Here is a 288,358-nt window from a genome sequence, read left to right as displayed (position 1 = left end):
AGACCCCAGTACAACAAGCCACAACCTTCCACTGACTACTTGGAAACCACTGTGCTTTTTTTGTAACAGAGGAAGTGGTGGATTGTTCTAAATTTCTAAATCTCTACCTTACGCTGATAAATCTCATAAGATAGAGGCAATGACTGCTTTTCAGTTGCTATATATATATATATATATATATATATATATATATATATACTATACCAGGTGAGGCCGGATTCAGTGTCACATCTTGTTTAAGAACCAGTTTGTTTCTTTTAACACATTGCTAATTTATGTTGACAAAATGCCAAGTATTTTCACATTTAAATATGGATATGTAAGCAAGTGAACCAGCAGATAAGGGTGGGAGCCTCAAAGTCTGGGATAAAGATAACAATCTACATTCAATAACAGATATATGTAACAGATACTGTATATGCAAGAGTTTCATGAACTGGACAGCACTAACGATTATCCATTATGCCATGCGTAGGGGGGGATGCTATTTGTGCATTTCATTAGGGTGGGTTCTTCTGTTGCAGCCGTCTTGCCTGGCTATAAGCACCTATTGTAATCCTTATGTTACCTGATGTGTTTGTGCGTCACCAGCTCTAATAGGGTGAGGCCAAAAATCCAAATGTGGCTGATAACCTGAGAGATCGGCTTGTTTGGAGAGGTTGCCAAATGAGGGGATCTTTGCCTGATGCCCACCTCGAGGTGGGATATACAGTAGGATTGATTTCATCATTTGGGCCAAATGCCAAACAATCTAATCACATTGATAGGATATAGGCCATTGGGATGAGGACTGTATCAACAAGTGATGTGCTTCTCGCCCTAACAGGATTTTTAAACCTGTCCCATCAACATGGGGCCGATTTTCAGTGACATATTGGTTGGGTAGGCCCGTCCATACATGGGCTGATAAAAGCTGCTGATGGACCTCAGACCTTTTTAATGTCTATGTGGCAATTAGAGCACAATTCAGATAGAAAATATTATAGGAACAGTAATGCCAAAAAGTGAACATTTATATTTAAAAATATTATTTTATATTTTATATGAGAAAGGCAGTCATGTTATGGTTCTGTTCTGATAGCTGTGAATTGGCCTGGATTTGTGGGAAGACCACAAAATTCCAGGTTTAGGGCTGCATGATTTTAGGGGTGGCATGACGCTGGGCTGTATCTGCACTGTGTACATACCCAGAGATTAGGGTTGCCACTTTTTGTGGCTTGGGAGTCCAGGTAGGGGGCAGATAATGTCAGGGGTGGGATGGGTGATGTTTTAGGGGGTGGGTCAGTTACATCACGGGGTGGGATTAAGCAACCCGGCCGGCCACCTCGCCCATGGCGCATTCCACTAACCCCCATTGCACTCCCCACTCCTCACTGTCTAAATGCATGCATACATTTGTTCCTGTGAGTGCATATGCGCTGACAATGAGAGGAGGGGAGCGCAATGCACCAGGACAAGCATGACATGTAATGACCGCTCCAGGACCAGTAACGAGATGGCAGTAGGGGGATGAGGGCAAAGAATACTGGAGCACAAGAGGTACATGCCTAGCGCCCACCTCTGTGCCCAAGGCATGTGCCTCTTCTGCCTACTCCTTGTTCCGGCCCTGGCCCCCATGGCTACATAGCAGCTTATTTGTAGAATACAGTATGTAACAATGTAGAACAAGTCATCTCTCTCCCAGCCAAGTCTCCTGTAAACACAGTCCCTTGCATGTTTTTTATAAGTTTGTTAATTGCCTTGCTTCTGCTACACTGGTTCAATATACAGACCTAGCAATGCAGAGAATAGCACGGGTCAGACAGATACTGCTTTCAAGAGCAATTACATTTATAATGAAATCTAAAACCCTTGACATTTGATGTATATTGGGATGTTGTTTTGAATTACATTTTCTTTCATTATACAAAAAAAAAAAATTATAGTTATGCAGTGGCCAGAAAACATAAAAAAGGGCCTTTTGGGTAGCCCCCTAATAAACAGAGTTCGACTGTAAGAAAACACTTCTTTAGTATCTGGCTAGTTCCTGGACATGGTTTAAAATCCCCTCTTATCTTTGATACAGAATTATGACCTGTTATGACTTGGCCTGCAAGAGAAATGAAATGAGAGGCGATGCACCCTGTTTGGCAAGGCGCGAAGCTCACAATTTGGCAGTGACTAAGGGATTCTGCTTGCCTTATCAGAGGGGTTTGTTTATGATACCTTGTTTTTGGCTCCAAACCAAGTCCTAAACATTTATACTGCAAATTCTTTTGAATAGTAAAGTCTATATCTCTCTGCAGGTTCAATAACATTAACAATTCCAGCCTCCTGACTGATAATGCCCATTCTTATATGGTGTGGCGTATATTCTGATCTTCAGGACAGTTGACTCTACCACCTTAGCCAACGAAAATGAAAACTAACCAGACGTTTTAATGTCTAATTTTATCAAAGATGTTTCATGGCAAAGGGGGTGCCTTTTATATATTGGGGGCCAGGGGTTCCATATAAAAAAACACCTCTTCATTGAGCCCTGTACCAGTTGCTGTACATTTTGTAATGTCCCCATCCTTACCCCCCTATGAAAATTGTGTATATGTTTATCTCTACTACTGACTTGGATCTGTTATATTGTCTGTAGTTGGCTAGTTGGAAGGTCATAAAATATGGCAGTAGGTTAATTTCTTACCAACCTATTGAAGTTGCCTTGAAGTTACTTAACTATAGTTTAATGTATCCACACCTTATGTCTCAACCTCTTCTCCTTTTAGATTGTAAGCTCTTTTGGACAGTGCCTTCTTCGCCACCTATCGCTTATTGGTTGCTTTGAATGTAATTCCGTATGTTCAGTGTATAAACCCATTTATTATACCACACTGCCGAATATATTGGTGCCTTATAAAAATATATTAACAATAATAATTGCTTATTCCTGTATTTCTAGAATAATCATGTCTTTGTTCCAAGTATTCTCCTACAGTTGCTAATGATTCTAATGTCAAATACAACTCAAAATTTAGGAGTCAGAAGTACCAGTCACACACAATGGGATATCGGTTCAGCAATAAAACTTTGGACCTTTCTACAGAATCTTTAGTCTGTTGCATTACTCACCCATTCTGCTAACACTGGCCATACACCTAAAGAAAAACCCATTTTTTTGGCACCAAATTAGCGGATCTTTCCCTGATATTCCCACCTTGAGCTAAGTGATATGGGGCTGATCCAATCACTTGGCCCTCGGGCTGTTGGGAGAGAACTGCATGAACATGCCAGAACAAGCCAATATGGTGCTTGCCCCAACAGGAAAATCTAACCTGCCAGACTGATGTCTGCTGGATTTTCATTAGCTGTTATTGGCCTGTGTATGTCCACCTTTACTGACTCACTAATACACATTGGTGGAACTAAAGTTGCTTGCTAACTTGTATCACTTCATTGTGTTCTGTGCCCCCCTACATGTAGAATCAAACCTCTACTCCTGGGATCCCCAACCTTTTATACCCATGAGCCACATTCAAATGGAAAAAGTTTTTGTTGAGTAACACAAGCATAAAAGTTCCTGGAGGAGCTATAATTGACTATTTGATAACCCCTATGTTGACCGGCAGCCTAGAGAAGGCTCTGTTTGGCAATTACACTGGGTTTTTATGCAATCAAAGCTTGCCTTCTAACCAGAAATTCAAAAATAAGCACCTGCTTTGAGGCCACTGGGAGCAACATCCAAAGGGTTGGCAACATGTTGTTCACGAGCCACTGGTTGGGGATTATTGCTCGCTACCCCTTGGATGTTGCTCCCTGGGGCCTGAAAGCAGGTGCTTATTTTTAAATTCCTGAAGGCAAGTTTTATACCAAGAAACAAAGCCTCCTGTAGGCTGCTAGTCAACATAGGGGCTACTAAATAGCCAATCACAGCCGTTACAATAATATAGAATGGTTGCATTGCTTTCCAATTTTTTTTTCATTAAAATGTGGCTAACAGGTCAAAAAGGTTGGGGACCCCTGCTCTATTCAATGGTGACATTATTGGTTGCTTTCCATGCTGTAACACAAGCCTTAAACATATATTTAGGGATAGATATCCACTATATGTTCAAATCATCTCCCACAATTCACTGGGGTAAGTTAAAATCCTGTGTTTAATGGATTTGATGTAAAAATGCAGACTTCTTACTAGCATTGAGTGTGCAAATGCCTTCTCACTCCTTTTTGTTTTTATCTCTGTAAGGATGCAAGCTGGCTATTGTTTCACCATTTTGGCCAGTAAACAAAATCATAGATAAATGTTATTAAGAGCCTTGCATGAACATTTTCATTTTTTCATTCTCGCACTTCTCTTTGCTAAAATGCACTCCCATTTTGAACTCCATGGAGGCCTTTGAAATTATACATTTAAATCAGGGACTTGAATATCCCTCACAGAGAGCAATGTGGGACCTATCACTCAATCACTATGCCACCATTCCAATATGGCACCTCTCCATTTAAACACCTAGTCCCTGAGATAAAGTTACATTGCGTGATAAGCATCTCAGGGGGATAAACCAGCTATTGTCTTTCTCTCCTCTATGTGTGGGAAGGCCTGGCATGGCTTCATAAGTACTGAACTAGTGCCAGGAACAGCTAGGGAAGTTTAGACAAGTTCTGGGCGGGTGAGTTTCATGGGCAGGGTTGCAGTATGGCAGCGTGCCACAGTCTACATTTTGATATCATGTTTAGAACTTGAGAATTACAAGGAAAAAAAATACACACACACATATACATATGTATATACATATATAAAGCCTGGGTTATCTGATCCAGTGAGGTGTTGCCAATGCCATTCGGGTTCCAGTTAATCCTTATCAATAAGAATAAGAGCACAACTGGACCAGACAACAACAGCAGAACTGCAGTCACTGTGCAGATAATGACTTGGGGCTGAATCAGTTATTACAGAACATGCTAATTGGGTTTTAGGAGCAATAAGATGATTCGTTGCCAGTAATGTCCTTGTACTTTGCCAGCCGGTAAAAAACTGGTGATATCCGAGCAAGGTGCGGATCGCTCTGATTCCCTTGGGCTGGGCATGGCAGAGGATGTATTTCTTATGTAGGTATTATGCTCTTCTTTCCTTTAAACTGGGTTTATTAAACCTTTAAACAGGGGACTTAAATAAAGTAGGGGAATTTATTTTAATAAATTTAGGGGACCTTATTTTAATAATTATATTCTGTTGTAGAAAGGCATTTCACAATTAGATTTTTTTTCACCAGGCATGGATTTGCAGCATATTTCCGTGTTTCACCATTGGTGGATTTTTTCAGGAAACGGGCACCAAATTTCACACGGAAAAATTTGCAGTGCGCCAAAAAATTGATGCCCACAGCTAAAAAAATTGGAAATCTTTGGAAAGATATGTGAATTTGCCGGCGAAGAAAAACGGGACAGATTCGCTTGTCACTAATAGTATGGTCGCAGGACAGGTATCTTATTCCTCCTGTATCCCTAAGGGAAATAGGAAGTGTCTTATTACAGTTTATATACACGTAAGTACCCATGGGAAACCCCTCTTGTATCTGTTACCCTAGGTACCATGTGTGCCCATATAGAAAATACAGTTCAGGTGCTACATAAAAGTACACTTGCATAAATACAATTTCTAAGAGATTATAGACCCTCCACTAACTGTGGAAATAACATGTTAAGCAAATTCATTTAAAAAAAGAGATTAAGGGAATTATTTACAGATACTCAGAGTGCAAATGCACTAAATACATTATTTTGAAATTCGGCTAAACCCCAAATCCTGCATGAAAGATTCGTCCAAATCCCAAACCGAATCCAAATCCTAATTTGCAAGTGCAAATTAAGGGGTTAAGCCTTGCACATAGAACAGATGAAAAAAAATCAACTTTGGTGTTCATGTGACAAAAAGTCACACAATTTTAAGATTTTTCAGTTCAGCGAGGCACTTGGATTTGGCCAAATCAGAATCCCGCTAAAAAGGCCGAATTCCAAACTGAATCCAGATTCAGTGCATCCCTATAGAGCACTAAAAGACACAAGCGCTCAGGGCCGAAACTAGGGGTAGGCAAAAAAGGCACCAGCCTAGGGTGTAACTATGCAGGTTGCTTGGCAGGTACCTCTTCTGCCTACCCCTACTCCGTGTTCTTTTGCCCTCCACCACCGATTGACACGGTGAGCCCTCCCCCATGGAATACAATTGCCCAAGCTGTAGTGCGGGGGGCATGGAAGTAGGCAAGGTGGCCAGCCGGGTTGCCTTGAGTGCAGGGTCCAGGGGAAAGCTGCACCCTACTCCAAACACCAGCAGGCACTCCTAAATGCCATCCCTTGCCTGCTGCTCGTGAATAGAGTACCGCCTAACGCACGCAGTGTATTTCTGCTTGAGCAGAACCCAGCATGAAAAAATGGCTGACACTCGATAGGGAGACTGCAGGATGCATTTTATATTGGCTAATTTCTTAGGGAAAGATGAAATACCAGCCACGTGAGAACTCACTTTATACCCTGTATATAGAGATACAATGAAATTATACCAGCATAGGTATTCCCCTGAATTCCCCACAATTCAGCAGGAACAGCCCCCTAAGTTTGCTCATAGCCTGTACAGAGAGATACCATAAAACTATGGCAGCATAGGGATTCCCCTGTACTAAGCACAATTCAGCAGGAACAGCCCCTAAGTTTGCTCATAGCCTGTACAGAGAGATACCATAAAACTATGGCAGCATAGGGATTCCCCTGTACTAAGCACAATTCAGCAGGAACAGCCCCCTAAGTTTGCTCATAGCCTGTACAGAGAGATAGCATAAAACTATGGCAGCATAGGAATTCCCCTGTACTAAGCACAATTCAGCAGGAACAGCCCTCTAAGTTTGCTCATAGCCTGTACAGAGAGATACCATAAAACTATGGTAGCATAGGTATTCCCCCTGTACTAAGCACAATTCAGCAGGAACAGCCCCCTAAGTTTGCTCATAGCCTGTACAGAGAGATACCATAAAACTATGGTAGCATAGGTATTCCCCCTGTACTAAGCACAATTCAGCAGGAACAGCCCCCTAAGTTTGCTCATAGCCTGTACAGAGAGATACCATAAAACTATGGTAGCATAGGTATTCCCCCTGTACTAAGCACAATTCAGCAGGAACAGCCCCCTAAGTGTGCTCATAGCCTGTACAGAGAGATACCATAAAACTATGGCAGCATAGGGATTCTCCTGTACTAAGCACAATTCAGCAGGAACAGCCCCTAAGTTTGCCCATAGCCTGTACAGAGAGGTACCATAAAACTATGGCAGCATAGGGATTCCCCTGTACTAAGCACAATTCAGCAGGAACAGCCCCCTAAGTTTGCTCATAGCCTGTACAGAGAGATACCATAAAACTATGGCAGCATATGTATTCCCCTGTACTAAGCACAATTTAGCAGGAACAGCCCATTACATTTGCTTAGGACTAGAACAGAAAGGTATCAAACAGTGCAATGCACTGTTAAACAGACAATATGAGGGAATAGGTAATCTTTAGTGATGAGCGAATATGTCCCAAACTGCAGGAAAATTCTCGAAATAGTGAAAAATCTGCAAAACGAGTTTGTCGTGCAACTTTTTTGTTGTGCGCGTCTTTTCTTGCCACATGCATCTTTTTTGTTGCACACGTCTTTTTTTTATGCAGCCGTGCCTATTTTGTCGTGACCACGCCCATTTTGACACGCCCAATTTGATGAGACTGCAACTTTTTTTTGACGTGCAAAGAATTTTTCCAGTGCAAATTTTCGCGGAAGTTTCGCAAAACAATTCGCCAATGGCGAAATGCGGAAATTCACTGTGAATCCATGCCTGCCAAAAAATTCGCTCATCACTAGTAATTTAATAGTCTCAAAAGCACTTTTGATTTTGCATAGAATCTTTTTTTTATTACATACGCAGTAAAACATAATTTTTCATGATTACCTTCTAATTACAGTCATCAGATATTGAATGGCTGCCTAAGGCAAATTGTTCATTTTCTGAAAAAGCTACACCCTAAATCAACCTTTTACCCTTTAATCCACCCTTGATTATAAACATACGCCAACCCACAATTCTGGATTGTGTGATTAAAAATTTACTTTGTTATCTTCAATGTGTCCTTTAACTCATCCAATTTGAATTTATGTAAGAGATACCCATTGGCTGTTATGGTATCCTAAGTGATGGGTATTGATGTCTAGTTACCAGTAGCAACCTATTGGTAGAATTTGATGGTCACTTGTTTGAAAGCAAAAAACTATTTGGTTTCCCAGTATTGTATTATTAAATATTAAATTGCAAGCTCCTGGGACAGAAACATTTTCAGTATCATGGTACACCAAACAGAACATACTATTTATTGACATTTATGCACCACCTGTTTTCCTGTACAATCTTTCCCTGTGTGTAAAGTGGACCAGGTCTTTCTAGGTCAAAATATCATGGCTTAAAATATTTAATTTGATATTTTTGTTCATCTAGTGTATTTACAGAGTGGGAAATTATCAAAAGGGAAAAAACATGCCAAAAATATAGATATATTATTATAAAAATGTATCTGCTATTGTTTGTTTCCATAGGCTGCTGATGAATGACAACACATATATAGCATTCGATAGTAGTGATGAGTAAATCTGTCCCATTTTTCTTTGCTGAAAAATTCCCAAAACTAGACAAAAATTTGGGGTTTTTTTCCTGCGATCACGCCCACTTTAACACAACCATGCCCAAATATTCGCAGCCACCCTGTTATTGTTCCAGGGGTACCTAGGGCAACAAACAAGAACTCACCCCAACTCTCCCCCTAACTGGCCTTCCGGCTGGGCCCCCTTAGCCCATAACAAGGTTACAGATATATAGAAACATTGGGGTAACAGTCACCCTGCTATAGTTCCAGGGGTACCCAGGGTACAAATAAGCACTCACCCCAACTCTCCCCCTAACTGGCCTTTATACTGGGCCCCCTTAGCCCATAACTAGGTTACAGATATATAGAAACATTGGGGTAACAGTCACCCTGCTATAGTTCCAGGGGTACCCAGGGCACAAATAAGCACTCGCCCCAAATCTCCCCCCTAACTGGCCTTCAGGCTGGGCCCCCTTAGCTCATAACAAGGTTACAGATATATAGAAACATGGGGTAACAGTCACCCTGCTATAGTTCCAGGGGTACCCAGAGCACAAATAAGCACTCACCCCAAATCTCCCCCTAACTGGCCTTCACCCTGCTATAGTTCCAGAAGTAACCATGCCAATGCACGGAGACCCAAATGAAGGATAGCTCCAAAGTTTGAAAAACACCAATCAAGATAAATTTGTGGAGGGATTTTGCAAGACTAAAACTAACCAATACTGCTTAAACATATTTCCAGATTTTTATTGCGATCCGTCAAGCTAGATTATTGGGCTTCTGCATATTTAAGTGGTTAGCGCATTTACCTCTTGCCAAATTATCAGAGACATAGATGATTTAAAGTGATTATTTTTTCCAGATGTCAATACCTAGGACACCACAGCTTAGTTTGCATATTGCCCAAAAGTGGAAATCCCTAAGAAAAAAAAAAAAGAATTCCATGAAATATATAAGGTCAACGTGCTGACTGGCTTTTTTTACATTCATAACTGAATCTTGGATAAACAGAGTCATCAATAAAAACAGACTCCTTAAGATACAGGCATTTCCCAAGAGCCTTCTGAGTCTTCTACAACCCACGTATCAAAGCACTGGAGTCCTGTAAAAAGGATGGTGTTGTTTGAACAGAGCCCTGTGTCTGTTGTAATTGCACATGTTTGTGAGTGTAATAAGGCTGATGAATCTCAGACAGACTTTAGGACAAGGAGGGACAGTGTTTACGATCAGGTAAACTCACCCACATCAATCAGGTTGTTCCAGAACAGATGACTCATGCGGTGGAGCTGATATTGGCATAGACAGTGCAGGAATCACTGTGTTGAGTCTCAGCAAATGGGTGTTCCTAAAATACTGTCCTAGAGGGGTGACGCACAATAAATAGGACTTACAGCAAACAGGGTGCTCACATTTTTGTGTTAAAGGGCCAGTAACACTGAAGATAGAATAATGTTTCGGATTTATTCACTAAAGAATTTAGTGTAACCTCAGGTATCATGCCAGTTGAGGTGATTTTGGGGTGCCAACCAATGCCTACATCTTGCTACGAACATGCTAACCACGCTCAACCAGAGCCTAGAGAGAGTAGAGAGAGGACATTGGGAGTGGGATTTTGAAAATATATACTGTAGATCAGTGGTCCCCAACCAGTGCCTCGTGAGCAACATGTTGCTCCCCAACCCCTTGGATGTTGCTCCCAGTGGCCCCAAAGCAGGTGCCCATTGTTGAATTCTTGACTTGAAGGCAAGTTTTGGTTGCATAAAAATCCAATATAATGCCAAACAGAGCCTTCTGTAGGCTGCCAGTCCATATAGGGGCTATTAAATAGCCAATTATAGCTCTTATTGGCACCACCAGGAACCTTTTTCATACTTGTGTTGCTCTCCAACACTTTTTCCATTTAAATGTGGCTCACGGGTATAAAAGGTTGGGGATCCCTGCTGTAGATATCAGGTCAATTTGTGGACAGATATTGGTCATGCAAGCTCCATATATGAGCCAATAAGCTGCAAGCTTGGCCTGGAGAAGCAGCTTTTATTAGTCCCTGTATGGCCACCTTTATGGGTTCCTTTTGCCTAAACCCCTAGTGCTGTTATTCTGTGAGTTGCACAATTCTGTCTGCAGAAAAAGTGCCAGTCGTTCATTGAGACTCACTGAGACTGTCTCTACAGAAGAACCTTCATAATAGGTTCTGCAAAAATAAAAATACAGCATGGCCTACCCCTGTAAATCATAGCACAGGGGGTTAGTGTTTATTGTTCTAATGAAGTTAATATGACTAAAGAAAACATAAAATTGATTGCTAAATGGAGCAAGGCAAGTTTTATTCATGTTGGGAAAATGCCAGCATCCAGAGTGTGAGCCACATTCTGTCCATACCTATATATTAAACCCCCTTGCAAACCACAGGAATATTCTCTGCAATAAAATTCCTCTTGTATTTTCTCCTGAATGGTGCAGGACGTCAAAATATTAAACAATTCATTGTTATAGTCCTGCTCATATAATTATCCCATGAAAGGTAATTAAGATAATTATAGCGTAACCAAAACCCAATTGGCTTGTATGGAAACAGACAATAAGAACGGTTGCCAGTTTAACATGGGGACCCGCCTACGCCGTTAGTACAAAGACTGTGATTATACTATTGTAGGGCAGCATGAGGCTTAGTTCTGCTCTCTGTTTTGCACTAACAAGGTCAATGCCAGGTTCCAATAGAGCACAGATAAACAAACAGTGTGGGTTTGAGCTGTTGTTCACCTTTGACTTCCACATTGTCGCTGCATCTGACATTCCTGTTGCAATATAGATCAGATATTTATTTTATGTACTAAGCAGCACTTTCCAAAATTTCTTGAAACTGAAGTTCTACGTGAGAATTAAGTACTACTTCTGTGTCTTTGCAATTTTTTTTTTATTTGCAGTCACCATTTTTTTTTCTTTATTTCTTTATCTTCCCACTCTGTTCTATAACTTAACCTGTAATGGTCTTCTTCATAGATAGCATCATCAGCAAATCAAAAGGATGTTTCTTTCACCAATCTCAAATCTTTGATGTTCTGCCCCCAGCCATGCTTCTCTGATATAAATCTCTATATATTCAGTGTAGGAGTTGTATAGGTTTAGTGCACACTTCTCTCACTCCTTTGTGAAGAATGGTGGTCACACAATGTAGAAACTACTTATATGGTGCTAATGTGTTATCGGAGATTAATGATGTGTACTTCATGAGGACTGAAGTTTCTCCAACCCATCCCTGTGAGCGCACGGAAGATTTTTACACCACTGCTTGTGCTGCAATGAAAATTGCACAGGGTGCATAGTGCGGTACTAATTGGTGCCAGGGAGCCTGTACGTAAAGCCTGCCCTAAGTAGGTGTAACCCCCTACATAGGTAATAAGAATTAGGCTCTAGAGTGCCTTCCATCCCCTTGTGCTTCTTCTTTATGCTTCCTAAATAAAACACACAAGTAAGTGGTGCATGAAGCCCCCCACTTACATCTCTAATGGGTGTAAGTGTCACCTGCTGCATACTAGAGGCACAAATATTTGCACCTAACAGCACTTAAGAGAGGACAAGTTGCATTGAAAAATGGCAATTTTCCTCATAATAAGGACAGCCAGTGCAAATGGTGACAGATTCCCATGAAATGCTAAGCTGCACATTGCTATCATATATTTTATGCAAGCTTTGTTTTGATAAATTAGTTCCAGGCAGTTATAAAGTCACAAACCCAATAGCCACTCCTTGATTACGGTAATAATTATCTAATAATATAGTCAGCAATGACTAACACTGAGACACCTGCTAGCTCTGCACTGGCCTCTCCTAATTATCTGTAACCCTCCCAGAAATGCTCTTGATCCTTCTGAATTCTTCTGCCCTCATTTACAAACAATCCTAAACAAGACTAGCCCTATAATCCTCTGTTTCCCCTTTAGCGATATGCAGGTTATCATATCTATGTTCGGTTCAGTGGAAGCTGCCTAAATGGACATCACCATGGTATCTCTGGTAGTCCTGCTGAAAATAGTTTGGCACTACTTTGCTTTTACAAATATGCAGCTTTCCTGCTCTTCCGAATGAACATGTAAAATACAGTATATTGTGTGCATGGTAATACCCGCACTCTTTTTCATAAAGGGGTGGAGCTTCAGTTACTCTCCCTAACTATAATGGGAGTAAAAGTCCACAAAACTTGATTTTCTCCCTATTCTTAGGCACTGTAATTGTTGGATTATACAATTCTGTTTGTCATGGGATATATAAAATCAGGCATCTGTGGGTACAAAGCCATGGTTAGATGATATGGCCGTAATACAATCACTGTTGGCAGCCAGGCCAATGGATAGTAATCTTGGTTTCGGCAAACTGATTGCATTTCATGTGGAGCTGAGTCATTGCCCACATTTCTTATTGCCACAGGAGGAAGCACTTTATATTTTAGTCTTATTTCCCTCCCACAAGCTTGGGGGCAATTTCAGCAGCAGTGAATGACTGTACTATGAGACCCAAACAAATATAGGCTGAGTAAAGTCCATAGAGATAGTCAGTAATTAACCCAATACCCCACACGATAAGATAGGGCCACTAAATTCATTAAATTATTATACAGAATTTGGAACAGAAACACTCAGAATATGCACCCCTTTTTTAACATGAGCTCATTCAATTGAACTGATACAAAAAAGTTGCCTAAACACATCCAAACATCAATAAATGTATATATATATATATATAATTTTTTTAATTTGTATTTTTTTGTTACACGAACATACCTGATTCCAAAGACTGAAAGGAAAACCTGATAGTCTGTGCTTGCTGGGACCATTTCCCCAACCCCCTTAGGCTCATGGTATAATGCAACCCCCCCCCCTCAGGTTTCAGTTTCAGTATGAAATGATTGATTCTGGGACTTTTGCTTTTAAGAAAATCTGTACATACCCACTATGGAAAGCAGAGGAACTTCAAGTCCCAGAATCCTTCACTTCACAATAGAAAAAAGGTTTAATGAAAAATCCACATGAAATCATATGACCAAAGAACTTTGTGGCAAGGTCCCGTACAATAGCAATCTGCTTAATGATTAAATATTTATTGCTACAACTATTCAGTGAAATGAGTGAGTCAAGTTTTGGACTGGGATGCCAAGGGCCCACCAGGAATCCTTAGACTGCAGGCCCACTTCTTCACTTATTTTATTATCTTTATCTCTTATTTCTATCTGTTCTTACTTACTATTATTTATCCTTGTTTTTCCTCCTTGTTCTCAAATAAAAATAGGAATGGCCATGGATTTAGGCATTTAATGCGAATTGTTGGGTGAGAACGTAGGGCCCACTGACACCTGGGCCCACAGGGGGTTTTCATGGTATCCCAGTAGACCAGTCCAACACTGCCTCCATTGAGGTGTAATTAAATATCTGTAATTAATTGGAAATTAGTGGTGGACAAATCTGTCCCATTTTGCTTCCCTGAAAAATTTGCACAACGGCAAAAATATACGAAACTCATTGAAGTCAATGGGTGTTTTTTTCATGTTGACTCTTTTTTGCAGCAACTTTTGCAGCACAAAATACATTATACAAGTATGGGACCTGTTATCCAGAATGCTTGGGACCTGGGGTCTCCTGGATAAGGGATCTTTCCTTAGTTTGGTCTCCATGCTTTAAGTTTACTAAAAAACATTTAAACATTAAATAAACCCAAAAGGATTATTTTGCATCCAATAAAGATACAATATTAATTATTAATATGAATTTGAATATTTTTTTTTAAATGGAGTCTATGGGAGATGGTCTTTCCATAATTTGGAACTTTCTGGATAACAGGTTTCCAGATAACAGATCCTAAACCGGTATTATGCATTGTGTGATTTTTCTGAGCAATAGTGTAGGAACAAAATGGGTAAGGAGCAGAGTACAGCACAGGGGAGCCCTGTTCTCATTGTCTGTTGCACCCCCAGATGCTTCCTAGTTTGCACATCTGATTGACACACAAAGTAGCGGGCATTCTGGGAGATACACAGGTAGAATCTAGCACCTGGTACCTCTAGATACAGTACTGCCTTTAGAGCACAAAGTACAAAAAACAAGGAATTTTGCCATCTTTTTTGCACATTGCACATTGCCCCATCATTGATACATGAGATTTAAAACTTTCATCCTTGTGCACAGAGTATCTCTGCACCCAGTATTAAATACCCCCAGTAATACATAACCCTGTAAATTCTGGAGTATAGCATGTAAGGGGCTCCATATTAGTATCAGCATTACACACATATCTGACATTCTTTCGCTGCTTGTATAAACTATTTTTTTAAGGTTCATCATTATTTTTCAAGCCCTATCTTGAGTTTAACCAGATACTGCATGTGAGATAAATATACATATTACTGCTGAATAGGCAATTTGAAGAATATATGAGCATTCTGAATGAGTGTGTTTATAATCTGTATTGGACCACAGTTTACTCCTACAACCAGTAGTTGTTTAAAAATAAATAGCCAAAATATTTGTAGGATTTTTAAAAATGATATTAGTGATGTTGCTATGATATCATTTTCCTGGAAATCATGTATCTTCAGACCACCTCCTATAGATACTTCCAATAGTCTGTCTTTTGCTTTAAGGCACAGTTGTACCAGTAACGACTGTATAGGGCTCATTTAAGAGCTGTATGCAAAGTGATATTTCAGACACAAGTTACTATGTTTTGACCCACAATGCAACTTTTTTACCCACAATTCCAGTGGGTGACAATGAGCCTGATGCAGTCATGGCCAGTGCGCTAAAATATGTACAGCTGCATGTGTTCATCAACATAAGGCGTCATGGGTTCCTCTGCATCAATAGGTGCACTGTGCTTGATGTTCATGAGGAGTCAGGACAATAATAAGTAACAGTGTTACCCTGGTTCACTGTACCAGAATCCTCCACAAATGTCCCTTGCCTGGAGCTCATATGTGCTACTGGGGGCATCTGAGCCTCAAAAGATGCCCCCCCCCCCCCCAGTCCCCATCTTCTTTTTTGGGGACTCACTAGCCTTAAAAACAGCCCAGAGCACACTGAGCATATGCAGTGCCACTGATACACAAAGATGGTCCAACAAGATCCAAGATTGGAAGTTGGTAAGGACAAATGATGGCCTGGGTCATTACTGCTATAGGACTGCTGACATTTTGGGTTTGCACTGTAAGGGGTACCACTCAGCAATTAGATTACAACAGTTAGAAAATCAAATTTTGGCTGCTATGAGCAACCGGTAATGTTTTACTCCACTTTTTATACAGCATGATAAATATACCCCTTAATGTAGTATACAGTTTTCATCCATATTCTTTATTAAGCTTTAGTTTTCCTTTGAATACTAGTTATTCAGATGACAGTATGTTCCTGCTTCTTGTCTTCTCATATTTTTCTTTCAGCCTGGCATTCCCATCATTCATTCGGGAGAAAGGCAGAAGAAAAAAGCGAAATCCCAGGCTAATTCTGTCACATTGGATTTAGTGTGCAAAGGATTTGCCAGTACTGCTGACACTCCGGGGGTAAACGTGTACTTAGTATCTGGGAGCCTGGCAACACTCCACTTGGTTTCAATACATTTTCTTTAGCTGCTTCCAGATGGCACATCTGTTTTCTCAGGAAATAAAACCTCTGGCAATCTGGCTCACCCAACAGGTTTTTAATAGTGTGATTACTGCGCAGCTCCCGTGTTATTGAGAAAAGCAAACTCTCCACATGCCTGGGGGTACTGGCATTATGCCCGCTTCCCAACAAGCACAGAAAGGATAAAGTAACTCGCCCTATACAGAGTACGTCTTGATGACTTGTCAGTGGCCGATAGCTAAAAAGCAGCCTTGCAAAGAACCAGCATAAAGCGGCAACTCTGCGGCCTTAGAAACACACTTCAAAGACAAAAGAAACCATAGCAACCAAATATGAAGCCATTTCTAGGTGTATTTTGCCTTCACTGATTCAGTGATTCACTTCACTGATTCAATTGTACCATGTGACAAACACCAATAGAATCATGGGTCTGTGGGTAGGGCCTGTGACAAGTACTTTATATGAGGTGTTTCCCATATCTAGCAGTGTTTCTCTTTCATTGATACCACACAATAGAATGCTGGGTAAGTGGGTGGGGGCTGTGACACATGGTTGCTATGAGGTATTCCATATATCTAGGTGTGTTTTGCCTTTACTCATTCACTTATACCATGTGCCTAATGCAAATAGAATGCTGGGTAAGTGGGGGCTGTAATTTATCTTTCATATGAGATGTCCCTCATATCTTGGTATGTTTTGTTTTTACTGGTTAAGGCCATGGGTAAAGTTACAGGTCATTTCTGCCTTAAAGCAAGGTGGGCACATTGGGGAGAAATTATATAACCTGCATCAGAGAACATGTGACTTTAACTGCAGGAGAATTCACTCATTTCACTCAGTGAGGTGTGATACTCATTCTCCCGCCAAAACCACTGCTCCCTCACAAGTTGTAAGGCTGAATGGAGTCAGCACTGGTTAGGAGCACATTTTGTGTAGAGGGCAAAGGGAATGAAGTAAATCTTAATAAATAGCCACCAATCCAGTCCAACCCCATTCACCGACCAGACTATAACACTGCTGCCTAATCTGCAACCTTGCTCTTGAGAGATTGAGATATAGGATGTTGCCCCCCCCACCTCCACTAACAAGAACATTTGCCCACACTCAGGCTGGCAGCCAGCCCAGGCCAACCTAAATGTCACTTCCAAAATCACAAAGCCACTTTGGACCGTAGAGAAGGAAGTAACAGAAAAGAGCAATTAGGGAAAATGTCAGTTGTTAGTGCAGGCAGTGATTCATAGGCAGGTTACTGGGCAATTTAGGATGACAGTGCATCTTTAGGAACCTTTGATGCAGTGATTGGAACACTGTTTAAAGGACAAGGAAAGTGTAAACAATGTAATGGAAAGTGTAAATATGCCAGGCACCTGCCCACTGGTTACAATCACTCACCTTAAACCTTAGGCCAGTGCTCCTCTATGCTCCCATATTCAGTATAGTTGTTTAAGCTCCAAGCTGCCATGTTTCAATTGGCCCCTGAAGTCCCTAGCAGGTGTTGGGATGAACAGTACAGTAAATGTATAGATTTTTACAATACTGGGCATGTGCTGTACTATATCCAAACCTTCCAATTTTACCCTAACTGACCTTCAGAGGGGGCCATACTTGCACTGCTTTGGAGCACCCTAGAGGAGGCAGTCCCACAATCTCACCCCAACCAAACCCTGTCCCCTTTGGAATCAGTGAATCCAATCTCTAGTTACAAACTGACCAGTTGCTGAGAAGAATATTGCTTACAACTCGGCCGAAACTAAAATTTCTGTGACTCAAGAACTACAAGGAAGTTGGCATCGCTGCACCATTTACCAGCACAGGCTGAAGCTGCCCTATTTAATCTCTTGTCCGGACAATATAAAAGCCATTCCTGGACATGATTCAACCTCTTGTGATGAACAAAGGAAAAATGCAGGGATTCATTTTAAATATTGAGGTTAAACGTTACCCCCTTCCCCTTACAAATCATTTTCTATGCACATTCATTATCTGAAAAGGCCTGACCTGTGCGGATGACAGGAGAGTACAAGTATGTGGAATTTCCAATCTGTGTTGATGCACTGCTGTGATTTACCTTGACGTTAAAATCGTCTAGCTCTGTGGCTGGATCGAGATAAGCTCCATAAACAAAACTGTGGGGCAATAAAAAGGGTTAATTTTAAGTAAAACATTTTTTAGATTTATATCAAGAATGGAAATTCAAATGCTCAGAATATTTTTATTAGTTGTAATTTATCCTCATTTTGTTTTATTTTCTTTTTTTTATGAATGAGGGTGTGACTGTCACAAATTGTACTTTTAGGCCACGTTCTCAGGTTGGCATAACGTCTATTTCAACTGCACAGCCCTTTAATATTCTTTCTATAGGACCTAGTTGACTAGTTTGTCATAAATAAACACTGGTTCCAAGCCCCTAAATAGACAACATTTGTGGAAATATGAATAATATACTACCATTAAAACCCTCCTGAACATCTAAACACCTTAAGCCTACACTGGTAGCAAACAGAGACATAGCATACAACTATGGCAACATAGGGATTCCCCTGGACTAAGCACAATTCAGCAGGAACAGCCTCTAAGTTTGCTCATAGCCTGTACAGAGAGATACCATAAAACTATGGCAGCATAGGTATTCCCCTATACTAAGCACAATTCAGCAGGAACAGCCCCCTAAGTTTGCTCATAGCCTGTACAGAGAGATACCATAAAACTATGGCAGCATAGGTATTCCCCTATACTAAGCACAATTCAGCAGGAACAGCCCCCTAAGTTTGCTCATAGCCTGTACAGAGAGATACCATAAAACTATGGCAGCATAGGGATTCCCCTGTACTAAGCACAATTCAGCAGGAACAGCCCCTAAGTTTGCTCATAGCCTGTACAGAGAGATACCATAAAACTATGGCAGCATAGGTATTCCCCTATACTAAGCACAATTCAGCAGGAACAGCCCCCTAAGTTTGCTCATAGCCTGTACAGAGAGATACCATAAAACTATGGCAGCATAGGGATTCCCCTGTACTAAGCACAATTCAGCAGGAACAGCCCCTAAGTTTGCTCATAGCCTGTACAGAGAGATACCATAAAACTATGGCAGCATAGGGATTCCCCTGTACTAAGCACAATTCAGCAGGAACAGCCCCTAAGTTTGCTCATAGCCTGAACAGAGAGATACCATCAAACTATGGCAGCATAGGGATTCCCCAGTTCTAAGCACAATTCAGTAGGAACAGCCCCCTAAGTTTGCTCATAGCCTGAACAGAGAGATACCATAAAACTATGGCAGTATAGGGATTCCCCTGTACTAAGCACAATTCAGCAGGAACAGCCCCCTAAGTTTGCTCATAGCCTGTACATAGAGATACCATAAAACTATGGCAGCATAGGTATTCCCCTGTACTAAGCACAATTCAGTAGGAACAGGCCCTAAGTTTTCTCATAGCCTGTACAGTGACATACCATAATGCCAACATGGCTATTAACATGATGTAAGAGCACACATGAATCACAACAGTAGGTGACCTTATTTTTAAATTAATAGTCGCTTACAAATGCACAGTCACCATGAAGGTATCCTTGAAGTGAAGATAATCAGTTAAACACACCGTTTACAATCAATGCCCAATATTCCACCTTCTCTTTCAAGAATTATGCAACTCCGCCTTGCTGACTATTGCATAACTGTCATTTGTAAGACTCCATGTCTGGGTACGATCCAAAATATTTCCGAATTATATCGTCTCACTAATCTGTTGCTTCACATAGGCTTTACATGACGCCTTCTGATACACTTTTCCCTTATTTACATTGTTAACACCACAGATTACTGTTACTAACTGGTAACATTGGCACTAGAAACGCAAACATTTCCGGGGCTTCAAAGTATCTATTTATATGTTTTTATCTTTGCGAGTGTATGCGAAATAAGGATTTTGAAACATGGAATTGAAATGGATACATTACAATTAAGCAAGCTGTGTAGGGTGGGAATTAAAGGGATACTGTAATTGGGAAATAGTATAGTGAATGAAACCAGAATTAATAAATATTATGTACTTTCAATTTTGGGCATTCTATAATCATTTTCTTCTTGTGTATTTCCTGGCACACACAGGATTGTCTGCTTGCTTCCAGTCACGTGATCCTAACGCAGTCACACCTGAGAAAGAGTCAGTGGTTTAATATGCCATTTTTCTTTATCACAAACCCACAACCTGATTTGATTATGCAAGAAAAGTAGAGACAGACGTGAGAAGCTAAGGTACTTGATGCAATTTGAAATTAAGTCATAGGCACTTTGGGCAAAACCAACTTTGGGTGCTTGATTTACTGGATGTGTTTTATGGGGTCTTTTCTTCATTGGTATAGCCCAGTGATCCCCAACCAGTGGCTCGGGGGGCAACATGTTCACCAACCCCTTGGATGTTGCTCTCAGTGCCCCCAAACCAGGGAGTTATTTTTGAATTCTTGACTTGGTGGAAGTTTTGGTTGAATAAAAACAAGATTTCCTACCAAATAAAGCCCCTATAAGCTGATAGTGTGCATAGATACCTAATAGCCAATATTAGCCCTTATTTGTCTCCTCCAACTTTTATGATGCTTGTGTTGCTCTCCAAGTCTTTTTACATTTGACTGTGGCTAACGAGTAAGAAAGGTTGGGGACCCCTGGTATAGCCCAATGGGGTGGTTCAGCTTTAAACCCATCAAGAGCACAATATTGGACCTGTCATCTTCCATTACCTGTAATGGAAACTGCCTGAAAGTTTCAGTATTGGCACCAAGGGAGACATTTTATAGGCTAAGAACCATTAGTACTGGCACTATTAGGCACTTAAAGAGAGGAAATATTAGCTTAAGGGTCAGGTTTTGTGTGGTATAAACAATGCTACTCTACAGACTATTTAAATCAGTATTTTTCTTTCTTTAATAATTTAACTTTTTGTTCTCTATTTCCCAACTGTAGAATTGAAACTGAAATATTGATTCTAGGGCCCCCTCACCCTAACAACCAGACATTTATTTAAATGTATAATGGATAAAATAGAGACTTAAACATGGATGAGATAACAAATAACTACCATAAAAATCCATTCTTGGTAGTTATCAGCTTTCTGGTGAGTGCCAGGCAACAGGCAGCATTTAACTTACAGCCTAGAAAGGAAACCCTTAAACAATAAAACGAAGACCAGTTGCAGATTAACTCAATCCATCTACCTATGTCATACTTGCTTTTATGGTAACCTGCCCCTTTAAAGTTGGGACATTCCATTTGAAAAAAGACACTTAAGAAACCTCTGACCACAAACCATTAGGAAATTCTAAATGTATAAAAAGCACTGCTAACTCATCAAGGATATGCTTTATACTATGTACAGATATAGCTATACACATTTATTGTTATTCTTTTTTTCCGTCATCATCATTACACCTTGCTTAGTGCGGTCACCCCTAGTGCGTCTAATGGAAAGATTGCAATTATTCTAAATTAAAAGACTTCTGGCAATTCATTTAAACATGAAGTGAACAAATTGCAGTTGCTCTTCAATTCAAGAATATTTTTGTGATTCTTGACTAATTTGAATTTCTTGCTCTACTCCAGTGATCCCCAACCAGTGGCTTGTGAGCAAGATGTTGCCCACCAACCCCTTGGATGTTACTCTCAGTGCCCCTAAACCGGGTAATTATTTTTGAATTCTTGATTTACTACCAATTAAGCTGTAAGCTGATAATGTGCATAGAGGCTGCCTAATAGCCAATCTTAGCCCTTATTTGCCATCTCCATGGACTTTTATGGTGCTTGTGGTGCTTTCTAAGTCTTCTTACATTTGACTGTGGCTCACGAGTAAAGGTGCCCATACACTATAAGATCTTCACCCGATATCCCCACCTACAGGTGGGCAATATCGGGTAGAAAGTAACTTAAAAAAAAAAAAATCAGATCGTTTGGCCCTGGGGCCAAATGATTGGATTACATTTGTGGTTATGGGGCAGTCGGTTTGGGGACCGCATCAACGAGACGATGCGGTCCCCGATCCGACCGGATTTTCTAACCTGGCCGATCGAGATCTGGCCAATTTCAGGCCAGATATCAGTCGGCCAGGCTGCTCTGTTCTGCCCATACACAGGCCGATTAGCTGCCGAATTGGTCCAAGGGACCAATATCGGCAGCTATAGTCGGCCCGTGTATGGGGACCTTAAGAAAGGTTGGGGATCTCTTTTCTAGTTCTACAAGTTTCCAGGTGTCCCCAGGGAACAAATAAATACTCACCTTAATACTTACAGATATATAGAAACACTGGGGTAACACTCACCCTGCTATCGTGCCAGGGGTACCCAGGGCACAAATAAGCACTCACCCCAAATCTCCCCCTAACTGGCCTTCAGACTGGGCCCCCTTAGCTTATAACAAGGTTACAGATATTTAGACACATTGGGGTAACAGTCCCCCTGCTATAGTTCGAGGGGTACCCAGGGCACAAATAAGCACTTACCCCAAATCTCCCCCTAACTGGCCTTCAGGCTGGGCCCCCTTAGCTCATAACAAGGTTACAGATATATAGAAACATTGGGGTAACAGTCACCCTGCTATAGTTCCAGGGGTACCCAGGGCACAAATAAGCACTCACCCCAAATCTCCCCCTAACTGGCCTTCAGGCTGGGCCCCCTTAGCCCATAACAAGGTTACAGATATATAGAAACATTGGGGTAACAGTCACCCTGCTATAGTTCCAGGGGTACCCAGGGCACAAATAAGCACTCACCCCAAATCCCCCCCTAACTGGCCTTCAGGCTGGGCCCCCTTAGCTCATAACAAGGTTACAGATATATAGAAACATTGGGCTAACAGTCACCCTCCTATAGTTTTGTCCCTAGGCAAACACATCAGTTGCCCCCAACACCACCACTTGCCATTGCCTGCTGTACCTTTACTATGCCGGGTCATCCAGCATCACTTCAGAAAGATTAGTCAAGTAAACTAACCAACTGGGACAAGTTGGGGCTCAGAGCAGTAGAAGTGAAGGCTATATTTTTAAATATTAAATTCATAGCATCCATGTCATCCCCTTATTTGCCAGGGATCAAAGGCTGCTTCAACTCTTCCAGCTCTTTTAACTATGACCCACAGACAGGAGCAAAACTTCCTCCGGATATAGTAACCCCCAAAAAAACGATTGGATGCTTGTGCTAAGCTGCTGATTGGTTGCTCTTATTTGGCAGATGTTGAGCAAAACTTTGTTTCTCTTAATTTAGGATAATTAAATAGATACATGGCTGCACTAGAAAAGGGACTGGCTGAGGTTAAGACTTGTGCGAAACATTTAATTAGCTTTAAAAATTCAGCTAATTTCTGATGATCAGCCCATGAATTACCATTCCTTGACACTGTGTAACTGTGTATGCTTTATAATGTGAGAGCAGGGAAGGTCACTACCCACAATCCTTTGCTGGGGTGAATCTCTGTGCTGGGGTGGACGTGTGAATGCAATAGCTTTTTGGCTGGAGGGCAATAACAGTTTGGGGCTGTATGTGTACTTGGCAAGGAGTCACCTCACTCTGAGATGTTTTATTACCATTAAATGAGCCTTTGTACTTGTGGCAGTTTGTTTTGTCTGATGGAACTGAGCCTTTAGGGAGAAATCTTAGCATTTCTGGAGAGCCCTCATTCTTTATTAATAATCTGCTATTTGCAGTGCATAATCGTAGCACTCAAGTGCCCAATGTTTGTTCAGCAGTCTCTTTTTTTTGCAGAATTTTTCTGTTGGTCCCCACTGCACTGGCCACTTGAGTGTAGCAAATACCACCATTTACTTGTAGAAGGAATTCACGTTCTTGCTAAAATGACCTCTATAGTGAATTACTAGAGAACAGTATTTTTTTTACAGGTGCTCAAGTAGTAAAGTTTTCCTCAGCACAATTTTTATAGGATGCATTTGACCCTCTATGGGGTTTGACCACACAAATTCCTTTCATGTATGTTTATAGTTATACAGATGGGTGGTAGCTGTCATATTGTTTATTAACTTCTTCTTCTTCGTATGTTTGTGGTTACACATAAAGGTGGCCATACACGTAACAATTACGATCGTTCCTGTGACCAATTTTTTGATGCGGTTCATTTTTTTTGACACATGTTATGGTTTTTTTTGTGATGCAGGAAAATTTTCTGCCGCTAATTTTTGCATACGTTTCGCCACAAAAGTGCAAAACGCAGAAATTTGCTGTTGTCTCTGTGTCTGTTCGGGTTCCTCCCGCACTACTAAAACATACAGTACATTGGTTCCTGATGAGATTGATCGCAGTGTGTTATGTGATAATGTTTGCAGACTTTACTAGGACAGGGACTGATATGAACAATGTCGGTACTGTATAAAAAAAACAGCTAATAATAATGCTAAGCTGCCATTTTATTTACATTATACCAGTGTTTCCAAACCAGTGGTTTGTGAGTGTGAGTTTGTTGCTCCCCACCCCACCCCCTTTGATGTTGATCCCAGTGGCCTCAAAGCAAGTCTTCATTTTTTAATTTCTTACTTGGAGGCATAGAGACCATGGGTACTACCAAACAGAGCCTCCTGTAGACTGTCAATCCACATAGGGGCTACAAAATAACCAATTACAGCCTTTTTTGGACACCCCCAAGAACTTTTTTCATGCTTGTGTTGCTCCCCAACTTTTTATATTTAAATGTTGCTCATGGGTTAAAAAAGTTGGGGACCCCTGCCTTATACCGTTCAGTAAGATGTTATAGCACAGCTCACATTCCCTCTGCAACACTGACATTCTGTATAAGCCGTAGGACAGTAAAAGTGGCCTCATGATTGAAGCCTTATCTCTGATATATTTACTCCTGATAAACTCCTGAAACCTTGACTCTGCCAGTATAAATACATAGGAGATAAGAATTTTGGTCATAAATGAGGCCATTTTCAATGTCTGATCATTTTGACATAAATTTTTGTGTGTTACGTACCAGTCTGTTAACTCTTTTTATAACGAATCACATGTTCTTAAAGCCAAAGTGAAAAGGTAATGTTGCTACAAAACACAAATGCAGATACATAGTTATGGAAAAATATTTCCCTTTTGCCATCTACTCCCTTAGGAGCATGTCTACAGGGACTTACCAAGCAATGGAAGAAAAGAATGAAACACATATTAACATGCAGTTAAAATTAAACAGAGGGCAGAATTTTTAATTTTTTTTGTTGTTAAATAAAAAGAGCATAAATACTGCTCCCCCCCCCAAAAAAAAGAAGGCTCTATCCAACAACAAATGCCTATCCCATTCAACCTCTAGCATAATGGCCTCCATAACCTCTGTTGGAATCAGACATGCAAGGCCTTAAGCTGGCCATGAACTTGCCAATAAAAATGATGTTTGCTACTTGTATAGTGTCCCACCATCCCATAGTACATAGATATTAGTCAATTTGGTGAATAAGCAAAATTTGACCTGCCAGTCCATTATTTTGGTCAATTCATGGTGCACCGGTAGATGGGCGGTGAAGTGGACTATCAGCTTCAATTGGAAAAATAATTGGAGCAAAATCTTATACATCCTGTGGCCCCTTGTACTCTCTGTAGATTTAGTCCTTCAGCTAAATGGTTGATATAAAAAAAAAAAAAAACACATTAAACAATAATTACAATATAATATAATATAAAATAACAATATAATTTAACTTTGTAACTCTGTTCTGCAAGGAGGTTTTATTTATGCAAAGGCAATGAGACCGTTATCTTCCAAAAGTAGAAAGTAGCTTCTTTTTCTACCACCTGGAGATTCAGGGACTGCTTCAGGGCTGCCACACACGGGGAGATTAGTCGTCCGTGACAAATCTCCCTTTTTGCGGGCGACTAATCTCCTCAAAATGCCAACCCACCGGCCAAAATGTAAATCGCCGGTGGGATGGCATACGCAGCCGATGCGGTTTCCCGAAATTGTGGAAGTTTCCTCTCAAGGCAACTTTCAGGATTTCGGGAAATCTCGGCGCCATGTATGCCATCCCACCGGCAATTTAAATTTTCGCTGGTGAGATGGCATTTTGGGGAGATTAGTCACCCGGGAAAAGGGAGATTTGTCGCGGGTGACTAATCTCCCCGTGTGCTGCAGCCCTCACTGCTTTAATTAGTGGTGCCACCAATTTATAATCAAAGGCGCAATCCAAGACATCTGAAGAATAATCCTCATCAGAAACCTGGTCTTCATCTGAAAGGTCAGATTGTGAATGCGATCACTTTTTGTATAAAGGAGTTATATATTATATATAACTTAGAAACAGATGACTGAGCCCACTCCAACATATCCAGAGAAGGCTACGTAGTCTTACTGGAAGGAAATGGTTTGGTAAGCAATGATGTTTGACATCTCTCCCAGCACCCAAACATACTGTACATACTTACAAATACATTCAGACCATAATCCAGTTCTCTCATGTTAGTGAATAACAGATCATACAGTATAATGTTAATTCCTGTAATATTTTAATATCAAAGCACTAAAACTCAAAATTATTTTTTTAATGTTTTCTTAGCAGAAATATAAAACAAACTTGCTGTTTTAATAAGTATTTAATACCTGAGTTTAATATTTATACAGCCACCTTTTGCTGCCTATTGTGCCCATTGCCTCCCCCCACCAGCACGCACATACGAGTACATGCACCAACTCACATGTGCAGTAGCAGACAGGGAACATTCACTCACTCTGTACTCACGGTGCTGCATGGAACAAGATTTTCTTTAGCGATCAGTGGGGTAAAGGACAAGGATCTAGACTAGGGGTAGGCAGAGAGAAGAGGTATGTGCTCTCCAAGTCTTTTTACATTTCACTGTGGCTCACGATTAAGAAAGGTTGGGGACCCCTGTTCTAGATGCTCAGTCCCTGCTGATAATCAAGTGACTCAAGAACAAAAACACATATGCCATTCAATGGGCCAGTCAAAGCTCCTATCTCCTAATTGAGAATCTGTGGTACTTTTACAAAATTGAAGTGCACAGAAGTTGTCTGATTAAACTGAACAACCAGGAGAAATCTGGAGAAATTGGCCAAAATCACCCCTGCAGAGAGAAAATAACATTACAGTGTAAGATTTATTATTCGGTAAGGTGAGAGAATTAATCAGGGATCTGCTTACTTTTGAAAGGCACTGTAGATGTCCCCTCAGATTCTTAATTGGCCACCTTTTGGCAGGGGATTTGCTAGACAATAAAAGTGAAAATGTAAAATATATATAAATATATATAACAAAATTTAAAATACCCTAAAGCTACTACCAAAAAAAGTACCTGAAAAGACCGAACAAAAAGAAAAACATAGAAAGGGTTATTCCAAGCAAAACACCATGTCAATCAAGGGGATGAGGAAAATAGACTAATCCTTTTTAAAAAAGGGCAACTTGTTCATGTGCCGGCTGGGCTAGACCTGTAATGGCAACCAAACAAAATAACCATCTATGCCACATAGGTGACACAACATCTCCACACTGGAAACTGGACCAACTCCCCAACTGCCTAATGGGACCTTCCAGCCAGGCCTTCTCTCTAAGCACCTTTTGATCTATCTAAGCTTCCCACATAGGGCAAGAGACCAACAGCGATTTTGCAAGATTTAAATGAAAAGTCAAAAGAGGACATACTCTCCCATTGCTGGCGGGAGGGCATACGTGTCGATTCAGTGTCATAGAGTCGTCCAAAGTTGCCTCTCAAGGCGACTTTGGAAAACCAAAGCGACAAATATGCCATCCCACCAGCGATTTACATTCTTGCCGTTGGGATGGCATGTCGGGGAGATTAGTCGCCTGCAATAGTGAAGATTTATCACGGGCGACTAAGCTCCCCATGTGCAACTATCCTTATAGAAATAACAGTACATCCAGCACCTAGACGCTCAAAAATAGATGAAAAAAAAATGTACCGGTAATTAACTAATTATTTCTTTTCAATGTCCTTATTTTTATGAGATACACAGTTTTATTTGAAATGATTTTGTTTTTTTCATTTTTATTCTAATATTCTATTTATATTCTAATACCTCATATAAAGTGCTTGGACATGAAAAATATATCACAAAATGTGAAACCAAGAAGTTTAGGGTTTTCTATTCAGTAAAAGGAGAGAATTAGTCAATAGTATCGACACTTACAAGGCACTATATGTTCAGCCGTACAGTATTTCTGTAGTTGTGTATTTTTGTAAGTGTCTGTGCTAATGTGTCCTTGGACTTTTCATTTATCGGGCATAATCTATAGATACCAAGAGTTGGCTAAGAGAAGCAGAATTATATTGTGATTACTCATTGTTGGTTTAGTTTGAAATACTGGAATATTAGCCCGTATTCAGAGTTTAATATTTTATTAGTTGCCTAATGCAATGAATTATTACATAGATTAAACATATTTTTCCAGAATTTCCATTAATGAGGACCACGTTATTAATATTTAGTATTAATATCACTGGTGAATTGTATAGGGCACAGTCTGAATGCTAATGTCAATTATAGGGACCTTGAAAAATTGTAGTTGCAAGTAAAGTCACAGGCCAAGATACACAAGTGACTTCTATAGTTGATAACTTTTGGTAAGGCTTTCTGTATAATCAGTAGCTTATAGTGTTATGGGGAGCCCAGTCTAAGGACCAATTAATGTGAGGTTTGTGCTTATTTGTGCCCTGGAACTATAGCAGGATGACTGTTACCCCAATGTTTGTATATATCTGTAACCTTGTTATGGGCTAAGGGGGCCCAGCCTGAAGGCCAGTTAGGGGGGATTTGGGGTGAGTGCTTATTTGTGCCCTGGGTACCCCTGGAACTATAGCAGGGTGACTGTTACCCCAATGTTTCTATATATCTGTAACCTTGTTATGGGCTAAGGGGGCCCAGCCTGAAGGCCAGTTAGGGGGAGATTTGGGGTGAGTGCTTATTTGTGCCCTGGGTACCCCTGGAGCTATAGCAGGGTGACTGTTACCCCAATGTTTCTATATATCTGTAACCTTGTTATGAGCTAAGGGGGCCCAGCCTGAAGGCCAGTTAGGGGAGGATTTGGGGTGAGTGCTTATTTGTGCCCTGGGTACCCGTGGAATTATAGCAGGGTGACTGTTACCCCAATGTTTCTATATATCTGTAACCTTGTTATAAGCTAAGGGGGCCCAGCCTGAAGGCCAGTTAGGGGAGGATTTGGGGTGAGTGCTTATTTGTGCCCTGGGTACCCCTGGAACTATAGCAGGGTGACTGTTACCCCAATGTTTCTATATATCTGTAACCTTGTTATGAGCTAAGGGGGCCCAGCCTGAAGGCCAGTTAGGGAGAGATTTGGGGTGAGTGCTTATTTGTGCCCTGGGTACCCCTGGAACCAGGGCCGCCATCAGGGGGGCACAGGGGGTACAGCCGTCCCGGGCCCGGACGATTTTAACTTTAAAAGGGGGCCCGGCGCTGCTACAGTTTTCTTAGCTCGGGCCCCTTTAATCTGTTCCGGGCCCTGTCATTGGTGGTCAGCGGTAATCCTATTGGTCGCGCCCCGTGCGTACATGCACGTCAGTACGCACGGGGCGCAACCTTATAAAAGGGCCTGGCGTCGTTCGGCACTCAGAAGTGCAGTGCTGTTGGGAACGAAGGACCTTGCCGGAGGAGCCGTCGCCGGAGGATTGTGCTGTGCTGGCTACCAATGTACTAAGGCGGTTTGCTGGCTACCAATGTACTAGGGGGGTTTGCTGGCTACCAATGTACTAGGGGGGTTTGCTGGCTACCAATGTACTAGGGGGGTTTGCTGGCTACCATTGTACTAGGGGGCTTTGCTGGCTACCAATGTACTAGGGGGGTTTGCTGGCTACCAATGTACTAGGGGGGTTTGCTGGCTACCAATGTACTAGGGGGGCACTGCTGGCTACCAATGTACTAGGGGGGTTTGCTGGCTACCAATGTATTAGGGGGGGCCCTGCTGGCTACCAATGTACTGGGGGGGTTTGCTGGCTACCAATGTACTGGGGGGGCAGTGCTGGCTACCAATGTATTAGGGGTGTCCCTGCTGGCTACCAATGTACTAGGGGGGTTTGCTGGCTACCAATGTACTAGGGGGGTTTGCTGGCTACCAATGTATTAGGGGGGGCCCTGCTGGCTACCAATGTACTAGGGGGGGTTTGCTGGCTACCAATGTACTGGGGGGGGGGCAGTGCTGGCTACCAATGTATTAGGGGGGGGCCTGCTGGCTACCAATGTACTAGGGGGGTTTGCTGGCTACCAATGTATTAGGGGGGGCCCTGCTGGCTACCAATGTACTAGGGGGGGTTTGCTGGCTACCAATGTATTAGGGGGGGCCCTGCTGGCTACCAATGTATTAGGGGGGGCCCTGCTGGCTACCAATGTACTAGGGGGGGTTTGCTGGCTACCAATGTACTGGGGGGGCACTGCTGGCTACCAATGTATTAGGGGGGGGCCCTGCTGGCTACCAATGTATTAAGGGGGGGCCCTGCTGGCTACCAATGTATTAGGGGGGGCCCTGCTGGCTACGATTGTACTAGGGGGGCCCTGCTGGCTACCAATGTACTAGGGGGGGCCTGCTGGCTACCAATGTACTAGGGGGGGCCCTGCTGGCTACCAATGTACTAGGGGGGGCCTGCTGGCTACCAATGTACTAGGGGGGGCACTGCTGGCTACCAATGTACTGGGGGGGCACTGCTGGCTACCAATGTACTGGGGGGCCCTGCTGGCTACCAATGTACTAGGGGGGGCCCTGCTGGCTACCAATGTCTCATATCTGTGAGTCCTTTGTATTTGTGGGAGGGGGGCCCAGAAATTTTTTTTTGTGAGGGGCCCCGTGATTTCTGATGGCGGCCCTGCCTGGAACTATAGCAGGGTGACTGTTACCCCAATGTTTCTATATATCTGTAACCTTGTTATGGGCTAAGGGGGCCCAGCCTGAAGGCCAGTTAGGGGGAGATTTGGGGTGAGTGCTTATTTGTGCCCTGGGTACCCCTGGAACTATAGCAGGGTGACTGTTACCCCAATGTTTCTATATATCTGTAACCTTGTTATGAGCTAAAGGGTCCAGCCTGATGGCCAGTTAGCGTGGCATTTGAGGTGAGTACTTAAGTAAAGGGTAGGGTTGTGAATTATGTCCCTTCCCTTTCCAGCTTTCAGATGAGGGGTCACTAACCACAAAAGCCAAAAACCCTATTGCCCTGCAAGCAGAGCCACTCCTGCTATGAGGTAAGGTTACCAGGGGCAGCAAAAAATCCACCTTTGTAACTTTAAGAGCCAAATTTCCATTTTTTAAAACTGAAATTCAGCTTCTAGTGCAGAGAGCACAGTAGCTCTCTCTGCAAGAGCGATGTGCCCCCCACCCCCCACTGCTCCCTGCAAGGCTGAAATTTTATTTTACTGGCTCCTCATATGCTGGAGTGAGAGAGGATACAGCAGTTCTGCACTGGGATTCAAAATAGGCTCTAGAATTTCAAGTTCACAGAACAAACAGCCCCCCCAGCCCAATAAATAGTGAGTGTCTATGGCATCTTACAGTAGCCCCTCTGGCATTTGCCAGAACCCACAGATTGCCTGTCCAGGCCTGGGATACAGTGGCTGCAATACAAGGCAGGCCTTTCCCACACATAAGAGAGACAAGAAGCCCGGCCTGCAGGAAGCGGCTCTCTGCTGAGTGCACAAGCAAAGCAAACGGCCTTTTCTGGGGATTTCCCAGCGCTCTCAGGGGCAGAGCTTCTTGTAAGCAGCTACATGTGACCATGACTGCATACCCATTGCTTTACTGTTACTGCAATTAACTCCGTGTCTCCTCCAAGCATTATTCATTGCAGTGCTTGGACTCGCTCATCCCACACAAATATGCTGCAGGCAGAGCTATCCTATGGCTGCCTACATTTCTGTGTCGGTGCAGAGCATTCTCACACAGGGTAGAACTCAGCAAAGGCATCAGTTAAATGGTAAACCAGTGTTAGGGGCTGCTGCACTGTTCTGGGCACACAATAAAAATTTTTTGCCCACGCCCACTTTGTGGCCACACCCCAATTGTCACACCCCATTTTTGAAATAGTTAAAATAGTGCCCACGATGGCCCAATAGACAGCACCCCCATAGACAGTGCCCCCATACACAGTGCCCCATTTGCCCCCATAAACAGTACCCCCCCATAGACAGTGCCCCCAATTGACCCCATAGAGCATGCCCTCAATTGCCCCACAGACAGTAGCCCCCATAGAAAGTACCCTCCATACACAATGCCCCCATAGAAAGTGCCCCCATACACAGTACCCCCCATACACAGTGCCCCCATACACAGTACCCCCCATACACAGTGCCCCCCCATACACAGTTCCCCCCCCATACACAGTGCCCCCCCATACAGTACCCCCCATACACAGTGCCCCCCCATACAGTGCCCCCCATACACAGTAGCCCTCCTTACACAGTGTCCCCCCATACAGTGCCCCCCATACACAGTACCCCCCCATACACAGAGCCCCCCCATACACAGAGCCCCGCATACACAGTAGCCCTCCATACACAGTGCCCCCCATACACAGTACCCCCCAATACACAGAGCCCCCCAATTACCCCCATAGAGAGTACCTCCAAAAGAAAATTCCCCCATACATAGCAGCCCCCATAGACTTCTTGCGGCTCCTGCTCCTTATTCGGCTCCTCGTACGGCGGCGACAGGACCTTTTATAAGGTTGCGCCCGTGCGTACGTGTGACGTCACACGTACGCACGGGCGCAACCTTATAAAAGGACCTGTCGCCGCCGTATGAGGAGCTGAATAAGGAGCAGGAGCCGCAAGAATAGACGGAGCCGGAGCGCTCCGCTGCAGCCAGCGCGTCCCGCTGGCCTGGATAGTTTAATGAATGTTCTGCATTTCCGTAATGCGGGACATTCATTGAACAATCCGGGACAGCGGGACGCGCTGTAAAAACCGGGACTGTCCCGCGAAAAGCGGGACAGTTGGGGGGTATGACAAATATACAGAGAAGGAATGTTCTGGGCACACAATAAGCTGTACTCTCATACTGTACTGTCTAAGGGAAACAATATGCCCCCCTCCTCCCATATGTATAAATACAAATATACAGAGAAGGAATGTTCTGGGCACATAATAAACTATACCCTCACACTGTCTATTAACAATATGGCACCTCCCTCCCATATGTATAAATACTAATATACAAAGAAGAATGTTTTGGGCACACAATAAGCTATACACTTATACAGTTCTGTCTGAAACAATATGGCACCTTTATCCCATATTTATATTTACAAATATACTGTGAATAATAAGCTATACTTCCATTCTATCCTATCTAAGGAAAACCACATGTTTTTGCAGACAGGATTCAGTTGGGACTTTGGCTAAATTTCAGAATTTGTATGGGATTTGATTTGACTATATCTTTAGTGCATATCTGAAGCCATGTATGTACCCTAAATATTTTTGAATAGTAAAAGATTTTTGCAAAATACTGAAGGTATTGTTTGCAGGGACATTAGAAGCTGTACTATTCACTGAAAGGGACTTAATGTGCTAAAGGTAGGGCTGTGCAGTGAACCACAAGACCACTGAAATGCACAGCAGGCATCATGGTTTCAATGAGCCACAGGCATGGCCTGTTCAATGTTCTGAACTTGTACTGTCTGAGTTATACAGTCTACAGCACAGGTGAATGAAGGTTGCATTATTCTGCAGGGAGACAGGAGCTGTGCAGGGAATGTGGTAGAAGTTGTAGTTCTGTGGTTGAGGTGACAGCTTGTAGAGTTATCATGACAGCAAGGAGGCAGAGTTGTTTAATCATACTCAGGCCTGGACTGGGATTCAAAATAGGCCTTGGCATTTCAAGTACACAAAGACCCAAACAGCCCCCCAGCAGCCAAATAAATACCGATTGTCTATGACATCTCACAGCAGCCCCTCTGGCACTTGCCAGAAACCACAGATTCCCAGTCCAGGCATTACCTGCCAAAGGAGATTTGATGAAAATAAATCCTAAGACGTGCAGAGTGGGGTGAATTGAAGGCCAGCTAGGGGCAGATTGACTAGTTATTACAGATTTTCAAGTGAGTACATTGCTGATAAACTCATAACACCAGCCCAGACCCTGGCTGGTATTTTAGTGGCTCTGCTGGTAAAAGTGGCAACCCTTATTAAACCGTGTATGGGGCACTGGGCAAGGATGGCATCTGGTTATAGATGCATTCCTCTTCTGTACAGGCCCCCGAAGATTAGCTCAATTCAGAACCTTGCCAAGCAAGTGGACCTTAGAGTATGAGCAGCATTTCTCTTCAAACTATATTGGGCTGAACCTCAGTTTCCTGTGTACAATATGTAGCTCTATATTGTGGCAACACCTGCAGGATCACATGAGGGCTTTGCCTGTATTACGGGAATAAACCTTTTTTTTACTGACCACCAGGAAGTTCATCAGGGAATAGACAGGGAAAGTCTCCCTCTGATTTTAAAGCTCCTGTCAATCAAACTCTGTGTGACCTGGGACAAATTGGGGAGCTTCCTAATGTCATAAACCCACACAGTGTTTTTCCTGGGGCTTAGTAGGGACAATCTTTTGTACATCTCCCTGTTCTCATGCTTGGCCATAAATAGAATTAAAAAAAAAAATCACAAAACTTTCATTGTTGGGTTTCCCTTATTGCAGCTGTAATTCCCCTTTCAGCACATTCCCTGTCTATAGGCATACAGAGAAGGTAAGAGTTAAGCTGACAGAAGCACCATTCATTATACAAACTGCTGCCGTGTATGCTGCCGCACATGATGCCAAAAGCGCAAATTTAGGTATATAATGAATCACCTATATAAAGATGCAGATTGTAAAATGAAGTTGATATTTTACTTGTACTTAAATTTCCATATTTAAAGGAGAACTGAAACTTTAAAAAAAAAAAATAGGCTAGCAATGCTCCATGTTATTGTACTTCCGTGCCAGACCAAGGCTACCACTGCTCTTTACAGGGAACATCTGTGCTTCCAAAATGCCCCCAGTAGCTCCCCATTTTATTTTTTGTTGGTTATCAGAACATGGCAGTAAGTTTAGGGACCGACTAACAACAGAAAACAGACAGTATATGGTATAAACCTCACAATACAACCTGCAGCATCATCTTCTATGGCCGACAAATTGGCACAGTTGCAATCTCCTACACTAAAAGAGCAGATTTCTTTAGTTTAAAAAACAGCTTCTACTATTAATGTTATCAGAAAATATTTTTTTACTCCTTTTTTTTTATTCCTTACAGTTGGCAAGGTGCCACTGTAAGGAAGGTTCTAAGTTAAGGAAGAAGCACCCCCTTATCTTTACCTAGGCAAATCCAACACGTCAAAACGGTACCATAGCTGTTATCAAAGACACTGCAATAAAAGCAGGACTTATAATAATATAAATACTTTGGTTTTATTATTCCTTCTTATCATGCAGATACTTTGCAAGAGAACTATAGGTGGCCATACATGGTAAGAGTGGATCTTTTCCCGATATCCCCACCTACTGGAATAGACACCTGTTGGTTCATGAACCGCATCAACGAGCCGATGCGGTCCCCGATCCAACGAAAAATCAAACCTACCTGGTCAAAACCTGCCCGATTTCAAGCCAGATATCGGTCAGGCCAGCCCATTGTTAGTGCCCATACAGGGGCCAATAAGCTGCTGAATCGGTCTGATCGATATCCAAAGCTAGAATCATTCCGTGTATGGCCACCTTTACTGCACTATATATATATTCTTATACAGTATATGAGTTCTATAACCTACACTTGTGTGCTGTTTTGCAAAGGGCCCAAGTAGGTTGGAGGTCAAGCAAATGCCACTGAGTAATCATTCCAGTGTTTGTTCTAGATGGCCCTGAAGCATGTGAGTAAGCACTGGCAGATCTGTAACTAACACACACAATCTATATCAGCAAAGAAATATAACATCCATTATAAAGGACACTCTCAGTCAGCTGATATCAGTCAGCAGAAATACTGTATGGGGGCCCTCACACCTAGTAGTATAATGGGAGAGGGTATAATAAAACCTTTACTTCCCCTTTATTAGAGGATTTTCCAGCAGGAGATATAGGGAAGATAAATATCATGATTGCTGTGCAGTGCAACATCATGAGCTGGGAGTTCCATAAGAGAACTTGAATTTGCATCATACAAAAATGGAAGAAATCTAGACAAATCCAAGTCCACTAAAAAAATGAGCCACAATTTTTAGAACTGACCATGCTGCCTTCATGCACCATGTGATTGTCTTATGACCAGAACCAGAAGTGCCACAAAACTCCAGACTGTTGGACAGTGAAATAAAAATTGCTCTGAGCAAATAAAAAGTATTAGAATTTCTGGCTAAACATGATGGCAGTAGGCAGAAATGTAGCCATGTGGCTCTGTTCTCTGAAACAGAAGTAATCTTATTCTGCTTTATGGCTAAAATTTTATCTTTAAACATAGCATTTTGTGCTATTCTGTGCACAGTGGGCACAGATCATATCTGATACTCAATGTAAGCAGCAGTTCTGCCCTGCTTATGGCTGAGATTCTAGCTATCTGTATAACAGAGCATTCTGTCACAGTGGCACAGATCCTATCTGATCCCCATTGTAAGCAGCAGTCCTGCCCTGCTTTATGGCTGAGATTCTAGCTATCTGTATAACAGAGCATTCTGTCACAGTGGCACAGATCCTATCTGATCCCCATTGTAAGCAGCAGTCCTGCCCTGCTTTATGGCTGAGATTCTAGCTATCTGTATCACAGAGCATTCTGTCACAGTGGCACAGATTCTATCTGATACTCAATGTAAGCAGCAGTCCTGCCCTGCTTATTGCCAAGATTCTAGCTATCTGTATAACAGAGCATTCTGTCACAGTGGCACAGATCTTATCTGATACCCATTGTAAGCAGCAGTCCTGCCCTGCTTTATGGCTGAGATTCTAGCTATCTGTATAACAGAGCATTCTGTCACAGTGGCACAGATCTTATCTGATACCCATTGTAAGCAGCAGTCCTGCCCTGCTTTATGGCTGAGATTCTAGCTATCTGTATAACAGAGCATTTTGCCACAGTGGGCACAGATTCTATATGATACTCATTGTAATCAGCAGTCCTGCCCTGCTTTATGGCTGAGATTCTAGCTATCTGTATAACAGAGCATTCTGTCACAGTGGCACAGATCCTATCTGATCCCCATTGTAAGCAGCAGTCCTGCCCTGCTTTATGGCTGAGATTCTAGCTATCTGTATCACAGAGCATTCTGTCACAGTGGCACAGATTCTATCTGATACTCAATGTAAGCAGCAGTCCTGCCCTGCTTATTGCCAAGATTCTAGCTATCTGTATAACAGAGCATTCTGTCACAGTGGCACAGATCTTATCTGATACCCATTGTAAGCAGCAGTCCTGCCCTGCTTTATGGCTGAGATTCTAGCTATCTGTATAACAGAGCATTCTGTCACAGTGGCACAGATCTTATCTGATACCCATTGTAAGCAGCAGTCCTGCCCTGCTTTATGGCTGAGATTCTAGCTATCTGTATAACAGAGCATTTTGCCACAGTGGGCACAGATTCTATCTGATACTCATTGTAATCAGCAGTCCTGCCCTGCTTTATGGCTGAGATTCTAGCTATCTGTATAACAGAGCATTCTGTCACAGTGGCACAGATCCAGCACTGATTATTACATATTTCTGAGCTCTTTTTCATATATAAGGGGTTAGCGGGAGAGAGACACCCCACACAAATGCAGGTCAGGTTTAATAAAGGGTCAAAACTAGACTGAGTTTTTGCTGGTTTGCACCAGTTAAGAAGCAGATAACTTACGAAAGACTAATAATATCCCTGATAGTAGCCTTGAAGTCAGAAAGTCACCCACTTGGCTGTTCTTCAACAGTTGCAGAAGAGAATTTGTATGAGAGCCAGCACTGTAAATATGTTCAGCAAATCATCAGAAATTCTGAATCAATACTACATCTTTTTCCATAACAATACAATCATGCAGGAAGTTTTTTTATAGAATATTTCCCCCATGACATTTGCATATGCCATACATTCATGCAAATGTATTTTATGGATCTTCTGGCCCCATCCTTTTCCTTCCTTTTACACCCATGTTCTGTCTCTATAGAGCCCCTCTCCTCTCTTCCGTTCCTCCACTTGTCCGTCCCTTATAGCTAACCTCATTTTTCTCACCTTCTTTCTATGTATTTATGTCCTATATGTCAATTTTTAGTACTTTTTCCATGTATTTAGTGCTGTTCTGTACTTGTAACCCTTATCCTGCTACATATCATAAAAGTGATGGCGACTGCAGTCAGGGCCCTGAATTCAAATGGTGTAGATCTCATGTAAATCTATGGCAATCGATTGATGATTTGCATGTATGTAGCCTTAGCTGGCTACATTAAAGGAGGGATATACCCATATATTTAGTCATTTTGTATACTATATAATTTGGGCACTGGTGGCACTGGCCGGGGGGCCCGGGGTCCAACGTAAGGGAATAAATATACTGGGTTGTGCATAACAAATTAAAGGAACAGTAACACCAAAAAATGAAAGAGATTTAATATAATAATTATATAATGCACTGTTGCCCTGCACGGGTAAAACTGGTGTGTTTGCTACAGTAACACTACTATAATTTATATAATAAGCTGCTGTGTAGCCATGGGGGCAGCCATTCAAGCTGGAAAAAAGGAGAAAAGGCACAGGTTACATAGCAGATAACAGATAAACTCTATAGAATACAATAGTGTTTTATCTGTTATCTGCTATGTGCCTGTGTCTTTTCTCCTTTGAATGGCTGCCCCCATGGCTACACAGCAGCTTGTTTATATAAATTATAGTAGACTTTCTGAAGTAAACACACACCAGTGCAGGGCAGCAGCACATTATATTTTAGTTACTTTTATACAATTTCATTTTTTGGTGTTACTGTTCCTTTAACACCCTCCAGTAAATAGCACTTTCTTTGTTCTCGAAAGGGGTTGTAACCATATCTAATCCAAAATGTTGCTGTACCACATTGCTTCTACTCCTACTGAATAAGTACAACTATACATATTAAGATACTCCTCTGTACAAATAAACCCATGTCTTAATATACAGCTATAGTTAAATTAAGTAAAGGGAGACTGTGCTTATGAATAGGGGTATTTTAACTTTAATATATCTGTGCTTGTATCAGACCTTGCCCTTTAAAGCTTCTTATGACATCTTGCAGCAAATTATGGGTTAAGGCTACATGTGCAGCTGAATATTTCACTCACTGAACTATATGTTAAACATTTTGAAGGCTCCCAGGCACTGGCCGCTCCTATCATGTTGCTGTCTCATATTCTAATGTGAAAATAATATGGCGAGATGAGAGTGCTCCACATGCCCACATACTGATTGTAGCCATTGCACTGGTCTGGGCATTCTTTGTGTGGGCAGTTTTCACCCTTGCTAATGACATGTCCATTCACCATCACACACTGTTCCATTCCACATGTCATGTTACCTACTTTGCAACTGAACTACAACCTTAGACCTGTTGCCAGACGTCAATTACAGTTTTTTCATTGCTAAAGGTCAGTATTGACAGTAGGGCAGGTTCCAAGGTCAAAGATGATAGGAGCATTTACCTTATATAATAAGGGAACACATCAATGCGATAGGTTATATACAAAAGTATTTTAATTAACTGAAAGAATTAGGCTTCTTTATAGTTTAAATTCATTCTTACAAAGGAGAACTAAAGCTCAACAATAAATTAGACTAGAAAATGCTACATCCTTTGTTTTGGGGTTCTATACAGGTCCAAGGTGACCACAGACCTTTAGCAGGAAAGATCTGTGCCTCCAAATATGTCCCCAGCAGAGGCCTGGTGGCAGCGCTGGAATGTAATATTTCTAAGGGCAGGGGCACTGCTACCATGAGGTGAGTTGAGAAACTTGCCCCCCAAAGTTACCAGGGGCGGAAAAATCCACTCCCAGTCACTTTAAGAGCCAAAGAGCCAGATTAACACTAAATAGGGCCCTAGGCAAGGTCTGAGGCTCCCACCTTCTACCACATTAAACCACAGTTGAGTGAGGGGTGCCATATCCCTCTCTCTACCTCTGATGCATTGGTACATGCGTACAGTCCATGGCCACAAGTAGAGATATGCAGCTCAGCCAGGATGGGCCTAATGGCACTGATCAAGCATCACTGCACCTTGCATACCCCCACAAACATGGGGGGTCGAGGTTTTCTCTTCCATAAAGGCCATGTTTATAAAGCTAGGTGCCGATAGATATATAATGCAAGCCTCTACCAGAATTTCTTTTTAAACATGTCATATAAATCTGGCACATGGGAAATGATAGTGTGTCTCAATTCCTCTGTACTACTGCCAAGGAGACTCCATTCCAAAACGGTCAAGGAAAAAATGTCCCACGTGCAGTTTTCACAAAAGCCAGCTATTCCAGGAACCGAGTCCAAAACCCACTGATGTCAGTGGGATATAAGGTGTTGGTCATTTGTGGAATTTAGTATACAGAGACCAGTTTATGTTTTGTAGGAGTCAAGGAAGCTAAAGATTAAGTGGTAATAAAATACTTTCATCTGAAATGTATTACAAAGTATAATGCACTGTTATGCATTGGGCTTAGGCCAAGACTGGCAATTGGGAAATGTTTGTTCAAAGCTATACAGAGATGCCATGTCTCATATATTTATGCTAGCATAGGTATTCCTCTGTACAAAGCACAATCCAGCAGGAACAGCCCCTTAAAGCTGGCTATAGAGGTGCCCACAAGTACCAATATGTGAATGATGGCTAGGCAATCACTAAAGATCTCTATGTACCATGAATGTTGCTTGATTTGTTGATCAGCAGGATTGAAAATGTTGTTTACCATTGCAGCATTTCAGTTAATATATGTACTTGTACACCATATGTACACTATATGTGCAGATGAGGCCATGAAGAGGACCCGATATGAATAGAAAGGCTTTTTTTGGTTTTGTCACAACAAAACAGGGGAATTAGGAACTGTGTTGGTGCTATTTCCTTCTTATTTCTTCCTACTCCTGTTCTCCTTCTACTGTTTTGCGGTTGTAAAATATAAAGTGACATTACTAAAGGGGACTTGTCACCCAGACATAAAAAGCTGTAAAACAAAAGTCCTTTTCAAAGTAAACATGAACCATTATTGTCATGAACATGAACAATTATTTTCCTTCAATAAAACACCCATACCTGTTATAAATGTATTTAGAAATCTGAGCTGTCAGTCATATATTTCCTGCCTACCTCTATGCCTGAGGCATAGAGGTGGGGCAGTCAATTACTTTTACTTTCCATTCAGCACTTCCTAGATATCACTGCACTACTCACATTTCCCCTCCATCCTTATGTTCAATAATTGTATAGCCTGTGCATGGGAATTGGCCCCCATTCTGGTGCATATACAAGATTTTGAGGTGATGTATGTTATTTGCCCATTTGCGTGACAAACCGCAAAGGGGTTTCACTGAGGCCTTGGCTGTAAACAGTGGATTCTGGCATATGCCAGAGGGGCTGCTATAAGATACCATTATAGAGACAGCCACTATTTATTAAGCTGTTGGGGGGCTGTTTGGGCCTCTGTATAGATGAAATAGAATCACAGTCCAGGCCTGGTTTAGCCTGTTAAGAGAAATACCCTAAAACTATGCCAGCATGGGTAATCCCTACTATACTTGCTATACCTCACTATTCCTACCCATCAGCTGCTGCATATACAGGGGTCCCAGAACATGCAATGACTTCTGCTTGCACCCCTGTATAGACAGCAATGGCAGTAACTGCTGGATATGTGCACTGTGGCTGACATAAGTCACTACCATTACTCCTCATGTTCTTTCTCCATTACTTGCGTTCCAGCTACATATAAAAAACTCTGTAAGGCTGCATTTAAGGCTCAATGGATTTATAATAATAGCAATAATTGTCTCCATATCTCATTTAGAAAATCCAGACTTAAGTAGGTGCCATGTGACGTCCCCTTCAGAAATATTTCCTTACTCTGATGTCCAAATATCCGCCAGAGGGTCTCCCTTCCACTAAAATACCTCGCGCCTTTTCTGCGAGGAATGACCACTATAAACAACGCCTATGGAAAAAAAATAATTGACTTGGAGATTAAAGATCAGCAACGTTTGATCAAATTTTGAAACAGTTCAAAAGGAATTTTTAAGAAGTTCTACATGGTGGGAAGAATGTTTGTATGTAGATCTGAAGGCTTTCATAGAACAATTCTTCTCCCAGGCAAAATGGTATTCTGTTTGTGCTAAGTGACTGAATGTTGCAACCAAGTGTGGAAAGGAAGTTTGTGTCTATCACTAATGGAAATATTTCAGAAAGTTCTTTCACTTTATATAAACTGATCTTAATTCACCCAATGTAGAAGGTTAGACCATTGCTTCTAAAGGCGGCCATACTCAGCCAATATTTAGTATCCCTAACTGATGGATAAGTGAATAATTTTGTTACCTAAGGGACAATGGCTAAATATCTCTCTGTAGAGGTTATATAGTTACATCGGGATGAAAAAAGCCCAGAGTTTATCAAGTTCAACCCTTCCAAGTAAACCCAGCACACACAAACCTATACTGACCTATCTATACACTCACATACAGACCCATACTTACCTATCTATACACTCACATACAGACCCATACTGACCTATCTATACACTCACATACAGACCCATACTGACCTATCTATCCACTCACATACAGACCCATACTGACCTATCTATACACTCACATACAGACCCATACTGACCTATCTATACACTCACATACAGACCCATACTGACCTATCTATCCACTCACATACAGACCCATACTGACCTATCTATCCACTCACATACAGACCCATACTGACCTATCTATACACTCACATACAGACCCACACTGACCTATCTATACACTCACATACAGACCCATACTGACCTATCTATCCACTCACATATAGACCCATACTGACCTATCTATCCACTCACATACAGACCCATACTGACCTATATATCCACTCACATACAGACCCATACTGACCTATCTATACACTCACATACAGACCCACACTGACCTATCTATCCACTCACATACAGACCCATACTGACCTATCTATACACTCACATACAGACCCATACTGACCTATCTATACACTCACATACAGACCCACACTGACCTATCTATCCACTCACATACAGACCCATACTGACCTATCTATACACTCACATACAGACCCATACGGACCTATCTATACACTCACATACAGACCCATACTGACCTATCTATACACTCACATACAGACCCATACTGACCTATCTATCCACTCACATACAGACCCATACTGACCTATCTATACACTCACATACAGACCCACACTGACCTATCTATACACTCACATACAGACCCATACTTACCTATCTATACACTCACATACAGACCCATACTGACCTATCTATACACTCACATACAGACCCATACTTACCTATCTATACACTCACATACAGACCCATATTGACCTATCTATACACTCACATACAGACCCATACTGACCTATCTATACACTCACATACAGACCCATATTGACCTATCTATCCACTCACATACAGACCCATACTGACCTACAGTATCTATACACTCACATACAGACCCATACTGACCTATCTATACACTCACATACAGACCCATACTGACCTTTCTATACACTCACATACAGACCCATACTGACCTATCTATACACTCACATACAGACCCATACTGACCTATCTATCCACTCACATACAGACCCATACTGACCTATCTATACACTCACATACAGACCCATACTGACCTATCTATACACTCACATACAGACCCACACTGACCTATCTATCCACTCACATACAGACCCACACTGACCTATCTATACACTCACATACAGACCCATACTTACCTATCTATACACTCACATACAGACCCATACTTACCTATCTATACACTCACATACAGACCCATATTGACCTATCTATCCACTCACATACAGACCCATACTGACCTATCTATACACTCACATACAGACCCATACTTACCTATCTATCCACTCACATACAGACCCATACTGACCTATCTATCCACTCACATACAGACCCATACTGACCTATCTATACACTCACATACAGACCCACACTGACCTATCTATCCACTCACATACAGACCCACACTGACCTATCTATACACTCACATACAGACCCATACTTACCTATCTATACACTCACATACAGACCCATACTTACCTATCTATACACTCACATACAGACCCATATTGACCTATCTATCCACTCACATACAGACCCATACTGACCTATCTATACACTCACATACAGACCCATACTGACCTATCTATCCACTCACATACAGACCCATACTGACCTATCTATACACTCACATACAGACCCATACTTACCTATCTATCCACTCACATACAGACCCATACTTACCTATCTATCCACTCACATACAGACCCATATTGACCTATCTATACACTCACATACAGACCCATACTGACCTATCTATACACTCACATACAGACCCATACTGACCTATCTATACACTCACATACAGACCCATACTGACCTACAGTATCTATACACTCACATACAGACCCATACTGACCTATCTATACACTCACATACAGACCCATACTGACCTTTCTATACACTCACATACAGACCCATACTGACCTATCTATACACTCACATACAGACCCGTACTGACCTATCTATACACTCACATACAGACCCATATTGACCTATCTATCCACTCACATACAGACCCATACTGACCTATCTATCCACTCACATACAGACCCATACTTACCTATCTATACACTCACATACAGACCCATACTGACCTATCTATACACTCACATACAAACCCATACTGACCTATCTATACACTCACATACAGACCCATACTGACCTATCTATACACTCACATATATAAACCATATACTGTATACCAACATCAGTAGAACTCATCCCCCCCCCCCCCCTCCGCATTAACAGAATCTGCCATCACAACATCACTAGGAAGGGCATTCCCCAACCTCACTGCCCTCACAGTGAAAAAACACCTATTCTGCTTCATTAAAGTTCTGTTACTCTAATCTAAAGGGGGCCCTTTGGTGCGCTGATCATTTTTATGGGAAAAAAGAACACCCCCCATCTGCCTATTATCCTCTCTAATGCACTTGTACAAAGTAATCATGTCTCCTCGCAAGCGCCTTTTTTCCAACCTTGACAGTCTAACCTCATAGTTTAAATCTTCCATCCCCTTTTACCAGTTTAGTTGCAGTCTCTGCACTCTCTCCAGCTCATTAATATCCTTCTTAAGGACTGGAGCCCAAAACTGCCCCCCATACTCAAGGTGAGGCCTTACCAGGGACCTATAAAGAGGCAAAATTATGTTCTCATCCCTTGAGTCAATGCCCTTTTTTATACAAGACAGCACTTTATTTGCTTTAGTAGCCACAGAATGACACTGCCTGGAATATTATAGTTATAGTTTTGCACAATTTAGTGTCATCAGCAAAAATAGAAACAGTACTGTCTATGCCCACCTCCAGGTCATTAATAAACAAGTTAAAAAGCAACGGACCAAGGACTGACCCCTGCGGTACTCCACTAACAACACTGGCCCAATTAGAGAATGTTCCATTTACCACCACTTTATCCTTCAGCCAGTTATCTATCCAATTACAAATATTATGTTCTAGGCCAATATTCCTCATTTTTATCATCAACTTTCTGTGAGGTACTGTATCAAACACTTGCAAAATCTAAGTAGATGACATCCACTGCCATTCCAGCATCAAGTTTACTCACCTCCTCATAAAAGGTAACTAAATTAGTCTGGCAAGATCTGTTATGCATAAAACCATGCTGGCACAAACTAATAGTATTGTGATTTGTAATGCATTCAAGTATCCTATCCCTTATTATCCCTTCCAAAAGCTTTCCTACCACTGATTTCAGACTAACAGGCCTATATGTCTCATTAGCAATTCGCCAGACCTCAATGAATCCTGATAAATTAAGTAGAGAGGTTTAGCAATCACAGAGCTAAGCTCGTTTAATACCTTGGGATGAATACCATCCGGTCGTGGACCTTTGTTTACCATTACATGTTCAAGTCTCTTTTGAATTTTCTCCTGAGTGACCCATGCATCAGTAATTATATTACTAAAATTGGGTCTATTAAAATAAAAAACCTTCATTAGCTGGCTCCTCGGTTGTGTAGACAGATGAAAAATAAGAGTTCGGTATTTCTGCTTTTTTTCCCCTGTTCTCATCAACAAAGTGACCCCTCCTGCAATAATAAGGGTGATCCAAACGTTATTGCTCTGGCATCACTTAGGAAACCACCACCTCATGCTTCTGGGATATATACAAATAGACATTATTCTACGTATAACTAGGTATGAATTTTATTTTTTGTAAATGTTTAGGAAACCATAAGGGCACAGGCAATTGTAGAAAAGAAGATCTATCTGCATGTGTTTACTATTATGAACTTATATATATAATGCTTCTCTACTACATCCTATAGTTCTCCTACTGTGTTGTAATTCCCTTACAAAAAGTGTAATCCAACAGCCTGTACACAGAGATATTAAAACAATCCAGCACAGGTGTCCCCTTACCAAGCAACATTTAGAAGAACACCCATTTAGAATTGCTCATAGTCTGTACAGAGAGATACCATAAAACTATGACAGCATAGGGATTCCCCTGTACTAAGCACAATTCAGCAGCAACAGCCCCCTAAGTTTGCCCATAGCCTGTACAGAGAGATACCATAAAACTATGGCAGCATAGGGATTCCCCTGTACTAAGCACAATTCAGTAGGAACAGCCCCCTAAGTTTGCTCATAGCCTGTACAGAGAGATACCATAAAACTATGGCAGCATAGGGATTCCCCTGTACTAAGCACAGTGTAAAGAATACCATAAAACAATGCCAATATAGATAATCTTAAGGAATAAGCACAATTCAGTAAGAACAGCCCCCTTAAATGTGCTCATAGCCTGTTCAGGCTATATGTCTCCTCTGTGCTATAGTATAGTGGCCACAAAACCACAAAAATTATCCTCTTTTATAGAGAGGGCCAGCAAGTAATTTCCCGTCGTCATCCAGGATAAAGTGGGAAAGTTTCGATGGAACTGAGATGACTGGATAAGAAATGCAGCAGATTTTACAGATAAATCACACTTAAATCATGTTTATAAAACATACGAGAAACTTCATTATAAAGTGACGTACCAACCAACGCTAGTTACTTGCAACTGAAAGCCAAATGCTTTCTTTTTTGCTTTAAACTACCATCTGAAGTAAAATACTCTAAGGGGGTTCCAAAACTTTAGAGGCAAGGGGTGGGTGTTCAGCCTGAATACCAATTAGGTTGCTATTTAGGGAGAATGACTCTCAGATAGGGTTAGATAGGGTTAGATTTGGGGTGACCACTGATTTGCCACCCTAGATATTTTTGGAACTATGACAGATAAAGCAATGTTAATTATATCTGTAACTTTGTTATGAGATAAGCCCCCCAATAGGGGCTTTGGGATGGTGCACAATTGGCTTTGCAGAGCTGACTTGGGACTTAAGGTGCCCATACACGTGAAGATTCACTCGCTTGGCGAGGTCGCCAAGCGAGCAGATCTTCACCTAATATCCCCACCTATGGGTGGGCGATATCGGGGAACATGTAGGCTAATTCAGTCATTTGGCCCTGGGGCCAAATGATCGAATTATAATGGCGGCAATGGGCAGTCGGTTTTGGGGACCGCATCAACAAGCCAATACGGTCCCCAAATCGACTGACTCTTTTAACCTGCCCGATCGATATCTGGCCAATTTCAGGCCAGATATCGGTCAGGTATGGCCGTCATTTCTCCAAGGGACTGATATTGGCAGCTACAATCAGCCCGTGTATGGGGACCTTTAAGCTGGCCATACACCTGAAGATACGCCAGAAGATCGTCATCTGGCAACATTTTTCCCAAATATGGGCACTTTGAACTGGGCAATATTGTGTTGATCTATTTGCTTGGCCCTCTGGCCTTCTGGATGTAGTTGCCACTTTTATTCCTAAATTGCTAGACCAGACCTCGAGTTCTGTACAGGGCAAACACAGAGATGTGTTTACTCCTAAAATACTTTAAAACAAAAAACTTTATAGTGAATTTAAAAACTGTACTTAATTTTGAGTAAAATGTGCTTATACATGTAAATCTCCCAGCTATTTTTGTGTGGCTGACCGTAATAAAGCAGAAAAAGCAGAAATTATCCCAAAGATATGTGTGTGTTAGCATGAAATCAGATTTGCTTTCTGGCAATTTCATTTCCAGTTTCTCCAAGGCATGCAGTAATTGTGAATGAGATGGAGAAATGAAACATTATTCAGGGCTGTCTTTTTGTTTGTATTTATATCTTTTTTTCCATTTACAGCTTTTATATAGATTTCCTTAGTAATATGTAATTAGCTGATCTCTGCATTACCAAAATGGTTAAAAGGGCTAAAATACAATTGACTGTAATGCTACACTCAACAGTGACTTAAGACACATCTCCCCCAGTGCCTGCAGTCGTCAACATCATAGTTTTCCTTACATTCACTTTCTACCCCAAAGGAGCACACTTTCCCTATACCAGTGATCCCCAACCAGTGGCTCAGGGGCAACATGTTGCTCACCAACCCCAAACCAAGGAGTTATTTTTGAATTCCTGACTTGGGGGCAAGTTTTGGTTGGATAAAAACAAGATTTCCTACCAAATAAAGCCCCTGTAAGCTGATAGTGTGCATAGAGGCTGCCTAATAGCCAATCTTAGCCCTTATTTGGCACCTCCATGAACTTTTATGGTGCTTGTGTTGCTCTTCAAGTCTTTTTACATTTGACTGTGGCTCACGAGTAAGAAAGGTTGGGGATCCCAGCCCTATACAGTCAGGTTGAGCAGAGGTGCTCCAGCCATGAGAAACTTGCCTCAGGTTCAGTGTCTTGCAAGGTACCAGGAGTGGCAAATAACCGCTTCGGGTAACTTGGTGGTAACTTGATAACTTGATGGTAAGTGCTGAATTCCAATTTTGAAATTGGAAATTTTTCTCTTTCAGTGCAGCAAGCACAATTGCACTCACAATGAGAGTCCCCCCTTGCCCCGCGGTGACACTGTTATGTCCTGAGGTTGAGTTTAGATTTTATTATCATTAATAGTATTAACAGGTATATATAAAGCACCAATATATTGCACAGCATTTTTAGTGCAAGTACAGAATCTGTTATTCAGAAACTTATTCTCCAAAATCCTCCAAAATAGGGGAATGCCATTTTCCATAGAGTCCTAAGCAAACAATTTTTATTTTTGCATTGATTTTCTATTTCTTTGTAATACAGTACCCAATCCTATTCAGTTTTTTAATGTTTAAACATTCTTTTTGGCAGTGCTACTGATTGGTGCTAGAGTCCTGCAGACCCACGCCCAACCCGGACCCACTGACTGGCTACCCAACCTGCACCCACAATGGTTTACTTACCACCCAACCCATGGACTTGTGAAACTGGAAGTGACGTCACAATGGACCTATCAAATTAGCATAAGGTTAGTGTGCACCGAACGACTGTACATCTAGCTATCTGGCATTAGTCGGAAAATCAATCGGGCAAGTTTAAACATTTTCATTTTTTACAGTGAAATTTGGCCATTGTTTGCAGGACCGAGCAGGTGTTTTTCCTAGCTTCAACTAGACGATATAGCTTGAAATGATTGTTTTCGTTGATGGACAAATCATACTTTTATACGATTGTTTCATGATAAGCTTCATCCAATGAAAACAAAAAGATCTTCTAAAAATCTACATGTATGTGGCCAGCTTTACACAAGTGTTCCATCGCACAGGAACACATGAGTTAGTAGCCCTTTATTTTAGATTGTGCCTGTATCACTATCCTGATCCACTAAATACAGGTGAGACGCTGCATGTTGCCCATAAAACTCACCCTAATTGGTGTTTAGCCTTACCATGGCTCTAGGCCATCCCACAGGGGCCAACCACACAGATTAGGAACCACTGTGCAGGGGGTCTTCACAGGGCAGAGTGCCCAGGGCCGCTCATATAGTGAGGCTCAGTATGGTTATTAAAAGTAGGGAAAGTTGAGAAGAACAACTTGAAATGATAACAATAAGGACAGCAAAGCAAGGCAGTGGCAGTAACACATGGTGGCAGCAGTAGGTCTGTTTGGCCACCACAGCTTAATATAGTCTGGTTCTACTACTGTGACTGGGTCTCAGAACCATTGTCCCAATAGATTTTACCAAACAGACACTGTTTTTGCATAAATTGGTTTCCAGTAGGGGCAGACACATGCAATTGCTGTACAAACTTCTATTCACCTGGTACCTATCTTGCCAAATGCATTCTGGCGAAGAGAAGTGGTAAATTAGACATGTGTAATGCAGGGGATGAGGCATTTATGTGTTAGTGAGGCTGTGTTAGGGTCCCTAAAAGGGGTTATGTTAGATCCTCCATGGAAAGTCTATGTAAGTCTTGCGATGGGCAGGATTAGGTAGAGAGATCATACAATCCAAAGCACCCCAGTAAAGACAAAGTCAGGCTGTAAGACCCCTTTAATGAGCAAAGTTAAGTGGGCTAAATTTGGGCAGATAGGGTCAACATGCTAAATCTCAGCACATCTTTGAAACTTCTCTAGCAAGTTCAACATTTCCTTAGTGCTCCACCACTATTTCCGTGGCAGCGATATGATCATGATGGTGCATTGCTTTCAAGACTTTGGACTTTCACTTCCCTTGGAATATTCCGAGGCTGTGTGCAAGATGCTTCTATTCTGAGTGGAGGAATCTTGAGTCTGCTGAACTAGAAGTGCAGCCAATTTGCTTAGCAGTCCCTGTGCTCTTAGGACCTTTTTCCTGGTAAAGAAAATGGATCGGAGAAACCAGAAGTGGATCAGTATTTCTCTTGGCTGATACAATATATTATGCTTCTACCATTCCTATTTTAGATGTGGCCAGGAATCATTTCACTTGCTAATCTCGTATCTAGAGTTTGTTGACACCCTGCTGCTGCCCCCTATGACTTTGCTGATACTGAAGCCATTCCTAGTAGCACCTTGTGATATTTATGTCTGCTGATCATCTTGTAAACAGGAGCTGAGATGAACCCTTCTCAGTGTATTGGATTATCCCTTTCCTTCTCAAATTAAGACAAGAAAATGCAGTAAATAGTACTTTCAATCTTATCTTTCAAAGTTACTTTTCTACAACAGACAGGGGATGAGCTAATAGTTGTGAACTGCATTTCCCAGCATGCAGAGTGAGCCAGCAGCATTATGTCTTGATATACTTATAAAATAAGGGCAGCATAAAATATAGCACTGGTTTTCTGATTTTTTCAGTTCAAGGCCCTGGCAGAAAATATTTCTCTTTCGGCCATAGCTAATATTTGAACTGCAATTCATCCCAAAATCCCCTTACATGAACTTTTGGTTATGTTTCCCACAGCCAATGCTCTGGACCTCAGGGAGGGGGCAGTCCTAGAGTTTGGCGACCTCCAGTAGAGTATAGTTCTTGGCATTTTGACTATAATTCACAGTATAGCCAACAAGATCACCAGAGCACAAAGGTTACCAGTCGCAGACATTTCATGCTGCCACGTGTTGACTTTCTTATAAGCACCAGTTTTAAGACCACACCTTAGGACAAACACCGTGTCACTTCTAAGTTTGCCACCAATGGCATAACTACCAGAGGGATAGACGCACAACTGCACTGGTAGGGCCAATTTGGAGGCCAACAGCACTGCAGCAGGAAGTCTGGCAGAGCCATCAAGTCCCATTGAGCTGTGGTGGCAAGTTTCTGACATGGGGAGGTGGGAGCCCTATGCAAAGGTAAGGACAGGTGTAGATTTGGCACCAGGGCCCATGATCCTCAAGTTATGCCGCTGCTTACCAATCCCTTCAGTACAGCCACATATAAAATGCACACAATAACATCAAATGTATGGTGCAGACCGCACAAATAGCCATGGAACCTGCACCTAAATGGATTAAAAGGGACTTGTGTGAAAAACAATATTGTGCCAATATATTATACTCATCTAAATATAGAAGGGATTCAGGCTGATCGATTGAAAATTTCTTAAAAAAATTCACTAGTGGGCCGGCAGCACTCAGCACACTGCACTGTAGGATAGGAACCAATCAGCAGCTAGGCTGACCTGATAGGGAACCAAAGCCTGTTTTTGCTTGTGTGACTGCAGGGCTATGATTGGCTATCCCTCTCCTGCTGTGCTTCTGGCAGGGACCATTAGGACACGACCACCCCTTATTTGAAACATCATTAGGGAGCTCCAATAAAGGGGCCATTTTTACATATAGTATTAATTTTTAGACCAAAGTAAAACCAGCACCATATATTATTCATAATTGGCGACAAGATTAGAGGTTTTTTCATTTATCCTTTATGTCTCCTTAAATGATCAGCAACAAAGCATGGAGAATCCCTGTTTGCCTAAGCTGAAAAGATCTGTTTAGAATACCAGTCCCAGCAGTATGTGGACTTTCAATGTTTTTTCAGTTATAAAAGCATAAGACAACCAGCCTACAAAGAACTGACACATACAATTTTTTGGCTGGCTCCAAGTAAAGTAAACATTATTTCACATCTTTCCTCTAAAATTCCACTGAAAAATCATCCTTAATAATTATGCATGTTACAGGAAAAGAGGAGAGCACCTTCACGCAGATGAACTGCTTTAGCCTTTATTCAAACCACAGCACACAACATGTTTCGGGCTGTATCATGCCCTTTCTCAAGTGTATGGGGTATTCAGTGGTTTTAATAAAGGCTGAAGCAGTTCATCTGCGTGAAGGTGCTCTCCTCTTTTCCTGTGATATTCCAAAAAGCCAAGCGGTGGGCTATTGGGGATTGACGCATCGTGCCGTGTGAGCAGTAAGGCTGAGCGTTTATATATTCAATTTCCTGGACTTAATTATGTATGTTATTAGTATATATATATATATATATATATATATATAAAATAGAAAGAGTGTTTTTATTGAAAAAATTCCAACCTTTCGAGCACAACCAGTGCTCTTCCTCAGGGACAAACCAACCCTAATATGTTGTGGTTTTTAAATTAGTTATAGTCTTCCACTGCAATTCTCTAGTTTGAAGTTTAAACTTTCATTTATATTGACCCTGCTTATCAGTCAGTGCCCCACTGGGCCCCCTATTCTTACTGGGCCCTCCAGCAGTCACTGGATCTGCTTTCTTTATTGCTGCACTCGGTATATTGCATTACATTGTTTGATATTTTATCAAGCTATGGAAGCTGAGTGCAGAGATAGCCAGTAAGTGTCAGCGATGATACAAAGCAGGGACAGATTTTCCTGCTATGATAAATGCTGTTTTATAACCCTATTATATTTCATGAGGCAGCAGAATAGTGTGCCCCCTGCAACAGGAGACGCCTGTTCCATGTGTACACGCGTAGGCCATTCCTGCGTAGGTTGGTTTAACAGGTTTGGGACTTGATACAGGATCGTTTTTGGGAACTGGGATTGGTCCTCGTTCAGGAATTGTTTACTGTACTCTGTGACCCTTCTGGGAATTTTCCCCAAGCTTCCCAGAATTCTCCATCATGTGGTCCCAGAGTCATTAATAACCAAGGGTGACACAGCATTTTGGGAGCACAAGATTTAATCCTCCAGTGAAGTCAGCAGGCTACGCAGAACATAAACACTCGTGGATTGGGAGGGAGGGGGGGACAGAGGGCGGCCAATGGCAGAGCTGGATCAGGATGACGAATGCTCTGAGGAAGGAACGGCAGGAAGTGAATGACTAATCGAATCACAATGTATCCAACAGGCTGATCATAATAACCTTAACCCTCACCATGCCTACAGAAAATATAAATAAAATTGCATAAATAAGAAAAAAAAAAACATTTTCTGGGGCAAAAAATAATATTTTATAATTAGGAGTTTTATTGCACCCCTTTGCACTACAGGTATAGGACCCGTTATCCAGAATGCTCAGGACCAAGGGTATTCCGGATAAGGGGTCTTTCCGTAATTTGGATCTCTATACATTAAATCTACCAAAAAATCAATAAAACATGAATTAAACCCAATAGGATTGTTTTGCCTCCAATAAGGATTATTCATATCTTAGTTCGGATCAATTACAAGGTACTGTTTTATTACTACAGAGAAAAAAGAAATCAGTTTTAAAATTCTGAATTATTTGAATAAAATGGAGTCTATGGGAGACGGGCTTTCCATAATTTGGAGCTTTATGGATAATGGGTTTCCGGATAAGGGATCCCATTCCTGTATAACATGTACTAGGGCTCATTTACCTTTCCTCCCAGTGTGCAAAGTGCAGTTTTCCAATGCAATTGCCATATAGTTTTTTACCCATAATGCAGCGTATCAGCTTACAGGGGGCTTTACTTGGTAGTAAATCTTGTTTTTATTCAACCAAAACTTGCCCCCAAGTCAGGAATTTAAAAATAACTCCCTGGTTTGGGGGCACTGAGAGCAACATCCAAGGGGTTGGTGAGCAACATGTTGCCCCCGAGCCACTGGTTGGGGATCACTGGTATAGAGATTGTACAGGGGCTTTAAGTGATAATTGCAATATAGAAATGAGTATTGGGTCATCTGAATGTTTTGGTTTAGGGGGCGCTAAAATTATTTTGTATGAGAACAGGATATTGTCTTAATCTTAATAAAAATAATATCTTGCTGTGTTGGTATTGGGCTTTGCAATAATTATTATCCTGAAACTGTAACACTTTCTTTATATTGCATCAACATGTTACAGAGCTTGTATCATTTACGGCAGACTCTGCTCCAGCGGAGCTTACAATCTCTTTACCATTTGCACACACACTATGATCAGTTTCAGAGATGCCAACCCAGAACCAAAGAGATTCAAGGCAGGACACAACCTGGCCACACCCCATATTGCCCCTACCCCACCTCTCTTCTATATTTCTGTGGGAGACTGGGAGAAAAGAGCTGATATCTGTAATACTGTCTGTCTGCCTAAAAATACCAAGGAGCTGACATGTCTGGATTTTCATCAGGCATCATTTAACCAACCAGACTGAATGCTTAAAGAATTTTGCCCTTTCCTAGTGAATGCAGTGCTTCTTCATTATGCAGCATTGTATTCATTAGAGGTTGGCTGGGGGAGACACATAGGTCCTGTGGTAAGTGGCAAGGTCAGGGCTACCTTGTGTCCCCCATAGCTTCTCTCTGCACCTTGTGCACTCCATATTGTGCTCTGGCACTTGCATCTGGGGTGTTGTTAAATGATCCCCATAATGTCCAGCACATTCTCTAAAGCCAAATTTTTCTGTAAGCCGCCATAATGCTGTAGGCATTTAACCTAAGCAGCTGCAAGAATAGCACAAAAGTTATAGCTACAGCCTCTGGGTCCCCCCCCCCCCCCCCCCCCCCCCGCTGAAAAAAGTTTTTCGTATCTGTGGCCCTGAGCCTGATGTCATTTCAGCCATTGCATTAGCCTTGCTTTAATCTTGCGAATTCATTTTTACTGACAAAATCGTTGTTTTAATTAAGGCCATCATGTTTCAAGTGTAACATCCACATCACTCAAACTCACTCTATTATAATTCATCTTAATAGTTGGCCACGTTCCGATTTATAATATTTATATTGAACAGTGACCTCAATTAATACAAATGATCTGTTGTTTAAGCTTTATGTTTACATTTGCCCTGCCAACGCATTTAACTTCCTCTGTGTTGTAAATAGCCTTCCTCAGATTCAGAGTGGGTTGATTATCAGCATACGGCTGCCAAGGAGGAAGCTTGGCCTAAATAGCTAAATGAGAGCTTTGGGACAGCTGGATGTGGGAGGCCCTGTTCCTTCTCACTAGGGGTCAGTTACAGAGGTGGAACAGAACATTAAATGGGTAGGCTACCTTAAGACTTTTTGTATGATGTAGACAGTGTTATTCCAAGGCATTTTACAATTAATCGAGTTTTTTATTGGTTGCTATTTTTTTAATTATTTACTTTATTGTTCAGCAGCTCTCAGACTTAGTAACATAGCAAGTTAGGTTGAAAAAAGACGTACGTCCATCATGTTCAGTCATAATGCGTATTTATAGCCTGCCTAACTTCTAGTTGATCCAGAGGAAGGCAAAAAACCCCATCTGAAGCCTCTCTAATTTGCCGCAGAGGGGAAAAAATTCCTTCCTGACTCCAAGACTTGGACCATCATTTGGTTGCTGAGGCTAACTTACCCAAGCAACCAGGCAGCAGTTAGGAAGCTAGACTGGAATATGACCCTCTTGGAGGTCCCCCTTAGCAAATAAAATATATAGGCAGTGCAGGCACCCAATGGCACCTCGTTTGTCACCCTCCTTGCCTGCTTGTCAACCAGCACCCCCACAACCCTTCATTAGTAACACACACAAGTGTTTATTCTAATTTCACCCTAACTGGCCTGAGCCCCATTCCACTACGCCCGGTCCTCCAGGGAGGCCAGACTCACAGTTTGGAAACCACTGGGTTAGGGGGAGAACTTTTCAAATGTAAGAACCCAAAGAGGGACGCAACACTAAGTAAAGTGTTTTCTCATTAGGGGTTTTCTAACAAAAAATCATCCCACTAACGGAAGAAACTTTGCAAACTTCCAAATTTTTAATTCTTTATTGTTAACAAAGTGAACAAATAAATTATTGCCAGGAGATAAAGGAACTCACAGCTCTTGTCAATTGTATTTCTGTATATTAAGTAATAATAATGAAGTTAGTAAAGGTAATAGTGTAACAAAAAATCTTGGTTAGGAAGATAGGATGGCCAACATGGCTTCTTCACATTATAGAAGAAAATCCTACTGCTTCCCCTTAGACCAATTCGGCAGCTTATTGGCCCGTGTATGGGCACTAACGATGAGCCTGCCCGACCAACATCTGGCCTGAAATCGGGCAGATCTTGATCGGGCCAATGTTGATTGGTAGGCTTGATTTTTTTATGAGATCAAGGACCGCATTGGCTATTTAATGTGGTCTTCGCTCTGACTTCTTGTATCCCCTTCATTGCAAAACGATCACATTAGCACAATATCGCCCACCCAAGGTGGGCATATTGGGGGCCTTACCAGACTAGCAAATCTTACCATATATGGCCACCTTAAGTCCAAACCTTTAGTTATGGGATCATTTATACAGAGACCATTTATCTAAAAAGCAATGCTAAGAAAAACAATTCTTTTGTTCTTTCTGTAATAATAACTGGACTTGATAGTAACTAAGCCATGTTGATAGTAAAGTTTCTCATTAATTGGCTACAATATTGTTTGGGTTTCACAAGGCTGAAAACTAAACAATGTCTTGAACCTGCACCTGTAGAAGGACCAGATCATAAATATGTTGTGCTGTGCTATGCACCAATAAACAGAACTTGACTGAAAGGCTCTCCAGTGGGCTATTAGCAACACTGGAAAACAAACAGGCCTAAGAAAAGACAAACTGTTCGGGTCAAACCAAACAGGTGAAATTAAGAATAAACTTATTTCCACGAATGTCTGACATTTTCTAAAAAGTGTGAAGTGAGAAAGTACACGTGGGACTAAAGGTGGCCATACACGCACCGATATTATCGTACGAAACCTCGTTCGTTCGATAATCGGTGCGTGTATGGTATGGTCGACGACTCGCTGATCGGACCAGTTTAAAAATTTTGATCGGGCGCCATAGAAGGCGCCTGACCAAAATTCTCCCTTCAGAGCTGAATCGGCAGAAGGAGGTAGAAATCCTATTGTTTCTACCTCCTTACCTGCCGATTCAGCCCTGAATGGTGTGTGGCGGATCTGACGATGTTTCGTGCGACCGATGGTCATACGAAACATCGTCAGATCGCCACGTGTATGGCCAGCTTAAGTCGCAGAAAAGCTGCTAAAGCTGCAACTTTTTCAAATTGTCGCACAAAAAACCAGCATCAAAAATCTGAAAACCTTTACAGTTTCGGAGCAAAGAATCCTCCAGGGAAGGGAAGCAGCATCTGCCATTGACAAAGTTGAAGAAAAAAAGTCGCAACTTTTTACTATGCAACAAATCCACTAAAAAATTGTATTTGACAATTCGCCTACTTGTCGAGATCATGTAGAAGTCTACATGATCTCGACAAGCAGGCGAATTGTCAGATACAATTTTTTAGTGGATTTGTTGCATAGTAAAAAGTTGCGACTTTTTTTATGAAAGTCTACATGATCTCAACAAGTAGGCAAATTGTCAGATACAATTTTTTAGTGGATTTGTTGCATAGTAAAAAGTTGCGACTTTTTTTCTGCAAGTCTACATGATCTCAACAAGTAGGCGAATTGTCAGATACAATTTTTTAGTGGATTTGTTGCATAGTAAAAAGTTGCGACTTTTTTTCTGCAAGTTTACATGATCTCAACAAGTAGGCGAATTGTCAGATACAATTTTTTAGTGGATTTGTTGCATAGTAAAAAGTTGCGACTTTTTTTCTGCAAGTTTACATGATCTCAACAAGTAGGCGAATTGTCAGATACAATTTTTTAGTGGATTTGTTGCATAGTAAAAAGTTGCGACTTTTTTTCTGCAACTTTTAGCGCTACTAAATCTGAATCAGAAGCAAAAAATTCAAGCCCTTTATATCTGCCTTAGGCAGGTGGTGAGCACAGGGCTCAGCTGTACCTCCAGGTTCTGCTATCTGCATTACATGCCAGATTATTGAGTGGTCGATATAGAAATCAGCATTCCTTGGGCAATTGTTTGATGAGTTGAGTACTATGGGGCGTGCTCTCGGGAGGAAAAAAATGACCCCTACGATTATTGGTACAGGTATTGGACCCCTTATCAGGAAACCCGTTATCCAGAAAGCTCCGAATTACGGAAAGCCCATCTCCTATAGACTCCATTTTAATCAAATAATTCAGAAATTTAAAACTGATTTCCTTTTTCTTTGTAATAATAAAACAGTACCTTGTAATTGATCCCAACTAAGATATAATTACTCCTTATTGGAGGCAAAACAATCATGTTGCAGTTATTTAATGTTTTATTGATTTTTAGCAGATTTTTTTAGCAGACTTTGGAGATCCAAATTACGGAAGGACCCCTTATCCAGAATACTCTTGGTCCTGAGCATTCTGGATAACGGGTCCTATACCTGTATTAATAACACCAATCTTGGAATTGGGAATGCTTTGTCCTTCCCTTTTGAGGCTATCTTAAGAGAGATATAGATGTACTGGATCACTTATAAGCCAAATGAGAATTATACAAGCCAAGGTATATGAAGAGGAACAATTTTCTGCTCACACTGTATCAGTTCCTTGTAATGCATCATTAAGGTAAAAAAAAATGAAATAAAACCCTAATTATAGACATTTTATATTTAACTTGAAGGCTTTCACCTGCTTTACCATTATTCTCAGTGCTATATTATAGCGGGTGATTCAATCTCTGGCAACGCCTGGAATCAAGTGCCTCCTAGCAGTTACCAGGATATTTATTCTCTGATTAACTTGCGGTAATGCCTCAAAGCATTTGCATATACAGTAACCGTAAATATTACAACATGTTTGTCTCTATAAGAGGAAGTAGGATTTGCAGCATTTCACATAATACCGGGAGCACAAAGGCAACAACAGCAACAAAGTCTGGCTTCATTAAGGAGTGGCCGCGTGGTGAAGTCACTGGACTCTGACTCAGGACTTGGGTTTGATGCCTGTGTCACTTTCTTCTGACCTTGGGCAAGCCACTTAATCATTTTGTGGTTCTGGAAACAAAGTTAAGACTGTAAGTTCTATGGGACAATGACATTTGGCCCTAGGCTCATGGTATCTATACCTGTAGTAAAGGGATGATCCAGAGATTGGTACAACTGACACTTAGGAATCAGGAGAAGAATCGTTTGATTAAAAGGTTGAATTTGATTCTCATGTGTCTTTTTTTCAACCTCTTTTACATCAGGATCAACCTAATACCCATGGGAACCACAAAAAGATGATTGCGGTTGTATGCATAGAACATTCTATTTGTGTATTTGAGTTTAAACATATAGGTACAGTTTCCATATTGTCATGCATTGTCATGTTTTACACCTCAACCAGTAAAATACTGGTGAGTAATTGACTTTATATATTGATTTCCTTAGACAGTACAGTAGGAGGGTATAGTTTATTGTGTGCCCATCACATTCCTTCTCTGTATATTTGTATTTATACATATGGGAGGGTGGTGCCATATTGTTTCCCTTAGACAGTACAGTATGAGGGTACAGCTTATTGTATGTATGTATGTATAACTTTATTTATAAAGCGCCACAAGGGTACGCAGCGCTGTACAGTCTTACAGAATACAAAATTACACACAGGGAGGACAAGTGATATAATAAATAAATACAATAAATACATATATATATATATATATATATATATATATATATATAAGTGTCATGTGGTATGAGACACAGTAGGAAGGAGGTCCCTGCCCCGTAGAGCTTACAATCTGAGTGGATTATTGTGTGCCCAGAACATTCCTTCTCTGTATATTTGTATTTATACATATGGGAGGGAGGTGCCATATTGTTTCCCTTAGATAGTACAGTATGAGGGTATAGCTTATTGTGTGCCCATCACATTCCTTCTCTGTATATTTGTATTTATACATATGGGAGGGAGGTGCCATATTGTTTCCCTTAGACAGTACAGTATGAGGGTACAGCTTTTTGTGTGCCCAGAACATTCCTTCTCTGTATATTTGTATTTATACATATGGGAGGGAGGTGCCATATTGTTTCCCTTAGACAGTACAGTATGAGGGTACAGCTTATTGTGTGCCTAGAACATTTCTTCTCTGTATATTTCTAATTATATCTATTGGAGGGAGCTGCCATATTGTTAGTCACAACTGATGTAAGACTGAAAAACATATGTAAAACATAGGGAAAACATTTTTTTTTTTACAAAGTGCATCAGTTATAGAGCCCCTCTAGCAGAATCCTGCATTAAAATCCAATTGTTTTTCATTTTGAAATTAGATGCGGGGCTTATTTCCCAGGTCCTCCAGCCTGGGATCAGTGTCCCCATCAGGTGGTCCTGGAACTTCTGACTCCTCCATTGTATACACTGAAGAAAAGAACTGATTAAGCACATTTGTTATGACAGAATCCCTTTAACAACTGAAGTAAATCACTTTATTTTTCATTTTACCCTAAGTGCTTCTTCACTCAACTCTGCACAAACTTTTAAGGCACAAATATATTTATCATGAGGTTTCTATGATGAATATAACCCCCTTCTGCGTGTGTTTATTGGAAGATATTCACCTCCTTTGGTCTCCTCTGTAGCTTTAGATAAGAGACCGTCATCTGGAAAACATTCTTTTATTTTTTTGGAATTCAATTCGCTTTCATCACTTTAAGGTTTCCAAGATAACAGATTTGCTTTTCCAGAATTCTGGGAATTTTATATTTTAGTGTGTGTGTGGTGGAGGGCGAGGGGGGGCATAAATGTTCTGTGAGGGCAGTTTTGCTCTCATGGAAATCCAGGTTTATATGTTACAGTTGGCCCATTAACTGTGTAAAAACCTGACTGTAAAATGTTAACAATTTCCAAGAATTATATTAATTCCAAGATTTATTGGTGGAACAGATAGAAAAAAACTATTCAAAGAACAGAAAAGGTATTTGAGGTAGCTGAACTTTAAATAATGTCTTATATACTGCACATGGTAGCAATTTAAGAATTTTTGAAATTGGTTTAAGCTATTTTTTACATTTATTTATCAAGGATTTTGAACTACTCAGCCTGCAGCCTTGTGCCTTTATATGGTCACAGAACTCCTCAGTAACTGCTAATATCCTTATCATTTACAGTAGGGGGTACATTATCCCTTATAATACATGATTGATACTCAGAGTTCCCTGTATAACTCAGCCTGCAGCCTTGTGCCTTTATATGGTCACAGAACCCCTCAGTGACTTCTAATATCCTTATCATTTACAGTAGGGGGTACATTATCCCTTATAATACACGAGTGATACTCAGAGTTCCCTGTATAACTCAGCCTGCAGCCTTGTGCCTTTATATGGTCACAGAACCCCTCAGTGACTTCTAATATCCTTATCATTTACAGTAGGGGGTACATTATCCCTTATAATACATGAGTGATACTCAGAGTTCCCTGTATAACTCAGCCTGCAGCCTTGTGCCTTTATATGGGCACAGAACCCCTCAGTGACTTCTAATATCCTTATCATTTACAGTAGGGGGTACATTATCCCTTATAATACATGAGTGATACTCAGAGTTCCCTGTACAACTCAGCCTGCAGCCTTGTGCCTTTATATGGGCACAGAACCCCTCAGTGACTTCTAATATCCTTATATATAATAAATAAATAATAAAAAGCAGGGCATCCCAAAGAGGTATACAATTGGTGAAGAAGCATAAAACATCATATGGTACTGCTGGAGAAAGAATTAAATACAATTTACAATATCAGGATATCTATATGGTGTGTAGACAAAGATATTATAGTGGGCATGTACTACAACTCATTGGGAAATGAGTGGAAATATTGTGGAATTTGCTTGGGCTCCCTCTTTTAAGATGAACTAATTGTTCAAGTTTACACGTCTCAATCATTGATTGTTCTCAGGCATGCACTTCATGGAGGGCACTCATTCTCCAGTGTTGTGTTAGAGTGCTTTGTGGGCAAATAGTGGAATATATTGATTAGTGACTAGAATATTAAGCAAACAGGCCTTAGGGGTCCTAGGTAGAGGAACATGTATACTAGAGTCAAGTTTGTCTAATATAGTGGACCAGTATGGTTAAATAATGACACATTCCCAAGGCATGTGTACCAGAGTGCCTCTTTCCAGATTACACCCAGTACAAATATTCGGTATGGCAGGGTCCATGAGATGCAACCTACTTGGGTTATAGTAAGCTCTGTGCATTGAGTTGGATAATTTGAAGTCTATAACACAAAGAGACCATTTGAGGCGACTCCTGGGCTTCCTGCCACTCCTCGTCTAATATAATATTTGTCGCCAATTGCCATTTAGCAAGGAGTTTGCCTATTGCCGTTTGCACATAGAATAGAGATTGGGCCTGATTCCCCCTAAGTACTATGGCCTCTCTCTTATGTACAAAGAGGAGGGCATTCTTTATTCTAATGTACTGAAGCCACAGACAGGTATGCCCTTTAGTGGTCTCACTTAATTTGCCCAAATATCAGCCATGGTTTCAACATCCTTATCTGACTATAGTTTAATTTGGTCCATACATGCCAACAGGGGAAAGGATGAATTGTTTCACAAGGGAGTGCAGGGATCTGTGTTTTTATGAGTAATAATTTCACTCAGTAAATTCTAATATCCTTATAATTTACAGCAGGGGTACATTATACCTTATAATACATGACTGATACTCAGAGTTCCCTGTATAACTCAGCCTGCAGCCTTGTGCCTTTATATGGTCACAGAACCCCTCAGTGACTTCTAAAATCCTTATCATTTACAGTAGGGGTTACAGTATCTATTATAATACATGAGTGATACTCAGAGTTCCCTGTATAACTCAGCCTGCAGCCTTGTGCCTTTATATGGTCACAGAACCCCTCAGTGACTGCTGATATCCTTATCATTTACAGTAGGGGGTACATTATCCCTTATAATACATGAGTGATACTCAGAGTTCCCTGTATAACTCAGCCTGCAGCCTTGTGCCTTTATATGGTCACAGAACCCCCCAGTGACTTCTAATATCCTTATCATTTACAGTAGGGGGTACCCTGTATATATTGGCCAATAAACAACTTTCCTTTTCAATAGCTTTATTATCCACTTCATAACACATTTTACATACTGCAATACATTATTCATTTTGGAATGAAATCCTGAGGTCACTTTGAAGAGTTCCCTATGACACCTTCCCTCACATTTGGTACGTAATCTCTATGGACGGCACGTTGGCACTAGGACACCTAGAGACAGTCACAAAGCAACTGCGACTGGCTTTTGATCGGACTGGGCTTGACGTTAATGGCATTCTTGTGATATTTGTGGCCAAAGCTGATCTTCCTTCTTACCATACTCTGCTTTTTCTAAATGTTGGAAAAGAACTTTACTGCTCTTGAACTTGAAAGAAAAGCTTCTGAGTTAAATTATAAGGTGCTTGACTGTAGGCCCCTCTGTTTAACAGCTTGGATAGGAATGCAAACATACCAGGAGATAACGGCAGATTGTTCTGCTTAACCCTTCACTGGTATGAAATGGTACTTATGTAGGTTACTTAAGAAATTCCATTGAAATGTACTCTATATAAGTGGTGCATTTTAGAAAATGGGTCAAAGTCTGCACATGTCCTTTAAGTTAAGGTCAGACCTTTGCTGGAGCCAGTCATACATCATTTCATTCTTGAGTCCACACAGTTTTCCAAGATAGTCCTAAATTTCAGCGTGGAAATGGGGCTGCCTTTTTAGATAGCGTGGGGGGTTTTGCAGTATTTCCCCATATTTTGTTCTTTCCATTCTCACAAATTATCAGGTTTGCACCATGCTATATACTTTGCCTATAAAATGCTCTGTTTGTCTTTGCTGGCCATAGATGGTTACCCTGCATCCTATATGGCGTACTTACATTAATGGAGGCTTTTGCCTTTGTCAGGGGAGTTTATTCTATTGTGTAACTTTGTTACTGTAGACAAGGTTGTGTGTAATAAGCTCTGTTGCTGTACAAAACATGAATTCTCCTGCATTACAACTTTTGCTTAAGAATTTTCTTATTGTCTACTTACCTCTGGTACTGTTTACAAATTAAAGGAACAGTAACACCAAAAAATGCACTGGTGAAAGTTGTGTGTTTACTTCAGAAAGTCTACTATAATTTATATAAATACGCTGCTATGTAGCCATGGAGGCAGCCATTCAAAAGAAAAAAGGCACAGGCACATAGCAGATAACAGATAAAACACTATTGTATTCTACAGAACTTATCTTTTATCTGCTATGTAACCTGTGCCTTTTCTCCTTTTTTCCAGCTTGAATGGCTGCCCCCGTGCTACACAGCAGCTTATTATATAAATTATAGTAGTGTTACTGTAGCAAACACACCAGTTTTACCAGTGCAGGGCAACAATGCATTCTATTTTTATTACTTTAAAGCTCTTTCATTTTTTGGAGTTACTGTTCCTTTAAGTTAACTTCCAGGCTAATTAACTCTGCTACTGTATACAGAGTTTACTTCCTGTCTAATAAACTCTGCTACTGTATACAAATGGAATTTTCTTCCTGTTTATTAAACTCTGCTACTGTATACAAATGGAGTTTACTTCCTGTCTAATAAACTCTGCTACTGTATACAAATGGAGTTTACTTCCTGTCTAATAAACTCTGTTACTGTATACAAACGGAGTTTACTTCCTGTATAATAAACTCTGCTACTGTATACAAACGGAGTTTGCTTCCTGTCTAATAAACTCTGCTACTGTATACAAACGGAGTTTACTTCCTGTCTAATAAACTCTGCTACTGTATACAAACAGAGTTTACTTCCTCTCTAATAAACTCTGCAACTGTATACAAACGGAGTTTACTTCCTGTCTAATAAACTCTGCTACTGTATACAAACGGAGTTTACTTCCTGTCTAATAATCTCTGCTACTGTATACAAATGGAGTTTACTTCCTGTCTAATAAACTCTGCAACTGTATACAAACGGAGTTTACTTCCTGTCTAATAAACTCTGCAACTGTATACAAACGGAGTTTACTTCCTGTCTAATAATCTCTGCTACTGTATACAAATGGAGTTTACTTCCTGTCTAATAAACTCTGCTACTGTATACAAACGGAGTTTACTTCCTGTCTAATAAACTCTGCTACTGTATACAAACGGAGTTTACTTCCTCTCTAATAAACTCTGCTACTGTATACAAACGGAGTTTACTTCCTGTCTAATAATCTCTGCTACTGTATACAAATGGAGTTTACTTCCTGTCTAATAAACTCTGCTACTGTATACAAATGGAGTTTACTTCCTGTCTAATAAACTCTGCTACTGTATACAAACGGAGTTTACTTCCTGTCTAATAAACTCTGCTACTGTATACAAACGGAGTTTACTTCCTCTCTAATAAACTCTGCTACTGTATACAAACAGAGTTTACTTCCTGTCTAATAAACTCTGCTACTGTATACAAACAGAGTTTACTTCCTCTCTAATAAACTCTGCTACTGTATACAAATGGAATTTTCTTCCTGTCTATTAAACTCTGCTACTGTATAGAAATGGAGTTTACTTCCTGTCTATTTGCCTTGCTACTTTATACAAATTGAGGTTACTTCCTCTCTAATAAACTCTGTACTGTATACAGAGTTTACTTTCTGTCTAATCAACTTTGCTGCCGCCTGGGGGGCCCCCACCCCAGTCGCAACATCAAACTCCCTTGCCCCCCACAGCATATTGCACTTCCTCCTTGCAGCCTCGCTGGGGGGAAGATGCACCACCACCAGCAATTGGCTGAGGGAACAGACAGGCTGGTGGGGCCCATGAGGGCCGGGGCCTACCGGATTTTTCCTGATGCCTTGCTGGCTCAGTCTGACCATGGCCGGTCCTATCAACTGATTTTGTTGTGAGTCTGCATTGCTGATTGGAGCTGATTGCAGAAGATTACACATACATCATGTTAAATTGAGATATCGGAGGATAAAGAGTTATTGACAGATACTTCATCACTGTCTGACTTTAAGGAGAGGGATACATTTTTTATTTGGCACATCAATGCCAGCATGCTATGCAATCAACCAAACAAGTTATCTTCAACGGTGCATACCTCTCTATGAGCATTCTTGGCATTCCAAGCTGCAGCAATTATGTCACAGAGAAGCCAGCTCTGCCTTTCATGTGCATTCCAGCATGTCCATATAGGCACAACATCCTCAGTTCCTACTTGTAATAAATGTGTTGACTTCCTTCAACCTCTGTATATAGGTAATATTATGGGCTAGAGGCTATCTCAAAGCCTGGAAGTCACTGTTTCATTCCTGCTTCTGTTTCCTGTTGGGCAATGCAGTCAGAACAGTCAGCAATGGGGGTTCTAACAAACACAAGTTGTTCCTACAGTTCAATTCTCTTCCTACCTTTATCACTGTAAGGGTGTATGTGGAGTATTAAAACCAAGTGATATGGCTATTTAAATTATGGCGTCATTGCACTTGAACCTTTTAGCCGACATATATCCTAGAATCTATTATAACTATTATTATTGGTATCTTTTATTTATATGGCACCAAAATATTCTGTAGCATCCACACACACAGGTAGAACATATATACTCCTCGCAGTGCTTTAGCTAGCAGTGCCTCTATGGCACTAACACTCAAGTACCAACAGTATGCTTCTGGATTTCTGCGGTTTCAGTTTCAGGAGCTGTAGCTTGTGATCCTGTTTGGTAGATATCTGGCAGTGTAATACCAAGCACATATAACATATGTTTTCTGCATAGCTAACCGGTATTCAGCACAAATGTATGCTGTAAACTGCACTGGTTCTAAGTGGCATAACTACAGAACTATGGGCCTGGGTGCAAAATTTGCTCCCGGGACACACAGCAAATGTCCCCTCCTACCCGCCAGACTTTATGTCACATGTGGTGTCCCTTGTGGGCAAGTACAGGTGCAGTCACACCCCTTGCCCCTGCAGTGTGTTACCAAGACTCACAGCAATGCATGTACTAAGTCACTGGATTTTTTTGCCCATACTGATGTATTTATTTATTGATAGCCCATGTCCTCAGCAACCATACCAAACTTTAGGGTTACTGAATTAAATTGCTGCAGATTGGGAGGGCAGTCTTTCCGCTGCAAGCAGTTTAAAGCTGGTCACACACGAGGCAATTTTCGATCGAAAGATTGTTCCAACCCTCCACTGACGTTCAGGGCTGAATCGTCAGGTAGAAACAATAGGATTTCTACCTCCTTCTGCCAATTCAGCCCAGAACATATATTTTGCTTGGGCGCCTTCAATGGCGCCCGATCAAAATCTTCTAACCCGCCCGATCGGCAGCCTCCTGGGTCGCCTTGCAGACTTGCCATACACTCACCGAATATCATTTATAGGCAGCTTTAGGCTGGAATGTGTCGCCCACGATAGATCTCTGCCATTGCAGACGACTAACTGCTCCAAAATGCCTTTCCACCAGCAACAACAGGAGTCACCGGTGGAAAGGCCTTCACATTGCTTTAGTTTTCCAAAGTTGCACAAAGTTTCCTCCAGCAGACTACTATTGTTGCCGGTGGAAAGGCATTTCAAAGCAGTTAGTGCCCCCCCCATAGCAAAGATCTATCACGGGGGACTAACACACTCCATGGGACATCTGCCTAAGGGACATTATAATTTCTTTCATGACAGTTTATACAATCTACATTGCTAACACAGAAGTGCCAGCCTGCCAGTACTGTAGATTCTACATTTTTCATTTAACAGGTATATCTATGAGAATGATTTCTTTGTTAATTATTTGGCACATTAATGCCATCATGCAAAGCAATCAACCAAAGGAATTATCTTCATTCTTGTAGTTCTCTCCATGCACATTCTGTCCCTTTAAGGAGAAGGAGAGAAAAGGTGAAATGTTAATTAAGTGAGGAAATGCATTGCTATACTCAATGGTCATAAATCCGTTTCACTAAATCTAATTCCATGACAAGAACCACATGGGAATCCCTTACAAACCACAATGTTAATCAAATCAAAGGAATGCTAAAAAATGGCAGATTTTTGGAAAACGAGTAGCTTGCTTCTGCTTTTTAACAAAGTGACATTTATCTGTAAATCCTAAAACTCTTCTAAGATTTTGCCACTCGAGATTTCTCTGGATGCAGGTAGAGGTTAGAGCTGTTTGTTGGAAAAAAAGATGAAAGATCCCTCTCTGACACATAAAAATCCCAGTGCATATTAACATTGACTCATCAAATAGTGTAAAATAATTTCCTGTTATTGAGATGTTTTTCAGTCTAAACTCTTTCTAGTCTCCTGGATAACAGGACTGCAAGTCAGTAAGAAACCATAAGGAATAGTCATCTCCAGACTTTGCCAATCAATTCTGCATTTATTGAAATCATTAAATGGAACATGTAGAGCAGTGATCCCCAACCAGTGGCTCAGGAGCAACATGTTGCTCACCAGTCCCTTGGATGTTGCTCCCAGTGGCCTCAAAGCAGTTGCTTATTTTTGAATTCCTGGCTTTTGGGCAAGTTTTGGTTGCATAAAAACCAGGTGTAGTGCCAAACATAGCCTCAAGTAGTCTTCCAGTCCACAGGGGGCTGCCTAATTGCCACTCACAGCCCCTATTCGTAACCCCAGGGACATTTTCCATGCTTGTGTTGCTCTCTAACTCTTTTTACATTTGAATGTGGCTCTTGGATAAAAAAAAGGTTGGGGATCTCTGATGTAGAGAGTGATATTCTGAGGCAATTTGCAAATGGTCTTTATTTTTTATGTGTGTTTTTTTTAATTATTTTGCTTTTTGTTCAGAAGCTCTCCAGTTGGAATTTAAGCAGCTATCTGGTAGCTAGGGTCCAAATTACCCTAGCAACCAAGCAGTGATTTATTTCACAACTCTCTGTCAATGCACCCAAACCCCCCTCACCCACCCCACTTCCACCATCAAATTTACCCCACAAGTCTCTGGCAGAGGTTGGTGGAATTTGTAATTTTTTTTTTTTTTTTTTTAAATAATGAATATATTATGTAGGCACCCGAGAGCCACCCCCAAAAACCTGCCACCCTAGGCACAGGCCCTCAGTCGCCTATATGTAAATACGGCCTTGAAACCAAGCAGTGGTTTGAGGGAGACACTGGAATGGGACAGGGCCTGAATACAAAGTAAAAAATTATAACAATCAAATTATAGTCTAACAGAACAAAAATTTAAAAGCTGGAAACAATTGGAAGAAGACAAAAAATTTTATATAGAAGAAAAAATGAAGACCAATTGAAAACTTGCTTAGAATTTTGCATTCATTACAAATTTGCAGTGGTTTTTGACTTATTTGTATATATATAATTGCTATTGGAAATAGTGTTTACCAGTCCTTTTCTATTCTCTGCCCATTACTGGTGTGCCATATTAAAGCACATATATGATCAGTTGTTAGTAGTTACTAGATGTGGATCGTGGCACCCATAGACAGGATTATCTTTACCAGGATACACTCAGGCAGCGGCTTTTGAATAAGCGGCACTTGCCTTACGCAAGGAAATTAGCAACCACAATCTGAAAATTGCATCTTACCATATTATAATTGCATTATGTGTCCCATTATTGTGAATTATCTCACTTTTAATAAACACCACTAGACAGGCTCATAATATGTAAACAAATCTCTCTTAGAAGTTCTGCCTTGCATAGTTGTTGCACACTATTGTTTCCCTTAGACAGTACAGTATGAGGGTACAGCTTATTGTGTGCCCAGAACATTCCTTCTCTGTATATTTGTATTTATACATATGGGAGGGAGGTGCCATATTGTTTCCCTTAGCCAGTACAGTATGAGGGTACAGCTTATTGTGTGCCCAGAACATTCTTTCTCTGTATATTTGTATTTATACATATGGGAGGGAGGTGCCATATTGTTTCCCTTAGACAGTACAGTATGAGGGTACAGCTTATTGTGTGCCCAGAACATTCCTTCTCTGTATATTTGTATTTATACATATGGGAGGGAGGTGCCATATTGTTTCCCTTAGACAGTACAGTATGAGGGTACAGCTTATTGTGTGCCCAGAACATTCCTTCTCTGTATATTTGTATTTATACATATGGGTGGAAGCTGCCATATTGTTTTCTCTAATATGATTGATTAGCAGAAGTAAGAAAGCTTAGCAAAGGAAGCAACTTCTGAGCAATTACAAAGTACAGCATTTTTTTTAAAAGCATGAATATATTTGGTTGCAGAAAGCTGCTCAGCCCTTAAAAAGTGAAACAGATTTTTTTAAGGGAAACTTTGGCACTGAGCAGTTTGTAGTTAACCCCTGTGTAGCCAGTGAGCCACAATGTTTTCACTGTTTCCCGGGTACCACAAGCGGTGCCAGTTTCTCATCATTTCACGTCTGGCTTCAGTTCTCCACCCTGGAAAACATTGTGCAATATGTTGTCACTACAATCTTGGCTAGTTCGGGGTGGCGACACTCAGCGCCAGTTTGATTGCTGCATTTATGTTCCCCCTCCGTCCTGTACAAATTGTGTCTGAGACATCAGGCGAGTCCCGGTTCCTGACCTTTGGAAGCCAGCGTTACAGTGACCAAGTGTAAGACAATCTTGTGTCTGGTCATAGTTTCACTGAGCTGTCTGTGTCATATCATTCAGTTGGGATTTAAAAGACATAAATGCAACTTCTGGGCATAAATACAAGGAGGCATTCAAGGTTTTGAAACAATGTTGCTGCTAATTAACAGGCCTGGTAGAGAACTGATTTCTACTACATTGTTTCAAGAGTCAGAACCAGAGATCTGAAAGGGATAAACAGTAGCAATTCCACTTACCAATAGCTTTACAACCACTGCTACTACAAGCTAGAGAAAAAATAGCCTTCAAACAGAACTGGTTATGTGTTTTTTGTTCATTTTTTTTGAAAGCTTAAGGCAATGCTTTCAAGTCGCCAATGAAAAAAACACACATGCACAAAGGTGCACTCAAAAAACCACCTCCCTTAAAAGAGAAAGCTCCACTCCCAAGTTCCGCTGCCCAAAAGGCTCACCTTCACCAAAGCTAGTCCCTTTATCCCATGCCAAAAGGCACAGCATGGGCAAAGGTCTTCAGGTCCTTCAGAGAGGACCCCCTTTCCCCTGGTTTGGACAAAGCTTCCCTCAGGGTTTCAATGGAGCTTTGTCTACATCTGTGGGGTCTGCTGCACCCTCAAAAACCCTAGAAAAAAAAAAGTGCCATACAGTGTATACTACAGGTAACTGCAGCACTATGAATACTTGCCAGTGCTTTCTGGATGAAGCCTCTCCCACAGATGTCTGCCCCCTTACCTGTAATGAAACCAGTTTGGGATACAAAAAAGTCATAGGAAGCAATACTTCCCCTTTAGGCGTGTGCCAATTTCACCAATGGCAATTATGCATTGGGCATCCATTTAAGGAAAAGTAAGCTCCATTTTTTAAGTAGTGTTAACTCATAAATAAGCAGAATGGTATAACGGCTTAACCAGCAATAAGAGAACCAGTAGCCCAAGGTCTGATGTTAATGATTATAATCACTGGTGAGGAGGGGGGTGCCTTAAGAAATTGCCACCCCCTCCCAGTAATTAACCTTTCCTTCTCTTTCTTTAGAGGACAATACCCTTCCTGCAACTGATGGGCATTGCCTGCTACAGCTATGTCTATAAACCACCCATCTGAAGGGATTTCTGCCCTATCTTATTTACCTCTACTGTCAATGGCAAAAAAAAATTTGAATCCTTCATATGATTGGGGAATATTTTCCCCATTTTTAAATTGTTATCTTTAACTTGATCTCCACCTATTCCTTGTGCCGGTGCCTCTAATCCATCCATCAGTTATCTTTCATCTGCTCTTTTGGCATCAATAGAAGGCTTCACCCTAAACTTCACCCAGTCTGTGGAACGCCCTGCCTCTCCCTACCTCTCCCAATGACACCTTGCAGATCTTTGCTTGTAATAATCCTTCCCAGCAACCTTAGATCCCTTTTTCTATAAATCTTTCATGAAAGCCCCTAGTGGGTGTGTCTGCAGAGGACCAAGCCAGCAGCTGATTTGCTGATCACTTCAGCAAATCAGGAGATCAATGGAGATCAACTCAACAGAATTCTCATAAAAACAAGATTATATTACACAGAGTTATTACAGAGTTATTACAAATATTAGGGGAAATTGGGGGAAAGCCTTTTATCACTAAAATAATCTTACAGTAGGGGACTGTGATTTGCACTGCAGGGATATATGACCAAAACAAACAGAAACAGAAACAGTCTACAAGGAAGCAAAATGAGTATGTTTATATTAAATGTTTACATTACACACATTGGCATGGACAGGCTTTGCATATTTGATCATATACTGGCAACAGCTCACTAATTAAAGCATAAAGGCAAATAATTTGTATAATAACATGATTGTTTGTGTCCTATCCACCCTGTGCCGAAGGCTGTTATTTTATTAGATACCAGATCTTATGGGACTGGCCGTTTTTCTGTTCATCAATCTGTATATTTATCTATCTATTAAAGGTGCTCTAGCAAGCTGCACAATGTACCGGAGGGGCACTGCAATAAGGCTCTAGGAGTTATTTAATCTTACAGGAGCTGTGCAATGTACTGTAGGGGTACTAGTTTGCCTCTGCAATTTACTGCAAAGCTACAGTTTGGGTTGCACAATGGGCTGCTAGGGTGCTATTTAGATCCAACTATGTACTGTTTGGACACAGGTTGGATGTGCAGTGTTTCACAATGTTACATTGAATGTGTCATACAGTATATTTCAGAGCTTATGTATCTAGAGTCTTGCCTGTGCCAGCTGCCATTATAGATAATAATAAGGGATGCGACTAAATTAAGCCTCCATGTATTCTGCTCTAGCATAGACTTGCAAAAAGCCTCATAGTTATCATTTATGATTTGGCAAATGCATGCAAAATGCTCACATTAGGAATGGACTTGTACTGTATGCACAACATTGCGCCCACAACCAAGGAACAGGCTAGTTCAGTTCCAGCTACAAGGCATCTCATTAGTCATATTTGTCATAATAGCACATGGGTGGAGCCTTCCTGAAAACAGTTCCATGTTTGGAAAACACTGCATAACAAGTTATTTATGGGGGGGTGTATGGGGAACAACTGTCTGGGCCCCCCTGTCCCCACATTACCCCCCCAGGGGATAATGATAGTTACACCACTTGGGAGCAATTTGCCAAATGGATGCTAATTTTGGGAGTTGCAAGTTGCCCAAAGTGTAACCACAAGTGGCCTGGAATTCTGGGAAAAATGTTTTTGAGTCCTAAAGTTGCACTTTGCACTGCATTTGTAAATCTGGCTTGCCCTCTCATCACATGAGCATAGCTGGGTATGAGCTACCTTTATGGCTGACAGAAGAAGGACTTCACCAAAACAATAGCTTTTCATTGAAGAGAAAACATTTGAATAGTTTAATTGCACAAAATTGTCTTCCTCTGCATTTTAGCATGTTTATGCAAGTCAAGTGTTCTACCTATAGGAGGTCCAATTGTTCTCTCAAGGCAACTTCGGCGATTTCCGTAAATCGCACCGCCGCGTATGCCATCCTACCGGCACAGATCTACTAGTAGCAGGCTACAGAAATAGACAATGCTGATCATTTACTGATAATTGTCTCTACATGTGTTTTAGCAGAGGCAATTCTCAGTATTGTCTATGGCAGGGTTTTTTTTTTTGTGTTCAATAGTCGTGACAAGTAGCTGCTACTAAGTAGCTCCGTGTGTCTTAGGGTGCTGTGTCTCCAGCAGGGAGACGACTTTCCCTCAAGCTATAAAGCACTCTGTGTGCCATTACTCTTAATGTACACCAGTGATCCCCAACCAGTGGCTCAGGGGCAACATGTTGCTCCCCAACCCCTTGGATGTTGCTCTCAGTGCCCCCAAACCAGGGAGTTATTTTTAAATTCCTGACTTGGTGGCAAGTTTTGGTTGAATAAAAACAAGATTTACTACCAAATAAAGCCCCCTGTAAGCTGATAGTGTGCATAGAGGATGCCTAATAGCCAATCTTAGCCCTTATTTGGCACCTCCATGAACTTTTATGGCTCTTGTGTTGCTCTCCAAGTCTTTTTACATATGACTGTGGCTCACAAGTAAGAAAGGTTGGGGACCCCTGGTCTACAGGATATTGGAATCACATGACCAGTACAATAATCAGATCAATGCTACCCAACAGCCCTATAGCCTCTAATGGGTCAGTATGAAGGTAGATTTTGGTGGAGTCTTCATTTCAACCCTTACATTTCTGGTTTCCAAAAGAAGAGAAAGGCAAGAGCGGGCATTATATACTGGGGTTTTATATTAGTTCCAGTATTAAGGCGAATCAGATGTCTGCACCAATCCAAACTCATTCAGTGGCCCAAGTAAATCTGTTTACTCACCATGAAGAATGGAGGGTTTGTTCTTGGTCAGGTTTACAGTAAGTTCCCAGAGAGAATACATTTCTGCTGTACAGAAATCCCCCACAAAAGGTATATTTAGGGTAACGCTTAGCTGTATCTGTGATTTGGTAAATGTTAAATCAAAGCCCTGCTCAATGCTTGTTTTGTCTCCAGCATCCCAGTCCTGCCATTAACCACCAAGAACAATGGGCCCATTTTGCTATAAACTGGAACTAATTCCTTCTGACTACACGAAATTTTCTTTCTTTACCGAAACTCTCTCAGGAGCCCGAGGGTTACAAGCACAGAAGTGATGTTCTGTGCTACTTGTGCACCCAAACAAAGGACAATGGGTGCAAAGAAGAAACGTTTCTGAGTTGGAAAACACTGAAGTTCCTATGGAGGAATGTTATAAGTTTAGGGGTTGGGTTTTGGTGACACACACTACCTGTAACACAGGGACAGGGGGCTTTTCTCACCTTGTTGAGCACTGTGCATAGCTCATCTAGTCCTTAAATTTGACCATGGTTAAAGTTATTGGTGTGTATGGGGGTGCTGGGTTAAAATATATGTTTTAAGGCTCCATGAAATGTACTCTTTAAGCTGTGTGCTTGTGTACCTGTATCTGCAGGCAAATTTTAATAGCAGACCCTATAACAAATTGTGGTGCACAAAGTGTAAAAATGCACATTTCTATCGCTCCCGACTACACTACTGAAAGATCTACAAGTGCCAACTGGTCTTTCGCTTCTCTTGGCAGTGCTGTCTTCTGTGCTTATTTGTACTGACTGGAGCTTACACATGCACTCAAGTGTCAATACCAGCCTAAGGACAAAGACAAATGGATCAATTCAGGGCATTTTTTTTGACTGAGCCATTAACGGCTCCTTGGGCTGACAGCAAGACTCACTACCCTTCTTTTAAATGGCAATAAGTAATGGGTACATCTACATGTCAGCTGATACCCCTGGAACCATAGCATGTTGACTGTTACCCCAAAGTTTCTATATATCTGTAACCTTGTTATGAGCTAAGGGGGCCCAGCCTGAAGGCCAGTTAGGGGGAGATTTGGGGTGAGTGCTTATTTGTGCCCTGGGTACCCCTGGAACTATAGCAGGGTGACTGTTACCCCAATGTTTCTATATATCTGTAACCTTGTTATGAGCTAAGGGGCCCAGCCTGAAGGCCAGTTAGGGGGAGATTTGGGGAGAGTGCTTATTTGTACCCTGGGTATCCTTGGAACTATAGCAGGGTGACAGTTACCCCAATGTTTCTATATATCTGTAACCTTGTTATGAGCTAAGGGGGCCCAGCCTGAAGGCCAGTTAGGATGAAATTTGGGGTAAGTGCTTATTTGTGCCCTGTGTACCCCCGGAACTATTGCAGGGCGACTGTTACCCCAATGTTTCTATATATCTGCAACTTTGTTATGAGCTCAGGGGGCCCAGCCTGAAGGCCAGTTAGGGGGAGATTTGGGGTGAGTGCTTATTTGTGCCCTGGGCACCCCTGGAACTAGAATAGTGTCTATGTATCTGTATCTGTTATAAGCCCAGCCTTTGAACCCAAAATTCTAATAAAAATAAACCATCATCCTAAGGTCTGTCAACTAATGAAAATTTACTATAAATTAGCAAACAGCAAAGTCTTGTAATTTAATGTTTTTCTCTTTGACTGATTCTTTTTATAGAAACAGAACAATCACTGAATAGGGAGAGAGAGAGAAGCTTTTGTTCTTTGTGAGTAAACAAACCAAGTTCTGGCAGAAGAGGTTTAGCCTGTGGTTTATAAATCTGTGCCATAAGATCATTGTGCTCCTACAATTATGTGTAGCTGTTAATTCTTCATTAACACATCTGTCAAAAGACACCCTTCACAGTTGCTGTTTAAGTTGGAAGGACTGGCCATATCTTTATAGGAATTGTATTTGCTCCTCTATGACTTGTATGTTGGGGGCATTTCAGGCATATCCAGCCCCAATTGTTTCCTTGCTTGTTGTACTACATACTGAGAGAGACACAGGTCATTGTACGTCATTCTGTGCCTGTGGGCAATGGGAACAAAAAGCTGAGAAGAGTGGATCTCAACAAGGAACCCCAAGTGCTTTATTTTTATCATATATAGTTGTGTTCCTGTATTTCATGTTCTGTACCGTATACTTACTACTAGATAGTAAGATTCCTGGTTCCACCAACCTAAAGCTTTGGCGTTTCTCTCAAGTTTGAAGATATTTGGCAGCCAATATTGGGGCACTTGAGACACACCATTAAGAAAAATACAGAATAATTCAGCAGCTGTGTTTGTTTTCAAGACGCTGTACAAACAATATAAGGCTGCCGCCTCAATACAATCAAGCATAAGGTTAGTTTATACATTCCATACTTTCAATGCAAATGTTACGCAACGCTGCAAGGAGGCATTTCCTTAATGTATAAATGGCACTTAACGAGGAAGTGCTAAGGTCAATAACATGGTATTTATTGGCCAATCCTGTGGGTATATTTGTGCTGTCCTCCTCCAGATCTCTCCTAAAGCTGCGGCTCCAGCTCAAATGCAGAAAATCACAGCAACCAAGTGACATTAACAACATTCAGAAAATGCACTGCCCAAGGAATTACCAGAAGGAAAACAATGCCCTATTTCTAAAGTGGTTCCTCATTCTTCAGCTACTTCAATGACAAATGAGATTTAATGAGATGTATTTGCTATGTTTTGCAATTCTGTGTGTTACAGTGAAGCATGGGTTAAGTAATCTAATATTTCGAAAAGGGTCCAAAGGACTGAAAAACAGATCTTCCCCCTTAAAATCACTTTAAAACCTGCACTGTTACCTCTGCATGGAAAAGTATTGTCTGTTTATAAGTGGGGATGGCCTTAGTGCATTCCTTCTGAATAAATTTGGATTGTAAACACTTTGTAGCAGGGACTTTCATGGCTTGTAAATGGGACGCTGCTGCTAAGAGGTGAGTTGATAAACTCAGGTGGCAGCTCCCTGCAGGTTCCCAGGGGCAGCAAAAAGCACCTCCTGGTAATGTAAAGTTTAAAGCAAAACAGTCAGAGTTGGACTGGGCCAGCAGGGCACCAGGAAAAAAAACCTACTGGACCCCGGCCATGGTGGGCCCTTCCAGCCCAGACCCCCGCTGACAGTCCCCTGGGCTGCTGGTCGGGCAGCCAAGGGCCCCTGGGGTGATATCCCCGGTCGGCCCTACACCCCCCAGTCTGATCCTAACAACAGTGCTCTCTTCACTAGCAATGTGGCCCCACATTGGAGTGAAAAAACTAAGCCCCAGGGGGTGAGGGGGAGCAGCATTGACTTGGCTACTTCAGGGAGGCACTAACCCCTGAAATGCCCCAGCTTGTATAGAATATTTGCCTTTGTAGATATGGGTGAGACCTGCCACAATTATTTTTTTTAGACAGTACAGTATGAGGTTAAAGCTTAGTAAGGCAAGTGCAGGAGGGTGACATGAGTGTAAGATGGGATGACAATAGAGCAAGATGGCAAGAGTATGGAAAGATTTTAAATGCAGGGCAATATAGTGACAGCAAGGTAATATGGCAACAGTAAGCCAAGATTGTGACAGCAGACGAAGATGGGGATAGCAAATTAAAATGGTGACAGCAGGGAAATATGGTGGTAACAGAGCAAGATGGTGGCAGCAGGGCAAATGGTAACAGTAAGGCAAGATGGTGGCAGCAGGGCAAAATGGCAACAGTAAGGCAAGATGGTGGCAGCAGGGCAAAATGGCAACAGTAAGGCAAGATGGTGGCAGCAGGGCAAAATGGCAACAGTGGGGCAAGATGGTGGCAGCAGGGCAAAATGGCAACAGTAAGGCAAGATGGTGGCAGCAGGGCAAAATGGCAATAGTAAGGCAAGACGGTGGCAGTAGTCCAAGATGGTGACAGTAGAACAAGATGGTGATAACGTGGCAAGATTGCAAATGCAGGGCAAGATGGTGACATCAAAGGAAGTTGGCAACATAAGGCACAATGAAACAATAGGGCAAGGTGGCAGTAGCATTTTATGTCAGTGTTGCTGAACCTCCCATGCCTTCTGGTAGCCAAAGGTTGTGGGTGCAGCTGCCACAAATTGCACTGTCCTACTCAATATAAGTAGTGTGGCCCCACAAGGCCTGTTTTGCCCACCTTTTATAAGAGCTTATAGCCGGGCCTCAACAGTGAACACAAAGGACCTGTGAATATACACATCCCAGTAATGTGAAACCCTGTTATACTTGGTGGAATGTTTACCTAGATTAGTCACTCTCCCATCATTAAACTTTCTTATGTACGAGCATCAATGGTTGATTGTAAAACTGGAAAAACTGATTCAGTGCCCGTGCTCTTGAACAAAGTCAACACGTATCCCAATTTATATTTCAGTCTGGTGTGCGTTTCCATTGTGCAACGCTATCATAGTAATGTACACATCACTATAATGTTCAGAGGGACGTGAGCGAAAGTGCATTCCTGCTATGACGACAACAGATCTGAATAAAGGGAAATTACAGATAAACTCCAATTGTCTTATTTATCAATGAGTCCTTTGTGATATTCACTTGCACAATCATTTCTGCTGTGTCTAAAACAGATAAATTATTTCCCTGATAAAAAAAAACATATATTTCCTCCCCCCAGTGATATGGTGATCTACTATAAGTATGGGGACACCAGGCTGCCAGACAACTGATTTCCAAATCAAGAAGATTAATATGAAGTTGCCCCTCCCTTTGCTGCTACAACAACCCCTACTCTTCTGGGAAGGTTCCCACTAGATGGTGGAACATTTTTGGTGAGTTTTGCTTCCGTTCAGTCACAAGAGCATTAGTGAGGTTGGGCAGTGATGTTGGGGTCAGGCCTGACTAACAGTTGGGGTTCCAATAGTAACTAAGCAACTAATATTGCTTAGTTAAATCACTGCAAGCCATTTGAATAAAAGGACATTAGACAAAACCCCAAATAACTGGTTAATTACCGCACTGCCAAAAATGTAAATAGGTTTCTCGAAAGGAAATGTATAAAACATTTACAAAAAGAAACACTTTTAGTCACCCATATCCTGTTTTCACTTTATCCAATTCCTTTTTCTCAGCCCCTTGTAGCAGAATACACTGAATCAAGCCTGGAGATTTCCAAGTAGATTGTTGTGCAAGTGGCCGGTAGTTCCTCTCTGAATAACGGTAACTCGTCTTTACACTTCCTCCTTCCCTAGTGAGCAACCCAGTCTGATATGGGACTAACACTACAAGACACAAGTCTTGGGCTTCTATGACCTTCTGGAGCTTCCTAGATGTCATCTTCTATAATGGCTATGACCTTTACTTTACTCCCTGCACTGGAGATGTAAAAATTTCCACAAGTCTCTGAGCTCCATTTTAGAGCACCCCATGAAAACTCCACTGCCTGTGTTTGCCAGATAAATAAAGGGCATAAGAGGGGAGGCCCTAAGATTTTCCCTCCCACACCCTGCCCAAATTTGTTAGGGAAAAGCAAGGGACAGAGGCTGCAACAGAGCTTGGTTCCTACCATGTGATAGGGCTGTATTTAGGTGCTGTCCTAGGCACCAGACTTTAGCCCCTCTCCTCCTGATTGGTGCATGTTCATGCAGCCCATCTGTTGTGGGAATGTGGCAATTGATGTAAAATCAGGTACCCTCCACCACTCAACTTTGCCAGAGGACATCACGAAAAAGCTCAATTATCGAACTTGAATGTACCATTTCCATCGATTTCAATGCTGTCTCTGTAGATCTGGGCCGGAGCGATTAAATTTCACTTACAGTTTGCTATGTCATAAATCTTGAAAATTGTGGACTTGGCATTGCAAAAATTCAAATCACACAATATTGATTTCGGAATCATTTATAAATCTAATGAATTTGCTTGCATCAACCCCAACGCTTGTTAATTCTGCCCCCTGATCTTAAAGCTGGGCTTCAAGGAGTATCTAGGAGAACACATAAGTATTCTACCTAAATCTAACTCTAACCAGGGTTGGACTGGGCCATCGGGAAAAATTCCAGTGGGCCCCAGCCCTAGTGGGCCCCGGCGGCCCAGTGCGACCCTTGCCGGTGCTTCCTCTGCCTGACCGTTCCTCCCCTGATGCATTAAATTTACACGCTCAGGGGAGGACGTCGGGTGGGGGACCCTGGGGGGGTTAGGGGGGCCCCTGCGGGGATGGGATGGGTAAGGGGATGGAGCCGGAGGGGGCACCTGCACCCCCCAGTCCGACCCTGACTCTAACCATCCTTGGCCCCCCTGCTGCTGCTGTAATTCTTCATAGGGTGGCCAACCCCAGAGTGTCTCGCCCCATTTGATTAATGTGTATTTGCTTTATGGCATTCTCTGCAAAACAGAAATCAAGCAAAGGCTAAGCTCCAAGCTATGCCTGGAGCATTCCAGCAGATAAGAGAAAAGAATTTGTTTTTTTGTGCATTGCACTGCTAAAGGAGTCTCTGTTTGTTTCTATTTTCACTTCCAATATAGTGTGTTTCAAATATTTTTCTGACGCGTAATGGAGAAAGAATCAATGAAGATGCCTCCAGTACACCCCCATGGTAATCAGTCATGGTGAGTATGAAAACAATTGGCATGTGATGCAAAATATCTAGGTTGGGAGTGTCAACATACTATATTTATGGCTACCTGGAAGCCATATGATGAAGCCTCTGGGTGTCCATTTGTTTTTATAAAGAAAGAACCTCTTTATCATAGAAGCAGCAGAGTTGATTGAGAGGTGTTGGGGATACAGTACTTGTAGCAGTGTTTAAAAATGGAGCTGAAGGGACCCAGTCTGGCAGCAAATTAGGGTGAGATTTGGGGTGAGTGCAGATTTGCTGCCCTGGGTACCCCTGAAACAATAGCAGGATGACTGTTACCCCAATGTTTCTATATATCTGTAACCTTGTTATGAGTTAAGGGGGCCCAGCCTGAAAGCCAGTTAGGGGGAGATTGGAGATGACTGCTTATTTGTGCTCTGGGTACCCCTGGAAATATAGCAAGGGGTCTATAAGCCCAATATTTCTGTATCTGTAACCTTGTTATGAGCTAAGGGGGACCAGCCAGAAGGCCAGTTAGGTGGAGATTTGGGGTGAATGCTTATTTGTGCCTTTGGTACCCCTGGAACTATAGCAGGGTGACTATTACCCCAATGTTTCTATATATCTGTAACCTTGTTATGAGCTAAGGGGGCCCAGCCCCAAGGCCAGTTAGGGTGAAATTTGGGGTGAGTGCTTATTTGTGCCCTGGGTACCCCTGGAACTATATCAGGGTGGCTGTTACCCAAATGTTTCTGTATATCTGTAACCTTGTTATGGGCTAAGGGGGCCCAGCCCCAAGGCCAGTTAGGGTGAAATTTGGGGTGAGTGCTTATTTGTGCCCTGGGTACCCCTGGAACTATAGCAGGGTGACTTTTACCCCAATGTTTCTATATATCTGTAACCTTGTTATGAGCTAAGGGGGCCCAGCCTGAAGGCCAGTTAGGGTGAGATTTGGGGTGAGTGCTTATTTTTGCCCTGGTTACCCCTGGAACTATAGCAGGGTGACTGTTACCCCAATGTTTCTATATATCTGTAACCTTGTACTGAGCTAAGGGGGCCCAGCCCCAAGGCCAGTTAGGGTGAAAAAGGGGTGAGTGCTTATTTGTGCTTATTGGTACCCCAGGAACTACTGTATAGAAGGGTGACTGTTACCCCAATGTTTCTATATGAGCTAAGGGGGCCCAGCCTGAAGGCCAGTTAGGGTGAGATTTGGGGTGAGTGCTTATTTGTGCCCTGGGTACCCCTGGAACTATAGCAGGTGACTGTTACCCAAATGTTTCTATATATCTGTAACCTTGTTATGAGCTAAGGGGGCCCAGCCTGAAGGCCAGTTAGGGGGAGATTTGGGGTGAGTGCTTATTTGTGCCCTGGGTACCCCTGGAACTATAGCAGGGTGACTGTTACCCAAATGTTTCTGTATATCTGTAAACTTGTTAAAGGAATATCTAAAATGCTCTAGAGAACACAAAGCAAAAGGCAGTAGCCATGTATTTAAAATATCCACTAAACTCTGTTGGTTGTGTAATAAATCCATTTCACAAAAGTGTTTATTATTTCTTATTAATGTTTTTGATATATTTCATATTTTAGAGTTTAATTTACCATAGTTTTTTTCTTGTTTTGTCAGAGGTCGAAATCAACATGATGACTAGTGATAATCAGAAGGTAAGAGATCATCATTCTGTCATGGAAATTCCACACTGGACCATAATGCCCTGCTGCGGAACCTTGTGAGCAAGGTGTTTCTAAAATGAAGCAATATGATTGGCTGGGTGTGTATGGACAGACAGGCACACTAAGAATACTGTGTGGCTTCACGCATCCTACTGGCTTCCTCTTTCATACTAAGGGGATTGCACAATTAAATGTACTGAAAAGCAGTTCTTCTTTTGAGGGAATCTGACCGCACAGAATCTTGACTGTTTGTATAATTCCCAAAGCCAAAACTTGGGCAGTGTTTTAAGGAGTATAAAAAAGTATTAAGTGTGGTCTTTGCATCAGTGGTATGGTGTCATGAATGCACCCGATCGGCCAAGTCACCAAAAAATGAGTCCTATTTCAGTGTCCCCAGCAAACGACAGTGAGTTCTCTCCAACTTCCAAAGTCCAAGTATCAGGATTTGTGTCATTGTTGAAGCTCAAAAAATGAGCAATAAAAGGGAAAAACAGGATTACAATAATAAAATATAGTGTAGTGTTCTCAAAAAAACAAAACAGCACACCTTGTGCTCCACAAGGGAGCATATTAATAACATATATAGGGGGTATGAGAAACATCTGGTATAGTGATTGGGTTGTGACTGTTTGTTAAGTTTGTTCAAGTGTTGTGGGCTAATAAAGAGTGGCAAGTCTTGAAATACCTTCACCTTCAAAAGCCATCTAGGCAAAACGCGTTGGCAGCTAGGTCACAAGGGTAAGCTTGGTTGCACGTTTGTACAAGACTGAGGTCACACGCAGTGCATAGAGTGGAACAACGCAGACCTTTCAGACTGCAACTGTGGTGAACTCCCTATTCGATGTGCGCTTTTTAGAATTATGTGTCCCAAACTTTGTGTGTATATTGGGATACTATAGCCAAAGAGGGTCTACTGTTCTCACGTATATCTGACTTTGCTCTTCATGTACTCACTAAAATACATTAGTTGATGATGCTTTTTTTTACACTAAATTGGAGTTCTCAAATTTATTTGGGCTGGGTCCAGTAATAAAAATAATGTCCCCTTGTTTCACACCTGATCCACCCCAATCCCTGCTTAAATTTACCTTCCCTGTTCTTATTGTCCTGAATCCAACTCAACAATCCACCCCTTCACATCACTGGCACACCCCTCCATGTTACCACTCTGTCCTCTTGTCATCATCAGCCTGCCCCGACCTGTATTCAACTTTTAAAAGTTGGCAACCCTACCTACAGGCCACTGCTATTAAAGTGATATCCAATATTTTGAGGTGAAAACCAAGTTGGTGGAACAAAAAAGTCTATGAACTCTTTGGAAAGGACATTTAATTAAACCCTATATGTAGGTGCCCCCAAGCAGTACTATACAGATCAGCATAAACACTGGGGTAATAGTCACCCTGCTATAGTTCCAGGGGTACACACGGTACAAATTAGCACTCACCCCAAATCTCCCCTTAACTGGTCTTCAGGCTGGGCCCCCTTAGCTCATAACAAGGTTACAGATATATAGAAACATTGGGGTAACAGTCACTCTGCTATAGTTCCAGGGGTACCCAGGGCACAAATAAGCACTCACCCCAAATCTCCCCCTAACTGGCCTTCAGGCTGGGCCTCCTTAGCTCATAACAAGGTTACAGATATATAGAAACATTGGGGTAACAGTCACCCTGCTATAGTTCCAGGGGTACCCAGGGCACAAATAAGCACTCACCCCAAATCCCCCCCTAACTGGCCTTCAGGCTGGGCCCCCTTAGCTCATAACAAGGTTACAGATATATAGAAACATTGGGGTAACAGTCACCCTGCTATAGTTCCAAGGATACCCAGGGCACAAATAAGCACTCACCCCAAATCCCCCCCTAACTGGCCTTCAGGCTGGGCCCCCTTAGCTCATAACAAGGTTACAGATATATAGAAACATTGGGGTAACAGTCACCCTGCTATAGTTCCAGGGGTACCCATGGCACAAATAAGCACTAACCCCAAATCTCACCCTAACTGCCCTTTAGGCTGGGCCCCCTTAGCTTACGATGTAGCCTTTTTTCCCCAGAATTCCAGTGCCATGGTGTTAAACACAACTGCACTGTGCCTGACCGAAATGGGGTCATTTACAGTGTTCGGTGTGCGTCTGATTTTATAGGTGCAAGTGTGATGCGTCTATTCATGCTTGACTCCAAGGGAAACCTGCATCAATGGACAGAATGAACTGAGCGGCAACCATAAAGAAGTGCGAAGACCACATTTACCTGTGTGACTGCAGTTGCACTCCAGCACCTTTCCCTGCAGGGATTTGTGTGTTAAAGCTCTTTTATTAAAGGGACTTGCACCCATTTACATCCACAATGATGCTGAATTCTGGGAGAAATAAACATGGTAATTGTGCCCAAAACTGCACTTTGCTCAAAGCAAGAATAGACATAGAACAAGCCCTTCAATCTCTAATAAGTGCTAGCCCAATAAAGCCAGACGCATATCTCTATCCACATTGCACACTGTGTTCTAGTGTTATTGAGCTAATGTAGCCATACCCTCTGGCATCTGAATGATTAGTCTGTGGCTAATGTGCCAGCACCATAGATTCTCTATTTCAGTGCATACTGTAACTTTGTTGGGCATATTAGAATCCATGCTTGTGTGGGGCACTTTCTACACACTGGTGAGTGCCATTAATGACCCTTTAAACTTGTTTTCTTCTATTTTCATTTGTTTGGTTTCTAAAACTGGGTCAAATATATCCCCTACGCCATCATTCAGACCGCATATTATCAGTGAAGAATATGAAACTGAACTGTTAACCACAGAAGGGATACGGGGTTTACTGTTTGCTGGGTGAGAATATATTGCAGACGGCTCAGAGTGAAAATAAAACCTCCCCAAGTTTGAAACTGATCAAAATGAAACGTTGGAATAATTTCAGCTCCTCTTACAAGAAAAGGAAACTGGGTTTTCAGCCCTCAGATGGGCTAGGCGGTGATTAATAGTAAGGCGTGTTTGGTTCAGCTACACGATTGGTTTCAATTTGAGAAAAAGCTAAAGATTTCAAGTGTGAACAAAATATATTTGTTGTGTTTGGTTGTTTAGTCACGTGACTTTAAGAGTTGTCTTGTGCTGAACATTTAGCACAAAAAGTGCTCGGAGCCATCTATATCCCAAACCAGGTCCTGGATTGGATGCATGTCTAATGATTGCAGGAAAGGTACAACCTTGGGGAGGAGAGTGCAGAGACTGGGAGAGGGAGAGGTTGTAGAAGAGGATTGGAAGAAGGTGCAGATTTTTTTTAAAGAAATAAAATTCTTAAATATAGGTACTGCCCCTCAAAACCTTCCACCCTAGGCACAGGCCCTTGGGTGCTTATATATATAAATATGGCCCTTGCTACAGTTACACATTAATATTACAGAAAGATCCCCTATCTGAAGAACGCCAAGTCTTACATCTTTTAGATATTAAATGTGATACCTTTATCTTATACTTCTTTAACTATAGCAGGGTACCTGTTACCCCAATGTTTCTATATATCTGTAACCTTTTCATGAGCTAAGGGGGCCCAGCCTGAAGGCCAGTTAGGGGGAGATTTGGGGTGAGGGCTTATTTGTGCCCTGGGTACCCCTGGAACTATAGCAGGGTGCCTGTTACCCCAATGTTTCTATATATCTGTAACCTTGTTATGGGATAAGGGGGCCCAGTCTGAAGGCCAGTTAGGGGGAGATTTGGGGTGAGGGCTTATTTGTGCCCTGGGTACCCTTGGAACTATAGCAGAGTGACTGTTACCCCAATGTTTCTATATATCTGTAACCTTGTTATGGGCTAAGGGGGCCCAGCCTGAAGGCCAGTTAGGGGGAGATTTGGGGTGAGTGCTTATTTGTGCCCTGGGTACCCCTGGAACTATAGCAGGGTGACTGTTACCCCAATGATTCTATATATCTGTAACCTTCTTATGAGCTAAGGAGACTCAGCCTAAATGCCAGTTAGGGGGAGATTTGGGGTGAGTGCTTATTTGTGCCCTGGGTACCCCTGGAACTATAGCAGGGTGACTGGTAAGCCAATTTTTCTATTTATCCATATCCTCTATAGTATTTTATTAACACTCACACTCTATTACAATTAGAAAAATAGTAACGTTTCTCCTTGGGTTGAACGTCTCAACCTCTCATATTTCATATAATTCATTGATTTCAGAAATGTTCTCATTTTTCATCCAGTTACTTATACTAAGTGACAGTTAAATAAGATGATGGTAACTAAGAATGTGTTCCTCATGCCTGGATGTATAACATATAACTTATATGTTAGTTTATAATTACTAGTTATGTTTTGCCTTTATGGATTCAGTTATTCCTTGTTTCATGTGACACAAACTAATAGAATGCTGGGTGGACCTGCAACTAAGGGGTATATTTATAATGCTGTGTAAAAAGCAAAGCATTTGATTGGCTGCTATGAACAACATCACTGGTGATGTTTTACTCCACTTTTTACACAGCATGATAAATATGCCCCTAATAGTTTATAGGATGTGTACCTCATATCTAAGTTTATTTTTGCCTATTAGAAAAACTCAAGTAAACTGATGGGTAAGTGGGTGCTTATAACAAACTTTAATACAGCCCCATCTATAACTTTCCTACAACATTCTGTCTAGTCTCTACAAGGTTCCTCCTTCCCAGCTTGCTAGAAGTCACTATAGCTTCTCTACAAGGCTTCTTCTCTCCTTAGGGCAGTGGTACATCGAGGAGATTAGTCGTCCATGACAAATCTTCACTATTGTGGGTGACTAATCTCCCCGACATGACATCCCACAGGCAGGGCCGGAACTAGGGGTAGGCAGAAGAGGCAGCTGCCTAGGGCACAACGATTGGAGGGCGCCAGGCAGCAGCCTCTCCTGCCTACCCCTAGTACAGTTTGCGTCGCGCTGCTTCGTATCGCGCATCATACACCGCACCGCGCCCCCCGCACGTTTGAACTGCGCATGCGCATTAAAACACACAGGGGGGTGCGATGTTAGCGGTGCAGGGGCGAGGTAGGTGACCGGGTTGCCTAGGGCGCCCAGTCGCATCGGCCCTCCCCTGCCCACCGGCAAAAACGTAAATCGCAGGTGGGATGGCATATGCGTCTCTTCAGTCCAACTTCAGGCCACTGAATCGATTCGTATACCATCCCACCATCGATTTACATTCTTGCCTGTGGGATTGCATTTCAGAAAGTTGCCCGCTATAGTGAAGATTTATTGCGGGCGACTAATCTTCCCATGTGCCACTGCCCTTAGTGGCCCCACAAGACTTCTCTGCTCCCTAATTTCCTACAGGATTTCTTATCTCCCGTATTCCAATAAGGCTCCTGTCCCTAGCTTTCCTACATATCTGTTCCTGACCCTAGTTCTCCTATATGACCCCTATAATCTAGCTATAGCTTTCCTATACATTTATTGACCTTCCCAAAAGCTTCCCTTTATGGTTCTTCCTAACAACCCTCCTCTTCTCTCACAAGAATCCACCTCTCCTTAGTGTCCTCTCCTCTCCTACATATTTATTCCATGCCTTAGTGGCAGGCAGCTCTCAGTACTAACTATACATTTCATAGCACTAATAGTACAAAACATATAATATATATATAATATAAAATGATGATGCTTATTTAGTATTAATATATTTATATATAATTAATTACAATTAGATATTTTATGTTTATATATTTAGATATTTATTTCAATTAAATATATACATAAATATTTCTTTTATGTAGAGATAAAATTAATATACACAAAATGTGTATGTTTAATATTTATACATATTTATTATACAATAATATTATATCAAAACAATTGACAGAATTAGTGAAGAGCAAATTTCTTCGTCAGGCATGAATTTGCAACAAAATATTGCCTTCACTCATATGCACATTACTCTGAGCAGAACAAAGAACAGAATATCTCAGATAAGGAAGGAAACTGCAGCACTGAATTTCTTCGGTTCTCCAATTCCTTGTTCCTTTCCTCAATTTCCATGATCTTTTCCCGGATTTTGAATTGGTATTCTTCTATTCTTTTAGTAATCTCTGCCAACTTTTCATTATTAATTCTAATTTTCTCCTCCATTTCTCTCCTCTGGAGGTCAAGCAGCTTTTGCCTATTTTCAGCTTTAACCTTATGCTGATGTATGGCCAACTGTCCCCAGCAATTTATCACTATAGTGAATATCACCAGAAATATGAACACATAGAAAAGTTTCTGGGTTTGTTCTTGTACAATTGAATCAATCGAATCTTCTGAATTAGGATAAGATTTCCTTTTGTGTTTCATTGGTCTCTCTGCATAATCAAAATAAAAATTAAATTACTTTTTTGAACATTATCTGAGATATATCTTATCAGTATTAGCTGTTAATGCTATTGTATCTTTGCAATAAGTTTATGGGTTTATTGTATTTGTTATGAAATATAGAGAATTTGCAAACTGAAGTTTCCCACAAACCTTATGGAGCTGGTAATACTAACAAGTAATGAGACTGGCCTAAATGAGATATAAGCTTGCTATATAATGCAGATTCCATTGTGCCATCACATGACAATGGCAAATACAAACACAGCAAATCAAATCTTTCTATGTAATCTTACTCTATAGCCATTCTGTTCCCTTGTTAATCTATTTTTACTATCCAACTAAAGCTGATCTGTTTAAATGACCACTAAATAATATAACAAAATCATAATATAGAGTCTCAATGACTCTGTTCCCTAATATTTATATATATATTGTATTCTAAAATGAAGCTTGTAAAAACACACACAAATACATATATCTCCTAAGCCTAGTGCCAGGGTGCTTAGGGTGGATTGTCGCCCTGCCAATACATATCCAGGGCAAGAATCTACCCCTACGCTTGAAAAATCTGATTTTTGTGGCTGCACCCAGAGATATTGTGTCGGCCTTATGCTTTTTCACTATATTTTGAACTGTACCAGTTAGAACAAGCCAATCTAATGTTTATCTTTAATCTCACTATACAATACAATGAATATAAAATAAGCTATAATAATAATAATAATATCTGGTTGTTTAACATCACAATCTGCTTAGTTATATTGTATTAAAATCATGATCACAAAAAATCTATAGAACTCACCGTTTAAATGTTTTCAAATTGATCAGTTAAATTTTGGAAAATAAAGTTTCTCTTAGATAAAGTTTAGGGAGTTGCTTACGCTCGGAAGCTTGTCACAACTCTGATCTGACTGTGTACGTTACACTCAGTGTCCACTGAAAGGGACATTGTGACATCACATCACCATGGCAACCTGAGAATGTTTCATTAGTATATTAGGTGCATTGTGACATCACATCACCATGGCAACCTGCTTTAGACTTTCTGCCAGGGCAGTGGATAGAGCTGTTTAGTTCTCTCTCTAGTTTCAGTTGGCCAGACACATGCCCATTTGCCTGTTAATATTATCTGAGAGATTTATTCTTGTTCTCATGTCACACACGGTGTATTCCCTGCTGGTACCTTGTGTGCTGTGAGCCTTAGAAAGCTGCTGTGTAGTATCCACATTCTCTAATTATGTTTTCGACTTCAGCTTATTCTTCCGCTTTTTCTTATTATGTTGGGTTGAAAACCCCACAGACTGTTCTTCCACTTTAGCTTATTCTTCCACTTCTTCTTCTTCTTCTTCTTCTTCTTCTTCTTCTTCTTCTTCTTCTTAGCACCCCCCATTTTCTAAATGCTACTCCTCCTACAGTTTTAGGGGTACAATACCCAAACTCCCCACACATCTTCGCCCTATAGCGGAGCAGGTTGCTTGTGCTTTTCTAAGCGATTGCGCCCCCCATCTTTTTGTGGCGCCGCTCCGAACCCCCAAATTTTCCCATTGACTTTGACAGGGAAGATTTTCAAACTGCCGCCACACTTACAGCTTTGAAGCTACACCCCCCAAACTTGAATAACATAATCATGGGGTCACCCCGAATGAAGCAGCAACATTTGTTGGATGACCCCAAAGTGGGAGGGGCCAACAACAGCCAATCAAATTTTAATCATTGATTTTAATGGGGAAATTGAAACTGCTGCCAATCTTACAGCTTTGAGGCTTCACTCCCCAAACTTGAATCACATAGTCATGGGGTCAGCCTGAATGAAAATAGGATGATTGTTGGATGCCCAAAAGTGGGCGGAGCTGTGAACCGCCAATCAGATTTTACCTATTGATTTGGCAGAAATCCAACCTGCTGCCAGTCTCACAGTAATAACGTCGGGGTCCCCAAACTTTTTACACTTGGTCACTAGGGGACTGCAGTTTAAGTTTTGAAAAGTGGGCGGAGCCACCAACAGCCAATCAGATTTCACCTATTGATTTTTATTGGTTTGATGCCAGATTTTCCAATCTTTGCACAGTCAGTCACTGGGTGACTACGCATTCAGGTTTTTTTTTAAAAAAAAACCCCGCAAAGTGGGAGGGGCCAACAGCAGCCAATCATATTGTACCCATTGACTTTTATGGGGAAATTGAAACTGCTGCCAAACTTACAGCTTTGAGGCTACACTCCCCAAACTTGAATCACACCATCATGGGCTCAGCCTGAATAAAAATATGATGATTGTTGGATGCCCAAAAGTGGGCGGAGATGTGAACAGCCAATCAGATTTTACCTATTGACTTGGCAGAAATCCAACCTGCTGCCATTCTCACAGTAATAACACCGGGGTCCCCAAACTTTGCAGAGTTAGGAACAAGGTAACTGTGGTTCAAGGTAAGAAAAAGTGAGCGGAGCCACCAACAGCCAATCAGAGTTTACCTATTGACTTTCAATGGGGAAATTCAACCTGCTGCCATTCTCACAGAATTAACACCAGGGTCCCCAAACTTTTCACAGTTGATCACTAGGGGACTGCAATTTTAGTTTTGAAAAGTGGGCGGAGCCAGGCTTCCCAAACTTTCAGAAGACAGTCAGTCCCTGCGTGACTTTGTACTCAAGGTTAGAAAAAGTGGGCGGGGCCGCCAAAATCCAATCACATTTCTTTCTTTGTTTTCAGTGGGAAAATTTTAACTGCTGCCATTCTCACATGTTTAATGTCAGGGTCCCCAAACTTTGCACAGTTTGTCACTAGGTGACTATGTTCCAAGTTTAGAAAAGTGGGTGGGGCCAACAACAACCAATTAGATTTCACCTATTGATTTTTATTGGTTTGATCCCATATTTTCCAAACCTTGCACAGTCAGTCACTGGGTGACTACGCATTCAAGGTAAGAAAAAGTGGGCGGAGCCACCAACAGCCAATCAGAGTTTACCTATTGACTTTCAATGGGGAAATTCAACCTGCTGGCATTCTCACAGAATTAACACCAGGGTCCTCAAACTTTTCACAGTTGGTAACTAGGGAACTGCAATTTTAGTTTTGAAAAGTGGGCGGAGCCACCAACAGCCAATCAAATTTCACCAATTAATTTTTATTGGTTTGATGCCAGATTTTCCAAACTTTGCACAGTCAGTCACTGGGTGACTACGCATTCATGGTAAGAAAAAGTGGGCGGAGCCACCAACAGCCAATCAGAGTTTACCTATTCACTTTCAATGGGAAAATCCAACCTGCTGCCATTCTCACAGTACTAACACCAGGGTCCTCAAACTTTTCACAGTTGGTCACTAGGGGACTGCAATTTTAGTTTGTAAAAGTGGGCGGAGCCACCAACAACCAATCAGATTTCACCTATTGATTTTTATTGGTTTGTTGCCAGGCTTCCCAAACTTTGCATAGTCAGACACTGGGTGACTACGCAAGGTTTTTTGTATTTTTGTAAGTGGGTGGAGCCACCAACAGCCAATCAGATTTTACCTATTGACTCTAAATGGGGAAATACAACCTGCTGCCATTCTCACAGTATTAACACCAGGGTCCCCAAACTTTTCACAGTTGGTCACTAGAGGACTACAGTTTTAGTTTTGAAAAAGTGGGCGGGGCCACCAACAGCCAATCAGATTTCACCTATTGAATTTTATTGGTTTGATGCCAGAGTTCGCAAACTTTGCACAGTCAGTCACTGCGTGACTTTGTATCCAAGGTTAGAAAAAGTGGGCGGGGTCGCTAAAAGCCAATCACATTTCTTTCATTGTTTTCAGTGGGAAAATTTTAACTGCTGCCATTCTCACATGTTTAATGTCAGGGTCCCCAAACTTTGCACAGTTTGTCACTAGGTGACTATGTTCCATGTTTAGAAAAGTGGGTGGGGCCAAAAATAACCAATTAGATTTCACCTATAGACTTCATATGTTTAAATTTAAACTGCCGCCATTATTTAAATATTAATACTAAGGTCTCCAAACTTTGCAGAGCTAGTCAACTGGTAACTGCAGTCCAGAGTTAGAAAAAGTGGGTGGAGCCAACGACAGCCAATCAGATTTTACCTATTGATTTTCAATGGGAAATTCAACCTGCTGCCATTCTCACAGTATTAACACCAGGGTCACTAGGGAACTGCATTTTTAGGTTTTAAAAGTGGGTGGAGCCACCAACAGCCAATCAGACTTCACCTATTGATTTTTTTTGGTTTATATTTAAAATGTTGCTTTGCTCACACTATCTATGTCAGGGTTCCCAAACAAGTGGGAGGAGCCACCAACAGCCAATCCATTTCCACCCTTTAGATTTCATTGGTTTATATTTAAACTGATGCTATTAATTCCAGGGTTGTTAAAGTTTCCAGAGTTAGTCACTGGGTATTTGCCATTCAAAGTTAGAAAAAAGTGGGCGGAGCCACCAACAGCCAATAACATTTCACCTATTTACTTTCAATGGTGAAGTGTAAAATGTCAGCCTCACAATGAATGCCTGAGTCCCCAAAATTTGCAAAGTTGGTCACTGGGGGACTGCAGTTCAAAAATATGAAAAGTAGGTTGGGCCACTAACAGCCAATCAGATTTCATTCATTGAATTTTATTGGTTTAAATTTAAAATGCTGTCATTCTCACACTATTTATGCCAGGGTGCCCACTGTTTGTCACTGGGTGACTTCGACTCAAGGTTAGAAAAAGTGGGCGGAACCACCAATCACAATTCACCTATTGACTTTTATTGGTTTAAATTTTAATTGCTGCCGTTCTGTAACTATTAATCCTAGGGCCCCTAAACTTTGCAGAGTTGGTCACTGGGTAACTGCAGTTCCAGGTTAGAAAAAGTTGACTTTAAGTGGGGAAATTTATGTTGCTGCCATTCAGACACTATTAAAACCAGGGTCCCCAAACTTTGCACAGTGTTTTTTACTGTATAACTGTGGTCCATGGTCAGAGAAAGTGGGCAGAGCCAACAACAGATCAGATTTCATTCAGTGACTTCATGTTTTTCAACCCAACATGAAGTTTGTTCTCAAACTTCCCTTTCTAGTTATTATTATTCTTAGAGCCCCCCGTTTTCTAAACGCTACTCCTCCTACAGTTTTAGGGGTACAACACCCAAACTCTCAACACTTCTTCGCCCTATAATGGAGCAGGTTGCTTGTGTTTTTCTAAGCGATCCTGCCCCCCGTCTTTTTGTGGCACCACTCCAAACCCCCCAATTTTCCCATTGACTTTGACAGGAAAGATTTTCAAACTGCTGCCAATCTTACAGCTTTGAGGCTGTAATAATAATCATGGCATCCCCCCAAATGAAACAGCAACATTTTTTGGATGACCCAAAGTGGGAGGGGCCAACAACAGCCAATCAAATTTCACCCATTGACTTTAATGGGAAAATTGAAACTGCTGCCAATCTTACAGCTTTGAGGCTACACTCCCCAAACTTGAATCACATAGTCATGGGGCCAACCTAAATGAAAATATGATGATTGTTAGATGCCCAAAAGTGGGCGGAGCTGTGGACAGCCAATCAGATTTTACCTATTGACTTGGTGTAAATCCAACCTGCTGCGATTCTCACAGTAATAACACCGGGGTCCCCAAACTTTGCAGACTTAGGCACCAGGTAACTGCGGTTCAAGGTTAGAAAAAGTGGGCGGAGTCACCAACAGCCAATCAGATATTACCTATTGGCTTTCAATGGGGAAATACAACCTGCTGCCATTCTCACAGTATTAACCCCAGGGTCCCCAAACTTTTCACAGCTGGTCAATAGGGGACTGCAGTTTTAGTTTTGAAAAAGTGGGTGGAGCCACCAACAGTCAATCAGATTTCACCTATTGAATTTTATTGGTTTGATGCCAGGGTTCCCAAACGTTGCACAGTCAGTCACTGGGTGACTTTGTACTCAAGGTTAGAAAATGTGGGTGGGGCCGCTGAAAGCCAATCACATTTCCTTCATTGTTTTCAGTGGGGAAATTTTAACTGCTGCCATTCTCACATGTTTAATGTCAGGGTCACCAGACATTGCACAATTTGTCAATGGGTGACTACATTCCAAGTTTAGAAAAGTGGGCGGGGCCCTGCAATGTAGTCACCCAGTGACAAACTGTGCAAAGTTTGGGGACCCTGACATTAAACATGTGAGAATGGCAGCACTTAAAATTTCCCCCACTGAAAATAATGAAAGAAATGTGATTGGCTTCCGGTGGCCCTGCCCACATTTTCTAACCTTGAGTATGAAGTCACCCAGTGACTGACTGTGCAACGTTTGGGAACCCTGGCATCAAACCAATAAAATTCAATAGGTGAAATCTGGTTGGCTGTTGGTGGCTCTTCAAACTAAAACTGCAGTCCCCTAGTGACCAGCTGTGAAAAGTTTGGGGACCCTGGGGTTAATACTGTGAGAATGGCAGCAGGTTGTATTTCCCCATTGAAAGCCAATACGTAATATCTGATTGGCTGTTGGTGGCTCCGCCCACTTTTTGCTAACCTTAACTGCAGTTACCTGGTGCCTAAGTCTGCAAAGTTTGGGGACCCCGGTGTTATTACTGTGAGAATGGCAGCAGGTTGGATTTACACCAAGTCAATAGGTAAAATCTGATTGGCTGTCCACAGCTCCGCCCACTTTTGGGCATCCAACAATCATCATATTTTCATTCAGGTTGGCCCCATGACTATGTGATTCAAGTTTGGGGAGTGTGGCCTCAAAGCTGTAAGATTGGCAGCAGTTTCAATTTTCCCATTAAAGTCAATGGGTGAAATTTGATTGGCTGTTGTTGGCCCCTCCCACTTTGGGTCATCCAACAAATGTTGCTGTTTCATTTGGGGTGACGCCATGATTATTATTACAGCCTCAAAGCTGTAAGATTGGCAGCACTTTGAAAATCTTCCCTGTCAAAGTCAATGGGAAAATTGGGGGGTTCGCAGTGGCGCCACAAAAAGACGGGGGGGGCGGGATTGCTTAGAAAAGCACAAGCAACCTGCTCCACTATGGGGTGAAGACGTGTGGCGAGTTTGGGTGTTGTACTCATAAAACTGTAGGAGGAGTAGCGTTTAGAAAACGGGGGGGGCTAAGAATAAGAAGAAGAAGAAAAAGCGGAAGAATAAGCTAAAGTCGAAGAACAGTCTGTGGGGTTTTCAACCCAACATAATTAGAGAATACGGATACTACACAGCAGCCTTCTAAGGCTCACAGCACACAAGGTACCAGCAGGGAATACACCGTGTGTGACATGAGAACAAGAATAAATCTCTCAGATAATATTAACAGGCAAATGGGCATGTGTCTGGCCAACTGAAACTAGAGAGAGAACTAAACAGCTCTATCCACTGCCCTGGCAGAAAGACTAAAGCAGGCATAATCAGGTTGCCATGGTGATGTGATGTCACAATGCACCTAATATACTAATGAAACATTCTCAGGTTGCCATGGTGATTTGATGTCACAATGTCCCTTTCAGTGGACACTGAGTGTAACGTACACAGTCAGATCAGAGTTGTGACAAGCTTCCGAGCGTAAGCAACTCCCTAATCTTTATCTAAGAGAAACTTTATTTTCTTAAATTTAACTGATCAATTTGAAAACATTTAAAAGGTAAGTTCTATAGATTGTTTGTGATCATGATTTTAATACAATATAACTAAGCAGATTGTGATGTTAAACAACCAGATATATTATTATTATTATTATTTATATTATAGCTTATTATAAATTCATTGTATTGTATAGTGAGATTAAAGAGTATATATAAATACAGTACAACATATAGTGAAAAAGCATAAGGCCGACACAATATCTCCGGGTGCAGCCACAAAAATCAGATTTTTCAAGCGTAGGGGTAGATTCTTGCCCTGGATATGTATTGGCAGGGCGACAATCCACCCTAAGCACCCTGGCACTAGGCTTAGGAGATATATGTATTTGTGTGTGTTTTTACAAGCTTCATTTTAGAATACAATATATATATAAATATTAGGGAACAGAGTCATTGAGACTCTATATTATGATTTTGTTATATTATTTAGTGGTCATTTAAACAGATCAGCTTTAGTTGGATAGTAAAAATAGATTAACAAGGGAACAGAATGGCTATAGAGTAAGATTACATAGAAAGATTTGATTTGCTGTGTTTGTATTTGCCATTGTCATGTGATGGCACAATGGAATCTGCATTATATAGCAAGCTTATATCTCATTTAGGCCAGTCTCATTACTTGTTAGTATTATCAGCTCCATAAGGTTTGTGGGAAACTTCAGTTTGCAAATTCTCTATATTTCATAACAAATACAATAAACCCATAAACTTATTGCATAGATACAATAGCATTAACAGCTAATACTGATAAGATATATCTCAGATAATGTTCAAAAAAGTAATTTAATTTTTCTTTTGATTATGCAGAGAGACTAATGAAACACAAAAGGAAATCTTATCCTAATTCAGAAGATTTGATTGATTCAATTGTACAAGAACAAACCCAGAAACTTTTCTATGTGTTCATATTTCTGGTGATATTCACTATAGTGATAAATTGCTGGGGACAGTTGGCCATACATCGGCATAAGGTTAAAGCTGAAAATAGGCAAAAGCTGCTTGACCTCCAGAGGAGAGAAATGGAGGAGAAAATTAGAATTAATGAGGAAAAGTTGGCAGAGATTACTAAAAGAATAGAAGAATACCAATTAAAAATCCAGGAAAAGATCATGGAAATTGAGGAAAGGAACAAGGAATTGGAGAAACAAAGAAATTCAGTGCTGCAGTTTCCTTCCTTATCTGAGATATTCTGTTCTTTGTTCTGCTCAGAGTAATGTGCATATGAGTGAAGGCAATATTTTGTTGCAAATTCATGCCTGGCGAAAAAAATCACTCATCACTAATTTTGTCAATTGTTTTGATATAATATTATTGTATAATAAATATGTATATATATTAAACATACACATTTTGTATATATTGATTTTGTCTATACATAAAACAATGTATATATGTAATTGAAAAAAATATTGAAATATATAAACATAAAAATCTACTCTATAGCTAATCATCCCTACCTTTAAATAATTTTTGAAGAGTGAGATAAACTCTTAATTGAGCCAAAAGCCTGCTATTAGCAATGTAAACTGCAAAGATCTCCATTTTGAATGTCAATTGAAAAAGTTCTCAAAGTTGAAATGAATTCATCAGGTCAGGTTTATCACACACAGACAGAATGGGGCCCATTATTCATGCTAGCTAGTAACAAGCCTGGCCTGAGTGGGTATAGGGTAAGTATATTATGCGGGTACCATATTGGCATCTCATTACTGTGCAACCTGCCCATGCCTGTTTAATACCCTCAGCCAGGGCATCTGCTATCTGACTACTTTACTGTCATTATATACTTGTTAGTGGTTGAAGTATCATAATTATGTCTTGAAAACCATGAATATTATAAATATAACATGAAAGTGACCTACCTAGCACTATCACATGTTTTATAAATATACCGTGCTAAAGTAAGGGCTGTATTTAGTGAGTGGGTGCCACCCTAGGTGCTGGACCTTAATGTGCCCCCTATGTTGTGAAAGTAACATCACACTCAGCGGGCTTGTGATGTCACTTCAGGTGAAGTATGATGTCACTTTTGTGGGAGTGACATCATGAACAACTGCCCCCCTACCCCCCAGTTCTGTCAGTAGATATCCTTAGAAACTCTGTGGGGGAGGCTGGTGGGATATTTTTTACTTTTTTTTTTTAAAGAAAAATCTTATATATAGGCGCCCAAGAGCCGCCCTAGGCAAAGCACCTCGGGTGCCTCTATATAAATACAGCCCTAAATAATCCCTCAAAATTGTAGCATAAGTGGGAACCCTGAAATTACTGATTACTTCAGGGTGGCTGTAGCGTATCCCTGTGTCACACTTGCACTTAGGGTAGTCACCTGTCCGGTTCGGACCTGTATAGCCCATTTTTTAAAGAGGCTGTCTGGGTCCAAACCTTCTGCCCGATTTTGAAAATTCTGAAAACCGAGCAGAAACCTTCGTAATTGCATCTGACAGACACAACAACCCCAGGGTCTGACTGGGGGCCCCAGGGGCCCTGCAGGTACCCCCGCCGGCCGCGTCCCCTAACCCGCAGGGGCCCCCCTAACCCCCCTTGCAGGGTCCTCCACCCATGAACGTAAATTTTATGTGTCAGGGGAGGAGCGGTCGGGCAGCGGGAGCGCCGGCAAGGGTCAGATCTGGGCCATCGGGGCCCACTAGAGCCGGGGCCCACCGGGATTTTTCCCAGTGTCCCGGCAGTGCCATGCAGCGTTAGCAAGAGATGGTTTTGCTTTATGACATCGGTGGTTTGTGTAATGATCCACCAATCAGCAGTCGGCACAGAGATCATCATGCGTGTCCATTTGTCTGGGTTTAAAGCCCGCAAAGGTGGCAACTCTACTTACATTAGTGTTGAGGGGAAAAGGCAAACATGACAAGATACAGAAAATAAAGGGTAGGAGGACATTATTCAGGTGAAAGAATTGAAAATGATATGAATGAGGAAGGAAGATGAGGAGATATGGACCAATTGGTTATATATGCTACAACTGTAGTTGTCATTTACATAAAGATTACATAAAAAGCCATAAATTCCTTTCCACGCCTACCTGTGTGACATCACTTCCCCCCCCGTGCCGCCGGAATGTTCTGTGCCGTAGGTGTAGAGCTCACCTGACTTGGGCACGGCTCTGTCCTGATGAGCTCAAATAATAACTTTTCTGCTGATAAGGTGAATGAATCACCCTCCAACCATGGGAGGAAATGGCAAGGGAAAATATGACACAAAACCAGAATTTCCGGAAAGGATAGCAGAGATCTTGGGTCTCACTTATTTTGCGGAGCAAAGTGCAAAAAAATCAGCACACTTCACCATGTTATGTTTTTTTTTTCACAATGGAGAGCTTTATCCCCCAGTCTTAAAATGTAGCCTGTTAGTAAATGTCTTGCAAGTTGTGTGTATCTTTGGATCTGAAGTGGACCAAGCGAAAACTAACACCCAAACAGGGAATGAGAATATTGCCATACTCTTTAGGGCGCCCGCGACAAATCTCCCTGTTTGCGGGCGACTAATCTCCCCGAAATGCCATCCCACCGGCGAAAATGTAAATCGCCGGTGGGATGGCATACGTGGCGGCGCGATTTCAGTGAGGATTTCAGCGGGAGTTGCCTTGAGAGGAAACTTCTGCGATTTCACTGAAATCGTGCCGCCTTGTATGCCATCCCACTGGCGATTTACATTTTCGCTGGTCGGATGGCATTTCAGGGAGATTAGTCGCCCGCAACAAGGGAGATTTGTCACTGGGACTAATCTCCCCGTGTGCCAGAGCCCTTTCTCATATTGCACCTCTATAAGAAATACAATTCACTATTACAAGTAACTTTAATAATAACATTACATCTCTTCATGACAGGTGGCTAAACAAGATTGGCCAAATTTATACTCCCACCCCACCTTCTCGGCAGCTGCAATTATGTTAATAAACTTGCCTTATTTACCCCCCATCACTTGTCTAATGTATTCATGTGTGCAGAATTTCCTGCTCCTTCAGAACCCTACAAACATGCATTTGAATTTCAGTTCCTCGTGTGACTTGGTGTCCTTATGTGCCCTCGCTGCTCTCGGTACAGAAATATCAAAATAGGAGCATAATGGCCTCTATTCCTGGTCCTATATCCAATACATGTAGTGGTGTAACTAGATATTAGTGGGGCCCACAGCAAATTCAATTTAGGGCCCTAATAATATTGGTAAGAGTTTACTTTTTCTGCTACAATATACAGTATTACAGGAGAACTAAACCACCCCACCAATAACAAAAACCCCCTTAACTGCCCTGTATTGACCCTCCCTCACCTCTCCCTTCTCACATAGTCTATAACTTTGTAGAGCAGGCAGTAACTGTCAGATATAGCCATAAGCCATAAGGCAAACCCCCTTGTTGGATTCTGTGGACACAGAGCTGGGGCAGATCAGAAGAAGGAAGAACACAATCCATTCATGTGATTAGACATATCCTTGTTATCTGCTTTTTTGAATCATAAAAGGCTTTATGATACTATCAGCATTATCCTTGTCATCTGTATGGCTACACCTACTCATTTCCTGTGTAAACCCTTTAGGTTCAAACCTGTGTAGCGCTGGCTCTTTCTGAAAGCTCAGAATCAGGACAATGCACTGAGATGGCGCCTACACACCAATATTACAGCCGGGTGGGGGGGCGAGGAGGAGGGACTGGTTGCACCAGGCCTTGTCAAAAGATGTTTTGCCGCTGGGCACTAATATGGTCTGCTTTATTATATCAGCGCAATAATTCTCCCTGAGGTTCGGACAATAAAACTAATGAAGAGGCTGCAGCACAATCTGTTCCAGGTGGGATAATGACTCCACACATATGCCAGTTAATATTAGCCAATCAGATTTTTTTTTTCCGTAACCAACCAACTTTAAGATTCAATATCAGTTTGCTTACTTCGAATGATTTCATAGAGCCAATGCCAATGCAGTTAAAGGTACTAACTGCTTGGCCCAAAAGGCTGATTGCTTATTGTCAGGTTTTGGCCAAGTAAGGAGCAGAGAAGTGCTGTCCAGGGAGTTGTTCCATCAAGGACAATGAGCACGGGGTCCCTGCTTGTGAATTTGGCATTTGGCATTACCTATGCTGCTGTAGTTTTATGGTATATCTCTGTACAGGCTATGAGCAAACTTAGGGGGCTGTTCCTGCTGAATTGTGCTTAGTACAGGGGAACACCTATGCTGCCATAGTTTTATGGTATCTCTCTGTACAGGCTAAGAGCAAACTTAGGGGGCTGTTCCTGCTGAATTGTGCTTAGTACAGAGGAATCCCTATGCTGCCATAGTTTTATGGTATCTCTCTGTACAGGCTATGAGCAAACTTAGGGGGCTGTTCCTGCTGAATTGTGCTTAGTACAGGGAAATATCTATGCTGCCATAGTTTTATGGTATCTCTCTGTACAGGCTATGAGCAAACTTAGGGGGCTGTTCCTGCTGAATTGTGCTTAGTACAGGGAAATATCTATGCTGCCATAGTTTTATGGTATCTCTCTATATCGGATTGCGCCCATTAAATGGCATCTCACACCCCTTTGTACCTACTTGTAAGGAAATTAAGTACTCCAGTATTATAAGGAAGGTTGTAAACAGATAGGGCTCAATTATAAAGAGGTACCTAAGAAGGAATCCTAGAATTAGTCCCCCACGAGGAAACTTTGGGCGACTTCAGAAACCCCAAGTGGCGCATAGTTTTTCTACCGGCAATTTACATTATCGTTGGTGTGAAGGCATTTGAAGGAAATTAGCCCCCTGCGATAGAGGAGATTTGTTGCAGGCGACTAATCTCTTTATGTGTCATTGCCCAACGTAAGCACTGGCTTTCCCAATACTAGGAGTCAACAAAAATGCCTAGTAGCCAATATCAACCAATCATCAGGCAGCATTTACTGACCACCTTGATAAAAACAAACACCTCATTTATAGAAACAATAAACTAAAATATTCTTACAAATCCATTTCTTTTTCCCCTGGGCCCTATGATCTAGCCATAAGGTGTATTAACCATTAAACACCCGGCACGGATTAGAGAGGAATCCTGAAATGTAAAACTACACGCCTGGTACTATGGACCTTTTATTCCAGTGCAGTAGATTCAAAGTCACCGGACACATAGGGGTATATTTATCATGCTGTGTAAAAAGTGGAATGAAGCATTAGCGGTGATGTTGCCCAGGGCAACCAATCAGCAATTAGATTTCGACAGTTAGAAAACCAAACCGAATCTGATTGGCTGCTATGAACAACGGTGATCATCGGTGATGTTTTACTCCACTTTTTACACAGCATGATAAATATGCTTAAAGGGTTAAATCAAATCGCCCTGTTCCTGGAGTGGCAGCTTTTATTGATATTTATCAACACGTCATCCTCTGGGAAATGGAGAATGTGGGTGTTATCTGGGGGGGGTTGTAAATAACATGGAACTGCAGGGTGAGTGATTCTGTGCTGTGCAGTTGAGCAGGAACAGACTGTTTGTAGGGAGTTGGGGAAGATTTACTTGTTCTTCAGATGAGTCAGTCCCTGGCATTTCCACTCCTGTTATTGGGAGCATTTCCTACTCTGTAAATTCAGGGAGGTTAAACCATAGGCATTGATAAGGTTTTATGTTTCCCTTTAAAACATATGAGTGTGCATGTTTATTGTGGCTTCTGCTATGTATATATGTGCAGATGGTGGGTGGGTGTGAGTGTGGAAAATGAGTTGTGTGCCGTTGTGTTGTTAGGGTCACTGGGTATGTGAATCTGGCTGTGGGTGATATAGGGCGACTGTATGACTGTACTGTCTAAGTGAAATGATATGACACCTCCTACAGCGCTGGATTTCTTATCCGGGCGCCCCAAAGCCGGCCCCATTCGCCCTTCCCCCCGGAGAGGTCCCCATTGCTCCGTATGAGAGCAAAATTTCTACATGTTGGTGCTGCGGGGTGGCATGCCGCCACCAAATTTGTGCCACCCTAGGCCCGGGCCTTTGTGGCCTCTCCACAAATCCGGGCCTGACCTCCTATCCATATGTATCAATACAGATATACAGAGAAGGAATGTTCTGGGCACACAATAAGCTGTACCCTCATACTGTACTGTCTAAGGGAAACAATATGGCACCTCCCTCCCATATGTATCAATACAGATATACAGAGAAGGAATGTTCTGGGCACACAATAAGCTGTACCCCCATACTGTACTGTCTAAGGAAACAATATGGCACCTCCCTCCCATATGTATAAATACAAATATACAGAGAAGGAATGTTCTGGGCACACAATAAGCTGTACCCTCATACTGTACTGTCTAAGGAAACAATATGGCACCTCCCTCCCATATGTATAAATACAAATATACAGAGAAGGAATGTTCTGGGCACACAATAAGCTGTACCCTCATACTGTACTGTCTAAGGGAAACAATATGGCACCTCCCTCCCATATGTATAAATACAAATATACAGAGAAGGAATGTTCTGGGCACACAATAAGCTGTACCCTCATACTGTACTGTCTAAGGGAAACACTATGGCACCTCCCTCCCATATGTATAAATACAAATATACAGAGAAGGAATGTTCTGGGCACACAATAAGCTCTACCCTTATACTGTACTGTCTAAGGGATGGCATAAGTGCAAATATACAGAGAAGGATGTTTGTCTCAGACAGGAGGCTGTACCCATGCAATATAGTAATAGAAAGCTATACATAGTACAGTCTATCCATGTAACAGGATATAAGGTTTATTGATTACATATTTTAATAGGATTCTAAAGCAGAGTCCAACCTCCTGACTTGGGTTCATCAGTAACTGGCACGAGGGCATGAAACACACACAGATGAGACCTTCAGTGCTGTTTTACTGTTGTTTTTGGCAGCTGTTCCTATAAATCTGACCCAGTCATGAGCTTTAAATGTTAACGTTTACTTGGTCTTTGCACTCCTGAGCCTCGACATTAAATAATAACCAGAATTCCACTAGACAGAGGGCACACAGCCTTTCATCCAGTTAAAGCCTATGTTATTTTTGGCCCAATGACAGTCTGGTTTGCAGGAGGAACACAACCATTCTGTCTTATTTTCAGTGAATAATAAGGCGTGCCTAGGGTGTCGGTAATTATCCCTGTAGCTCATTGGAGTTAGCAGTAGTGACCCACTTGCTGAACTGGAGAAGAGAAGTCAAATATCTGTGTCATCTTTAAATGTGAGGACCCCTTGATAGTATTTATGGAGCACACAACAATCCTTTGACCGCACCTTTTCAGGCTCCATTGATTGGTCATATGCCTATTGCTTGAGACCTGGGGGGGTTGGCAGTATGGAATGGGTCAAGGGGCTAATGTTATACTTTTTAATTCTCTGTAAGAGAATTAATATGACCCCACTCGACTGATACAGTGAGCAAGCAGAAAGCGAGCCTGGGTGGTTAGTTAGATAGACTTTACAGTACTGACACAGCTAAGGTGAGCTGTATAAATATCAGTATTTTCCTTGCCTGTTTATTGCCCCCCCCCCCCACCTTGCCATAAATAAACCCATATTTCTCTCATTCTAAAATCTGCAGCTGTCACAAGGCAGGAAACTTATTGTGCAACACCAGCATGTCACCCAGATTATCAGATTGTTCTGTTGCTTTGCAGTGCAGCACGTCAGTCTCGGCTGGGATCTCCATCATGTGATGTAGAGACTGTCACTGCTCTGCTCTACACACTGTCCTCAGCCTGCCATTGGCTGCCAGGGGATGCTGGCAGTTTTTGTTAAAGGTGTTTTGTTCAGTACTAGCTCTCCAGTTGGGTATTTCAGCACCTATCTGGTTGTTGTGGTCTTATTTATCTTAACAACATGTGAGTGGTTTGAGAGGGCACGAATAGGAAGACAAATAATAAAAAATAACAATAACAATAAAATTGCAACCTCAGAGAGCAATAGATTTTGGTAAAGTAAACCCCCTTTGGAAGCTGTAAAGAGTCAGGAGAGGAAGGCAAACAATTCAGAAACTATACAAAATGCTAAATACTAATACTAAAAGTTAGCTTAGACTTGAACCATCCCATTAACCATTGCCAGAGAAAACAAAATATTAAAGTCTTTTTCTGGTTTAGTGCCGTTCTTCTGTTGGGTTGGTTGGATACCCGGATGGGTTACATCAAGTGTGCACTATATTGAAAACTTCATAGCCAGAGTGCTTGCTGTAAAGCAAGAAAAGACTGCTGTATTTGCTAGGAAGAAAGTTGAGACTTTAGTCACATGACTATTCGTTTTTTATTCTGACGAGAATGATTAACTTGACCACTATCATGGACCACCTATATGCCACTTTGCCCCTGGAGTTATCATGGTGCACTCTCTGCATATTTACATTTATTTTATTCCAGCCTACACTTCCCCTTTAATTAAGGACTGTGTCACACAGTATATTTGGGTTACCACTATTTGGAGCAACAGTCTAAATTCCCACTACTTACCATGGGTCGGTTCCAAATGCAGCAAGCTAGTTAGAAGTTCCAGGGCCCCACAGGAGTATATTTCTAAAAGACTGGGGCTTCCTAGGGCCCCCCAGAGAACCTGGTATCTAGGGCCCACTTTATGAACATTAGATATAAAATGCACTACATGGTTTCTCTATTAGACAGCTCTATTGTAGAAAAAAGGAGAGCTGATGGGATTGGCCACACCTTTGGGCCCAACTGGATATTCCCTGGTATCCCGGCCAATCCAACCCTGCTCAAGACTTTCCAATTGTACCCATTTTTTTGTTTCCTGTACATTGTAGCTGCTATATTTGTCAACTCTGTTGTGCCTCCCAGGGTGTTCTTGTGTACATGCCCAGCAAATTGTACTGATCAGTATATGGTCAGGAATTTTAGCAGCTAGAAAGGGGTTAAAGAGACATAATACTGCCCAATTATGGCTTGAAAAATGCACTTTGCTTTATGGAAAAAGTTATTCCTTTGCGAATGTCAGCAAGGACTCCGCCATGTTTAATGACCAGCAGGGGTTACAGTTTGGTGTCTGAGCAGGAACATGCCTGAAAGACAATAAAATTGTACAATATATAAATCCAAATATACATCTAGAGCCGGGGTCCCCAACCTTTTTTTACTTGTGAGCAACACTCAGTTGTGTTGGTGAGCAACACAAGTATGAAAAGGTTCTTTAGATGATGCAAAATAAGGGCTGTGATTGGCTATTTGGTAGCCCAAGTGGACAGCTAGCCTGCAGGAGGCTCTGCTTGGAGTACAACTGCATCTCTGTGCTTCCAAAACTTGTCTCCAAGCCAGAGATTAATGGGCACCTACATTGAGGCCACTGGGAGCATCAAACATGTTGCTCACAAGCTACTGCTTGGCGATCACTGATCTAGAGGGTTATATTGGAAAAAAACAGCAGAACATTCTATGTACAAAATCACTATTTTGCTTCCTAGACAACGACAATAACCATTTTTGTGTTGTTGCACGGACGTCACCACCTGCGTTCTGCTCTTTCGAAATCCCATTATTTCACTCCCCAAAATAAGAATAAAAAAATCAAAATAGGTGGAAAAGAAAAACAAACAAATAGAAACACCACGTAACGGGCCGTGGCCGCATGGAGGAAGCTGATGGCGCACACGGTATCAGAGATAATAAACAAAGTGCTGAGAGCCTACGCCAATCGGATAACCGCAGCCGCGTCCTATTCGGCTGTCGTAGAGATTTTGCTTTCTCGAGAGCAGGGCCCAGCTTCCTTCCTCTGTTCTCATTTCACCCTGATGGGGTGGATTCAGTGCTGTAAGCAGGTTAGAGTGAGGGGCCCAGTGATTGCTACATGCACCCTGCCAGGAAGCGATGACTCCTTAAGTCCTGTGTGGTTCACCGTGTGATTACAGAATTTGCGTATTTTTAGAGACACTTAAGGTTGTCTCATTAGCCGGACCCCTGGCCTATTTACAGCAGACCACAAGGGTTTTTGTTTTGTTGTAGCTGTTGATGTAAAAGGGGTTTCTAAGAAATTCAACGGTGACACTTGTGTCATTGTGTCACAGTAAGTGCCTTGGTGGTGTTCTATACAATCAGGGTGGCTCATTAACTGATTCCATGGGTGTAAGTTCAAGACCCCTAAGGGTTTGGAAATTGCACCCCATAGAACCTATCCACTGAGCTGATGCATCCATGGGATTTGCTGTGCCAGTTCTGAAGCAAAGTGGCATGGTGCTGGCTTACATAGGTGGTAAGAAAAGTGCTCTCTAGCAGCCTGATCACATTGGCACTGTCTAGTTTGCATATCTGAATGATGGGGGCTGCCAAAGGGATGCCCAATTGCCAACGCACCCGGATGAATACAGCACTGCCTAACACAACAATAGCCTTATTTATGGGAATGGCACTGGTCTTTGCCTTCTATTCTGGATCACCATGCCCAGCACCTCAGGACAAGGCAGTGGTGCAAAGTGTAAAAAAAAACATGATTTAAATCATCTTCTCATGTCACTAGTTACCATGGGTTGAACTGGAAACTTCAGACCAATTGTACAGTCATTGTTGTAGGTTGTGTTGGCTCCATAATGAGTGCTTTGGTTTCCACAATTAGCTGAAACTGGATCAGCACCTTCCTTCAGTTCAATCAGTGCAATTTTGGCTGTTTGGAGATATTGTACATTATCTCACTGTAAGATATCATTGTACAGAGTGACCAAAACCTTTCTCCCTATACAGATAAACAGGAATTAACATTGGTAACATTAATATTCAGACTAATCCACAAACTGTATGGCCACTCACATTTAGAGGGTCAAGGGAAATAGATGGGAGGGTTCAGTCTTGTTATGAGCTAAGGGGGCCCAGCCTGAAGGCCAGTTACGGGGAGATTTGGGGTGAGTGCTTATTTGTGCCCTGGGTACCCCTGGAACTATAGCAGGGTGACTGTTACCCCAATGTTTCTATATACCTGTAACCTTGTTATGAGCTAAGGGGGCCCAGCCTGAAGGCCAGTTAGGGGGAGATTTGGGGTGAGTGCTTATTTGTGCCCTGGGTACCCCTGGAACAAAACAGGGTGACTGTTAACCCAATGTTTCTATATATCTGTAACCTTGTTATGAGCTAAGGGGGCCCAGCCTGAAGGCCAGTTAGGGGGAGATTTGGGGTGAGTGCTTATTTGTGCCCTGGGTAACCCTGGAACTATAGCAGGGTGACTGTTACCCCAATGTTTCTATATATCTGTAACCTTGTTATGGGCTAAGGGGGGCCAGCCTGAAGGCCAGTTAGGGGAAGATTTGAGGTGAGTGCTTATTTGTGCCCTGGGTACCCCTGGAACTAAAGCAGGGTGACTGTTACCCCAATATTTCTATATATCTTTAACCTTGTTATGAGCTAAGGGGGCCCAGCCTGAAGGCCAGTTAGGGGGGGATTTGGGGTGAGTGCTTATTTGTGCCCTGGGTACCCCTGGAACTATAGCAGGGTGACTGTTACCCCAATGTTTCTATATATCTGTAACCTTGTTATGAGCTAAGGGGGCCCAGCCTGAAGGCCAGTTAGGGGGGAATTTGGGGTGAGTGCTTATTTGTGCCCTGGGTACCCCTGGAACTATAGCAGGGTGACTTTTACCCCATTGTTTCTATATATCTGTAACCTTGTTATGAGCTAAGGGGGCCCAGCCTGAAGGCCAGTTAGGGGGGATTTGGGGTGAGCGCTTATTTGTGGCAGGATGACTTCCTTTTAGTTTAGGACGCAGTATATTTTCCAAAGCACTTCTTTTTATTAAAGATTTCAATGAATAAACATGATTTTCCGTACGCACCCAGTGACCCCCTTTCCCTATGATTAAGCATTCAAATATTTATGTTTTTCTCCCAAAACATTTCCTATTGAGGCTGAACAGGCTGATTTGTGTAAATAACAACACTATGCTCTGTCTATGGGTTTGCAAGGAAGAAGTATTTGTCACGCCAATGGAATCTGTTGCTATTCAAGCTCAATCAGCTCATAGTGTCTGTAAACACTCTGTCGCACATCCAAGCTGTAACCACAAGTGGGCAGCACAGCGCGCCAAATGTTTGTAAACACACTGATGAGTCTGATGCATAAAAATATATAACAATTGTGGTCTTTGAAAATAATGCCCTCTGCCAACACCAACACTATGCCCATTCCTGAAGCTAACCATGAACATCAAGGTTTATGTAGCCTTTCTGACTTCTGACAGCAAATTCCACAAGGCAATGTATTTGCAGGCAGGTCAACTGGCTCCTAAACAGAAAGTTACTGGAACAATAAGTAACAACAGACTGATTCATTCTAACATCCAGTTCCAACATTCATTAACCCTCCCAACATGTCCCCTTAAACAACACAAAAACCCTATATATTAGGTACCTATCTAGTGCTACCAACCCCTATTTCTGTAGGGAAATGAGAGCAGAGCAGGCAGTAACCCTTCCAACACTTTCCCCTGTCTCTGTCCCTATATATTAGGTACCTATCTAGTGCTACCAACCCCTATTTCTGTAGGGAAATGAGAGCAGAGCAGACAGTAACCCTTCCAACACTTTCCCCTGTCTCTGTCCCTATATATTAGGTACCTATCTAGTGCTACCAACCCCTATTTCTGTAGGGAAATGAGAGCAGAGCAGGCAGTAACCCTTCCAACACTTTCCCCTGTCTCTGTCCCTATATATTAGGTACCTATCTAGTGCTACCAACCCCTATTTCTGTAGGGAAATGAGAGCAGAGCAGGCAGTAACCCTTCCAACACTTTCCCCTGTCTCTGTCCCTATATATTAGGTACCTATCTAGTGCTACCAACCCCTATTTCTGTAGGGAAATGAGAGCAGAGCAGACAGTAACCCTTCCAACACTTTCCCCTGTCTCTGTCCCTATATATTAGGTACCTATCTAGTGCTACCAACCCCTATTTCTGTAGGGAAATGAGAGCAGAGCAGGCAGTAACCCTTCCAACACTTTCCCCTTGCTTCTGCTGAAGTAGGAATCACTGAGTTGCTGTTGGTTCCAGTTGCTACTGTGAATCAGAGGTTGAATTAGCCTCAGTGCTGGAATATTAATCAGACCCATGCTGACCTATCTATCCACTCACATACAGACCCATACTGACCTATCCATACACTCACATACAGACCCATGCTGACCTATCTATACACTCACATACAGACCTATACTGACCTATATATACACTCACATACAGACCCACACTGACCTATCTATCCACTCACATACAGACCCACACTGACCTATCTATACACTCACATACAGACCCATACTGACCTATCTATACACTCACATACAGACCTATACTGACCTATCTATACACTCACATACAGACCCATACTGACCTATCTATCCACTCACATACAGACCCATACTGACCTATCTATCCACTCACATACAGACCCACACTGACCTATCTATCCACTCACATACAGACCCATACTGACCTATCTATACACTCACATACAGACCCACACTGACCTATCTATCCACTCACATACAGACCCATACTGACCTATCTATACACTCACATACAGACCCATGCTGACCTATCTATACACTCACATACAGACCCATGCTGACCTATCTATCCACTCACATACAGACCCATACTGACCTATCTATACACTCACATACAGACCCATGCTGACCTATCTATACACTCACATACAGACCTATACTGACCTATATATACACTCACATACAGACCCACACTGACCTATCTATCCACTCACATACAGACCCACACTGACCTATCTATACACTCACATACAGACCCACACTGACCTATCTATACACTCACATACAGACCCATACTGACCTATCTATACACTCACATACAGACCCATGCTGACCTATCTATCCACTCACATACAGACCCATACTGACCTATCTATCCACTCACATACAGACCCATACTGATCTATCTATACACTCACATACAGACCCATGCTGACCTATCTATCCACTCACATACAGACCCATACTGACCTATCTATACACTCACATACAGACCCATACTGACCTATCTATACACTCACATACAGACCCATGCTGACCTATCTATACACTCACATACAGACCCATACTGACCTATCTATACACTCACATACAGACCCATGCTGACCTATCTATATACTCACATACAGACCCATACTGACCTATCTATACACTCACATACAGACCCATGCTGACCTATCTATATACTCACATACAGACCCATACTGACCTATCTATACACTCACATACAGACCCATACTGACCTATCTATACACTCACATACAGACCCATGCTGACCTATCTATATACTCACATACAGACCCATACTGACCTATCTATACACTCACATACAGACCCATACTGACCTATCTATACACTCACATACAGACCCATACTGACCTATCTATACACTCACATACAGACCTATACTGACCTATCTATACACTCACATACAGACCTATACTGACCTATCTATACACTCACATACAGACCCATACTGACCTATCTATACACTCACATACAGACCCATACTGACCTATCTATACACTCACATACCCCCATCAGGGGTGTCCACACATGGACAGATAAGCTGCAAAATCAGTTTAAAGGACCCAAATCAGCAGCTATAATCAGCCCATGTGTTTACACAGCTTGATATCTACAAATACCCCCACTACCATTCAGTGTAACTAGCATTTACCTGGGTGCATAAAATTGTATTTAGCAGTGTTGAACCTAATTTGCCAGTTTGCTGCCCTTTATCCCAATTTAGTTAAATCTCTCTAAAAGCATCCTGCATGGAACTTATAGTTTTGCACAATTTAGTATCATCTACAAAAATAGAAACAGTACTGTCTATGCCCACCTCCAGGTCATTAATAAACAAGTTAAAAAGCAAAGGACCAAGGACTGACCCCTGCGGTACTCCACTAACAACACTGGCCCAATTAGAATATGTTCCATTTACCCCCACGCTTTGGGTTGGGATCAGGATATCTAGAAACATCTTGCCCTCAATGCTGTTCTCTAACCTCTACACCTACACAAATTGCTTTTGAAAGCGAAAGACCAGAAGAAGACTCCTATGTTCTCCTGAGAAGGCCCATGCCATGTGCTGACTCCATTAAATGAATTTTTCTGAGTGCCCGGGGGAAAGTATGTGGAATATGCCTGTGATTTGTGAATACCCTTTAGTTTAATTCTCACTGTAGATAAATGAATCTGTGTGGGCGGCCCCCAGGCTGCACGTGGAACAGGAATCTGCCCAAGGCCCAAGGCAAGCACAACAACAAGATTTGTGCCTCGTGTAGCTGACCCTTATGCACAGGGTACATAGAACTTCTGCACCAGTATATGTTATATATTCATCTCCCGGTTCCCTTAGGGCATTTAACTTTTTACTTAAGGAAGTTCTGTCACCTATAAGTGAAAACACATTGTCAGAACTGAACCCTGTACCCAAAGTCACTGGGGCCTAAACATATATATGGATCAGTCAAAGCTTTCTATAATAGTATCTGCCTTCATAGCAGAACAGAGCAAACCCTGAAGAACTAATGGTACCTAGCCAGTACCTGGAGCAAAGCTCAGTTGTGCCATGTAATAGGCTCCACCTCGGCAATGGGAAGCAGGGCAAAAAGATAAAAGGCGGCTTCCCATGATGCACTACTGCCACAAGAACAATAATATATGGAGGTTCTATCAGGAAAAAGCAATTAATCCTTCTCCTGTTCCAATGTGCATTTCTCAAATGGCACTGTTTTTTTTAATTAATTGCAACTAGGAAATAAATTACAATATAAGTAATTCTTCCAGTACTTCCCCTTTACTTTCCAGTATTTTATGAGTTAATAAATCCATTAAGAATGATTTAGAAAGCAGCTCCAGTACACAAATAGCTTCTAATATAATACCCCCAGCTTTTGGTGCACCCCTCCAGTGATTAAAGGGATTCTGTCCTGATTTTTATGGTGTATTTTATTATCTAAATTACACTGTTTACATAGCAAATAATTCACTCTTCCATTTAAAATGTTATTCTTGAACCAACAAATGTAATTTTTAGCTGTAATATTGGTGTGTAGGCTCCATCTCAGTGCATTGTGCCTGAATCTGAGCTTTCAGAAGGTGCCAGCGCTACACATTAGAACTGCTTTCAGCTAACCTATTGTTTCTCCTACTCCCATGTAACTGGAGGAGTCCCAAACCAGACTTCTTACTATTGAGTGATATTCTGATACCTACTGGGAGCTGCTATCTTGCTCCCTGCCCAGGTTAGGGCTCATGGCTGTGAAATGAAGAATATGGCTAGCCCCATGTGAAATTTCAAAATTGCAGGGTTCTGCTGAAGAAGCTCTATTAACTTATGCGTTTTGGGAAAAACACGCTTTCCCATGACATGACATATTCCTTTAAGATCACTTATACTGATACTCCGAGCTGGTGCGATTTTCTGCTAATTGGAGCACCAGCCTGGAGTATCAGTATAAGTGATCTTAAAGGAATATGTCATGTCATTGGAAACCGTGTTTTTGCAGGCTAGCGATCCCACTAATTACTGGGGGAGGGGTGACTAACATTTTGCACCCCCCATTGATTCAACCTTTCCTTCTCCTTCAGTTTAAGTGCTAACCCTCCATATATGTGTTTGTTGAACTTGATGGATGGTTGGCTTTTTTTAACCCAAATTAACTATGTTTTTACCAGTGATGGATAAAGTTTTCCTGGAATTCCAAAGGAGCAGGCACTGCATAAACTGGCCATACACAGGCAGATAAAAGCTGCCCCTCCAGACCGATAGCAACCCGTGTACTCCCTTCCCATTCTCCCGCAGCATGATACGACTGTTACGTCTGCATATAAGCAGATCTCAATGTGTATGGCCAGCTTTAGTTATCAATGATAAATCATGTGCAAGAGGCATTGGTAGAGCAAATGCAAGTTTTGGTGTTGCTTTTCTTAATCAATGTGGGTGCAAATGGCGTCACTTGCAATGCGCTGTACCAGAAACGGCGTTAGCTGGGGATTTTGTAGGTGACAATGTCAGCACAACATACAAAGGGGGCCCTAGACGTAACATCTCTTCATCATAGATATTCATTCCAAGCCTTCCCGTGTCCAGGGACACCTTGTAATGTGCACCTTGCCTGTAGTTCATCAGAGCAGGCTAAACCAGCAGATGGGTGCTAGGCACATGTTGCAAAGGGTGGGTATAGGTGCAACCACCGTTGTGAGCTGGACTGGGATTAAAAATAGACCCTGGCATTTCAAGTACACAGAGGTCCAAAGAGCCCCCCTATCAGCCCAATAAATAGTGACTGTCTATGGCATGGTTGTGAGCAGTGTATAAGAACATGCAAGTTTGGGTTTGCACAACCATTTGCAGCAATAGGCACTCCATTTGCAGCAGAAGGCAAGTGGAAGGTAGAGGTGCCGAGCACTATACTATACTATACTATACGGATGTGCAAGAAACTAATCCTGACACAATGAAAAGTGCAACTGCAGTGCAGTAAGTAAATGACCCCTTTTTATCTCTACTTCCTTTCTGGTCCATCTCAGCAGCCCTATGCTGCCCATACACGCACCGATAATATCGTACGAAACCTCGTTTCGTACGATATTCGGTGCATGCATGGCAAGTCGGCGAGTCGACTGGTATCGCAGGAGGCTGCTGATATCGGTCGACTCGCCGATCGGGCGGGTTAAAAGATTTTGATCGGGCGCCATAGAAGGCGCCTGAGCAAAATCTGCCATCAGGGCTGAATCGGCAGAAGGAGAGGTAGAAATCCTATTGTTTCTACCTCCTTATCTGCCGTTTCAGCCCTGAAAGTTAAGGTCCCTTGGACCGATTCGGCAGCTAATCGGCCCGTGTATGGGGAGAGCAGAGCGGCCTAATTGACCGATATCTGGCCTGAAATTGGCCAGATCTCGATCGGCCAGGTTAGGATCCGGTCGGATCGGGGACCGCAACGGCTCGTTGATGCGGTCCCTGATCCGACTGCCCCATTGCCGCCCACATAATCCCAGGGCCAAACGATCGGATTTTTTATTTTTTTACCTAAATGCTCCCCGATATCGCCCACCCGTAGGTGGGGATATCGGGGGAAGATCCGCTCGCTTGGCGACATCGCCAAGTGAGCGGATCTGCTCGTGTATGGCCACCTTTAGTGGCGGATTGAAAGATCTTTCGTGCGACGGATGGTCGCACGAAAGATCGAAAATCGCCATGTGTGTGGCCACCTCTAACCTCAGTTACCCTAAAGCTCAAGCTTTAGTTCACTCACTGCCAGGCTCTGGTTCATTTTGCTGCCCAGCACAAAAGTGACTATAAATCAGCAGAAAATAAGGTTTGTTGGGTGATAAACCCATGTCTTAATCGCCCTTAGATTTTTTTATGTGCCCAAAAGCAATGCTCATACTCAAGGACATTTTTAAGGGCTTATTTATGATTGATAAGGAGCGCAAAACTGCATCCATTAGGACCAAATATGACAGGTAAAGTGAGTAAAGTAAATATGACATTTAAAGGAAAGTCACATTGTAGTTCAGGTTTGTATGAGCAAAACAAATCTGCTGTCCACTGAGAAGCCTCTGTGTAATAAGCTGTTCCCAACCACAAAACCTAACAAAGGTTCCAGCTTAGAGAAGGAGGGGGGGGGGGGTTTGTTTATACAGGCATGGCAACAAGGCTGGGAAAACATTATGAAATTAAAGAATGTCCAACCTGTGACTTGCCCTTTGAAAATTACCTAAGCCTTTCTGCCTTCCTACCCCTGCACAGGTCTCTTTAAATGCCCTCTCAGTCTAGCTCCTCCTCCTGTAATGAATATAGGGGGTCTGGAAAGCCCAAGTGGCACTTTTGAGCCCTAGCTGCCTGCTCACTAAGCTATAGATTGCTCTGTGCCTCGTTCCATGAGAGAATGGTTCTGTTTTCTCAAACACGTTGCAGATGTTCTACAGAAATCTGGAGCCCAGGAGCAGGCACGGGAGGGAAATGCAGCCAGGGCCCTTATTGACTTGGAAGGAGCTATAAAGGAATACATTCCTGTGTGTGGGGCTGCAATGTTTTTTATTGTATTTTATTTGATTTTACCATTTGTCAGATCCCACACACTCTCAGGATTCATTCCAGCGCTCTGCTATTGTCCAGAAAAAAAGGGAAAGAAAAATAATGTTAATTTTAATAGGAGACCCTACAGGCTCCGTTAGTGCCCAGATCCTATGGTAACGCTCTTTATTGAGTAATTAAAGAGAATCCGATAGGCTGGGAACTGTAACATGTTCTCTCACCCCAAACACTATGAAGAGGCCTATTTACATTGGTACGTTTATGATGTGTTTCCCAACTTGTTGCCAGGTACAAATATTCATTTTTCATGTCATTTATCGAAGGCCAATCCTGGATTTTTTTGATTTTTTTTTTTTTAATCCTGAAAGCAACTTTGCATTGGACATCTATCAGAGAAACAGAGAGAGAGACACAGATCTGTACATACATATATATATATATATATAGAGAGAGAGAGAGAGAAAACAGACAAAGAGTGAGAGGAAGATAGACATGATAGATGATTGAGAGATCGATAGATAGATAGATAGATAGATAGATAGATAGATAATGGATGAATGGAATGAAAAGCGAGAGGGATGCAAAGATAGATAAATAATGGATGGAGGAATTGACAGACAGACAGATAGATGACAGATAGATAGATAGATAGACAGACAGACAGATATATAGATGATAGATAGACAGATGATAGATAGATAGATAGATAGATAGACAGACAGACAGACAGACAGACAGACAGACAGACAGATAGATGATAGATAGATAGATGATAGATAGATAGATAGATGATAGAATATGTTTTGCCTTCACTGATTCAGGTATGCCATGCAACACATACAAAGGGAATGGTAGGCAATTGGTTAGAAGGTGTAATACATAGTTTATAAGAAGGGTTAAAGGCTTATTCTGGGTCCTATTTGTTAACATTGGAATATTAGTGCCCCACTTCTGCCTGCTGTCTTTGATTCCAATGTGTAACATGTTTCAGAGTCGTTCGAGAGAGAGAAAAAGAGATTTTAATAGGGATTCTTTTGTCATCTCTGAATATGGACAGTGAGATAACCTCTTTATTGTTTCCACCTATGCACCTCCATTCCATGGGCTTTCGCCAATATCTGCATCAAATGTGAGTGAGCCCCAGGGACACCTTTCTATGGCTTCTGGGCTTGTCCAAGTACAATACAGTTTGGGTGGAGGCAGTGGAACCTATAGAGCTAAAACTACTAAAGCCAGAATTAAATCCCCTGCGATCTAGTTAAACATATAAAGGGTAGTTTACAATGCCCTTCATAGTGAGTAAAGATCAAAAAAAATTACGCAATCAAACTTTGACCACAGCGTGGGGCATTGTGCTGTATCGGAGCTCAGAGACCTGCAGATTGTTTCATTTAGAAGGAGCAGCCCACAGCATGGCCCTGCCATATTGCCTGCCTTTGGGGCACAAATGCAAGAGCACTAATGCTACTGTACTTGCCCCCCCCTCCGGCTTGTAAATGACTCCTATAGTACCTGGTAGACACAAACACATCCTTTTGTGACTGCTGGTTTATTTATTTTTCTATATTTCATGGTATTAGCAATTTTTACGTTGAAATTGAAAAAACAGTGCCATCTACTGGTCAATTCTGCCAACTGCGCAGCAGACTTGAACGTTCTCAGAAGAGAAGAAATGCTTTTGATGTTGCTCTACTTGGGAAAGGAGACAGGAGTTAGGACATTCTCACACCCCTCAAGGTGCCCCATTTGGATGCTTCTGCCAGTTTAGTACCGCTTATTCCAATCATTATGAGTTTTAAAGGAACACTGTCCGTCAGCATGTCAGCTTGAAGAAACCACTCTTTTTGGTCAATCCATTGCTGTTTCTTCTTTTCTCCATTTCACAATCATTGGAAGTCAACCCCAAATATCATTTTGTTTCCACGCAGTCTCAATACTTGATGCACAACATAATTTTTCTGCTTTGCTACCTCCCTTTCTGTTTGGCTGTTGGTGTTTATAACACATACATAACCTTTCAGAGGAAGGCACGGCTTGTTTTGCCACTGCCACTCGGGGCAAAGATTCTGTTACCAGCTGATTTCCACCATAACAAGAACGACTCTCAGGTCCAATTGATGCAGTACTACAGTCTTTAACTGAGCTTTATGGACAGAGGAATAATGTACGCTCACAGCTTAGAGCTCAACATGGACAAAACAAGTTCTAATCTCCCCCCTTCTACCCCTGTTTCCTGCTTCAAAAAAATATTAGTAGTGATAACATCCATATCTACCCCTTCCCTGAGCTTGCCCTGCCCTCATATTCCATCTTCATAACCAGATACTCAAAATCCGGTGCCCTTCTCTCTTCTACCCCATACACTAATAACTGGCTGACACTGCCCACTTACTGGCACCATTTACATAAACAGGGACCTTGCCTGCCACACAGGTCACCCCACCTTGTGTTTCACTCCCCTAACCTCTCAGATTATAAGCTCTTCTGTAAAAGCAAACAGCACCTTCACCCTTACTATCACCGAGCACTCAGAAATATTATATCTACTTCCATGAGACATTGCTCTTTTTGTTTGCATGTTCCAGGGGTACCCAGGGCACAAATAAGCACTCACCCCAAATCTCCCCTTAACTGGCCTTCAGGCTGGGCCCCCTTAGCTCATAACAAGGTTACAGATATATAGAAACATTGGGGTAACAGTCACCCTGCTATAGTTCCAGGGGTACCCAGGGCACAAATAAGCACTCACCCCAAATCTCCCCCTAACTGGCCTTCAGGCTGGGCCCCCTTAGCCCATAACAAGGTTACAGATATATAGAAACATTGGGGTAACAGTCACCCTGCTACAGTTCCAGGGGTACCCAGGGTACAAATAAGCACTCACCCCAAATCCCCCCTAACTGGTCTTCAGGCTGGGCCCCCTTAGCTCATAACAAGGTTACAGATATATAGAAACATTGGGGTAACAGTCACCCTGCTATAGTTCCAGGGGTACCCAGGGCACAAATAAGCACTCACCCCAAATCTCCCCCTAACTGGCCTTCAGGCTGGGCTCCCTTAGCGCATAACAAGGTTACAGATATATAGAAACATTGGGGTAACAGTCACCCTGCTATAGTTCCAGGGGTACCCAGGGCACAAATAAGCACTCACCCCAAATCTCCCCCTAACTGGCCTTCAGGCTGGGCCCCCTTAGCTCATAACAAGGTTACAGATATATAGAAACATTGGGGTAACAGTCACCCTGCTATAGTTCCAGGGGTACCCAGGGCACAAATAAGCACTCACCCCAAATCTCCCCCTAACTGGCCTTCAGGCTGGGCCCCCTTAGCTCATAACAAGGTTACAGATATATAGAAACATTGGGGTAACAGTCACCCTGCTATAGTTCCAGGGGTACCCAGGGCACAAATAAGCACTCACCCCAAATCTCCCCCTAACTGGCCTTCAGGCTGAGCCCCCTTAGCACATAACAAGGTTACAGATATATAGAAACACTGGGGTAACAGTCACCCTGCTATAGTGCAAGATTCAGCCATATTACAGACACAATGTCAGTGCTAAGGTACTAGCTGGACCAAGGTACTAGTTGCAGGAGGTTCTAGTCGGTGAATGCCAATAGGACAGACAATGAGGGGAACAATTAAATATTGTCTGTAAATGACTCTCCATAAAAATAGCAATGATTTTATAGCAGTAATGAACTTAACCATTATTAGTTCAGACACACGTGAGTGCCTTTGTAAAGCGCAGCCTGTGGTTCCCCCTGCTGGATAACCCTGGGCACTGCACCCTTTGTCCATTCATTCTTTAATTGCTCCTAAACTAAATTTTTTGGATCCAATCCAGGTACGTCACAGACTCGTCTCTGAACATTATGTACCAGAAAGGGAACACAGGTAGCAGCGCAAATAAAATGTGTATCAATGGGTGCAAAGGCATCTCCATCGGTAAATAAATTCTAACAATTGGTCGTGTTTAGTCATACAGCATCTTTTAATCTCTCTAAAAATCTGTCTTTGATCTAAGCCAGACACAGGGGGGCGCAAAACACTCTGAAACCCTGGCGTCAATAGCAGTAACAGCAGGGCCCATAGTGCCTGAGATTACTGCCCAAAATGGTAAATGGGCCCAATGGTGTCTTTTTTAAAGATATTCTTGATAGGCAGCTGATTTAAGTTTAAAGGACACAGAACCTTAAATACCAATTGCTTTTTACATTAAAATACCATTGTAACATTCATATCAATAACATTTGTCAGTAGGCCTAGCCATGTATTTGTCCCCCAGGCCAGTCATTAGATACCCTGAAGATCGACCAAGGACAAAGGTCAAGGAAGCTTATTTCCCCTTTAGGGCTCTGGTACACGGGGAGATTAGTCGCCCGCGGCAAAACCCCCTGCTCGCGGGCGACTAATCTCCCCGAGTTGCCTTCCCCCTGCCATCCCACCGGCGAACATGTAAGTCGCCGGCGGGATGGCAGACGCAGCCCTTAACATGACCTGCAGAGGCAATTTCTGCATTTCATTCCCTGCCCCCTCCAGGTTGGCCAATGCTCAGCTGTAAAAGTTTGGCACCTTCAGGTATAGTAAGTCTTAGCCAACGTGGGTAGATATTAACCCAGTTTACGAGCAGTGAATTATTGATTGCTTGGCAGCCTATTGTTCTATGTGACGCAGGCGCTGGTCAGATGGGAGGAGTGAACATTAAAAGAGACATTAAGTTCTATATGTTGGGAAAAAAAGAACACCAGTGTTAAAAGTAAATGATCACAAATTGTAACTTGTTATGAGCTAAGGGGGCCCAGCCTGAAGGCCAGTTAGGGGGAGATTTGGGGTTAGTGCTTATTTGTGCCCTGGGTACCCCTGGAACTATAGCAGGGTGACTGTTACCCCAATGTTTCTATATATCTGTAACCTTGTTATGGGCTAAGGGGGCCCAGCCTGAAGGCCAGTTAGGGGGAGATTTGGGGTGAGTGCTTATTAGTGCCCTGGGTACCCCTGGAACTATAGCAGGGTGACTGTTACCCCAATGTTTCTATATATCTGTAACCTTGTTATGAGCTAAGGGGGCCCAGCCTGAAGGCCAGTTAGGGGGAGATTTGGGGTTAGTGCTTATTTGTGCCCTGGGTACCCCTGGAACTATAGCAGGGTGACTGTTACCCCAATGTTTCTATATATCTGTAACCTTGTTATGAGCTAAGGGGGCCCAGCCTGAAGGCCAGTTAGGGGGGGATTTGGGGTGAGTGCTTATTTGTGCCCTGGGTACCCCTGGAACTATAGAAGGGTGACTGTTACCCCAGTGTATATGAGCTAAGGGGAAGCCTGACCCCTGACCAAAGATTAGACCTTAAAGTAGGCCTTGAATCCTGAGCTGCAGGAAGCCAGCAATGATTTTATTGCTTGTATGTAGTAATAGCACTACATTTTGCATCACTATTGATATTAGGTTTTGATAATCTCAAAGTGTAACGTTGATGATCTGGGCCGGTTGCCATGCTGCTGTCACATGCCAACGCTTGGATTTGGCTTTTTATAAGAGAGATATCTCTCACTTTTGTAGCCTCAGTCCTAAATAGACAATAATAAGTCCCATGATGATAATATTCCAACGAGGCCCTTATGCAGCCTTGGCTATCGGCATGGTGTTTATCCTGCAGCTCAGGCAGAATGTGCATGATTACGGCTGGCGTTTGTGCCGCGAGTGTTTTCTATTACAATCTCATTATCATGTGGTTGGGAACATTTTGATCTCTGCTGATATCCAGTTTTAACACCCAAGTTCTGAGCATCTGACAAAACTGGAAGCACAAGGTAAACGCCCAGAGCGTGAATAAATATAGATTTGTGCCAAACCTACAGGCCTTCAGCCGTATCTACAAATCCCAGAATCCTCAGCAAACCCGCAACGCAAGGTATCAGTATCTTAGAAAATCACTTTTCCACTATGGGGAACATCTTAAAGGAGAAGCTAAAGTCCATATCATACCTTGCATGAAGTCCCCAAAAGCAAGGTCTCCTATCAATGAGCGGGGCAAGTACCATTCCTTAAGGAAAGGAATCTTGTATTTTGGCCGGGGAGGAGGCAGTATTGGTGGATGGACTTTAGCACTTATAAGGCAATGCCAATATAAATGTTATTATTCTTGGGTTTGGTAGGGGATGATGGTGCTTCTAGGGAGGGGATTCCGGGGGCCTTGGGATTTTATTAAAAGTTTTGGAAAAGAACAAGTTATCTTGGAGGGGAACCTTTGTCTGACTCAGAGGTAATTCAGGTCGTTAAGAAGTTACATCTGACAAACCTGATCATAATCTTGAAAGATGTCTTTATTGACTGCTAAAGCCGGTGTCCTGTACCTTCATCTGTGAGAGATGGAAAGCTCGCAAATAGTAAATACTTGGGCCAGGCTAAGGCTTTTAAGAGGGTAAATAAGAAGTATTTATGGGCCACTTTGTTGAAGTATGGCATTCCGTCAAAATTTCTTGGTTGGCTATAGGCTTTCCTGTAGATAGAAAGAATATGTATAAATACAAATATACAGAGAAGGAATGTTCTGGGCACACAATAAGCTGTACCCTCATACTGTACTGTCTAAGGGAAACAATATGGCACCTCCCTCCCATATATATAAATACAAATATACAGAGAAGGAATGTTCTGGGCACACAATAAGCTGTACCCTCATACTGTACTGTCTAAGGGAAACATTATGGCACCTCCCTCCCATATGTATAAATACAAATATACAGAGAAGGAATGTTCTGGGCACACAATAAGCTGTACCCTCATACTGTACTGTCTAAGGGAAACAATATGGCACCTCCCTCCCATATGTATAAATACAAATATACAGAGAAGGAATGTTCTGGGCACACAATAAGCTGTACCCTCATACTGTACTGTCTAAGGGAAACACTATGGCACCTCCCTCCCATATGTATAAATACAAATATACAGAGAAGGAATGTTCTGGGCACACAATAAGCTGTACCCTCATACTGTACTGTCTAAGGGAAACAATATGGCACCTCCCTCCTATATGTATAAATACAAATATACAGAGAAGGAATGTTCTGGGCACACAATAGGCTGTACCCTCATACTGTACTGTCTAAGGGGAAACAATATGGCACCTCCCTCCCATATGTATAAATACAAATATACAGAGAAGGAATGTTCTGGGCACACTATGATTTAATGCCCTTCTATTTTCTGCTCAAAGGCAATAGATGATATTTTTCCTTGTTGGCAAGTAAGAGCGTCACATTGAGGCCTCTCCCCACACCTCTGACATCAATAGTCTCCTGGAAATAAAATCATCTCCCTGCCCCACCCAAATCCACATCTTCCAGTAAACCCAGAGAATCATTTCCTCTCCGACAGAATGTGGAGCATCCAGAAAACCAAAACCCAGTAATTAATACACAGGGGAGGTCCCGTTTTGTGTTTTTTCTTAATGACGTCCAAGTTTGTCTCTCCAGCTAACTCAACCCAAATGGTGAGAAGCTCGTTCCAATCCCCGTGGCGCAAGGTTACTGGGCCCTGCCGTTCATTGCACCACGCAACCTGGGAACCAAAAGGAGCCTTACAGCCCAGTAGATTCTGTATTCTGGCAACTTTGTGCCGAATCACATTCACGTCAGTGTTCAGGAATCAGAACCAGCAGCAGAATTGCTTCTATAGCAATTACATTTACCAACTAACGTGGGACTTGGCATAAGAACATATTGTCAGATATGCTTTTGATGGGCAAAACCTTGGGTGGGTGGATTTCCCCTTTTAAAAATAATTACATTTTCAGTTTAGCCTATCTGTATATTTATTATGTGTATATTCATTACATATGGGTGCCTATGAAAGGAATGATACAATAATAATTTTGCCTATTTGTGTCTGTAAGTTACCCTTCCATCTGGATTGTAAGCTCTATGGGGCAAGGAGCTCCATCCTATTGTCTCTTTAGGGCTGATTCACTAAAGTGCGTTAAAACGTGCGCTATTTATAGCATGCGGTAAAATTTTTAGCGCGTCTAATTTTTCGCGACTTAACGCACGGTTCACTAAAAGCATACTGCATGCGTTATTTTAGTCGCGAAGACTATTTTCGTGCGGTATTTGAAGGTACATGCGCTAATCAATGCCCCGCATATAAATAGTCGCCACATATAAATAGTAGCATATAAATAGTCACCGCATATAAATAGTCGTGCGAATAAACACACGCCATGTTAGCCATACACGGCATTACTTGCAGAAAATTACTGTACTGAAAATGCCCATTTCCCTGCAAACTGGAGGCTGTGTCACTCTGGGGCCAACACAGACTTGAATAAATCCCACTGCCAAGTCCATATTGTGTTGCCAAAAGCTCATTAACTGTACTTTTCTATAATTACCGCCTGCCCCAAGTAGGGGTTAATTTTCGCATAGACTAATGCGATATTTAGCGCGTCTAAGTGTTTGTGAATCATGCGTTAGTGTTATTTCGGCACGCTAATTAACGCATGCGATGTGCGACTTAACGCACGCGGTAATACTGTAGTGAATCGTGCGTTTATTTTCACCTCTATTTTAACGCAAAAAAGTGTGCGATAAAAATTAATGCACTTTAGTGAATCAGCCCTTTGGACTCTTAACTTATTGCAACTGTACCTTGCATTTATTGTTATACTTTGTATTCATCTATTATTATCTTAATAACCCCCTGTTTGTATTAATCTATTGTTCTACTGTACAGCGATACGTACACAAGTTGGGCTTTAAGGTCCCCATACATGGGCCGATTATAGCTGCCGATATCGGTCCCTTGGACTGATTCAGCAGCTAATCGGCCCGTGGATGGGTAGAACAGAGCGGCCTGGCCGACCGATATCTGGCCTGAAATTGGCCAGATTTCAATCTGCCAGGTTAGAAAATCCAGTCGGATCGGGGACCGCATCGGCTCGTTGATGCGGTCCCTGAACCGACTGCCCCATGGCCGCAAATGTAATCCGATCGTTTGGCCCCAGGCTACCCAATATCGCCCACTCGTAGGTGGGGATATCGGGCGAAGATCCGCTCGCTTGGCAACATCGCCAAGCGAGCGGATCTTATAGTGTATGGGCACCTTTAGAAATAAAGATATACATACAATAATGGCAGATTTCTGCTTCCTGCATTGTGTTCTTCCAGACTGTATGTGTCAGCTCTGACTCTTACAATTGGTTTAACCCTGTAACTGCCAGTCTAGCTGAGTGAGGGTGACAGATAATTAGCTGACTGCAGGCACACATCATTTTCGGGTCCACTTTTGTGCTACATGTATCAGCTAGGCCTGACCCATTCTCCCTGTCTGCCACTGGGTAGTTCTGGGTCATAATTTAGGCTAAAGGTACAAATATAATATAATACAATATACAATATATTGCTGTTCAGTGATTATATATATAAAAGTAAAGTAAAGCTGCCCTGTATTATACTAAATTACACTCCTAGGCGAATGACAACATTGAGAACTTACTGCAAAAATTCAAAGATCAGCTGCATTGTTCATAGCTGCCAACTTGGTTTGCACTACTATGTGCCACGAAAGGTTTGTCTATAATCCTGGCCTCTTCTAACTCAATGAACATTCACCTGGATCTGAATTATCAAGTATTGGTGTTGGCAATCAGTATGCAATGTCCTTGTTTTGTCTTGCACTGTGAAGCTGCTAAATGTGTGATCTCATACTGCCATCTAGTGGTGTGTTGTGTGTAGTACAGCTGATGAATGTGAAGCAGGTCCTCAGTGTACTGCGGCTAATTTAAAACTGCCCCTGCGGTCACAGGAGGGTGGGCAACAGGAGGCAGGGCCGCTTCTGCCATGAGACAAGTTAAGAAGCTTGCCTTAGGCCAGGGTTGGACTAGGTGCCCCCGCCATGCTCCTTACCCGCCGCACTCCATCCCCTGCCAAGCCCCCCCCAAACCCCCCGCAGGGGCCCCCTCCCAACATCCTCCCCTGAGCCCACATAAGTGAAACGCGTCAGAGGAGGACAACAGCGGCAGGGGGAGCGGCAAAAGGCATTGGGTCTGACCCTGCCTTAGGCAGCTGGGAGCAGCCAAGTTACCAGGGGTGGCAATAATCTGCCACTGGTATTAAGATCTAAAATTCCATTTTTTACAATGAAAATTTGGCTGTGCTGTTTCAGAGACCACAATGGTGCTCTCTGCACTAGCGATGCGGCTCCCTCTAGACCTGCACGAATGCTAAAAAGTTGCAAGGAGGGAGCGGGAGAGAGGGGGCTACATCGGGGCTACACCCCCAGAGTAACTGCTGACAGGAGGCCCTGGACTATGGGGTCTGCTCATAGGCAGAGAGTGATATTTTTGTTTGGGGATGCTAAAGGGGCCCACATCTGATTACCAACAAATGACCTAAAATCTTAAATGACGGCTTACCAATATGTTTACCTTTTGCCCTACTAATAACACATAACTCTATGCCGCTGGCAGTGCCACCTTTCCTGCACCCAAACTATCCAGCAGTGCGCCGTGCCCTATCTGACTACACATAACTTATGGGCTTATTTAGCAGTTTTTGAGTTTGCGAATTCGAGAGACTAATTCGAATGAACTCTGAAAAATTTGAATGCTTGCTTATTTATTAATATGGGAAACTTGTTTGAATAAAAAAAAACTCTGATACCTTGAATTTTTGAGTTTACAAACTTGAAAATCTGGAATTGAATATGGTTTGTGTTGCCTAAGAAAACTCCCATTGACTTCTACATGAACTTGCAAGCTTTAAGCTGCCGAATTTTAGAATTTTTCAAGTTCTTGCCCTTAATAAATATCAAAAATTTGCGTTATTGGGACATTACTCAAATTTTGAGAGTGTTAGCACAAAACAATTTGAATGATAGAAAAAAATTGAAATTCTAATGTTGAATGGCTCACATACCAGCAACTGTGTTTGTGATGAATAACAGGGGCAAGACCAGCTGTATATGTACCTCATGGTCCCCATGACAGTAAGTAAAATCCAGGACCTGATGTGTGGGTGTGGCACCCAAATTGTGGCGTGAAAACATCTTTTTCTACCTGTATATTTCCCCACAGAGGAATATTTCACAGTAATCAGAAATAATTTGCCAACTTCATGTATAATGCCCTAGACTAGAGTATACAGTATGGCTTTATAAATGCAGCGCCAGCTTCAGTCTAATGCCCAATGACACCGTCAATAAAAATGCAGAGCACTGCACCCCCGAGACGGGCTCCCACTGCACCCTCGAGACGGGCTCCCACTGCACCCCCGAGACGGGCTCCCACTGCACCCCCGAGACGGGCTCCCACTGCACCCTCGAGACGGGCTCCCACTGCACCCTCGAGACGGGCTCCCACTGCACCCCCGAGACGGGCTCCCACTGCACCCCCGAGACGGGCTCCCACTGCACCCCCGAGACGGGCTCCCACTGCACCCCCGAGACGGGCTCCCACTGCACCCCCGAGACGGGCTCCCACTGCACCCCCGAGACGGGCTCCCACTGCACCCCCGAGACGGGCTCCCACTGCACCCTCGAGACGGGCTCCCACTGCACCCTCGAGACGGGCTCCCACTGCACCCCCGAGACGGGCTCCCACTGCACCCCCGAGACGGGCTCCCACTGCACCCATGGGACGGGCTCCCACTGCACCCCCGGGACGGGCTCCAACTTTCACCCACGGGACGGGCTCCCACTGCACCCAAGGGACGGGCTCCCACTGCACCCATGGGACGGGCTCCCACTGCACCCACGGGACGGGCTCCCACTGCACCCGCGGGATGAGCTCTCACTGTACTCATGGGACAAGCTCTTACTGCACCCGCGGGATGGACTCCCACTGTACCCATGGGACGGGCTCTCACTGCACCCGCGGGACGGGCTCCCACTGCACCCATGGGACGGGCTCTCACTGCACCCGCGGGACGGGCTCCCACTGCACCCATGGGACGTGCTCCCACCATAGTGTCCCACAGGCTGCCCATCCAGCTCTGCAACAAGATGAAATCTCTGTCTCTGTCATCCCCAAGGTGTTTGTCAGGAGGAATATCTTCCATATTCTGGGCCTTGGCGTTCCCCCCCATCCCCATCCTGTTCCAGCCTGTACAGTTACCCTGGCAGCTGCTTCTCTCCATAGAGATATAGTGAGCTGCGGGCCATTACATTAGCTAAATATTAGCCTGTTGGTTCAGTCATTAATACCACAATTTTTCTTTGTTAAGTTGTAAATAGAGTTTCGGTTTTAGTCCAAACAGTTTGGTTTTTCTCAGGGCTGTTCCTTCGGGGCACAACTGCCTGTTTGCATTTCAGCTTTATAAAACCTAAACAATAATCTGGCCAATAACCACCTCTGATGCCACAGCCCTGCCCACACAAGGCACAGACACGCCCCCAAATGTCACGACCCCACCCACTAGTGGAAAATTATCCAAAGATAAGGGGAAGATAACCACAAGTTAATAACATATATAACTGCAGATTTTCCATGTGGTTCTGGGGCTTTACGTCTTTTTTTTAATGATAAATATTAAATAATAACAAAACTTCCATTTCTAGTTTGGTTATTTCTGTTGTCAAGGAGGAGAAATCCAAAACTTTAGCATCAGGCTTTGAAAATCTCTTCCCTTTCCAAATCTCTGTAGAAAAGACTATTCGGCCATCACTGATTTTTAGCATTTTTGTTGTCTTTCCCCTTCAACATCTTCCCCTATTCTGATTCCTTTGGTTCTTTCCCCTCACTAGTATCCATCTCCTCATTATCTAGTGATTAACTCTTGCTTTCCCATCTACTCATCTGCTTTTCTTTTAACCATATTGGCACCTTTACTTCCCCCCCCCCAACCACTGTCCCTGGTTTCCTTTATTCCCCTTATATTGGCTTCAACCCTTCTTCCACCTCCTCTGCCAAATCCCTACAAAGTTTATCCCTATACTTTTTCTTTTCTTCACTGAAATTGTACCTTTTATTTTATTTCATATAAAAAACTCCCTGCTCCTCTCATTAATATTTTCCTGCCAGCCCAGGCCAGTGAAATACCAGCCATGTAGCAAAGATTGTTGGGGAGTCTAAAGCAGAAGACCCCAGTATCAAGTCTTTATCCTAAAGGTACCAGACCCTTAAGATGGCCGTACAGGGGTGATTAAAGTTGGCGACCAATATCTGGCCAAAAAATGGGCAGGGCAGGTTTAAAAATCCTGTCTGCGAGAAGCACATTTGTTGATGTGGCCTTCGCCCTGAAGGTCTGCATCCCACCCAGCTGCCAAAGGGCCCACCACCCATCCATTATGTATTATGTACAGGGGAGTGGGAGTATGGCGGCTGGCTTGCAGGTAGGCCAACAGGGTGGGAACCACCTGGATTTTTCCCAGTAACTTGGTGGGCCAGTCTGACCCTGACATCCCTTCACGGTGGCAACATTGCCAGCAGTTCTTTCAGTGTATAGCCAGCGTTGCAGCAGAAGTTCAGAAGCAGCAAACCCTTAAACAAGGCCCAGGCAGTGGAGAGCAGTTTCTGTCCCAGCACAATGATAGAATTTAGTTAGACAGGCCGGCTGAGAGGAGGAGTGTCGGCTCCACCAACAATAAGCAGTGTGGGGGGAGCATTCCAAGCTATCATTAAAAGGGGCTCAGGCTGGTGTAACATCCTCAATGGTTTTCTTCATTGGAGGGATCCATTAGCGGTGACACCCTTCACATATTCTCTAGTGTGTGGGTGCGTGTGGCCTGTACCACTTATTCTCTGTTTCTGCTCCATCTACTGTTGAATTCAGAAAGTACCTTTGCACACACTGTTCAATCAATCTTCTATTTGGTTAAGAATTACTTGCACCCAGTAGCAGTAACCCAAAGCAACCAATAAGATGTTTGCTTTTAAATAGGTGACCAGTAAATTCTACCTAGTGATTGGTTGCTATGGGTTACTGCTCCTGGGCAAACGTAGTGCCTTTTATTACATAACCCCCTTAGTCCTTATTGTACCTTGCGCACTGACAGTCCCCCAGTCTAGAACATATACTTCCCAAGTCTAGAGCCTCATCCCCACAGTTATTCAAGGTACTTCTTATACTGTAGAAGGGTGGGGAAAAGGAAATCAACTGAACATGGCTTTTTATGTCTACTCTTTTACTTAAAAGACCTAAGCCACTGTACATGGGCTCAGAATAAACCACTCACATCCAAAAGGGCATGGGAAGAACCAGTTCCTTCAGAAGCTCACACCACTATGATCTCTCCGTATATATGTATAGCTTATTGTGTGTATGGCATATTCCATCTCTGTGTATGTTTATACTGTAGTGTTTTACTTATCCACTACACCACGTGTTTAGGGGGTGCACTTATTATATAGTAACCTAAGTGCCCTAAATACAAGTAAAGCCCTTGGGTGGTTAGGGGCACATATAAATCTCTTGGAAGACCACATCTAGCCTGTGGGTCTGTAGTTGGACAGCCTAGTGCACCTTCCTGCTGTCCCTATTTACCCAGGGCCAAGTCCAATATAGGAGATTAAAAATGAGCAGGGCTGAATGGAAAAGAGGTAGGGTTTGTATGGATTGGTGATTGTAACCATATTCACAACTGGAATGCTGGCTGGTATTCTAGAGTGTAGGGTATTCTAGAGTGTAGGGTATTCTAGAGTGTAGGGTATTCTAGAGTGTAGGGTAAGGAAGGGGAATTCTTGCACAATGATTGTTTCCCTTGGTCAGAGATAAAGAAAGATTGGGGGAAGTTTGGGGTAGCGCCATGTGACATAAAGGGCCAGGTCACACAGTATAAGCAGAAGAGGAGTCAATATCAGTTTGTTCTCTGCCAAGCGCTAGTAGTGAAACCTAGTGTCTGAGCCACGGTGTATGTTACAGAATGTGAAAGCACAAAACAAAGAGAGTTAGTTAGTAGTGACCTAGGGCTCCTCGGAGGAGGGTTGGTTGAGGTATTAACCCTTGATAGTGCTCCCGGCTGCACACTGAGGGAGAGAGGGGTGAGTTAATGGTAATACTGATATTGTTATTGCTAAACTGTAAAATTAAAAGTAACATTACTGGTCCCTTAATACCTTTTGCCCACTGATTAAAGCAATGTTTGAAGAGATAATAGTGAGTAATGTGCAACACTACAGGTATTACAACTCAACGTAAGTGAAAATGAGGAATTAACCCTATACTTGCCCTGTATCTCCTTGACACAGCCAGGAAGGTAGGGAACTTTCGACACCATGATCCGTAACCACTTATATCCTCTTCTGTCTGCTCCTTTCTCCCCAATTTTGTATTTGCCTTCTACTTGCCCCTTTTACCCTCATTGTATTTTCCTTCCCTATTTTTGCTTTCGCAGTGTCTAAGTAGATGACATCCACTGCCATTCCAGCATCGAGGTTCCTGCTCATCTCCTCATAAAAGGCAATTAAATGAGTCTGGCAAGATCTGTTACACATAAAACCATGCTGGTACAAACTAATAGTATTGTGAACTGCAATGTATTCAAGTACCCTATCCCTTATTACCCCTTCCAAAAGCTTTCCTACCACTGATGTCAGACTAACAGGCCTATAGTTTTCAGGCTGAGAACGGGATCCCTTTTTAAATAACGCCACCACATTAGCCATTCGCCAGTCTCTTGGCCCCATGCCAGACCTCAACGAATCCTGAAACATTAAGTGAAGAGGTTTGGCAATCACAGCACTCAGCTTGTTTAATACCCTGAGATAAAAGGTCCTGGACCTTTGTTTACTTTACATGTCTCTTTTGAATTTCCCTCTGAGTGACCCATGCATCAGTAGTTATATTACTAGAATTGGGTCTATTAAAAGGGAAGCCATGATTATCTGGCTCCTCAGTTGTATAGACATATGGCATATAATGTCAGTAGGGACAGTAGGGACTCCAAGAGACTTCTGCAGATTCCCTTTTGGTTGTAGACATTTGATCAGGCTCCTCTTATATCATGACAAGGATCCAAAAGAACAGCAGTGTATGGCAATACCATAGTGCCAGATATGGCTTTCCTTAAGTTGCTGTGATAAAGCAGACTTTGCTGGGCCAAGTATTGATATAAAGAAGAAATGCCCAGCAGAAGAAGCAATTCCAGATAGGCAACACTAATAAAGAAGTGCTACTTTTGCCATCTTGTCCTGCTGCCGCCATCTTGTTCTACAAAGCCTTCTGATCGCACAGGTGCTGCCTTTTCTGTAGCATTTGGGGTAAAATTTGGTGTTAGGTTCTTTTGTGTATCCCCCTCCACATATGTGAAAGTTATTCTCTACAATCTGGATAAAACAAGATTTGTTCAACAGAACAGAACTTCCGGCTTTCTCAAGATCCTTCTTGGCAAGCTCTTCTCAGAACACAGATGGGCCGTGCATTGATGCTTTGGTTCCTCCTCCCTGATAGAGATATGCTTTCCGTGGGAATCCTACATGTGCAGGTTTTTATCACCTAGTGTAGAAGGCCAAAGGTTTGGTGCTCCATGGGTGCCCTCTTATGACTCCAGCAGAAAGTGGGTTATTTTCAAAACATCTTCCCCTTGTGTATTATATTAGAGGCTTGTGTGTGCTACAAGTGTGGGGCCATTGGCTCTTAGTAATAATAACGGGCAAACCTAGTTTACATTTCCCACACACGGTGCCATCTTCAGCTCCATTGTCAGTCTAAACTCTTGCATCCCAAGCTGGGTATCTCTAAGCTCAACATACTTGTTTGGTGGAACAACACTATAAATGGTGATTTTTATATTCTAGCTGTCAGTTGGTGCTCCGACATCATACATTTCTGAGATTAATTTGTATGCTGTCTGGTTCTGGCATTACGTGTAGCACATGTAGAGTTGTGCTACAAGTGGTCCCGTTATTAAAATTTTTTTCACATTCCCATCAGTCCCTGCCCCAGTGGAGCTTACAATCTAAGGTCCCTATCACATTCCCATCAGTCCCTGCCCCAGTGGAGCTTACAATCTAAGGTCCCTATCACATTCCCATCAGTCCCTGCCCCAGTGGAGCTTACAATCTAAGGTCCCTATCACATTCCCATCAGTCCCTGCCCCAGTGGAGCTTACAATCTAAGGTCCCTATCACATTCCCATCAGTCCCTGCCCCAGTGGAGCTTACAATCTAAGGTCCCTATCACATTCCCATCAGTCCCTGCCCCAGTGGAGCTTACAATCTAAGGTCCCTATCACATTCCCATCAGTCCCTGCCCCAGTGAATGTTACAATCTAAGGTCCCTATCACATTCCCATCAGCCCCTGCCCCAGTGGAGCTTACAATCTAAGGTCCCTATCACATTCCCATCAGTCCCTGCCCCAGTGGAGCTTACAATCTAAGGTCCCTATCACATTCCCATCAGTCCCTGCCCCAGTGGAACTTACAATCTAAGGTCCCTATCACATTCCCATCAGTCCCTGCCCCAGTGGAGCTTACAATCTAAGGTCCCTATCACATTCCCATCAGTCCCTGCCCCAGTGAATGTTACAATCTAAGGTCCCTATCACATTCCCATCAGCCCCTGCCCCAGTGGAGCTTACAATCTAAGGTCCCTATCACATTCCCATCAGTCCCTGCCCCAGTGGAGCTTACAATCTAAGGTCCCTATCACATTCCCATCAGTCCCTGCCCCAGTGGAACTTACAATCTAAGGTCCCTATCACATTCCCATCAGTCCCTGCCCCAGTGGAGCTTACAATCTAAGGTCCCTATCACATTCCCATCAGTCCCTGCCCAGTTGAGTTTATACTATAAGGTCCCTATCACATTCCCATCAGTCCCTGCCCAGTTGAGTTTATACTATAAGGTCCCTATCACATTCCCATCAGCCCCCTTTCCCTTTCACCTTGTATGTGACAAAACCAGAGTACTTGGAGGAGAACTTTTGGTAGATAGTGCCCACCTGGAACCCACTGAACGGTGCTGCCTATATACAGTTAGAAACAGGCTTCACCAGTTCACCAGTGGCGTAACTATAAAGGAAGCAAACCCCACGGTCACAAGAGGGCAGGGGGCCTGTACCATGTGATCTACTTTCTCTATAGCTGTAAGAGTCCCCCAGCCATTCTCTTACCTACTCGGCACAATCGGCCAAATAGCAGGGGACACGGGTGGGTAGGGCCAAATAGTAGGTGCGCACTGAGCCCCGCTGACGTCTTCTTTTTCGGGGGGGGGGAGGCAGTGCAGCATTGCTTCGCCAATAAAAAAGGCTTCATGCCTGTCATTCCTCTCCATCTTGGAGCTCAAGTGCTACCATGCACAATGTTCCAATTTAATGGAGGGTCTGGTGAGTGTCATTTTAATGTTTTCTTAAAGGGCACCTATTTTGAAAAAAAAATGCTCCCACCAGCCTTATGCTTCATCACATGCATGTGCTTAATTGTTTTCCCTATAGTGGTGGAAACAATTTTGCCCTCATAGGTGCCCTTTAAAAATTAGAAATAGTTTATCCTGTCTGCTCTGACTTTGAAGTATCCAATTATCTGATTAAAATTAGCATTATAGCTATTGGAGAACTACAGCTCAGAAATCGGCCCTGCATTGATCCTTAGACAGTACAGTATGAGGGTATAGCCTATTGTGTGCCCAGAACATTCCTTCTCTGTATATTTGTATTTATACATATGGGTGGGAGGTGCCATATTGTTTCCCTTAGACAGTACAGTATGAGGGTATAGCTTATTGTGTGCCCAGAACATTCCTTCTCTGTATATTTGTATTTATACATATGGGAGGGAGGTGCCATAATGTTTCCCTTAGACAGTACAGTATGAGGGTACAGCTTATTGTGTGCCCAGAACATTCCTTCTCTGTATATTTGTATTTATACATATGGGAGGGAGGTGCCATATTGTTTCCCTTAGACAGTACAGTATGAGGGTACAGCTTATTGTGTGCCCAGAACATTCCTTCTCTGTATATTTGTATTTATACATATGGGAGGGAGGTGCCATATTGTTTCCCTTAGACAGTACAGTATGAGGGTACAGCTTATTGTGTGCCCAGAACATTCCCTCTCTGTATATTTGTATTTATACATATGGGAGGGAGGTGCCATATTGTTTCCCTTAGACAGTACAGTATGAGGGTACAGCTTATTGTGTGCCCAGAACATTCCCTCTCTGTATATTTGTATTTATACATATGGGAGGGAGGTGCCATATTGTTTCCCTTAGACAGTACAGTATGAGGGTATAGCATATTGTGTGCCCAGAACATTCCTTCTCTGTATATTTGTATTTATACATATGGGAAGGAGGTGCCATATTGTTTCCCTTAGACAGTACAGTATGAGGGTACAGCTTATTGTGTGCCCAGAACATTCCTTCTCTGTATATTTGTATTTATACATATGGGAGGGAGGTGCCATATTGTTTCCCTTAGACAGTACAGTATGAGGGTACAGCTTATTGTGTGCCCAGAACATTCCTTCTCTGTATATTTGTATTTATACATATGGGAGGGAGGTGCCATATTGTTTCCCTTAGACAGTACAGTATGAGGGTACAGCTTATTGTGTGCCCAGAACATTCTTTCTCTGTATATTTGTATTTATACATATGGGAGAGAGGTGCCATAGTGTTTCCCTTAGACAGTACAGTATGAGGGTACAGCTTATTGTGTGCCCAGAACATTCCTTCTCTGTACTTGCAGGCAGGGAAGTAGTGAATAAAACTGATCACAAGAGGATGGAATGTATCATGACTCTGCACACAAGCTAAATTTCCATATTATCTCCACTCGAAAATGCAACTTTCCACAGGGAAGAGAGGCTACTGCCAAACATTGGTTTGCTGCAGTGTATTGTGGGCAGGGTTGCCAGATTTATTTTTCCAAACTAGGCAAAGTCAGTTCTTAAACCAGCCCAAAACTAGCCAAAAGCCACTTTGAAAGAAGCCCAAAAATAGCCTAATATGCTTAATGAAAAAAATGTCTAAAAAACATGCCTTTTTTAAAGCATATAATCACTTCCCGTGCCCTGCATAGGTACTAGGATGACTGGTTCCCTGCTCTCTGTGCCCAGTCTATGCAGGTTATAGTAGTTTTGAGGCTTCAGGTTCAGTACAGAGGAACAGAAAAGGGAGCTTCTGTCTATAATTGCATGCTGGGTATTGTAGTTTTATATTAACCTTACCTGTAGGCTAATAGTAAGATCCAAACTACATTACCCAGCATGCACTGGGATAGGCATGTCAGAAATAAAACTTTGGCTAGTTTCCAAACTACAAACCCGCCAAAGCTTCCAAAACTAGGCCACATTTGGTTTATACTTTGGAAACCCGCCTGGGCTTTCAATTAGTAGCCCAATTTAACGGAATACCCGCCAACCTGGCAACCCTGCTTGGCACAGGGAAAAGAGGCTACTGCCGAACATTGGTTCGCCGCGGTGTATTGTGGGATTATACTCGCACCGCTGCCAACTCCATTGGGGAACGCTGCCGCTTCCGGGTCTGCCCCTCCCCTGAGCCTCGTTCACTCATTGGTTCCCGGGAAGAAGCGGAAGTGACGCCAAAGTTCCCAGCTGGGGAAGGAGGTGGGAGTGCGCGCTTCCGGCTGCGTGCAGTTGTGTCAGGCAGCGGGAGGAGGAGGAGGAGGAGGAGGAGGAAGAGGAGAGAGAGAGAGAGGCAGTCACACACCCCGGAGAGCTTACACAGGCGAAGTCTCGGCCATGGATATGGATATGGAGAAGGAGTTTCATGAGGCTGATAGGAAGAACAGCTGGGGGTCTAACTATCAGGTGAGAGCGGCTCTCTGGCTTCCGGGCCCTGACTCTCTGCATGGGGGGGGGGGCATCCTGGGGGCTTATAGCCGGCTGCTTGGGGCTAATCGTGTTGCCTGTCAGGCACGTAACTCCCTTCTAGCGGAATTCCTGCATGTGTGATAGCCTCTGTGCCCTATGGGAATGTACTGACTGCATATACATTACTGTCTGTATAATATATATATATATATGGCTATACCCTCTGTGCCCTATGGGAATGTACTGACTGCATATACATTACTGTCTGTATAATATATATATATATATGGCTATACCCTCTGTGCCCTATGGGAATGTACTGACTGCATATACATTACTGTCTGTATAATATATATATATATATATATATGGCTATACCCTCTGTGCCCTATGGGAATGTACTGACTGCATATACATTACTGTCTGTATAATATATATATATATATATATATATGGCTATACCCTCTGTGCCCTATGGGAATGTACTGACTGCATATACATTACTGTCTGTATAATATATATATATATATATATATATATATATATATATATATATATATATATATATATATATATATAATATGGCTATACCCTCTGTGCCCTATGGGAATGTACTGACTGCATATACATTACTGTCTGTATAATATATATATATATATATGGCTATACCCTCTGTGCCCTATGGGAATGTACTGACTGCATATACATTACTGTCTGTATAATATATATATATATATATATATATATATGGCTATACCCTCTGTGCACTATGGGAATGTACTGTCTGCATATACATTACTGTCTGTATAATATATATATATATATGGCTATATACAGTATACAAGGCTGATATACACAGGCACAAAGCCATGCACGTTTACAGGCAGATTTATCAAATATTCATCATGTTTTTGAATATCGAGGTGCTTTATTATCGGCTTTTGGTATTTAGCATTTGTCTCTCATTGTGCAAAGTTTATACTTTAATGGTAACGGTGATCAAGAATTCTCCAGCAAATTGTGTAATAGGAAGATAAACCCTCTCTGCACATTGGTGTCAATGGCTTTCAGCAGGTTTCAGTTCATGAATGGTTTAGAAATAACCCTTGAGAATAATGATATTGGCCTATGTTTCTTGTGTAGAATTTGCGATTTATACTTATACACAGATATATAATATTTATATCATTTGTGTGTTGGTATATGTATAAAGACAAATAGCCAGGAGCAGCACTTCCTGTAATGTATTTAATATATATTGTACTTGTGTCCAACTTCTTGGTCCTTGTTAGGACCTTCCTATGAATATATACACCCAACCTGTGGCCCCAGACCTGGGTGTCATTCTGTATATGATTAAGCCTGAATACAATCAATTTATAGTTTATAATTAGTACAGGTATGGGACCCGTTATCCAGAATGCTCGGGACCCGGGTTTTTCCGGATAAGAGGTCTTTCTGTAATTTGTATCTCCTACCTTAAGTCTGCTAATAAAGTTATTTAAACAGTAATTAAACCCAATAGGATTGTTTGGCTCCAATAAGGATTAATTATATTTTAGTTGGGATCAAGTACAGGTACTGTTTTATTATTACAGAGAAAAGGGAATCATTTAACCATTAAATAAACCCAATAGGGCTGTTCTGCCCCCAATAAGGGGTAATTATATCTTAGTTGGGATCAAGTACAGGTACTGTTTTATTATTACAGAGAAAAGGGAATCATTTAACCATGAATTAAACCCAATAGGACTGTTCTGCCCCATTAAGGGGTAATTATATCTTAGTTGGGATCAAGTACAAGGTACTGTTTTATTATTACAGAGAAAAAGGAACCATTTTTAAAAATGCAAATTATTTGGTTAAAATGGAGTCTATGGGAAATGGACTTTCTGTAATTCGGAACTGTCTGGATAATGGGTTTCCGGATAAGAGGTCCGATACCTGGCTAACGCAGGAAAGACTTGCCATGCTTAACAAGCCATTTCTGCAGGTGAAATGTGTTTATTTCCTTTCATTGCAGTTATTTCTTCCCTCTTATGGGGTAGAAATCCCAGCATTTTAGTTCAGAGAAGCTTAATAACAATGCTGTTGTTTATTCTAACTTCTAATAATAGTTTTATTTTCCGCTCCTTGGTTCAGCTGAATGTTTGTGCATTCAGGCCCAGAGTATGTACAGTGCCTGTTTCTCTGTACTGTAAGTAAATGGCTGCATGTAACACAGGGCATTCTCACATCTCACTTCCCGTTTTTATTCGTGGGAAATGCCACCTTTCATACCCTGGCATGATTATTGCACAGTTTGGGAATCTGCGTATGCTGTATACTGTCTATCTAATGAACAAATCAAGAGTTACATTTCTGCCTTCTGGGAGACGAATTATAAAATAATACATTGTATCAAGAGTGTCTGTCTTTGCTTGAGTTTATTTAATACACTGAGCAGGGTTGTTGCATTATTGTGATTTTACTCCCAGGCAGTGGTCTCGCTGTGCCGCTTAGCAGAGAACTGTGCTGGTTTAATGATAGGGCTTCTGGACGTCTAATGACAGGTTAATGTCCATCCCCAAAACACTGGCTGCATTACCCTGATTGTATATCCTTGTCAGGTTTGAATTCTTTATTTTAACCTCTTCCTTGTCTGTGCTCACCAGTAAAAATGATCATTCTCTTGCAACTCCATATGATTAGCGTCTCCCAAAACAAAGCCCTTTGTATCCGATGGTTCATCCTGCAGATGTTGTGCCATTGATCTCCCTCTTGGCTCTTGTGCACCTCACACGCCTTTTGTCTTTGACTGTGAAATCAATTTGCTTTACTATAAATGCCCTAATGGATGGTGGCTCAGTGTTCCGTTTGCTCTCCTGCCAGCGATTCTTCTTTTCCCCCCTTGATAAACGACTTGCAGTTTTCCCATTGATACCTCCCGTCATACCTATTTGGCACGCTGTGTTCGGGGGCTGCCAAGCAAATAGCATTTACATAAGCAATCAATAGATGCCAGTGGCACTGTATTCGGGGCAGATCTGTTGAGTGCTATATTGAGGCAATTCTACTAGTCTGTTTCTTTTGATTCGACCACTTTGTGCAGAGAATCCGAAATGAGAGCAATATGGTGGGCATTGGCGCTCACGTGGGGCGCTCCCCTTTGCTATGAGAAATTTCACACCCAACCTTACTGAGGAATTAAATCAAAATACAGGATGCAGTTTTCACTTTTTTTTTACCCCAAAATGTGATATTGTTTTGCCTGTCTAAGAACGCCCCCCCCCCCCCGGGATGCTAGTGTTTTCTGTAAATGTTGCTTTATTCGTGTCTGTTGCCATTTCTGCTCAGGTTCCTCATGCATATGTAATGCAGGATGTTCCAGCTGCTTCCACTATGAATTAAAGCATTACAGCTTCCCCCATGCCCTTGTCAAAATAATAGCCCAGTAGCGCTCTTCCAAATCTTTTGTCATGTGCAGTGCTTTATTTTTTTTATTTTGTGTATATTTTTTGAACCCCAGTACAATAGAAAATAAAGGTTATACTATCCCATCAAACCTGAGGGCTACGCTTGTTTATTATCATGTTGCTGTGCACAATGTGTGGCGTGGAATATGATCTGCTACATGGCTGTCAAACAGGAGGAGGCACACAAAGTGCATTTTATAGCCCCTGGCCTATACATCAAAGCTATGTAATTTCTCTGTATATGGGTGTCAATCTGTATATGTATTGGTAGAAATATGAAACAGCACACCGAAAAAGTTTGGTAGCAAAAGCCTTGGGATACAAATAATTGCCGTAAATACATCTGTCTACAGTAAAAATCAGATGGCAACTGTATTTCTCTTGATATGCGTCGTTATATTGTTTTGGGGGTGCTCATGAGCTTATTCTGTGTATGGCAATGTTCGTATCTTTCTCTTTGGATTTGGCTGTTGGGATTTAGGTCGGGACTATTTACCTGGTCGATGGCTCTCTCAGCTCTTGGGCAATGGATTCATTCATGTGTAAGGCCCCATGGTACGAATGCAGCTGAGTGATCAGCAGGACCATCACGATAGAAGTGCAGCCCTTCATTGACCCCATTAGGGGCATCGATAGGGGTGGTCAGCCAACCAGATCTTCTGCTTAGTGTGTTTTGTTCGGATGTGGTGATATTGGATTATGACCCTCTAATGAATAATTAATGATTCGCCAGTGACTTTCAAGATGATTGGAGACCACACGTTTTTTAACTTCTCTGGATATAACTTAATAGTGGACAAAGTTTTATATTAGTCTAGTTACCCGTGGCAACAGTCGTCTGTTAACTTGGGAAAGTTAGCACCAAAGTAAGAACCGATTCGTTGCTGTGGACTACTAAACCAGGGTAAGCATAGGCCTTGTTACTTGTTGATGTCTAACCCCAAAATCTTTTGGAAAGACCTTAACTGTAAAGCTTATTAAGAAAATGTGTTCCCTTTAAGTAGAGGAAAATGTGGTGTGATACAGTTAAAAATAAAGGGCAAGTAAACCCCAGATAAAATAGATTCGGCACACCATTAAGAAGAGCTGCCTGGGTGATGCTGGCAGTTGTCATGATACAAGAGCTGAAACATCAGGGCTGGATTGTTCCTGCAGGATGGGTTTTTGCTGGCCTGTAGTTCTCCAGCAGCAGTGGAATTAGAGTTCCCAGCATGCCTGTTGTGGTTATACTGGCAGCTGTTATTCGGCAGCAGCAGAGAGACGCAGGATGTAGATCTGCACTGTGGAACTGCTTCCAGCATCCTGGGAAATGGAATTCAGTGCTGTAGAGCAACAGCTGAAGATTCCCAGTGCGGGGTGTTCTGCTTTAGTGAAGAGAGAGATATTTGGATCTATGTGCATAAAGAAGCTGGCTCTGAGGGAATTGTAACATGGAAGATGTTATGGCCAAATCAGCCTTCATGTACTTGAAGTGAGCAATATTGCTATTAAAACTCTCTGACAAAGTGAAGCTAAAAGACCTGTTGGTAGCTTTGTCACTTGCAGTTCTACTTCTCACCACTTCACTGTGTGGCAGGAGTTTTCCACAGACTGCTAAGCTATGTGTGGCAGCCATAGCACCATTGGAGGGGTCCTGCCCCTATCATTACATAGTACAGAGAGAGAATGGGCTTTGTTACTGCAAGCCAGCATCATTAGTTTCTGCAGACAGAAGCCCCTAGTATATATGCCAGCTAACTTGCAACCGGGCTTTCAGGGTTTGTGTATTCTTCCCTGTTTTTTTATCTAGTTGCCCCAGACATGTTGGGAGTGGATTACACTTATAGGCAAGATGTAGTACATATAGCATCTATATGTAACGCAGATTTTGTTACCACTGTACCAACCAAGTATAATGATCATTGCTCCTGTTCTTGACATGCCAGCAGCACAAGAATTCATGGAATTGCATCACAGCAGAGGTGGGCATGTGGTACAAAGTTGGCATGTGGTACAAAGTTGGCAAACATGGATAGAATGGTTCAGTTTTCCTTTTTGCGTGTCTTTTAAGCCCATATACCTCTCTCATGTTTTCCCAAGAATCACAGTGTTCATAGGATTCCATGTTACAAGGTAGTGAAACCCTCTGTCATCTATAATCCTCCATTTATTATGTTATTTATGAGTGCATTGTATAATTGGCTGATGGCATTAGAGCTAGATTGCCATTGGATGCTGGGAATTTATCAGCAAATACACACCTGTATCCTTATCGTACTTGTCATGGAAAAGCCATATGGTTGCACATAACTCCCTTAGGATATCAATTTGGTAGTTAAATAAAGTCTTAATAGGAACTATTTATTTTAGTATCATCCATTATTTATATAACACTGACAGATTTACCCAGTGTGTTACAAAGGTCATTCATCAGTTTATAATTAAGGCGTTTCCCCTTTAAAGGGATAGTAGCACATTTCAACATAATTTTTGCAAAGTATATAGAATATTCCTATATATTCATCAGCAAAATGGTTCTCCGTGCAGTTGAGCAGTACATTGCAAATTTATTTGAGACGAAGGCAAGCAGTATGGAAACTCCTACCTGAGGAAAAGCAAATGTGCCGAGAAGAAATGAGCATAGGGCAAGCTCTCCCCTTATGATACATGGGAATCATTTGCATTGCAGTGAGTTGAATTTGTGGCTTAGATCCTCTCTTCCCCAGATATAATCATGTTACCACTATGGAAATGCTATTTGCCAAGACCATAATGCTTTGGAGTTGAGGTTTCTTTCTTAAAGGAGACATATCCTATAAAAATTATGAATGTGCCAGGGAATTATACTCCTCTAGATATAGAAGGATTGTGCTTAAAAAGTTGTGTTTCTGACTGATTTATTGAGAAATTCCACAAAAACCCCCACTAGCCCCGCCCATCTGTTCCACTTCCTGCTGGCTGAATTCTCTGGATGAGCTGGGGAGCCGGCGGCTCTCAGTACCCTGCACTGTAGGATAGGAACCAATCAGCAGCTAGGCTGACCTGATAGGGAACTGAAGCCTGTCTGTGCTTGTGTGACTGCAGGGCTGTGATTGGCTCTCCCCCTCCTACTGTGCTTCTGGCAGGGACCGTTAGGACACGCCCACTCTCCATTTCAAACTCTGACAGAGAAGAGATAGGATCTATAGGGAGCTCCAATAAAGGGGCCATTGTTACAGATAGGGTTAATGTTTAGCCCAAAGGGAAACCAGCACCGTATATTATTCATAATTGCCTACAAAATTAGGGTTTTCCCATTTATCCAATATGTCTCCTTTAAATCCATAAACCCAATTAGGAGGGCAGGTTGGAGGGAGGGGAGGTGGGCGTTTAAGGTAAAATTGAGCAACAAGGTGATTAGGCAACACTGGCCAGGCTTACATGCTATAGGTGCACCTAACTCCTATGAAGGAACTTTATAACATTCCAGGGTTTATCCTGAACTTGATATATCAAGCGTTTGAATTTTTTGTTTTTTGCCAGCCAATTGAAAACAGCTGCCATTTCCACAGGACCTTGGGCACCATTATAAAGGTTCTACAATGGTGTGTAGTTATAAAGGAGGATAATAGAAGTTTTACTTTATAAAAAGCGGTGTGCAAACTGCTGCAGCGCTCTTTGTACTCAAGAATTTCTGCTCTGCCTGAACTTGTCCCATTGGCTTTAATGGGTTGCTCTGCTTTCTGCTCACCTCCGAGGCAGTGTAAAATAATGCTGCGCATCTAGGTGGAGTAAGTCTGCATACAGACCTTTGAAAATAAACTGCTTTTTGCTTTGTAATGGATTCTGCCTGCTGTTTTCATTCCTCTCAAAGTACTTTATATAAGACACCCGTTCATTAGCCTGTAGGGACCCTCAGCCTATGTGTTGCTGACCCCTGTGTGTTTCTGACCCCCGGTGTCATGACCCAGGGTAACTATCACTCCCAGTTGATGCCTCAACTTGCATCTTGTGAGCCCCAGCTGTTGGCTCTATTATTTGTAGATAAACACTTATTTTTAAGTGTGCAGCCATTTTAGCACCTCCCGGGGCTGATGTGGGGTTGGAAAGTTGTGCCACTCTGTGTACACTGCTATTAAATATGTTGGTGCTATAATGATAAGAATATTATGTTGTGTATTCGAAACTACAACAAATGTTGGTGTAAATCTGGGGAAAGCGATCCGTTGCCTCTTCTCCAGCAACCCCGGCATGTTTTTGTTCTCAGACTGGAGATGTATTTCTGCTTGATGTTTGTCTAAGAGGTATTTGGACCGGCTCCCATGCTAAAGAATGCCAAGAAGTTGTGCACACACTGACTGTGTTTTGGGTAGATGTTGAAACTTGCCCATCGTGTTCCTGTGCAAAATCGTCATGAATAACATGCCGAGAAGCATTCATTGCTTTGCCCCTGCTTGAAACTTAACCCTTTTGCACTTGGTGTCTTGTCTGTATGTGCATAAAAAAGTATAGTATATCCAATATATATATATTTATTGTTTAGAAGGGCAGTTTAATTATTCTGGGAAGTCTTGTTTCAGCTTTTATAGACATACTGCTCCTTTTGCATAGAGAATTGTCTTCATATAGTTAAATAATGTGCATTGTGGCCCCAGATGTGGTCAGCTGGAGGCTGGGAACTTTTACGGGAATACATTTTTCTGCATGCCCATTGACATAGTGGGCTATTTGACTGATATACATGCCTACCTTAGTGCCTGGTCCTTCATAGTCTACTTCTACTTAAAGGACAAGTAAAGCTCAACAAAGAATTGGCATAGAAATGCCACATTGTATATGTTAGGATTATGTGCCAGCCTATTGCTGCCACCACCCTTAAGCAATCTTAAAAGATCTGTTCCTCTGGAGATTCTTAGCTTCTTCAACAGCAGCCCAGAGCCCACTGAGCATGTGCAGTGCCACTGGCACAAAAGATGGCCTAACAAGATCCAAGATGGGGAGCTGCTGTGCACAACTATGAAGGTATATGGCTCATTAGTGTTATAGAACTGCTGCGTTTCTAGTCAATCATTTTTTTGTTGTATTTTTTATATCCTATTAATTATATACATTTAAAAGGCATAACTTAGTGGCAGAAGCAGGTAACTTGCTGGGGGGGGGGGGGGGGGGGGGGCAAGGGGTTGCACTTCCCTCCTTCAATTTTACTTCTGTCTCCAGGAGGAAGAGTGTGCGAAATGTGATCTAGCAATGTACCTAAGGCTGTGCCATAAAGGTGCAGAGAGAGGATGTGAAACTTCTGTGTTTTGTGGGAAGAGAAGCCCAGTCACTGTCAGGAAGCCCACAGTCGTGCAAGCACATATTCCTTATGGGACATAAGCCAAGACATTATTCTAAGCAACTTTCTGATATATTTATTAAAACAGGCTTTGATGGACTGTGGCGGAATTGCCTTTTCTTTGTGGAATATGAACTCTTCCTCCCCACCTGGGACCTTACTCTGCCTGCCCCGCCCCCTTTGTGATGTCAGAGATGGGTCAGGTGCTGGTCGACCCACACAATTGCAACATTGCCACTAGCTGAGACACCAGTTCCCAGAATGCCGTGCATGTTCTGCAGAAGTGTGCCGTGCATTGTGGGAAGTAAAGTCTTGGCTCATGATACAATGTTGCAAGTTTTCGGGGTCGCCCGACGAAGGGAAGAAGGGAATTGTAAGAGACAGATTATTGCTTGCAATTATTTCCATTTACACTGACATTTTCTTTCGTTGTGCAATAGTTTTTAGGTGGAGTTCCCCTTTAATAGTCCAAATAATTCTAAATATCTATCTATATATATGTATATATATATATATATATATATATATATATATATTCTCATCCATGCATTTGCATAATGGCACGTTAAACCTGACTTTACGGGAGTGGGGGGTGGGCACTGGCTAAAATTTGTGTTAATGGTGTGATTCTGATGCAGTCTATAATATGACAAGAGAGCAGAATCTCCCAGAGTGCTTTGAGACGGCTTCCTTTTCAAGAAACACTGCTGTAAAGGCTGACCCTTCTTTGAACAGAGTTCACACGCTTCTCCGAAGTACAGTGAGAGGCATCCTCTCCCACCCACTTAGCACTGGCTTGTTTCTTGCCTTCATTTCCGGATCAGCTCATTTCACAAGAGATGGGGGTGAGTGGGGGGGAATTAAATTGGCACTTGCTAATTAATAATATGAGGCTGCACAACATTTATATCTCCTTGTTTAACAACTATGATAGCAAAGGAAACCACATACGCTGTTTTATTTACATCTGACCCAGGGACAACTTTATTTTATGCAAGAGGGAGAGTGCTGCTGTAATGTTTCCTTTACATTAGCTCTTCCCACACTGGGGGGCCTAAGCAGTGTCAGGGGGTGTTCAGTATGAAGGCCAGTTAGGGGGAGATTTGGGGTGATTATTTGTGCCCTGGGTACCCCTGGAACTATAGCAGGGTGACTGTTACCCCAATGTTTCTATATATCTGTAACCTTGTTATGAGCTAAGGGGGCCCAGCCTGAAGGCCAGTTAGGGGGGGATTTGGGGTGAGTGCTTATTTGTGCCCTGGGTACCCCTGGAACTATAGCAGGGTGACTGTTACCCCAGTGTTTCTATATATCTGTAACCTTGTTATGAGCTAAGGGGGCCCAGCCTGATGGCCAGTTAGGGGGAGATTTGGGGTGAGTGCTTATTTGTGCCCTGGGTACCCCTGGAACTATAGCAGGGTGACTGTTACCCCAATCTTTCTATATATCTGTAACCTTGTTATGAGCTAAGGGGACCCAGCCTGAAGGCCAGTTAGGGGGAGATTGTGGTTGAGTGCTTGTTGAGTACGGTTTGTGCTGTGGGTACTCTTGGAACTATAGCAGGGCAGCTGTAAATCACCCCTAACCACTCTGAAAGGCCCTTCCAACGTCAACAATTGGAGTTGCCGGTGGTAAGGCCATTGCATTGCTTCGGTATTCCAAAGTGGCCTGAAGTTTCCCTCCTGCAGGCGATTTTGGAAAACCGAAGCAATGCAAAGGGCCTTCCGCCGGCAACACCTGTTGTTGCCGTTGGAAAGGCATTTCGGAGCTGTTAGTTGCCTGCGATAGCATAGATCTATCTTGTGTGACTGAACTACTCCGTGGGTCCTTAGCCTAAAACTGTCTTGGTACAATCACGGCAAGTCACATAAGAAGTATAGTTTTATATTATACACAGACCCCTATAGTAGCAAGGTATGTATCTTCCATTTGCCTGGCACTAGCTACCTGAGAGATAATCTTTTACTGTGGTAGGAAACCTAGTGCTGTCCAAATGTTATCTAACTACAATCTACAAACTACATTCATCCTCTTTAACCAATCACATTGCTTTTTATTTCTTTCTTTTAACTATTAAAAGCCCAGAAGCAGCATTTGGATGCCGATTGCCATAGAATCTGCGTTGTGCTCCTACATATGGCATCTGAAAGCGAGCTGATGCTTGTTACTAAATAGCAAATGCCACCCTGATAATTTTAGATACACTGTGAGCTTCTGCTCCTACTTGGAAGGCAGCTTCTAAGAAATCCATTTGGCCTTTTAAGAACCCTGCAGCTTTGTGCCGCTCACCATCCGTGCAGTCACTTGTTGCTCCCGGCTGCCTCTTCATGCTGGTTGCTCCTTATCGGCATCCTTTGTGGCAATTTATATGAAGGAATAAGCAGAATCCTTGTACAAGGAAAGCTAGATCACAAACTGCCCAAGCAGTGCTAGTCTCTAATAATAAGTATAAGTTCAGCTTATTTTGCTCAGTACACTGCAGGGATAGAGTGCCCTTTACCCCGGCCACGGGCAAGGAGCACACGTAGTTCTTCTAGTGCTGCAGTTGTGTCTAGGAAAGTAACGCAATGACTTACCAAGATGTGCACTGAGTTATCAGCATTTCCCAACAAGATAAATGGCGTTTCTTGCAGTTTGGTATGCAGTCTCTGTGCCAGTTGGTGCAGAGCGAGATTAAGTACGCGCAGAAGAAGTTCCACCACCTGTTGGAGCCGCACAAGCGAATCTGCTGTTTGTCAACCGAATTTCCTTTTGGCAAACAAAGAATGTGCGATTTAAAAATAAACCAGACTGCGACATTCACATCACTCTATTTTATCTCTATAGTCCAAAATCTGCCCACTTCCCTGCTTGCCTATTTGTATATTTCCAGCCATTTCTCCCTTCCTTATCAAGTTTTGCCTCCACCCATTTCCTCAGGATAGATATCTGCCCCCCCCCAACCTTGGAGCCAACTAACCTTCTGTCTGTGGGGCTGGATGGTTGCTAATGGCATAAGGAAGTGCTGGATATGACTACCTGAGCCGGAAAACACACATTTACATTATTTCCCATGGCTTTGCTTGAAATGAACTAAAATTTCATTACTTTTATCTGTTCAAAGCAATAAAAGTAAATCTATTTAACTATCCTTTTGTTTATAAAGTGCCAATCAGAGGCTTTGAAGAAAAGTGGATGCTGGTCTAGTAACTATGCACAACCAGTTGTTGGATAGTATCTGGTGGTCTGGTCACTCCAATTCATTCTCCTTACTAACTGTCAGACTAATGCCTGTTTGCTAGGGTTATAAAGATGGCCATACACACTACAATTATGATCTTTCCCACGGCCATTGGTCCTGGGAAGATCGTTCATCCACTCTACTAAGGTTAAGAGCTGAATCGTTAGATATACAGGCAAAAACAAAGCAATTCTTTACCCTGATCTGACAATTCAGCATTAACGTTATGATGTTCAAAATTGGCACACCAAGAGTGATTTTAGTTATCATTCTTCTTAAAAGGACAAGGAAAGGCTTCAGCTCCATCCCACAGTATATTATAGAGGCCCCTTGCTTGTACCTTATTACTACTGTAAATTTGTTTTTTAACATTTCGCTCGCACTCCCCTTTCAAAGTTTGCCATATTACCCCTCCATCACGACCAGCGTTTTAGTTATAGTTGCGTCATAAACATGGTGTTGTGGAGGGAAAATGTTTCCAATTGAAGTGAGCAGTTTTGCCTACAATGTGGGGATTGCAATGAAAAAGAGCTGAATATAGAGGGGAATGGAAAGGACAGATGGCATCACTATAGGTATGGCTATTTTTTACAAAGGAAGTTCCTTACCTGTTCTATGCTATGTAAATGTCTGCCCTGTTGCCCTGTTTCAGCTTGAATGGCTCCACAACAGCTTATTTATAAAAACTCTACTCCACCCTCTGAAGCGAATGTGCCGTATGAGCAATTACAGTATATTATATTTACATGTACAAAATTCCTTTTTAGTGTTAGTTAATCCTTTAATTTCGCTTTTACAGGGTCGTGCTTCCACCTGGTGGGCATATACCAGCCCTGTCATCAATCTACTAGTTTTCTGCGTACTTTAATGTAGCATTGCTCCCAATGAGTGCTCTTAACCCCACGCATTTCGCTTCTTAGTTTTATGTGTTGCATTTAATGCTGAAATGAAAGCACTGCATGGAGCTCCTTTCTGATACTTCTGCACCAGGGAATCCGTGATTCTAAGGTCTCTGCTTCTACCTAAATATTGGAACCCGTCAACTGTTTCAACTAATATCTGACAAATGATTGTCTCTTGTCTCTAGCAAGTTCAGTTGCCCTTTCTCCTTGAACAGGAACCACTGAAACAAAAAGGAGCTGGAGTTGTCCCTATTTCTACATGATCAGTTTCACTTCACATTTAATTACTACTAGGTTTATAAGTCCAACCTGTAGTGCATCATTTTGCCTCCATCAGATTTTGCTTTGCCTTTAGGGCTCTGGCACACGGGGAGATTAGTCGCCCGCGGCAAAACTCCCTGTTCGCGGGCGACTAATCTCCCCGAGTTGCCTTCCCCCTGCCATCCCACCGGCGAACATGTAAGTCGCCGGCGGGATGGCAGACGCGGCGGGGCGATTTCGGGAAATCACCGAAAAAGACTCGCGGTGGGATGGCAGGGGAAGGCAACTCGGGGAGATTAGTCGCCCGCGAACAGGGAGTTTTGCCGCGGGCGACTAATCTCCCCGTGTGCCAGAGCCCTTAGAAACAATTTGGTGCTGTCAGGTTTAAAGGGGAATCTTTACTTCAAAACACACTCTTGGAAAATCTAATTTTAAGCAGCTTTCCACTATACATTTATTACCCATTGTCAGTGGTTTTATAGATATTTGTAAGTATAATGGCTCTTGTGCATATTCATTGCACTTTTGCATCTGACTCCTGAAAGAGTGTAGCAGAAGCCAGCTGACAAGAGGTATAAAGAAATGATGCTTTTGATTGTATTTGCACTTACAACTAAGTTTAAAATTGCTGAAATTGTTGCTTTTCTGCCATAATTTCCCTATTGGAGTCCTTGTAGATAATAAACTTGGCTGTAGCAAGCAATGCCAGGCAGCAGTGGCAAGGGCAATCGAGGTTTTGAGTTGTATTAAAAGGGGAATAGATTCACGGGAGTAGGGGGTTATTCTTCCCCTTTACACAGAGCGCTGGTAAGGCCCCATCTAGAATATGCAGTGTAGCTTTGGTCTCCAGCACTAAAACGGGATATTATTGAGTTAGAGAGGGTCCAGAGAATGGCAACTAAACTGGTAAGAGGTATGGGAAGTAGTGATTTGTGGGCCTGCTTGAAACCCACGGGGTGCAGGCCGAGTTCTTCTTGTCGCCCGTGACCTAACTGTGTGCTCCTCTTCCGCCTCTGCATGCCTGCTCCTCTTCCGCCTCCACATGCCTGCTCCTCTTCCGCCTCCACATGCCTGCTCCACCCCCTTTGTGACATCAGAGGCAGGGTGGATGGGGGTATATAAATGGACGCAGCTCAGCATGCTTGGTCGGGTGCAGGTAGCTAGAGAGTGGGTTAGGGCCAGGTGGGGGGTTAAATTTGTTTTTAACCTGCACATCACTAATAGGGAGAGGCTAGCCAGAGGTGCTTAAGGGCTGATATAATAACTATGTATAAATACATAAGGGGATCATATAATAATCTCTCTAATGCTTTATTTACCAGTAAGTCCTTCCAGCAGAAACAAGGGCACCCACTCTGATTAGAAGAAAGGAGGTTCTAGCTAAATATTCAGAATATTCAGGTTTTTTATTGTGAAGTTGTAGAATTCCCTCCCCGAATCAATCGTGCTGGCTGATACATTATATAGCTTTAAGAAGGGGTTGGATGGATTCTTAGCAAGTGAGGGAATACAGGGTTATGGGAGATAGCTCTTTGATCCAGGGACTGGTCCGATTGCCATCTTGGAGTCGGGAAGGAATTTTTCCCCCTCTGGACCAAATTGGAGGGGTTTTTGCCTTCCTCTGGATCAACTGGCAGTTGGCAGGTTATATAGGCATAAAAGGTTGCACTTACTGTGTTACTGTGACTCCATCTCTCAGTGCCTTTAATGGTGCTATTTCCTTACATGTGGTTAGACCTACAACTTTGCTCCAGATTTTTTTTTTTTTTATTTTGGCACAAAAATACACTTGTGAGCATCTTGGAGCTGAAAAGTACCTGTAAAGGCTGTTTTAGGCATTACCCACTTTCATTAATAGGAGCTCCTTGCTCAGTGCCAAGGGTATCTTGTGGCACATGAGGCGGTAAGGTAAGATGGTGTCAGGATTGGGCTCTGGCATTGTGTGTGTAGCAAGGCAAGCTGATGTCTGAAGGTGCTGAGAGTGGCAATGGTCATATAAAGTGTTATTGGCAAGACGTTAGATTTGGGCACATACTAATGTGAATGATTATACATTCAAGTGCTGAAGCTCCCTAGAAATGCCTAATAACAATAATATCTTGACTGATAGATGTATGGCAGCTCCTACACTCATTAATAATGGCGCAGAGACTGTATTCTTTCTTGCTTAATTACAAATTATTACTGGAAGGAGCCAACCCTCTCCTGGTCACATGTCCACATCTGCTAAATAATCGACTCTCTTATTGTTTTGTGTAGTCTATAAAATACCCCAAATATTGTATTTTCCCTGCCAGTATCACAGAGCACATGCTGTATAAATGGTGGCGCAGAGAGAGAATGTCCTTTTCTGTATGTGCTAATCTCGATGGGCCCGGGGCCAGATCTGCTTTCCAGGAAGTCTCAAATGATTTTTTTTTTTTTTTCTCTTCTTTTGTGTTTGTGTTTTTTTTTCCCTTTCAAATACCAAGAAATCTTTTTATTGCGGTTAAGTTCTCAGTTCCAGTAACTGTGTGGGGTTATTGCAGGCTCAGATGCCATGAAATGCTGCAAGTTTGCAGTTTTTTTGGACTGGGTTATACAAATGTGTTGTACTTTTGTGTGTACTCATTCTTCCCTATATGTGGCTTGGTCTTTAAGGGGATTTATACTGTTATGAGGGCACCACACAGAACATTCCTTCTCTGTTTACATTTATACCTGTGGGTGGAGCTGTTATATTGTTTCACTTGCACAGCATGTTTCTACTGTATATTTGTGGTTATATGTGTGGATGGGTGCTGCCATAGCGTTTCCATTAAGTGGTACATTGTTACGAGTATGCACCCCACCCTCTTTGTTGGTTAAATGTGGCCAACCATCTAATGATGTAGGGCCTCTTTTAGTGCAGCTATCCACCCAAATACATGGGCAACACAAACAGATTGTAAGCTCCACTGGGGCAGGGACTGATGGGAATGTGATAGGGACCTTAGATTGTAAGCTCCACTGGGGCAGGGACTGATGGGAATGTGATAGGGACCTTAGATTGTAAGCTCACTGGGGCAGGGACTGATGGGAATGTGATAGGGGCCTTAGATTGTAAGCTCCACTGGGGCAGGGACTGATGGGAATGTGATAGGGACCTTAGATTGTAAGCTCCACTGGGGCAGGGACTGATGGGAATGGGATAGGGACCTTAGATTGTAAGCTCCACTGGGGCAGGGACTGATGGGAATGTGATAGGGACCTTAGATTGTAAGCTCCACTGGGGCAGGGACTGATGGGAATGTGATAGGGACCTTAGATTGTAAGCTCCACTGGGACAGGGACTGATGGGAATGTGATAGGGACCTTAGATTGTAAACTTCACTGGGGCAGGGACTGATGGGAATGTGATAGGGACCTTAGATTGTAAGCTCCACTGGGGCAGGGACTGATGGGAATGTGATAGGGACCTTAGATTGTAAGCTCCACTGGGACAGGGACTGATGGGAATGTGATAGGGACCTTAGATTGTAAGCTCCACTGGGACAGGGACTGATGGGAATGTGATAGGGCACTTAGATTGTAAACTCCACTGGGGCAGGGACTGATGGGAATGTGATAGGGACCTTAGATTGTAAACTCCACTGGGGAGTGATTAATTATTTCAAGAATGTAGTCCATTTCTGTTTATATTTCCTTAACAAAATATATGTCCCATGCCTCTAATGGATGAAAATTGTTAATGAAAACAAAGCCCAAATGGCAGATTCTCTCCCCCCTGTGTGCCACAGGTATTCCAGTGAATTTCAAGTGAAAAGAACAGGTAGTAACGCAGCCGACGCTCATGGTAATGTTAAATAACCAGGCATTTTTCCAGGAAGAGCAAGTAATTACAAAGCAGGTGTTGCTTCTCTCTGCTGTGTTTGCACTATAAATAACGGCCAAACAAGAAATGTGTTTTCTTCTACTAAAACAGAAAAATAATCAATAACAGTGTTCAGAGCATTGAGACAGGATGCAGATTTAAAGGAGAATTAAACCCTAAATCTGTTTATTAGGCACCCCTTTTAACCCTAATCACTAGCCTCCTACCCCATGCACTTAATTACTGGCCCAGTCTACTTTAGTGCAGTGTGTGCCAAAGGCACTGGGAGCAAGCACCAGGAACTTGTTTGGTAGTTTATTACAGATGTACTTAGTTTATTTTGCTGCAGGGGCCACAGAAACATGCTAACAGCATGCTCCATACCAGTGGATCCTAAATTATGTGGCTGGCCACCCCGGGGGCTTGGAGCAGTTGCAGGAGGGCTTAATTTGAAAGCCACTTCTTTCTGAGGAGTGCTCAGAAAGCAAAAGGGGGCGGGGTTTCTTGCTAGACAAGGAAGTCGGTAAAAGAGCTGCAGTTCAGCTGCTTATAATAGGGAAATAAACAAATCTGCTTTTTACTTTAAATGGCTACTGGAGCTATCCTGGCTATTTACTGGGTGCCCTTTCTCCACATGTGTTGCTATGAGGTATGTGGTGGTGCCTCTTGAATTGCTGTGGGAACCAAATTAAATGTTTCCCCTACACGTCTGGCCCTGTCTCGTTGCACGGAAGTGGAAATATTTATATAGAAACTTTTTCCCTTGGGATGCGGCGGCTTCGCGAGAATCAAGGCCTCTGCCCTCTAAAGCGATTAACCCTCCTATGTAATATAAGGAGGTAAGTTTGCCCAGTAGCAGTAACCCATAGCAACCAATAAGATGTTTGCTTTCAAACAGGTACCAGTAAATTCTAGCTGCAGATTGGTTGCTATTTGTTACTGCTTCTGGGAAAACTTATGGCCTTTTACCATATAACACCCTTAGTGCCTTGTCCACGGGGTGTGGGCCCTGTGCTTCTGAGCTACACAATGAGTGTGTGATTGCACATCAGGGCAGTATTTGTATATACAGTGAATAATGTACCCACTGATGTAAAATATAGGATTAGTATAAGTCCCCAAGGCCAAAGGCCAAGTGCTTTTATTCAGGTCATGGAACTCCCGAGGTGACTTATGATATACTCCTATTTTACAACAGCGGATACATTTTTTATTATAATACACAAGTTTTAATGAGTCATGTGACGGAAATGACATCACTAAGCACCAATTATGATTTGTAAGGATATAATTTACAAGATTTTCATGGCTTGTGTGTATTATAAACACACCACACACCAACAAAAAAGTTTCGCACTCAACAGGCACGGTTAAACTCCTCACAGGAAGCTGCTGTTCATGGTGCAGAATGGCTCCCATGGAATGCAGACCGTGTATTGATATGTATATCAAGTAAGCTTGTCTTATTGGCATATTAAATGGAATATTATTGAGTGATCCTGGGCATGAAAGGTATCCGGCTCAGAGGGCAGTGACCCGCTTTCTGCCAGTGTGACATTGCAGCAGTGCTGCTAACTAGCACCATTTCCTTCCCCTGTACATGCTGGGTCTGGCGCAGTAGCGCTGAACTCACCTCTTGCTTCACTTCCATCTTGTGCCTCATTGTTTGACGTAGCACAAAGCCAACAGTTGAGGAATCCCACGTTAGCTCATTGCCACTGGTACAAGAACAATTTCCTCACTGCTCAGGAAACCACAGACTGAATTCCTGTCTGCCCACTCAGCACCGTGTATCAAGCAGTGCCACGGGCAAAGCTGCTCCTCTATGGAACACTGGGCAATCAATAAAGGGGTGTGCTACTAGCCCCACAGTGACTGCGATGATCAACTGAGAAAACTCACTTTTCTATAGGAAACACTTTCTCCAAATGTTAATGCCCAAGTAAGAGGCTGCCTAGGCATTTCCATAAACTGCTGCCCCGGTCAACAAAGTTTGGTTAAAGACTGGAAAGGGATTCTGCTCTGTTGCTAGCAAGTCTAGAAAATAATCCTTTTAAGGTCAATGCTACATGGCATGACTTTCCAAAATGTGGCAATGTGCTTTACAATGACGTAGCTCCTAGAGGGCCAGTGTTATCTTCATTTGTAAGTACTTATTAGTTTGTCATATTTAAAAACTGTATCTGTAAGCACTAATTAGGAACAGCACTCTGTTTGCTCATAGCCTGTACAGAGAGATACCATAAAATTATGGCAGCATAGGGATTCCCCTGTACTAAGCACAATTCAGCAGGAACAGCCCCTAAGTTTGCTCATAGCCTGTACAGAGAGATACCATAAAATTATGGCAGCATAGGGATTCCCCTGTACTAAGCACAATTCAGCAGGAACAGCCCCTAAGTTTGCTCATAGCCTGTACAGAGAGATACCATAAAACTACAGCAGCATAGGGATTCCCCTGTACTAAGCAAAATTCAGCAGGAACAGCCCCCTAAGTTTGCTCATAGCCTGTACAGGGAGATACCATAAAATTATGGCAGCATAGGGATTCCCCTGTACTAAGCACAATTCAGCAGGAACAGCCCCCTAAGTTTGCTCATAGCCTGTACAGAGAGATACCATAAAACTATGGCAGCATAGTGATTCCCCTGTACTAAGCACAATTCAGCAGGAACAGCCCCCTAAGTTTGCTCATAGCCTGTACAGAGAGATACCATAAAATTATGGCAGCATAGGGATTCCCCTGTACTAAGCACAATTCAGCAGGAACAGCCCCCTAAGTTTGCTCATAGCCTGTACAGAGAGATACCATAAAATTATGGCAGCATAGGGATTCCCCTGTACTAAGCACAAGTTTGCTCATAGCCTGTACAGAGACTCTATATATTTATTTTGCTACCATATAAATACCACTGTACAAAATCCTTTTTACACATGAGAATATAAATGGGCTATAAGCAAAACCTTCATATCCTACATCCTTGCATCAACTGCTTTATCACAGTGCTCATTAAAATCTTTCATTTACCCCTTCAAGTAGCAAATCCCTCCATCTTTGCTGCTTCTTGGGTTTGTTTCCTTTTCAGGCGCACCTTTTCATCCGTTGTGGTCAAGCAAAACATGAAACGTTTCCTTGTAAGCAAAAATACCAGCAGTGGCTTAGTTTGTGCTAGAAATGACACAGGGTGGGTAGGTAGGGGAAGATGTGCTGTGCTGTTATTTTCTGTACAGGCCTTCATCAGGATTAGCAAGTGGCCCGGCATGGCTTCTGGCACTTATGGCACAAGTGCTTGTATTCTTAATTTATTAACAGTCTTTGTGTCACCTTAGGGGGCTGTTCCTGCTGACTTGTGCTTAGTACAGGGGAATCCTTATGCTGCCATAGTTTTATGGTATCTCTCTGTACAGGCTATGAGCAAACGTAGGGGGCTGTTTCTGCTGAATTGTGCTTAGTACAGGGGAATACCTATGCTGCCATAGTTTTATGGTATCTCTCTGTACAGGCTATGGGCAAACGTAGGGGGCTGTTCCTGCTGAATTGTGCTTAGTACAGGGGAATCCCTATGCTGCCATAGTTTTATGGTATCTCTCTGTACAGGCTATGAGCAAACTTAGGGGGCTGTTCCTGCTGAATTGTGCTTAGTACAGGGGAATCCCTATGCTGCCATAGTTTTATGGTATCTCTCTGTACAGGCTATGAGCAAACTTAGGGGGCTGTTCCTGCTGAATTGTGCTTAGTACAAGGGAATCCCTGTGCTGCCATAGTTTTATGGTATCTCTCTGTACAGGCTATGAGCAAACTTAGGGGCTGTTCCTGCTGAATTGTGCTTAGTACAGGGGAAAACCTATGCTGCCACTTAGGGGCTAGTCCTGCAGCAATATGCTTAGTACTTGGGCACATCTTTGCTGGTTTTATGCAGTAAAATACAGATACGTTTAAAAAAAAAAAAAAAAAAATTGGTAAAACGCATTGAAGTCAGTAGGTGTTTTTTTGCAGCTACTACTAAACTTTTTTTCTTTTCACCACGCAATATTATTTTGTGGCCATTAGCGCTCATCACTAGTACTTACTATAGGCAATATGTGCACTGTTAGTAGGAGTAGCACTTCCACGGCTATAGTATTAAATGGACTGTTTCTGGCCAGGTCAATATACCTTTTACTTTTACCACATCTTTATCTATAACCGTTCCCCGCGCACTTGGCAGCCCACTATCCTCTCAATACAAAGTGGCCAACATTGTGTGCTGTGGTGTACTTGCCCTTGCCAAACCTTTATTGATTACTTGTGTTCAACTGTCTCCTTGGAGATTTAATGTTGCCACAAATATTTGGTGGTTGGGAGGAAGGTCATTCACTCCAGTACCCAAACTGTTCTACTGTTACTAGCAGCCCTCTGATTGGTAGAGAGGTAGCCCAATCACTAGGCAGCCAGTAACAGTGGTAGAACAACATACAATTGTGTATTACAATGGCACGTGGAATGTGTGTACAGGTATAGGACCCGTTATGCTGAATGCTCGAGACCAAGGGTATTCCGGATAAGGTGTCTTTCCGTAATTTGGATCTCCATACCTTGAGTCTACTAAAAAATCAATAAAACATTATTTAAACCCAATAGGATTATTTTGCCTCCAATAAGGGGTAATTATATCTTAGTTGGGATCAAGTACAGGTACTGTTTTATTATTACAGAGAAAAGGGAATCATTTAACCATTAAATAAACCCAATAGGATTGTTCTGCCCCCAATAAGGGGTAATTATATCTTAGTTGGGATCAAGTACAGGTACTGTTTTATTATTACAGAGAAAAGGGAATCATTTAACCATTAAATAAACCCAATAGGGCTGTTCTGCCCCAATAAGGGGTAATTATATCTTAGTTGGGATCAATTACAGGTACTGTTTTATTATTACAGAGAAAAGGGAATCATTTAACCATTAAATAAACCCAATAGGGCTGTTCTGCCCCAATAAGGGGTAATTATATCTTAGTTGGGATCAAGTACAGGTACTGTTTTATTATTACAGAGAAAAGGGAATCATTTAACCATTAAATAAACCCAATAGGGCTGTTCTGCCCCCAATAAGGGGTAATTATATCTTAGTTGGGATCAAGTACAGGTACTGTTTTATTATTACAGAGAAAAGGGAATCATTTAACCATTAAAGGAACAGTAACACTAAAAAATAAAAATGTTTTAAAATAATTAAAATATAATGTACTATTGCCGTGCACTGGTAAAAGTTGTGTGTTTGCTTCATAAACACTACTACAGTTTATATAAATACCCTGTTGTGTAGCCATGGGGGCAGCCATTTAAATTGAAAAAAGGAGAAAAGGCACAGGTTACATAAGAAGATAACAGATAACTGTGTAGAATACAATGGGAATCTATGCTACTTATCTGTTATCTGCTTAGTAACCTGTACCTTTTCTCCTTTTTTCAATTTAAATGGCTGCCCCCATGGCTACACAACAGGGTATTTATATAAACTGTAGTAGTGTTTATGAAGCAAACACACAACTTTTACCAGTGCACGGCAATAGTACATAATATATTAATTATTTTTATACACTTTCATTTTTTGGTGTTACTGTTCCTTTAAATAAACCCAATAGGACTGTTCTGCCCCCAATAAGGGGTAATTATATCTTAGTTGGGATCAAGTACAGGTACTGTTTTATTATTACAGAGAAAAAGGAAATCCGTTTTAAATTTCTCAACTATTTGATTATAATGGAGTCTATGGGAGACGGGCTTTCCGCAATTCAGAGCATTCTGGATAACAGGTTTCTGGATAAGGGATCCCATACCTGTATAGAGATTTGGCTTATAATTGTGGGTGTCACTCTGGCTATCAAGATTAATTGAATTAAATGCAGGAACCTAAATGCACAATATATTTATTTCTAAAGCAAATGAAGCCATATTCCCGCTCGGTGCAGTTGAGGTTCTGTTGCTACAAACACTGACCCAACAGTATTGTTTATACATCAGCTCCTTCGGCCGTGTGTAAAATCTATTATGTCCCCTCCTCCCTCCCCCTTGCGCAGAGCCCATGTGGTTTTCCTTAGTAGCTCGTATATTTCAGCCTGATGGTTTTTCCGAGTCCGTTCCTGCCAGAAGCAGCAGAAGGCTGGCCTGCGCCAAAGCAAGCAAACTCGCAAGCAATAGAGTCGAGGGGGCGTGGGTGACCTTTTTATTTCTGTTGTGTTTTTATCATCTGTCCTGCATGGTGCCGGAGACTTCAACTGCTTCCTGTTTCTTTCTTGCAGGAAATCCGAAATCAAGCCAGTGACTTTCCGTGCAAAGTGGCGAGGCTGCAAGAGAATAAAGCCCGAAACCGCTACAGAGACGTCAGTCCTTGTAAGTACTCCAGAGCCGCCTGTTCTGGGTTTGACCCATACTTAATAATTACTTGTACAGAGGAATTCCTATGCTGCCATAGTTTTATGGTACCTCTCCGTACAGGCTATGAGCAAACTTAGGGGGCTGTTCCTGCTGAATTGTGCTTAGTACAGGGGAATCCCTATGCTGCCTTAGTTTTATGGTACCTCTCCGTACAGCAGGGGTCTCAAACTCGCGGCCCGCGGGCCATTTGCGGCCCTCGGTATAATATTTTGTGGCCCGCACCAACGCCTTCTCAAAAGCAATGAATGGATCGCGATTTTTATTGCGATTCAAGGGATAATGCAAGGCACGGCGGGCGGGAGATGCTGATTGCGGAAATGACGTTATGCCATCATAACAGTTATTATGGGAAGACGTTCTGTGTGCACAATTAGCTGCTAAGGAGCTAATTGTGCACACAGAACGTCTTCCCATAATAACTGTTATGATGGCATAACGTCATTTCCGCTATTAGCAGCTCCCGCCGTGCCTTGCATTATCCCTTGAAAGCCAATTTTTTTGTGAAATCCCTTATGCGGCCCAGCCTCATCCTGACTTTGCCTCCTGCGGCCCCCAGGTAAATTGAGTTTGAGCCCCCTGCCGTACAGGCTATGAGCAAACTTAGGGGGCTGTTCCTGCTGAATTGTGCTTAGTACAGGGGAATCCCTATGTTGCCATAGTTTTATGGTACCTCTCCGTACAGGCTATAAACAAACTTAGGGGCTGTTCCTGCTGAATTGTGCTTAGTACAAGGGAATACCTATGCTGCCATAGTTTTATGGTACCTCTCCGTACAGGCTATGAGCAAACCTAGGGGGCTGTTCCTGCTGAATTGTGCTTAGTACAGGGGAATACCTATGCTGCCATAGTTTTATGTTATCTCTCTGTACAGACTATGAGCAAACTTAGGGGGCTGTTCCTGCTGAATTGTGCTTAGTACAGGGGAATCCCTATGCTGCCATAGTTTTATGGTACTTCTCCGTACAGGCTATGAGCAAACTTAGGGGGCTGTTCCTGCTGAATTGTGCTTAGTACAGGGGAATACCTATGCTGGCATAATTTTATGGCATTTCTCAGTGCAGCCTATAAACAAACTTAGGGGGCTGTTCCTGCTCCAAGAGGAGTGAAGGCAGGAATAACTGAGCATGCCCATTCCTTTGCCCACGTATTTACATATCTTTATACAAGTTGGCTAAAGTGATATTGCCAGTCAGTGCACTTAATGCTATTCAGACAAGTGAGGAAGAGGCAAGGTTTACACTGCCCTGGCAATTGCTGAACAACTCATTCTTTATTAATATATATTTTTTTAAATTTGGAGAATAATCTACCCAAAAGGGGAACTTCCCTGGTTCAGTCATACAATTACAGTTCTCTTTTCCGACTTTGCTCTAGTCTCACACTCATGCACCTCTATGGCAATGGTGACTGTGTAGGGGTGTTAGAGGTCAACAATGGAAGCTTACCAAAGCCTGAAACTGCCAGCAGCTAGTAACCCCTTCCCAGGCACTGGGAAAACAAAGACATACATATATACATTCATATTTACATTAAATATTATAGACATATTCATTCTCTTTATCTGCCCAAAAATGGTGCAGGGCTGGAGTGCTTCAAGATTTTACATTTTTTATATTCTCTGTGTCTTAAAGGGGGTGGTTCACCTTTAAGTTAACTTTTAGTATGTTATAGGATGGCCTAATCCTAGCGGTTTTGGTCTTCATGATTTATTTCTTCATAGCTTCTGAATTATTTGCCTCTTTCTGTTTTTGAAATGGGGGTCACTGACCCTTGCAGCCAAATCACTATTGCTCTGTGGGGCTACAATTTTATTGTTACTTTTTATTCCTTATCTTTCTATTCAGTCCCTCTTCTATCTATATTCCAGTCTCTCATGCAAACCACTGCCTGGTTGCAACAGTAAACAAGGCCCTAGCAACCGGATAGCTGCTGAAAGTATTTTGAAAATAGGTAATTGTTAACACTAATAGCTAGTTTCCCTTTAAATTTTCAAATGAATTCAACAATTACCTGAGCTTGGGTTTTGTACAGTCCCAGTAAAACAAGTGGGTCACCGACCCCTTCTCCACTACTTCTCCGCTACCTTTGCTTTATAACATATTTGGGTTCCGTAGTGGATTTTCCTTGTCCTTTTATTAGCAATTCCTTTTCATAAGATGAATGAAATAGTAAGGACTTTATTTAGACAAGTGGTTAGAGCGAGAGAATTAATTACTCTGACGTAGGCTGTTAAGCTGATACATTTGTATTTGTGTGTTTAAATCAGTAAATACGATTAACTCAAGCCGCTTGTACTTCTGACTCGGTGCCTGTGGCTCATTGGGCCTCTCCAAGTAATTTCACCCGGTTCTGTTTCTGTCCCAGTTGACCACAGTCGAATAAAACTGCACCGAGAGGACAATGACTACATTAACGCCAGTCTTATCAAGATGGAAGAGGCACAAAGGAGCTACATTCTTACCCAGGTGAATATACGCATGTAGATGTTGCAGCAGAAGGGGAGAAGGATTAAACCGTAACATTTGAGTTCAGTGAAACAATAGTTTTCAATGTTTGGCAGCTGCATCCCCTGGTGGGTAAACCCCCCCCCCGCCCCCATTCACTTTTGTAGCAATTGCATTTAAGCACAAGTGCACTGACATGGCAGGCAGCTCATTTGGCATTTTTTTCTGAAAGGTAGGTGGGGAAGTTGCCACTTTTGCTCCTTATTCAGTGTCGTGTAGATATGTGCATAGTGCCCAGAGATAGGTTGTAGCTAGTACCCCCTAGCTAAAATATATATTTTAGTTTAAATGTTACTTTTGATTGTTTTATTTGTATTCCATGATATAGTAGTACTCAGCCTGCAAGCTGGAATTCTTATATGGCCCGAAGTGGTTTCTCATATTCTTATAAGTAACCTTAGGGGGTACATTATTCCTTATAATACATGATACTCAGAGTTCCCTGTATAACTCAGCCTGCAGCCTTGTGCCTTTATATGGGCACAGAACCCCTCAGTGACTTCTAATATCCTTATCATTTACAGTAGGGGGTACATTATCCCTTATAATACATGAGTGATACTCAGAGTTCCCTGTATAACTCAGCCTGCAGCCTTGTGCCTTTATATGGTCACAGAACCCCTCAGTGACTTCTAATATCCTTGTAATTTACAGTAGGGGGTACATTAGCCCTTATAATACATGAGTGATACTCAGAGTTCCCTGTATAACTCAGCCTGCAGCCTTGTGCCTTTATATGGTCACAGAACCCCTCAGTGACTTCTAATATCCTTGTAATTTACAGTAGGGGGTACATTAGCCCTTATAATACATGAGTGATACTCAGAGTTCCCTGTATAACTCAGCCTGCAGCCTTGTGCCTTTATATGGTCACAGAACCCCTCAGTGACTTCTAATATCCTTATCATTTACAGTAGGGGGTTCAACCCACACAGCACAGTAAACTTGATCTCAGCCACTTACTGGAATAAGAGAAAGGAATGGGGAGTTTTTGTTCTAAATAAGTATTATATTTGTGTTATTTTTGTGTGTTCCTTCTTCTATACAGGGGCCTTTGCCAAATACCTGTGGTCATTTCTGGGAGATGATTTGGGAACAGAAGAGCATAGGAGTGGTTATGCTCAACAGAGTGATTGAAAAGGGATCAGTAAGTATTTTCAACTTGTACCTTTTGTGTTTGCTCTGAGCCCAGACTTGTTTAATCTGTGCCACAATGTAGCTGCCTACCCCGTGCCAAAATGAAATATGCGCTGAGCCAATGCGCTTGGGTGAAGGTACAGTTGGCTTCATGCTGCACGGGATTAGATGTGGTTTTCCTGAAGCTCTTTATGCGGAAGTGCAATTTGCTTTCACTGTTTGACAAAAATGTCCTGTAAATCCAGTAAATATTCCCCCTTATAGAATGCACAGAAATACTTGAGTCAAATAAACCTGTAATACCCATTATCAATTAACCTGTAAGCCCGAGGCCATAAATGCTAATGTCATTAGCAGCATTTGGAATTGGCTCCCTCTATGGCTTCCAGACACCCTGGAATAGGCCAGGTTGCCCACGGCCATACAGAAACAGGACTCAAAGCAAAAGAAAAAAACGCAAGAGTCAGTGCAAGTAAAACAGCTGCCTTAAATAAATATGCCCCAAAAGAAGGTTCTTGAAGACCCCGTACAGCAGCCCTATATGTTTGTTGCTTGGACTCTGGTGCGACTTTTTAATCTTAAATACTTTAGCACTATTTTTGGGTTGTAAGAAACATATTTGATTTGCCAACTTGTCTATATATAAGCGAATATTTACATTTATTTGGAGAAATCCCACTTTTGGGTCAGTTTCCCATCTCACTGGAAGCACAGACGCTATTTCGGTTTATTTAGATCAGGGGGGATATTGATGATTTATTCTCTGCTGACAAATCTAAATGCAAGCCGCCGGCTTGGCACAGGACAAAACAGTGCCTAATGCTTCCATAAATCCGCGTTTCCGCCTGCTGAACCGCTCTTCCCGCTCGTGCCAGTACTGAAGAGCTGCTGCTCTATAGCATCGCGACCCCCTCCTCCTGGCCCGGTAATTTGTATTCCATCTGAATTGTGCATTTACTGGAGTATTCACTAGAAGAGTTTAGCAGTGCTGGAAGATTTACTGGAGACAGGAGCTGCTCACGGTGTCTTGGAAAGGGACTTCTCTCCTGTGTCATCTTGGATTTCAGGATGCTGCCCTCTCGGCTGCCGTGAACTATAATTCCCAGAAGTCACAGGGCGTTCTGATGGCATCATTGTGCTTATTGCCCATATAGATTGTTCTGATAGTGTTTGATTTACCTGAACTGGTGGAAAGATGAAGTGAAACTTGTTTATACCTTGATGTGTTCTGTACTTCCCTGTAAATGTGTTTTTGTAGCCTTCGGTGCTGGAACCCTTGGCCTCTGCTTTTTAGTTCACTTTTCCATGGGCTGTGAATTCAATCAGGGCTGTTTGTCACACAAGATGCTTTCCGTCATCGCTGCTTAGTTCAGGGTAATGCATAATACATGTTTATTTTGGTATTTCTGTGCAGCATATGAGCAAACCTATAGAGTGTCTGCTCTTCTAGGCACCCAAGCCTTGATTGGTCTGGGCGAATTAAATGAGTTGATGGCAAGTGCCATTGTGACCATTGTCACGTTAGCTTCTCTCTGTACACAAATGATGGCACTTGTTATAAAGAGAAGGTTTTCCAGTTATTTGGGGAGTCATGTTTTTAACTAAACTTGCTATAATCTGGCTATGCCATAGGTGTTTCAGCAGAGGATTAGAGCACAATGTGGTGTATGCGCCATAATGTGCAGCAGCCCTATGAGAATCTGCAAGAAAGGAAATGCTTGGTCTTTATATGTAGAACCTTAGCCCAGGGTATACCAGCTAATGCCAGTAGGATAAGTACATTGGGAGTTTCTGGCTTTGGCTGCAGTACATCCCGGCACTCACAGCTCACACACCAGATTCTCCCTAAGGATAGTTGGGGTATTTGACTGGCCGTAATGCCCATCCCAAAACCCTGTGTGTGGCTTCTTTAGTCGGTGGTTCTAGCCTGGCGATTTTATGGGGCACAATGATCGCTATGGCAGCACAGTTACTGTGAGATCTAGATAAGTCTCTGCTCCATTGCAGAAATTGGAATTTGTGATGATTTACAAATGTAGATACGATTCCCCCTGCAGTGATCAGACATTCCCAACCCCTTCGCCGCTCATTCCAGGTGTGCGAAGATTTATATTCCAGCAGTCCCTGTCCTGCTTTCTGCTACCTCACATTTCATGAGTGAAATGATTTGTGTGACCTCCAGCAGCCCCTTCTCTGGGTCACTGCAGAGGCAAGTTTGCTATGATGAGAGCCCAAGCGTGATGTAACCGCTTTCTGTACAGAGCCATGACGGCTCCAGTAATTCTCTTCCAGCTGGAAAGCTAAAAAAGAGCCCAATACATTCCCCGAGGGTCCTATCACTAATGCTCTTCAATCAGCAGCAGCGGAAAATTCACTGTGGCACTAATTGAAAATTGTGTCACTTCTTCAAGCAAAATGGTCTTTTTGGAATAGAATTCTGTAGGTCTCCAATTAGCCCAGTGTGTTTGCTGCCATGTAATACATGTGTGAGAGCATAAACATTGATTGGCCCAGGGCGCAAGGCAGGGGTCTTCATATTCATGTGTCTCGTCATGCTTCAGTTGGTCCTTCTTGGCTCCTAACAAGGTTACAGATATATAGAAACATTGGGGTAACAGTCACCCTGCTATAGTTCCAGGGGTACCCAGGGCACAAATAAGCACTCACCCCAAATCCCCCCTAACTGGCCTTCAGGCTGGGCCCCATTAGCTCATAACAAGGTTACAGATATATAGAAACATTGGGGTAACAGTCACCCTGCTATAGTTCCAGGGGTACCCAGGGCACAAATAAGCACTCACCCCAAATCTCCCCCTAACTGGTCTTCAGGCTGGGCCCCCTTAGCTCATAACAAGGTTACAGATCTATAGAAACATTGGGGTAACAGTCACCCTGCTATAGTTCCAGGGGTACCCAGGGCACAAATAAGCACTCACCCCAAATCTCCCCCTAACTGGTCTTCAGGCTGGGCCCCCTTAGCTCATAACAAGGTTACAGATCTATAGAAACATTGGGGTAACAGTCACCCTGCTATAGTTCCAGGGGTACCCAGGGCACAAATAAGCACTCACCCCAAATCTCCCCCTAACTGGCCTTCAGGCTGGGCCCCCTTAGCTCATAACAAGGTTACAGATATATAGAAACATTGGGGTAACAGTCACCCTGCTATAGTTCCAGGGGTACCCAGGGCACAAATAAGCACTCACCCCAAATCTCCCCCTAACTGGCCTTCAGGCTGGGCCCCATTAGCTCATAACAAGGTTACAGATCTATAGAAACATTGGGGTAACAGTCACCCTGCTATAGTTCCAGGGGTACCCAGGGCACAAATAAGCACTCACCCCAAATCTCCCCCTAACTGGCCTTCAGGCTGGGCCCCCTTAGCTCATAACAAGGTTACAGATATATATATATATATTTAGGTATCGGGATAAAAGGTCTTGGCTTTAGTAAAGCTTCGCCGTTGGTGTGCATATTAGCTGTGCCCCACCCAGTCTGCTTGAAGCAGTTATAAAAAAACATTAAAGCAATTCTGAATATTGAAAGTAACAAGAGAAAGTTATATCCAAATGCTTTTATTCGGCTCCCAAAAAGACAAGACATTGCTACAGATATACTGTACTGTAGTGCAACACCATGTTGAGATCTCCATGTGCGTTGGAGTTACTGTGCCAGCTCCAACATAAGCAGCCCAGTGACCCATAATCCCATGTCTCTAATTGGCCAGCCCAGTTTCAGTAGCTGGTAGCTCTGTACATGCTCCGGTTTTGCTCTCTGATAGGTGTATGTTGGTCGTATTTAGCTACTCTGTACTGGAGTGCCCTAGCACAACCTTTATAAGGATATGGGCGCAGCAGTGACAGCAGTGAAAGCATCGTGTAAAGGCCGTAGTTGAACTTTAATAACATTTTATAAGCGATAAAAACCTCCTGTTCTGAGCAAATTTTCAGTTGGTCGGTATTTTAATTGCTCTTCTGCCCTTTCCTAGCTTTCAAATGGGGGGCCACCGAGCCTGGCAGCCAAAATTCTATTGATTGTTGAGGCTACAATTTTATAGTTATTGTTACTCCTTAGCTGTCTGGTCAGGCCTCTCTCATTCACATGGTTGCTAGGGTAAACTGGACCCTGATTTTTTACGTATCAAAGGTTAGCTTTATGTATGTTTGGCTTGAGAGTGAGACATATCCCCAGTAGGCTGAGAACAAATGGAAGGAAATTCATTGGCAATGTTTCTTTTTGTCTCCACAGATCAAGTGTGCACAGTACTGGCCAAAGAAAGAAGACAACTCCATGGTGTTCGACGACTCAAACTTGAAGTTAACATTACTTTCAGAAGACATCAAGTCCTATTACACGATACGACAACTCATGCTGGAAAACCTCAGTGTAAGTTGGGCCCGCAGGCGCGCCATTTCTCCGCAGGCTCCGGTTCTGGGAAAGGCTCAGATGAGCTCATCTTGGGATTTCAAGCTCTTTCATATTGATGGAACTGGCTGCTATTCTCTGAACTAAGGGGAATACATATAATATCTGCTTACTCAGCACATAGCGGGGGCCTCAGCACTGCTAAGGGATTGGTATGGGGGCCACTCAAATCAGATACACTGATTTATTTTCCCATGACCACATAGTGATACTTGTTGTACAGCTGTTACATTCTGTTACATTAGTCATTAGGATCTAAATCTGCCACTGGCATCTCCAGCTACATGTGATTCTGCCATTTGCCTGGACACTTGTTCTTATCTGAAGTGTATAGCGAGAATCCCTGCCAGAAAGCAAGACACAACTGCTGCAGCATAGCTTGTTGCTTGAGTACCACACGGTGCAGTAAATGAGGCTTTGTCAGTCATCGCAGATATTATCTTACTATACGGTTACTTATAGTTTTAAAGCATATTGAAATACTGTTTGTTCTGATGGCAGTCATCCTGTACCATTTAGCAGAAAAGTTGATCTGGAGTAATCACCATGCAAGAACAGGATTACTGCTCTTCATAGTTACTTCCTGGATACGCTTTAAAGGGGACAATGTTCACCATTGTTCAACATAAAGTCAATAAATAAGGCTTGTGCTGCAAATATGCTCTTTTGTTGTGACAAACTATAGTTTTATTTGTCCTTTTATTAGAGGCCATGAACTCCCTGAATTTGTTCCTCAGGCTTAGAGTGGGGCAAGGGCCCTTTTAGTCAGCTACTTCCTTCTGCATAATCCTGTTTATTTATTATTCCTAACTAGCTAAGGGGGGGCAGCCTGAAGGCCAGTTAGGGGGAGATTTGGGGTGAGTGCTTATTTGTGTCCTGGGTACCCCTGGAACTATAGCAGGGTGACTGTTACCCCAATGTTTCTATATATCTGTAACCTTGTTATGGGCTAAGGGGGCCCAGCCTGAAGGCCAGTTAGGGGGAGATTTGGGGTGAGTGCTTATTTGTGCCCTGGGTACCCCTGGAACTATAGCAGGGTGACTGTTACCCCAATGTTTCTATATATCTGTAACCTTGTTATAAGCTAAGGGGGCCCAGCCTGAAGGCCAGTTAGGGGGAGATTTGGGGTGAGTGCTTATTTGTGCCGTGGGTACCCCTGGAACTATAGCAGGGTGACTGTTACCCCAATGTTTCTATATATCTGTAACCTTGTTATGAGCTACGGGGGCCCAGCCTGAAGGCCAGTTAGGGGGGGATTTTAATCTGTATAGAAAATCTATCCATAAAATGATGATTTCTTAGTGCAGCTCTTTATTAGACTTGGAACAAAAGTGTAAAAGGTCTCTTTAAGTTAGGCAAATGCAAGAGAAGGAATGTGGCTGATTGTGAGAGGCAGTGATTGTGATTGGGAGTAAACATACACTCCGCTGTTACGGTGAGAGATGGGGAATAGCCATGGCTCGCTCATTGTTCCAGTGACTGCTAAGTGATTTCTATTCATCACACAAATATGCTTTCTGGCAATTACAAGGCTGCATGCAGAAGCGTGCTCCACCGGCCTACAGACCTCTTCATTACACAGTAAATTCCATTTAGCTATTGAGGAGGGGGGAGCATTTATCATACAAATCCATGAGCCACCAAACTTCTGAACAGGGCATGTATCTGATCTGTATGGGTTTCACACTGATTGTTCCATTGTTTCTTTGCAGACACAAGAAACCCGTGAAATCCTGCACTTTCATTACACCACATGGCCTGATTTTGGAGTCCCAGAGTCACCTGCATCATTCCTTAACTTCCTGTTTAAAGTCCGAGAATCGGGCTCCCTCAACCCAGAATATGGACCCATTGTGGTGCACTGCAGCGCCGGTATTGGTAGATCTGGAACATTTTGTTTGGCGGATACTTGTTTGCTTCTGGTAAGTGCTTCATTGCAGTAACCGGGTTAAATGGGTGTAACGGTCCAAGCGAGCGGGTCTTCACCCGATATCCCCACCTGTGGGTGTGCGATATCGGGGAACCTGTAGGCTAATTCAATCGTTTGGCCCTGGGGTCAAACGATTGAATTATATTGGCGGCAATGGGGCATTCGGTTCGGGGACCGCATCAACGAGCCGATGCGGTCCCCGATCCGACTGAATCTTTTAACCTGGCCAACAATATCTGGCCAATTTCAGGCCAGATATCGGTCAGGCAGGCCCTTCATTTCTGCCCCTACACGGGCCGATAAGCTGCTGAATAAGTCGAAGGGACCGATATCGGCAGCTACAATCGGCCTGTGTATGGGGATCTTAAGGCAGTGCTATGCCAACTTGTAGTGAAGCCACAATCAGTGCAGTGTAAAGCAAACATTTAGCTGCAGTCTGTTGGTTCCACCAAACCCGCATGGCAACTGTTATGTCTTCCGGTTTCTGTGACAACTGTGCAACTTTGCTTTTGGAGATCATTTATAGGGTAATATGGCTATCTATCTTCGGGAGTTTTTTTTGGCATTGTTTGGGAGAGGGCAGGTGGGGCTGTAAAGAGGTACAGTTATTTCAAATTTTGCTTGGGGGGGGGGGGGGGGGGGGGTTACTTCTCCTTTAGTGCAATATCTTGAAATCAAAAGCAATAGAACCACAAGAACTTTGGCCATTACTTCCTGAGCATGTTTTTCAAGCTTTTGCAGTGGCCAGAGCTGGTGGTACCATTACATCATTTGCTTACAGGCTTGGAATGCCAGCTAGCTGTTCTGCATTAGCTGTAATTATGTCTAACAAGCTCAGAGAGCCTCTAGCTTTTCCAGTGGCCAGCTGAACGCAAAGGGACAAGTTTGATGGCATTCTGAGACTGACCCAGTCTGAGCGTTCTTGAACTGCATCACCGCTGTGACCAATGCTTATCCATAGCCCAGAACCCAAGTACGGGCAGTTTTCCACATCTCTGTCAGTTGCAAACCATTACTTTAACTAGCATTTCCAATATAAAGATGGCTGCGTTAGTGACTAAGAAGCAGCTAAATATTTACCAGGAAATGTGCAATAAATATTCAGATGATCCAGTGCTCTGCAACCAGATCTCCATGTTTGGCAGGCTATTACGGTGTCTGTAGAACCAATATGGAGCCTGTACAGTTAGGAAATATTTACAGTCATCTGTTTGTTTTGAAATAGTTTGACCACATCGTAAAAGAAATGTTATCATACGTCTGTGTATATAAATGTTTGTATATATTTGTTTTATAGATGGACAAAAGGAAAGACCCTTCTTCGGTTGATATTAAGCAAGTTCTACTAGAAATGAGAAAATACCGAATGGGCCTCATACAGACAGCCGATCAACTGCGATTCTCGTATCTTGCCGTAATTGAGGGGGCAAAGTTTATTATGGGAGACTCTTCCGTGCAGGTAGGGGCTTGTCACAGGGAGAACCATGCAACTAGGAATCACTTGGAATTTCCCCAAGATGTTTCCTATTATTTTGAAGCAATCATTGCCATTGGGGTTTATTACTGGCAAGAAACCAGACCATATCTTTATATCAGTACCCATCATTACCTACACCCTTGACAATGTTCTTTATTCCTGTGCAAGGAACAATGGAAGGAGCTTTCCAATGAAGACTTGGATCCTCCACCAGAACACACGCCACCTCCCCCCAGGCCTCCAAAGCGGACCACTGAGACACCCAATGGCAAAGTGTACGAGCAGTCTGAATTTTTCCCACAACAAATCGTAGAGGAAGTCATCAGGCGCGCAGTCAGCGTGGTAGAAGAGTCTGTACCCGATGGCACAATCCTCTCATCTCCTCAGCAACCTGCAGAAAGGTATTCAGATCAAATTGTCACAGCTTCAGGCATGGAATGCATGCCTCTGGCACTTTCTGACTTGCCTGCTATCTGTCTGTCTGTCTGTCTTGTATCTTTTTCATCTATCTATCTATCTATCAGATGTGTCTGTCTCCTTGATGTGTCTGTCCCATGTATGTATTATTATGGAAGCTATGATTCTGATTCGCTGCTAAATGCTGGCATATTGGGAACACAACCTTTCCTCCAGCTCCTTGGCGGTGAGAGAGAACATGCTGAATCCTGCACAGAAATGTTCCTTCTCAAGATCAGAGTTTGAGATCAAGCAGTGGATCTCCTGTGTGTATGAGTAGGCACTCCCCGCATGTGTGCGCTCGTGGCGTTCAGCTCATTCCAGGTTCAGGAATTCTGGCCTTTTACAGTGTAAACATCACATTCTGCTCCTCTGTCTCACGTTCTGAATCAGCAGCACCCAAAGCTGTGTTGTGCTCTACTGCTATTATGTCTCACTCACAGGGTAGCCTTCAGTCTGGTCTTTTCCCTACTGATCCATAAATCAGCACCCCCGTATGTGAAACAGATATCTATAAGGGAAAGCATTTTCTTGGGTCTGTATTTTTCTATATACATTTAACATCTCATTCCCAAACCAAGAGGGTTAATATGAAGTTGCCCCTCCCTTTGCTGCTATAACAGTCCCTGCCCTTCTAAGAAGTTTCCCACTAGATGTTGGAACATTGTTGCTGGTAACGGAATGCTAATTTGGGGATCATTTGTAACGACTTCACATAAACCTCTGATTTAAATCTCAAGCCAATTTCATACTTGTTCTTTATGCTGTAAAGATGGCACTCAGTCGCCCAAATGGTACGGCTACATATACCCGTGTAACCTCTATCCTTCATTTTGTGCTTCAGCACTCGTCCGGACACTGAAATTCGAAGGAGAGTCGTCGATGACCAAGTCCACTCCAACCCCAGCCCCGAAGAGAAGCTCAAATCGGAAAGTGAGGACAATAACAAGGGCCCAGAATGGAAGTCGTTTGTGATGAACATTTGCATGTTCGCTGTTCTGACAGCGGGGGCCTGCCTCCTCTACAGGGTCTGGTATCATTAATGGACACGCCAGCAAGGATCCACCCCCACCCCCCCACAGTCTTTGACTTGTCTGTAATTGAGTTCTTCATGACAAAAAGCCAGTTGGTAATTGGAACAACATAAGAAAGGCAAAGCTAAGCTGATCTTCAGTTTGGCCACTCTAAGCTTTAAAGGCTGGAACTTCGCCAGGGCTTCTATGAGAGTCACTGCACTAGGGTTTGTAGTAGCCCTGAAGCCCCCGAAAAAAAAGGATAATGCTGAAATCTCAGGGCCATCAATCAATTCAGGAGTAAGCAGAAACAAACAAAATGCCAAATATTTTTTTTTTTTTTTTGGGAATAAAATAGTGGTATTACAACACATTGTTGTTTTATAACTTTTTTTTAAGACTTTAAAACCTTGACATTTTTATTTGCGTTACTATATTTTACAAAAAAAAAGCAAAAACCGGACGCAAGCGAAATTGTACGCTCGTCTGTGTATGTCTTGCACCCCAATCCCACGTTCTAGTACAGAACTCTCCCCCTGCTGTGTAATAACATATCAAACGAATGTATTCTGCTCAGGGCTGTCTTTAGGGGTTCTTATTGCTGAGCGGCACCCTGGCTATAGTAGGGCCACAGCGGGCAACTGAAGGGCTGAAGAATAACACTCTCCCGTGCCCCAGCACTACTAAAGACAGCCCTGATTTCTGTTTATTTTGTATACATTGCGACAATGAGGCGAGAAGGAATGAATTGTGCAGAAGGAGAATATTTCTCTCTCTTGTTTTTTGTTTTTTTTTTAACTTTATTCTGGAGATGAACAGACAAAGACTTGCTTTGTGGGCTGTGCCTGTGGTTGGCATTTACTCTCTATAATAACTGTTACAATATCTTTGTCATTTCTATACCTTTTTTTTTTAATAGTAGGAACAGCTTTTTTATTTGCTCAGGGTAGACCAACAGTACCGATTGTTTTCCCCCCCTTTCATTTTCTAAATCTGTCGCCTGTCGGACATTGCACACCCTTTATTGTACTGACTGCTGCGTTCTATTCTGGTGCAAACAAGCAAAGAAACTGCTACGAATAAATGTAACTTAAAACGATCCACCAGCATTTTCCACCTTATGGTGCCTACCAACTGATGTTGTCATTGTCCTGTGTTCTGCTTGTCCCGCCGGCTGATGATAGATATCTGTGCCACCGGTGCAGACCGATAGGTAGAGACATACATGCACCATGGCAGGAGCAAGAATTGTTTTATATGGTGTTTTGCCTTCACTGATTCAGTTATACCATGTGACACATACAAAATGAATGATGGGTAAGTGGCCTATTACGTCCTAAAGCATTAGAATGGATTATGTATAATTGTGATGGGGATTTATAGGAAGTCCCTGTGGGTGCCAGGTTAAACTAACTGGCCTGTATATAAATCCCCACCCTGTTATATGTGATCATGTTCAAATGCTGTATGAAGGGGCAGCAGGGTAAATACAGCCTATTATTAGGTATCCAAATGTGTGGGGGAATCATTATACTGACCTAAAATTTAAGAATAATGAAGGCCTGTGACAAATATGTAATGAATAGGGGTGAAACCGCACTGGGCGATTAGTCGCCACAACTTTTTAAAAGAAAAACTCTGTAGCAGCGACTAATCGCGGCGATTTAGCTGCTATAGATTAATATACGAGTCGCTTTCATTACCAAGATACAGCCACTTTTCTATTTGCCTATTTCCTGGTACCCGGACGTGTCAGCTTCCAGTCATTCTACTTCCTTCTTCCAGGAATAGTTATTGGTGGAACAAAATCGAAAAAGCATCATTACAATGTATTCTTATTTTTACAGGGAACCTGTTCTTGAAAAATGGTTTTCCCCACTCACGAGGCATGTTTGGGGGTTTTAAAAATGCTATTGTTTTCCCCCTGTAGTGGGCACTACCATCCTGCACCTCCAGTGGGGGAAACCATTTTCCCATCATTGACGCACTGTAACTGCCTTTTGTAAATACACTCCAAATTTTCACTGGTTTAAAGTTACTTGTAAATATAATTGCAGTTGAAAGCAGCATCTGTTTTTATTCCATGGTTCCGACTCTTCGGAAAAGCAGAAAGCAGACTGGTCTGTTAATCAGTTGGCTACTGCTACTGCTTTGTAAAGTCGGAACCACCAGTGCAGTCAATAGAAAGTGCTTTTTAGTGGAAATAAGGTTAAAACCATTGATATGGTTTAATGAATGTTTATTGGGAAGTTGCTGTTATTAGGCACAGTTGTATTTATGAGTTGAAACCCTATGGGAATAAGTGTTTTCCATTAAACTGGTCCTTGATACAAATACCCACACTGTATAGAAAGATTAAAATAAGACTAGATAGACAGGCTTCTGGTCTCCATTATCAGCTGTGGTCCACATGTTCTGAATAATAATCGCCAATTTACCGCTGTTTGGCATTGGCTGGGATGTGATTTGTGTAATCCCCGTTTCCTTCCTGTTTGCAAATGCATTTAATCCAATACAGCCTTGTTCTTTTCTTTCCCCTTTGTTCCACACTTAAGGGGTTATGTTATAAAAGATACTAAGTTTGCCCAGGAGCAGTAACCCGTAGCAACCATCTGTTTAAAAGCAAACATTTTATCGGTTGCTATGGGTTACTGCTCCTGGGCAGTTAGTGACTTTTATTACATATAGCGCAAAGTGTTTCTGAAGAAGCTTGGATGTCCCTGGGTTGGGTTGGCAGGCTCAATGGGGGTTCTGTTGGGCTCCATTTTTGGAATATTCACTGTACATGAAACTGATAAGCTTATTTTGTAACGTAGATGGTATAACCATTTAATAAACAGCTATTTGTTTGTCTCTGAACATGTGGCTGTGTAATGCTGGCTACTTTATTACATTCTGTATGTGTGCGGCTGCTGGGATGGGCATGGTGCCAGCACCTACACTGGGTCACCTATGTGCTGATCAACATTGGGTAGGTGTCATTGTTTAGCCCCTCGGCCAACAATCAGCCTATAGAGATCCATGGGAGGAGAGGCACATCAATGGTCCGATTGGCTCCTTACCCAAGGGCCCTCGTATGACCAGCATTAGTGCATTGGACACTTGTGGAGAGACAACTGCAGACCAATATGTTTCTCTGCCCATTCCTCCCAGCAGTATTTACTGTTACTTACCCTTTATTATCGTATTAAAGCGACCATAGTAGCTTGTAGTTAACCTCATGTAACCTTAGTGTGTTTTTTGGGGGTTATTATTGAAAGTTACCCAGAAACTGTTCGGAGAAGAAACTGCCACCAAGTTGATGATGGGCGGAGTTAATTCCAGCGCTTCATGGAGTCAATGCAGACTGTGAGTTGATCATTTTTGTTCTTATGGTTTGTTGGGTGGGGCTTTTATCCTTCCACTGATTCTTTGTTGGGAATATAAACATATCAGACTTTATGTTGCTACAGAGATTCTCTATAGCAACCAGAGTGCTGTTTAGTGCTGAAAGATTAGAGCTTCGTTACTAAGGGGAATTTTGGGGTAGGTTTCCTGGGCACTTAACCCTATCTGGGAAGGGGGCAAAACATTGGCATATTTATCCGCCGCATTACTAAAGCCTCACTCTTACTTTTTCTCTCAGTTGACGTCGAGGCGGCCATCTTGTTTCCCAGACCATACAACTGCACAGGCTGGGCTTGCCGGATGTTTGACAGATCACAGTTGCTCTGGGTACCTGTTGCACGGCATCTGCTATTTCTATAATGGAAGCAGGGTAAGTCTTCGTTTCTTAATAGAGTCAGGGCACCAAGGAAACCAAATGGCGGCGGGATGCATATTGGTGCCATAAAGTCACAAAAGTTTATTGTTTATGAACTTACAATATACAGAAAGGAAAGCATTTGTGCACATTTCTTATTAACAAATATATATAACATGTACATTATGGGTGGCAGCTGGGGGCTCTTCCGCTTAGAGTCACATTTGCTATTAGATGATGTCAGTGCCAAATCCACGTTGCATTCACTGAAAGGGACACTATTAATCTTTAACGTAATGCTTTACTTCCCCTTGAAATGGACCTTTGGTAGGGGCAGTGACATTCCTAGGCAACTTGCTATTGCTTTTCAAACTTTCTGTATGGGTATTAAACAACTTTATTCTGCAGCTCCAGGTGTGGCTGGACCTAAATAAAGACCAACTGCAACACTGAGTGGGTCATTTCAATCTGCTACATGCTAAAGTTATTCCATAGATGAACCATAATACACTCTCCTTTTACATGCCCCGCCTATTAAAGGGCAACCAACTGAAACTTAAACCTTCACTAATTTCCAACACTTTCAACTTTCCAAACACCTTCGTTTCTTTGAAGGAACAGAAATTTTACAATACAAATTAAACATTTAAGGAAATAATGTGATTTAACAAAAAAAAATTACTTTTTCCTAGCAGACTGCGGGAAGTGCTCAAGTATGACTCCCCCTGTGCAGCTGATACTTGGTATATTCCACGTGTAATGGAAAAGATAAATTCCCCAACCCAAAAAATAACTTTGTAGGGGAACCAGGAAAGTCTCATATTGTCATGAAAGGGGATATGGACCCACCATCAAGGTATTCTGAGTTTTTTTACATTGTTTTATCTCTTTGTGATATTAGCAGTTCTACACCGCTATATCATAAATGTGTGTAACAGTAGCGCCCCCTGCTGTACTTTCCTGGCAGCAGCCAGATAGAATGATTGGGGGGGGGGGGTTAGCAGTGAGAATGCCCATTTATGTGCAACTGAAGGAAACCTAAATATACATTTTTAAATTTTATACACATTTTGGGAACAGACAAAGAAAATTTAGACCTTTAATCCCCCCTCCCCCTTTCTTTTGCAACTTCAAAATACTGTAATTTCTATCTCGCCGTCCAGTGTCAGGGTGTCCTGCAGTTCCCGGCACATCTTGTCAGTCTTTCCAAAAGCCTGACATCCTTTCATACCTGCAAATGTCATCACACGTTAGAAAGTCTCTTTCACAAGTTGCCATTCATTCTTCAACCAACAAATGTATTTGTAGCTGTAATATTGGTGTGTAGGCGCCATCTCAGTGCATTGTGCCTGAGTCTGAGCTTTCAGAAGGAGCCAGCGCTACACATTAGAACTGCTTTCAGCCAACCTATTGTTTCTCCTACTCCCATGTAACTGGAGGAGTCCCAAGCCGGACTTGGATTTCTTACTATTGAGTGCTATTCTGATACCTACTGGGAGCGGCTGATCGGCTGCTGTGAGTGGGTGGGAGGGGGGGGATATCACTCCAACTTGCAGCGCAGCAGTAAAGTGTGAGTGAAGTTTATCAGAGCACAGGTCACGTGGCTGTGGCACCCTGGGAAATGAAGAATATGGCTAGCCCCATGTGAAATTTCAAAATTAAATATAAAAAATCAATTTGCGCTTTTGAAAAAGATTACAATGCAGAATTCTGCTGCTCTATTAACTGATGGGTTTTGAAAAATAACATGTTTTCCCATGACAGTATTGCTTTATGTCAACATTACTCAAAGGGCTTCCCTTTGTTATAGCGCTGATGTAAAGCCTGTCTGACTCTCCTTGGTTCCCTGATATCACAACCCTTTAAATCAGTTTGAGCCAGCCCAGGCCCCCCGAGGACTTGCGCTGCCGGTTGGACTTACCGAAGGATAAGATGGTGTCTCTGGCGATGTTCCTCACTTCCTCCACTTCAGACTGACACAAACAAGCGATCTGGTCGATACTCGCCGTCCCCTGTGTGACACACAACACAATACCCTGCTAACAAGAGCTGCTGCGCCAATGTTCCTAATGTAGCCTGCTGCAGCGTCATCCCCCAGCACTACATGCTCATACATGTTCACTTACAGGCAACTTAGCTGCAGCCTTAGTGTCTCAGGCAAGCTGCAGGCATTGCTGGAGGCTCAGTGTGGGGTTGCTATGTGATGACAGAGTGTTACAGGCACAGAATCCTCCTATTGATAGTACACAGCCCTAGTTACACAGAGGTGCCTAGCAGGTTACAGGAGACCTGGTTACCCTTACAAAGAGCTATGTTTGGGGGGGTAGACTTACTTTTAGATGCTTCAGGGCCAAGCAGGCCGATCGCTGGAGCGTTGTATCATCACCAGATAAAACCTCTGTATAATACAGAACTGCCTGGAATGGGGGAAATGGAAACACAATTACATCTTTGTGCTAATAAAGCTACTTCTGGGCTTCTATAGGCAACTGCCAGGATTAGGGAAACGCCCACAAAGTGCCACTGGGCATCAAGAACTGATTGAAGGCATCTAGACTTCCCTTAGAGGTACCAGGATGAAATTCTTTCCTTGCTTAGGTAAGAAACAGACATTTGCCCCCCCCAGTACTTGATGCCATTAGCAAGTTGGCTATCACCCTCATTGGATTCCCCTACACTGTCACTTAGGTCTCTTTCTTGCCACTGTAGCCATAACTCTGGGCCACCATCCCTAAGCACAATAGGAAGAGCAAGAGTGTCTTCACATTCCCTCTGTCCTAATCCTAAATCCCAAAATATGCAATGGAGTGGCTTCCATCTGGTTCCTGCGGCTAGCCCAGTAATGATGTATTTTTATAGCTGTGGCCTTTATCTGTCACCGTTTCCTGGAGTCAGGGGTTACTGACATTATCCTGCTGCAATGATATAAACATTCCCAAGCCTCCCCCATGGGGCAGATGTTTAACCCTTCCCTGGGCAGAGTATGCAAGGAAATCATTCCTTATACCAGTGGCGGGAAATAAATTGTCTTTACAAGCGAATCTACTATGAATTTGCTGCTTAAGGCAACCTTAGGAAGCCTCTTAATGCAGTACCGATGAATTTAAAATAAACAGATAATTCTAATATTATCTTAGCTGCGCCTGTAAGTTCATGTTTAAATATGCACAACCGCACTGCCCTCTAGTGGCCTTAGCTGTTTCACTGTGTGAACTGTGGCTTTGAGCACTGGTTGGCTAAGAATGTTGGAACTGTGTTATTCAATCCCTCCGAGATACACTGAACTCTGCAATATAGCTAATAAATAGGAATTTCTTTTAGAGGTAAATCACAAAGGCAAGTTTAGCCCGAGGAAATTACCCCAATGTGACTGTTACCCCAATGTTTCTATATATATGTAACCTTGTTATGGGCTAAGGGGGCCCAGCCTGAAGGCCAGTTAGGGGGGGATTTGGGGTGAGTGCTTATTTGTGCCCTGGGTACCCCTGGAACTATAGCAGGGTGACTGTTACCCCAATGTTTCTATATATCTGTAACCTTGTTATGGGCTAAGGGGGCCCAGCCTGAAGGCCAGTTAGGGGGGGATTTGGGGTGAGTGCTTATTTGTGCCCTGGGTACCCCTGGAACTGTAGCAGGGTGACTGTTACCCCAATGTTTCTATATATCTGTAACCTTGTTATGGGCTAAGGGGGCCCAGCCTGAAGGCCAGTTAGGGGGAGATTTGGGGTGAGTGCTTATTTGTGCCCTGGGTACCCCTGGAACTATAGCAGGGTGACTGTTACCCCAATGTTTCTATATATCTGTAACCTTGTTATGAGCTAAGGGGGCCCAGCCTGAAGGCCAGTTAGGGGAGATTTGGGGTGAGTGCTTATTTGTGCCCTGGGTACCCCTGGAACTATAGCAGGGTGACTGTTACCCCAATGTTTCTATATATCTGTAACCTTGTTATGGGCTAAGGGGGCCCAGCCTGAAGGCCAGTTAGGGGGAGATTTGGGGTGAGTGCTTATTTGTGCCCTGGGTACCCCTGGTTAGGGTGAGAGTGCTTACAGGCCATCTAACCTATCAAACATTATTCTGTCAGTAATTGCTGGATTCTGTACCTTGTGTTTGAATTGCTTGTTGGTGGAAGCCCTGGAAAGGAAGTTTGCTGAGGCTTTGGACAACTTCTTGTTTTCGTCGAGTTGGAAATTGGCTAGGATTCTGAGAAGCTGTGGCAGTGGCTGAAGCCGATAGATTTGCTTGGCCTTTAATTTTTTTATCTTCTTTAGTCTTCCAGGTAACTGAAGGTCTTCAATAAGAGTCACTAAAGGAGCAAAGATACAGGGGACAGTCAGCTGCAATTTACCCAAAGGAATAAAATACCCCATATATTGTGACTTAACAAAACAGTACAGTATGGGGGTACAGCTTATTGTGTGCCCAGAACATTCCTTCTCTGTATATTTGTATTTATACATATGGGAGGGAGGTGCCATATTGTTTCCCTTAGACAGTACTGTATGAGGGTACAGCTTATTGTGTGCCCAGAACATTCCTTCTCTGTATATTTGTATTTATACATATGGGAGGGAGGTGCCATATTGTTTCCCTTAGACAGTACAGATAAAGATTGGTTCATTGTGAGGGATATTACAAAATGAATAAACAAAGAGGCAGCTCTGCGTGTGTTTCAGTAGCCCCTGTACTATCCATGTGTCGGTGTAAGGTGTGTGAGTGGGACCGGGCTGTTTCCAGGCAGACATAACAAGTAGGCGAGTAACTGCTCCCTCTTAATGAGTCTACCATGGTCTCTGCTCCTCTCAGATGTTTAACTGCACTTGGCTGATGTGCACGGAGTTGGAGCTTCTGTCTATAGAATAACCAGCAGCCTAGCTTTAATTTGACCTCTTCTATTTATTTATATTTCTATTGAAGAGGCTAAGGGCTCCCCAGGCATTCTCGCACTGTGCCATTAGCCTTACGCTCTGAATCTGACCCGCAGGAGTCTATGGCAGGGGAATGCAGGTAACAGAGGCCCAGCTGCTGTAGTAATAGACTCAGGCCATGGGCAAGTGGAATTCCATACCTTCTCTGGTAAGGGCAGCAATGTATTTCTCAAGGTCTAACACTTGATGTCTTCTCAGATACCCATACACCAGGAAAATGGAAACCACACCGTCCGATAACTCATTCGCTGGAAATACGCCCCCAAAGGTAAACATCTGCTCCAGAACTCTTCTGCATACTGAAAGGGAAACATCAGATGGAGATTTAGTGAGCTACTGGTCACAAAACAGCAGATCAGTCTTACTTTATGGCACTTAACCACAGACATGGCTCAGTGTAATTCTCCATGCCCATAAGTACAGACCTATCGTGCTGGGGACTGGGGCAAACCAGACTTTTTGTATAAATGGCTTAATGGGAGCCAATTCCTTCCCTGGAATGCATCTCGCTGTACCCGCACCCTTAAATAAACCACTATAACTCGATGGGTCCCAGATACCAGACTCCTGGGTCGGCCTTTATTTATATTCTTGTTTTCTTTAATGAGGCCAGTAAATCTTTCATTACCGCCAAACTCTGGCCACATTTTATGGAGACAATTTAGCCGAGCTGCTTGGGGAGAAGAATAAATAAATAGAAGTATCGTGCGTCCGGATTCACGTCAACATGTGGACAATGAGTCAGGGGCTGCTTAATGGGTTTAACATCCATGGGGGGTATCAGGCTTGGAAACCTGACCTTATACACACACATGCAGATTCCTGATGGCTCCTCCAGGCTACATCTAACTTCAGCGTTTAGATAGAGGAACAAAGCTCGGCCTTTGGGCGCTCCCTCCCCAGATGATTTGGTTTAGGAGATGTCAGGAAGATGATGCAGAGACAGGTATCGAACCGGTGAAACCTGATTCATAGCACATACTCGCACAGCCCGAAGGAAATCTCTCCACTCATTATCCAGACATTTACTCTCATCATTTCCTCCAAAACCTTCCACCATTTCTTATGTGTCTGTAGCCACCCCCTCCATCACTAGAATACCCTGACAATATTTAATTATTTCAGTATTTGCTTTATGTTCTCTTACTTGGCCACTGTGACAGAATTCTCTGTTATACAGATAGCTAGAATCTCAGCCATAAAGCAGGGCAGGACTGCTGCTTACAATGGGGATCAGATAGAGCATTCTGTCACAGTGGCACAGATCCTATCTGATCCCCATTGTAAGCAGCAGTCCTGCCCTGCTTTATGGCTGAGATTCTAGCTATCTGTATAACAGAGCATTCTGTCACAGTGGCACAGATCCTGTTATACAGATAGCTAGAATCTCAGCCATAAAGCAGGGCAGGACTGCTGCTTACAATGGGTATCAGATAGGATCTGTGTCACTGTGACTGAAAGTGTTAGGCACCCCCTCAGTGATTGTATTAACTTACCCTAGTGATCCCCAACCAGTGGCTCAGGGCAACATGTTGCTCCCCAACCCCTTGGGTGTTGCTCTCAGTGCCCCCAAACCAGGGAGTTATTTTTGAATTCCTGACTTGGGGGCAAGTTTTGGTTGAATAAAAACAAGATTTCCTACCAAATAAAGCCCCCTGTAAGCTGATAGTGTGCATAGAGGCTGCCTATTAGCCAATCACAGCCCTTATTTGGCTCCTCCATGAACTTTTATGGTGCTTGTGTTGCTCTCCAAGTCTTTTTAAATTTCATTGTGGCTCACGAGTAAGAAAGGTTGGGGATCCCTGTTACCCTAAACCCCTGGCCGGTGCTGCTGTTAGCAAAAAACCCACACCAGCCCGGTTACATGCAGATCCTCTTCTGTGTTCTTTCTTTGAGGGAAAAGCTGCACTTTAACAAAAAAAGTCTTTTTGACTATCGAATATGAGCGGCCCTCTGGATCGCAGTGAGAGGAGAAGAAAGGAAGAGGGTCGCTCGTCTGTATGTGCCCCGGGCTGAGTTGATTTTCTGCTACTAGGGGCACCAGCTTGGGGGTATCGGGTAAGTGAATTCAATCACCTAACATTTTGCCTCCCCCCCCCCAGTGAGCACTAGCGCCAGCTGTAAGTGTGTGCGACTTCCCTCTCATTCTCAGCCACCCGACGGATTTACCTGTTTCCAGCTGCCCTGGATATTTCCGTTTGATCCTGCCCGCAAACATTTTCTTGACGGCGCTGAGGAAGGTTTCAGATGCGCAGAACCAGGGGCAGTCCGGACTTGTGCAGCTCTTCCATAGCTTTAGGAAATGCCTGATCTTCTTGGCCTTTGGAATGACTTTGGGCAGATGGGAAAGAAAGGGGGCTTGCATTATTATAGGGAGCAGACAGAGTTGCAGATAGTCAGCCTATTCTTTGTGCCTCTGGGAAGAGAAGGCGCCATACTATTCATTACTTGTACCTGTAATACCCTGTGTCTTCCACCAGGTGGAGCTTCTAGGTTGCTAATGTGCTCTTACCATAGAACAGGGGTGTCAAACTCAATCACATAAGGGGCCGAACTCTAAAACACGGGCCAAGTTTTTTATTAAATACTTAGTAAGATACAAAGGGGTATATTTATCACAATGTGTAAAAAGTGGAGTAAGACATTACTGGTGATGTTGCTCATAGCAGCCAATAGATGCTTTGCTACTGTTGAAAGCTGATTACTGATTGGATGCCTTGGGCAACATCAGAGAGCTAACCCTGCAGAAGTACAGAGGCAGCTTATACCCGACTGTAGTAGTTAGGGGTGGCCACTGGCCCTTTATCATGATGGTATTTTCTTGCTAGAGCGAGTGGGTTCTACCCTCCTGCTTAATTCTGCACAGCCAATAGCGTTACTATACAAAATGAACTAGAGCCTATGAGTGGTGCTGCTGATTGGGAAGTGGTGCTAGCAGCATAACCACGCCTGGTGTTGCATATGTTGCTACGTACCCTCATCAGTGGAAACGTTGTCGCCAGCCTTTTGGATAAAGATAAGGGAAAGGTAGTCCAACACCTCCTTCTGCCAGCACAACTCCTCCAGCAGGTGGTTCTGTAAGATTCTGGCTGTATTGGGCCACGTCAGTTTCTGCAACATACAATTCCCTCTTATTCCCTTCCAGCCCAACACTCATGTGTGTAACTGTGTGAAACGGAAACTCTGTATTACCTTTAATAGTGCTTTGCAGACTCGCAGATGCAGTGAGAGAATCAAGTCCAGATCCTCATTTCCAGTGCTTGCCTCACTTGGGGTGGAATTGGTGTTGCACCCTATGGATGTCAGTGCTCTCTCTTGTATAGTTCCAATGCTTAACAGATAGAACATAGAAACAGTATGGCACCTCCCTCCCATATGTATAAATACAAATATACAGAGAAGGAATGTTCTGGGCACACAATAAGCTGTACCCTCATACTGTACTGTCTAAGGGAAACACTATGGCACCTCCCTCCCATATGTATAAATACAAATATACAGAGAAGGAATGTTCTGGGCACACAATAAGCTGTACCCTCATACTGTACTGTCTAAGGGAAACAATATGGCATCTCCCTCCCATATGTATAAATACAAATATACAGAGAAGGAATGTTCTGGGCACACAATAAGCTGTACCCTCATACTGTACTGTCTAAGGGAAACAATATGGCATCTCCCTCCCATATGTATAAATACAAATATACAGAGAAGGAATGTTCTGGGCACACAATAAGCTGTACCCTCATACTGTACTGTCTAAGGGAAACAATATGGCATCGCCCTCCCATATGTATAAATACAAATATACAGAGAAGGAATGTTCTGGGCACACAATAAGTTGTACCCTCATACTGTACTGTCTAAGGGAAACAATATGGCACCTCCCTCCCATATGTATAAATACAAATATACAGAGAAGGAATGTTCTGGGCACACAATAAGCTGTACCCTCATACTGTACTGTCTAAGGGAAACAATATGGCACCTCCCTCCCATATGTATAAATACAAATATACAGAGAAGGAATGCTCTGGGGCATATTTAGCATCTCACTGACTTTTTACTAGAATCCTAAACTGCTGAGATTTTATTGAGGTCCATTTTGGAACTACTGTGTCTACCGAGTACAATAAATCTGCGGTTAACTTTGCTATAATGAGAGAGCTGAATTAAGCTTTATAATACGCCTGGTATGTGTAAACTTTCCTCATTACAGACACTGATTGATGCAGTTGATACTGTGCGTGACGTACACCAATTATGCCCATCTTTATCCAATCAAATATCTCCTGCCGTACCCGTGTCACATTCCAAAAGGCACCAAGAGGTCCCAACCACTCTGCCAGGGAGACAATACTAATGAGGGAATGTCTTTAATTTAAACATGCTGATGGCTCATGTAAAAATAGTGTAACGGAACAATAGTTGTGTAATTCATAACACGTTCTACATGGGAAAGGTTCTAGTGTTTTCCCAGGCAAATATTTTCCCATCTCTAAAGCCAAAAATGCTCAATTCCCTCTTCTCATTAATAACTTGCAAAATCAGAAAACTCCTGGGTTCCAATACTAAGCATAATAGCCTCTGGGAAGGGACTGGGGCTGTGGGATAGCAGGTATAGTAGGGAGAGATGGTGCCTATAGTAGCAGTGGGGGGATAATAGCCTCTGGGAAGGGACTGGGGCTGTGGGATAGCAGGTATAGTAGGGAGAGATGGTGCCTATAGTAGCTGTGGGGGGATAATAGCCTCTGGGAAGGGACTGTGGCTGTGGGATAGCAGGTATAGTAGGGAGAGATGGTGCCTATAGTAGCAGTGGGGGGATAATAGTCTCTGGGAAGGGACTGGGGCTGTGGGATAACAGGTATAGTAGGGAGAGATGGTGCCTATAGTAGCAGTGGGGGGGATAATAGCCTCTGGGAAGGGACTGTGGCTGTGGGATAGCAGGTATAGTAGGGAGAGATGGTGCCTATAGTAGCAGTGGGGGGGATAATAGCCTCTGGGAAGGGACTGGGGCTGTGGGAGAGTAGGTACTGAGCCCATTATTAAAGGAGAAGTAATACTATATAGAGCTTCCAGCTGATCTAAGTTATGGGTCAGCAATTGTTGGTTTTATTCAGCTATAAGAGTGCTACAAATTAATTTTTCCATGGGAAAGAGTATGTTGTTGCTTTAAGAAGAAAACATTAGGAAGCTAATAAACCAGGGGCATATTCCTTTAAATCTGAAGGGACATTTTCCTGGTACCACTGTTCCAAGCAGTTCCCAAAACATCACACAGGAAATAGTGGGGATTTTTTGGATCGGCTACACAGAAATAATGTGTGCTTTACCTCTTGCTGTGAGTCCGAACGCTGCCAAACAGCGACATCTCATCAGCATGGAAGTCCGTGTTTAAGAAGTCGAAACTTTCCAAAGCCGTCTCTACCAGCAATCTGTCCATGGGAAAGTTCTGCTGGCTGGCATCTTTATCCTGCTGGGGGGACGGAAACAAGGCACTGGGACCAGGCTTATGGCTGATATTAAGGAATACGGTCATGTGTCTTAAAGTGATACTGCCCTGATTTATGATCCTACTCTACCCCTTGGCTTATACCATATGAAAGTAGTAAAGCAGAGACTATGACTTGGGTTCAACCCATAGAAAACCATTATACCTTATCCAAATGTCATCTCTATAGAACAGGGGTGGGCAAACTTTTTGGCTCAGGGGCCACATTGACTTATAGCCGGGCTGGGCTGGGCCAGTGTTACGCCCAGGGCTGCCATCAGAAATCACGGGGCCTCTCAGCTCCACCCCCCAGCTCCCCCCAGCATCTCCCCCCCCCCCCCCCAAGCAACCTGCGGCTCGTTAAGCTCCCTCCATCCTCCGGCTGCTTCTGTCCCCCCGGCTTCCCCTCTGCATGCTTTATATGGTTGCACCCAATGCATGCTGACATCACGCACGAGCCGCAACCAATCAGGACCCGGAATTCTTTTAAGGGGGCCGGAGTCGGCGGACCGGATTAAAAAGGCCAGGGGGCCATAGTTTGCTCACCTCTGCTATAGAACCCCCCCCCCCCCCAATATCTGCCAGCAGAGTAGGAAGTGAAGAGAACCAGCAGCTCCTCCTCCCTTGGGCTCTTGTATGGTATCCAGTCACGTACTGGGTCAATCGGCCTGATACTGGGCAGGGTTGTGATGTCTATGGCCCCACCATCTAGCCGCCATTAAACCTACCTTAACCTGTTCCCTGAAGTGCAAGATGGGCTGTTCAATTTCCTTTACTTTCATCCACGTTACTTTTTCCAACTTGAGCAGCTCTAGAACCTCCTCCAGCTGATGCCCAATGGAACCCCTCAGATTCCTGTTGCAATGTATTCGTTCTGCCCTGGAATCCATCGTCTCTTCTTGAAAAGAAATGCTGTTCAGGCTGTCCCCTATGGATTCTCTGCTGGTGTCAAAGTCCAGCTCCGTAGGCTTCAGGGTGTGGAGAGCCCTGTAGCTCCCTGGGGTTTCCTTCAGGATATCCAACGTGGTGTGGCTGGAAGGTGGCAGCAAACTCTCTTCCCTGAACAGTTCCTGGGAAGATAAATATGGCGGAACATCCTCACGAGAAGACACTGTACTTGTGTTGGTTTTTACATCTGATTTGTCCTCTGTGCTCCTCAGATTGTCCATGTTGGTCACCTGGTGACTCCGTTCTGCATGTCGTCTCCGAGGAACCAAAGTGCTGTTGGCAAGATAACTTAGTATGTACGGGGTCTGGATGTCCTTGTCTAGGGAGGAGAATGTGCTGTCCAGGTCATTTTGCTGCAACAATGGCAATATGTTAGTTATTTTATCACAATCTGCAATATGCTTGCTAACTACTTGTCTATCCTCTGTACTAAACACAATTCAGCAGGAACAGCCACTAAGTTTGCTCATAGCCTGTACAGAGAGATACCATAAAACTATGGCAGCATAGGGATTCCCCTGTACTAAGCACAATTCAGCAGGAACAGCCCCCTAAGTTTGCTCATAGCCTGTACAGAGAGATACCATAAAACTATGGCAGCATAGGGATTCCCCTGTACTAAGCACAATTCAGCAGGAACAGCCCCCTAAGTTTGCTCATAGCCTGTACAGAGAGATACCATAAAACTATGGCAGCATAGGGATTCCCCTGTACTGAGCACAATTCAGCAGGAACAGCTGATCAGTTTATAACAGTATTTTATATATTGGCTGCTCACCAGATAGAATTTCTCTCTGAAGCTGGGGGTGTTGGGTGGGGTCCAGTGATACAACGAGGCTTTGCGGCCGCTTGTGGAGAACTTGGTGGTTGTTCCAGGTGTTGAGAGAAGTTTGCTGGTATTAAAAGGGCTGTGGGAATAGTACAAAGAGACAGGATTAGAATGAAAGGATTAGACCACCAATCAGAACATTAAAACAATCATTGGGTTGGTTAATTGTAGCCAATGAGAACATCCACAAACAGATGAATGGCTAGTCCATCAGATCATTAGACTCATCAGTAGCAAATCACAGTGTTACAATATTGTAGTTCAGTTGCCCTTTTTAAATGGCGTCAAGGACATTCTAAGACTTGCAGGAATATAGGAGGAATATTATTCTTATAATATATATTATTATATAACCCCCCCATTGCTGGCTCTCCCCGCTGGCCCTGTTGGTGCCTCCCAGATGATAGATTTCAGGCAGTTTAGCCCAGTCCGGCACAGGCCTGACATTTCCTATCGTCGGGCTCTTTCCTCTCTTCCTCATCCTGGCCTTCCAATATACGGCTCCTCCATTACTGAACGGCAGCAGTTACAGATATACCCGACTATAGTGCCTTTATATTGGGGTACCGACCATCCTGAGCATCACAGGGTTAATAATCCAAGGAACAGTAAATAAAGGATAACCCACATCTCTCACAAAGCAAGCCTGACCCCTTTTTGAAACTAAAGTGCCTCATTCAGTTTGAACAGGGGATTGTGGGAGTTGTAGTTTGCTGCAAAGTTGCCGGTTGAAGGTCTTTGCTTTAAAATAACAACATAATCGGCCCATAAAATGACAAATTGGAAAAACCTGTTGGAGAGGCTTGTGGCAGATTAAGGCTCCTTGTGGGATTCGCTCACTGCACAAATATGTGTTCTCAGGCCTTTCTATCCCATCTCCCATCTCGCCGGCTGAGGGGGCCAATGGGACAAGCACCGGGGGCCACATATCCCGCACACCATAACATTGCTGCTCCGCCTCTACCAGCACTTATGCCTGACACAAACTACCCCAGGTGTTGTGGAACTACAACTGTAAGTCAGAATTTGCCCTTTTCATTAGTACAAATAGGGGCAATTGGTGAGGGCAAGATGGTGACAGTTACAATGTACATCAGTGCAGCCCACCCTGCATCAGTGCAAAGTTACTTTAGAGCAGCTATAGTCCCGGAGTCGAAAGCCTCCCCCATTCCCTTTTTGGGTGGGGGACAAGAGTTTTATTTAGTTACCCTGATACCACAAGGTCTATAGACAGTGGGGTGCAAAATATACCATGCTGTGTGGGGTACCAGCAAGATCTCACATGAAAAGGTCTTATCTGCTCCCAGCACTGCCTTATTTATCTTTCTCGGAGTGCTACAATGGAAATGAGCCCCCATGAATATACAATAAGGATATGTGAGCCGACTCACTGGTAACTGGGGTCTGGCCTGATGCTGGAAATGGCCGGTAAGGAGATAACTTGCACTGTCATTGGCTGAACCTTCTGCATAAGGTTTCATGCCATCATTAATGAGCTCCAGAGGATCCCGCATAGTATAACCATAGCTCTGCTCTTCCTGAGCACAGACACAGACTTAACCTGTTCTATGCTGGGCTGATACACAGAAAAAGAATTGCACCCAGCTAACTATACCTATATTCTGTCTAAGGGAAACAATATGGCACCTCCCTCCCATATGTATAAATACAAATATAAAGAGAAGGAATGTTCTGGGCACACAATAAGCTGTACCCTCATACTGTACTGTCTAAGGGAAACAATATGGCACCTCCCTCCCATATGTATAAATACAAATATACAGAGAAGGAATGTTCTGGGCACACAATAAGCTATACCCTCATACTGTACTGTCTAAGGGAAACAATATGGCACCTCCCTCCCATATGTATAAATACAAATATACGGAGAAGGAATGTTCTGGGCACACAATAAGCTGTACCCTCATACTGTACTGTCTAAGGGAAACACTATGGCACCTCCCTCCCATATGTATAAATACAAATATACAGAGAAGGAATGTTCTGGGCACACAATAAGCTGTACCCTCATACTGTACTGTCTAAGGGAAACACTATGGCACCTCCCTCCCATATGTATAAATACAAATATACAGAGAAGGAATATTCTGTGGGTATTGTTCCCCTTAGGCACAGATCATAATTATACAGAATATTTGGATCCCTGCTCTGGAACATTCCTTCAATCAGAAAAAATAGGCAACTTCTCTGGAAAGACACATTGCAAATACTTCCCACAGATGGTTCCAGTATTACTATCAGTTTGGATTAGTAAGTGCCTGCTCATTGGGCTGAGATATACCAAGTGCTTATAATTTACAGTAGGATATATTATATACACACACTCACACAGAGTATCACTCATGTATTATAAGGGATAATGTACCCCCTACTGTAAATGATAAGGATATTAGCAGTCACTGAGGGGTTCTGTGACCATATAAAGGCACAAGGCTGCAGGCTGAGTTATACAGGGAACTCTGAGTATCACTCATGTATTATAAGGGATAATGTACCCCCTACTGTAAATGATAAGGATATTAGAAGTCACTGAGGGGTTCTGTGCCCATATAAAGGCACAAGGCTGCAGGCTGAGTTATACAGGGAACTCTGAGTATCACTCATGTATTATAAGGGATAATGTACCCCCTACTGTAAATGATAAGGATATTAGAAGTCACTGAGGGGTTCTGTGCCCATATAAAGGCACAAGGCTGCAGGCTGAGTTATACAGGGAACTCTGAGTATCACTCATGTATTATATGGGAGGTATAATGCCCCCCTTACTGTTCACCTGATTGGATCTTTTATGTAAAAAGTATATTTTAGCAAAAATATATTCAGAATATTTTGATTAATATTGTAGGTCCCTTTAAAAATTGAGGGGGGGGTGCTGCCAATCGTATGAGATAAAGCATTCAGATTTATTCACACACCCTTTCCTGCTTCCCAAGGAGAGAGATCGGGAGGAGGAGGAAGCAGAGATGCGCAGATAAGACAGGAGGCCCTGACTCGGCTGCACGTGTCGGTTTTGGGAAGCAGACAGATATTTAAGAAATCTCTCGGGGACCCAGGACACATTAACATGCAGCTTCTTCCTATGGAAAACAATAGACAGGAACATCTACAGGCATTTCAGATTTATGTGTATTAAGCTGAGCCAGCATGGGGGGGGGGGGGGGGTAGATGCCCCAATTTAAGAAATGACTTAGTTTAGAGACAGACAACCAGTGGCCCTCCAGTTGCTGCTAAACTACAATCCCCTACAGATGCTACAGTTGTAGTTTAACCCCCACATGTGACTGAGCTGCACAGGATCACTGCAGTACTGCTGGCAGGGAGATGGTTCCCAATAGGCTGCTGGCTGATTGGCTAGTTGTGCTGGGCTGAATATGGAGTAAGGGGCCTCCCCAAGCCCAGCAGCGCTCCCACTTATCCTTAAACATCACCCCATAATGCCAGCCTGGGTCTGGTTGGAGATCCAAAATGGTTGGATTGTCTTGTTATGATCCATCATGACACAGAAGCTGTAAAGAACCATATTTGTGACCTGACCCATACCCCTACCTACCCGTGACCCACACAATACCCACCTTTCTTATCAGTCCCCAAAGGAAACAGAACCCAAGCGCTAGACATAAACACAAAGAATAAAACCCATAGAACTTGAGCTGTTTCCACTGCAGATACAGCCATTATTGCCCGTGCTACAATAAATCAACCCTGAGCAATCAGGCAACGAGGAAACATTTCTGATTGATCATCTAATTCTGGCCAAGATGGCTGCTTTCCGAAAAGGAAGTGTATGGGGCAACTGGAAAATGCTTCCCCATGACAAGACTCATAAATACAGCACAGTTCAGCACTTCCAAGGGTTGGACACGTCCCAGTGCGTTTTGCTGCTGAAGACAATTTGTATGTATTCTGTGTATTTTTCTATTAAGAATTAGGGTTAGGGTTGGAAACTTTCTTAAGAGGTTTTACCAATAGATGGGGACAGGTACAGAAGGGGGCAATGAAGTAAAATGGGTGGAACTTTGATGTTGTGACTGCTAGAGGGAGGGTAATGGGGCACATCTGGGAAGAAATAAACAGACTGGGGGGTTCAAGGGAGGATCAGGGGTGGGACAGGGGCTAATTTTAAGGGTATTGCAAACTAAGTGGCAACTACAGTTAGGTTGTTGGTAACACACTGGCCCGGTGGCAACCCTAGTTAGGGGAGCACTAGGCATGATAAATGCCTTTCGGCTACATCGAAGCAGCTCAAGGGTCCATCTCTGTCACTGACTTATTATCATTCACAGCACACAGACCCAAGTCCGTGCCAGATGGACTGATGCCCCAAGCATTTGGGCCCCTCCATCTCCCCCAGAGGAACTTATGTTTCTTTACAATCCCGTCTGCATTCTTCCCTTGCTTCATTCTCTTTCTGTGCTGCTATCCGATTCCGTGAGTCCCTCCGCAGGGAACGGAGCTAAATATGAATGGAAATGTCATTCTGACACTGGCAGCAAAGCCGGAGATTCACTACCGGACCTAGAAACACATCCAACAGGATCTCATACCAAAGTCTATCCGTACGGTCACACTGATTGGTCAACTGGCCTGTGCCTTTATTGGCTGCTGCTGATTGATCAGCTCTAATATTTGCCCCATCAGCCCATTATGATGGCACAATACTGGCAATGCACAATACCAGGCCATATAGGGTTCGGTCACACTGGAATTGTATAAATTACCACTTTATTTTGCCAACACAAAGCTTGCATCCAAAATTGTACTTTCCAAGTGCAGTCGTAAATGAGCCCTGTGCTTTTCCATTTCTCTATAGGTTAAACCTGCAGTGGTTTTGTTTGCCCTGCCTCACTTTAGCTTTCTTACTTCCCACCTTAATCCCTTATGGTCTGCAGCAATACAACCCCCCAGTATTTGTTTCTCTAGCTATTCGGAGCTATGCCATTACCTTTTACTGTGCCCTGCAGGTCACGCGGTGGCACAAGTAATGATTTATATTATATACACAACGTAATGAGCGTTTAGGAAGTGCCATATGGTGCTGCTCATTAGCACAGAATCCGAGAACATTCAGAGCCTAAAACACTTCACTCATTTCATTCATTCATTCATTCATCAGCTGCAGGAGTAGAATTGCTAACAGTCTGCACGTGGCTGGGCCAAGCACATAGAGTGTATGCGGCGCACTGAATGTACCAATATTGCATTGATATGTAATATAATATGGAACAGAGAGAGACTCTGTGCATGTTTGTAACAATAAGTGTGATATTAAAGTACTGTGGCCTTGCTTGTTCAGTGAATAATGCCATCCTATGTTGAGGCAAGGGCTTTGAGTGGCAGAATTTGGTTGGGTGCATTCACCCATTCACCAATTTACCCATTTACATTTACCCACTAAGGCTTCCAGGAGGGACCTCAGTACCCCAGTTCAACACTTAGGGGCATATTTATTATAGTCACTGGTGATGTGTCCCATAGCAACCAATCAGCTGTTAGATTTGGAGGGCCACCTACAAGTGGTTGCTGTGGGAACATCACCAGGGATGTTGGCTTACACACTATAATATATTTGCACCTGAGTATGATAGAAATCAAGCAGCCTTCAATCCTATGGGCCATGATCATGTGATACAGATATTCTGACACCAGAACTGAATGTGAGTGAACTGATTGGCGTTGCTGTGGAGTCCGGACTCTGTGCCAAGCCTCGGCCCAAATCCGCTGCTTGCGCTATAAACTCTTTCAGCAAAGACCGTATTCTAAAGGTTCTGATTCCCGCACAGCTGTGACCCGAGCGCCTGAAGCTGCTGAAATTCCCATTTGTAAACAAGTGATGCTGTGGAACAAATATTCCCATGGAAAATGAGATCCTCGCTTTGTGGCGGCAGTTACGGCCGAAGAGGCTGCGAGATGTGAGCCTGATGGATGGTTTCCTTGGCTGGATCAGGTTATGGAACAGACGTACAGTATGCAAGATCGCGTCCAATCTTTCCATCTCTATCCGTCTTCTTGATCGATGAAGGACGCAGAAGAATATAACAAATGACGGAATTTTTTTTCACGTTAATATATGAATTCTGTGTCCTGTGCCTTAATAAAGCTTTAAAGGGTTACTAACGGGCCTGACAAAAAGCTTTATCGTGCTGCTGTATGTAACTGGTGGATCAGCGGCCCTACGCTAGTAAAGTATTGCAACATATTTAAATGAATAAGCCCAACTGGTGCACTGGTGATAGGTGCAACTATTGTGGTGCAACTAGTACATGCTTGGCATTTGTAACATCAGTGGTTTAGTCCCTCCTCCCCTCCCATACTTTTTGAGCGAACAGATTCCAGCTCTTTAACAAATTTAGCCGGAGTTCCCCTTTACAAATTGGAAAAGTATTCACTACATAAATGTGCCATGGTTTCCCTTGTATTATTATTTGCACAGGAGGCAGTGTGACGACTATTCCCACTGCCGGGAAGGATTGAGCCGTATTTCATATGTCATTCAACACCCGCCCCGCACACCCCGCAGAGAAGAGCTGCAGCCCCCCTGCAGTAGAAATAAAATAGTGAAAACTCGCAGCAACTTTTCTGAGAACGTGGCGGGGCGCTTTACCATACGGCCGGCGGGGGAGATGGGCCCACTATCAGGAAATGCAATAATATTGTCACATGAAATATAGTTGGGCAATAAATTCTTTTAGAAGGGACCCGGGGGGGGGGGGGGGGGGGGTTATATTCAAGTCGCTGTGATTGAATAAATATTGTAATGGGGGGTCAGTGGGGGAAAGCTCTATTTCAGACTTGCTTACTTGTTGGTGCCACCAAATGGTAGGGGCCCAGTATAAAGATCTGGCTCTAGGGCAGGGGTGGGCAAACTACGGCCCGCTGGCCCGCCGACTCTGGCCCCCTTAAAAGGATTACGGGCCCTGATTGATTGCGCCCCGTGCGTACGCGTGACGTCAGAACACACGGGGTGCAATCATATAAAAGGATGCAGCGGGGAGCCGGGGTCAGAAGCAGCCGGAGGATGGAGGGAGCCGCAGGGAGCGAGCTGCAGGTCACTTGGGGGGGAGCTGGAGGATGCTGGTGGTGGAGCTGGTGGATGCTGGGAGGGTGCTGGGGAATAGAGCTGGAGGATGCCGGGGGGAGCTGGAGGATGTTGGGGAGGATGCCGGGGGGGAGCTGGAGGATGTTGGGGAGGATGCTGGGGTGGGGAGCTGAGAGGCCCCGTGATTTCTGATGGCAGCCCTGGGCGTAACGCTGGCCTGGCCCATCTGTAAGTCAATGTGGCCCCTGAGCCAAAAAGTTTGCCCACCCCTGCTCTAGGGCCCTGTCCCTTAAGGTGCATTTGTACCATTGCAGCACATTATCAGATGTTCAGGAAGGAAATGTGATGGTTTAGTTATATACTCTGTGTCCAACAATAACTAGAGGCCGAGAGTCGGACACCCATAACAGAAAATGGGCTGTGATCCCCTTCCCCAGGAAGTGATGCATCTGTGGTGCACAGTAGACTTCCTTTGCTCTCTCCCTGGGGCTTAGTGGGGTCTCACAAAGATCTAGCAATGCCACCCAGCTTGCACCCCACTAAAGACACCTCCGACCTAAAGGGAAGTAAAAATAAAAATACCTTTCCCAAACCTTCTTTTTTTTTTTACGTTTTTCTTTGGCAGCTGTAGAAATTTGTAGAATTTCCAAGACATCTGGAATTCTATTGCTATTTATTTTCTTGAATCAGAAATACCTATTCTATAGTTCTGTAATCCAGCGAGCAGATGCTCTATCTCCAAAGAGACTGCTGAAATCATTTTAATTACTTATTGTGCCGTTTGTTTTTCTTTCCCTAATGCGCCAAAGCAGCTGGGCCGTCCAACCTCCAATGGTCACCAGTAACAGGATGAGCCGACTGCCGATTACCTGGGGGTGATTACTGCTTACTGATCCATAGAGCTGGCTTTTGGGGGTTCAATTTGAGGTTACCAGATCACAGGAAAAATCAGCACCACTTCTAATAAATGCAAGTTACTGGGCTGCACTGATTGCATTTGAACTAAATGCCCTTCTAGTTGGATTATCTACAAGTGCCCCTGATATTGCACAGAATCTCCTAAACAGATTAAATACGTGTGTCTGAACTGATTCCACAGTAGGTCATTAAGGGTCTTGTAGGGCAAAATGAGTACCATCTGATAGCAATATTGCCCCACCCGCCATATACAGAGAGTATCAGTTGCCCTCATCAACTTCCAGAACTGATCCAATTGACTGACCAGAGGCCTAAGGTCAGACAAAAGCTGCAGCAGGCTACAGGAAATAGAGATGTGTAAGGAGCAAGCTACAGGAAATAGAGATGTGTAAGGAGCAAGCTACAGGAAATAGAGTTGTGTAAGGAGCAAGCTACAGGAAATAGAGATGTGTAAGGAGCAAGCTACAGGAAATAGAGTTGTGTAAGGAGCAAGCTACAGGAAATAGAGATGTGTAAGGAGCAGGCTACAGGAAATAGAGTTGTGTAAGGAGCAAGCTACAGGAAATAGAGATGTGTAAGGAGCAAGCTACAGGAAACAGAGATGTGTAAGGAGCAAGCTACAGGAAATAGAGATGTGTTAGGAGCAAACTACAGGAAACAGCTTGCTCCTTAGCTGATTTTATTTTCACTATATGTTTGTAAGTGTTGGGGTGTTTTTTGCCCATATTTTATTATCTTTGTACTAGAAATGCAGAGACATCTTGACTTACTTCCAGATAACTTCCAGCTGCAGCTTTATTGTCCCCAGTTCTGTAATGTCAACGATGATGATTCTTGGTCTGGTGGTGAAAAAATCGGCACTGTGACACGTCACCAACCCCACCACGATGGTTGTAAGGCCACGGAGCTCTACGACCTGCAAACACGGCAATGCCAGGGAATGATCAATATAATAAATGAGCAGAAAAGCCGTTACCTCCACTGTTATAATAGAATAGGAAAGTCATTATACAGTATACAACTCCACTCATCTCTAAGCACAATGAGGATTTATAGACCCCAAAAGCTGCTGGGTCAGAAACTCAAAACCCTGTTTAAATGAGGCCTTTTGGTGGGTCATCAAGTTAACGGAGCAAGTTGGTGTATGATGTGCAGTATTTACACACAGCCTGCCACTGTGCATTGTGTTGGGGGGCTCTGCGCATAAGGCCGGCTATTTCCTTAGGTATACATACCTTTTTACCCTACAGACCTTTAACATTGGGGGGTATCTTGGACAGAAGCCAGAACCCATAAAAAAACCCATTTATGCTCCATATGTTTACAGACATCTGGATAAGGAGGGGCTGTATATCTGTTTCACTGCTGCATGGCCGAGGCCTGCAGTTTTTAAGACCAATAATAACCTTACACCCTTTTTACTACAATATTTTTTTATTGATGCAAAGATTTTGGTGGATATTCCCTTCTAAATCTAAGTATGCAGACAGTATATGCTCCAATTCTTTCAGTAGCGCTGGAGATAGCGTGCGGGTAGGGAATAAGGCTTCTGTGTTATTTACACTCACCACTGACCGCTGCCCATGTTATGAGTAATAATACAATACTGATGGGATGGAACATAATAATGTTAGAGCTTGACCAATGTTATGATAGAATAATAAGAAACAACAGCTACAATTCTCAGAAAGCTCAGAGCTTCACAGACAGATCTGGAATTATTTTCCATTTGCTTAAAGACAGATGTCATTCAGGGAGTTATATTATAAGGAATTTTGCACATTTCTTATACTTGATAGCAGAGATCTTTATAGGAAGGTATTAATGAGAGGAGCCGGGCTGCTTATTAATGTACCTTATTTATTTACTCCTATAACAGCAGTGGTATAATAGCCCCTGTGCTGTGGGATAGCATAGTGGTGCCTATAGTCAGGTGTATAGTCAGGCCAGGTACAATACATTTTTAGTTCATGTTGCAGAAAATTCATTTATTAAAGCCCCCCCCCCCCCATTTAATACATAACCCTGTACCTTGATTTCAAAGTTTTCGCAGAGGTTGGGGATAAACATCCTCTCTTCTTCATCCCACATCTGGCTGTCGTCTGTTTCAATCTTTCCTTTTAACCTCCACCTCTGCCGCCCTAACTTTATTAATACCTGAAAAGCAAAGAAAACCCTGTTTTCCTGGTAAACGCACTTGACATATTTGTGCATCACAAACCTATTTCCCTTCTTTCATCTATGCCTGGGAATTATTAGCAAGCACAGAAAGAAAGGTAATATTGGAATCTGCGCCTGTGTTACTATCCCTGGGGGTCTCCGTACGATAGTCCGTGTGTGAGCAATAACGTCATTTAAAGGGGAAGTTAACAGTTACACAAGGAGAAAACTCTAAGTCCTTTCAGACAGTACCTGGTTGGTTGGAATCAATCCAATCTGTCTTTCTGTCTACTCTGCCTACCTAGCTGTCTGTCTGTCACTAGTTGTCTGCCTAATAGTTATCTCTATAGAGAGATGATTGATTGGTGTGCCATTTGCCATTACCAATAGAATATGACATAAAGCAAACTGGCAATTTCCTGTGAAATCTAGTGATTTTTTTGCCCCAGAAGCCCCCGATACCACACCATGGAACTTTCTTCTGCTGTCAATATATTAGATGTTTTTTCCTTTATGTAAAACCCTTGTGGTGGACGAAGAAAATATAATGTGGCCCAAGCACGGTTGCTCATTTCCCCATATCATCTATCAAGGCTGGACATGAATTCCCTGCCCTAACTGCCATTAATCTGCCGGCACCGCTAGCCAAGCCTTCCAGTTTGCCAAGCTTGTCACTCTCGGCTCCGAGGCCTCCCTGAATGGGTGACAGGGAACCACTGGGGAGCAGATGGAAGGTAAAACTAGTTTTATTTTCCCTTTTCTGAATATTGTAAAGTCTCCAAGTTGGTCGACATGTGAAAAGTTAAGATCTTAACTGGAGGGAACCGAGTGTCGGTTTGACACGGTGCAGAAATGACACCAATGAGAGAGAGCCGAGCAGGAACAGTACTCAATATGGGACACGCACAGCAGCAGCGCTTATCAGCGAGCAAGCAGGGAGTTTAGTAAGGAGCTGAGCCGACTTGGATTTTTACTTTTGAGTGATATTCTGAAAGCTACTGCTAGGTAGGGCAGAGAAGCATTCTTACAATACAGGTGTCAGGGAGCTGCTATCTTGCTCCCTTCCCATTGTTCTGCTGATCGGCTGCTGGGGGGAAAGGGAGGAAGGTGATATCACTCCAACTTGCAGCGCAGCAGTAAAGTGTGACTGAAGTTTATCAGAGCACAAGTCACATGGCTGCAGGCTCCTGGGAAACTAAGAATATGTCTCGCTTCATGCTGAATTTCAAAATTAAATATAGAAAATTCTGTTTACTCTTTTAAAAAGGGGTTTCAGTGCAGGATTCTGCTGGAGGAGCAGTATTAACTGATTATTGTTTTCCCGTGTCAGTATTCCTTTAAGGTTATAGAGAATTCTTGTACATGCAGAGCCGTGTTTAAGGGAAGCCTTTAGTCTCACAGCCCCCAACATCACAAGAGCATCTTGGGGGAAAATATGGATTATTCTTTCTTTTTATTTTCACATAGAATAGACAATGTTAGATGCCACCATGAGAAATCATGGGGCCCCATACCCTCTCCTCATTTGGTCACTGCGCCCCATGCCAACAAATAGAATGGGCACCAAAGAACAAATGTCTAATTCACACATGCCCCCTAATCTGCCCCTTTATACTAAACCCCACCTATGATCTACCCAACTCCTCCCACTCTCCCTTCAGCCCCTCCCCCTTTACTACACACAAATCACACACGGGGCCTCCATACCACCGAGCCCCTGACTAAAGTGCCCTCAGTCCCCCCCGATGGCAGCCCTGGATGCCAGGAACCTTTATGGCAGTTCCACAATGAGCGTTCCAGTTGGATCAGGATATAATTGAGGCATAAAGGCTTGTTGACTGTTCCCATCTTTAAGGCTTAGTCTCACTTTAAAACCCATTTCTCAAAAGTGTTGGCCAAGCAATAAAATAACGGCAGAAAATATGAAAATGAGGGATGTGTCTGACGCCAAAAGGGCTTTAAATTCCAGATGTTGGTTTTACCTCGTAATGGTCTCCAGGGCAGAGCCGCGCGTAGCCCACCAAACCTGCACAAGAACACGGAAGATTCAGACGATGACTCAATAAGAAAATATATTCCCCATTGTCTGCCCTATAAACTGCTCAATGCTAAAGGGTACAGCACAAAGTATAAACATCTGCGGCTTCTGCTAAACCACTCACCATGGCGTTTCTGTTTCAGCCCCTAAATCATCATTTAGGAGACATGGCGTAAATCAGCCTACTTGTACTCAGACTCTGCTCTCTGTTTTTCTGGGGGGAGGTTTCGGCAGTACAGTCATGCTTTATGGCAGAATTTATCTCATCGAGTCTAACTATTCTTCTACACAGAAACACCTGCAGTATGATCCATTCCTAACTCCAAATCCATTCCCTGGATCAATGTCATTTTATAGCCCTCTTTATATCACAGTTAAGATGTGGTGTCTGATTGGCCCAATTCATTGCAGAACAGTCCAGGTCCGCTTTCTAATATTTCCTGCACACAGTTTATATTTAGTTTCTCAGACTACTCCGGCTGAGAGAGTTAATAAGTCCCCCCTTCCCTGATTGTATTTACAGTGGAGGTTTCGGCGCTACCGTCAGTCTGATCCGGGTCAGCGAGATGCGTTTTCCATCAGTGTAAAACCTGTCAGTGATTTCTTCTAACGCTCTCTTATGAAACAGCCTTAATAGGGTGTCACATCACAGTGCTGTCATTGGCTGTCGTGGGGCCAAGGACAATAGGACCTTGTAGGACCCATTATTTCTACATAGTTTAACCCTTGTCCTTTTAGCTAGTTTTAAACTACAGGTCTCATCACCCCCTGAGCCCCTTTATCTATCAGTTATAAGTCTCGGTGTAACTTATCCTCCAACTCAATTTATGGCACTCTTATATTTCAGGTATCAGTGTCTGCCTAAAGGTGGCCATCCATGCACAGATTTAAAGGAGAAGTAAAATCATTTTTTACTGCCAATAGATTCGCTACATTAGTGCCACCTAGAAAACAATACTTATTCTGCAGAAAGCATTACCATACCTGAGTAAACAGCCCTAGATGCTCCCTCTGTTTGTTTAAGCTAGCCGCCTTTTTAGCTTGGTCTCAGTAGCTTCCTGCTGTAACTCTAGCCTTTGGTAGCTCAGATCACACATTCTGATGGCTGGCTGATACATTATATAGGTTTAAGAAGGGATGGCTTCTTAGCAAGTGAGGGAATACTGGAAGATAGCTCTCAGTACAAGTGAGGGAATACAGGGGTAGGGGGGATAGCTCTCAGTACAAGTGAGGGAATACAGGGGTAGGGGGGATAGCTCTCAGTACAAGTGAGGGAATACAGGGGTAGGGGGGATAGCTCTCAGTACAAGTGAGGGAATACAGGGGTATGGGAGATAGCTCTCAGTACAAGTGAGGGAATACAGGGGTATGGGAGATAGCTCTCAGTACAAGTGAGGGAATACAGGGGTAGGGGGATAGCTCTCAGTACAAGTGAGGGAATACAGGGGTAGGGGGGATAGCTCTCAGTACAAGTGAGGGAATACAGGGGTAGGGGAGATAGCTCTCAGTACAAGTGAGGGAATACAGGGGTAGGGGAGATAGCTCTCAGTACAAGTGAGGGAATACAGGGGTATGGGAGATAGCTCTCAGTACAAGTGAGGGAATACAGGGTTATGGGAGATAGCTCTCAGTACAAGTGAGGGAATACAGGGGTAGGGGGGATAGCTCTCAGTACAAGTGAGGGAATACAGGGGTAGGGGGGATAGCTCTCAGTACAAGTGAGGGAATACAGGGGTAGGGGAGATAGCTCTCAGTACAAGTGAGGGAATACAGGGGTAGGGGGGATAGCTCTCAGTACAAGTGAGGGAATACAGGGGTAGGGGAGATAGCTCTCAGTACAAGTGAGGGAATACAGGGGTAGGGGGGATAGCTCTCAGTACAAGTGAGGGAATACAGGGGTATGGGAGATAGCTCTCAGTACAAGTGAGGGAATACAGGGGTAGGGGGGATAGCTCTCAGTACAAGTGAGGGAATACAGGGGTATGGGAGATAGCTCTCAGTACAAGTGAGGGAATACAGGGGTAGGGGGGATAGCTCTCAGTACAAGTGAGGGAATACAGGGGTAGGGAGATAGCTCTCAGTACAAGTGAGGGAATACAGGGGTAGGGGGGATAGCTCTCAGTACAAGTGAGGGAATACAGGGGTAGGGGGGATAGCTCTCAGTACAAGTGAGGGAATACAGGGGTAGGGGAGATAGCTCTCAGTACAAGTGAGGGAATACAGGGTTATGGGGATAGCTCTCAGTACAAGTGAGGGAATACAGGGGTAGGGGGATAGCTCTCAGTACAAGTGAGGGAATACAGGGTTATGGGATATAGCTCTCAGTACAAGTGAGGGAATACAGGGGTATGGGAGATAGCTCTCAGTACAAGTGAGGGAATACAGGGGTAGGGAGATAGCTCTCAGTACAAGTGAGGGAATACAGGGGTAGGGGGATAGCTCTCAGTACAAGTGAGGGAATACAGGGTTATGGGAGATAGCTCTCAGTACAAGTGAGGGAATACAGGGGTAGGGAGATAGCTCTCAGTACAAGTGAGGGAATACAGGGGTAGGGGAGATAGCTCTCAGTACAAGTGAGGGAATACAGGGGTACGGGGGATAGCTCTCAGTACAAGTGAGGGAATACGGGGTTATGGGGGATAGCTCTCAGTACAAGTGAGGGAATACAGGGGTAGGGGGATAGCTCTCAGTACAAGTGAGGGAATACAGGGTTATGGGATATAGCTCTCAGTACAAGTGAGGGAATACAGGGGTAGGGGAGATAGCTCTCAGTACAAGTGAGGGAATACAGGGGTAGGAGAGATAGCTCTCAGTACAAGTGAGGGAATACAGGGGTATGGGAGATAGCTCTCAGTACAAGTGAGGGAATACAGGGGTATGGGAGATAGCTCTCAGTACAAGTGAGGGAATACAGGGGTAGGGGAGATAGCTCTCAGTACAAGTGAGGGAATACAGGGGTAGGGGAGATAGCTCTCAGTACAAGTGAGGGAATACAGGGGTAGGGGAGATAGCTCTCAGTACAAGTGAGGGAATACAGGGGTAGGGGAGATAGCTCTCAGTACAAGTGAGGGAATACAGGGGTAGGGGAGATAGCTCTCAGTACAAGTGAGGGAATACAGGGGTAGGGGAGATAGCTCTCAGTACAAGTGAGGGAATACAGGGGTAGGGGAGATAGCTCTCAGTACAAGTGAGGGAATACAGGGGTAGGGGAGATAGCTCTCAGTACAAGTGAGGGAATACAGGGGTAGGGGGATAGCTCTCAGTACAAGTGAGGGAATACAGGGGTAGGGGGGATAGCTCTCAGTACAAGTGAGGGAATACAGGGGTAGGGGAGATAGCTCTCAGTACAAGTGAGGGAATACAGGGGTATGGGAGATAGCTCTCAGTACAAGTGAGGGAATACGGGGGTAGGGGGGATAGCTCTCAGTACAAGTTGATCCAGGGACTGGTCCGATTGCCATCTTGGAGTCAGGAAGGAATTTTTTCCCCTCTGCGGCAAATTAGAGCTTCAGATGGGGGTTTTGCCTTCCTCTGGATAAACTAGCAGTTAGGCAGGTTATATATAGGCATTATGGTTGAACGTGATGGACGTGTGTCTTTTTTCAACTTAACTTACTATGAATCCTTATGGGAGGTGAGCAAAAAGAGGAGGGGGAGAAGGAGAGAGCTGCCCAGACTCCTGCCCAAAACCTGAAAGAGCCCTAAAGGATAGGAAGTCTGATACAGAAGAACAGGTATACACAAAAGGAGACAAGAAATCCTGTGTTTCTTTTGATAGATGACTATCACTTTCTGTGAGTGCTTATGGCTGTATTTACATAGACCTTTCTGATAAAGTTTTTACCTTTCCTTCTCCTTTATAATAAGCTCATTTGGCGACCAAACAAGTGGTTCTTAACACGTATGGCTACCTTAACTTTACCACTAATCAGTATTAGTGTCTGGTTACCGTAACCTCCAGTCACATAGTAACGGAGAAGCTTACCTTTCATTTTTATGAGGAACTCTCCCAAATGGACTTCAAGCTCCCCTTCGATCGTACACATGTCCTACAGAGGAAAGCAGCCATATTGGTAAATATTCCTTAGCAGTTGAAATGAAACAGTATAACATATTAGACCAGTAAAAGCTAACGACTGGTTGGAGGAAACTCTCCACCTGTTACTACATTTACCTGTAAACACTGTTAATATTCTGGGGCTGCTCACTTGACAGTATATAGGATTTCTCAGTAGTGGTGTGTGGTGCACTGGTGTGTTATGGGTCATAAATCCGGAATCATGAGAGAACTTTGCCCCGACAGAGGGGAAGGTGAGGGGCACATACAGACTGAGGAACCACAGAGGGACCCTGCCCAGACAGAGGGGAAGGTGAGGGGCACATACAGACTGAGGAACCACAGAGGGACCCTGCCCAGACAGAGGGGAAGGTGAGGGGCACATACAGACTGAGGAACCACAGAGGGACCCTGCCCAGACAGAGGGGAAGGTGAGGGGCACATACAGACTGAGGAACCACAGATGGACCCTGCCCAGACAGAGGGGAAGGTGAGGGGCACATACAGACTGAGGAACCACAGAGGGACCCTGCCCAGACAGAGGGGAAGGTGAGGGGCACATACAGACTGAGGAACCACAGATGGACCCTGCCCAGACAGAGGGGAAGGTGAGGGGCACATACAGACTGAGGAACCACAGAGGGACCCTGCCCAGACAGAGGGGAAGGTGAGGGGCACATACAGACTGAGGAACCACAGAGGGACCCTGCCCAGACAGAGGGGAAGGTGAGGGGCACATACAGACTGAGGAACCACAGAGGGACCCTTCCCAGACAGAGGGGAAGGTGAGGGGCACATACAGACTGAGGAACCACAGAGGGACCCTGCCCAGACAGAGGGGAAGGTGAGGGGCACATACAGACTGAGGAACCACAGAGGGACCCTGCCCAGACAGAGGGGAAGGTGAGGGGCACATACAGACTGAGGAACCACAGAGGGACCCTGCCCAGACATGGAAGAGAACAGTTGATTCCAATAAAAGAAGTGTATACCTTGCACCAGGGCTGTTCAAATCGAAGCCCATGGGCCAGATGTGACCATCCAAAGGTTTCTTTTTGGGCCCCCATTTGGCTTAAAGGCTCCACAGACTGACTGTATGCCATCACCATTTTAATCTAATCAGGCACCCATACATGCTATATGAGATATAATCAGGCCACTACTTGTTACAAGTTGGACAACACTGCCTTCCACCATTAGTGAGAGGGTCATGGAGTCTCCAGGAATCCTGCATCATCTGTATTTAATATATCGGGGTTACAGAAGGAGCGGCCCCTATCCAGTAAATAATAACGTGATTACATGGGGTATAGAGATTCCGGGACAGAGCAAGTAGAGTAACATTATCCGTGCTGTTCCCTGTAAGCGCTAAAACCTGAGGTTCAGTTTGGGGGTTTATGACACAGCGACTGCCTTGAACACCCCCAGTAACAGAGATGCGGAGCAGCATAAAAATCCCCATTTCATGGGGAACAGGAAGATTAGACCGTGAGGGATTATATAAAAGCCAAATACCAGACATTATGAAGCATTCATCTAGCATGGCCTGATGGAAAGGGTTCCAGCTAGCGGCGCGGCCATATAACCCAATTGCAAAGGTAGCGGAGAAAGCCCGGGGATATCAGGTTGCACAGCAGTAATGCTATTCCTTTATGGCGGGTATCACTATTATATAAAACTTTAAAGTATCACTATAAATTCATTTTTATGTTCTCTGGATTTCTTTAATGACCAGAATATATATTTGTTTTCCTTTTATTTCTCCAACATATTTAGGCTGTTAAAGCTCAGCTTTCAGTATTAGTGTTTTCTTAGTTACCATTGTATATCAGACTGGCTACCCACAACCTTCCTTATCACCCTCCATTGGTCTCCTCTTTGTTTATAATCAAACCACAAGTAGCTAGAAGATAACATAGCATGGCAGCATAGTTATTCCCCTGTAATAAGTACAATTCAGCAGGAACAGCCCCCTAAGTTTGCTCATAGCCTGTACAGAGAGATACCATAAAACTATAGCAGCATAGGGATTCCCCTGTACTAAGCACAATTCAGCAGGAACAGCCCCCTAAGTTTGCTCATAGCCTGTACAGAGAGATACCATAAAACTATAGCAGCATAGGGATTCCCCTGTACTAAGTACAATTCAGCAGGAACAGCCCCCTAAGTTTGCTCATAGCCTGTACAGAGAGATACCATACAACTATGGCAGCATAGGGATTCCCCTGTACTAAGCACAATTCAGCAGGAACAGCCCCCTAAGTTTGCTCATAGCCTGTACAGAGAGATACCATAAAACTATAGCAGCATAGGGATTCCCCTGTACTAAGCACAATTCAGCAGGAACAGCCTGCTAAGTTTGCTCATAGCCTTTACAAAGAGATACAGGCTACTTATACACACATCGTTTTTTGAAAGTATCTACATAATGAATTTGATGGAGAAATCTACTTTTTATTCAGGCGGGAGAGCACATTTGTATCTATAACCAAGCAGTATGAAGAGCTTCTAAAAACAAAAATATCTCTCCTCCAACGGAGTATTTTAACTGCACACACGTGTATTTGTCATGCCCCGAATTATTTATGGATGGTTGCAAGCTGTCTCGCTAATGTAAGGCAGATGGCTCGCTTACTCCCAACCAGACATGATTTATCGGAGGACATTACCATTGTCTGAGTTGGAATCCATGGGCGAATTCCTCACAATATAGGCAACTCTCAGCATGACAAGCCTCACCGTTACGGGAGCGTCGCATGGAACATAAAGACATTCCGCGCAATCTCCTGTGGCATTGCATGAAATAGCTTAAAGCTGCCCATACATGTACAGCTCACCAACAAGTGCCAAGCAGATGGTGGGCCACTACATAGACCAATCAGCTGCTGACCATTTGGCAGCCAGATCTTTGTGGAAGAAAAGCAACTATAAGGGAGCACACTTGCTAAACGGCTGATATTGGGCCCAGAATTGGGGGTTGGATATATGTATGCACTCACCCTAGCTACAGGTAGCGAAACTAAAGGTGGCCATACGTGTTAAGATCCGCTCGCTTGGCAAGGTCGCCAAGCGAGCGGAACTTCTCCCTATATCCCAACCTACGGGTGGGCGATATCCGGCAAACGTAGGCTTATTTGATCATTTGGCTCCAATGGGGCAGTCGGTTCGGGGACCACATCAATGACCCGATGCGGTCCCCAATCCAACTAAATCTTTTAACATGCCCGATCGATATCTGCCCAATTTCAGGCCAGATATCGGTTGTGCATGCCCCTCGTCCCTGCCCCTACACGGGCCGATAAGCTGCTGAATCGTTCCTAGTGACCATTATCGGCAGCTACAATTGGCCCATGTATGGCCACTTTAATATACCTATCACTGTAATCTTCTTTGTAAAAAAAGTATGAATAAATACCATTTTTATATGCTGAAATCCAGCTGCAAAGCAGTTCTTCTCTTTCTGCATCATCTGAAATCCTGTCAGGGGAGGAGGGACTAAAACACTGATCTTCCAAATTGTAACAACTTCTCAAAAGCTCACAGACAGCATGCAGGAACTACATAACCTACAATGCATTGCACTGTGATGTTACTTTATTATTTTGGATGGACATCCTTTATGTCTTTATGTCAAGTGTTTGGGCAGCAACTGGACTCAAGATTAGTAATTATTATGAAAGATACACAGCATTTTCCCTTTTGCATTCAGCAGATCACTATGGTGCCTGCTTACCTCGGTGCACTCTTGGAAGTTCTTGTAGAGCTCTAAGAGACTTTCCCTGGATGCTTTGGTGGACGGAGATAAGGAGAAAGCGTGTTTCATGTTACAGGCACCGACCCGCAGCCTCCATTGTATGCAGTATGTTTCATACAGTTCTTCAATCTGAGGGAGACAAAATCAGGGGAATTTTAACTATATAGCACAGGTACAGGTATCATTAGTACAGGTATGGGACCCCATATCCGGAAAGCCATTATCCATAAAGTTCCGAATTACAGAAAGGCCATCTCCCATCCCATAGACTCCATTATAAGCAGATAATTCTTATTTTTAGAAATGATTCCCTTTTCTCTGTAATAATAAAACAGTACCTGTACTTGATCCCAACTAAGATATAATTACCCCTTATTGGGGGCAGAACAGCCCTATTGGGTTTATTTAATGGTTAAATGATTCCCTTTTCTCTGTAATAATAAAACAGTACCTGTACTTGATCCCAACTAAGATATAATTACCCCTTATTGGGGGCAGAACAGCCCTATTGGGTTTATTTAATGGTTAAATGATTCCCTTTTCTCTGTAATAATAAAACAGTACCTGTACTTGATCCCAACTAAGATATAATTACCCCTTATTGGGGCAGAACAGTCCTATTGGGTTTATTTAATGGTTAAATGATTCCTTTTTCTCTGTAATAATAAAACAGTACCTGTACTTGATCCCAACTAAGATATAATTACCCCTTATTGGGGGCAGAACAGTCCTATTGGGTTTATTTAATGGTTAAATGATTCCCTTTTCTCTGTAATAATAAAACAGTAGCTGTACTTGATCCCAACTAAGATATAATTACCCCTTATTGGGGGCAGAACAGCCCTATTGGGTTTATTTAATGGTTAAATGATTCCCTTTTCTCTGTAATAATAAAACAGTACCTGTACTTGATCCCAACTAAGATATAATTACCCCTTATTGGGGGCAGAACAGCCCTATTGGGGGCAGAACAGCCCTATTGGGTTTATTTAATGGTTAAATGATTCCCTTTTCTCTGTAATAATAAAACAGTAGCTGTACTTGATCCCAACTAAGATATAATTACCCCTTATTGGGGGCAGAACAGCCCTATTGGGTTTATTTAATGGTTAAATGATTCCCTTTTCTCTGTAATAATAAAACAGTAGCTGTACTTGATCCCAACTAAGATATAATTACCCCTTATTGGGGGCAGAACAGCCCTATTGGGTTTATTTAATGGTTAAATGATTCCCTTTTCTCTGTAATAATAAAACAGTACCTGTACTTGATCCCAACTAAGATATAATTACCCCTTATTGGGGCAGAACAGTCCTATTGGGTTTATTTAATGGTTAAATGATTCCTTTTTCTCTGTAATAATAAAACAGTACCTGTACTTGATCCCAACTAAGATATAATTACCCCTTATTGGGGGCAGGACAGTCCTATTGGGTTTATTTAATGGTTAAATGATTCCCTTTTCTCTGTAATAATAAAACAGTAGCTGTACTTGATCCCAACTAAGATATAATTACCCCTTATTGGGGGCAGAACAGTCCTATTGGGTTTATTTAATGGTTAAATGATTCCCTTTTCTCTGTAATAATAAAACAGTAGCTGTACTTGATCCCAACTAAATATAATTACCCCTTATTGGGGGCAGAACAGTCCTATTGGGTTTATTTAATGGTTAAATGATTCCCTTTTCTCTGTAATAATAAAACAGTAGCTGTACTTGATCCCAACTAAGATATAATTACCCCTTATTGGGGGCAGAACAGTCCTATTGGGTTTATTTAATGGTTAAATGATTCCCTTTTCTCTGTAATAATAAAACAGTAGCTGTACTTGATCCCAACTAAATATAATTACCCCTTATTGGGGGCAGAACAGCCCTATTGGGTTTATTTCATGGTTAAATGATTCCCTTTTCTCTGTAATAATAAAACAGTACCTGTACTTGATCCCAACTAAGATATAATTACCCCTTATTGGGGGCAGAACAGCCCTATTGGGTTTATTGAATGGTTAAATGATTCCCTTTTCTCTGTAATAATAAAACAGTACCTGTACTTGATCCCAACTAAGATATAATTACCCCTTATTGGGGGCAGAACAGCCCTATTGGGTTTATTTAATGGTTAAATGATTCCCTTTTCTCTGTAATAATAAAACAGTAGCTGTACTTGATCCCAACTAAGATATAATTACCCCTTATTGGGGGCAGAACAGCCCTATTGGGTTTATTTAATGGTTAAATGATTCCCTTTTCTCTGTAATAATAAAACAGTACCTGTACTTGATCCCAACTAAGATATAATTACCCCTTATTGGGGCAGAACAGTCCTATTGGGTTTATTTAATGGTTAAATGATTCCTTTTTCTCTGTAATAATAAAACAGTACCTGTACTTGATCCCAACTAAGATATAATTACCCCTTATTGGGGCAGAACAGCCCTATTGGGTTTATTTATTGGTTAAATGATTCCTTTTTCTCTGTAATAATAAAACAGTACCTGTACTTGATCCCAACTAAGATATAATTACCCCTTATTGGGGGCAGAACAGTCCTATTGGGTTTATTTAATGGTTAAATGATTCCCTTTTCTCTGTAATAATAAAACAGTAGCTGTACTTGATCCCAACTAAGATATAATTACCCCTTATTGGGGGCAGAACAGTCCTATTGGGTTTATTTAATGGTTAAATGATTCCCTTTTCTCTGTAATAATAAAACAGTAGCTGTACTTGATCCCAACTAAATATAATTACCCCTTATTGGGGGCAGAACAGCCCTATTGGGTTTATTTAATGGTTAAATGATTCCCTTTTCTCTGTAATAATAAAACAGTACCTGTACTTGATCCCAACTAAGATATAATTACCCCTTATTGGGGGCAGAACAGCCCTATTGGGTTTATTGAATGGTTAAATGATTCCCTTTTCTCTGTAATAATAAAACAGTACCTGTACTTGATCCCAACTAAGATATAATTACCCCTTATTGGGGGCAGAACAGCCCTATTGGGTTTATTTAATGGTTAAATGATTCCCTTTTCTCTGTAATAATAAAACAGTACCTGTACTTGATCCTAACTAAGATATAATTGATCCTTATTTGAGCCAAAACAAGCCTATTGGGTTAATTGAATATTTAAATGATTTTTAGCAAATTTAAGTTAATTTCTGGCTTTGAGGCAAGTGTTGATTGCCTAAAACCCAATGTAAAGTCAAACAGAGCCTCTATAGGCTGCCAGTCCACACAGGAGCTAGCAAATAGCCAATTATAGCTCTTATCTGCACCCCCCAGGTACTTTTTTCCGTGCTCCCCAACACTTTTTCCATTTGAATGTGGCTCAGGGGTATTAAAGGTTGGGGATCCCTGCTTTAGTCCAATCAACTGAAATAACTGGGGATTCATAGTTCAACCGACAATGCATTCATCATATGGATCATCATAAATAATGAGCTGTGTATAAACAACCCCCTCCCTTCCCTAATTTGCAGCCTTTCTTAAGCTTTAAGATAAGGTTACTATTTATTACCAGCTTCTAAAATGCATCCAAATCATTTCTTCTATCTAACACTGGCAGACAACATGAGTCTGATTAGCAAAGACCTTGTCACAATGAGATTGTTAGCTCCCTGTGCTGCTAATATTATTTATAACATTTACAGAGGTTTGCACAAACACAGCTTAATGAAAAGAGACTGTGCTGCCTCAATATAGAGCAACGGGTTTTCTTGCCTAATATGAGAACATCCAGTCCTGGAAAGTGTCACAAAATACACTATAAATTACTCCCATAAAGCAAGTCTGCAAATGATCAGGCTCCTTTTAGCTGTAACCTAGAAAAGTCTCTATCTTCCTAAAAACTCTGTAAATTACGCAGAAAGAGAAAAGCTATTTCCTGTAACATTTTACACATGCCATTCGTGCGCAGTATGACAAGGACACTGCCGAAAATACCAGATTCCGATAGCAGGGAGGAAAAGCAGGATGTATGTTAGCAAGTAAGTACAAGATTAAACACTGGCGTACATGAGTGTCACCACCAGGGCAAGAGGGCGGCCGATGATCTCTATGGGACAGGCGAGAAGTAATTGGATAAGACAGAGTATTTGTACAAACAGTAGAGTGATAACAGCCCCTGCTCCTCTGGGAAGGTTCCCAGTAGATGTTGGAACATTGTTGCTGGGAGTTGCTCCCATTCCGCCACAAGAGCATTAGTGAGGTTGGGAAATGATGTTGGGGATCAGGCCTGGCTCATAGTTGGGGTTCCAGTTCATCTCACAAGGGTTCAGTTGGGTTGAGATTGTAGTTCTGTGCAGGCCCGTCAGGTTCCCTTCTCAGCAAACCCATTCTGCAGGGACCTGGCTTTGTTGTGCTGAGACAGGAAAGGGCCTTCCCTTAATTCCACAAAGCAGAAAGCAGGAATATCATTACACACTGTTGCTTTTACTGGAACAAGGTGCCTAAACCCCAAACCCTGGGACACAGCCACAGACCATTATTCTTCCTCCACCAAACATCACCGTTGGCATTGTGCATTCAGGCAGAGGTCTCCTGGCATCTGCCACAACTTTTCCATCAAACTGGCAGATAGTGAAATGCCTTTTATCCATCCAAAGGATGCATTTCCACTGCTCTTAGTCTAATGTCTTTACCCCATTCAAGCCGATGAATGGCATTGCATATGGTGATGTTAGGTTTGTTTGCTTCTGATCAACCACAAAACCCTGACACAGAGTTCCCTGTATAACTCAGCCTGCAGCCTTGTGCCTTTATATGGTCACAGAACCCCTCAGTGACTGCTAATATCCTTATCATTTACAGTAGGGGGTACATTATCCCTTATAATACATGAGTGATACTCAGAGTTCCCTGTATAACTCAGCCTGCAGCCTTGTGCCTTTATATGGGCACAGAACCCCTCAGTGACTGCTAATATCCTTATCATTTACAGTAGGGGGTACATTATCCCTTATAATACATGAGTGATACTCAGAGTTCCCTGTATAACTCAGCCTGCAGCCTTGTGCCTTTATATGGGCACAGAACCCCTCAGTGACTTCTAATATCCTTATCATTTACAGTAGGGGGTACATTATCCCTTATAATACATGAGTGATACTCAGAGTTCCCTGTATAACTCAGCCTGCAGCCTTGTGCCTTTATATGGGGGGCACAGAACCCCTCAGTGACTGCTAATATCCTTATCATTTACAGTAGGGGGTACATTATCCCTTATAATACATGAGTGATACTCAGAGTTCCCTGTATAACTCAGCCTGCAGCCTTGTGCCTTTATATGGGGGGCACAGAACCCCTCAGTGACTGCTAATATCCTTATCATTTACAGTAGGGGGTACATTATCCCTTATAATACATGAGTGATACTCAGAGTTCCCTGTATAACTCAGCCTGCAGCCTTGTGCCTTTATATGGGCACAGAACCCCTCAGTGACTGCTAATATCCTTATCATTTACAGTAGGGGGTACATTATCCCTTATAATACATGAGTGATACTCAGAGTTCCCTGTATAACTCAGCCTGCAGCCTTGTGCCTTTATATGGGCACAGAACCCCTCAGTGACTGCTAATATCCTTATATTTTATAACAGCGGGACTATTATTCCCTGTATAAAATGTGAAGAATGTACCTCCTCCATATATAAAGAAGATATCAGTGAGTAATGGCGGCACTGCAGGAACATGTCTGGTGCATTTATTTTATTTATTCAGTCAACACCCCCATATATTCAGTGAAATCCAGTGCGAGTGATACTGATATCTCTATAACGGAGAAAGATAATTTCTTTCTCAGATAAAAATTCTCCTATGGAAAGACCTATGGGTGTCATGTTCCAGCTGTCCGTATTGTGATAAGTTGGGGCGAATTAACTCAATCCCAAAAGAAAAAAAAGAACCTTTATGCCCCCAGTATCTAATGTCTAATGCTGGAAATTTAGCTTCAAACGCAGGAATTTTAAAGGGTAACTCCACCAAAACTGTTGTTTTGCCTAAAGCAAAGTAAATATACTGCAAAGCAGCTTTCCAATACACATAAATGCAAAATTATTTTAACAATAATGATGATGGAGGGTGCCAGTTTCTTAGGCAGGCCCAGTCACTCTAACCTCTAATACACCTCTTCTCTATACTTTTGGGTAGGAAGTTAATGATTAGAATGGTGGGTGACAAACAAATCAGCCGCCCCCCGTGATTTTGGTTTTTTAAGTGTAATTAAAATGCTACTGAAAGCAGTATCTCTCTGCAGGGTCGGACTGGGCCGCCGGGACACCAGGAAAAATCCCGGTGGGCCCCAGCGGCCCAGATCCGACCCTTGCCGGCTCTCCCCCTGCCCGACAGCTCTTCCCCATACGCATTAAATGTACACGCAGTCAGGGGAGGATACTGGGTGGGGGCCCCTGCAAGGGGGGGGGGGTAGGGGACGTGGCCGGCGGGGGCACCTGCAGGGCCCCTGGGGCGGGAGCCCCGGTGGGCCCTGCCCCCCCCCAGTCCGACCCTGCCTTTCTGTACTGTTTGTTCTGACTCCTGAAACAATGTAGCTTTTAACAGACCTGCAGGAGAACTATCTCCATTGTTTCAAAAGTCAGAAGATGCAACAAGAATCTAGAGCCAAATCTGCATTAGTGCCTCCCCTTGCTGCTCATGAATACAGCACTGTCGTACACAGGCAGCACTATATTCACTGGGAGGAATGCAGGACTGTTTTACACCCATGGAAATCACAGAAATGCAGGGCAACAGCCCCCAGAGTCTTAATTTCAAAGTGTAGTTTACCTTTACAAGAGTGCTGACAGGGGAGGCCTGCGTCGTACTGAACTAGATGAGCAAGGACTTTCAAACTGCATGTATGAAAACCACATCTTTTATATGACATAAAAAAATAACATTATTTAAGAGGAAATGACATGGGATTAATGACCTCATAATATGGGGTCTTTTTCTGCATTTAATTATGTATTTGAACTACACGCTGCTCTTAAAAAAAACAAAGACAGAAGCATAAAAAAGTTCATTCCTACAAATCTGTCACGGGGCTGGAACCCACGGAAGGTATTTAAGCTATTTGTGAGCCTACAGTGGGGACATGTTTTGCCCATATGTCATCTCCAGTCACGCCTGCCTCCTGTGGTGAGTGTGTTGCTTAAACACCTTCTACTGCCCTGCAGAACCCCAGCATATTCTTAGGCTAAACTCATTCATTGCGAATGAACTCTATAACTAAGCCAGTATAAGGGGATCTCCGCAATGTATCAACTGCGAAAGGCTTTTCACAGGGTTAAACACAGAAGGAAAATGGAATATCTTTAAAATATTGCTTAGCAAGTATACAGGTCAGTATATTCCCCTTGTAAGCAAGGAAAGACACTGCAAAGCAAAACCTTTATGGCTAAATAAAAGTGTTAGTGTTGAGGTTGGTAAGAAAAACGTGCTTTTAAAGCATTCAAGTTAGCTGGGATAGCAGGAACTTTATCAGGTGCAAGAACACCAAGAAGGCAGCAAAAAAGCTATCAGGCAAGCTAAAATAGAAATGGAAAGGGATATTGCAGCTAGGAGTAAAAGGAATCCAAAATTTATTTTTTAATTATGTAAATAGTAAGAAAATGAAGCAAAAAGGGGTGGGACCCTTATTATCACAAGGGGGTCAGTAGGTTGATGAGAACGGGGAAAAAGCTGAAATTCTGAACTCTTATTTTTCATCTGTCTATACATCTGAGGAGCCAGCTAATGAAGGCTTCCCTTTTAATAGACCCAATTCTAGTAATATAACTACTGATGCATGGGTCACTCAGGAGGAAATTAAAGAGAGACGTGTAAAAGTAAACAAAGGTCCAGGATAGATCGGTATTCATCCCAGGGTATTAAACGAGCTTAGCTCTGTGATTGCCAAATCCCTTCACTTAATTTTTCAGGATTCACTGAGGTCTGGCATGGTGCCGAGAGACTGGCGGATTGCTAATGTGGTGCCGTTATTTAAAATGGGATTCCGTTCTCAGCCTTAAAACTATAGGCCTGTTAGTCTGACATCAGTGGTAGGAAACCTTGATAGGATACTTGATTACATTACTAATCACATTACTGTGAGTTTGTACCAGCATGGTTTTATGCGTAACAGATCTCACCAGACTAAATTAATTGCCTTTTATGAGGAGGTGAGCAGGAATCTCCACTCTGGGATGGCAGTGGGTGTCATCTACTTGGACTTATACAGTACCGCACAGAACGTTAATAATAACATTAAGGGGTACTGGCCTGAAACATAATATTTGTACCTTCTTTGAGAACTGGCTAAAGGATAGATTACAAAGAGTGGGGTAAATGGAACACTTTCTAATTGGGCCAGTGTTGTTAGTGGAGTACCGCAGGGGTCAGTCCTTGGTCCTTTGCTTTTTAACTTGTTTATTAATGACCTGGGGGTGGGCATAGACAGTACTGTATATGTTTCTGCAGATGACACTAAATTGTGCAAAACTATAAGTTCCATGAAGGATTTTTTGGCGAGGGCAGTGATGTGGTAATGGCAGATTATGTTAATGCCTTTAAGAGGGGCCTGGATGAGTTCTTGAACAAGCATAGTATCCAAGGCTATTGTGATACTAATATCTACAGTTAGTATTGATGTTGGTGTGTATGGTTTATGTATGCGAATGTATAGATTGGTTGGTATGGGTCTGTGTGTGTACACTGGAGTCTGCTTTGAAGGGTTAAACTTGATGGACTTTGGTCTTTCGTCAACCCAACTTAAATATGTAACTATAATGTATCATTTGTACAGCCGGTTATGAGAAAGGCAGATGGCTGAAGCATCCATATGTATCTTTTTGAGCACTTTTATATAAAACATCAGGATGTAAAATAGGAGCATGGAGGGAAATCCCACAGCATGGTGATTCTGGTACTAAAGAGATCTTCCAACACACAATATGTTTATCATTTACAGTACATTAACCCTTATAATACATGAGTGATACTCAGAGTTCCCTGTATAACTCAGCCTGCAGCCTTGTGCCTTTATATGGGCACAGAACCCCTCAGTGACTTCTAATATCCTTATCATTTACAGTAGGGGGTACATTATCCCTTATAATACATGAGTGATACTCAGAGTTCCCTGTATAACTCAGCCTGCAGCCTTGTGCCTTTATATGGGCACAGAACCCCCCAGTGACTTCTAATATCCTTATCATTTACAGTAGGGGGTACATTATCCCTTATAATACATGAGTGATACTCAGAGTTCCCTGTATAACTCAGCCTGCAGCCTTGTGCCTTTATATGGTCACAGAACCCCTCAGTGACTTCTAATATCCTTATCATTTACAGTAGGGGGTACATTATCCCTTATAATACACGAGTGATACTCAGAGTTCCCTGTATAACCCAGCCTGCAGCCTTGTGCCCTTATATACTATACCTTATAATACATGATTACATGAGCATTTTCTCATTATCTTACCTTGCTAATGTGAAATTCCAGCTTTCGGATGTGCCGCTCAATTAAGCGAATCTCCTTTAGGAATGAAGAAAAGACAGTTTGGAAGAGAAATGCCAAAAGGGCTGACAGAGACAGATACATATTCAAGTGAATTAAGGAAGTATTTAAGGGAGTATTTAGGGGAAACATCTAGGTAAAAACTGAAAAGGGACATAAGGAAAGATTTCTTTGCTAATAAATATATGGAGCAGACTTCCTGCAGTTGTGGTAAGGGCCAACTCAGTACAGGTATAGGACCCGTTATACAGAATGCTCAGGACCAAGGGTATTCCAGATAAGGGATCTTTCCGTAATTTGGACCTTCATACCTTAAGTCTACTAAAAAATCAATAAAACATTAATTAAACCCAATAGGGTTGTTTTGCATCCAATAAGGAATATTTATATCTTAGTTGGGATAAATTACATGGTACTGTTATATAACTACAAAGAAAAAGGAAATCAGTTTTAATCTGTATTATTTGATTAAAATGGAGTCTCCGTAATTCGGAGCTTTATAGATAACGGGTTTCTGGATAAGGGATCCCATACCTGTAAAGGAATTCACTTGTGTTTAATACAGTAGGAACCCAGGAATAATAAGGCAGTGGGGGTCATTTATAAAATTCGCACAGCACAGAATTACTTGCACAGCGAATTTGCTCTGCTCATGTTTATATTTAGAAAGCTGGACACGGCTGGGGCATTTAATGTGCAAACATTAAACGCAGTGTAAATGTCATTAAAGTTTTTTAAATATGGCATATTCGCAAATTGAGCATATTTATGTGCATACGCTGCGTCTGCGTAACACCACAACTTTCCCTTCAAGCTGCAGCAGAAGGTTGCTATGGCCGGTAGCATGGAAGGTTGCTATGGCCGGTAGCATGGAAGGTTGCTATGGCCGGTAGCATGAAGACTGTTTGAGGATAAGAAGTGAGGTGCTGATTAATAGAGGAATAAAAGGGATAAAGAAAGAGTGAGCGGCATCAGATTGCGTACAAGTGAAAGGAATATCGTGCTGCACTCTGGCCTCACAGGCCACATTATAACAACACGCCAATGTGACATATATAGAAGGCCAGCTATATAGAAAGGGCCATGTGGTCTGTATCTTCCCCTGGGCTGATGTATTTACATGAGTGGATAGGCTTTTACACACACCAGATGGGAGACAGAATTCGGCACAACAGGAAGTTACTGGGAAGAACGAGAGAAGCGAGAAAATAGCAGAACGAAGGGTAATTACCTTGTCCAGGTCATAGAAATAGGCCTGAAACGATAAAAAGCCTGTCAGTATATTTCTGTCATATAGATGTTCTATGCCTCAAGAGTAGAACCTTTTCAGAGCATATATGCTATTCTGCATGACAAGATTAAAGGCAATGTAAACCCAAACACTGATATACTAAGCCAGTAATCAGGAGTTATAAATTAAATATCACCCAAACATTTTGTTTCTACAAACACCCCAATAAAGCTGCTGCCCTTAGGTGCCTGTATAGAAAATGCAGCTCTGGTTCTATTCAATCCTATAGATGAACGGTACCAATTATCATTCTCTGGCAGATCCAGGGCATTGCAATGATACCTAAGCGCCAGAGAATTCTCCGATGTGTTGTGCTCACTTAATGGAGAGCTCGCTGGCGCCCAAGAATTTTACATGTTTTACGAAAAGTCCTTTCAGCTTACCAGCCTCGAGTTTCTCTTAATGTCTTTCTGTTGGCCGGCCAGGAAATCCAGCTGTGTTTGATGTTCCTCGAGGTACTCACTGCAAAATATGCCAAGTACGTTAGTACATTACATTAACCCTTCATATATTATATATATATACACACACACCCTTAGCTGCTTGCGGTTCAGGCTGCGAGAGTGCTTCCTTCAAAAAGACACTCCCTTGGCCAGACATGTCTTAGAAATTATATCACAACTACTTTGGGGCAAAATCATTGGCAAAACATGTCTTACCTTTGTAATTCTTAGCCACCAGTTAGATGTTTGCTTTCATTAGTCTAACTGCATTAAATCAGTAAAAGCCAACTGCTGATTGGTTCATAAGAATACCAGGGATTGGGTAAACTTTGCCTGTGCTTGTGTGTATGCCTCATAATGGGCACCAGAGATTTTTGGTCAACTAACCATTTTGTGCATCAAGGAGGCTTGTTTAGTTCTATCCATACCACCCATGACAACAGGTTTGCCATTCATTGCCCTGTAGTACAATGCTGATGTCACACGTTGAAGTCTATGGGGCATTTGAAAAGACTGGGGGCCACAAAAAACTTTTTGGTGGGCCACATGTGGTGCTTTAGAAAATCAGGGCAGTTATGGCAATTTAACTGACGTTTGGGGTTCAGGTCTTCTTTCCAGTTTAACATGTTATTGGTCCAGCTTTGATCCCTACAGTGTTATGTTCCCCTACATATGGCCCTCGCTCACTGCTTCAGCAGAAAGTGAAGGACGCAATGATTAAAATAAAAGCGGAGGAAGGAAGGACTGGAAGGACATTATCAAATAGGGGCACTGGTTCCTGCAGTCATATCCAAAGCCTCATCTCGCAGTGTAACATACCACAATCGGGTGTCACAATGAGATAAGGGCTGTAACAGCAGCTGCTTTCTCAGTGAAACACAACTGCACTAAAACACAAATGTGAATGCTTGTGAGCTTGTGTCGGGAGAGGACCATATCAATTCACCAATGTGGTCTTCACCTTCCGAGACTGCACTCTGTCTCAGCGAATTAGACCAGTGATCTCCAACCAGTGGCTCTTGAGCAACATATTGGCCACCACCCTATTTGATATTGCTCCAAGTGGCCACAAAGTAGGTGCCTATATTTACATTTCTGACTTGGAGGCACGTTTTGGCACAGTTTTACTACAAGCAGAGCCTTCTGCAGGTGAGAAGTCCTCACAGACAGCCAATTACAGTCTTTATTTGGCATCACCAAAGAACAATTTCATGCTTGCGTGGCTCATCTACACTTTTTACATCTGAGTTTGGCTCACAAGTAAAAAACATTTGGGGATCCATGCATTAGATTTATATGTGCATTTACAGTATATACATACACATGCCATCTTCCAGTAAATGATATTCACATTTAAATCTATGGACTCATAATGGAACTGGCATTACGTACTTAAGGCCTTTCCTTAGAGCCTCAAATATCTTCTTGACTTGGTGTGGATGGGGGTCCAGTGGGATTGAACCTTTGCGCAGAGAGGGGTAGAGCTTGTCGGATTTTGCCAATACTTTGGACCTCACCGAACTTCTGCGGAGGGACTGTCTGTTGGAAAGAAGGAATTGGATCACTCGGGGAATACAGACATTTGTTATCTCCATTTTAAATACATATGTCCTATCACTTGACAGATACCAAACACATTTGTAAGCTTCCTTATAGTTTATGGACAGACCATTTTTCATATTCACACCCCATATCCCCTTTAGATAATCTTGTAGGCTTTATGGAATGCAAACACAGGCACAGTGGCCATTAAAGGCAACTGCTTTCTATCTCACTCGCAATCAGCTTCAGATGGAAAAGAAGCTGCTTTCACTTCCATTGCTTTTAACGGAGTCTGGAGAACCCGTTACATGATTCATGTTTCTCCATAATGTCCCATAGATCATTCGCTAGAGGTTTCCTGGCTGGTCGGCCAGTTTATTGTTTTTGCAGACTTCATGCTGAGTATCAATCTACAATATATCTCTCCAGCCCACTGGACATTACTTCATACAGAGCTTTGTCATATCAGCAACTTCTTTGCTATGTACACCTTTATTAGAATATAGACCAATAGTGTTCTGCCTCAATATGATTTATATATTTAGATACAATCTTATAACTTATAACTACTTCTAATTAACAACAGCTAGCTCTTTACAATGGGATCTGTGCCACTGTGACAGAATGCTGTTATACAGAGAGCTAGAATCTCAGCCATAAAGCAGGGCAGGACTGCTGCTTACAATGGGTGCCAGATAGGATCTGTGCCACTGTGACAGAATGCTCTGTAAAGGTGGCCATACACGCACCGATATTATCGTACGAAACCTCGTTTCGTACGATAATCGGTGCGTGTATGGCATGTCAGCGAGCCGACCGATATCGCAGGAAGCTGCTGAAATCGGTCGGCTCGCCGATCGGCCAAGTTAGAAAATTTTGATCGGGCGCCATAGAAGGCGCCTGACCAAAATTCTCCCTTCAGAGCTGAATCGGCAGAAGGAGGTAGAAATCCTATTGTTTCTACCTCCTTACCTGCCGATTCAGCCCTGAATGGTGTGTGGCGGATCTGACGATGTTTCGTGCGACCGACGGTCGTACGAAACATCGTGAGATCGCCACGTGTATGGCCAGCTTTATACAGATAGCTAGAATCTCAGCCATAAAGCAGGGCAGGACTGCTGCTTACAATGGGGATCAGATAGGATCTGTGCCACTGCGACAGAATGCTCTGTTATACAGATAGCTAGAATCTCAGCCATAAAGCAGGGCAGGACTGCTGCTTACAATGGGGATCAGATAGGATCTGTGCCACTGTGACAGAATGCTCTGTTATACAGATAGCTAGAATCTCAGCCATAAAGCAGGGCAGGACTGCTGCTTACAATGGGTATCAGATAGGATCTGTGCCACTGTGACAGAATGCTCTGTTATACAGATAGCTAGAATCTCAGCCATAAAGTAGGTCAGCATTGTTGCTTTCTAGTGTAAAAAAATGAGACACAGACAAAGTTGCACTTTTAAGCACATCACCTATTGCTAATATATGCAACATTACACATTATTATGGGGCACAGATAGAGAGATTATATTTGCTGCTGAGAGTCAGCACTATGCTACAGAAGCTCTGGAGAAAGGGAAAGCTTTATAAGAGACTGAGGGGAAAAAAAGGAGACTTTACGGGCCCCAGAGTCCATCAATCACATCAATTCCCATCAAGAACATTCATGTGGATCCAATAAAATAAAATGAGAAACAATCACACTGGCTGTAATGTTTTCCAAGACTGAACGTCTCAGAAAAGACATTTATAGCAGAGCAAAGCTGGGCCCACAATCAAATTGCGTTACTTACGAGGTCTTTCGGACTTGTAACGTGCTGAAGCCAGCGAAGGACCTGCTCCTGCCGACTCCTCCGAGGCCGTCGCTGGGAGAACTGAACCTCAGCTTCACTGACATGGTTGCCAGCAACTCCTACAATAAAAGAGAATTGTTTAGGCCTTGTGGGGGCTGAAGCGGCCCTTTCAGGTAGGCTTTCAAAAAATGGACTCTAATGGCCGATTCACGCCTTAAGGTGGCCATACACGCCAAGCGAGCGGATCTTCTCCTGATATCCCCACCTATGGGTGGGCGATATCGGGCTAATTTGGTCATTTAGCCCCAAGGCCAATTAGAATTAGAACAAAGGGTATAGGCGGGTATATCAATGAGCTGATGCAGTCCCCGATCTGACTGATTTTTAAACCTGCCCGATCAAGATCTGCCCAAGTTCAGGCCAGATGTCGGTCGGCCAGGCCCGTCGTTAGTGCCCCTACACGGGCTGATAAGCTGCCAAATCGGTCTAAGGGATCGATATCGGCAGCTAGAGTCGGCCCATGTATGGCCACCTTTACACTTGCCCACGGATTAGGGTAGAAATGTTGCACATTATGTATAGGGCTGCTATACCCCCGGAAGACCTGCTGACTCTAGATGGAAAGGTCAAATGACCATATCTAGTGTATGGCATCATCTCAAGAAGGACACCACAAGACTGGTCAGGACAGGAGGATGCTGGTAGTTAAAGATTAGGTTCTTTTATCTATTTAACTGCTTTTTTTTTTTAAGCACAATAAAAGCCAAAATGGGGGGGGTATCCCCCAGAGAACAGGGCACTGTGCCTCCATCTTCTTGCATTTTCCCAATCATGGTAGTGTAGGGATGTACCTTATTCTGTACACAGAACCAAAAGTCTGTTATATGTTATATATACCCACAATTGCACTAGCAGGGCCATGGTGATTGCCATGAAGTCTGTGAAAGTGCAATGCCAAGGGTTTGCAAACCTATAGGAATCGCCCTGTATGCCAGTTGGCTTTAATAGAACAGTATTACGCATTTAAAGTTATGGGTGGGCGGTATAAAGAGCTTATTACGCACACACACAAATATATATATACAAGCATCTGTATATGGGCAGCAGCTGTCGTATTGTTTATTGGATGACAGGACTAAAGGGTATTTGTAGCTCAATGGCAAACAGACTGAATACTACTGTATAGTCAAGTGTAAGGGTCTGAAATGTGATTCGAGGGGAGAGTGGAGAGGTTTAATGGCAGAGAGTGCGCAGTGAATGAGGCAGATGAGTTTGCCAGCTGTGTGTCGTATAGACTAGACGCAGGATGCAAGAAAAGCTCCTTTCTATACACATTTGTATTTTTTTTTTATTATTATTCCTCTTCTGGCAAGTCCTAGACATTTTTTAGACCAAATCACAATAGCGATAAAGCCATTTCTATTACCCAAATAATAATTATTTCATAGAGTACTTTCCAGGTTGAACCCACGCCAAGGTGTTTTAAACGCTACAAGTGCACAGCTTGTAAAGACATTTACAAGACATGAAAGACTCCGGAACGAGAGCGAGACGCCGCGTGCGGTGCCAAATTTTGCGCGAACTGCCCTCTAATATTAAACAAGACAGACGGACCGCTGTTTGGCCAACCTGCCTGCCTCTCATTACACAAACCAGACAAGGCAGCAGCTATGTTATATTTGAATCCAAGCAGCCTGAACTGAAAGTTTGTGAGTAGGCAAAGCTCTGATTCCTTTAACCCACTAAGCACTGGGGCTGCCTGCTGCAAATACACCAGTCATCAGTCATTCTGTGGCTGTGGGATAGCAGGTATAGTAGGGAGAGATGGTGCCTATAGTAGCAGTGGGATAATAGCCTCTGGGAAGGGACTGGGGCTGTGGGATAGCAGGTATAGTAGGGAGAGATGGTGCCTATAGTAGCAGTGGGATAATAGCCTCTGGGAAGGGACTGTGGCTGTGGGATAGCAGGTATAGTAGGGAGAGATGGTGCCTATAGTAGCAGTGGGATAATAGCCTCTGGGAAGGGACTGTGGCTGTGGGATAGCAGGTATAGTAGGGAGAGATGGTGCCTATAGTAGCAGTGGGGGGATAATAGCCTCTGGGAAGGGACTGGGGCTGTGGGATAGCAGGTATAGTAGGGAGAGATGGTGCCTATAGTAGCAGTGGGATATTAGCCTCTGGGAAGGGACTGTGGCTGTGGGATAGCAGGTATAGTAGGGAGAGATGGTGCCTATAGTAGCAGTGGGGGGATAATAGCCTCTGGGAAGGGACTGGGGCTGTGGGATAGCAGGTATAGTAGGGAGAGATGGTGCCTATAGTAGCAGTGGGGGGATAATAGCCTCTGGGAAGGGACTGTGGCTGTGGGATAGCAGGTATAGTAGGGAGAGATGGTGCCTATAGTAGCAGTGGGATAATAGCCTCTGGGAAGGGACTGTGGCTGTGGGATAGCAGGTATAGTAGGGAGAGATGGTGCCTGTAGTAGCAGTGGGGGGATAATAGCCTCTGGGAAGGGACTGGGGCTGTGGGATAGCAGGTATAGTAGGGAGAGATGGTGCCTGTAGTAGCAGTGGGGGGATAATAGCCTCTGGGAAGGGACTGGGGCTGTGGGATAGCAGGTATAGTAGGGAGAGATGGTGCCTATAGTAGCAGTGGGGGGATAATAGCCTCTGGGAAGGGACTGTGGCTGTGGGATAGCAGGTATAGTAGGGAGAGATGGTGCCTATAGTAGCAGTGGGATAATAGCCTCTGGGAAGGGACTGGGGCTGTGGGATAGCAGGTATAGTAGGGAGAGATGGTGCCTATAGTAGCAGTGGGGGGATAATAGCCTCTGGGAAGGGACTGTGGCTGTGGGATAGCAGGTATAGTAGGGAGAGATGGTGCCTATAGTAGCAGTGGGATAATAGCCTCTGGGAAGGGATTGTGGCTGTGGGATAGCAGATATAGTAGGGAGAGATGGTGCCTATAGTAGCAGTGGGGGATAATAGCCTCTGGGAAGGGACTGGGGCTGTGGGATAGCAGGGATAGTAGGGAGAGATGGTGCCTATAGTAGCAGTGGGATAATAGCCTCTGGGAAGGGATTGTGGCTGTGGGATAGCAGATATAGTAGGGAGAGATGGTGCCTATAGTAGCAGTGGGGGGATAATAGCCTCTGGGAAGGACTGTGGCTGTGGGATAGCAGGTATAGTAGGGAGAGATGGTGCCTATAGTAGCAGTGGGGGGATAATAGCCTCTGGGAAGGGACTGTGGCTGTGGGATAGCAGGTATAGTAGGGAGAGATGGTGCCTATAGTAGCAGTGGGATAATAGCCTCTGGGAAGGGACTGGGGCTGTGGGATAGCAGGTATAGTAGGGAGAGATGGTGCCTATAGTAGCAGTGGGGGGATAATAGCCTCTGGGAAGGGACTGGGGCTGTGGGATAGCAGGTATAGTAGGGAGAGATGGTGCCTATAGTAGCAGTGGGGGGATAATAGCCTCTGGGAAGGGACTGGGGCTGTGGGATAGCAGGTATAGTAGGGAGAGATGGTGCCTATAGTAGCAGTGGGGGGATAATAGCCTCTGGGAAGGGACTGGGGCTGTGGGATAGCAGGTATAGTAGGGAGAGATGGTGCCTATAGTAGCAGTGGGGGGATAATAGCCTCTGGGAAGGGACTGGGGCTGTGGGATAGCAGGTATAGTAGGGAGAGATGGTGCCTATAGTAGCAGTGGGGGGGATAATAGCCTCTGGGAAGGGACTGTGGCTGTGGGATAGCAGGTATAGTAGGGAGAGATGGTGCCTATAGTAGCAGTGGGGGGGATAATAGCCTCTGGGAAGGGACTGTGGCTGTGGGATTGCAGGTATAGTAGGGAGAGATGGTGCCTATAGTAGCAGTGGGATAATAGCCTCTGGGAAGGGACTGGGGCTGTGGGATAGCAGGTATAGTAGGGAGAGATGGTGCCTATAGTAGCAGTGGGGGGATAATAGCCTCTGGGAAGGGACTGGGGCTGTGGGATAGCAGGTATAGTAGGGAGAGATGGTGCCTATAGTAGCAGTGGGGGGATAATAGCCTCTGGGAAGGGACTGGGGCTGTGGGATAGCAGGTATAGTAGGGAGAGATGGTGCCTATAGTAGCAGTGGGGGGATAATAGCCTCTGGGAAGGGACTGGGGCTGTGGGATAGCAGGTATAGTAGGGAGAGATGGTGCCTATAGTAGCAGTGGGGGGATAATAGCCTCTGGGAAGGGACTGGGGCTGTGGGATAGCAGGGATAGCACTTTCCCTAAATACAGTTTTGGATTCTCCAATTGCAAAGACTGAACCTGAGCATTACAAATCTTAAGACCTCTGCTTTGTGGTGTAGTTAATCTATGAAGGAGTTAATGCATCATGTGGAAAACCAATTACAACTGTAGATCATTTTACAAATTTCACATTTCAAGCATCTGTCAGAGGACATGATTGAACCTGTCATAGTTTAAAGAATCTGTATATGCCCAGCATTCATTTGATATTACCCAGTTTTTGGCAAAGGCATTAGGTTTCCATGGTCCAAATTGCATCTATAAACAAACCTATAAGAGAAACACCCCTCCTCTCTTCCTCAGGTATTATAACCTTGTGATTACTGTTTGCTTTGGCACAGGGCAGGGCAGGATTTCCCCAGTCTGGCAAACCATTTGGTATTTTTCTGATTTAGAATGTGATATTTTGCTCTGGCAGTTGATAGGCTGAAATTCTTCCATCCTGGCAAATCATTGGTTAGGAAACTGGAATCATTCTGCCCAAGGGAACCACACAGATATATAGGCAGAAATACATTCTAAGCATATTTTGAAAGAACTAAAACTTAACTACATAAGTATACTGTACATATGGAATACTTACAATATACTGTATATAAATGTCACTATATAAGGCTGATTAGTAAATAATACAGATTATTACTGCATGGCTTTGAAACCAGCTTTGAAAGTATAGATCATTATTACTATGAGATGCTGAACCATTAGGATGGCTACGTTCAGTATATAAAATACGGCATTTCTAGAAACGGCCACTCTCAATGTGGGGTAGCGTTAATATAATCAAAATGATATATCTACCAAAGTTCTTATACATCCTGCACAACGCTCCATACACAATTCCGCGCTCTGTATTTAAAAAGCTGAATGCGATAATTAACCCATTAATATGAGCAAACAAACCACCCCGCATCTCCTGGGAAAGACTAACATCCCCTATAGAGAAAGGAGGATTGGGACTCCCCCATTTTTACTTTTATTACTTGGCCTCACAGATATACTACTTACAGTGGTGCCTCTCACCCAACCCATATAACCCCAACATGCCGCTCCAAGCATCAATCCTTCACTCACTTGAAGGTTTGGGTACCTAACCCTACAGGCATGTCTCTGACATGGCCACCCTTCCGGATACTCAGAAAACCCCACACCAAGCATGCACCAGTGCATTAAAACTATTGGGCCGCCCGCTCCCATACCCCTCACCATACCTCCCTTTATGGAAAAATAAATTCCTCCAGCAACTGTACGACCTACCCAATGTTATATACTGGGCCCGCCTAGGTATTAAAAATCTATCTGACCTCCTTTCGGAAGACCATTTTCCAACCCTCCAAACCCTACAGGAGAGGGTACCTGATCAGCGGATCCAACTGTTTAGATACCTCCAACTCCGCCACGCCTTCCAAGCCCAGTTTCATTCCCTCTCCCTTATAAAGGTGGCTACCTCTCTCGAGGACACCCTGTATTCTCCCACACCAAAAAAAACTGCTATCCAACCTATACAAAAATGTAATGGAGAGTCTCCCAATACCTTTTACCCATGCTTACCAACTCTGGGTTCAAGCTATTCCAAGTCTACAGGAAGACCAATGGGAAGAAGCCATAGACACAGCTTACGACTACTTAATCTCAATTAAGGATAGGCTGGTTCAATACAGATCCCTTCACCAGATCTATATAACTCCCTTGAAGCTGTTGGAAATAGGCAAAAGACAGAATGACCTTTGCCCCCGATGCGATACCCCTGGAGCTAATTTTACCCATATGATCTGGGCATGTCCCCCTATAAATAGATTTTGGAAGGATGTAATGGGCACACTGGCTCAAGAATTGGGCACTCCTCAAATAGTTGACCCTGTAGTCTGCCTATTGGGGGTTATTGATGACATCCTGTCTACCAATGCAGCCAGAATTAGATTCCGTACTCTTATGGAATGGGGAATAACTTACCTTCATTGAACTACTGGAGGCAGCTTGTAGATAATGCCCTCCCGCTCATTAAACTTACATACGAAACAAGGGGTGCGATGGACAAATTTGAGAAAGTGTGGAGTGACTGGTGCAACACAGATCCTGAGGGCCCGTAGTTTTACCATAGACTATCACCAACCACATCAGCACACCAATTCAATAAATATGTTTGCCACCAGCAATAGATAACTTTAGTATGTATGGAAATGATGCACACTGCAATACTTCGTATTGATTTATTGTAACAAAATATATAGCAATACTCATGTTTTATTTTGTTGTCTTGTTTGATTTTTGTAAAACAAATAAAAAAAATTACCCTTTAAAATACGGCATTTCTAGCCATATTGAGTTTTAGGGTTTAGTTCTCCTTTAAAACCATCTTAAACATTACCCAACAATTGGATACACAATCTAGGCAACAGTCAGAAACACAAGGGCAAAAGTAACACAAAGAGGCAACATTCAGTAATACAAAGGGATGTCAGTAACCCAAGGACTTTAACACAAAGGCTACAGTCAGTAATACAATAGGGGCAATATTCAGCTACACAACAGGGGCAACAGTCAGTTTCACAAGAGTCAGCAGTCTGTAACACAGGGGTGGCCAATACGTCGATCGCAGGCCACCAGTTGATCCCCCGTGGATTTCTGGTGGACCGCGATGAAGCCGGGGATGTGGAAGTGCTGCGTGAATGTGTACGTACACAACGCACCATGCGTACGCATTCACGCTGCACTTCCGCATTCTCTGGTCATCGGTCGAACGCCGATGAAAATGGTCTGGCCATCCCTGCTGCAACACAACAGGAGCACTAAGTGACACAAGTAGTAAAAGTCTTCAACACAAAGGCCAACAGTCATCAACACAGAGCCAACAGTTGGCAACACAAGAGGGGCAATATTCAGTTGCACAAGAGGGGCAATATTCAGTTGCACAAGAGGGGCAATATTCAGTTGCACAACAGGGGCAACAGCCAGTGACACAAAAGGGGCAACAGCCAGTGACACAAAAGGGGCAATAGCTAGTAACACAAGAGGCGACAGTCTGCAACACAAGAGGCGACAGTCTGCAACACAAGAGGCGACAGTCTGCAACACAAGAGGCGACAGTCTGCAACACAAGAGGCGACAGTCTGCAACACAAGAGGCGACAGTCTGCAACACAAGAGGCGACAGTCTGCAACACAAGAGGCGACAGTCTGCAACACAAGAGGCGACAGTCTGCAACACAAGAGGCGACAGTCTGCAACACAAGAGGCGACAGTCTGCAACACAAGAGGCGACAGTCTGCAACACAAGAGGCGACAGTCTGCAACACAAGAGGCGACAGTCTGCAACACAAGAGGCGACAGTCTGCAACACAAAGGCGAAAGGTCAGCAACACAAAGGGGAACAACCAATAAAACAAGAAGGTCAAAAGCAAAGATGATCGTCCATTTTATCCCAGATGATTTGCCACAATTATTTATCCTGATTTTACCTGGTTCCCATGAGATACAAAGAGGACATTTTGAAGAAATGTTAGGTACCCCCAGTGATAAAAAACACTTACCTGATATGCCCTGGATGGGGTTCTTGTTTGCTGAAAAGTGCACCGGCCCGGGGTTACTACTGCAGAACCCCAAAGCTTCTTAAGATCCAGGAAGCAGAAGAAGATTGTGATGTAGAGTTCCTTCAGAAGTACCCTACACCAGTGCAGTTTTCAGGAGCACCGGCCTGGGGTATCCGGCAAGAGATTATAATCACTGCCTAACATTTGGCACCCCCAGTGATTTTAACTTTCCTTCTCCTTTAAGACATACCTAGATTAATCTGGGGTTAACAGGAGAAATGCCTCCCATGACAGATTTCTCAGTTCCAAAGAAGAGAGCAGGGATTATTTTATCCACTGGATAATTCCACATGCGTGCTTCTGTTGATGGAACTGTACCCTTCAAACAACAAAGAAGGATTAGGTGAGTTACTCAATTTCACTCGGTATCTTTTCCTCAATTAATCAAACTGCAATAATGAAGAGGAACAAGTAAATATTTGTACAGATTCCAAAAAAAGTAATAAACCATCCACTGCTAATGCAGGCTGCTTATGTTAAAAGACACTCAGCGGGGATAGAAGTTGGTTTATGATGTTCTAGTCAGTACAAAATTACGACAATCCTCAGTTGCTACACAGATATACACAGTTTGCTGCATGCCCGGGGCCACCATCAGTGGGTACAGGTGGCACTGGTGTAGCACTAATAATTAGGCATTAGACCACCTTTATTCTAAGAATGTTCTTTTCAGGCACCCAACCCTTTCTTGAAACTATCTACCACAGTGCTGTCCAACTTCTACAGTGCCGAGGGCCGGAATTTCTCTAGCATACATGGTGGAGGGCCGCTAATGGAAGCTAGTTTTGACCACTCCCCTTTTTGAAACCACACCCACTTCAAACCACACCTATTTTATCACAATGGTGGTAGCACAGCAAAATCCCAAATGCTTGGTCCTTACTGTGGGGATATCAACGATCATTCATATGTGAAAGAATTATGTCATATTAAGATATATCCTTAAATTCCATATGCCTCCTCCTTCCCTGTGGATAGCAGAGCAACCCCCAGTACATAATTACACACCTTAGGGACCATTTAATGGCTATTTCCAACTGCTAACAAACTCCCACAACAAACCCCTGCCAGGTTCACCTCCCACAAGCAGCATAGGGCAAGCAGAGTATGGCACACACAGGCAGCACTCTGCCTGTCCTATGCTGTCTGTGTGTGCCATACTCTGCCTGTCCTACCCTGCCTGTGTGTGCCATACTCTGCCTTCCCTATGATGCCTCTGTGTGCCATACTCTGCCTGCCCTACCCTGCCTGTGTGTGCCATACTCTGCCTGCCCTACCCTGACTGTGTGTGCCATACTCTGCCTGCCCTACCCTTCCTGTGTGTGCCATACCCTCCCTGACCTATGCTACCTGTGTGTGCCATACTCTACCTGCCCTATGCTGGCTGTATGTGCCATACTCTGCCTACAGTACCTATGTCTGGCCACCCCTGTTCTAGATGGTACCTTAAACAGTGTATATGGGATCACTCTCTACTCCTCTTAAGACATGACAATAATTCAAGACCTTTTGAAACTAAATGGTTTTTACAGTTGATGTTTGGGATTGGTCTTTGCAAGTGAAGCAATTAACGCCTCATTGTGTATGTATAGCTAATATGCTACAAGAGCACTATCTTCTAAATATTGTGACTATTCTGTGCCAACCACAGAATATTCTTTATGAATTATTTACACTGATTCTTTATGAACACGAAGGGGAGTGGCTCATATAAGGGGAGGAGCATACTTTCTAAAATACAGTGCTCTTATGGGCACCAGTCATGCAGTTGTTCTGCAGCAACCTTCTTGCTGCAGGGGTCCATAGGGTATGGATGTTGACCTTGAAAACATGTACGGATCAATGTTATCAGCTTCAGGGCCCAATCCCGATATAGTAACAATACATACAACATCAAACTGATATTCTAAAGCAGAGCTGTCCAACTGAAGGCTTATAGGCAATGGTTTTCATGGCCCCGTCCTGACTAACAGGGCTCAGCAGGATTCTTTATACGATAGCATCATTTTAATAGGATCCTTTGTCAATGGAAGTTTCTCCATATGGAAACTGTGATTAAAAAATGGACGTAGTGCCTTGGAATTAGAATCATAAAATACCCAGCAAGCAGCATGTGGGCTTTTATCTTTTGGCTGTTTTTGCCCATTCCCGTTGTTATACCTTGCTCAACCAATGCTGAATTCACTTCCAGCTTAGATGCTGAGCTATGAAATCTGATTTACAGAGAATCTAAAGGTTGTTATGGTTCTCTATGGCACAGCTGGTAAGTGCCCTGCCATAAGCGCAGCACCGGGGTAAGATACACTCTGGTTTATTTCTCTGTGTGTGGGAGGGATATGGGCCCTAAACACGAGCAAATGAGGAATTTAAAAAAAAAAGTGTACAGCTGTCAAAACAGGCATTTTATTTAAAAAAGGGAAACTTCGTTAAGCCACTAAAGTCTATGTTTAAAAGCGAAATCAAATGTAATAAACCAAACATGTCCCTTTTATAAGTTATGGAAAACAAACCTGTAAAGGCTGCAGTAATTCAAATTTAATTACAAACAAATTGCAAACATGCACAGAGATAAAAGAACTGTAACATGCTACAGTATCTAGAGCTTGGGGGGTTGCTGGATTGCTGCTGAAATGATGGAATTTTTAGGCCAACAAGATCAAGCGCACTGAGACCAATCCTGCAACTTGCCACTAAACTACCTGTTGCTATTAATTTCCTTCTTTTATACAGAGCCAACATATTCCGCAGCACTTTAGAGAGATTGGTGCCACCATCACAGTTGCAAGCAGCAGTCCTGCCCTGCTTTATGGCTGAGATTCTAGCTATCTGTATAACAGAGCATTCTGTCACAGTGGCACAGATCCTATCTGATACTCATTGTAAGCAGCAGTCCTGCCCTGCTTTATGGCTGAGATTCTAGCTCTCTGTATAACAAAGCATTTCTGTCACAGTGGCACAGATCCTATCTCATACCCATTGTAAGCAGCAGTCCTGCCCTGCTTTATGGCTGAGATTCTAGCTCTCTGTATAACAAAGCATTTCTGTCACAGTGGCACAGATCCTATCTCATACCCATTGTAAGCAGCAGTCCTGCCCTGCTTTATGGCTGAGATTCTAGCTATCTGTATAACAGAGCATTCTGTCACAGTGGCACAGATCCTATCTGATACCCATTGTAAGCAGCAGTCCTGCCCTGCTTTATGGCTGAGATTCTAGCTATCTGTATAACAGAGCATTCTGTCACAGTGGCACAGATCCTATTTGATACCCATTGTAAGCAGCAGTCCTGTCCTGCTTTATGGCTGAGATTCTAGCTCTCTGTATAACAGAGCATTCTGTCACAGTGGCACAGATCCTATCTGATACCGATTGTAAGCAGCAGTCCTGCCCTGCTTTATGGCTGAGATTCTAGCTCTCTGTATAACAGAGCATTCTGTCACAGTGGCACAGATCATATCTGATACCCATTGTAAGCAGCAGTCCTGCCCTGCTTTATGGCTGAGATTCTAGCTATCTGTATAACAAAGCATTCTGTCACAGTGGCACAGATCCTATCTGATACCCATTGTAAGCAGCAGTCCTGCCCTGCTTTATGGCTGAGATTCTAGCTATCTGTATAACAGAGCATTCTGTCACAGTGGCACAGATCCTATCTGATACCCATTGTAAGCAGCAGTCCTGTCCTGCTTTATGGCTGAGATTCTAGCTCTCTGTATAACAGAGCATTCTGTCACAGTGGCACAGATCCTATCTGATACCCATTGTAAGCAGCAGTCCTGCCCTGCTTTATGGCTGAGATTCTAGCTCTCTGTATAACAGAGCATTCTGTCACAGTGGCACAGATCCTATCTGATACCCATTGTAAGCAGCAGTCCTGCCCTGCTTTATGGCTGAGATTCTAGCTATCTGTATAACAGAGCATTCTGTCACAGTGGCACAGATCCCATCTGATACCGATTGTAAGCAGCAGTCCTGCCCTGCTTTATGGCTGAGATTCTAGCTATCTGTATAACAGAGCATTCTGTCACAGTGGCACAGATCCTATCTGATCCCCATTGTAAGCAGCAGTCCTGCCCTGCTTTATGGCTGAGATTCTAGCTATCTGTATAACAGAGCATTCTGTCACAGTGGCACAGATCCTATCTGATACCCATTGTAAGCAGCAGTCCTGCCCTGCTTTATGGCTGAGATTCTAGCTATCTGTATAACAGAGCATTCTGTCACAGTGGCACAGATCCTATCTGATACCCATTGTAAGCAGCAGTCCTGCCCTGCTTTATGGCTGAGATTCTAGCTATCTGTATAACAGAGCATTCTGTCACAGTGGCACAGATCCTATCTGATACCCATTGTAAGCAGCAGTCCTGCCCTGCTTTATGGCTGAGATTCTAGCTATCTGTATAACAGAGCATTCTGTCACAGTGGCACAGATCCTATCTGATCCCCATTGTAAGCAGCAGTCCTGCCCTTAACCCTTAGAACAACATCAATCAGCTGAGTGAAGAGAAAAAAGGAAACAACTTTAAACATTGTTATGAAAAGTGCACATATTTAGTGAGAGAATAGTAGTAGTACAGAAGAAAATGAAATAGGAATATTAAAAAGAAAAGATGGTATCCCTGTAGCAGCTGTAACCCAGACAAAGTCACCTCCTTAATTAGTGCTCCGAGGCTCTGACAGCAGAACACGTCGGGGATGGGATGTACGTACCAGTACAGTATGCAGCGGACTCCACATTCCAATGTTCCAGTACACGGAACGCTTTGATAAAGCAACACAAGGTTCCAGCCCATTTTTATTGCTCTTTTCGGAGATATCCAACAGTAACAGTTTTCTGAAATTCCTGAGGTTCCCACGATTCTTCTCCCCTATCATATATTGTTTGTCTATGGAGTTCAACCCAGAGGCCAAAGGCATTTTCCCCCCGTGACAGTGCCCGAGATCATGCACAGAAGTTTGTTTATTATAATCAAGACACAGATTACCCAGAATGCCGTTAACCCTTCAGCTGATGGTGGAATTTATTTTAGTTTAATAAAAAGACTCTGGGGCTCATTTATCAACACTGGGCAAATATGCCCACATGCAGTAACCCATAGAAACCAATCAGTGATGGGCTTTTTCTAGTCAGCTGCAGGAGGAACAATGAATGAAACATTTTGGTTTCCATGGGTTACTTCCCATGGGCAAATTTGCCCAATGTTGATAAATGACCCCCTGTAGTTCCCAATTTCCTCACCTTCCCCTCTGTCTGGGTAGGGTCCCTCTGTGGTTCCTCAGTCTGTATGTGCCCATCATCTTCCCCTCTGTCTGGGCAGGGTCCCTCTGTGGTTCCTCAGTCTGTATGTGCCCCTCACCTTCCCCTCTGTCTGGGCAGGGTCCCTCTGTGGTTCCTCAGTCTGTATGTGCCCCTCACCTTCCCCTCTGTCTGGGCAGGGTCCCTCTGTGGTTCCTCAGTCTGTATGTGCCCCTCACCTTCCCCTCTGTCTGGGCAGGGTCCCTCTGTGGTTCCTCAGTCTGTATGTGCCCCTCACCTTCCCCTATGTCTGGGCAGGGTCCCTCTGTGGTTCCTCAGTCTGTATGTGCCCCTCATCTTCCCCTCTGTCTGGGCAGGGTCCCTCTGTGGTTCCTCAGTCTGTATGTGCCCATCATCTTCCCCTATGTCTGGGCAGGGTCCTTCTGTGGTTCCTCAGTCTGTATGTGCCCCTCACCTTCCCCTCTGTCTGGGCAGGGTCCCTCTGTGGTTCCTCAGTCTGTATGTGCCCCTCACCTTCCCCTCTGTCTGGGCAGGGTCCCTCTGTGGTTCCTCAGTCTGTATGTGCCCCTCACCTTCCCCTCTGTCTGGGCAGGGTCCCTCTGTGGTTCCTCAGTCTGTATGTGCCCCTCACCTTCCCCTCTGTCTGGGCAGGGTCCCTCTGTGGTTCCTCAGTCTGTATGTGCCCCTCACCTTCCCCTCTGTCTGGGCAGGGTCCCTCTGTGGTTCCTCAGTCTGTATGTGCCCCTCACCTTCCCCTCTGTCTGGGCAGGGTCCCTCTGTGGTTCCTCAGTCTGTATGTGCCCCTCACCTTCCCCTCTGTCTGGGCAGGGTCCCTCTGTGGTCACTCTCTGAAAGTCTATGACAGCTTCTACCCTCTCTCTACAAACCAATGGGTTAAACTGAAGTAGAATGAAGCCTGAGTAACCCAACAAGGTCTGTAGAATCTCAAGCTCAAACATTAATCGTTCACACATTCTGGGCTGCGGCAAATCATATGGCACCGCAGAGACTAATCAAGTCAAACTATAAAAACCCTTTGAAAATAAAAAGTGAGTATGAGACTAAAAAACACGTGTTCCTGATTCTTCTATTCAAAACGAGCACTTTCAAAGTCATCCAAATTCCGTCAGACTGTCCAGCTATTCCATGTTAACAATACGTTCCTCCTTCCCCATGAACTGAGTTTTGACACCTCGGTTTGGGTCAGCGTTATTGCTGTTGGCCCCTGAGGGATCTCCTGAGGTGCTGGCTCACAGCGAGTCTAACGCCATTAAACTGCTGCTATACACCATTTTGCACCTCGTTAAAAAAAATAGATTTAAAAATTGGGTCAAGTTCCTCGGATAGAATTAGGTAGTGAGGATGTGGGTTTGAATTCCTGTATTCAAAGTGGGTCAGCAAAGTTCTAGGTGAAAATAGGGGGTTAATAAAGTGCAGTCCCTCTGTCAAATATATAATATAGGAACTGAAGATTGTCTTTTAATGTCACCGACTACAGAAGGCTGAACGTCCCCTTTAACTGTCCCCGTACTGAATAATTGCAGCTGGTGACCTTACTTTCTGCCCTGTTGTCATATTCGCCCCACAGCACAGCGATTCCCACCGGGGAGGAGGTCAGTGCACTTATTGCCGGGTTAGGGGGGCAACAATGTACAGAATGTGCAGATTCCAGAAGCTCAGCGCCAGCTCATGCTATATAGATATTAACCCATAAATAGAAAATCGGGGGCATTTATTAATAAGTGAGTTTGCACCAACCATATATGCAATATATGTATAAATACAAGGGGTGCTTTCATACCCCCTACATTTGAAAATGAAGACAATGGGACATTTCTGGCCTCACCCCTGTCACACCCAGACAGTCCTTATCTGCCCTTTCCACACTGGTCAGTAGATGGCAAGGTGGGCCCAAATCCCCCCACATCACCACCCACGGTTTATACTGGACTGCCGTGGAACAATACAAAGCAGCCAGCAAATCCGCACCAAGGACAGGACTTCCTCTCCTTGAAACTTGTTTCAGTAGCAGTCACCCATAGTTCCAGTAGCAGATGTCAACTTGGCCTTATCAGAAATGCCCAATTGGACTTGTGCTCTGAGCTGGATACTGTGAGTCCTTGGGGTACTGTAACAATGGTTTCTCCCAGGTTGCAGATTGCACATTGGGCAGCGATACAATTCATTCCTGGCATTCGTACTCGCTTCTAAAAATATAGCGTACATATGGATGTGCTTAAAGGGGAAATATCATTCACTTATGCTATTAAGACTTTGGGTGTATTTAAAGAAAGGGAATTAAAAAAATCTGTTATTGCTATTGCTGGGGGGGCAATAAATTCTGACCGACAAAACAAAAATGACTCCCTGCTGCCTGTAGGGAAAGTAAAGGACCACAGGGAGGGGGGAAAGGTGGGCAGGATCTGCCACAGGGGGCAAATTGCTCTGCACTGTCCCTTTTTGGGCAAATCAAAGCGAATCCATCCGAGAAGTGACAAGTATTTGACCTCAGGCACATCGAATGTACAAATCCACAGAATTCCTCCAAATATTTGTAAAAGTCAAAACTAATCAATGTAATGTGAGAGCCTTAAAAGCGAAGGGGCACATTGACACGAAGTGGACGTCCCCAGATTTTCCATTTCTGAATGCTGGAAGGTGTAGAATGAGGCTTATTTAGAAAGGGGTAGGGTTTGGGCAGAAAAGTGCATGACTTGGGTGCATAAGGGCTATAGCTAAAAAGTCCGACTTTTTAAAAAAATGGTGGGAAATATACCCCTTTATTTAATTGCTCTATGTTGCCCAAACCCCTATGCAAGACAAAACTGGGGCCTTGACCGATCTGCCAGAAACCTGGATTCAGTGCTCCAGAATTAGAGGAGTTAAGCAAGCCTGGTGTGGGTGGGGCTTGCTGCCTCACGTATCTGAAAGTTGGGTGCAGGTGTAAAGGGGGTAAGGGATTGGGTTAGGGTTGCCACCTGGTCAGTGTTTCCCCAGCCTAGCCAGCAAAATAACAGCCAAGGCCGGGGCCAGTATTACGGATTTACCTGCAAGTACATTTCTAATAAGGAAATCCACCCCCTGCCCACCTCCAATCCTCCGCTTTCTCTCATTCCTAGCTAGAATACTTACCAAACACTTCACAATTGTTGGCTCGACTTCATCCCCTTGACATCATAACTCTGCCCCTGTGACATCATTGGTCTACCCATTTACACCACAACCCTTCCCCTCACAGTCCCACCCAGGCCAGTTTCAATAAAAAAGATGGCAACCCTAAATTGGGAGCAGAACTAGATGTGATGGGAGTGGGGATTGGGGCATTACTGGCCTCATCCTCAGCTGATGATTTACTAGCTACCTGTAGGCTGATGAAATACCTGCTGGGTGGCAACCCCCACATTTACATGATGCACTGCAGGGGGAAGGCGGGGCCTGTGGGTGTAGCGCAGGGATCTCCAGGGATCCCAAGTTCGACCCCCGCAGAGCGGTCTGTATAATATAAGGATATGATAAGACCTGGTTAAAGGGATATAGGAGGCATGAGTATGGCACCATCAGGCTCCAGAACAGAACGCTATATGCTCCTAGGAATTCCCCTACAGCAGAACAAGACCTTTCAGACTCAGTTACGCAACAACGTGACCATTTCACCCCATAATGAGTGTTTAGAAGATGATGGGTCTCCATTTACTTAATCATCTCCTCTTCTAAACAAAAGAAATTCCAGCATTTTATGCATAGCATCCATACTTCTATCCTAACTCTCAGCTTTCGAAGGGGGAGGGGGGGGCGCGCTTTTAATTTGCCGTCGTCATGGTAAGAACAAAGTCACACCCAAAAAAAAAATATAATTATACTGGTTGTCTGTCAAGAGCCACATGCAAGCTATTTCTTTAGCTTTACAAGGAAATTCTGTTTCAGCCAATAAGGAACGACTGCCGCCCCGGCCGGCTCCGTCCCTGGATAGAACGCACATGCAGGAATGTAAATCTGTTCTTAAATGGCGGCATTAAGTTAAATAAGTTGGATGTGTGAATTTAACTACAGAGGGGGGGGGGGGGGGGGGGGCGACGCGAGACCGACACCAAATATGTTTCAAAATTACAAAATAATGATAATAAGTAATTATAAAAAAGCGATTCCAAAAAAAAAAAAATCCATAAAAAAAGGCCAAGATTTTTGGGTCGGACTGCGTGGGGAGCAGGGTCGTGCTCAGTTCTGCTATCATTTATCCAACACGGTTAAGGTATTCACTGAACGATCCTGTCCACGTAAAACGCAATCCATCTGCATTGCTTAGCGCCTATGTCACGGTGCCCCCTATGGGACGGTCGACCTCAGGTATATGGAAAGCTTTATGCGGGCTGAGGAGTGCTGATGTATGCCTTATGCACACAGATATGATAGAATATATATGATATATATAATAATATAGCATTCTCTGATGGCTCTAAATAACAGCCACTTACTTGTTCTCTGAACAAAACCAGCTGCTGCGTCCGAGGCACTGAAATTTATTAGCACCAAGACTTGGCTCCTCTATGGCCGGTTCCATGATTCCTGGTATTCAGCGAGACACTGCGTAAATTCTAGCAGGATTCGGAATGATGGAAAAAGGGAAGATTCATTCCAAGAAGACTTCTTTGCTATAAAACCCTCACGCTAATTGGCTTGCTATTTAGCCAGGGATGTCTGTGCTGATGCCAAAGCCAAATAAAGGGGATATGACTTGCCGAAGGCAAAAAGATATATGGGTGTATCTGTATTTTAAGGGTGAACACTAACATTATTGTACCCAATAATGTGTATATACGAAAAAAATCTGCCCTGACACATCAGACATTTGTACAGACGCATCTGCATTTTTACCCACAGGGATCCACTACCCCAGTACCAGGCCAAGTAGTAACAGTGTCCAAGCAATACCCACTTGGCCCAGCACCCTGCCTGTGCCGACCCCACTCAACTCCAACCCACCTCAGTCGTTCTAGGGCAGGGATCCTTAAACTTTTCCTTCTTTATTTGTGAGCCATCCAATCATGAAAAACTTTCTTTGGGGGTGCCAAAAAAGAACTGTGATTGGCTATTTGGTAGCCCCATGTGGACTGCTGGCCTGCAGAAGGCTTTGATTGCAGTAAAACTGCATCTCTGTGTTTCCAAAACTTGTCTCCTCACCAGAAATGTGAATATGGGCACCTTCTTTTTGGCCACTAGGAGCAACATCAAAGGGGGTGGTGAGCAACATGTTGCCCCCGAGCCACTGGTAGGGGATCGCTGGTCTAAGGGCAAACCCCTGTCAGTCCCCACAGCCTCTATGACCCCCGCTCTCTAACTCTGTTCCTAATAGTTGCACCCACAAATGCACCCGAGGCATGTGCCTCTAGTTCCGACCCTGTACTACCCAAACCAACCCACAACCGCTTTATCTTTAACTTAACCTGCTACCTTTTGGCCACCATAATACTGGAAGTGATGCCATTGTAGGCTAAAGTTACATCACAACTGGCAAGAAATTATATCATCCAAAGGATGGGTGAAAATGAGTAAAATGTAAAATAAGCTTATATTGTGACTCACTGAGCTGCCCAGCTATACTCCTATGTGCCAAATAACCTGTGGCTACCAGACCCACAGCATGACTCTAGCTCAAGTCACAAGAATGGGTTGTGCATTGGGTTTTCACTTATCGACATATAATCACAGGCCTCGTGGCCCAACCAGCTATTCAAATAACATTCCCCTCTTCCCATGTACTTATAATACCATCCATCTTCTGCTGAAGGGTCTAAGGAAGCCCCTGTAAGTACATTACATACTATGCAAAGTTGAAAAATAAATACCTTCAGTTAGTTGAGGCTTTGCAAAAACCCTTCTTTTGACCCTGAAAAAGGCTGCCCACCCTCAAGCTACCCCCACGAACTGGCTAGCTGCCAATTGTGCCTCACAAGGGTAAACAAAGGATTGGTAATCAAATAACACCTAGAATCAATCACTGCTGGTTTTGTTTGATGATAACTACAAATAACTTTTCTTGCTACAAAGGCATCTGACCCATTTTATAACCAAACCAATAAATCAGCCATCACTACCGTCCCTCGTTGGGGAATTCCACAGAATCTCTTGCTATGCTGATGACGAAATCTCCTTTCTCTTCTGTGCCCAGATATAAACTGTTGAGTTACATGGATAGAAGTGTATAGAGAGTGGTGACCACTACACCCACATCACTCAGCACCAAAAGAATGTGTTAGAGAGGGAATAATAAGGGGCTGGAAAAGTTGTTCCAGATTCTCACTTTATACGTATTTATCTGTACACACACATTGGGTTGGCTCACATGGAAGGCTGTTAGGCTGGCCATAGATTGACAGATTGTGGGCGATATCATATTGATCTGATCTTTGGCTGTCAAGAAGAAGACAGCATCAACGAGCCGATGCGCTCCTTATCCCGACAGGATTTTTAAACCCCCCTGCTGACATCTGCTGAGCAGGCCATCTCGAGCACACTGGCTTTATTGACCCATGCATGCCACCCTTTAGGCTTGGATTGAGTTGACAGACAGTAGGTTTGGGTTGATTAACAGGGCTAGCAGAAATGTTGAAATTGGGTTAGCTCACTGGGAGGGCTTATAGATTAGGACTGGGTTGGCGCACAACAAGGACTGTTAGGTTTGGGTTGGGAAGTCTGGACCCTAAATCAATTCTCTGTGGTAACTCCTTGTGACCCTGGACAAGTCACTTAATCTCCTGGCATCCCAGCATACTTAACATGCCTCTAATGGCTGCCTTGCTTGCTGTAAAGTGCTTTGAGCCCCATGGGAAAAATATGCTATATAAATGATACCTTTATCCTTACCCTTGGCTCACAGGTAGGGCTGGTAAGGTCTGGACTGAGTTGGCTCGCAGGGAGGACTCATGGGTTTGGGTTGGATGGATAATAGGGAGGGCTGTTGAGTTTGTACTGAGTTGGCTTCCAGGGACTGCTTATAGGTTTGGATTAGGTTGGCTTACTGGGATGGTAGGTTGGTTTAGACCAGGTTGGGTTGGCTCACAGGGATGGCAGGTTGGTTTGGATTGGATTGGCTCACAGGGAGGGCTTGCAGATAAGTACTGTGTTTGGAACACGGTAGTAAGGTTGGTAGGTTGGTTTGGATTGGGTTGGATCAAAATGAGGGCTGGTAAATTTGTATTGGGTTGACTTACACTTAGTGCAACATTATTTGGATTGGGCTGGCTTCCAGGGAGGCTCAGGCTTTAAACAACAGGTTATTGGCCCACAGGTAGGGCTGGTAAGGTCTGGACTGAGTTGGCTCGCAGGGAGGACTCATGGGTTTGGGTTGGACTGGCTTATAGGTAGGGCTGTTGGGTTTGTAATGAGTTGCAACAGAATTTGGATTGGGCTTCCAGGGAGGCTCAGGCTTTAAACAACAGGTTAGAGTTGGTGCATGTGGATTTTTTTTCGATCCACACATCACTGCTCCGCTCATACACAAGTGAAGCAGTGATTCTAGGACATATGTACGCATGTAAGGGAATGCTGTAACATTCAGCAATGTATAAGCAAACACTGCTATGACAGACTGCAAGATACAATATTTATATACAATCAAGACGGGCGGAAATATATTCCTCACGCTCTGAACTTCTTGCTCTTAGAACATATAGGAAGATATAATTCTAAAACTCTGGTTAATCACACATACAGTTGTGTATAGCAAGGATTCGGTTACAGAATGGAATGTGTTACAACCTGCTCATGTATACAAAGTGGAAGCTACAGCTTGCTGAGTGCATGAAAGGATGCTTAAACCCTCTAGCTTTCGTGAAACTATTCCCAATCTATATTGTTACAGTTGTGTTACAGTTCAGCTACATCACCCTTTACTCCAACCTTGCGGCAACAGCTCAGCTGAGTAACAGGGACACAGGCAGCATGTTCTGGTTAAGCAGCTCTCGCAGGAAAGATTTGACCCTCTATAGGGTTACAGAAGACGCATGTAAAGTCCCGTTCTTAAATATCTACTGGATGTTGCCGGAAATACAACTCCCAGCATTCAATCTCCATAATCAATATCCTTCGAGTTGTATTCCAGCAACATATTGGGGCCCATGATTAAGAAACAGGAGTCTAAATGCATGTAAAAAGCAATTCTAATGGGAAGAAACAAATGTCCCCTTTTTATATAAATAAAACTATAACAAATAACTTTTTTTTGGCAACATTGTTTCTGAAAAAAGGTGGGGTCACGTTTCCTCAGACCTTGGTGGGCAGAAAATGCCCTTAAGATGGTCTCTAAAACTATAATAGGTTCCTCTCCATCCCTTGCGACTGTCAGGGGGCACAACACGGCCGAAGGAAGTGTGCGAATAGGAGATAATGAGAATCAGCTGCAAAAATAAATGCTGTGTGGAAAATACATCCAAAACAGCCTGAAGATTGATGAAGGAGAAAAGGCACCATATTTAGAAGTAATGTTTATTTCCCCTTGCACTTCCTCCTAAAGCTATACTGACATTCCCTTAAACATATAAATATAGCAGTGTCTCTATAGGGCATCTGAAGCTTGAGGAAGGATTAATGTCAAATGTTATACAGGAGCAAAATGTTATTAAGTCACCCCTTTCCCTAGTGTCAGCGGCACCGCACATGCTCACTGAGCTCTGCTCTGCTGTTGGAACTGACTGGAACTCTGTAGATGTCCACTAGTAGGAACCCACACAAAAATTTCATAGGGGCAACATTGGACACATGGCTCTTCACCATTAGAAGACTCAAGGCAAGAGCCATACTGCTAAATAAGGCACCCAATTTTCCATTATTATAAATTACCTTTTGCCTTGAATGATCCCTTTCTTCCAAAATATTGTGATCTTCATTTGCTCCAAAGGAGGACATAGGAGGAGCTTCCATTGTTGGACAGGCGGGTGCGATGAAGGGCACAGCAGGGGGTTCCATTGTCGGACAGGCGGGTGCAATGAAGGGCACAGCAGGGGGTTCTATTGTCTGATAGGCGGGTGCAATGGAGAGCACAGCAGGGGGTTCCATTGCCTGAAAGGTGGGTGCAATGGAGAGCACAGCAGGGGGTTCCATTGTCTGAAAGGTGGGTGCAATGGAGAGCACAGCAGGGTGTTCCATTGTCTGAAAGGTGGGTGCAATGAAGGGCACAGCAGGGGGTTCCATTGTCTGATAGGCGAGTGCAATGGAGAGCACAGCAGGGGGTTCCATTGTCTGAAAGGTGGGTGCACAACTGGGAATCTTTTCTAGGATTCCTTCACAACCCTGACTGATCCCATGGCTGAACTGCCTTGGTTCTTATGAGCGGAGGACTCGTTAATCTCATCTGGCGATCGCGCTTTGTGCGCAGCTGCTCGATCTGTTGTTTCTCCCTTCTAATTAAGGCTCAAAACTTGTAAAAATACTTCAAAAGGCTGAAGCAAGTTCAGAGAGACAAGAGGCAATGCCCTGAAGCTCGAAGCTGGGAAGCTCAGGAGTTATGTTCAGCAAAAGCAAAAGATGCTTGGGATGTGCAAAAAGCCGGGCTATAAAAGTCATTCAGGGCAATGCCCAACCAAGGCAAAGTTAGTCTTAATCCTGCAACCAATGGCTCCACTCTGCAGATCTTTTACTGCTCCAGGGTTGCGAGTATATGAAAGCAAATATATGATTGGTTGCTAGGGCAAACTTTTGCAATCTCTGTGCATTACCTAGAATGCATGTTCTAAAGGGAACCAAGTCATGTGGATTTCCTACAGCCACAGGGTTGTTTGGCCCTCACCCTACTTGTATGTATAAATGATCATGTATAGTAACTTTCCAGGTAACTATAAACCACAAACAGCAACATCCAACATTGGTAAAATGACTATTAACCGAGACTGGAGGAAAGGAGGTTTCACCATGATCATAGGATGGGTTTCCTTACTGTAAAGGCAGTCAGGTTGGCCCTGGGGTTCACACACTGTAGCGTTGCACATCATGAGCTTGTGCCTTTGTTCATCCTCCCTTACACTGTGGATTTAGGGAATACACATTGATGGCTGCAAAACTAAACATTATTGGGCTTATTCTGTTCCTATTACAATGACTGCCCCAAATACCGACATATCTCGCTGACAGGTTGATTGTTATTCTGCCGCAGAGAATTATTATAACCTGTTAGGGCCCATGTGAATTATCTGTATATTGATTTTTCTCACTGTCAGTCTTTTTCCTCTTGTTTTTCTTTTATATTTTACCCTTTTGCCTTCACTCCCTGGCTCGGTATCGCTTACATGGCTATTATGCAGAAACACTTTTTTTGTATTTCTTTAAATATTACTTTATTCTGGACCATGTTAAGCTCATATCCATGTGTGATGGGACCTGTAATATAATTACTTTGTGGAGTTTGCAGAATTAGTAAGGCAGCTTTCTTTTCAGCAGTTAAAAAGTACAATACTACACCTTGCACATAAACTGCTAGGCCATAACCAGAACCTACCACAGACCCCCATTTGGTCCAATACAAATTTTCCAGGACTTGCCTCACTTAATCCAATATCGGGTTAACTCTCAACCTAACTATGTTGGCAGATGTTTGGGAAAATGGCCAGGTTATCCAAAGGCTATATGCCATGAAATTACTCCCTTCCCCACAATGCCTCACAAGGTGTGGCAAAAAAAGTAGCCACAGTATTGCATACTTTGTGGGGATGTTCCAGCTTGCAACAATACTGTAAAGATTTTACTTTATGGTTAACAAGGACCATCCTGGGGATGTCATAGCAGCTTTGGAAAGGACTATACTCAACACAAAAGGACAAATGCTTAAATATATGCAGATTTGACATGGCATCAGCCTGTCAGTGCACACATGGGGCGAATTTTGCTCCCATATAGGGGCCAACTGACGGTTTCTCCCAATGAATGCTCCCTATTGCTTTCTAAGCAAGAGATAACCATCTGACCAACAAGTGCACCAACTGGGCCCAGACAATTTCCATTACATTCAGTGGCAGAAGGATTCCCAGCATTGTTACCCACCTGGCAAACAGCGCCAAGTGCCAGTGCCCTAAAAGGTGCCAATTTACCAGTAGAGCTTGGTCTTGTTGACTACAATCATTTTCTCTTTTGGTAAAATCAGTTTCAGTCAGTCCTGGCCACAAATGTACATTGCAATGGCAAGAAAAAAAAGCAGATTTTGTAAAACCCTACATGAGCCCATTATTAAGACCCCTTTAGAGCAAGTCGGCAGCTTATTGGCCTATATATGGGGGCAACGGTCTGTCCAAAACTTATCCAATAAAAATCCTGTTGGGCATTGACTGCCATGTTGATGTGGCAGCCCTAATCCAAAAGCTCTCCTGATCATTTGTATGAGCATTTTACACTATTATTACCATTCAATAGTCAAAGTTCTTCTGCTTTAAGTCTTGATATGTGTTAATGGAAACCATGGATTTCAGTTAAAATCATCAGTGTTCTAACAAAGCAGAAAAATTTAAAAAATGGCGCAAAAGAAAAAAAATCTTGCCATCAATACCTGTGTAATGGGTGGAGCTCACCAACACCCAGCTCCATTAGACACCCTGTGTATGTCAAAGCACAGCTCGATGGTGTTGTCGGTGTTTTTCAGCAAATTAACGTGCTTTATGGAAAGCAGATGTTCTGTTTCGGGGTGCATTCCTTGGGAGCGTTTGAAAAACACAAAACATTTTAACTAAGCTGAAATGGCTGTAGGGGGAGAGAGGCGACCACGATGCGGGAATAATGGACAAACGGATTGGGAACTTGTGTTCTGAGAATCAAAAACAACTGCGTTTCCGACAACAGGCAGGAAATGAATCGGCCCAAGCAGTAAAACAATGGGGTCCTGCTGGTTACAATAATTAGCTATAAAACTGATGTTCAAACGCTTTCTCATTCAATGTGCGCCTGTTTAAAGGTGCATAAAGGATGGCGACAAGTCGGAATTGTATTGCAAAGCTTATGTACCCAGTAACAGATGTGCCTGTCATAGTGCTGCCTCATTTAGTGTGTAATGGGAAAATATACCTTATTTATAGGAGGTATTTGTCTTAAGAGTTATTTTTTTACGTAGGATACTACAGTTTAACCAGGGGTGTAACTATAGAGGAAGCCCAGGGGGCCAGACAGCACAGTATAAGGGTATATAGGTCAACTTAGATAGATTTTTTGGGAGTCGCCCTATTTTGCATCACCTTCCCCCTCCTGCTCCCTGTAATTTGCACCCCGTGACAGAACAGTATGAGGGTACAGCACATTGTGTGTGTATAAAGCATTTCTTTTTCTGTATATTTTAGTCATACAAAAGGATGGAAGCTGCCATATTGTCTTCCCAAGTTGTGCTAAATTGAAACAGCACTGCAGAATTGTATTGTCTTGCTTGCAATCTAAGATTGTTGCCAGGAATTTAGGAGAATAAAGCCAGAGGGTCTGAGCGCAGGAATCATTGCAGAATTCCCCGAGACCATAGAGTAGGAAAGACCCTAGAAACAATGTCAGTTTATTAGAATCATAATGAAACCTCTATACATCATGGCTGTTTTCTACTATAGGATTGGGGGGGGGGGGCATACATTTACCTAAAGTGCTTTACAATCTGTCTATAAGGCAATGCCCATTAACCCTGTAAATGTTTTTAGAGCCTGAGTTCACTAGAGTGCGAAGTTGACATTAGTTATGGAAACGCAAGAGCTATTGCCAAGGTATGTGATGCCCTCTGCCTTCTCCACTAGGATGTCTCTGACCATTAACAAGGCCACATTGACCTACACTGCTTTTTTCAGCCACCAGTACTCCCTGTAGCAATTACAAAGCAAATCTTGGTGTCCAGGAGCTCCTGGGAGTTGTAGTTTGGTAAAACAGCTGAATATGTAGTCGGGAACTTAGTATTTAACGGGTTTTCTACAGCCAACCGCATTTGCTTATGCTGCTAGCCTTGAGCCAATTCCTTCTTCATTTCTAAAAACTCTTGTTCCAGAGAATCTTTAAATGGTTGGGGATGAAGGTGAGCCAGAGGTCCGAGCGTGGTTATCTAGGCCCACAAGAAAAAAATATCTCTTCCAGATCAAATATTCAGCTTTTTTTTATAATGTGCTGCACTGTGCACAGGCAGGCAACACCCAGTGATGAAGATAAGCAAGCTACTTGATCAATCTAGGGGTAAGTTTTAAGGAGGAATCAATGGATATCCCTGTCCGGTTTCTTGCCTAATGGAGCAATCTAGAGCAGTGATCAACCCAAGAAGTTGTTAAGATGCAGGGTGAGAAAGCACTAAACAGCCACAAGATGAAATGGCTCCTTTAAAAGGGGTAATTATTATAAGTGGTTTGTAGACAATGCTTGTGTGATCTACTGGTCACAGTTCAGCATGATATTCTACCTTTCTGACCACTTGGCACAGGGGGGAAAGTTCTTTTGTAGATACAAGAGGAAAGTAAAGCTGCCCGTACACCTTAAGATCCGCTCACTTGGCGATGTCGCCAAGTGAGCGGATCTTCTCCCGATATCTCCCCACCTACGGGTGGGCGATATTGGGAGAATCCAGGCAAATACGATTGAATTATTACGGCGGGTATAGGCAGTCGGTCCGGGGACCATATCAATGAGCCGATGCGGTCCCCGATCCGACTAGATTTTTTAACCTGCCCGTCGGTAATGCCCATACACAGGCCAATTAGATGCCGAATCTGTCTAAGGGACCGATATCGGCAGCTAGAATCGGCCTGTGTATGGGCACCATAACCTTAACATAAGTCTAGCAGATATTCACTATCAAGGTTCTTATCCTGCCCAACAAAGACCCAGGTCTGCTCAAGGGACCTTGTATCAGCATTTTCTCTATAGACAATATCATTGTATCTCTTTTCTCCACAAGGTTTTGTAATGAAAGCACAACCTGTTCCTCCAGGATGTAAATTAAATCTTAACTGGTGGAGCCAAACCCTCCCTCCCCAAATAGGAATCATGGAATCTATTACAGAAAATTCTGTTCTACTATAGTATTATATCATTAACAATTTTACTTGTTTCCAGTTAGAACAGAGAGTCTGTGTTTTTTCAGGACATTCAGAACTTTTACTGTGTAAGGCAGTGAAGTCCAACCTAGAGCCTTCCGGCTACAACACCCATTATCGTTTGGCTATTGGATGCCAATGAGATTCTGTCAGTTGCAGTTCAAGAACAGTTTGAGGGGAACAGACCAGTACAATGGAAAGAGAACAGACATTACCCCCAATTCCACCTTAACCCTGACTATGTTTGCCAGCTAGGCAGTATTTTACTGGCCCATTGTTGCATTCCAATGGGTGCCACTTAATGATTAAAGGTAAAGGTTATGGGTTGTACCATCTACAATGAATTAGGAAACTTACCATAGACCTACAGAGGGCTAATATTTTACAATTCAGATTCTAATACCAAGACATTCTGGGAGAGGACTGTATCAACCTGCCAAAGTGTTCCTCGCATAACACTTTGGCTGCCTACCCCTAGTTCCATCCCTCTGCTGCCTACCCCTAGTTCCATCCCTCTGCTGCCTACCCCTAGTTCCATCCCTCTGCTGCCTACCCCTAGTTCCATCCCTCTGCTGCCTACCCCTAGTTCCACCCCTATGCTGCCTACCCCTAGTTCCATCCCTCTGCTGCCTACCCCTAGTTCCATCCCTCTGCTGCCTACCCCTAGTTCCATCCCTCTGCTGCCTACCCCTAGTTCCATCCCTCTGCTGCCTACCCCTAGTTCCATCCCTCTGCTGCCTACCCCTAGTTCCATCCCTCTGCTGCCTACCCCTAGTTCCATCCCTCTGCTGCCTACCCCTAGTTCCATCCCTCTGCTGCCTACCCCTAGTTCCATCCCTCTGCTGCCTACCCCTAGTTCCATCCCTATGCTGCCTACCCCTAGTTCCATCCCTCTGCTGCCTACCCCTAGTTCCATCCCTCTGCTGCCTACCCCTAGTTCCATCCCTCTGCTGCCTACCCCTAGTTCCATCCCTCTGCTGCCTACCCCTAGTTCCATCCCTCTGCTGCCTACCCCTAGTTCCATCCCTCTGCTGCCTACCCCTAGTTCCACCCCTATGCTGCCTACCCCTAGTTCCAGCCCTCTGCTGCCTACCCCTAGTTCCATCCCTATGCTGCTAGTTCCAGCCCTGTGCTGCCTACCCCTAGTTCCAGCCCTGTGCTGCCTTCCCATAGTTCTCATGACTGGGTTTACCAAACAAGCACCTGCTTTAAGAAGAGGTTCACTTTATGAAATCCAAAGGCTGTTACAGTCTGTGATTAAATGCAAAACATTTTATGGCCTCTTATTTCTGTACAATGCAACAATCATAAGTGTAATGGTAGCGTCATGCTTGATTTAATGCCGATTGTGTTCATTAGAGGGTTTGCTTTCGCCAGGGGACGAGCATTCTATACCGACCACAGTAGCCACAAATAAACATTTATCAGAAGGAATTTATCACCACTCCTTATTCAAGAATTTTTTCAAGCACAATCCCCCAGAATGCCCCAAAATGTGTAACCCTATCTTCCTATACATTACCCAGTGCTATAAGACTTCACAAATCAAGGCTGTTGGATAAGTTTCAAGATTTTCTGCTTTAACAACGGTTTTGTTGAAAGCTTTTAAATTCCGGCCACTCTGCCAGTTTGAAAACACATCAAGAATATATCTTCCAGTCCGCTAGATCTCCTTCCTCTCTCCAACACCTCCGAAGTCCGTCTGGTATGGAGGCCGCCCCATGCCAAAGCCATTAAATGAGGTGCGGATGCCTTTAAATCATAGTGGCACTAAATGATTATTTGCCAATAAAATAAAACTCTATGGTCCATAAAGGTGATACCACGAACCGAGTGGGAACGGGGGGGATTTGTGTTATTGCATTAGTTTGTGCAATTAAATTATTTTGGCGTGCATGCTGGAAATAAAAACCACATAAATTGTTTTCTTGTAGAAAAAGAAACATTTTAAAGAAAATGCTTTGGGGTTTTTTTTTATAACAGGATTTTTGGAAGAGCGTTTCCAGACATATTTTTCTCATTTTAATACAATGCCTTTATATCTGTACGGACCAAACGGTGCCTATTTATCCTTGAACATTATCATGAAGGAATCTGTTTGAACCTGAAGATCAGTAATTAATAGTAGCAAAAGTGCCACTGATCGAAATTGTGGGATGTGCCCACTGAAAATAGAGTACTGATCACTACTGAAAGGCCACATATTGGGAAACACCGAACGTAATAACACTATGTTGCCCTACTGTCCCCATATTTCTGTCACCATAGTGCCCTACTATCAATTTTGCTCCATCTTGCTTTTCATTCCCCATCTTACCTTGTTGTCATCATCTCTTTCTAATGTCTCCATCTTTCTCTGCTGTCACTATCTTTTTCTAGAGAATACATCTTGCTTTATTCACTGTCACTATGTTGCCCTACTGTCACCATCTTGTGGTGCTGTCACCATCTTGTCCTACTGTCTCCACCTTGCTCAACTCTTGCCATCTTCCCCTACTATCTTTATCTTTTTCTATTGTGGCTATCTTGCTTTACTTTCTCCATCTTCTTCTGCTGTCACCATCTTGCTCTACTGTCCATCTTGTCCTACAGTCTAATCTTGCCATGTTGTCACCATCTGTTGCTAGTGTCTCTATCTTGCTCTACTTCCATCATCTCATGCTGCTGTCTCCACCTTACTAGACTGCTGCCATCTTCCCCTACTATTACTATAATTTTCTATTGTGCCTATCCTGCCCGACTGTCTTTATCTTGCTCTGCTGTCACCAACTTTTTTTCTCTGTTGCCATCTTGCTCTGCTGACCATGTTTTATTTAGTCATAATCTTTCCCTAGTATCTCATCTTGATCTACTATAACGATCTTTTTTCAACTGTCGCCATCTTGCTGAACCGTGACCATCTTTTTATATGGTCATCATTTTCCCTAGTGTCTCATCTTGCTCTTATGTCACTATCTTTTTTTTATCGTCGCCATATTTTTCTATTATTGCTCTTTCTCTATTGTCACCATCTTGCCCTACTGTCTCTATTTTGCTCTACTGTCCCCATCTTTTCCTACAGTCATTATTTTCATCTTTGTCTATGTTACATATTGTATTACACTCTTTCTCCCTACTAGTGGTGGATGCTGCCCTTTTTAGGACCCACAGAAGACAAGCTGTATATATGGGCAGTAGTCATAGCTATAATACAGTTGTATGTTAAGCGCACCATTTCAGCAGTTAAATTATACCACTGAGAAATGCAACTGGCCAGCTCCTCAGAGGCAAAAACTCAATGGATGAGAAAACCAGTGACTGTCTCCAGAAACTGGGAAATGGCAGCAATTACCGAATCGCTTAACTGCAAACTAATGTGTTATCCAACCTTAATGTGCTCTGTGGTGCAATTCCATGATTAAATCTAGGGCTCTCCTACCCTTGACTATAATACAAAGAATGATGTGATGTTTCTGACAAAGAGGGAAGCAATGTAACCACTTGGAAGAATTATGTTACTTTAAACCCAACATCCAGGATAAGGAATCCAAGAAGCCAGTGTGAGGAAGGTTTGCGCAGAGGACAGCCAAGACAGCCAGAGCAGATATCTCCCATAGCTTTGTTATTTTTTGCTGTTATTTCAGTTGTATTAGGGTCACTGACCAAAAGCTATGTCAGGATGCCAAGAGACCCAGTGTGAAACAGGAGAGATCTGTTTTCTCTGTTTACCAAAGGGGAACCAGCCATGTCAGTGCATGAGAAATAATGACTTTGATGTACACTAGTAGGGGGTTTGCAAAAAAACAAAACTCCATTCCATGCACTTAAACTATGGAAAATTGATGAAACTATAATTTTTTTAAGTAATATTATACTCAAGATTTACCCAAACTTCAATACTACAGTTATGTATCTTGCTAGAGGGCAAGCCCCACAGGTGGGGTAAATGCTGTAGTCAGCATTATTGAGCACTAAAGAGTTATCTGAATATCATGGTTGCTGCATTGGACTCGGGTTATCTTATTATGGACAAGACCCAGTTAATTGGAATAGCCAATTATACTCAGAAGAGCTGAAAGGAAATGTTGCAGTGGGCAACCAGTAACAATCTGAATAGATTCCATCACAAAAATATGAAGATGGGAACTACTGGAGAAACGATAGCCATATGCTTTCCAGGAGTCAACACTGGTTTAAAGGATAAGTAAGCCTTTTATCATAAAAACTCCTAAAATGACTCTCTACAGCCCCCAGAATAACATACCTTTCTCCTTGCATTCTGTCTCAAGTAGATTCTGTATTACAAGCAGCTCAGCTGCAGCTCTTTCAGTTACATCCTAGTCTCTTCTTCTCTCTTTGACAGTGCTGATGGTTGAAGAAGTGCCTACTGCGCATGCTTGCTGCCTCCGCTCCAATGGAAATCAATCATGCATACACAAGAGGCACCTTTTTGACTATCTGCACAGACAAAAAAAAAGCGGGGGCGGAACTTGCTAGACTAGGAAGTAGCCCAGAGAGCTGAAGTTGAGCTCTTGAGACCATAAAAATGGTTCTTCAGACCCCAACATGACACACAGCGTCTTCCCATTGTTAAATAATTCAATTTTGACTTCACGGTTGAAGTAATTTAACAGGGATCACTACCCATAACCAGCACATATTTTATTTTATACAGATATGGTAGTGCACAAAGTAAGAACAGTAACACCCTGTAACGCATAGCAACCAACCAGATGTTTGTTTTTTCACTAGTGCAGCAGAACAGTAACGTCTAACTTTTTATTGGTTGCTTTGGGCGCACAAAGATAAGGTCACCTTTGTTGTGATAAGTTATAACCTCCAAACACAGCTTGTGAGGAATTCAGTTAGCTTTGTGCTAGAAATGTAACATTTATTGGGGTATCAACCAGTACAAAATTTTAAGTGAGATCTGAATGTTGAGTAATGCACTTACTTTATGTGTTAGTGGGACTTATTGGCAACATATAAGCCAACTGAATGCTACCCAGTTTGAGAAAACACTACCCATGGCCGGTCAACTCCAACAATAAGGCATAACAGTGCAAGCTGTGGTGAATCCCATAAGCCTATGGACTAATAAGCAAAAGAAAATAATTTCTGAATTCTTGCATTTCAGTCCTTGAGAGTTTCGTCCTGGAAGACGAAAAAATAAAAATCCCCGATACATCTGTAGAGCTTAAGTACAGTCCTAGGGGAGCACTAAGTCAGACGTTGTAAAGCGATCGATGTTTATTCACAGGAGACTGAGTATAACTTACTGGGCCTCCAACAGGCTTAATCATGGGTACCGTATCTCTAAAATCTACCATGTAAGGAATCTCTCAGAATTGGAACGGTGCCTCGCTTTTATTGAACATCGTATGTCTGGAGACACCAGTCCACAATAAAGGAATATAAAAACTCAATAGCCCATGGCTGTCACGGATTTAAAGATTATTTTCCATATACGCACAAATAAATGCACATTTATTGCCTATCTGTAAGGGATTTTAGAGAGTTTAGCTTGAATATCAAGGGAACTAGTACCAAGGAATGTTACCTAAATACGCACCATGGTGGTTCGGTGGTTAGTGCCGCTGCCTTTCACAACTGAGGGCCTGAGTTTGATTCCAACCAGGCACTATCTACAAGGAATCTGTATGTTCTCCCCAAATTTGTGTGGGTTTCCTCTCATACTACAGGAAGATACAGGCAGGATTATTGGCTCCTGATATACCTGATCCCACAAGTGTGTATTTGAGACCTCCTCATATTATCAGATTCGTTGGACTGATGTGTACCAGAGCTGGGGCTATAAATAAAGGATACTAATAAAAACCACCAGTTGTGTATGCTTTACCTCATTGACAGATGCAGGACAGGTTCCATAGTAACAAAAGAAAAAAAGCCATAAAATCCATCAAGTTCAACCTTTTTGAAATACCAGCCTATAAGTTGATTCACATACCATTGAGCAAGATTCCAGTTCACCCCCTAGAAGGGTTGGTGCCTATTCTTTAACAAATTATTATATTTCTGCATGTCCTTTTCATCTAGAGAGGCAACCAATCAATTTATGAACCCCACCAATTAAATACTCTTTACCACGTCTCTTGGTAAGAAAAGCCAAAAATTGACTGCCCTACCAATGGTCACAACGTGCAGGTAGATTATCCATATATAAGGTATAGCTTAGGGAATTTAGGGCTTAACGGTATTTAAAAACAAAATAGTCCCGCTCAGAAATACCGTTTAATGGTAATGAAATGTTATTCAACCTTTTTTCTAAAGGGAATATCATGACTTGGTAGATTCCTAGGCCACCTCCCATAACACCCTTCAGCCCCTCAGTTACATGCAAAAAGAGGGTGGAGAGGCTGAAGATTAATTTATTATTAAACATGCAACAATAACATAAATGCACTTCATTTAACCTAAAACATCTGCTAAAAGCAAAATGCCAAGCCTGAAGGTAAGCCTCAATGCTAAACCTATGCCCAGGCCCAGCAATGGGAAAGTTAGGTGGTAACTGGGCATGGCCTAAAATGTCCCAAATGTAGGGAGGCATAGAAATAGGTTCTGTTGTTGGATATACAGTATGGCTGGCAAATATATATTATCGGTAAGGTGCAAGGTGTGATTCATCTTATATAGCCCTAGGCAAACACTAGCCAATAAAATACTTAGCTTAACTGCAGAACTGGCTTAGAACTTGACCAGTGGTTTGATCGATTGGAAATTCAGATACATTCCAAAAAAAGTCAGTGAGCGCAAGGCCAATGTCGTGCGGATGGAAAGCATGCATTCCTAATATGTCTATTATATTCAGCAGATTCACCCAAAAGAGAAATGCGTTGGCTACAAATGAAAATGAAAGCATGTGGTGTATGGCAATGGAAAGAGGATGGATTATTTGGCAGCACAACATCTGCGTGTGAAATTATCTTTCAAACTATCCTGCTGTGAAGTATGTTTTGACTGCTAAATATCTAGCACTTCATAATAAAAATATAAAAATTAGTGATCTCTCTATATTTAAAGCATTGGCCTGGGTGAAATCCTTTTATGTGTCTTTGAAGTTTCCCAGTTTGTTGAACACCATATAGCTATGCCTTTCCCATGACTGAAGAAAGCTAGGTGTCAATGGGCATGTAGGGTGAACCATAACTCCCAAGATTCCTAGCTGGAAAACTAGGCTCACCTCCCAGTCAAGAAACATCAAACATTCCACCCTAAAGATTTACTAACCAAACTTTTGAGTAAACCCTGTCATTTTTGGGTCAGTCAACGATTGTCCACTTCAATAGGGACAACAGAGGAAGACAACGTGTGTATGAGGGAAGACTGTTAATGATTTTGCAATTGGCTCAGGAGGATTTATGACTGGTAGGCAAAATCAGAGACAGAGAAATAATTTTTACCTACCATTATGCCATTTCTGTGTGTGTGGGACCGTGGGTTCCAACTGTTAAAAGATCACATCAGAATGAACCTCCCTTTGAAGGGAAACTATTGTTGACCAGGGCCTGTCTTTAGGGTGTGAAGATGAAAATCAAGAAGCATCATCCCTTCCTGATATCTATGTGTAAACCAATCAAATAAAAAAGGAATCGCCCTGCGTATGGCCAATAAGGAAAGACATTCTTTACAATAAGGTTATTATAATAGATGAATTCCTTGCCTAGGGCAAAACCACAGGCATGTTTGGATGCTATGTGCATGATAATTAAATGTGTTGAACCAACCGAGTATGCTCAGCAATAGCCAAGTAAAGAGTCTGGAAAAATGCGCCGGGTTCCGCAGAGCTTGGGTCAGGGCAGGTTTCTAAAAGGAATGAATATCATTGCCTTTGGGAATTGAGTGGTCTTGAACTTGATGAGCACACGTTCATCCGGAGTTACAAAGCATATGGGAGCCAGTCCGTAGGTTTAGGAAGATGAGGAGGTCAACTTTTAAAAGAGCAGTTTAAAAGGAATGCGGATAGCAAACACCAGATCATAGAGGTCCAGCATAGGCAGAGACTCATCTGGTTGCACTAAGAAGAAGACATTGAGGCGCAAAGGGAAGCAGAGAGATAGAACAGTTGTCTGACATCTATGTAAGGTCAGAGTAGGTTTCCTTATGGATGGGAATGATTAGAGTGTGTAAATACAGAAGGAAATGGGCCATATGTTAGAGCAAAAGGTTATTATACAGGTAATTTAATGTCAACATTAATAGGGATGATTTAGCACAAAGATGGGCATGGGTCAAACGAGCAGCTGGTAAGACATAAGGAGGTCGCTCCTGGAATTCAGCACAGAAATATTCCTTCTATTTATTATCTCACCTTCTCCTATTAAAGGGACACGCTTAACAGTTTATGCACAGCATGTGAGGGATATATTGTGTGTGCTGGGTTCACTTGGAGGGGTTGAACTTGATGGACTATGTAACAAGAAGGTTCTGATATCTTAAAGAGATATGATGGTCCCACCCTCCAAAAACATATAGGCAGCTTAATGGGCTTCCCTTCAGGTGTGAAAGGCATAGGGACGACAGGGAGTGTACAATGGGGCAGGAAATGATGGGAATGATGTATATGGGCGAGGGCACACTGGGGCTCATTCATCAACACTAGCCAAATTTACACCTGGGTAGTAACCCATGGCAACCAATCTGTAGTTAGATTTTTCCAGCCAGAGGAAGGTAGAACAATAAAAGCAGATTTCTGATTGGTTGCCATGGGTTAGTGTCCAGGTGCAAATTTGCCCAGTGTTTATAAATGACCCCCGCTGGGTGTATGGTCCACTTCTCTCCACCTGCGATATAAGGATAATAATCTCCTTCTTCTGGCCTGTAACCCACCCTCTAGGGGCTATTTTTGTGATAAAGTTGGCAAGGTTGGCATCCCATTGTCACTCTTTTATGACAATGAATGGTGGCACCATCCCATGCAATCTCCTAGATATGAACCATGTGGCCATCGCTGGTGTGTGCAAGTCTAACCGTAGCAATCAGATAAACGCGCGCCTTTAAATCTGAACTTGTTTGGGGAAACGAATGACCCCGTGTGAATTCCAAACCCCTACAAATAAATCACATTCCCGCACATGTTTTCCTCGACTGGTCGGCGGAGCAGGCATCACACATCGTGTGCAGCAGAGAATAAACCCTGCCGAGATATCTTGCAACATTGCCTGATTACATGGCAGGGAAAGGCCTGAATCCTCCAAATAAATCTGGTTTGTATTATTAAACTAATCTGTGCCATAAGTGGAATTTTTTTGTAGCCCCTATGTCAATCCAAGATGTCTACTAAGTAAACACATAGCAGCTTATCATATAAATAATAATATTTCAACTGTAGCGGCACAGTGCAGACCCGGGAGCAACCAGTGGAATTTTCAGTTGTTTCTGAACTACAGCTCCCAACGTGCCCCCCCCAACCCCCCCTGCCAATTAATGGATGGAATCACATTGGACAAACCTCACACTTCTGTTAGGCAGCGGCCATAAGAAAGAATTAAGCCATCCTCACACTCCTTTTGTATGATGTCAGTATCTTACGATGATGTCATACACAATTTGCCCCAGTCAGACAAAAGGAGGTGGTTTACAGTTTTAGCATAAAGGGTGACTGATGCCAATCTGGCTGGTTAGTTGGTCCCAACGATCAGCCCCTCCCCTATGCAATAACCTGTGACAGAACTGGCACTGACTGCCAACCATGGTAGGTGACAGGGTATATAATGGGCATTTAACTTGACACTGTAGCACTGGAGGGTGTAGCATGGAAAGGTGCCTAAGCAGGGTGATTTGGACTGGTTAGTTCATAAGGCAAGCAAGAAGCCATTCACTGTCTAGCAATGTGGCTCAAGACATTATCTGTTATAAACCATATTCATACATTATTACTATAAATGGGGATTAGCTAACTGCCACCCTCTAGAGGTTGTTGGAAACACAACTCCCAGAGTTCCCAGTTGTAACACTGGGAGGCTGCAGACTGCCCTCTGCTGGTTACATGTGCTGAGTGAATCTAGCGGCCGCTATTCCCAGGATATATTATAATGGGATCAGACAGAGTATGTGCTGCTAGAAACCACAAGCCATGCCGGTTACAACAGACCGGGACAAGATTTTGGTACTTTCCACCTTTTCTTGCCAAAATGTATTGGTTTTCGGATGAGAAACCCCCATAGTCTTGTGCAGGAAGGTGTCTGCAGCTGATGCGGAAACTCTTAGCAATTAGTGGCAATCTGTGGATTCTGGCAAATGCCAGAGGGACTCCTGTAAGATGCCATAGACAGTCACTAATTCGTGGGCCGGTGAGGGGCAGTTTGGGCCTCTGTACTTGAATCCCAGCCTGGGCCTGCAAAGGCATATGGGGGTAACTTAAGTTTTAACTTGGCTGTCAAAACAGCAATTATTTTTGCCCCTATTTTAAAAGTCTCACCCCAGTACCAGATATTTGTCATAAAATTAAGCACTTGAGTGGAGAGGGAGGCGGGCCACCCTCTCCACTCAGGGGAGAGGGGGCCCCAAGAGATGAAAATGCAGTATGTGGGTCCAGAAAAGGGGTCATTGCTTGTGAGGAGAGGGGAGAGCGTGAATCAGGGGCAGGGATATGGCATAATGGGCTATCACAGGGCAGCTCAGCAGCATGTATCCACAGGGCTTTATTTCTTAGAGCCCCATTTTGGTTGCTGGCAGGGCCCACCAGCCACAAGGCATAGGTGACCAATGTTTAATAACTGGGACCCCCACAGTGGGGATCATGCTAACTAAAGCTGGACATAAGATTTGTTCATTTGGAGAGGCCATCAAACGAAAGGATCTTTCTCCAGACCTATCAGGTTAATTCGATTGTGTGGCCCTAGGGTCAAACGACTGAATTACAACGGGACTATGAGCTGTAAACAAGGACCTCATCAATGAGCCCATGCAGTCCTCAATCTGACGGTAAAATCAAACCTGCCAATCAAAATTCGGACAGATGTCGGCTGGGTAAGCCAGTCTGAGGGCCCCATACACGGGCAGATAAGCTGCCAAATCTGCCCATGTGTGGCCACCTTATAGCTATGGTAGTACTATTGTAGTAAAGGTAGTAGTATGGTAGTACAGGTAGAAGTAAGGTGCCCTAGGATGACTGATGGCGGCTCTGCCCGATTGCCGTATGCACACAGACCTTATTGCACATACGCCAGTCGGCAATGAGGAGGAGCAAGGATGTGTGCCAAGAGCAATGCCGGGCATACATCCAGTGCTGGTTATAACCCCCTCCCCTAAGCCTATCTCCCCCCAAGCACCCCCTCCCACAATTGTAGCCCCTCCATGTGAATTTTACAGGATTACAGTTTAAATGCCCATCTTTGTGCTACATGGGAAGTCACTGTCAGTCCCAGCTCTGAAACAGTTAAATCAATTATCGCCTGGTACAATTATATTTATGACAATTCCCAAAACATTTCACGTGAACTGTGACATGCTCTAATACTCAAAATAAGTCTTTTCTTTTCATGGCAAAAACCAGAACCAAATTTTCCAGTACAGGTATTGGACCCCTTCTGGAAACTCTTTATCCAGAAAGTTCCGAATTACAGAAAGGCTGTCTCCCATAGACTTTTTAATCAAATAATTCACATTTTTAAAAATGATTTCCTGTAATAACAAAACAGTACCTGTACTTGATCCCAACTAAGATATAATTACCCCTTATTGGGGGCAGAACAGCCCTATTGGGTTTATTTAATGGTTAAATGATTCCCTTTTCTCTATAATAATAAAACAGTACCTGTACTTGATCCCAACTAAGATATAATTACCCCTTATTGGGGCAGAACAGCCCTATTGGGTTTATTTCATGGTTAAATGATTCCCTTTTCCCTATAATAATAAAACAGTACCTGTACTTGATCCCAACTAAGATATAATTACCCCTTATTGGGGGCAGAACAATCCTATTGGGTGTAATTACTGTTTAAATAATGTTTTTTGCAGACTTTAGGTAGGAGATCTGAATTACGGAAAGACCCCTTATCCGGAAAACCCCAGGTCCCGAGCATTCTGGGTAATAGGTCCCATACCTGTAGTATCAAACAAGACCAGGTCCCTCTCCTGCTCTGACCCTGAAACAGGGAAAAATGTAATAAAGTCTCATTCAACCTGATTGGCTCCCTGCTGCGCCAACTCATACTCAGAGGTACTCAGAGGTACTCAGAGGTACTCAGCGGTACTCAGCGGTACTCAGCGGTACTCAGCGGTACTCAGCGGTACTCAGCGGTACTCAGCGGTACTCAGCGGTACTCAGCGGTACTCAGAACTTCATGTCACATGGTAGCAGTCATTTTCATCTACTCACCTTTTATTATTATTATTAACATTTATTTATAAAGCGCCAACATATCCCGCAGCGCTGTACAATAAGTGGGTTTCATACATTGGACATACAGAGTAACATATAAAGCAATCAATAACCGATACAAGAGGTGAAGAGAGCCCTGCCCAAAAGAGCTTACAATCACCTTCTCATTTATTATAATCCATGCCCCCACACCCCGTCTCTATACCCCCCAGGTACACCTCTCCCATAATCACCAGTCAGGGAAGACTCTGAACTCATCTGCACATAAATGCACATCCCATGCAACATTCCTACTCTATACTTTACTATCGAGTTTACTTGGAAGGGTTGAACTTGATGGACTCTGGTGTTTTTTCTATGTAACTATATTCAGATTATTTTAACAGCAATTGCCACCCTCCAGTTCTACTACATTTCCCAGCATCCTCAGCTTGCTGTTCTGACTCAGTATACTGACAGACACAGTTCTGAGCCCATGGGGAAGCCATACAAACACAGAGCATTTGAAGCTCTAAGCTGCTTCTAAACTACATTTCCCAGCCCTTCCTGACTCCAAGATGCTGAGAACATTACAATGGAAATCTCTAACATGTGACCATTGCCAAACTACATGGCCCAGCATCCTTTGCTAACCAACTGTGTTTCTGCTCTATTTTGAGGACCCAGACACAACTTTTCAAAACGACTCACCAGTCACTTTCAGCAGAGATAAATATGTAAACAGTACCCTCAGCCCCAGTTACGGACTACATCTCCCAGCATCCCTTGCAAGCCCATTCTGAAGATGACATTTGGGATCCCCCCCCACAGGAGATGGCAATGAGGAATGGCTGCACTTACCTACTGGCGCTGTGTCCCACTCGGATCTCCCGTGTAGCAGAAATGTCTGTGTGGGCCCTACATGCAGGGGGCAGATAACAGGCTTATCTGAGGGAGAGCATAGCACACATGTCCCCAGCAGACTCACTTTCATGGAAATGTTATGGGTGGGGGGGGGGAGCCTGAGCAGCGGGACGAACCATCCAAACCTTCAGCTGCTCAGTCTGAGCCCTAGCAAGGCTTTCCCCCAAGCATTTGTTTCCCCTTCTCCCCCTCTTTGCTCCTCTGTGAGTAAGATGCTAGGATACCCCCCATGAACCCCTCCTCCTCCCAGAGCAGCCCCCCCTCACACTGGCATGGAAAGTGGGAGAGTGCGGCTAATTGGAAGGACATTGAGAGGTTGTAACTGTGTCAGGACTCTCTGCTATTAATCAGGCACCATCTGAGCTCTGCCTCTCTGCCTGCTGGGTGGGGGGAGTTTAGGGGGGACTGCTGGAACTTTTTTTTTTTTTTATGTTTACTAGAGTTTTTTTACACAATGCTTTTCTCCATTCTAATCACAAACAGGCTTCTCTCCCTCTCAAAAAAACACCCCCATTCCTTTCTAAAGGACTATTTTTTCTGCCCTAGAGGACTATTTCATTGCCAGAAAAAAAAAATAAACAAAAAATGTGTTCCCACTGACTGCTAATAGGGTTAGGCACAATGGGGTCCTCATGGGAATTAAAAGTCACGGAAGGGGTGTAAGATGCCCATACTTGCCATTTAATCACAGGGGCCTCATTGCTTATAGCCCTTTAGTTCTCACAAGGAGGTGGGTGTTTACCAACAGCTTAAGTCGTATAAACTGAGCACCGTTACCTAATTTTCTCCCATTCTTACTACAGGTATAGGACCCATTATCCAGAATGCTCAGGCCCAAGGGTATTCCAGATAAGGGGTCTTTATGTAATTTGTCTACTGAAAAATCAAATAGATATTAACTGAGCCCAATAGGATTGTTTTGCATCCAATACGGATGAATTATATCTTAATTGGGATCAAATACTATGTACTGTTTTATTATTGCAGAGGAAAAGGAAATCAATTTTAAAAATCTGAATTACTTTCCGTAATTCGGAGCTTTCTGGATAACGGGTTTCCGGATAATGGATCCTATACCTGTACCAGTGTCAGGCTGGGGCCCATCCTTACCGGAGGAAGGTCCGGACAGGGATTCAAACTAGCACCCCCCAGCCCAATAAATAGTGACTGCCTATGGCATCTTACAGCAGCCCCTCTGGCATTTGCCTGAACCCACAGATTGCCAGTCCGCCTACCTCAAGGGCTCCCCTAATGCACACTGCATATTGGTGGTGGCTTATGCGAATGGAATGGGAGCCAGACAAAGAAATGTCAATGGCCATACACAGGCAGATTAAGCTACCAAGCAGGCCCATTCAGACCGAGTTGGCGGCTTATCAGCACATGATGGGACGAGGATAGAGTTGCCACCTGGCTGCTATTTCACTGGATTTGCAAGTAAAATACTGGCCAAGGCCAGGCCAGTATTAAAAATTTGCTAGCTATGCACTTGGTTGGTAAATTTGTAATCCCTAAGGGGCTGATTTACTTACCCACGAACGGGTCGAATGGAGTCCGATTGCGTTTTTTTCGTAATGATCGGTACTTTGCGATTTTTTCGTATGTTTTGCGATTTTTTCGGATTCTTTACGAATTTTTCGGATCCAATACGATTTTTGCGTAAAAACGCGAGTTTTCCTATCCATTACGAAAGTTGCGTAAAAAGTTGCGCATTTTGCGTAGCGTTAAAACTTACGCGAAAAATGCGCAACTTTTCGCGTAAGTTTTAACGCTACGCAAAATGCGCAACTTTTTACGCAACTTTCGTAATGGATACGAAAAACTCGCGTTTTTACGCAAAAATCGTATTGGATCCGAAAAATTCGTACAGAATCCGAAAAAATTGCAAAACATACGAAAAAGTCGCAAAATATTCGTTTTCAAGTCGGAACTTTTCCAATTCGGGTTGGATTCGTGGGTTAGTAAATCAGCCCCTAAGTGTTCCACCCGAAACCTGCCTCCAATCCTCCCCAAAGATCTCTCTCTCTGCTCCCCCAAACCCTGCCTGCTCCACAAATCTAAAGTGCAGCAGTCTGTTCATGGTCCAGCTGCCCCCCGAAAAGTCATGATTCCGTCTTCAAAAGTTCACCACTTTGCCCCCACATTATCGTTTGCATTTTCAGGCTAAAAAGCACCAGTTTCAGTGATGCTGCATGTTTTCCATTCACCTTCTCTGCCAGTGAGGAATATATCCGCAGAGAGACTTACTGGGGTTCCATGGCGCGCAAAGCATGACAACGCAAAATTGGGGCATGGATTAGTGGTGCCATGAGGTGATGGAAAAATCAGCCGAGTTGATAGCTCTGCATCAGTGTTCTATAGCCCTACTGATTTATTGCTCTACTTTTTATTCAGGGATTCCGCTGGCATGGGAAATTTGTTGAATTTTTATTTTTAGTGGATATTTCCCCTTTCCCTTATTAGAAATGATTACTAATATGACCTGACAGAGTTTGATAAACATTAGACAGAATTTGTTTTTAATTTGCCAGCAGAATGGGTTTTAGTACCGAAACTGAAAATCAATTTTTTTTTAAAGGGGAAGTCAAATGTTTATTCATTTTATTCTTTTGGAAGCACAGTGACCTGCGGCCTCCCCCATGAATAAAAGATGAGGTGCAGCCAGGCCCTGGGCAGCAATGATCTGTGCATGAGTACTAAAGGGCACCCCTTAGCGATGCTGCATTTCAGCCCAAGGTCTACAGAAATGACCCCTATTGACATGGAAACCTGAGGGAATGTTATTGCCAACTAGAGACCAATGGGAGGAAACACGGATTACTCACCCATGACTGTGGCTGAAGCTCCCAAAGGTACAACCATGTGTACATGAGCACGATGAAGAATGTGGCATTTGCTATAAAATACATTTCAATTTAATAAAGTTTAAATAAGGGTTGGCAGTTGTGCCATTGTAAGATGCTGAATCAGTGGATACAGTTCTTGTCTTGAAACACACTGTGCAATCAGCAGCACAGACACGCTCCTATTGTATAAAAGCAGTCATTTTTGGACACTTTTTTTTTTTCAAGGGTCAAGATTAAACCACTGCTGCATCAGCCATTAAGCAATAGTTCCAAAAATATTAAGGAGTGTGTTGATTCCAAACCTTACCCTACATGACCTATAAGCTACCAGCAACATATATATCAGAGCATACTGTTGTTCTCTCTGCATCTCAAGCCAACGGATCTCAGTTTTCCCAATCTAGACCTCCAGATGTCCATTTTCTAGTTTATAAATTAATTATGATTTGTATGCCCGAAAGAGCTTTTTTGCATGTGAGACTGAAAGAACTAAAAGTACTTAGAGGCAAATACCCCAAAGTATAAAATATAAAGTCATTCTATGTAATGAAATCATATGTATCAAGTGACAACTGCACTAACATTTAAAGGGGAAACGTGCCGTACAATAAATTATTTTCAGTGCTGTTTTTATGCTTTTTTTGTGTGTTTTTGTAACAGTTAACTTATGGTACTTACCCTAGCAACCAGGAGTGGATGTTGACTAAGAGAAAGGTTAAATAAAAGGCAAAGTGATACAAAATAGGATTGTGTTGCTTTGGTTTAGCAGTGGTCACTGACTCTAGCAACATTGTGCACCATACTGACTGCACTTGCACCTATTTATGCTCACCTATACTCACACCAATTGCCAATATGCAGGTTGCACCAACTATGGAGTACAAAGTGAAAGACACAGCACCCTCCAGTAAAAAAGAGCCTTGTAACTAACATTTCTGTATTGACCATATACAGCACTAAACCTTCATGGCACAGGGCAGCGGTCCCCAACCAGTGGCCCAGGAGTAACATGATGCTCCCCAACCCTTTGGATGTTGCTCCTGGTGGCCTTAAAGAAAGTGCTTATTTTTCAATTCCTGGCTTGGAGGCAAGTTTTGGTTTCATAAAAACCCATTGTAATCCAAACAGAGCTTCATATAGGCTGCCATGGGTAAAAAAGGTTGGGGACACCCAGCATAGGGGATACTCAGGTAGACAGACTGTCTTTTCCTCTAACGTTTCCCAGGCTTGTCTTGCAACAGGGGTTCCAGTTCAGCGCACTCAAATGAGGCTGAAACTTCCGCAGGAAGGGAAAGTTGTATTTTGTGAGCCTACTGCAAGCTGCTGAATTTAATTAAAATCATTCTGCAATTACAGTACTTCCTTTTATAAATGGAGGTTGTATCAATATGTTATTTACTCTTTATTAAAAAGTACTGTATGAGAATATAGTGTATAGATACACCCCACTGCAGCAGTGGACTGGGCCCGATACCCGCAGGGTGATTCACTGATCCGCTGGTCTCCCTGCCCCAACATACTGCAGGTAAGTTTAATGTAGGCGCGGGGGTCGGACGGATGTTGGGGGCCCCTGCGGGGGGGATGTTTAGAAAGCGGGGGCCATCATTGGGGGGGTGCAGGGGCTCCTGAGGCAGAAGCCCTGGTGGGCCTTGCACCCCCCCCCAGTCCAACCCTGACCCACTGGCTTGTGTTGTTGTGTGATAGGACATGTTCAATCAATAAGGTTCATACCCAAACTTTTAATTGCATATCTCGATCAAAACAATATTCAGAAGAAGGAGAAATTCCTTAAACCGATAGTTTGTGTTTTAACCATGGTATTTCAGGAAGACATAGACAGCTAGCTCCTTATCTGCAGTATTGGGAAACGCCAATTGCAAAAAGCTCAGAATGCTTTTATTCGTGCTGGAACTGAAAAGAAAAAATGAAAACAATCACTTCTCTTCCATTTCATTTCACGACCAGCATTCCTTTATGATTTCTGTTTATGTAAAACATAAAGAATTATGACAGTAAATCTGAAGCAAAGGAATCTGAGCAGCTCAGAGGGAAATGCAATGTTACAGTAATTAACTGGACATGTTATGCTCTAGCGATGCAGCACAATGCTAGCCAGCTTAGGTTTTGGAGCCCTCTATTGGTCGGATCTGCAAACTTGATGTTTTGGGGCATTTATAAAAAAAATTAAATTTAAAATTTATCTCACTGCATCAGAGGGAAATCTTACAGCTCTCTGTTCACTTACAAATACTTAGGTTGTATTTGCCCTTTATAAATATGTCCATAAATACCCCATATAAGGGGAATTTTAGGTGAACTCTAGCTCATTACTTGAGGCTTCTTAGTTGCAAACCAAGATGAGTAATATCCCCCAACTCTAAAAGGCGTTGTACTGCACCAATTCGCTGCCCACTTTTACTCAATAATTTCCCATTTGTATATGGTTCTAGACCAGGGATCCCCAACCTTTTTTACTCGTAAACCACATTCAGATGTAAACAGTGTTGGTGAGCCATACACGCATGAAAAACATTCTTTGTGGTTGCCAAATAAGGACTGTGATTGGTTATTTGAGGACTACTGGCCTACAAGAGGCTCTGTTTGGAGTAAAACTTTGTCTTTGTGCTTTCAAAACTTACCTCCAAGCCAGGAATGTAAAAATGGGCACCTACATTGTGGTCAATGGTGGCAACATGAAAGGGGGTGGTGTTAGGCCCTGTTTTCAGCGGGGCTTCCTACATATGTGCAGTGTCGTCACTGGGTCACCAAACTTAGACGCTTGCCTCAGTTACCCCCATAGCTTGAGGAGGCAATACAACAATCCAGAAAGGAATTCCATGCACCAAGTTTAAACATCCTTTGGTTAAATGGAGTGTGAAACTCCTTTTTGGATTGTTGTATTGTCCTGTTACTTCTACTTGTTCTTTACTGACTAAAAACATTCTCCCCCCTTTCTCATAACTGTGGGACATCACATGTTTATGCTTACTGATATGTTTTCACTATAGCCTCAGTTACCCCCATGCCACATAAATTACAAGTTTTCATCTGTTAGGCTCATCTCAAATCAATGGGCAGTAAATTTATTAGGGGTCAGATATGGGTGTCCAAATCTAAACTTCCACATGCAGTTACACAGAGTTGTGGGAAGCTGAAACTGGGCAAAAAAACATGTGTGTGACATTATACTAAGGGAAAAAAGCTAAAGTGCACAGAGGAAATGAAAGCCAAGTGCTTGGGTAGAGGGCCCACTGAATCCAACCTCACTGAGAGGCCTCCTGGTATCATGGCAGGCTAGTTTGACCTCACTTGCCATTGCGACATCTCTAACTAATAGCCTGTGGCAGTACAAGGAATGGCCCCCTGCACGTTTACTTGTGCATCTCTTGTTGGTGATTAGGCAGAGAATGCACAGGCTCATGAAATGCACAATCAGATGTTTGGTATGTTTACAGGACAGCTTCAGGAAATACCAGAGCTGATTCCATTGTGCCCCAAGGGAGCCAGATTCTCCTGGCAACTAAACTGTTTGCTGAATCAGTGGCACAGCTGCAATGCACTGCTCCCGCCAGCTAACTACTCACAACAGTGGCTGCTACATCTTCCCCTTGTTTCTGCAATGCACAAAAGGCACAGTCATAGTGTGGGCAACTAAATACATCAACCTGAGCTCACTGTCACCTCATTGCATCAACTAGAAAATTATTTATATAATATCATATATCCACAAAGGATCCATAATATAGTGTGCCAGTCAGTATTTATATTGTTCCTTTATAATTATACCTGTCACATTCAATGGTGGAAAAATGATTGGAATAAATGTAAATAAGAGGAACACTATTATCCATGCTACATGGGGTTCCTCCATGTACTCTGGTTTCCTCCCACCCTCCCCACACATACATGCAAGTTAATTACTGTGTGACTGTTATAGGCACCATGGATTGTAAGCTCCACTGGGACAGGGACTGATGGGAATGTGATAGGGACCTTAGATTGTAAGCTCCACTGGGGCAGGGACTGATGGGAATGTGATAGGGACCTTAGATTGTAAGCTCCACTGGGGCAGGGACTGATGGGAATGGGATAGGGACCTTAGATTGTAAGCTCCACTGGGGCAGGGACTGATGGGAATGGGATAGGGACCTTAGATTGTAAGCTCCACTGGGGCAGGGACTGATGGGAATGGGATAGGGACCTTAGATTGTAAGCTCCACTGGGCAGGGACTGATGGGAATGTGATAGGGACCTTAGATTGTAAGCTCCACTGGGGCAGGGCCTGATGGGAATGTGATAGGGACCTTAGATTGTAAGCTCCACTGGGGCAGGGACTGATGGGAATGTGATAAGGACCTTAGATTGTAAGCTCCACTGGGGCAGGGACTGATGGGAATGGGATAGGGACCTTAGATTGTAAGCTCCACTGGGGCAGGGACTGATGGGAATATGATAGGGACCTTAGATTGTAAGCTCCACTGGGGCAGGGACTGATGGGAATGGGATAGGGACCTTAGATTGTAAGCTTCATTGGGGCAAGGACTGATGGGAATATGATAGGGACCTTAGATTGTAAGCTTCACTGGGGCAGGGACTGATGGGAATATGATAGGGACCTTAGATTGTAAGCTCACTGGGGCAGGGACTGATGGGAATGTGATAGGGACCTTAGATTGTAAGCTCACTGGGGCAGGGACTGATGGGAATGGGATAGGGACCTTAGATTGTAAGCTCCACTGGGGCAGGGACTGATGGGAATGTGATAGGGACCTTAGATTGTAAGCTCACTGGGGCAGGGACTGATGGGAATGGGATAGGGACCTTAGATTGTAAGCTCCACTGGGGCAGGGACTGATGGGAATGTGATAGGGACCTTAGATTGTAAGCTCCACTGGGGCAGGGACTGATGGGAATGTGATAGGGACCTTAGATTGTAAGCTCCACTGGGGCAGGGACTGATGGGAATGTGATAGGGACCTTAGATTGTAAGCTCCACTGGGGCAGGGACTGATGGGAATGTGATAGGGACCTTAGATTGTAAGCTCCACTGGGGCAAGGACTGATGGGAATGTGATAGGGACCTTAGATTGTAAGCTCCACTGGGGCAGGGACTGATGGGAATGTGATAGGGACCTTAGATTGTAAGCTCCACTGGGGCAGGGACTGATGGGAATGTGATAGGGACCTTAGATTGTAAGCTCCACTGGGGCAGGGACTGATGGGAATGTGATAGGGACCTTAGATTGTAAGCTCCACTGGGGCAGGGACTGATGGGAATGTGATAGGGACCTTAGATTGTAAGCTCCACTGGGGCAGGGACTGATGGGAATGTGATAGGGACCTTAGATTGTAAGCTCACTGGGGCAGGGACTGATGGGAATGTGATAGGGACCTTAGATTGTAAGCTCCACTGGGGCAGGGACTGATGGGAATGGGATAGGGACCTTAGATTGTAAGCTCCACTGGGGCAGGGACTGATGGGAATGTGATAGGGACCTTAGATTGTAAGCTCCACTGGGGCAGGGACTGATGGGAATGATTAAATATTTCTGTACAGTGCTGTGGAATATGATAGATCAGTGCTATCCAACTGGCGGGCCGCATGCGGCCCTCGGCCCCCCCTCTGTGTGGCCCCCCCACCTGTCTGGCTGCTTTGATGGCTTAATTTTGTGTTAGCTTTAAATGGTATCAGTACTAAGATTAACTGCCCCCCTGCATGGTTCTCACCTCAAATTCAGGCTGTAATCCCTCTGTATTGTTGAAAAATTTAATCCCCTGTGTTGTTCACACCTTTTTATCTCTGCATTGTTCACCCCCTGCAGTGTTCACACCTCAGGCTCAGTCTGTAATCACTCACATTGTTCACCTCTTCACACCTCATTGTATGTACTGCCTGGCCTATGCTGCCTGTGTATAGACAGCATAGGGTAGGCAGAGTATGGCACATAGGCAGCATAGTGCAGGGAGGGTATGGCACAAACAGGCAGAGGATGGCACCCACAGGCAGCATAGGACAGGCAGCGTATGGCACACACAGGCAGCATAGGACAGGCAGAGTTCTGCCTTTGTGTCCCATACTCTGCCTACCCTATGCTGCCTGTGGGAGGTGAACCTGGCAGGGGTTTGTTCTGGGACTTTGTTAGCAGTTGGATTAAATGGTCCCTAAGGTGTGTAATTATATGCTGGGTTTCTGTGCTATCCACAGGGGAGGAGGAGGCATATGGATTTAAGGGTGTGTCTTTATATGACATAATATAATTCTTTAACATACGAATGATGGTTGATATCCCTGCAGCAACCATTCTGATAAAATGGGTGTGGTTTGAAGTGGGTGTGGTTTAAAATGGGGGAGTGGCCAAACTGGCTTCCATTAGCGGCCCTCCACCATGTATGCAAGAGAAATTCTCTTGGACAGCACTGTGATAGATAAATAAAAAATAATAGCAAAAATTCACTTTTAGAAATGTTTAATTTTATTCTTTTAATTAGCAGTTTTATGCTGTTTCTCCCCTTTGTTTTGTTTGTATTCCAATCACTGCTTGTAAGGGCTAACAGTCTAAGGGCTCACAGTCCTGCACTGCTAAGGGCTCACAGTCCTGCAATTATTGCAGCAATGGGTTTTATTTATCATCTAAATATAGAATCTGCTACTTATAATGGGTATCATTCATTTACATTTCCTGTGCAAAATTATTCTTCTGGCAGTTCAGGAACTGGCCAGTAGATGTCACTATTCTTTAGTATATGTTCTGTATATAAACTAAAGCGCATACAATCTGGGACTTTCTTCCTGAATTTTCCGCTAGACAGGCAGGGGAAGAACATTTGGGCCTAGGCAATGGTAGGCCTAGTTAATTTTAAGTAGTGACAAGCAAATTCTGTCCCGTTTTGCTTCTCTTAAAAATTAGCAAAACAGCAAAAATTTGGCTAATGGGTGTTTTTTTATTTTGCAGTAACCACACTATTTTTTACTTCAGGCATTATACTCCAGACACAGTAGCTATTGAGCAGCCTGAGCTCCACCAAGGACGTTTAGTAAGGACTAGAATCCTGGGTATACTGCCAGGGTCGGCCCAGACTCGACCCTTGCCGGTGCTCCCCCTGCCGAACACTCCTCCCCTGACGTGTCAAATTTATGCGCTCGGGGGAGGATGTCGGGTGGGGGCCCTGCGAGGGGGGTCCCTACGGGGGGGGGTTAGAGGACGCGCCCGGCTGAGTGCACCTGTAGGGCCCCTGGAATGGGAGCCCCGGTGGGCCCTTCACACCCCAGTCTGACCCTGTATACTGCCCAAGAATAGGAACCTGAGTGTGCAGACCTAAGGGTAGAAGTTGTCCTGCCTAGGTTCCACTCAAGAAGCTTGAAAGCTTTGGGTGACACTTGCAGGTTGGTTACCTAATGTGCTGTGATTGACCCCAGAGGGGCATTAATTCCAAAAAAATGTTTGTAAGTATGTATGCTAAATACTGTGCTTCCGCAACTGTATTATCTCCAAATGTTCTGAATATTTACCTGTCAATAAAGAAGTTGTCGTTATTGTTAAGAACCCTTGTTGCCCATTTACTGTCTCTGCCTGAGTAAGTAGGACCCTGCGTTTATCTCTAGCTCAAATACCTATGGTTACAAGGAGGTGTACCAGATCAGATGCAAATGGTTTGAACATAGGTAGAAAGGATATTGGAGGACCTTGGTATCACTGTGCCTAGACTGAAAGATACAGTAGAAGTTAATAGATGCCTCAAAGACTGGGAATTGGATGTTGACCATTCAACCATACAAACAAAGGAGTGGAGAAGATTTCAAACAGCTACCAACTTGCCCCAGCCAGTTTACAGCAGCAAGGTCAGCTCATGAGTGGAACACAAGATGCTGAAATAAGTATTTATGAACCTTTGAATGTTGTGGTTTAGGGCTGCTTTGTTGCATCAAGGCCTGGGCAGTTTACCATCATAAAATCCACTATGAATTCCTCATTGCACCAGGGGGTTCTTGAGGGGTAACATGTCGGAAGACTGAAGCTCAGATGAAAGAGTGCCTTGCATCATGACAATGGCCCTAAATATTCAACTAAATCCACCAAGGAATGGCTGAAAGTAGAATTGTAGGGTTCTGAAATGGGCAATTCAATGTATGGATCTGAATCCCACCATGATGCCATGAGCGAGCTGTGTATGCGAGAAACCCCACAAATGTTGCACAGCTGAAAATATTCTGCATGGCCGAGAGGGAAAAGATTTCTCTAAGGGTCTAAAGAGAGGGCTACATATGTTAAACAAGAAAAAAACTTCATTGATTGCATGCAGTGTATAAAGAGTAACTTAAGAACGTACAACAAACAGGTCCAACAATAGTGTTATTTTCTCTCCCCGCGGATCACTGGGGCAGTAGATCTGCCAGGTAGCTCTATACACCAACTCTGGATAATGGCATTTGCTGACATAAATGTTAAGCGGGCAGATAACGTGGCGCTGTTTGTTTTTCAAATGTGTCATATAATAGGAAATATATTCTGAATTTAGCAGCCTTGCCAATGAGGGCAAGTGTAGGCTTGTTACAAGTGACTGCATCGCTGTGTGTATGTGTTATGCTTTCATCCAATGCTCGTGTACTAATGTGGTGCATTGGCACAAACTAGGTGTGCACTGAATTCATCAGTTTTTAATTCAGCTGAGTACCACACTGTCGGTAACAGGTTCACCCAATTACAGTAGTGATGTGTGGGCCAGCCCAGGACCCGCCAGTTAGGGAGGTCAGGCTGACATTTGCACACGTTTTATGGGTTGCGTGTGGGCTTGGACTGAGCTCTTCTTTCTACCGTCTCCACCCATGACCTTATTGTGCCTGGCTTACGCCTCTGGCAGCCTCTGTTTATGGGTGCGCACATGTCCCACCCCATTTCTGATGTCATGAAGGGTCTTTAAATTAAAGTGGATTGCCAGGTTGAGCAGGTGGGATAGGGTCGAGCACGGCTGACCTCCACGTCATTTGTACAGAACCAAACCCTAATTTGTTTTAAGCATGTTTTTGGTCAACAGTTGCTGCCAGCAGAAAGACATTGAATGTGATGCAGGTGAAGATGGCAGCCGCAACCCAACTGAGCCCTTTATGCAATAAAATCAATGCCATGGAAAAGAGATCCTCTACTAAGAAGAGCTGTTGCTTAAAACAAAGGGTGGGGGTTTCATTTTTCTTTAATGAACTGACCTGGAGCCTACTAGGCCGATACAGTAGTTACAGGGCTTATCAATCAGAGCATTAGAAATCCCAAGTGATCTAGCTGAACCCTTTGCCTAGCAGGACACTGCAGTGCTTAGTTAGACAGTTAGACCGGCCTGTAGCCAATAGGAGCAAGGAAGTGCTCACAGGGGGTAATGTTAGTCCAAGCCCTATATCTATATGATAACTGCAGTGGGACAAATTGACCGCTCCTGGGGCTACACCAATCAAAACTTTTCAGATACAAATGTCACAGGCGTAAAACAGGGGAAATGTTTTTCCATCCTGTATCCCATAACAACCAGTCTAATGCTTGCTTTAGGTATTCTCTCTGCAGTGGGACAGTAAATGCTACTTGCTTTGGGGGTATAACCACAGGGTGGCACCAAACTAGCCAGATAAAGGCTCTCAGCTCCACCTCAGTTCTGCAATGGAATCCTGCCAGGCAAGTTCAAAGAATGTTACCTTTGTTAGAACAGGAATTCCTTCCTGTCACACGGACATTCTTTTTTATTTAGCAACACCGCTGGATTCTGCTTTTGCCCCCCAGCTGACATACAAGAAGAGATCGGGATGTACATTTGACATTCCCCTTAGTGCCGCTGGGTTATCTACCTGTTCTGTGGATGTAAATCAATAGTTACCGATCATTTCTCTCCATGTCAAGGTTTCTTGCTTTCTGAGAATTTGTGTGTGTGGGGGGGGGGGGGGGTAAGCAATTTTAGCCTGAAATGAGTTCACAAAAATGATGTCAAGTTGTTCGTCCTGTTCTTCTCACGTGAATCCTATTGCCAGCCACAGGGGACATTTCAGGCACTTTGACACTGACATTTCAGGCCCAGCCCGGAATGATAATCTGTGGGTTCTGGCAAATGCCAGGGGGGCTACTGTAAGGAGCCATAGGCAGTCACTATTTAGTAAGCTGGTGGGGGGCTTTTTTGGCATACCAGGGCCTTTTTTGACTCCCAATCCAGGGCAAGGAGACTGTAAGCTGCTGCTGCCACTTAGCAGCTGCAATGTGAATGTGTGATATCCAGTACTGTCATTCTCTCCCCCCAACCCCCGGGTGGCTGAGCATTTGGGTCCCACATCACGATTTCAAAAGTGGCGTTTTAAAAACAGCATTGCAAGTTCACAAAACTCAATAAGCAATTTGGGTCAGGGGAGGGTGGTCTGCTGTGTAATTGCCTTTCTTTGCCCTTTAAATTCCCCAATGAAAGTTAGTATCAGGGTCAGACTGGGCCGCCAGGACACCGGGAAATATCCCAGGGGGCCCTGGCGGCCCGGACCCAACCCTTGCCGGCCCTCCCCCTGCCCGACTGCTCCTGCCCTGACGCGTTAAATTTACGTGCTCGGAGGAGGGCGGCGGGTGGGGGGCCCTGCGAGGAGGGTTAGGGGGCCCCTGTGGGGGGACGGGATGTGGGCCCCTGCAGGGCCCCTGGGGCGGGAGCCCCGGTGGGCCCTTCACCCCCCAGTCCGACCCTGGTCAGTATGGGCTGGGACTTGTAGTCCAACAACTGCAAAAAAGTCACAAGTTAGACATCCCTGATTCCTTCATCCCACCACCAGGTTATTTAGGTTGGAGCCCTTGCTCTTCCTGCAGGGGTTTATACCTTTTTATATACAGAGCTGATGGTTTTACAGCAAGTAAGGGCACAAATAATTGCACCTCGGCCCCTGACTTTGTATTTTCCTCATTGCTCTTTGCACTCAACCTGCTCTCAACACATTCCCCTCATTCCTGAATTGTCTCAGCGGTCAGTTTTGGCAGCCATGAGAACAGCAGAGAATTGGGCCATTTTGCCTTCGGGTTAAGGAAAGGCAGGGGACGGAGGCATGTTGTTTTGTTTCAGTTTGTCACTGGGAGAGAGGTGAATAAAGTGCAGCATGATAGGTCGAATGTATGCCAGTCTTTGTATTTATTTGACGTGGCACCAATGCCATATTGCTGCCTAACTATCTAGTGTCACTAACTCCTATTGGCACCACTAGTAAATTGTAACCCTTTCAAATTTGATTCTGGTCACTAGTCAAGCCTAACCAGGCATGTTGCTGCTGCCATCTACTGGTAGAATGTTGAAATGACTTGAACTTTAAAAATAAGTACAGGTATGGGACCTGTTATCCAGAATGCCTGGGGTTTTCTGCATAATAAGTCTTTCTGTAATTTGTATCTCCATACTTTAAGTCTACTAAAAAGAAATCAGTTAAACCCCATAGGATTGTTTTACCTCTAATAAGGATTAATTATATCTTAGGATCAGAGAAAAAGGAAATACCGTATGTCACCCAGAAGATCGAATCAGGAATCAATCCCACTTCTGCCAGGTTTCATAGAAACAACTGCTCTGAATTTAGTTTTCCAATGGCAAGTTAGCAGGTCTGGACTGGGATTCAAATTTATAAGTGCTGATTTGGCAGAATGATTGTCGGTGGATATAATATCTGACTCTTGTTCAAAGATCCAAGAAACTGTGGCACTGAACCATCAGCTCTCATTAAAGGAACAGTAATGCCAAAAAAATGAAAAGGTAATTAAAATATAATACACTGTTGACCTGCACTGGTAAAAGTTGTGTGTTCACTTCAGAAACTCTACTATAGTTCGTATAAATACCCTGCTGTGTAGCCCCGGGGGCAGCCATTCCTGCACCGGTACAGCTGGGGTGTTTGCTACAGAAACCCTACTATAGTTTACATAAATACCCTGCTGTGTAGCCCCGGGGGCAGCCGTTCCTGCACTGGTACAGCTGGGGTGTTTGCTACAGAAACCCTACTATAGTTTATATAAATACCCCGCTGTGTAGCCCCGGGGGCAGCCATTCCTGCACCGGTACAACTGGGGTGTTTGCTACAGAAACCCTACTATAGTTTATATAAATACCCTGCTGTGTAGCCATGGGGGGCAGCCATTCCTGCACTGGTACAGCTGGGGTGTTTGCTACAGAAACCCTACTATAGTTTATATAAATACCCCGCTGTGTAGCCATGGGGGCAGCCATTCCTGCACTGGTACAGCTGGGGTGTTTGCTACAGAAACCCTACTATAGTTTATATAAATACCCCGCTGTGTAGCCATGGGGGCAGCCATTCCTGCACTGGTACAGCTGGGGTGTTTGCTACAGAAACCCTACTATAGTTTATATAAATACCCCGCTGTGTAGCCCCGGGGGCAGCCATTCCTGCACCAGTACAGCTGGGGTGTTTGCTACAGAAACCCTACTATAGTTTATATAAATACCCCGCTGTGTAGCCATGGGGGCAGCCATTCCTGCACTGGTACAGCTGGGGTGTTTGCTACAGAAACCCTACTATAGTTTATATAAATACCCCGCTGTGTAGCCCCGGGGGCAGCCATTCCTGCACTGGTACAGCTGGGGTGTTTGCTACAGAAACCCTACTATAGTTTATATAAATACCCCGCTGTGTAGCCCCGGGGGCAGCCATTCCTGCACTGGTACAGCTGGGGTGTTTGCTACAGAAACCCTACTATAGTTTATATAAATACCCTGCTGTGTAGCCATGGGGGGCAGCCATTCCTGCACTGGTACAGCTGGGGTGTTTGCTACAGAAACCCTACTATAGTTTATATAAATACCCCGCTGTGTAGCCCCGGGGGCAGCCATTCCTGCACCGGTACAGCTGGGGTGTTTGCTACAGAAACCCTACTATAGTTTATATAAATACCCCGCTGTGTAGCCATGGGGGCAGCCATTCCTGCACTGGTACAGCTGGGGTGTTTGCTACAGAAACCCTACTATAGTTTATATAAATACCCCGCTGTGTAGCCCCGGGGGCAGCCATTCCTGCACCGGTACAGCTGGGGTGTTTGCTACAGAAACCCTACTATAGTTTATATAAATACCCCGCTGTGTAGCCCCGGGGGCAGCCATTCCTGCACTGGTACAGCTGGGGTGTTTGCTACAGAAACCCTACTATAGTTTATATAAATACCCCGCTGTGTAGCCCCGGGGGCAGCCATTCCTGCACTGGTACAGCTGGGGTGTTTGCTACAGAAACCCTACTATAGTTTATATAAATACCCTGCTGTGTAGCCATGGGGGCAGCCATTCCTGCACTGGTACAGCTGGGGTGTTTGCTACAGAAACCCTACTATAGTTTATATAAATACCCCGCTGTGTAGCCCCGGGGGCAGCCATTCCTGCACTGGTACAGCTGGGGTGTTTGCTACAGAAACCCTACTATAGTTTATATAAATACCCCGCTGTGTAGCCCCGGGGGCAGCCATTCCTGCACTGGTACAGCTGGGGTGCTTGCTACAGAAACCCTACTATAGTTTATATAAATACCCCACTGTGTAGCCCCGGGGGCAGCCATTCCTGCACTGGTACAGCTGGGGTGCTTGCTACAGAAACCCTACTATAGTTTATATAAATACCCCACTGTGTAGCCCCGGGGGGCAGCCATTCCTGCACCGGTACAGCTGGGGTGTTTGCTACAGAAACCCTACTATAGTTTATATAAATACCCCGCTGTGTAGCCCCAGGGGCAGCCATTCCTGCACTGGTACAGCTGGGGTGTTTGCTACAGAAACCCTACTATAGTTTATATAAATACCCCGCTGTGTAGCCCCGGGGGCAGCCATTCCTGCACTGGTACAGCTGGGGTGTTTGCTACAGAAACCCTACTATAGTTTATATAAATACCCCGCTGTGTAGCCCCGGGGGCAGCCATTCCTGCACTGGTACAGCTGGGGTGTTTACTACAGAAACCCTACTATAGTTTATATAAATACCCCGCTGTGTAGCCCCGGGGGCAGCCATTCCTGCACTGGTACAGCTGGGGTGTTTGCTACAGAAACCCTACTATAGTTTATATAAATATCCCGCTGTGTAGCCCCGGGGGCAGCCATTCAAGCTGTAAAAAAAGGAGAAAAGGCACAGGTTACACAGCAGATAACAGATAAGCTCTGTAGATCTCTAATCTGCTATGTAACCTGTGCCTTTTCCCCTTTTTTCCAACTTGAATGGCTGCCCCAATGGCTACACAGCCACAGTTTATGGAAAACTATATTAGGGTTTCTGAAGCAAACACACACATTTTAGCAGTGCAAGACAATAGTACATAATATATTAATCACTTTCAATTTTTGGTGTTACTGTTCCTTTAAGGGGTCAATGATCTAGAACTGACTATGGGACAACTGCTACATTGTTAAACCCCTGCTTGTTAGCTATGGGAGATGCCTGATGCTTCCTCTCATGCTGAAGTGCAGAACACTGGGGCATTTTTATTTGGATTGATACAACATTAACTGGGCGGCCAAGATGTAGTTATTATACATGCTAATGATATACAGATAACATACAGAGGGACACATGAAATATGTGGAGGGGGTTTGGGTCAGATGCACTTTTAACCAGAGAAAGCTGTTGTTTAATTAGTAAATGAAGAAAGCATTGCTACTGAACTGCTTCAGCTATTGGCAGACTGCATCTCCAGACCCAAAAAGATATTTATGGCAGGGTATTTAAAGGAGAAGTGATGCTAGAAAGTCTTGAAAATGGGCTTGAGAAATGGCATAGTGCAATTTTTTCGATCTCACGATCTACAGTTTTGTTCTGGTCCTGTAGGGGGAGCTGCCATGTAGTTGTTGTGCTGCCTGTGCTAAATGCGTGCTCTTACTATTAAAGGAACAGTAACACCAAAAAATGAAAGTGTATAAAAGGAACTACAGTATAATGTACTGTTGCCCTGCACTGGTGCAACTGGTGTATTTGCTTTAGAAACATTACTATAGTTTAGTAAATGAAGCTGCTGTGTAGCCATGGGGGCAGCCATTTAAAAGAGAAAAGGCACAGGTTACTTAGCAGCTAACAGATAAGTTCTGTACAATACAATGCAGGCCCGGATTTGTGGAGAGGCCACAAAGGCCCAGGCCTAGGGCGGCAGAATTGTAGGGGCGGCATGCCGCCCCGCCGCAATGGAATTTTTAAAGTTTTTTTCAATACGGGGCAGTGGGAACTTCTCCCCACTGCTCCGTATGGGGCTTTAAATGTGTGCGCATGCGCACTCGCGGGCGCGCAGGGGGGGGCGGGGTAGGGAGGCGAGCGGTTGTTCGCTCATTCGCGCATGCGCATTGGGGGGGGCCTAGGGGCGCGCCGAAAAAACAAATCCGGCCCTGATACAATGGTGTTTTATCTGTTAGCTGCTATGTAACCTGTGCCTTTTCTCCTTTTTCCAGCTTGAATGGCTGCCCCCATGGCTACACAGCAGCTTTTTATATAAACTATAGAAGTGTTTCTGAAGCAAATGTGCAAATTTTACCAGTGCAGGGCAACAGTGCATTGTATTATGATTACTTAAAAACATTTTTATTTTTTGGTGTTACTGTTCCTTTAACTCTAGCTCCATTATTCTCTAAGGTTGCACCTGCTGATATCACATGTGGTACCAGAATAAATAGACCAACTATACCCGATTTTAATGCCCAATCCTAGGTCTTATATGCTAAGTTCCTGGTAATTATTATAACAACATATTTAAAGTTTGCCATGTGTAGTAACCCTATGCAACCAGTCAGCTGTTCACTTTTAAAGTAGTAAACATAACTTTCTGATCTAATGCTATAGGTGACTACATTTTCACAAACAGTTAGGCAGTGGTGTAACTTGGTCACACTGGGCCCCCCTGCAAAAGAAGTCTTGATGGTGCCTGGCACGAACAGTCCCTCCCATTTGGCCTCCCCTCCCGGCTTCTGTATGAGCGGCACCTCCCAGCCTGCATTGTGCAGCTATTTTAAAAGTAGGAGAGGGGCTGGGGAGGGGGGAATATAGTAAAAGAGATCCCTCCTTCTGTTGCCCCCCTGAGACCTCGGGATCTGATGTATTGATAGTTATGCCACTGGGCCTGGGGCTTCATTAACAACAGTCTGAGCGGTTCTTTGTTTACAAAAGACATGAAATATGGCAGAACACAGCAGATCTGATAGCAAACAAACTGAAATGAAAAGCAGCAACTGAGCCTTAATTGGCCATTGTACACCTAAAGATTTAATGGTGTACATAAAAAATACATAAAAAATCCAAGTCCGGCTTGGGACTCCTCCAGTTACATGGGAGTAGGAGAAACAATAGGTTAGCTGAAAGCAGTTCTAATGTGTAGCGCTGGCTCCTTCTGAAAGCTCAGACTCAGGCACAATGCACTGAGATGGCACCTACACACCAATATTACAGCTAAAAAATACATTTGTTGGTTCAAGAATACAATTTTAAATGAATTATTGAGTGAATTATTTGCTATGTAAACAGTGTAATTTAGAAATAAAAAGTACACCATAAAAATCATGACATAATCCCTTTAAATATTGCCTGATTTGGCATGGTTTGCAAAACAAGTGGATTTTTCCACAATATGCCCACCTTGAGCTCTGAAATATCAGATCCTAACTGTGGTAAACGATGGCAAGTCAATGCTATCCTTGTCCCAAATGGGATTTTTAAGCCTGCCCGATCGACATCTGTCTGATTTTTGACCAATGCAGGGCTCCTTACACAGGCCAATAAGCTGCTCAGTCCAAAAGGACTAAAGGTCCCCATACACGGGCCGACTATAGCTGCCGATATGGGTCCCTTGGACCGATTCGGTAGCTAATCGGCCCGTGTATGGGCAGAACAGAGCTGCCTGGCCAACCGATATCTGACCTGAAATTGGCCAGATCTCGATCGGCCAGGTTAGAAAATCCGGTTCGTTGATGCGGCCCCCGAACCGACTGCCCCATAAGCTCAAATGTAATCCCTGGGGCCAAACGATCGGATTATTTTTTTTTTAAGTCCCTTGCTACCCGATATCGCCCACCCGTAGGTGGGGATATCGGGTGAAGATCCGCTCGCTTGGCGACATCGCCAAGCGAGCGGATCTTATAGTGTATGGGCACCTTAAGTCAGCAGCCTTTATTAGCCCATGTTTGGCCACCTTAATCCAATGGAATTTTCAAACCTTTTCTAATTGGTCGGTCAGGCAGTCACGAGCACCCGTGCATGGGTTTAGAAGTTTTTATTGACCCATGTTTTGTTTTATAATATATTCTTTTTTAATAGATTGTTTACTCGGCTCTCCAAATGAATGTGGTGATTGCCAATGATTATCATAGCAACCAACCAGCTGACCAAATGGGAGACGACTAAGTGAGTGGCTGAGTAGAATAAAAAGTTATACAATCATTGTATAACGGGAAACCAGTTATCCAGAAAGCTCCGAATTATGGAAAGCCCGTCTCCCATAGACTCCATTTTAATAAAATAATTCAGATTCTGATTTCCTTTTTCTCTGTAATAATAAAACAGTACCTGTACTTGATCCCAACTAAGATATAATTACCCCTTATTGGGGCAGAACAGCCCTATTGGGTTTATTTAATGGTTAAATGATTCCCTTTTCTCTGTAATAATAAAACAGTACCTGTACTTGATCCCAACTAAGATATAATTACCCCTTATTGGGGGCAGAACAGCCCTATTGGGTTTATTTAATGGTTAAATGATTCCCTTTTCTCTGTAATAATAAAACAGTACCTGTACTTGATCCCAACTAAGATATAATTACCCCTTATTGGGGCAGAACAGCCCTATTGGGTTTATTTAATGGTTAAATGATTCCCTTTTCTCTGTAATAATAAAACAGTACCTGTACTTGATCCCAACTAAGATATAATTACCCCTTATTGGGGCAGAACAGCCCTATTGGGTTTATTTAATGGTTAAATGATTCCCTTTTCTCTGTAATAATAAAACAGTACCTGTACTTGATCTCAACTAAGATATAATTACCCCTTATTGGGGGCAGAACAGCCCTATTGGGTTTATTTAATGGTTAAATGATTCCCTTTTCTCTGTAATAATAAAACAGTACCTGTACTTGATCCCAACTAAGATATAATTACCCCTTATTGGGGCAGAACAGCCCTATTGGGTTTATTTAATGGTTAAATGATTCCCTTTTCTCTGTAATAATAAAACAGAACCTGTACTTGATCCCAACTAAGATATAATTACCCCTTATTGGGGGCAGAACAGCCCTATTGGGTTTATTTAATGGTTAAATTATTCCCTTTTCTCTGTAATAATAAAACAGAACCTGTACTTGATCCCAACTAAGATATAATTACCCCTTATTGGGGGCAGAACAGCCCTATTGGGTTTATTTAATGGTTAAATGATTCCCTTTTCTCTGTAATAATAAAACAGTACCTTGTAATTGATCCCAACTAAGATATAAATGATCCTTATTGGAGGCAAAACAATCCTATTGGGTTTAATTAATGTTTTATTGACTTTTTAGTAGACTTAAGATATGGAGATCAAAATTACGGAAAGACCCTTATCTTGAATACCCTTGGTCCCGAGCATTCTGGATAACATGTCCTATACCGTAATACAAATGTAGCTTGAGAATATATCTGCTTTCTAGTAGCTGGCCTTTGTCAATGGTGGCGTGAAGAAAGTATCGTAAATGTACGTGGACTTATTTACTAGTGCAAAATAAGTGCAAAAGTAACAGCAACATAATAAAGTAAAACACATTTTCATAGGGTGCAGACTTCATTTGGACATAGATATTATTCACTGGAAATAGTGTTCTCAGATCCACTCAGGGCAGCATTACATAAAATGTATTAGTACAGGTGTGATCAAGACACGCCCACGAGAATGCTTATTAATATGAGATTATGCAACTGTTATATATACATATTGGCAAATGTATATTTAAATGAAGCAAGGGTTATCCAAGGAGTGGCAATCATTACATAATATCTATACAGGTATGGGAATAAAAATAGCTTGCTAAATAAAGAAAAAGGTTATATCAGTGTTTCAGTGTCTCACTTATTCCACAGGGAACTGATACTGGTTTCAAATCACAAACCATTAATTAGAAAGTATCAACCATATCATTCATATTTTCTGATACATAGGGAGTAAAGACACGAAATAATGCTATTCTGGGATGATCTAATTGGTTAAAGGAACAGTAACACCAAAAAATGTATATATTTCAGAAATTAAACTATAATGTACTGCTGCCCTGCACTGGTAAAAGTTTTGTGTTTGCTTCAGAAACATTACTAGAGTTTATATAAACCCTGGTGTGTAGCCATGGGGGCAGCCATTCAAAAGAAGAAAAGGCACAGGTTATATAGCAGCTAACAGATAAACCTTGTAGAATACAATGGTGTCTTATCTGTTATCTGCTATGTAACCTGTGCCTTTTCTCCTTTTTTCCAGCTTGAATGGCTGCCCCCATGGCTACACAGCAGCTCATTTATATAAACTAAAGTAGTGTTCCTAAAGCAAACACCCCAGTTTTACCATTGCAGGGCAACAGTACGTTATGTTTCAATTACTTTAAAACACTTTCATTTTTTGGTGTTACTGTTCCTTTAAGCCAACTGATACTGGCTTGTTTTGTCCAACAAGGGAATAATGATTTTTGGGGTGCCAAGTCATTAGCCTAAATGGGACACTCTCCTTAAAAAAAGCGGCTTTATTTGTACTTGTGTAGCATCTGGAGTAAAAGTATGTTACTACACAAACAAACAATATTTTAATTCAATTTTTTCTGCTTGCTGGGAGGTGCTTAATTCCTGTTAATCACTTGCCTCATCCGAATCCCACTGGTAAAATAACAGCGACCTGTTCTTATTTTATAGCAGATTTGCTCTCCTAGAGACCTCAGTTCCACTTTCCTCAGTCAACAGAGCTCAGCGGGGGGCACACAGATGTATTGTTAGCATTTGTGCTGTAA

The 288,358-nt window shown here is 43.2% G+C and overlaps 2 protein-coding genes and 2 long non-coding RNA genes across 6 annotated transcripts; 2 read left to right on the top strand and 2 right to left on the bottom strand.

Moving 5' to 3' along the window:
- The first annotated feature begins 4,857 nt into the window (after nucleotides 1-4,857).
- On the top strand, nucleotides 4,858-16,145 carry LOC116408048. Its single transcript, XR_004220694.1, has 3 exons — nucleotides 4,858-5,076; nucleotides 5,241-5,513; nucleotides 16,057-16,145. It is a non-coding gene; the product is annotated as an uncharacterized LOC116408048 (long non-coding RNA).
- Nucleotides 16,146-89,710: 73,565 nt separating this feature from the next.
- On the bottom strand, nucleotides 89,711-90,965 carry LOC116408034. Its single transcript, XR_004220683.1, has 2 exons — nucleotides 90,790-90,965; nucleotides 89,711-89,974 (listed from the first exon to the last, which is right to left on the bottom strand). It is a non-coding gene; the product is annotated as an uncharacterized LOC116408034 (long non-coding RNA).
- Nucleotides 90,966-138,176: 47,211 nt separating this feature from the next.
- Nucleotides 138,177-175,038, top strand: ptpn1 (protein tyrosine phosphatase non-receptor type 1). Its single transcript, NM_001017121.3, is given in 9 exon segments — nucleotides 138,177-138,342; nucleotides 161,590-161,680; nucleotides 164,090-164,190; nucleotides 165,278-165,376; nucleotides 169,615-169,752; nucleotides 171,504-171,713; nucleotides 173,019-173,180; nucleotides 173,367-173,599; nucleotides 174,499-175,038. Coding segments are annotated over 9 exon segments (1,302 nt in total). The 5' UTR covers nucleotides 138,177-138,273; the 3' UTR covers nucleotides 174,698-175,038.
- A 3,445-nt stretch (nucleotides 175,039-178,483) lies between these two features.
- ripor3 (RIPOR family member 3) lies at nucleotides 178,484-265,856 on the bottom strand. 3 transcript variants are annotated; one of them, XM_031894640.1, is made up of 22 exons: nucleotides 265,472-265,856; nucleotides 225,162-225,280; nucleotides 223,221-223,367; nucleotides 221,769-221,847; nucleotides 221,326-221,349; nucleotides 220,059-220,112; nucleotides 210,566-210,715; nucleotides 206,761-206,824; nucleotides 202,720-202,763; nucleotides 200,609-200,734; nucleotides 199,348-199,493; nucleotides 190,552-190,681; nucleotides 189,554-190,126; nucleotides 188,668-188,810; nucleotides 186,527-186,665; nucleotides 186,310-186,445; nucleotides 185,504-185,665; nucleotides 183,475-183,633; nucleotides 182,510-182,712; nucleotides 180,743-180,826; nucleotides 180,331-180,421; nucleotides 178,484-179,640 (listed from the first exon to the last, which is right to left on the bottom strand). In XM_031894640.1, exons 2-22 carry the CDS (start codon nucleotides 225,263-225,265, stop codon nucleotides 179,540-179,542), a joined length of 2,859 nt encoding a protein of 952 aa, XP_031750500.1. In that variant the 5' UTR covers nucleotides 225,266-225,280; nucleotides 265,472-265,856; the 3' UTR covers nucleotides 178,484-179,539. The 3 variants fall into 3 exon arrangements, with proteins under 3 accessions (XP_031750500.1, XP_031750499.1, XP_031750498.1); XM_031894639.1 differs by lacking the exon at nucleotides 265,472-265,856 and adding an exon at nucleotides 247,118-247,606 and having other exon boundaries at nucleotides 188,668-188,807; XM_031894638.1 differs by lacking the exon at nucleotides 265,472-265,856 and adding an exon at nucleotides 247,118-247,604.
- Between the last annotated feature and the right edge of the window lie 22,502 nt (nucleotides 265,857-288,358).

This window comes from Xenopus tropicalis, chromosome 10 (genome assembly GCF_000004195.4).
Source record: "Xenopus tropicalis strain Nigerian chromosome 10, UCB_Xtro_10.0, whole genome shotgun sequence".
Classification (NCBI taxonomy): domain Eukaryota; kingdom Metazoa; phylum Chordata; class Amphibia; order Anura; family Pipidae; genus Xenopus; species Xenopus tropicalis.
This window is presented reverse-complemented; position numbering and strand designations above follow the sequence as displayed.

What these genes read in the sequence shown, in the direction of transcription:
- ripor3 (XM_031894638.1), bottom strand. Translation starts at nt 247,513, where the DNA reads ATGGAACCCCCTGCTGTGCTCTCCATTGCACTCGCCTATCAGACAATG. An exon ending in TCTGCAAAGCACTATTAAAG is followed by an intron (nt 186,446 to 186,526) that starts GTAATACAGAGT and finishes TGTATGTTGCAG; the next exon opens with AAACTGACGTGGCCCAATAC. An exon ending in CAACGTTTCCACTGATGAGG is followed by an intron (nt 185,666 to 186,309) that starts GTACGTAGCAAC and finishes ATCTGCCCAAAG; the next exon opens with TCATTCCAAAGGCCAAGAAG.